This window comes from Gossypium raimondii, chromosome 12, assembly GCF_025698545.1.
Source record: "Gossypium raimondii isolate GPD5lz chromosome 12, ASM2569854v1, whole genome shotgun sequence".
Classification (NCBI taxonomy): Eukaryota; Viridiplantae; Streptophyta; class Magnoliopsida; order Malvales; family Malvaceae; genus Gossypium; species Gossypium raimondii.
This window is the reverse complement of record NC_068576.1, coordinates 56,088,666-56,341,300: the sequence shown is the minus strand read 5'-3', so window position 1 is coordinate 56,341,300 and position 252,635 is coordinate 56,088,666. Positions and strand designations below refer to the sequence as shown.

General features: G+C 31.8%; 32 protein-coding genes, 1 long non-coding RNA gene and 7 pseudogenes across 54 annotated transcripts; 13 read left to right on the top strand and 27 right to left on the bottom strand.

The window, feature by feature from the left end:
- Window positions 1-6,836: 6,836 nt before the first annotated feature.
- Window positions 6,837-9,103, bottom strand: LOC105765569 (BAG family molecular chaperone regulator 1). Of its 3 annotated transcripts, none has more exons than XM_052625343.1 (5): window positions 8,677-9,103; window positions 8,172-8,474; window positions 7,826-8,082; window positions 7,606-7,752; window positions 6,837-7,519 (listed from the first exon to the last, which is right to left on the bottom strand). In XM_052625343.1, the coding sequence occupies exons 2-5, from the start codon at window positions 8,410-8,412 to the stop codon at window positions 7,142-7,144; spliced, it is 1,023 nt and encodes a 340-aa protein (XP_052481303.1). In that variant the 5' UTR covers window positions 8,413-8,474; window positions 8,677-9,103; the 3' UTR covers window positions 6,837-7,141. The 3 variants fall into 3 exon arrangements, with proteins under 3 accessions (XP_052481303.1, XP_052481304.1, XP_012440203.1); XM_052625344.1 differs by having other exon boundaries at window positions 8,769-9,103; XM_012584749.2 differs by having other exon boundaries at window positions 8,667-9,102.
- Window positions 9,104-18,609: 9,506 nt separating this feature from the next.
- On the top strand, window positions 18,610-25,347 carry LOC105765567 (probable transcriptional regulator SLK2). 2 transcript variants are annotated; one of them, XM_012584746.2, is made up of 10 exons: window positions 18,610-18,703; window positions 19,346-20,368; window positions 20,669-20,800; window positions 21,011-21,059; window positions 21,639-21,853; window positions 21,937-22,005; window positions 23,216-23,316; window positions 23,641-23,734; window positions 23,821-23,890; window positions 24,141-25,347. In XM_012584746.2, the coding sequence occupies exons 2-10, from the start codon at window positions 19,442-19,444 to the stop codon at window positions 25,037-25,039; spliced, it is 2,556 nt and encodes an 851-aa protein (XP_012440200.1). In that variant the 5' UTR covers window positions 18,610-18,703; window positions 19,346-19,441; the 3' UTR covers window positions 25,040-25,347. The 2 variants fall into 2 exon arrangements, with proteins under 2 accessions (XP_012440200.1, XP_012440201.1); XM_012584747.2 differs by having other exon boundaries at window positions 18,614-18,703; window positions 19,630-20,368.
- A 363-nt stretch (window positions 25,348-25,710) lies between these two features.
- LOC105765568 (F-box protein At4g00755-like) lies at window positions 25,711-27,907 on the bottom strand (annotated as a pseudogene).
- Window positions 27,908-31,362: 3,455 nt separating this feature from the next.
- Window positions 31,363-33,772, bottom strand: LOC105765566 (F-box protein PP2-A11). The gene is made up of 3 exons (XM_012584745.2): window positions 33,183-33,772; window positions 32,957-33,075; window positions 31,363-31,825 (listed from the first exon to the last, which is right to left on the bottom strand). The coding sequence occupies exons 1-3, from the start codon at window positions 33,501-33,503 to the stop codon at window positions 31,408-31,410; spliced, it is 858 nt and encodes a 285-aa protein (XP_012440199.1). The 5' UTR covers window positions 33,504-33,772; the 3' UTR covers window positions 31,363-31,407.
- Window positions 33,773-39,559: 5,787 nt separating this feature from the next.
- LOC105762290 (cytochrome P450 87A3-like) lies at window positions 39,560-41,383 on the bottom strand (annotated as a pseudogene).
- Window positions 41,384-42,087: 704 nt separating this feature from the next.
- LOC105762289 (protein 108) lies at window positions 42,088-42,387 on the bottom strand. Its single transcript, XM_012580163.2, has one exon. It carries the CDS (start codon window positions 42,385-42,387, stop codon window positions 42,088-42,090), a length of 300 nt encoding a protein of 99 aa, XP_012435617.1.
- Window positions 42,388-42,480: 93 nt separating this feature from the next.
- On the top strand, window positions 42,481-52,920 carry LOC105762553 (DNA-directed RNA polymerases II, IV and V subunit 6A-like; annotated as a pseudogene).
- A 1,771-nt stretch (window positions 52,921-54,691) lies between these two features.
- LOC105762551 (cytochrome P450 87A3-like) lies at window positions 54,692-56,717 on the top strand (annotated as a pseudogene).
- An 86-nt stretch (window positions 56,718-56,803) lies between these two features.
- On the bottom strand, window positions 56,804-57,373 carry LOC105762552 (putative non-specific lipid-transfer protein 14). The gene is made up of 3 exons (XM_052625320.1): window positions 57,026-57,373; window positions 56,898-56,952; window positions 56,804-56,808 (listed from the first exon to the last, which is right to left on the bottom strand). Exons 1-3 carry the CDS (start codon window positions 57,371-57,373, stop codon window positions 56,804-56,806), a joined length of 408 nt encoding a protein of 135 aa, XP_052481280.1.
- Window positions 57,374-58,241: 868 nt separating this feature from the next.
- Window positions 58,242-60,538, bottom strand: LOC105765565 (RHOMBOID-like protein 3). The gene is made up of 5 exons (XM_012584743.2): window positions 60,017-60,538; window positions 59,209-59,372; window positions 58,968-59,131; window positions 58,626-58,876; window positions 58,242-58,550 (listed from the first exon to the last, which is right to left on the bottom strand). The coding sequence occupies exons 1-5, from the start codon at window positions 60,319-60,321 to the stop codon at window positions 58,433-58,435; spliced, it is 1,002 nt and encodes a 333-aa protein (XP_012440197.1). The 5' UTR covers window positions 60,322-60,538; the 3' UTR covers window positions 58,242-58,432.
- Window positions 60,539-75,124: 14,586 nt separating this feature from the next.
- LOC105765561 (E3 ubiquitin-protein ligase XBAT33) lies at window positions 75,125-78,894 on the top strand. The gene is made up of 10 exons (XM_012584741.2): window positions 75,125-75,538; window positions 75,648-75,707; window positions 76,063-76,134; window positions 76,264-76,445; window positions 76,637-76,797; window positions 76,886-76,944; window positions 77,025-77,071; window positions 77,188-77,331; window positions 77,770-77,861; window positions 78,203-78,894. Exons 1-10 carry the CDS (start codon window positions 75,362-75,364, stop codon window positions 78,742-78,744), a joined length of 1,536 nt encoding a protein of 511 aa, XP_012440195.1. The 5' UTR covers window positions 75,125-75,361; the 3' UTR covers window positions 78,745-78,894.
- LOC105765563 (uncharacterized) lies at window positions 78,101-80,963 on the bottom strand. 2 transcript variants are annotated; one of them, XM_012584742.2, is made up of 2 exons: window positions 79,435-80,963; window positions 78,101-78,778 (listed from the first exon to the last, which is right to left on the bottom strand). In XM_012584742.2, exons 1-2 carry the CDS (start codon window positions 80,742-80,744, stop codon window positions 78,772-78,774), a joined length of 1,317 nt encoding a protein of 438 aa, XP_012440196.1. In that variant the 5' UTR covers window positions 80,745-80,963; the 3' UTR covers window positions 78,101-78,771. The 2 variants fall into 2 exon arrangements, with proteins under 2 accessions (XP_012440196.1, XP_052481071.1); XM_052625111.1 differs by lacking the exon at window positions 78,101-78,778 and having other exon boundaries at window positions 79,209-80,963.
- Window positions 80,964-86,463: 5,500 nt separating this feature from the next.
- LOC105765560 (uncharacterized) lies at window positions 86,464-88,002 on the bottom strand. Its single transcript, XM_012584740.1, has 3 exons — window positions 87,586-88,002; window positions 86,922-87,028; window positions 86,464-86,718 (listed from the first exon to the last, which is right to left on the bottom strand). The coding sequence occupies exons 1-3, from the start codon at window positions 87,806-87,808 to the stop codon at window positions 86,626-86,628; spliced, it is 423 nt and encodes a 140-aa protein (XP_012440194.1). The 5' UTR covers window positions 87,809-88,002; the 3' UTR covers window positions 86,464-86,625.
- Window positions 88,003-89,762: 1,760 nt separating this feature from the next.
- Window positions 89,763-91,472, bottom strand: LOC105765559 (berberine bridge enzyme-like 28; annotated as a pseudogene).
- Window positions 91,473-95,321: 3,849 nt separating this feature from the next.
- Window positions 95,322-97,142, bottom strand: LOC128035389 (berberine bridge enzyme-like 28). Its single transcript, XM_052624964.1, has one exon. It carries the CDS (start codon window positions 97,137-97,139, stop codon window positions 95,442-95,444), a length of 1,698 nt encoding a protein of 565 aa, XP_052480924.1. The 5' UTR covers window positions 97,140-97,142; the 3' UTR covers window positions 95,322-95,441.
- A 1,609-nt stretch (window positions 97,143-98,751) lies between these two features.
- Window positions 98,752-99,435, bottom strand: LOC128035535 (berberine bridge enzyme-like 27; annotated as a pseudogene).
- Window positions 99,436-100,776: 1,341 nt separating this feature from the next.
- On the bottom strand, window positions 100,777-101,405 carry LOC128035534 (berberine bridge enzyme-like 8; annotated as a pseudogene).
- A 1,029-nt stretch (window positions 101,406-102,434) lies between these two features.
- Window positions 102,435-104,335, bottom strand: LOC105765556 (tetrahydroberberine oxidase). The gene has a single exon (XM_012584731.2). The coding sequence runs from the start codon at window positions 104,080-104,082 to the stop codon at window positions 102,439-102,441; it is 1,644 nt and encodes a 547-aa protein (XP_012440185.2). The 5' UTR covers window positions 104,083-104,335; the 3' UTR covers window positions 102,435-102,438.
- Window positions 104,336-107,621: 3,286 nt separating this feature from the next.
- Window positions 107,622-109,430, bottom strand: LOC105765558 (cannabidiolic acid synthase-like 1). Its single transcript, XM_012584739.2, has one exon. The coding sequence runs from the start codon at window positions 109,399-109,401 to the stop codon at window positions 107,794-107,796; it is 1,608 nt and encodes a 535-aa protein (XP_012440193.1). The 5' UTR covers window positions 109,402-109,430; the 3' UTR covers window positions 107,622-107,793.
- Window positions 109,431-112,436: 3,006 nt separating this feature from the next.
- LOC105762288 (berberine bridge enzyme-like 28) lies at window positions 112,437-118,643 on the top strand. The gene is made up of 2 exons (XM_052625319.1): window positions 112,437-113,118; window positions 117,650-118,643. The coding sequence occupies exons 1-2, from the start codon at window positions 112,466-112,468 to the stop codon at window positions 118,641-118,643; spliced, it is 1,647 nt and encodes a 548-aa protein (XP_052481279.1). The 5' UTR covers window positions 112,437-112,465.
- Window positions 118,644-119,314: 671 nt separating this feature from the next.
- Window positions 119,315-123,080, bottom strand: LOC105765557 (uncharacterized). 6 transcript variants are annotated; one of them, XR_008192068.1, is made up of 3 exons: window positions 122,382-123,080; window positions 119,656-120,295; window positions 119,315-119,585 (listed from the first exon to the last, which is right to left on the bottom strand). XR_008192068.1 is itself a non-coding variant. In XM_012584732.2 (2 exons), exon 1 carries the CDS (start codon window positions 122,990-122,992, stop codon window positions 122,393-122,395), a length of 600 nt encoding a protein of 199 aa, XP_012440186.1. In that variant the 5' UTR covers window positions 122,993-123,078; the 3' UTR covers window positions 119,315-119,585; window positions 122,382-122,392. The 6 variants fall into 6 exon arrangements, 5 of the variants coding, with proteins under 5 accessions (XP_012440186.1, XP_012440189.1, XP_012440191.1 ...); XM_012584732.2 differs by lacking the exon at window positions 119,656-120,295 and having other exon boundaries at window positions 122,382-123,078; XM_012584735.2 differs by lacking the exon at window positions 119,315-119,585 and having other exon boundaries at window positions 119,592-120,295.
- A 751-nt stretch (window positions 123,081-123,831) lies between these two features.
- LOC105762550 (F-box protein SKIP23) lies at window positions 123,832-125,186 on the top strand. The gene is made up of 2 exons (XM_012580308.2): window positions 123,832-124,129; window positions 124,243-125,186. Exons 1-2 carry the CDS (start codon window positions 123,832-123,834, stop codon window positions 125,184-125,186), a joined length of 1,242 nt encoding a protein of 413 aa, XP_012435762.2.
- A 1,149-nt stretch (window positions 125,187-126,335) lies between these two features.
- On the top strand, window positions 126,336-129,161 carry LOC105765554 (uncharacterized). Its single transcript, XM_012584730.2, has 7 exons — window positions 126,336-126,470; window positions 127,132-127,328; window positions 127,419-127,559; window positions 127,817-127,925; window positions 128,041-128,102; window positions 128,675-128,778; window positions 128,864-129,161. The coding sequence occupies exons 2-7, from the start codon at window positions 127,236-127,238 to the stop codon at window positions 128,964-128,966; spliced, it is 612 nt and encodes a 203-aa protein (XP_012440184.1). The 5' UTR covers window positions 126,336-126,470; window positions 127,132-127,235; the 3' UTR covers window positions 128,967-129,161.
- A 1,412-nt stretch (window positions 129,162-130,573) lies between these two features.
- On the bottom strand, window positions 130,574-134,755 carry LOC105765553 (methyl-CpG-binding domain-containing protein 13). Of its 3 annotated transcripts, none has more exons than XM_012584729.2 (6): window positions 134,212-134,755; window positions 133,143-133,268; window positions 132,930-133,025; window positions 132,704-132,805; window positions 132,272-132,452; window positions 130,574-132,067 (listed from the first exon to the last, which is right to left on the bottom strand). In XM_012584729.2, exons 1-6 carry the CDS (start codon window positions 134,293-134,295, stop codon window positions 130,899-130,901), a joined length of 1,758 nt encoding a protein of 585 aa, XP_012440183.1. In that variant the 5' UTR covers window positions 134,296-134,755; the 3' UTR covers window positions 130,574-130,898. The 3 variants fall into 3 exon arrangements, with proteins under 3 accessions (XP_012440183.1, XP_012440182.1, XP_052481461.1); XM_012584728.2 differs by having other exon boundaries at window positions 132,704-132,850; window positions 134,212-134,752; XM_052625501.1 differs by having other exon boundaries at window positions 132,704-132,850; window positions 132,930-133,033; window positions 134,212-134,234.
- A 5,228-nt stretch (window positions 134,756-139,983) lies between these two features.
- Window positions 139,984-142,506, bottom strand: LOC105765552 (membrane steroid-binding protein 2). The gene is made up of 2 exons (XM_012584727.2): window positions 142,084-142,506; window positions 139,984-140,673 (listed from the first exon to the last, which is right to left on the bottom strand). The coding sequence occupies exons 1-2, from the start codon at window positions 142,392-142,394 to the stop codon at window positions 140,328-140,330; spliced, it is 657 nt and encodes a 218-aa protein (XP_012440181.1). The 5' UTR covers window positions 142,395-142,506; the 3' UTR covers window positions 139,984-140,327.
- A 1,885-nt stretch (window positions 142,507-144,391) lies between these two features.
- On the bottom strand, window positions 144,392-152,548 carry LOC105765551 (DNA mismatch repair protein MSH3). Of its 3 annotated transcripts, none has more exons than XM_052625791.1 (13): window positions 151,454-152,548; window positions 150,755-150,937; window positions 150,279-150,443; window positions 149,707-149,805; window positions 149,363-149,614; window positions 148,685-148,948; window positions 148,440-148,571; window positions 148,042-148,302; window positions 147,889-147,960; window positions 147,218-147,374; window positions 146,244-146,695; window positions 145,731-146,050; window positions 144,392-145,428 (listed from the first exon to the last, which is right to left on the bottom strand). In XM_052625791.1, exons 1-13 carry the CDS (start codon window positions 152,432-152,434, stop codon window positions 145,425-145,427), a joined length of 3,342 nt encoding a protein of 1,113 aa, XP_052481751.1. In that variant the 5' UTR covers window positions 152,435-152,548; the 3' UTR covers window positions 144,392-145,424. The 3 variants fall into 3 exon arrangements, with proteins under 3 accessions (XP_052481751.1, XP_012440177.1, XP_012440178.1); XM_012584723.2 differs by having other exon boundaries at window positions 146,244-146,714; window positions 147,225-147,374; XM_012584724.2 differs by lacking the exons at window positions 144,392-145,428; window positions 145,731-146,050 and having other exon boundaries at window positions 146,447-146,714.
- A 12,768-nt stretch (window positions 152,549-165,316) lies between these two features.
- Window positions 165,317-167,550, top strand: LOC105765550 (MYB-like transcription factor EOBII). The gene is made up of 3 exons (XM_012584720.2): window positions 165,317-165,577; window positions 166,125-166,254; window positions 166,346-167,550. The coding sequence occupies exons 1-3, from the start codon at window positions 165,436-165,438 to the stop codon at window positions 166,953-166,955; spliced, it is 882 nt and encodes a 293-aa protein (XP_012440174.1). The 5' UTR covers window positions 165,317-165,435; the 3' UTR covers window positions 166,956-167,550.
- Window positions 167,551-168,241: 691 nt separating this feature from the next.
- On the bottom strand, window positions 168,242-169,846 carry LOC105765547 (25.3 kDa vesicle transport protein). Its single transcript, XM_012584717.2, has 5 exons — window positions 169,634-169,846; window positions 169,266-169,426; window positions 169,018-169,161; window positions 168,851-168,924; window positions 168,242-168,548 (listed from the first exon to the last, which is right to left on the bottom strand). Exons 1-5 carry the CDS (start codon window positions 169,834-169,836, stop codon window positions 168,441-168,443), a joined length of 690 nt encoding a protein of 229 aa, XP_012440171.1. The 5' UTR covers window positions 169,837-169,846; the 3' UTR covers window positions 168,242-168,440.
- Window positions 169,847-176,440: 6,594 nt separating this feature from the next.
- Window positions 176,441-181,344, top strand: LOC105765546 (uncharacterized). Of its 2 annotated transcripts, none has more exons than XM_012584715.2 (9): window positions 176,441-176,897; window positions 176,989-177,189; window positions 177,284-177,406; window positions 177,524-177,561; window positions 177,656-177,752; window positions 177,899-179,905; window positions 180,128-180,280; window positions 180,665-180,780; window positions 180,918-181,344. In XM_012584715.2, exons 1-9 carry the CDS (start codon window positions 176,826-176,828, stop codon window positions 181,108-181,110), a joined length of 3,000 nt encoding a protein of 999 aa, XP_012440169.1. In that variant the 5' UTR covers window positions 176,441-176,825; the 3' UTR covers window positions 181,111-181,344. The 2 variants fall into 2 exon arrangements, with proteins under 2 accessions (XP_012440169.1, XP_012440170.1); XM_012584716.2 differs by having other exon boundaries at window positions 176,443-176,897; window positions 180,921-181,344.
- Window positions 181,345-181,384: 40 nt separating this feature from the next.
- LOC105765549 (protein SHORTAGE IN CHIASMATA 1) lies at window positions 181,385-189,937 on the bottom strand. The gene is made up of 8 exons (XM_012584719.2): window positions 189,796-189,937; window positions 189,637-189,705; window positions 186,698-188,970; window positions 185,905-186,112; window positions 184,349-184,840; window positions 182,156-183,778; window positions 181,904-182,064; window positions 181,385-181,802 (listed from the first exon to the last, which is right to left on the bottom strand). The coding sequence occupies exons 1-7, from the start codon at window positions 189,892-189,894 to the stop codon at window positions 181,969-181,971; spliced, it is 4,860 nt and encodes a 1,619-aa protein (XP_012440173.2). The 5' UTR covers window positions 189,895-189,937; the 3' UTR covers window positions 181,385-181,802; window positions 181,904-181,968.
- Window positions 189,938-193,214: 3,277 nt separating this feature from the next.
- LOC105765545 (low-temperature-induced 65 kDa protein) lies at window positions 193,215-195,411 on the top strand. Its single transcript, XM_012584714.2, has 4 exons — window positions 193,215-193,310; window positions 193,393-193,623; window positions 193,713-194,180; window positions 194,257-195,411. The coding sequence occupies exons 1-4, from the start codon at window positions 193,277-193,279 to the stop codon at window positions 195,204-195,206; spliced, it is 1,683 nt and encodes a 560-aa protein (XP_012440168.1). The 5' UTR covers window positions 193,215-193,276; the 3' UTR covers window positions 195,207-195,411.
- A 1,121-nt stretch (window positions 195,412-196,532) lies between these two features.
- LOC105765544 (pentatricopeptide repeat-containing protein At3g60050) lies at window positions 196,533-199,540 on the top strand. The gene is made up of 2 exons (XM_012584712.2): window positions 196,533-198,576; window positions 199,074-199,540. The coding sequence occupies exon 1, from the start codon at window positions 196,972-196,974 to the stop codon at window positions 198,448-198,450; it is 1,479 nt and encodes a 492-aa protein (XP_012440166.1). The 5' UTR covers window positions 196,533-196,971; the 3' UTR covers window positions 198,451-198,576; window positions 199,074-199,540.
- Window positions 199,541-201,519: 1,979 nt separating this feature from the next.
- Window positions 201,520-202,645, bottom strand: LOC105765543 (heavy metal-associated isoprenylated plant protein 39). 2 transcript variants are annotated; one of them, XM_012584711.2, is made up of 3 exons: window positions 202,482-202,645; window positions 202,269-202,347; window positions 201,520-202,048 (listed from the first exon to the last, which is right to left on the bottom strand). In XM_012584711.2, the coding sequence occupies exons 1-3, from the start codon at window positions 202,488-202,490 to the stop codon at window positions 201,795-201,797; spliced, it is 342 nt and encodes a 113-aa protein (XP_012440165.1). In that variant the 5' UTR covers window positions 202,491-202,645; the 3' UTR covers window positions 201,520-201,794. The 2 variants fall into 2 exon arrangements, with proteins under 2 accessions (XP_012440165.1, XP_012440163.1); XM_012584709.2 differs by having other exon boundaries at window positions 202,269-202,350; window positions 202,482-202,600.
- A 3,614-nt stretch (window positions 202,646-206,259) lies between these two features.
- On the bottom strand, window positions 206,260-207,873 carry LOC105765542 (heavy metal-associated isoprenylated plant protein 31). 2 transcript variants are annotated; one of them, XM_012584708.2, is made up of 3 exons: window positions 207,652-207,873; window positions 207,481-207,559; window positions 206,260-206,765 (listed from the first exon to the last, which is right to left on the bottom strand). In XM_012584708.2, the coding sequence occupies exons 2-3, from the start codon at window positions 207,557-207,559 to the stop codon at window positions 206,437-206,439; spliced, it is 408 nt and encodes a 135-aa protein (XP_012440162.1). In that variant the 5' UTR covers window positions 207,652-207,873; the 3' UTR covers window positions 206,260-206,436. The 2 variants fall into 2 exon arrangements, with proteins under 2 accessions (XP_012440162.1, XP_012440161.1); XM_012584707.2 differs by having other exon boundaries at window positions 207,645-207,862.
- A 7,736-nt stretch (window positions 207,874-215,609) lies between these two features.
- Window positions 215,610-220,892, top strand: LOC105765541 (uncharacterized). Its single transcript, XM_012584706.2, has 6 exons — window positions 215,610-216,351; window positions 218,013-218,581; window positions 219,021-219,213; window positions 219,353-219,417; window positions 219,803-220,013; window positions 220,409-220,892. Exons 1-6 carry the CDS (start codon window positions 216,166-216,168, stop codon window positions 220,763-220,765), a joined length of 1,581 nt encoding a protein of 526 aa, XP_012440160.1. The 5' UTR covers window positions 215,610-216,165; the 3' UTR covers window positions 220,766-220,892.
- Window positions 220,893-221,828: 936 nt separating this feature from the next.
- Window positions 221,829-227,566, bottom strand: LOC105765538 (actin-depolymerizing factor 7). Of its 3 annotated transcripts, XM_012584703.2 has the most exons (7): window positions 227,081-227,566; window positions 226,850-226,979; window positions 225,956-226,047; window positions 225,682-225,775; window positions 224,857-224,888; window positions 222,778-223,037; window positions 221,894-222,210 (listed from the first exon to the last, which is right to left on the bottom strand). In XM_012584703.2, the coding sequence occupies exons 1-7, from the start codon at window positions 227,387-227,389 to the stop codon at window positions 222,060-222,062; spliced, it is 1,068 nt and encodes a 355-aa protein (XP_012440157.2). In that variant the 5' UTR covers window positions 227,390-227,566; the 3' UTR covers window positions 221,894-222,059. The 3 variants fall into 3 exon arrangements, with proteins under 3 accessions (XP_012440158.1, XP_012440157.2, XP_012440156.1); XM_012584702.2 differs by lacking the exons at window positions 221,894-222,210; window positions 222,778-223,037 and having other exon boundaries at window positions 224,535-224,888; window positions 225,673-225,775; XM_012584704.2 differs by lacking the exons at window positions 224,857-224,888; window positions 225,682-225,775; window positions 225,956-226,047; window positions 226,850-226,979; window positions 227,081-227,566 and adding an exon at window positions 223,688-223,835 and having other exon boundaries at window positions 221,829-222,210.
- A 3,803-nt stretch (window positions 227,567-231,369) lies between these two features.
- On the bottom strand, window positions 231,370-232,377 carry LOC105765536 (uncharacterized). The gene is made up of 2 exons (XM_052625676.1): window positions 231,837-232,377; window positions 231,370-231,762 (listed from the first exon to the last, which is right to left on the bottom strand). The coding sequence occupies exons 1-2, from the start codon at window positions 232,183-232,185 to the stop codon at window positions 231,617-231,619; spliced, it is 495 nt and encodes a 164-aa protein (XP_052481636.1). The 5' UTR covers window positions 232,186-232,377; the 3' UTR covers window positions 231,370-231,616.
- On the bottom strand, window positions 231,370-242,155 carry LOC105785053 (uncharacterized). Its single transcript, XM_052625674.1, has 4 exons — window positions 242,014-242,155; window positions 241,602-241,928; window positions 241,192-241,527; window positions 231,370-231,426 (listed from the first exon to the last, which is right to left on the bottom strand). The coding sequence occupies exons 1-3, from the start codon at window positions 242,093-242,095 to the stop codon at window positions 241,382-241,384; spliced, it is 555 nt and encodes a 184-aa protein (XP_052481634.1). The 5' UTR covers window positions 242,096-242,155; the 3' UTR covers window positions 231,370-231,426; window positions 241,192-241,381.
- Window positions 241,099-252,375, bottom strand: LOC105765535 (uncharacterized). Of its 4 annotated transcripts, XR_008192032.1 has the most exons (4): window positions 252,187-252,373; window positions 251,769-252,095; window positions 247,427-247,762; window positions 241,099-241,191 (listed from the first exon to the last, which is right to left on the bottom strand). XR_008192032.1 is itself a non-coding variant. In XM_052625673.1 (3 exons), the coding sequence occupies exons 1-3, from the start codon at window positions 252,266-252,268 to the stop codon at window positions 247,617-247,619; spliced, it is 555 nt and encodes a 184-aa protein (XP_052481633.1). In that variant the 5' UTR covers window positions 252,269-252,375; the 3' UTR covers window positions 247,349-247,616. The 4 variants fall into 4 exon arrangements, 3 of the variants coding, with proteins under 3 accessions (XP_052481633.1, XP_012440154.2, XP_052481632.1); XM_052625673.1 differs by lacking the exons at window positions 241,099-241,191; window positions 251,769-252,095 and adding an exon at window positions 247,837-248,163 and having other exon boundaries at window positions 247,349-247,762; window positions 252,187-252,375; XM_012584700.2 differs by lacking the exons at window positions 241,099-241,191; window positions 251,769-252,095; window positions 252,187-252,373 and adding exons at window positions 247,837-248,163; window positions 248,255-248,413 and having other exon boundaries at window positions 247,349-247,762.
- LOC128035565 (uncharacterized) lies at window positions 245,522-246,327 on the top strand. The gene is made up of 2 exons (XR_008192033.1): window positions 245,522-245,664; window positions 245,950-246,327. It is a non-coding gene; the product is annotated as an uncharacterized LOC128035565 (long non-coding RNA).
- Window positions 252,376-252,635: the final 260 nt, after the last annotated feature.

Below are 252,635 nucleotides of genomic sequence, written 5' to 3'. Positions count from 1 at the left end.
GTGTTGAACACATACAACAATTAATAAGATCACTTGTGTGACTCAAAAATCAATAATGTGAGAATCCTACTTGATTTCTGGCAAACTATTTTCCACTTTTTTTTACTAATAAATTAGCTCTGCTTCTCCCCCACTTGTTATTAATCAATCATTATAACAAATATATATTTACTATATCATAATTAAATTTAATTATCATCTCTGGCTTGTTAATCCCAAGTATATGTAAATATCTAATGATTATAATAGCAAAAGAGAAAAGGGTTTTTTTTTAAAGAATAAACAATTGCTACTAACATAAACCCTAATCTCAAATGTGACAATTAAGCAAAATGATTCAACAAAATCCTATGTTTGATGAAATATACTTGTATATTATTATAATAACATTGATCGTACATGTTCTTATATCATAGGTGACGTTCATAATCACATGCCCTCCAAAGCAAATTATAAAAATATAATAACAAAATGTTTTTTTATATTATATTTACACGTCAACATTAATTGAAGATTAAGAAGATAAGGAGTGGAATATCAAAATTTTACTTTAAAGAGGGAATCAATTGCATAAGGATTGAAAGTAATTAGTTTTTCTTATATTATTTTTGGGTCTTATTAATAAAATTGTTATTAGATTTATCATAACTTTATACTTACTAATTTAATTATTTCAAATCTTTCATTCTTATTTTCAATAAAATATGTGATTCAAAATTTGACTTTATTTGAATAACACTAGATGGAATACAAATAATGAGAAAAATAGTATATCAAAGATTTTTATATTTCAACATTTTTTATGAAATATTATATTTATCTTCATATTTATATTTAACACCCAATTTTTAATACCATACTAAATAATTTATTTAACGATAGATCATTGAAAATTTTAATATTTTAAATGTGTTTGATAATCATTTAAATTTTTTACCTAATATAAAATGTTCAACAAAAAATGTTGAATAAGATAAGTAGGTAACTTAACGTGGAAAATGTTAAGTTGATTTTATTTTATTGAAATATTGAAATAAATTATCTTTTTCTAAAGAAAAGAGATATTGAAATTACCATATTTATCTTTTACCCAAAGCTATCCAAAACAATATAAACGTCATATTAATAAGATTAAAACTAAGAAATAAATTTTATCGAGAAGATAATATAAACTTAGCACTTATAAAAAATTCAATACTTAAATTTTTAGCACTTAAAATTTCAGTTTATCAAATAACACCTAATCGAATTTAATACTTGATAAATTCATCGCTAAAAGTTCAACAATTTAATTTTTTTAACACATAAATTTTCAATCCACTATAACTATCCAATTTATTAGTTAAATTTACAATTACTTATCCAAGAAACAATTCATACAAGTTCTAATATATAAAAACAAAAACAAAATTAAAGTAAATACCTAAAAGATTTATTATGTATAATTGCAATCAAATTCAAGGCACATATTGGGATTTAATCAAGTAAATTGTAGTGAAAAAAATTAAAATAAAATCCCACATAGATTCTAAACAAAAATTAAAGAATAAAAATAGAGTAGATGGGAGGGAAAAGAAGCTTATCTAATTATTGGTGTTGCAAAGAAGAGCCAATCCGAAAACGCTGCGAATTGTTCATGCAATACATATCATTTTCAGGAAATTGCACCACTCCAAAACCAATATTCAAAAAAATATATTTTCTCGAGATAAGAAAAAGTACATATATATGCAAAATTTGAGGGCTTTTTTTTTTATTTTTTGAGAAATTACATATATATGCAAACAAAGGAAATAAATTAAGAAAAAAAATGTAAGTAAATAGTTTGCATAATTTTGAAAAAGAACCAAGAAAACTGATGAGAGCAATTATATATAGCATTATCAATATGTTGGATGGATATGGGGTTTTATTAATTAGGTCAAATTGCCCTTAATGGTATGAGCCAATTTATTTTTTGGTGAAGGCAAAGGACGATTTTGATATTGGTCAAAGCTTTTTTAACACAAATGAAAGGTCGTATATTCGAAAGGGCATTAGAAAGGTTTAAAAAATTATGTTACTAGTTTGTAGAAAAATAATAATTATATTTTTCTGCCTTTTTTTTAAAATTAAATTAATTAATGTGCAATGCTTATTTTACAATCAGATCCAAATAAATTAAAATGAATAATCAAGAAAAAAAAAAGGTTAAAAGGGAATACTTTTGAAGCCTGGCAGAAAGTGGGTTGCATTGCATGGCGAATGCATTTACGTTACCCAGGAGGCCATGCAAATATGTTAAAATTGTATTTTAGCTCCTCCTAAAATTGATAATTTTCAATTTAATCTTTTAAAAATTATAAATATATAAGTTATTAAAATGATTAAATTGTATTTCAATTCTCATAAAATTATACAATTTAATTTCCATGATATAATATATACTTATTTAGCATGAGCCGTGCATGCATGGCAATTCTTGATGTTTGTGATTGTTGCAGACATATTGAATATTGAGTCATTTCTCTCACAACATTGGAAAATATCACAGTACGAAAAATACCTAGGCTACCTCTACATTTCTTTTTAAAGTTAGGTTTCTGATAATAGAAGATAGATATACAAAGGGTCATTTTCAGATTATGGATCACCTCCATAAACCAAGAAAAAAGTAGCATATAATGGAATATTAGGGGGATAATGGCAGCAACAAAGATAGTGGCACCCTCTTATTAGCTAGGGTGGATGGAAGGCATTGCGGTGAATCATAGGCCAGTTTTTGGGCAACCCACTTGGGTGGATCTTTGCTCTAATGCATTTCTATGGAATATTACTATGTTGATGCAACGGTTGTGGAAAGAGATAGAATTGAGTGGTTAAACTCTTTAGGAACAGAGAATCAGAAGCGGAGAGGCAGAAGGAGCCCGGCCCCTTTGGGATGTCTATCGATTTTTATTAAATTTGGTCGAATTCTGAATCGAATTATAATTATATAACAACTTTCAACACTTCAATCTGACGCCGATACGCTACTTACGTTAACCATCAAAAATATATATAATAAATTTAATTACATGATCTCATCAATCACAGTATAAGATATGATTCAACGTTAAGCACTTAACTAATAAAACGATTTAATTGCAATGATTTGCACTAATAAATGTTCCTGTAAGCATGACTGAAAAAGAGGGCCTGAAATGAAGTCCATGTCCACAAAACCTTTATCTTCTAAAGTGTAAATAAAACATCAATCGGGCTCCCTAGAAAAAAGTAGGAAACAAATAATAGTGGCCTTCCATTTTCTAGAGAAAGTGGACATTTAAAAACTTTTCCTTTTTTCTCTCAATTTTGAAATTATGCAAATTGGTCTCTCTAAAAAATTCAAAATAATTTAATTAATTTCAAAAGCTAATAATTAAGGATAATTAATCACATCATTAATGTTTTTCATCAATTGTACATGATTTTAGTTGATATAATAATAAATCTAGCCCTCAAAGTTTACACAATTTTCAATTTGGTCCTAATTTAACATATTTATCTCATAGCATTTATGTAAATGTTGAGATCAAATTTATTGAATTTTTTAAAATTGAGGTCAAAATGACAAAATATGTACACATCGATATTAATCAAAATTATCTACAGCTGACGGAAGACATTAACACCATGATTTATTGTCTTCAGTTGCTCACTTTCAAAATTGATAAGGATGAAATTGCTTCAAATTTTTTTTTTAGAGAAATCAATTTGCTCAAATTCAAATTGAGAGAGTTGGAGAGGTCTTTTTACCTTTTTAATAATTATCCGTTTTGCAATCCGAGACTAGTTCTGATGGAGTCAGAAATGGATGCAAGTAAAGCCTTTCTAACAATAAAAACTTTGGAATAATCTTACATTATGTTAACCAAACACTCAAATTTTACATTACAACCAAATAAATGAAATAGATTAATGTAACATCCCTGACATTCTATCCCATAATATTATTATCATAATGCTCTTACTATTAATTTAATACTTCCAAAATCCAAACCCCATAATGAGGCTAGGCCTAGCTTCCTTTTAATACCCTGCTTGATGCCCATGAATCCATGATTATTGTTCAAACTTTGAATCCCTAATTAAGACTCGATTAAAAGGCTTAAAAAATACAAGTCCTTTGTTATTTAAATTTTTATTTATATAAAAAAATTAAGGGCTTATTATTAGTAGATATTTATTGGTGAAAATGGGTTAAGGGCTTATTTGATAATTCATTGCAAATGTGATTCAATGAAAATTAAAATTTTGAGTTGTTTGATTATTATTATTTTTATCCATTTGATAACAAATGCTAAAAATCATTTAATTGAATTTTTCCATCAAAATCTCCGAAAAATAAATAAAAATCAAATAATAATAATTTAAATCAACTACTTTATTATTGTTACAAATATTTATTATTTAGTATTTAATTTTTATATTTAAAATTTTAAAATTTACATTTGTCAAACATTATATTAATATTCCGTGCGCTTATTGATGTCAATATAAAAATTCTAACATTTAATTTTTAATATTTTTAGTTTATCAATCCATATGCAAATATAATTAATTAAAATTAAATTATGAGTGAAATCAAATACATTCCAAAAATAATCTATAATATTTTCTTCTTCAATTATTAATACCTTAAAAATATTTTAAAGTAGCTTTATTTTTTTAAATACTATATAAACTATAAAAATCTGATATTTATTTTAAAAATATATTTTAATAATTTTACAATTAAATTGTTATTAAATTAATTCGTAACCCAAATAATATTTTTAAAAATATATATACTTAAAATCGTTATCACCCTTCATCAAATATTTGAAAAAGGAAAATACAAGTAGCAAAAGTTGAAGAACTGGCCGACCATTATTAGTTGGACCTCCTTTGCTCAGTCGGCAATAATAAAACGTTGTTTGATGACATGACACTCTCGAAAAATATCACGTCATCACTCTCAAATTTTTAAAAATACAAATAAATTATAAAAAAAATATATAAATCTCTTTCTAAAAAATAAAATTTTCTTAAAATAAATCCAACATGCATTATTTTATGCATAATTTTTAAGTATCAAATATAAATATCATATGAGATAAAAAATAACATAAATATCATTAAAAATTTATCAAACTTGAGTGCCAAATAATATATTAAATTTTAGAATAGACAACATAAATAAATAAAACATGCATTGTTTTATGCCACCTTGATGGTCGAACAGGGTAAAGTTAGAGGAGTCTTCTGCTCTCCTGCAATTATTTATAAAAGCTATGTTCAACCCCCACGCTCTTTATTCCAACTCTTTTTCCTATCACTAATTTTGCATTGGATCTTAGATCGACACCTCATTTTTTTGACCATATAAATATATAATGGCACCTGTTTTCGTTTTCGCTTGGAGAAATTAGGTTTTATGAAGATGAGCTGCCTAGACAGCAACTTTTACTTTTATTATTATTATTATTTTTTGTTGAATATTCTTTTAAAAGATTAAATTATTTGAGATTGTGAATCAAATTTTTTTTTTCAATCATATCATTTTAAGTTCTGGTTATTTTGTGTTTATATAACTTCTTGGTTTGAGTAATTTAAGTTTTTCGGTCATTTCATAATTCATCTTAGGTTTAGGCCATTTTAAGTTTACTTCTTCTAGTAATTATATGTTTGATTGTTTTTAGATTGTGTTAGTCGGATTATTCGAGTTCAAAATATTTTTAATTGCTTATTCGAATGATTTAAAATTCAATTAGAATCATTTCAAATTTAAGTCTTACATTATTTTTGTTGGAGATATTTTCAAATTCGATATTAATTCTTTCATGGTCAAATTTAATTTACATTCAAATTAATATTACCAAATTTCAATTCAAAGTTTACGAGTCTATATAAAATAAAACATTAAATATACTTGTCTCAACCAACCACACTCGAGTCTTTAAATTTGAAAAAATAAAAAAGTCTTGCCGACAATGTCATTTTGAATTATTATATTAACGACGCCCAAGACCTCTTTATAAAATCTCTCCTTTTTATCTTTTGGTACAAATTTATAATTATATCTCCAAACATATATATGATTGAATTGATTCTAAACTTAAAACTCTAGACCAATTAAGAATAGAAACCTACTTTTTCCTAAAATAATCAATCATATTCACAGTAAAAATATTATAGATAACTTCGTGTTTTGATTTGAAGGTCAGGACATTCACCACCTTAAGTGCGGCTTGAATTTAACGTATAATGATCAATTTTAACGATAAAAATAAATAAAAATTTTATTTAATCTATAATAATTAATTTAGTCATTGTTTTTAATATAAATCACTTTTATAATAATTTTATCTAAAATCGATAGCAATCAATTAAAAACATATATAAATTTTGTCACTAATCGGTTATAGGTATTATTATATCATAGCCTAAAATACTTGAAACATGGACCAAATAAGGAAAGGTAATCTTAAATTAGAACATGCATCAACCCACCTATCATCATTCCCCTAATTTGTCACACTAGGCTATCATTGGACATATTAGTGAAACAAAATTACCCAAATCTCTTCCAATTTACACCAACCCCTTTTTGTCAGTACAAGTAGAGTAGACCCCACTATAAACAATGGCATATAAACTGAAACTATCAACGATTTCATTGGCCAATCAACTCTGTTCTCAAAAGATTAATTAATAAATATATTTTATTATCATCATCATCATCATTATAACAGTTAGTAAACTAAGATTTTCCCAATTTCAACCAAGGGCAACCATAGAAATATGGAGGTTACTACTCATTAGGCAAAACCTAGTGGCTAATAGTATCTTTTAATTTAACAAAGTCTACAAAATATACAAATGTTTGTCACCCATCAAAAGGACATTACAGACTGGAATATAAAAGAGAATAAAAACAGGGTTTTTTTTTTAAATGATGGAAGCGCCCCATTTTTTTTATTTTTTTTATGATGAACTTAATGATAGATTTTATGAAAATGGGAAAAAGAAAAGGGTTGCTTGAGAAAATCTAAGTACAAGAAGAAGAAGCAAACCCAAATCACATTCACACAGATAAAAAATGAAATGAAAAACCAAAGAGGACATAGGCATACTGTCTTTAATCGAAGAATTCCCAGGGGAACTTCGGTGGGGCTGAGTTATTAGCGGCTGATGAAGATGTAGATGTCGAGGTGACCGGCAATGTTGCCGGGGATGAATCGAATGTTTCCCATTTCGTAGTAACTACGACCGGCCCAGATGCCTGCTGGTGCTGATGCTTGTGCTGGTATTGTTGATGGATTGGCAAATGAGAAACCGAGTTGCTCGATTGTTGCTCCTGGATTGGTGCTAATCTTTGCCTGGATTGCTGCTCTTGTTTTCGAACACTATGCTTATGTCGATTCTGTGTTTCGGATTGAGCTCCATTGGTACTAGGCATGGCGTTTTTAATCTTCAACATATCCAATGTTTCAACATATTTTTGAACTCTTCTCACCTTCATCAACAATAACAAAATAAATCCCAAACTTTATACAATCAAACTCAAACCATATAATGAACAAGAAATTGAAGTTTCAATACCTGCATTTTTCTTTGCAATTTGACATCACCATCAGCCATAATACCATCCAACTTAAGCAATTGATTCATTAACTGTTCAATCAAATTAAGCACATCTTTCTCTGCTACTTTCCCACCTTTAGTAATTATAGATTCAAAAGTAGACACCTACACAATATCCAACACTTTCTAAGTACAATTTATGAAGCTCATAAGTTAAAAAGTACTCAATAATATGTACCTGATTACCAAGCCTATCAACCTCCAAGCTGATTTCAGAGATAGATTTAGAAGCTTTTTCCAGTTTAGCATTCTTTCTCATTTCCAGTAATCTCTTTTCTTGGCTAATCGCGTCTTCAATTAAAACAAGCTTGGATTTGTCTTTCACACCGGCCGTATCTAAAAACGCCTTGGAATCCCTCTCTTTGTCTTTGTATAAAAGTTTTTGGTCTTGATGGTGTAGCCCTGTTGGGCCTGTTAACATCTTCTTCAACTCTCCTGAAACCCTCAAAAAGTCATTCAATAGCTTAATTAAGTAATAATTAATTGATTTAAAGAGAGAAAAAAAAAAAGAGTTAGGGATTTACCGAATGTAGCTTGAGAATTGATGCTGATTTCATGATAGATTGACTTGTATTTGACTCTGACTCTAATTGTCGGCGGTGGGATAGGGGGACGACCGGTGTCGAGGTCTCGCTTTTGAACCAACATGCCACCGGGTCTAAGCTCCCAATCATGAGCAGTCGGTTCACCGCCACCGACAAAACCTGATTCTCCATTTGTCACCGCCGGTGACAGTCCTGTCGCTTTAGTCTTCATCCTCATCATCTTTTTAAAAAAGAGGGATATTTATTGTTTTGGATCTCTGGAAATGGTGAAAATGAGACGATCTGTATCAAAAATCAAGGAGAAGAAACGTATTTTTCAGACAAAGTTAAAAAAAAAAATCAGAATCTGATCCCAGCATTATAGGAGAACAATTCCTACGCCTACGCGTATTTACACAACAAAAAAAGAAGAAGAAGAAAAAATAATTTTTTTAAGCAAAGACAGAAAAAGAAACTGAAACAGAGACTCTTCACCTTCTTCAACCTTTTTTTTTTATCTCTTTATTTCAGTGAACAGCCAATGGCGTCTTAGTAAAGGCAATGTAAAAGAAAGGGGGGAAAACAAAGCGCAAAAACCTTCGATTCTTTCCCAGAAAATTCTCAGATCGCTGACGGAAAAAAATTAAAAGCTTCAGATCTCTTTACAACTATAATAATGTAAACAAAAATATCTCGGAATTTAAAAATAAAAAATAAAATGATGAGACTAAGAATCTGCGATTTTTTCACGATGAAATCACCAGGAAAAAAAAAACAATGTCAAAGAGTTGAGGACAGCGAAAAAATTATAATTCAAAGAAAAGTGGAATTCTTTTTTTCAGAATTTTCGATGAATCTCTGGAAAACTCGCGGAAGAAGGAAAAAAAAATGAGAGAAAATGAATAAAAAACGAGTGGACAGCTAACTCGGCTGCTATGGTGACTTAAAAGAATCAACATTATTATATAAATAAAAAAATTATAATATAAAATAATTATAAAACCAAAATACGAAAAAAAACAAAAAGAAACCATGGTCAAATTTTACTATGAATCTTTATATTACGCATATGTTGTAAATTTTATTTATTTATTTATTTTGGTCGATTTTAGTTTTTCTTTCCTTTTTTAGTTTTAGAATTTCGATTTTAATTCAAATGTATTATGGTTCTATGTTCTTCAATTTAATTATTTTTAGTCTTTATACTTTTTAATTTTTAAAATTTCGGTCTTAAAGTAAATAATAATTGTTAAGTTCATTAATTGACTTTTTATAAATAATATGTTAAAATAATAAATTAATATGACATTACATATATAATAATATATTTGTAGTATTAAATTTTAAAAATAGTAAGACTTAATGAGCATAACCATAATCATTTAGTGAGACTAAATTTATAATTTGTGCATAACATAAGGACTAATAAATAATTTTTACAGGAAACAATTAGAAGAACAAGGAAGCCGCCAAACCGTGTAAATTTTTTTGGAAAAAGAACACGAAACATAGGTCTTTTGAGTTTCACCAACTCTGGGTGCTGCTCTGCTGCGACATGGTTTAACTAATAAAAGTAAGGGCTTCAAAGCCTAAACGCGGATGGTCAGACACGTATGGTCTCGAGGGGTATATTGGGGAGTTCCTAATATTCAATGGTTCAATAGTTGACCAGATAATTATAACGAACGGCTGCGATGAGCGGATGATATGATGCTATGGAAGTTTGAGGAGAATGGGCCAACGGAACCGGTGATGGTTCACAGTCAAATACTGCCGCATGCTCTTTTTTTTCCTCTTAACTTTCTACACGTGTGACATTCACCCTTTTTCTTTTACTAGTAGGAGGCTTTTTAGCTTTGATTAAATTGTTAATATTTGTTTTAAGTGACTTGTATTTTTTTTTTTAAGAAAATGGTAAAGGAGTAAAGGATTAAGAAAATAACACTATTATAATAATTAATTCGGAGATAATATATAGTTAGTGATAATTATTGACTTTAATAGATAAAATACTAGTTGGAGTAAAATATATCAATATATAAATACAACAAACTTATTAATATAATCTGAATAAGTTTTAAAATAAAATTAATTTAGTAAAAATGGAAAAAAATCAAAATATACGTCAACGAGGTGAGATCGAGGTGAAATTAGAAACAAATTTTGGGGCCAAAATTAAGTTGTATATTTTATGAGAGTTAAAATGTAATTTCATTGTTTCAATAGCTTGTATCTTTACAAATTTTTAAAAGATCAAATCAGAATTTTATTTTTTTGTGGGTCAAAATGTAATTTTATCACTTATAAATTTAAATTAATAGAAAATTTAAAAGATTAAAAATTAAATTTCATATTTTAGGGGGATCGAGGTCCTGCTAGCCTCCCTTCCATTACCCCTAGTTGAAATCATATGTAAATCATAAGTGGGTTCTCATTTCAAATTAAATCCTTGATAGAGTTAGTGACACGTGTTAACTCGAAACTATCTGAGGCAAGAAAAGTACTAGAAACCAAATCCTAAAACAAATATTAAATATTAGCCTTCGAATAATACAATGATAATTCTGTAATTTTTCAAAATTTGAGTGAGAAAAAATACGTATATTAATAGTTTAATGACTTTGAGTATAATTTACCTTTTTTATTATCCTATTTTTGTATTTATTATTCAAATTTAGTAATATTTTTTGCATTGCATTTGTTCATAAAAAAATCAAGAAGTTCGAGACTTGGGGAGGCCCTCCTTTTTTAAACTTTCTTCAAAGCAAACAAACAAAACTTTGACGACAGGGCGGCACCGGTGGGGCAGGTTAAAGTTTTGGTCCTTTTTATTCGGTGAAATTGTTTTTAAGTCCTTGATATTTGTAATTTTAATCATTATGAAAGAATTTATTCACCGGACAGTTGAAATTATTGTTGTTTGGCCTTCTCTATCCACATCACTTACACTAAACGAAAGCTCTCCCTTCATTTTTTTTTACAATTCAATTTTTAAAATCATGAATCTTTGATCAAAATCCACATAGTTTTTTCCTCGATCAAACTAATCATCAAATCGACTTGAATCTAAGGTATATTCTGTTACTTGTCGATGGGTATTGATCCACCTTTTCAATTGTTGAATCATCACTTAAAACTCACTAGTTGAACTTTAAAAAATAAGAAACTTAAAAATTCAATGACTTAAATAAAAACTTTTAAATAGTCTAGTGGCTTAAATGGAAACTTTCAAATAATTCAATAACTATCTTATAAGTTTTTGAAGTTTAGCGACTCAAATGTAAATTTACTAATAATTTAATAACATCAAGTGTAGTTTACTAAAAGAATAAGGTTAAAAAGTAATTAGAAAATATGGTATTAGATTTTTCTAGATATTCGATCTGAATTTGAATCTAAATTATTATTATCTAGAGAATTTTTTTAAATATCATATTGGCCCGAAAAAGTAAATTTAAAATCATCATATGGACGAAAATGCCGGTAATTATAATAAAAGAATTGAAAATAGCTTTCTGGATGGGGATTTGTGGTTGTTATTTAGTACTGAAACTGCAAAATTTAACCCAAAAAAACATATCTTTGTCTTGCTTTACAACAGAAAAAAGAACTCTACCAAATCAAGGCGACGTCGTTGTTCTAACTAAAACTGTCCATTTTTTTCAAAAGTACACGTAAACTAGCTACCAAATACCAGTTACGTATATATTGGTAAAAATAATAATACAGTCAAAATCACCCCGTTTAAAAAAGCAGCCGCGGTAAAAAAAAATTAAAAAATGCGTGATGCTATAAGATTTTTTCTGATGGTACGTGTCAAATCACAAGCCGTACAAATAAAAATGCCAGTTTGCAGAGACTTCTCCTACGCTTTTAATTTTTTTCACTTTACTCACTGCCACTCTTTTTTCTTCTTTAATGAGGGGTCTGACTTTGTTGTCAGCCACCGACACTTCTTCACACGTGTGTGACACACGACTGTTCCAAAATTTACACGTGGCCGTTTACGGAGACGTGTTCCCACGTGAGTGACGATAAAATATAGGGTAAATTGTACTCAAAGGCACTAAATTAATAATAAATTTATATTTAGGTCACTAAACTATTTAAAAATTTCTATTTAAGTTATTAAACTATTTAATTTTTTTATTTAAGTTACTTAATTGTTAAGTTTATTTTTTAAAAATAAGTAAGGTTAATGAACTCCAAGCAACTATTTGACAAATATTATAGTAGTTTAGTATCCATCGACAGTCAATGTTGATCTGACAGTCAATGTTGGAGATTGAAGAGGAACGTTGTTTAAATTTTAGTTCGTAGATTCATGACATTCAAAATTGTTTTATAAAAAAAAACTTTGATTGGTTCAAGCGGTGCGAACAAAGAAGGCTACACATCAACGATTTTAACAGTAATGTGACTTAAATGAAATCTTTCAAATAGTTTGATCACCATTTTATAATTTTTTAAAAATTGAGTAGTCAATATAAATTTATTAATAGCTTAGTAACTTTAGGTGCAATTTACCCAAAATATATTTGCGTGGCGTGCGTGAGCTTAGGTTTTAGGATTGGGACGGTGCAACTCACTTGGTTTGGACTTGAGACCAAACCAAAACCAGTTCAAGAAAGCCGGTTGTTGTTGTTTTTGTTTTATTGCTTTGTCCCAACTCCAATGAGAATATTTTAAAGTCTTTATAATTATAATTGTTTTTTATTTATTTCTTTACTATAACTAAAAATAATGATATTTATAATTTACGTAGAAAAATGTTTTCTTACGATAATATGTTTAATTACTATTATATTAATCCGAAATGTCATGTTTATATATATTATTAATTAACAGGAAATTAAAATATATAAAATTGTTAAATGAATAAATTAAAAATAAGTAAATACTGAAGTCTTTTTTTTTCTATAAAGTATGATATGTAGAATCATAAAACTTTATTATTTTTAAAAATTAATTAAATGACATGGTATTCAAGTTTAACTCAAAGAAATTTTAAATTAAATTTGGATTACTTGCGAGTTTAGTCGAGTTTTCAATTATAATATATTTTTATTATAAAATTGTTTTTCACTTTTATTATATAGAAAAGGTTTAAATACAAATAAGCTTAATTGAGCACGAATTCAAGATTAAATATAAAAATTGATAAATAAATTTAATTGAGCTCAGTACATAAATAAAGTATTGAGTTAAATTCAAGTTCAAAATTGATATTTAATCAAACTCGAATCAAATATCAAAATTGGCGCGATTGCACTTTAATTCATACTAATAAAATTTTGCATTCAATTCTTTCCATTTGGGTGATAAACAAAATTTTGCTCTACAATTATTATTTTATTTTTCTAAAACCTTGAAAACCAGCCAACATTCTTTAAAATGGTTTTATTGTTACTTATTGTAGAAGTAGCTATGAGTTTTAGACTGAGTCTATTAATGTACCAAAATTAATTACTTTTATTTTTACAATTAAAATTTTAAATTAATTACTACCCTTTATATATATATGGTAACATTGAAAATTAAGGGATAGTTTGTTATATATTAGCATATAATATTAAGTAATTTTATTATTAAAATTATATAAAAAAAGAGAGAGATGTTGGCACTCTTTTAAACGAGAATTAATGCAATTACATACTAAAAGTTTTAACAATTTTAACGTATTGGATGAATTAATATCCAAATTAACTCGTGATCAAGTTCTTCACAAAACCTTGAATGTGCTGGACTAATTTACTTAATTGAGGGATTAATTTGATTAAAATGGTAAATGAGAGTTTGGGGTGGTAGGTCTTAATTTTATTAATCTAGAAAATGAAAATCTAACCACCATTTAAATGATAAAGAAATAAAGAAGGGAATTGAAAGAGAACTAAGTAACTACCTTGGATGCAATGGGTATTTCACCTCATGTCCTGCTCTTAATTATATTTTATATTTTTATACTCAATTGGTTGTTTCAAATTTTTGCCATATTTAATGTTGGAACATCGTGAATTTCAATAAATAACTGCCCTACTTAATACATTAAATTAAGTAAATTAGTCATTATATGTTTGATCAGAGAGTAAATTCATCATTTATGTTTAAATTCCATCTATTTCTGTTGTTAAAAACTGGGGTAATTGCGGAATAATTAGACAGTGACACGTGTACTTTATGTTAATGCACGTGGATAAGTTTTTAATAGTAAAAATTGATATAATTTATAATAAGAGGATTAGTATGCTCTTTAATGAGATTAATTTGTCCATTTTTAAGTAGATGAAATAAAATATAATCTAATTTTCGATACAAAAATTCCCATCAAACTTTTACCTTTGAAATTAACAACAAATTTTGGGGAAAAAAAAACATTAGAAAAACCAAGAAAAGAGATTATCAGCCAATTATTGGAACACCATTCAACCAATTATGGTTAAATGTAACCTGAGTTGCGTATATAAAAGCCATGGAGTTTCGCTTTCAAAGGTTGTGTTATTTATTAAGTCTATTATGAAAGGTTTGACTTGTTCATTATTTTATATTTAAATTTTATGTAATTAATAAATGTAATTGTCTTAAAATTAGAAAAATTACAATAACTCACTGACAGGTTTGATATCAAAATTAAAACTATAATTCACATTAAATATACAAATGTTAATTATTTTAATTGTTGTAAAAATATTAAAATATCTTAAATAAAAATATATATAACATTTCCTCAAGCAGGTTTCCATTTTGATAAGATTTACATTTAATACAAATTTATAAATTTAGTCATTTTATTTATTTTTAATATTTATTTAATGATGTGTCATTATATGATTAACTCTAAATTCATAGATCACTCGTTATCACTTAAGCATAGTTTTTTTTCTGGGAAAAGAGTATAGATTATTTAAAATTGAATTTTTATATAAAAATTGATTTTTTTTATCATCAAAGGTGTTCTCCATTTTACGATCTAAGCATTTTAAATTTTGAACTTGATCCAAATACTTAAAGAATAAATTAATTATTTAGATAAAATTTATATTCCATTAATAAAAGTAATTCTAAAGCTTTGGCTACTAAATTTAACGGTATAAGCTTTGGCTATTGGGGTTTCGAAACATTCAATTTAAAACATTTGTTCATCTTTGGAAGAAGACTTAATTGATTACTAATTTATTTATTACTCGAGATCTTAATTACAATTCAAGAGCGTAAAAGTGATATTTAATTACTTTAAATAAAAATCGGGTTCACGATAATTAATTAATAATCATAACTTGATTTCCTAAAATTGAAACTAAATGTCATGCAAAATAAAATAAAATAAAAACAAAACCTAAATCCTAAATCTCATGCCACAGTTTAAAATAAAACAATACAACCTCTGAATAAAAAATAAATATCAGATATTAAGTATAAATATTATAGTAAAAACTCGTAATTGATATTTAAAATATAAAACAAAAAGAAAAATTAAAGGAAATTTATGAACATGGAAGAAGAACATATATTATCTATTGAAAATATCAAAAATATATAACATATATTATCATTATTCTGTTAACTTATATAACGTAAAAATATATTTTAAAATTTTTCAAATTTCAAACTTACAATAAATTCAATCAATGAGTCACAAGTAAAGTAATATGGTGGGTATTTATTTAGCGACAAACATGTCAAGGGGAGAAAAAAAGGAAAAAAGAAATCAACCTCAGTTCAGCTCATCATGTGACACTTTTTATGTGCAAATTGGGACACCTTCTGTGGTTTGATTTTGAGGTTGCCCCCCGACTTGTCTAAATCTTTTGGTTTTCTATATGATTAAATGCCATGTTCCAATTTATAAATTAATTGTTTTATCTCATCATTATTAGGCCAGCTTTTCTTTTGTCGCCAATGGCCTATGGAGACCGGGTCAATTCTTTTTAAGATGTTTTTATCCTTCACATTAAATATCGATTAGAGGTACTCATGGGCCGGGCTGGACGGCCCGCTCGAAATATAGGAGGGTTTGGGTAAAAATATAGGCTCGAAATATGGGTTTGGGCAAAAAATAAGGCCCGTTGGCACCACTTTTTTGGCCCGGCCCGATATAATAAATATATTTATTTTTTTAATTTTAAAATATTTTTTACATACTTTTTTAATTTTTTTAAATTTTTAAAATAAAAATGGGCCGGGCCGGGTTACAATAGTAAAATTATAATTTTAGGAGGATTAGAATTAAATTATATAGGGTTACAATAGTAAAATTATAATTTCATCATTTTTATAGTCTCTATCTCTATAGTTTTTAAAGGGTTAAATCAAAATTTTATCATTTTTGAATATCAAAATATAATTTTATAAATTATAAAGGGTATAAATTAACCATACGGCTCCGCCACTGGGTACAGAGGTGCTTTAGGTTTTATGTCAGATATGTTTCCCAAAAAAATTCTAAACTATAATTTAAATTATGATCTTCATTTTAAATTAGTCTCTAAATTTCAGAATGTCTCAATTACATCTTATGTCAATCATGTTCTTCCATTCATGAAACCATTAAATGATATATAAAATCTTATGTAACTTAATTTAAAATGGAAAAAAAGAAGGTAAAAATAAAAGAGAGCTAGAGGACAATAGTTTGTATGAAAGCTTCAAAACTTCAAAATCAAGATATGTATAACATCCATTTCTTACATGATTCATTTTAAAAAATTAATTTTAAATTATATCACATAAGATCTAATGTATATTTAACAATTAAGTCAATGATTTTAGTAATGGAAGGGCTTATTGATATAACATTGATAGTTTGAGGATATAATTAAAATATTTTAAAATTTGAGAACCAATCTAGAATAAAATTGTAATTTAGAGTTGTTTGATGCAATTTACTCATTATGTTTTAGTTTTTATACCATGTTTGTTAATATATATTCTAACTATGTAATTAGGTAAATTTTAAGTCTAATCAAGTAATAAAATTTAAAAACAATACATGGTATGTAACATGTTAATATAAGAAATGATTCAACAACACTCCTTTCGGTTTTAATTTTGAGAAAAAAGTCCAAAAAACAATCAAATTAATAAATGTTAGAATGTTAATTTTTTTAGAATCAAGATTTAATTGCGTAATATATAAATGTGGAGGTGAATTTTAAAAGTTTTATGGTCTATTTATAATTGAATGATAAAAAAAACTTACTAATTTAGTATTAAATATTATTTTAAATAGCAAATGGGACTACTATTAAGGCCCAACTGAGCTAAAAAACTCCATCCAGTGTAAACAATCCCTTCAATATTTGAATGGGCTTTGTGCATATGATTAACGCTTGTTGGCTGGGCTAGATACAAAAACAAGCCCAATGATATTATTTTTTTGAGACCAAGCCCAATAAATCTAAACAAAATTCAGTATTTAAATAATCCCAATAAAATTACCTTTTTCGTAAATTTCGGCACTTTTGTTACGTAATTAAATAAAAGGTAAGCACACACGTTATTTTTTTATATCTTCAATACTTAAATATAAAGCCTTAAAGAAAACCATTTTTAAAATGCGACACTTGAAATTGAGAAAAGTTACGTATTTTTGTACAAAAAATAAACACTTTTTCTACCTGAGCCTCAGCCAACAACAAAATGGATTAATTAGATTTATAGATAGACTTATTGGGATGGGCATTGAGGATCATTACTTACCATCTCAAGGGAACCATGAAATACGATCTATGTATATTTTTTGCAAGTTGTTCATATAATGGGTAATAATGTGTTGTTGTTCATTTGCTGTGACACCGACAGGTGATAATATCTTTCCTCCTCGAACGCGAAGCAAATAAAAGTTCAAGAGATATTATTTGTTTATTGTCCTTTTAAAATTTGATTATAAAATTAATACCAACGTGTCAAAATCAATTAATAAATTAAAATATGATTATAAATATCAATTTTAAACACGGCTACGCACCGTATTGCTTCTATTTACGATCCTTCCATTACACGTGGCGCTCTGATGATTTATCCCTATCCTTAACCGTATAATAATATAGTTAATTAATTAAAATTAATATCTAATCCTATATTCTCGAATCTCAAAAACACCTACTTTCAATATCCAATCAATTCCTCCCACGTCATGTTTTCTAAACTCGACTTACCCTATTCAACAAAAAAGCCTTACTCTACGTCAAACCACAGCAGATCATTTCCTGAAAGGTACTTACTTACTAGTTACCCATAACTCATGATCTATCAAACGAATTAGATTTTGCCACGTCAGTCACAAGCTCGCATCGCCACTGCGAGATCTAACACCGACTCGTTGGGTTGGACACGTGTCGGTAACTCAAACGACATATAAAGGTGACAAAGGGCAAAGTTACCGGTGCTACCGGTAATTCCCGCTAGGTATATAAACAGCTTCCTTGAAATATTTCTCCTTCTCTATCTACCATTTTTTTTTTCAAATTAAGTGATAAAAATTAAAAGAAAGTAAAGTTTCGCTTTTTTTTCCCCATTCCAGCTCGCGATTTGAGGTTAGTAGCTTCGTTTTGCTTAATTTTTTTTGGTTTAATCCGTTTTATTTAATTAAAGCTGTTTAATGATTTTATTAGTTCGATTCTGCTTCGATCGATCTCTAAAATAAGGAAAGTTTTGCTTTTTTTATTGCGAATTTTGTTTTATTTTGAAGTGATTTTTGCTTGCTATTTCTTGATCTTCTTGTTTAGCTTGCTATTAAGTCTTTAATTAAGGTCAATCTGGTTTTCTTTTTGGTCTCTCATTTTTCTAATTTGAGTTCGATAACACTATGGGATTTTGATGCTTGTGATCAATTTGGGTAAACTTTTATTATCAGTTAAGTTCTATGTATTGAGTGATTTGAACGTTTATTTGTGCTTTTAAAGTGAAAGGATTTTAAGTTTCGAGTATTCTAGTTAGTGATTCTTGGTTTAGTGAGTTGGTTCCAAAATTAGGTTTTTTTTTTTTTAACATTTGTGGGGATTAATCTTCGAAATTTTTTGGGTCTTTTTTTTTTCTGTGTTTCTAGTCTTGATTGATTTATCTGAGTGGAATAGTGTTAGCAAAGTTGAAACTTTGTTCTCTTGAAGCACGTGCAATTCAAATTCTAATTTTTGTCATCTGTTTTTTTTTTTCTTTCTATTATACATTGTTTTTAGATCTCTGCAACAAATTGTTGAGGGCGTATTTATTATTAGAAAGGCCTGGCTCTGGATAGCTATTTAGACACCGGCCACCAGGGGGCGGTGCCTCCAATGGCACCTTCTCGGGTGGCTGGGGGTTTAACCCAATCTTCCTCGAGTTCTGGAATTTTCTTCCAAGGAGATGGGCTGTCCCAGGCTGTAGTTAACTCTCGCTTGAGCTCACCTTATGAGAACTCATCTAATTCAATTCCTGGAACTGGGCGTCCTAATCTGGGTCCGGTTTCGGGGGATATGAACAGTGCGGTGTTGAACAGTGTGGCAAACTCAGGACCTAGTGTTGGGGCAAGTTCTTTGGTCACAGATGCAAATTCGGCATTGTCAGGAGGTCCCCACTTGCAGAGAAGTGCTAGCTTTAATACAGATTCATATATGCGATTACCAGCATCGCCCATGTCGTTTTCTTCCAACAATATAAGCATGTCAGGTTCATCAGTTGTTGATGGATCGTCTGTAGGCCAGCAGGGCTCTCATCAAGACACAAGTGTCCAACAAATGCAGCAGAGTCAGCTGCTGCAGCAAGGGGCCTCTACTGCTACGTCTTTGCCTGCATCACAAACTGGGCAAGTTTCACTTCCCATGGGTCCCCGAGTCCCAGGGTCCTTCATGCAAGATCCTAGTAATCTATCTCAGCTGCAGAAGAAACCCCGATTAGACATCAAGCAAGAAGACCTTCTGCAACAGCAGGTGTTGCAACAGTTGCTGCAAAGACAGGATTCCATGCAGTTGCAAGGTCGAAGCCCCCAGTTACAAGCTTTGTTCCAGCAACAGAGACTTAGGCAACAGCAGCAGCTTTTGCAGTCAATGCCACCATTGCAGAGAGCACACTTGCAGCAGCAGCAACAACAGCAGATGCAGTTGAGGCAGCAATTGCAACAACAAGGAATGCAGCAAGCAGCTGCAATGAGGCGCCCCTTTGATGGTGGTGTATGTGCCCGCCGGCTAATGCAGTACCTATATCACCAACGGCAAAGGCCACCTGTGAGTTTATTTTTTTACTGCCTCTCGTGTCAAAGTATCTTGAATTTTAATTGCTTTCATTTAACAGCTCCACTCCTCTTAAACCTGCATTTTTTTTGGGGAAAATATGTTCTGTGCTCTTATGCATGCTCAATTAGCTTCCTGCCTTCATGAAGTTTTTGCTTTTGTGTAAAAATCTACTATATGCTCTGATGCATACTTGGTTATCTTGTTGTTACCGACTTTTACATTAACTATTTTCAACTTGATAATTTGAGGTTCAAAGTTGTTGAATCCTGTTTTGTCTTCTTGATTTTGTAGGACAATACTTTTGCATACTGGAGGAAATTCGTTGCAGAGTATTATTCTCCTCGTGCAAAGAAGAGATGGTGTTTGTCACTGTATGATAATGTCGGGAGTCATGCACTTGGTGTTTTCCCTCAAGCTGCTATGGTTAGTCTTTGTGCTTCTTCCCTCTAGTTTTTAACACATGAAAATTATCTTTCTATCTTGAAGTTTAAGCCTTTTGCTAAGTTGTTTGCACTGATTTGGTAAAATTGCATGCATTCTTCTGTATAAATAATATCATCCTTCACTTGGCTTCGTAATTAATATGCTTGTCTTATAATAAGTAGTATCTGACTTTCTTTATGTAAATTTCAGGATGCCTGGCATTGTGATATTTGTGGGTCTAAATCTGGAAGGGGGTTCGGTAAGAGATTTATGAGCATTTGCTTTGTTGTAAAGATTATTCTTTTAGTTGACTTTGGTAGGAAATACATTTTAGAAATATGCTATGAAAAAAAGATGGTCCCTATCTTGTGTTTTTTTATAGAATGTTATCTGCAGTAAATTCATTACTTTATTTTCATTTTCATTTTTAACTCATTCACATTTCTGTGATTATAGAAGATCATTTTCTCTTTCTCTATGTATGGACATACTGGATAGATGAGAGAGATGGAATTTCTTTGAATTTTTAGGGTTATGGATTTTCTGATTCTTTTTCCTCCTTAAAACTTTTCTCAAATAAGCTCTCTCATTTTTTTTTTTGTTTTCTCAATCAGACAATATATTGTATACCAATGACTTGAAGTTAATATGTATCGATTCATAACATCTCTGGATTTATGGACTCCATTGTTTATGCTTATTTTATTAGTTAGAGGATATGTGCCAATGCTTGCGGCTTCTATCTGTGTTTTTACTTTAGAAGTTACTTATAATCACTCTTGCTACTTGGCATCCGATCATTTGATTCTGACCTAAATAAATACTCTTATATTTACAGAAGCTACTTTTGAAGTACTTCCCAGACTTAATGAAATCAAATTTGGTAGTGGAGTAGTTGATGAGCTTCTCTTTTTGGACATGCCCCGTGAGATTAGATTCCCTTCTGGAATAATGATGTTGGAATATGGAAAAGCAGTTCAGGAGAGTGTATATGAGCAGCTTCGTGTTGTTCGTGAGGGGCAGCTTCGCATCATATTCACTCAGGATTTAAAGGTTAACGAAATTTTTTTTTTCACATTTTGCAGTTTTATTGCTGTTATTTTAGGGAATAACCTATTGGCACTTTCCTTTTGCAGATATTATCTTGGGAGTTCTGCGCACGTAGACATGAAGAACTTTTTCCGCGTCGTTTGGTTGCACCTCAGGTACTAAAACTTGCATCTTATTAGCTTTAACTTATTATCGATGATTCCTCTGCAAATACACAATTACTCCTTTGCTATTTCTCTTGCATTTGTAAGAAATGTAATTTTATTTCTATGATAAATGTAACGATGCAAATTGTTTGGTTTACGTTCCTTAAGATGATTCTCTCTCTCTTTTTTTTTTTGTAGATATCAGACTCGTGTTAGTACTAGAGTTAATTATTGTTTTATATTAGTACACAGTTGTAGTTGAGTTTTCAAAGAAAGAAGAGAAATTGTATGAGTAGGACAACTGAAAGTCAGTTACTATGGCGAACATCTTTACTTGAATAATCAGCAAGTGATGTTATTTTATTCCTACCTTGTTTTCTTTATTTGGATTTGCCCAACACTGATGCCAAGTTGAGTAGAAGAAGTAGGGGAAAGAGATAGAATAGGCAGAAACAGTTAGGGAGGAACAAAGGAAATTGAGAGACAAAGAACTAGCGGAGGAAGCCTGAAAGATTTAATGGTAATTAAATCCTATAAAATGGAAACAGAGGAGTTAGAACTTTTTAGCAACGTCTTTGAGATCTGAAGGTAAAAGATTTTGGAGTAAATGAGGTGAAAAGTGAGAGGAGTAGAGATAACAAGCCTTCTCTACCTTATTTGGGAATGGAGAGTAGAGTAGAGCAGTGAAAGCTAGAGGGGTTTACGTGCTATTATGTTGTATATAAACCGTAACTAAAATAAGTTTTCAAAGGATTGTGAGTACTCTAATACAAACCCTTCCGATTGAGGTAACTTCCAAAATGAGGTGGATTTAGTTCAAATAAGATAGGTTAGGGATAAAAGAATCCAAACAAGGTAGGTTAAACCCTTTACTCCATTCTGCTCTACTCTATTTTAGCCGCTTCACATCCAAATACGACGTTAATATTGCTCTGAATATGTTGATAATATTAGGGATACTAACAAGAAAGCCCAAAATAATGTTATTGACTTGACGTTCACCTTTATCAGGACAAAGATTTACATTGTTTTTGTTGCTTTATTTTATTCCTATAATCTCAAAAATTGCATTCAGTATGTGTACCAGGTTTATGTATTCTGCCTCTGTTCAGAAAACACTTCCTAAAATCTATATTGGCTTAACATATTTGATAATATGCTCATTTGTTTAAGTTCTTTAAGGACATCTGATGCAACTTGAACCTCGTAAATTATGTAGGTAAACCAGTTACTTCAGGTTGCACAGAAATGCCAGAGCACAATATCTGAAGGTGGATCTGAGGGGGTTTCTCAGCAGGACTTGCAAACAAACAGCAATATGTGAGTTGATTTTTTACTAATATAAATTATTCTTTGTGATGAATAATGTCACATAGTCACTTACCAGATTCTTTTTGTTAGAGCCCTTGAGATTTCAAGAGATACTTTGCTCCAAAAAACGATTTCTTTTAAAATTGTAGCCGTCCTTGAGTGCTATTTAGCCAGAGGCATCCAAAAAGTTATTTTGGACGGTCTTGAACCCCCCTCCCTCTTTTTTTTTTTTGTTCTGTTTAACTCAGGTTTAAGTGAGTGCTTTTGCTATTACTGGTCATTGCTCGTTAGAATTTTGCTGATTCAACATGATTACATGGCTACTTCTCTCAGGGTCCTGACGGCTGGACGGCAGCTTGTGAAGAGTTTGGAGTCACAGTCATTGAATGACTTGGGTTTTTCGAAAAGATATGTCAGATGTTTGCAGGTAAAGTTTTAGCCTTTTGCATTTATATTTCAGTAAATAAATATTCATTTTTGAGTTTCCTTACAGTTTGGCATAATTTGTTATAGATCGCTGAGGTTGTAAGTAGCATGAAAGATCTAATAGATTTTTGTCGGGAACACAAGGTTGGGGCAATTGGTAAGTTGTGCATTTGCCTTACTGACCTCTAACATGTTGATAGTTTTATTTTGTTCATCAAACCAACTTGTTAAAATCATGGAATTGTACTTTATATGCGACTGCTTTTAACTCCAATTATAATGTGGCATGTTTTCATTTTTTATTGCTTTCAAGAATATAATAATTTCAAGCTTTCTTCTGTTGTTGATTGGGTGGTATTCAGTTAAGGCACATAATAATTTTGTTTGCTTAAAAACCACATTTGCAGATGGCTTGAAAAACTATCCTCGACATGCCAGTGCAGCCAAGCTCCAAATGCAAAAAATGCAGGAAATGGAGCAGTTAGCAAACGTTCAGGGTCTGCCAACCGATAGGAATACGCTGAATAAGCTAATGGCATTACATCCGGGAATAAACAACCCGTTAGGCAACAACCATCACATGGTCGGTAGAGGAACTTTAAGTGGTTCAGCACAAGCTGCTTTGGCACTTACTAACTACCAGAATCTGCTTAGTAGGCAGAACTCTATGAATTCAAACCCTAACTCGCTTCATCAGGAAGCCTCTTCCTTCAATAGTTCTAACCAGAGTCCATCTTCAAACTTCCAAGGGCCTGCTGCCATTTTACCGGGATCCATGCAGAGTCTGCCTGTTAGTGGCTTATCGAGTCCCCTGTTACCAACACCACAGCAGCAGCAGCAACAGCTTAGTGGTAACTTAATGCAGAAGAACCATCCACAGTCGCCTCAGGGTAACCAGGTTTTACAACAACAAATGATGCAACAGCTGTACCATGATATGTCTAATAACAATACTGCAGTTCAACAGCAACAGCAGTCCCTGAGTGGGCAGAATGGGAATGCTAGTGTGGGAAGAAATGGAATGGGATACGGTAACAACACTGCTGCTCCAGCTGCAGCTACCTCTAATGTATCCGGAAGTGTAGCAGGGCCTGCTCCGAGTCGAAGCAACAGTTTTAAAGCTGCTTCGAACAGTGATTCCTCAGCAGCAGGTGGCAACACTGGATTCAACCACAGAGCACCTGATTTGTCTCAGACTCTTCATTTGCAGGACGATATAGTTTCGGATATAGCTCAAGAGTTCCTCGACAACGGGTTTTTTAACAACGAACTCGACGATAATATTGGTTATGGCTGGAAAGCATGACTAACGTAATATGGCCCCAATTAATGGCTCTTCTGTCGGGTGAGTACCGGGCAAATCGATGTACAGAGCATTTGAAACAACGGCCCTTTTCTTCCCTATTGTTTTTTCTTTCCCTGCCTCTTCAATATGGCATTGTTGTGACATCACTTTGTGCTTTAAGTAGGGATTTAGTGATCATTTTCTTTCTTTATCCCCCTACTTTTTCAAGGTTTTCCAGTTTTCAAGTCTTGCAAGTGTAATCTATTGAACGAACTTGAGAACAGATTCTGTTTCTTATTAATCTGATGTTTTACATGTTTCACTGCCCACATTTATGTTTCTTTGCAATCTCCGTTGTTAAATAGTTGTGAAAGTATATAAAGTGAGTTCGATTATATTTTACGAAAAATGAGTAAATTAATCTCTTTACTTTGCAAATTAATCTCTTTACTTTTGATAAAAGAGCAAATTAATTTTTCTCCTAAAACTTTTATCCATTTGTACTACTGAAAATGGTATGACTGATAAAGCAACTAGATAGTGTATCTCATGCTGATATATGGTGATCAACTTTTAATAGTAGAATGAATGAAAATTTTAATAAAAATTTATTTTACTTTTTGATCTTACATATAGAAATTAATTTATCCACGTAACTATAATACAATCTGATTGATTTTTAATACAGGAACTTGGCTGTAAGTAAATGATCATTAAATTTACCCTCCAATTGATTCATGCATGGCTCATATTTTGCTCATCACAGCTCAATTACATCACTTTAGCAACAAAATGTATAAAAACTTCGATACAGGATTGCCAGTCAGTTTTTTCAGGTTCACTATCTTCCTATTTGCAGTAACAGAATCTGATGTCAGGGCAAGCAGAAATACAGAAACCATACTGTAACTGTTATGAACAATTCTTAGGGTGAAGCGGGGGGTGGTTCATTATCTGCATCGTTAGCACGACCTGCCCTTGCCTGAAGTAATGTATTCAATAACATTTGTTCCCAACCTCTTGTGCCTCTCTGTAATAATCTTGCAGTGAAGGTACGAAAACGAGAAGATGCACCGTTTCCCGTGTAAGTGGTTGTGAAGAAAGTGTACGTTTCCCTGTTTCGGGCAAGTACTTCAAAGCACACCTCCCTGATGAATCAGGCATCTCTATATCAAACCTTGGTAAAAGCGGTCGTCCAACAGCTTGAACATGGGAGATACTGCACAAGGCTCAAATCAATTTTTATCATTCTAAATTTTGTTAAAGCCTAAATTAAAGCATGATTTACAATTTACATCTCAGTGATTGGAAGAAGTTAAAAGAGAGAGAGAGAGAACCATATATAATATAAACCATCCATTTCTTGTCTCTGAACTCTACCGAGTAACTCAACTTGCATGTATCCTCCAATGCAAAGAACAGGCTCTGGTAGCTTGAACTTTTGTAAGCAATTTTCCTGGCAATACATTATTGGATCCGTTAAATGAAGCAGATAACTTTAAAACCAAAGCCTAATCCAGCTGGTCGGCACGAAGCTCACCTGAACCATTGGAAATTCTGGTGAAGTATATGTCCAAATGAACTCGTCATCTGCCCATTTATTACTAGAAGTCGAACTATCCGTCATTTCACTCTGCAATTTATGACCCATTCTAAACCTGACAGCCTTAGACGAGTATATTGGGAAGTTGTACTGAAAATAAGCTGATACACAAACATAATTCTGTCAATTCTAAGGCTTTCACTATAGGCAAGTTGGGCAGGCAAAAGACGAGCACGACAATTTGGAGTTAAAACCTTGGAATGGCTGAACATGGATTTCTGTAACGATACACATCTTGGTCATCAACTTATAAAGTAAAGTCTCGGGGACGGCAGGATTGTTTTGCCCTTCACTCGACCAATACGATGCTCTGGTGTCTATTCTATCAAACGGCTCCAAAGTATTATGGATGCTTTCCTCTGGGTAATTATCTGTGCTCGATGCAATAACGGCCTCCGATATACAATCTTTTCTTACGAAAGGGTTAAACGCTTGAGCCAACAAGGTATAGATTCTATGATTCTTCCTAAGACATTCCAACTCATCACAATCATTCTGTTTATGTCCAACGGTATCTATCAAGTTGTTCATCTCAATGGTATGAACAATACCGGAAATTTCAGGAAATAATTTCAGGCAAAGCTGTTTACCAAGACCATTTTCAATCACTGCAAGATGAATAAAACCGATCCTATCGAATTAATCAATGCTGATTCTTCGATATTTAATAGAACATAAAGCTAAATTCTACCAAAGACATTGATTTGCTTACCAAATTGATGCCAAGAACTAGAAACCAAGCTAACCCTAATGAGATCAGAGGGGTTAACCAGATTCATGAGAATCTTCGTAGAAATATCAGGTCCAAGCAATTCTATAAAATCACCACAATAATCCATTTTTGGATCCTTTGCATAGCTTCAGCAATAACTGTAAAATATCAGAAACCCCAATTCACAATTGTCTACAATAAGCAACAAAAGATTAAAAAAGAGAACCTGTATTCTGGGTTTTCATTGAAGATCAATACAAAATTGTTACCCTAAGCTGAAATCATATTAAAACTAATCAAAAGGAAAATTAAACAGAACAAACAGGAAATACCCAAATCCTAAATTTCAGTAAAGGGTGAAGTTAAATGGAGAAGAATTGGTGGCAAGCGATAGATCCAAAGCCAAAAGCTAAAAGTACAGAAAATTGAATAATTTTATTTTGGGACAAAAAAAGTTTCTACTTTTATGTGGGATTTGTAAGTAATTGAACTTTATTTGTCTTTAAATATTTTAAAAAGCTTATCTTGGAAAGAAAGAAATTTTGAAATTAACCCAAAAAACAGACAAAGGACATTGTTTTAAGAAATAGATGAACGGGACAACTGAGAAAAGAATAATAAATAAACAAATAAAACAAGGGTAAATTCTACAAATGGTCACCCGACTATGCCGGCATTTCTGTTTTGGTCACTCAATTTTAAAAATTTTCAATTTAAGCACTAACGTTTGAATTTGCTACTGTTTTGGTCACCTGCGGTTAAATTGAATGGTATAATAACACATTTAGTCATCACTACTTACATATTCTATCAATTTGATCCTAATTCTAAATAATTCAATAATTTAAACCTTCACATCTGTAAATTCTATTAATTTAGTCCTCAAGCACATTTTCATCACAAATAGAAATTATAAAAACAACAAAAATTTTAATAGGGTAAGGTCTCATTGTTTTTGGGTGAGGAACTGCTTTTTTTAATTTTTTTTCGAGTTGAGAAAATTGATAGTCTCCTTCCTGTTGAAGAGCATTGGGGATTTTTTTTTCAATTGATTTGTTTTTCTTTATTATTATTATTACTGGAAATTCCTTTTCAAAATCAAAAGAGTGCAATTATAAGCTCTTTCGTGTTGTGCCTGATCAATATCATAACCAAAAAAGTGTATGAATAAAAGGAGAATGAAATAATGAGCCCTATAGGCCATAACTGCACTGATGATAGAGCACTTCATTTGGGTCCTAATCATCTGTCTCGATGCCAATCCCAACTCCTTACTCAACTGCAACTTTTGCTTCTCGTTTGGGTGTGGACATTCCTTGAACATCCTTCACATTTTCACTAACAAACACAAAACCAATTCCTTCATAAAAAAACATAGAAGAAGAATGTTCTTATGATTTCTCTGAATATGGTGAGCGGTGTGGAATGTAAGGGTTTTTCTGTCGAGAAAGGTCAGAGCCACTTACTCCTCCACCACCTCCTTAATCCATATTTATGGACTTAATGTCTCACCATTCCAAAATTACCTTGAATGAATACCAAAGAAAAGGTCCTTTTGTTCAACATCATCATCATCTGTCTTCTTGCTATAAAAAAAAAAACACCAAGAGCAATGAAAGGGTATTATCATTCTAATTTTTTTTAATGGATAAATAAGCACAATGTTTTTTTTTTTTTTGTTGTACTTAATCAATTTTGAGAGGTTCTTGAAGAACCTCTTATCCTTTATTTCTTTTGGAACACCCATATTTTGTTCTCGATGTGCTTTGGTTGTTTTAAGTTTAGTCTCAATTTCAATTTGATGAAAAAAAATATTTCCTCGACTTGCTTCAGCAGGAAGGAGATTACCAATTTCTCAGCTAAAGAAATTGAAAAAAAAAAAAGCAATTCCTCACCCAAAAATGACACCTTACAAACATTTTCCAATTAAATTTGATGTCATTTTTATAATTTCGATTTATGATGAAGATGTGTTTAAGGAAAAAATTGATAGAACTTATTAACGTGAAAAGTTAAATTTGTTGAATTATTTAGTAGTAGGACCAAATTGATAAAATATGTAAGTATTGAGGATTAAATGTGTTATCATACCATTTACAAAAAGCTTTTCGTGGGGATCAAAATAGGAACAAATTTAAACTTTAGTGCCTAAATTGAAAATATTTAAAATTAGATAACTAAAACAGAAACACAAACATAATTGGGTCACCATTTATATAGTTTACCCATAAAACAATGGAATTTGCTTCCTTTGCTTCCCCACCATAAATAATTATCAAATGAAAGAAACTTGGCACCAGCAAATATTTGACATTTTGAAGAGACAAGTGAGTTAGTCCATCTTTTGGATCATGAAATCATTGATGGGTTGTTTTAAAAAAAAACATTAAAAAAGCATACAAAAGATCCTTGTTTCTTTCATTGTAAAATTTTCATGGTCAAATTCTGTTGTTAGTCCTTATACTTCTATAGAATTTAAGATTTGATCTTTAAACTTTAAATTTTAAAAATTTAGCCTTCTTAATCATTATCGTTGCTGGCAATTGATGTTAAATTTTGTAACTTAACATGTTTATTTTTCGTCAATCATATGTCACGTCACATAAAAACAACCTAATTTAACATGCTAAATTGACAAATCTAGATTAAAAATACTTACGACTTTAATGAGTGGATTGAAATTTTAAATAAAAAAGTAGGATGACTTAATTTTTAATGTTTTAAGTACATGGACTACATCTCAAATTTTATCAAAGTATAAGGACTAACGACATATTTTAACCAATTTTACCCTTTGATGAAAATCATCCAACACAAGTAAAAGGCCAAATGTGCCATAAGTCCCTATACTCAATTTGAAATTTAGTCTTTATACTTTATTTTTAGGAATTTAGTTTTTACTTTTCAAATTTCAAAATTCAGTCCAATTGTTAACGTTATAAAGATTATTTTATTCGAGTTCATTACAATGTAATTTTTTAGTTACGTTATTACTAAGTGAGTATTTTTTTTTATTTCAAAATATCAAACCAACAAATTTTAAAAAAAAATTAACAGTGTTAACAATTGAACTTAAATTTTGAAATATAAAAAGTAGAGAAACTAACTTCTTAGGAATGAAAATATAGACTAAATTTTAAATTTATAAAGAGTACAGGGACCTATGGCATATTTTAACCAAAGTTAAACTAGCTAACAGGCAGCTCTGTAAATCAAAGAACAATGATGGGGTCGGGCCATTGGTGCTATAGATAAGAACGCCAACGTGGTTGAATTGTTCCTCACCACTCAATAATTGGGCCCAATTGGGTCCATTTCAAACCCAATTGTCTAAATTTCTTCCAAGGTAAAGGTGAAATTATGATTTTGTCCCTCTACCATGTTTAAATTGAGATTTAGTCCCTATACTTTAATTTCGCATAGCATGATCTTTCTACTTTTATAATATAATTAATTAGTCCAAATATTTAACACTAATAGTTAGTTTGGTTAAAATATTAACATGGAACACCCATTCCAACTTATCATGTTGACATGAATCCTTTTTTTCTCCTAAAAAGTAATGTCTCCAAAAAAAAACCATATCAACATTTAAATCGGAATAGTTAATGGTATTACCTAGTTTGAATAATTAATTAAACTGTAAAATTAGTTAATTAAATTATGTTAAGTTAAAGTATAATGACCAAATCCCAAATTTAAAATATTAGAGCAAAAAATCATAATTTAATCCTGTAATTCTTATGTTTATATTGTATTTATAAGATCACAATAGGTTTATATAAATTTCAATATGTTTATGTTTATTCATATGGTTTGTTTAATTTGAAAAGATGCAATATTTAAGAAGATAAGATCATATTTTTAATGTAAATGAAAAGATGGGTTAACCCACCAAACAAAACATACTTAAATATTGCAAAAGTAACCCATCTAAAAGGACTTTTTTGATACATTAAAAACATGAAAATAAAATGCCCAAATTATATCCTTGTGGACAAAATATAAAGATGAGTAAAAAAAAAACCATTTTGATTTAATTACTAAATAGTATAAAATCTTCTATTTTATTATTTACTTAAATCTCATCTGCCTAAACTCACTAGGGTATATGAATACAGAATCTACACAAAGACCTCCTTTTGTATGTGTACAATCGATTTGCATCATCGAAAACTTGATTTTTGTTGTCGGATTCGAGTCGTCAATGACGAAATCACCCGCGTGGTAATGAACCCAGTTTCCAGGTTCGTACAAATAACATTCCGACGAGATTTGGTGGCCGGTTGATGTTGAGAGTTGGAACCTTACAGGCTTCGTGTTCCAACCATGAACTTGATCTAGATTGCAGACTCGTCGACCGAATCGTTTCGAGGGTTTGCCTAAGTGCAGCCTGAAGAACACACTGTATGATCCTGGTGGAAACTCGAACTCCAATTCCCCAACCACTTCGAACCACCAAATTTGTTGAAGATATGCCACTGTCTCGAATCTATATATATACATATCAGATACACAATTAATATCTATGTTAACTATATATTTATCTATATGATGTGTAAGGATATTAAACAAGTTGCGAATTAAAAATTGAAAGTGTAATTTTCATATACAATGGAGCTCTTAACTTTTGCTTCTAAAATTAGATAATGTTAGTTTTACAAGCTTCTAGGGATGTATAAAAATATATATCCATACCTTTCATTAGGTGAGGCATCTACTTTGCAATGTAATATAATATTTTTGGTTTTAGTCTCTTTTAGGGTCACAAGTGCAAGTTGCAAACATTAGTGTTTTCCCTCAGAAAGGAAAAGTTGATCAGAAAATCCAGAAGATTTTTTCTTTGGGATAAAAGCCAACATTTAGTCTCAAAATTTGGTCCGAAAACCCTTTTTTTTCATCAAACTTGATAATTTTTCTTAATTTTATCTTTGAATTTAAATTTCATTAAAATTAAAATATGATGATGTAATATTCTAAAATATGTCATCACCTAGAATTTTTTTAATAAATTCTTTTTATTTATTTCCAGTTGATGATGCCACGTAATCTTCAAATTCCACTTCATAAATCGAAGTTCAGGGACTAAACTAAAAAAATATAAAATTTTAAGATTAATGTAAACCAAAGAAAATTCAAAGATAAAATTAAGGAAACATGGCTTTTATCTCTTTTTCTGTTTTAGATTCCCATCCAGAAAACTAGAAATGTCGTTTTCTTTATTCCCTTTTTATCACAATGGCATGGCAAAATAGACAACACCCCTTGATGACGAACATCCTAAATAGAATTGCTTTAAATTAAAAAAACAAATCTATACAATATGGTAGGTTGTCGAGGGAGGTCAGTTTCGGATTCAGTGATTCACTAATATGTATTATATAAAGGTATGGGTTCGAATCCATCAAAATGAATTGTTCACATTTTTTAGTGGTGAGACATTCCTCAAACTCGCCTTAAACTTTGTGAGTTCAAAAAAGAGATAAAATCCGAAATAAGAGTGAGCATGAATAAACCGAGTGCAATATTTTTATTTTGTTGGAGGGTCCAAAAACACACCTACCCTCAGGAGATATAAAAAACAGAAGAAGGAAAAAGATAGAAATGATTATGGTATTATTACCTGGATTCTTCTGTGGGAATGTGATTCCAATATCTCCGATCATCAATCCCTGTTATTTTCATTGCTTTGGCCGATACTGACAAGCAAAGCTTACCGCTGTTTTTATCCAACCACACTTCCTAAGAATCGGAAACAAAAAAAAAAAAAAAAACTCATTTTACATTTTTTTTTTATCGGTGATGGCATGAACAAGAAAGAGAATAAAAAAAGAAAGAAAAAGGACTACCTTGTTGCCACCATCGAAACGATTAGGGCTACAAAGTCTAGCAAAAGTCTCTTTTTTGCACAAAGAATCTGGGTTTCGACCAAGAACTTTCTCAACCAGATACCTGTAATTTGATGGCAGCTTGGTTTCCCATACGAAATCAGCCAACGAAGCTCCACGAAATGCTTTGTTAAGTCTCGCTAATTTGCATATCTCTGGGGGATCTAAGTACATGAATATAGATGATATGCAACTTTCAGGGACATCGTTAAGACCTGTTTTTAATTGAAAATTTGCAGTACCCTTTTGAGCATCAAGATCAGAAGAAACACCAGCCCCCATAAAAGAAAAAAGGAAAAAGCTTTGAAGAAGATCAAACGGGAGATTTTTTTTTTTTTTGGTATGGAGAAAGGGTTTTTAATTGTAGAGAAGAAGATGGTAAATGAAGCAGAGTTGAGGAGAGATGAAAGAAGAGGTCACCATTTTCTTCAGGGTTAAGGGAGAGAGAGAGAGAAGAAGAAGAAGAAGAAGAAGAAGAAGGGTTAATGGAGTCTTTGAGGAAAGAAAAAGGATAAAGTTGATTAATATTCTCCACTTGACAACGACGAAAAAGGGCACGTTTATATGAGTGTGCATGGAATATATACATTTATATATGTAGGATTATTATTCTCAGTGGAATATTTTTTTTTTTACCTACTGTAAGGTGATAGTTATATTTGTATTGGAGACGGGGGAAGGCAGAAAATTTCTTTAGGGTGAAAATTAAAATTTAATTTTTATAATAATAGAAATTTAATTTCATCAGTTGAATAGAATTTATATTTTTATAGTTTTTAAAATTATATTAAATTATTATTATTTTAAGAGGAAAAATATAATTTTATTTTTATTATTTTAAAATTTTAAAAATTTAAAGGACCTAAATAAAAATTTTGTATAGGAGAGTCGAAACCCAACCTCTAGCTACGCTCCTAGTTGGAGTAAAATGATAAAATAATTAAAAGAAAACATTTGGTGTGATTTTAAATATGTTTGTAAAGTGTTTTATTACTTTATTAATAATGGCTAGAATAGTATATGTTTTTGTATTTTGATAAAATTTAAGATTTAATCTCTGTACTTATTGTTTTATTTAAAATCTCAGTTCAAATGTTAAAGCCATAATTTTTAAAGAAATTATCAATTTAGAATTTTAATTAAGTTGTACGGATTAAAATTAAAAATTAAAAAAATAAACAAATTTAATTTTTAATATTTATAATACAAATACCAAGTCTCAAATTCTATACTAATACAGGGATTAACAGTAGATTTTAACCCATATATGTTGTCTAGTGGAAATGGATTGGAGGAATATGTACACAAACGTTATCCATACGCCAAATTTTGTGGTTTCAGGAGGAGAGAAAACTGGCTGATGCATTTAAATTCCAACCAATAATTAAATCGGTTCAAAGCTTAGAAATTATTTTTGGTTTATACTTGCATTTATAATTGTGTCCATTACATTTCGAAAAATAAAATTGATTATTTTTTATTAAAAATATTGATTAAAGCGTTAAATTATTAAACATGATAGCTAGGGACGAAGCTAAGAATTTTGTTTAGGGGCTAAGATAAGATTATTAAATTTGGAGGGACTAAAGCTAAAAATTTTGTATTAAAATACTTAAATTAAATTATTAATTTTTCAAAAGGACTAAAATTATAGTTTTTCTATTTAATCAATGGTTAAAAAGGATTAAATTGAATCTTGTAATTTTAGAAAGAGACTATAAATGCAGTTCTCTCATTAAGTCAAGGGAAGCCCAGACCCCTATCTGCCCCTTTTAGATACACTCCTGATGGTAGTCCATATGACAATCCATATATACTTCATGTAATTTTCTTTTATTTCTTATGAACCGTTTGTAATATGTTTTTGAATTATTTGTTGACACGACATATAAAAGAAAAATAATGTCATGTCAGCATGAAGTATACATGGAATGCTATACAAATTTCATGCCAACAGTATTAGAAAAATTAATGTTTTAATCACTATCTCCGTTAAAAAAATGATTCGACTCTTTTTGAAAGATTAAATGACAAATTCTAACTTAAGAAAAGAATAAGGACCAAATTGACAAAATGTAAGTATTAAAACTAAATTTATTCTAATGCCTATACATAATTCAACAAATTCTATTTAAATTACTAATACACAAATCATAGGGTAAACTATATTATCGATTGATAAGGTGAATTAATATATTTAATTCAAAACCTCATCAATGTGACAAGTACATAGAGGACTGAATTGAAATGTTAAAAATATGAAATATTATATGTATGATTAATAAGTGAAATAAGAGGGATTGGCTGGCCATGGGGATGGCCGGTGAGTGTATTTCGGCAGGTAGGCAACCTTTCGGCATACCTTCCTAATTATTAATAGCAAAAAAACAGGCCCTACAAGATTTAATTTAGATATCATTGTGAAGGATGCAATTGAATTAACTAATAAAAAGACACAATCATAAAACAAAACCTTTCTTCCATCTTCTAAATCGAAATTAAAAGCATTAATTATTTGGCTCGACTTATGCACATGAATTCCCTGTTTAAATAACCCATGTGTTCACTTATTCTTTAATGATGATACTACTTTAAAAAATGATAATCAATTGCTAATCGCATTTTCTTGGTAAGGTTTGGGTTTAAATATGATTATTTGTAAGTGTGATGAAATGTTGGATTGTATTTTGTTTCCTCTATTAAAAAAAATAGATAAATTAGTTTTTGAATGTTAGATTAAAGAGTAAATTGGTCATTCTGTTAAAAATTCCATCCATTTCTACCATTAAAAACTGGTTCCCATACATTAGCATGAGGCATACATGACACGCCAATATCATTGTTTGATTATTTCGTCAAATTGGGATCCTATTTGATACTTTTTCATCCACGGTTTTTCAATACAATAATCATCACCATTTAAATGTGTAGGATCCATCTATCAATTGTCAAAATCATGCTTGTAAATGGTGATTAAAGTTGTACCGGATAAAAAATAACAAAAAAAAAGTAATAGAAGGGAGTCAAACCTCGTTCCATCAACCACGTCAGATTTTAACAATACAAATGAACGATATTTTATTTTAACATAAAAGATCAGTTTGCTCTTTGAATTAATTTACCCATTTTTTATGTAGAAAAAATAAAGTACAATTTAACTTCTAATAAGAATGTCAGTGATGGTAAATTGGTAATTCCCTGTCCTCCTCATCAAATCATATTTTAATCAATGGTGCAAAGTTAAAAGTCCAAAAACATTGATTCTATAAATAAATAAATAAATAAACAAATAAAACAAATTTCACATGGGTTGACAATTTGTCTAAGCTACAACTGCGTGTGTGTGTGTGAAAGGAATAGAAGAAAAGCTCAGTTCCGCCATGGATGAATGAATGTAATTAGGTATCACGTTCTCATTTCTAGTCACCAAAGAGCAATAATGAAAAGCAGAATGTTTTCTTTTGGACCAATCTGTTTCTATTATTGTTGCCCACTGCTTAAAATTAAATATTTAATTATTATTTTTTAAAATAGCGACAAAGTTTATGTTCAAAATTAATCCTTTACCATTGTCATATCACAATATTCTTTATTAAAAAAACCCACCAAATTAGATTAAAGAAGGAAGAAAAGGACATGGGATGGTCCCTGACCTAGCCCTTCCCCACTCCTTCTTAATTTACGGTATTATCCACATAAACCATATTCTTCATCACTAATACCTGACCTGGCACTGACTCAGCAATGCTATCCAAGTCATTTTTAAAAAATTAAATTCGGATTATGTTGAATTTTGATTATATTCGAGATTATAAAAATATATATTAAATGATTCGAATAAAATATAATTTCACAATTTTAATAATTTATATTTTTATAATTTTTAAAATTAACTCAAAATTTTATAAAGATCAAAAAGTAAAATTTTTCTAAATTAAAAGGGGGAAAAATGAAAACAACATTTCTTTTGTTGAAGAGAATCAAATTCATGCATTGTTGCTGTAGTTAGTCACTTCAATGTAAGATATTGAATCCTCCTTTTCTCTATCATTTCATTGTAGTGGATTCTTTTAGCCCCATGAACAAATTAATAAACATGCATGCATGCATTTTGCATTTTGTCTCAGCAAATTCTTTGATTCATTTGCAGTTTATCATTTTTTAATTAATATTTAAAAATAAATAGATGAGACATAACAATTTTAATTTCACTTCTAAAATTAATATATATATAATATTTGGTACACTATGGGTGAAAATTTTAGATTTCACAAATAGAATTAGAGGTTGACAACTGTCCCATAGAGTATAGTAAAATATTAAAAAAATAAATATTTTAAAAAAAGAGATACATGACACTTTTTTAAGACTGTTTGTGGAATAAAAAAAGGTACATTATCAATGTACCAAATACTTTCTATATATAAACACATATTAGCAGTGTTGTTTGAACTAAATTGAATCAGTCGGCCAAATCGAGAATCAGTTGGGAAATCAGTCCGAAAAGTGATTTTGAACTGGTTAGATTGGGAGACGGTACGAACTAATTGAACCGACTAAAATATTAATTGAACTGGTTGTTGAATCTGAATTTTTATTTTTATTTTTGAAATTTTAATAAATTTTTAATCAAATCTAAAAACCAATAGCTTGATTGATTCAACTACAACTGTTTTAAAAAACATTGCAAATTAGATTATAACAAACGAATTGAATTGAATTTCCCTCCGTTGATTCGAGAGCTTCAACTACAAGCATTAAATAACAATACTATAATAAATTTTTTTATTTTGAAGTGTATGGCTAATCTAATAACGAAAGTTTCGTAAGGGGATTAGAGTAGGCAACCATGAGACAAAAATCTTATTTTTAAATAGATTCAATTCGGAACTGTTATATGTCCAAGGTCCAATATTGAAATAATTTCAAAGGTTTAAAGATCCATTTGTAAAATTATAAACAATGCGGTGAAACAACTTTCATAAAGGCAATAATGGCTGTGTAGAAAGAATTTAGGGTAGTAATATTGTTAGAGGTAGTTAAAAGTAAATCTAATCATGGTTGAGTTTGGGCCCGGTCCAACTCGAAAAATGGGTTTAAAATTTTATTCAAACTCAGTCTAAATAAAAAATGTTAAATCCGAGTCCATTCGGCCTGCCCGTATTAATTATTTTTATATATAAAAATAAATTTAAAAAAATATAATAAATCAAATACATTAAAAACATTAAAATAAATGTTTATCAATAAAATTGAAAATATATTAAAAAAATCTTTATACTTAAATAATGTTAAGATAGTTGTAATTTGACAAGCAAATACTTCTAAAATAGTAATAAAATTAACAATAAAATAAAAATTATACAATATCTAAATAAAAACAACAAAATAATATAATATAATAGCAAAATATGCTCATGAAGTTGACAGGTCAAAGGTTGAGATTGTATCTTCTCAAAGAAAATATGTTCTTCAATTGATAGAGGATATTGGTTTAAGGGGAGCCAAGGTGGTAGTTACCCCTTTGGAACACAATCAATATTAACTTCTGTGAAATATGATGAGATGGTACAAGGTAATAAAGAGGATGAGAACATGACAGACATTGCCTTGTATCAATGGCTAATTGGGAGGCTTTTATACTTCACACGTACTCAGCCTGACATTGTTTTCTCAATGCAACATCTTAGGGCCGGTTTATGCAAAGACCTAAAAGATCACATTATGGGGCTGCACTTTGAATAGTTAGTTATGTTAAAACAAATCCAGGAAGAGGGTTGTTTTCTACTGCATGTGGATCAACAAAACTGGTAGCATTTTGCGATTCTGATGACTCATGTTGCGAGGCTGTCAGGAACCTCTACATGATGACTCATTCCACTGACAATAGGAGATCACTTCGTGGGTGTTAATGGGGCTTATTACGGCTAACAATTCCAATTCCTCCGCTATGCTAGGTTGCCTGGCTTTTGTGGTGTCCTGCTCGGTTTCACCATCGACCCTGATACCGACTGCGACTTGTATGTCTATCTTTTATGTCTTGAATAGTCATGGTTGGTTACCACTTTTTGACAATGACCGGTTGTAATGTATGCAACGTTCCGTGATGGTGAGTACACAAATCGGTGGCAATGTGGCGTTGAAAGGAGAAGGTAATGAAATTTATGATTGCTTGATTTGATTATATTCGAACACGTTACATGCGTTTATGTCCGAATTTCGGTTTATTTCATGCATCTCTTACAAGCTAGACATAGCGTCATTGTTTCATAGTATGTTCTTGATCAATGTCTGGTCTTTTTTTTATCCAGGTTTGCTCTAACCATTCAACAGCAATTTCATATGAATTTTTTGTTCAAGATTTGAACATGGAAACCGTCCGGAAGCAGCAGTCCCGGCTGTCCAACAGCCTTTCCTTCTTTTATCACTGTCCACCTAAATCACTTGTAATTTGTACTATATTATTACATGTTGAACCATTAATTATAGAATGTTATGTTTTAATTTACTCGTATTACCTGTAATTTGTGACCAAATGGTGAAGGAAAATAGAGATTTGCAGCTTCACAAATTCGGCACCAGCACAAAGTCTCACAACACTACCAAACCCCATAAAGAATTTAGAACCTGCATTCAATTCTCTCCCCTGCTTGTTTATTTTCATGCTAATTAGTTTCTAAATCCAATAATATTAGAACCAAATTGTGTTCAAATTAGTTTTGGAATAATCAACTAAATCACCTTCCATCGCCATGGATTGAATGTAAGTGGATCCTCGTATTTTGTGGGGTTCAAAATGAACTGCTAGTGTACAAGCCAAAATGATCCAACCTGCAGGGATTTTATAATCTGTACCACCCACAATTCATACAAAATGAGCATATATACATTAAACATAGATGAATTTGGTTTATTGGACTTAAACCTGCCTTTTATTTCTATATCTTTGACCACTTTCCTGAAAATTGCAGGAACAATATTTCCAAGCCTGATGGTTTCATTAACCTGATGAAAAGCCATTGATTTATATATTAAACCTCTGTGTGAAGAAACAGTAGTGAAATCTATATATTATAGTGTTCAACAAGCTCACCATATGTGTGACAGTCATTGATTTATATTCTTTCCAAGTGATTCCGGAATCCTTTGTTTCTCTTTCCCTTAAAATTGTTTCATGTTCTTGCTGGTCGAAGAGACATGCATGTCAATTATTCAAAGAAAGTAAACAAATATAAGAATAGCGATCAAGACTTACTGTCAGTTCAACTTGGGCCAGAGGGTTGCTTTGAAGATACTGAAGAGCTAATACAACAGCAGAAGATGCAGATTCAAAAGCAGCAAAAGGAAGTGCAAACAACAAATCTAATGCTGTCTGTTCTGATAGGATGGTTCCAGCTTTGTTCATCTCTTCCAATACCACATCCAGAAAATCTTTGTCTTGTTTCTTTGTCTGTTCATTGTTTTGTTACGACCCTGTAAACATTTCCAGTAAGCAGGTCCCGGAATGTTTAGAGGAAAAGAAATTAAACCATCCAAGAAAGCTGAATAGCATCCAAGAAAGCTGAATAGCTTCCTCACAGTAAAATCATATATCATCTGTAAGATTAGAGAAAACCTGTCATGAATCATGATTTTTAGCTAAATTTAATCAAATAAAGTGTGTTGGAACTTGGAACCAAAGTTATAATACAGTTGATATAGCCTGTTTCAATTCCACTGAAGGTTGTTGACAAGACCATAACTGTAGATGTTTGCTTGTTAATTCCTCTATTTCGGAAACATGTTTTGTTTTCAAGGATTCGGAGCCAAACAGGTTCAAAATCAAATTCCTGAGATACTTGTGGAGAAATCCATGGCTGGATAAAACATTATCCTTGCCAATGATATCATCAAATTAGTCCATGTACCAGCTTTGCACCAGTTTCCCTTCTTGTTGGAAAATGAAATGGTTGACATCAGGATCAGTGGAAACAACAATCTGTCGACCAACCAAACTCGTTTTAAAGCAATGAACCATACCTGAAAATATAGAATTTAAAACGATTAAGATGATGATAAACGAACCTCACATGGCATTATACATCATCAATTCTTGCATTATAACACGACCTGTTGATTCTCTTTTTGATGAATGGTGAAACATCGGTGGTGGTGTAAGGAGTAAAGTTTTAAATGTCCAGAAGATAGAACAAATAATGATGTAAAAGAAGTTTTTGCAAATTTAATAACAACTTGAAAACCTGACCTATGCTGGTTATTGTTTAGAGTTTTATAGATTCCTAATGAAGTTATTAATATTCTGTTTTTGTTCCAATTAGTTCTTTGTTTTGTTCAACAAATATAAAATTAAGATTCCAACCCCAAGTTCTTAAGATTCAAACACTAACTTCTTGAGCAAGTTACAAAATTGTTTGTAAATTATGACAAGTCACTAATTTGTATTTATTTTAATCCAATTAATTCATTCAACAAATTTAAATCAAAATTTCAAATTAAACACCATACTTTTTAAAACAAAGTTATAACTTGTTGCCATTAGTAAGGTGAGGATAAAATCATTATAATTTAGACTTAATTCAATTGGTTTAATCTATTACCGATTCAAGTCATTATTGATACAATCGAATCAATCAAACAAACTTCAAAATTTAACGTGGTCTCTTAAAAATAGTTGTATGAATCAATGAAGCTAAACTGATTTTTTAAGATACTTTTATTTCCAAGTACTAATTATAACTTTGATCTCCATTGCATTTGCTTTGTCACATATGATGACACACATTACAAAAGAAAAATAAAACTGCAGCCATATATATATATATATATATATATATTCTACCAGTTTGCTTGCATGCATGCATATATGTCAGGTGGCACAATAGAGAGGTGGGAGATTGCATTGAGAAGGAAGTTGAGCAGCAATCCTGAGAGTGCTGCAGAGGCAATCATGTTGCACAGCTTGGAGTGCACCACAACACAGGGAACTAGGCTGGGTCTCGGTGGCACCAGGCACCATAAAGGGTGCGCACACATTCAGGTTGATGAGTTGATTTGTGCAGCTCAGCTGTGCCTTACTCGTTCGGGTCTGCACTGAGGCTACAACCAGAAGCAGAAGCAAAACTGCAGCTTGTGAACTGTGACACACCAGGGTTTTCACAACCGCCATGACTGTTTTTTTTTATCTAAATTTTGGTTAATTTTCTTGGTCAGTTTTGTCTCTTAATTGTTCGTTCATTTGGGATTTTATACTGTTTTATAGATGGATTTGGAGGCTGACGGTCATCCATTGCATGAGTTACCTAAATAACTTTTAGCACATCACAGTTTTGTTGAATTCGGGATAGGTGAAGGCTTACATTTCTCGTTGCTTTGTGATTACATCACAGTAATCCATTGTCCTGGTTAAACTACCAACGGTTTTGAATCGGGATTTTATATTTTTTAATATTTTTTTAGTTTTTAATTTTTATGATTTTTAATAATTTATTTAATTAAAATTGAATCAACAATTAAATTAATTAAACCGAAAATTAATAGTCTAATCAATTCGACCATCAATTCGATTCCAAAACCATGCTAAACAAAACTTTGGTTGCTTCAGACATATAAAACAATTAGTAAATCAACAACTAAAAATAACAATAATAATGGCTAGCATTTTTCAGTGCAGGATATACAGAATATATATTGTAGTTGTGAGATTAAAATTAATTAATGTTAAGATTATATGCTTCGGTTCAAGTGCAACAATAGCAATGAGCTAGTAGTTAATAAGACAATTATTTGATAGATTAATAGTAGAATTTTTTAATTTCATAATTGAGTTTAAAAATGTTATGTATCTTTAATTAATGATTATAAAATAAGTAATAAATAAATTAAACACGTGATGAGTTTTTGGATTTTAACTCTACTTGTAGAGTTGAAAAACTCTATCACCTGTAAATTAAATATCAATCCAAGCTAATATATTATAAGTTTTGGCAACAAGGCCACAAGAAAATCTATAATATAAATAATAAATTATAAAATCAGACTTAATTTGTTAATGAGATTTTGCTCAATGGTAAGATTAAGACTTTAAAAATCTCGACATCTCATATTTAAATTTCATTTTATGAAGATGTGGAATTTTTCTCACATTTATTGTAGTTGATTGAGTTTTTCTTTTAATACATTTCTTACTACAATTGGTATCCCTCAAACCCTTAAATTGGAAGATAAATATAATGTGCATTTAAGCGTATTCAAACGCATATCTTCTATTTGTTACAACAGAAACGATACCAAATGAGCCTCAATTGGCTTTAAATTGAGTTTTTTTTAAAGTATTACAAGTATAGTATAATCAAAGTACAATACAAATATATGTCAAATAATCACAAATATCAAACTATTACAACATAAACAGATTATTCTAATAATTACAAAGTAGAATTAAACTATTACAACACAAACAAATTAATAATTGGTACAATCCAAACCAAACTTGACAAATTTAATTAACTGAACTAAAAATCACACATGATAATTGCACATAATAGAACTTGGAGACTGATACATATAATATACATGGTGGGTCTCGAATCTAAATACTTAATATCTAAAACATCCGCCTTTACCAACCACACCAAGGTCGCATCGGCTAAATTGAGTTCTTAAATGAATTTTGGTATTTTCATAATATAAAATCTAAGAGAACAATGATTAAGTTCATTGCTACTACACAAAAATCAAAGTTTAAACCTTTATCATCCCTGCTTTAAAAAATAAACCTTTTGTCATCTCCTGCTCCAATTTGTAATGTGTAGGAAAGAAAATGAAAACATGAATTTCCTTACCCAAGAAAATAATAAAGAAAAATTAAAAATGGGCGCATGAGGATATTTTGTAGAAGTCAAGGGTAACAAGCTGTATTTTGGCAAACCTGAGGGGCATCTTTATTAAAAAGTCAACGAATGTATGCTTTGTTTTCTACAGTATAAACCTCTTGTATTTTTGGTGAGGGCTTTTGAGCGGGGGAAGCAGAGGAGGGAAAGTAAAAGCTTTCTAAGCAAAAGACTATGAGAATCCACTCTCGCCCAAGTTTCTTTAGTCAAATCTACAACGGCGGGCGATGAATATAATGACATGGATATGGGGTTCTCTCTCTCTCTCTATATATATATGTGTGTGTGTGCGCGTGCGCATATATAGTTCTCTGTATTTTTTTTTTTTAATGCATTTGGTTCGGCCATTGGATTTTTTTTCTAGTTTCTGTTGAAGTTCTGATAAATAAAGGAAAATTTTGAGAAGTGTCTTTTAAGTATTTGTTCTTCAGTTGTCTGCGAATTTCAAAATTTCTAGCTGGGTATGGGGATTTTTTTATGAACTTTTTCTAAGCAATCAAACAAAGGGAGATGCCTTTCGTCTTCTCTGCTTTGCTTTCGTCTTTAATGTCAATATTTCAGCCTTTTCTTTTTAGCTCAAAAACTGACTTTGGGTTGTTGAAATTGCTGCTACAGTTACGAGGATGAGCCACCAGAGCCTGAGATTGAAGTATTGATTTATATATATGAGAAAGAAATGACATATAATTGATAAAAGAGTTATTGTCTAAAAAATTATCTTTATGGTGTTCAGGAAGGAGCTGAGGAGGAGTTGGAAAACAATAACAATGATGTTGATCCTTCGGAACCTATTGAAACCGAGGAAAAAGAAGACCAGGATGCTAAAGACAAAACAACTCGCAAAACATCGAAGTATATGACCAAATAAGAGCGTGCTAGGATCTTGGGCACCCGCACCCTGCAAATCAGGTTTACTTAATAAACTTTAGATTTTTGGGGTATAGTGGATGATAACACTCTAGAATAACGTATTTTTATGTATTAATTATGTATTTATTCTGAGTATGATCCTGCTAATTTGAGCTATTTATGATCTTTTATCTCATAGGGACTAAATTTGAGGCAAAAGTAAAATTAAGGGCCAAAAGCGTGAATTTAGAGATAAAATGGGCCAATGTGCGACACAAGGAAAAGTTGGTGCCAAAAGTGTAAGCATGGAGGACACAAGGGTTGAAATGCAAAAAGAAGAGATTTTATTTTATTAAACTCTATTTTAATTATATTAGGATAATTAATATTGAGATAATTATTAAGGATTATTTTTAGGATTTTATTTTATCTTTATTTATCTTCAATTAAATGTATTTATCTTTTAGGAATTTAAGTAGAATTAGAATATCTCCCCTAGCACTATAAATAGGGGGTGAAGTGACTCAAAAGGGGATCTCATCTTTTTCTTTTTCTGTAAACACCCTCTCCCCAAAAGTCTAGGCTTTTGTTCTTTTCATATTTTCTTTCAATAAAATCTTTATTTTTATTTTATTTATTTTCTTTTCTACCACAACCATGAGCCACTAAACCCATCTAGCCGAAGGTTGTCAAAATCGCCAAAAGGTTCTTGAGGCTTAGAATCAGACTTAGCCTTCTCATTGAGTATTCGTCGTTTCTCAGACTACTGGTGACGCTCCGTCCAAGTCCCTTAAGAAGTAAGTTTTTCAACATATGAAAAGGCGGCCGCTTTGTATGTTTTGGGAAGGTTGCACAGTCGGTTCATTAGCTTACTGCGTCAGAGGTTGGCGAGCCCAAGAGACAAAATGGCGTGGGATTCGCCATTGAGAAGCGTTGATCTAGCATAAGACGATCCTGAAGCGATTGTTAGCTAGAGTCGTTCCACCAAATCGTAGTCTAAATCATTGAGCTGGTGGTCGAGGCGTCCTCTTCCACTATAATCGGCTTATTTGGTTTGGGAATGATCATCTAAAAGCCGAGGATTGAACCCAAGGCGAACGAGACAACCGGAGGTGGAATTTCCATAAGAATTTTCTTTCTCTTAACTTTATTTTTAATTTCTCGAATTTTCAATTCAATATTCTTAATTTGCTTTTTATTTTATTTTTCGTTTCTAGATCCAACAATTTAATTTCGCTATTGTTTTATTTTTTTCAGAACGCAGTTGTCTTGGGCAAAACTCGCTCGGGATATCACGGAACAAGATATTTTGCAAGTCCAGGTCCCGAGGATTTGACCCTACTTCCCTTTTACTATTCTTTTCATTATTTATTAGGGATAGGATATTTTGGTGCTTCCAACGACGCATCAAATTTTGGCGCCGCTAGAGGGACCGCAACGTACTAATCTTGTTTTTTTGTTTCTTATAACCAGATCTGCTCCAGGTACTCTTGCGTTCGATTCAGAAATTGAAAAGACTGCTAGAGCCAATCGCAAGGAGACAAAGTTACGAAAAAATCAGTCAGCGGTGGTTGGAACTCAAAGTAACCCACCGCCACAAATAGAAGTCGACGACGAAACTGAGTCTAGGGTTAACGAAAACCCTACTCAAACAATTGAAAGTGAAAAAGTAGAAGTCGACTCACCAGAAGAAGTGCTTAACGCTAGGGTTAACGAAAACCCAAATTTAGCACACGATCCAATGGCTCAAACGATTCTAAGAATCGGTCAAGCTCCAATGAACAACCGCCATTATGCATCGCGTATCCTACTATGGATACCGATTTTGAATTGAAGTCGTTTAATCCGATTATTGCCAACTTTTCGTGGGTTACAAAATGAAAATCCCCACAAGCATCTGAAAGAATTTCATATGGTTTGTCTTAGCATGAAACCTCAGGGGGTAACTGAGGATCAGATTAAATTGCGTGCTTTCCCTTTCTCCCTAGCAGATTCCGCTAAGGAATGGTTATTTTATTTACCCCCTGGATCTATTACAACTTGGGTGATCTATCTCGTTTGTTTCGAATGTGTTTTTCCAAGATCTCGGCGGTGAGCTAAGAAGAGAGATCGTTGGAATAAGACAAAAGAAGTCGAGTCCCTTTACGATTATTGGGAGCGATTTAAAAAGTTGTGTGCAAGCTGTCCACAACATGGTATAACAGAGCAATCTCTCCTCCAATACTTTTACGAAGGTTTGAAGCCCATGGAGATGAATATGGTAGACGCTGCTAGTGGAGGAGCATTGGTCAACATGACTCCCCAACAAGCGAGAGACTTGATCTCCACGATGGCTGCAAATTCTCAACAGTTCCGAGCCAATACTGAACCCCCTAGAAGGGTTCATCAGCTAAGTAATTTAACCTTAGAGGATAAAGTTGATAGACTTACTAATATGATGAATTCTCTTATTGCAGAAAAAGCGAAGACAGCTCGATTATGCGGAATATGTGCTACACCTGATCACACAACTGATGCATGTCCCAGTTTGTATGATGATACCACGGCCCATCTGGATGCTGTTGGAAATTTCCCTGGGCCACCACAAAGGCAGTACGACCCCTACGCTAATACCTACAACCCAGGGTGGAGGGACCATCCTAACTTAAGTTATGGGGCCAACCTACGAAATAACCAGCCATACCAAAATCGATTTCCGCAACAGCCGCAAGGTTCAGGTAATTTTCTAGAAACCATGGTCAATAAGTTAGCAGCTAATGTTCTTGATTTTCAGCAGCAAAATCTTAATTTCCAAAAGGAGATGAAGGATTTCCAACAGAAAACCGAGGCGTCTATCAGAGAGTTGACTACATCGATCGAGAAATTAAACTCTCAAGGGAAGCTGCCGTCACAAACAGAACCAAACCCTAGACAAAATGCAAATGCAGTGACGTTACTGGCGAAAAGGTCTGGAATCGATTCATCGACAAGAATCTTGCCCAAGAAATTGCCCAGAAAACCCAAGAAAGACGAACAGTCCGACCAAGCCTCCATTGCCTAAAATTCAACCTCCATTTCCCGAACGATTCAACCAGTGTCGAAGAGGTAAAGAGGACAAGGAAATCCTTAAAACATTTAGGAATGTCGAGATCAATATTCCGCTGTTGGACGCCATCAAGCAAATACCACGGTATGCTAAATTTCTTAAAGAGCTTTGCACCAACAAGCGAAAATTAACGGTAATGAAAGGGTGAATGTTGGTGAGAATGTATCCAGATGTTACAACGAAAAATGCCGGCAAAATGCAAGAATAGGGGCATGTTTGCAATACCATGCAAAATAGGCCACCTAGGAATTAAGAAGGCTATGTGTGATCTAGGGGCTTCTATAAATGTAATGCCATATTCTATTTATGAATCACTTAACGCGGGTTTTTTTGACAAAACAGTGTTATCATTCAATTGGCGGACAGTGCATTGTGCATCCGAAGGAGTCCTTGAGGATGTTACGGTAAAAGTTAACGAGCTTATTTTCCTGCAGACTTTTATGTGATCAAAATGGAGGAGGATAGCACTCGGATCTTGAGATCTCTATTTGGGTCGACGTTCCTTAGTACAAACTAGTACTAAAATTGATGTTCAAGTGGAACTCTCACGATGGAGTTTGATGGGGAGATCGTAAAGTTTAATGTCTCTGACGCCATTAGCCATCCAAGCGAAATCTTGAGCGTAAATCGATCGATATAATTGACTCTTTGGTGGAAGAAAATTTTCATCAATTTATGGAGATAATTCGAACTTGATGAAATTGAATTTGTTAATGAGTTATTATCTCCAAATACTAAACTGTTACCTTCTGTTATACAGGAACCAGAGTTGGAGTTAGAACCCACAGGAAAGGTAAGGAAATTAGACATTCAAGAGTTAAAAGAAATTCGCAATGATGCCTACGAGAATGCTCGCATTTATAAAGACAATACAAAGTTGTTTCACGATAAGAGAATAGCTCAGAAGCATTTTTCGGTAGGACAAAAAATTTTACTTTATAACTCCGTGTTAAAGTTATTCTCGAGTAAGCTTCGATCACGATGGCAAGGACATTTTATTGTTACTAAAGTGTTCACACATGGAGCGATTGAAATAGAGAGTGAAGAATCTGGAAAGCGGTTAGTAGTCAATGGCCAGCGGTTGAAGCCATTTTATGAGAATTTTCAAGCCCACACGGTTAAGAAAATCTAGTTGGAACCACCATAGAACCAATAACGGCGTCGAGCTAACGACGTTAAACAAGCGCTTGTTGGGAGGCAACCCAATTTTTATTTTATTTATTATTATTATTATTTTTTTTCTTTACTTTATTTATTACTTTATTTTATTATTTATTACTTATTTGGATATTAATCAATTTTTCTTCTTTTGCTTAGAAAAAAAATGAAGCAAATCGTTAAGCAACACTTAAAGCGCATTAAGGCCTGACTTGAAACCTTTGGCCAGCAACTGACCAAGCTCATTGCCATCATTTGTGATCACATGGGGAGTTTTTCTAAACTTTTCTACCTATTTATTTCTTTTCGTCCACATTGAGGACAATGTGCTTTCAGTAGGGGGGAGGTACTCTTCGTTATTACTATCATTTTCTGCTGTGATTTTGGTTATTGTTCTTCATTCTTTGTGATTATTTTTGGTGGTGTTTCGCTTGAGGCTTTATTTTGTCCATATTTATTTTTTGGAATCTCCGCCTCTTTTCATGCCCAAGATTTTACCAAGAATTGTCTCTTGTTTGATCTACAAGCATGATTATTGTTTTCGAGAAAATTACGAATTTTTCATAATTGATGCCATCTCCTTTGTTTTATTTTTATTAGAGTAAAATAATTGTGATTCATAAAGTTAACTTTATCTTGCTTTTCGTAAAATTGATCAAGTTTAAATACAAAGTGGACACTTAATATGTTTGCATGCTAAAATATGTTGATGACTATTAAGGTAATTACTAAAACTTATTTTTGACACTTGATTATTATTATTATTTCTCTAAAGTCCTTCAAAAAAAGTTATTATTAATGTCATTTAATGTTTCCGTGGTTATGAGTGCTGACTTAAAACGTGGATCGATCGAAAGTAAGGGGTAGGGTGCTTGGGTTGTCATCCTATTTCGCGTCAAAAGGTTGTGTGGCGTGTTAGATAAAACTCGCTAACCGAATTAATCTTTAAGAACATGTTAATGAGTAAGGGGTGGGGTGCTTTATCATCTCTCTTCGTGTCAAAAGGTTCGATGTGTTCTTAAGAAAAATTATAATAAATTAGAGTCTGTGAAATTTGAGTAACGGGTGGGTGCTTATCATCATCTCTCTTCGCGTCAAAAGGTTCAGTATATTCCTAAGGTAAAAAAAAAATAATAATAATAATTTGGGGACTAAAGGAGGAAACAAATAGGGTGTCTTGGTAGGTTTGGTAATTTACCTAATTTTCATTAAATAATTCAAGTTGATTCTAATTTTTGCGTGTATTAATTGGAAATCTTTTTCTGTTTTACTTAAAGCAAGCTTAGGGTTATCTTTATTTTCATATGCATTTTGGTGATTTTATAAAACTTTGGAGTTGTATTTCTTTTATGGCAGAATCTAACTTTCACAGTAGATAGGAACCATACTTGAGGGCAAGCATGGGCTAAGTAGGGGGATTTGATAACACTCTAGAATAACGTATTTTTATGTATTAATTATGTATTTATTCTGAGTATGATCCCGCTAATTTGAGCTATTTATGATCTTTTATCTCATAGGGACTAAATTTGAGGCAAAAGTGAAATTAAGGGCCAAAAGCGTGAATTTAGAGATAAAATGGGCCAATGTGCGACACAAGGAAAAGTTGGTGCCAAAAGTGTAAGCATGGAGGACACAAGGGTTGAAATGCAAAAGAAGAGATTTTATTTTATTAAACTCTATTTTAATTATATTAGGATAATTAATATTGAGATAATTATTAAGGATTATTTTAGGATTTTATTTTATCTTTATTTATCTTCAATTAAATGTATTTATCTTTTAGGAATTTAAGTAGAATTAGAATATCTCCTCTAGCACTATAAATAGGGGGTGAAGTGACTCAAAAGGGGATCTCATCTTTTTCTTTTTCTGTAAACACCCTCTCCCCAAAAGTCTAGGCTTTTGTTCTTTTCATATTTTCTTTCAATAAAATCTTTATTTTTATTTTATTTATTTTCTTTTCTACCACAACCATGAGCCACTAAACCCATCTAGCCGAAGGTTGTCAAAAATCGCCAAAAAGGTTCTTGAGGCTTAGAATCCGTACTTAGCCTTCTCGCTGAGTATTCGTCGTTTCTCCGCACTACGGGGCTGACGCTTCCGTCCAAGTCCCTTAAGAAGTAAGTTTTTCAACATATGAAAAGGCGGCCGCTTTGTATGTTTTGGGAAGGTTGCACAGTCGGTTCATTAGCTTACTGCGTCAGAGGTTGGCGAGCCCAAGAGACAAAATGGCGTGGGATTCGCCATTGAGAAGCGTTGATCTAGCATAAGACGATCCCACAGAAGCGATTGTTAGCTAGAGTCAGGTTCCACCAAATCGTAGTCTAAATCATTGGAGCTGGTGGTCGTAGGCGTCCTCTTCCACTATAACTGGCTTATTTGGTTTGGGAATGATCATCTAAAAGCCGAGGATTGAACCCAAGGCGGAACGAGACAACTGGAGGCTGGAATTTCCCATAAGAATTTTCTTTCTCTTAACTTTATTTTTAATTTCTCAAATTTTCAATTCAATATTCTTAATTCTGTTTTTATTTTATTTTTCGTTTCTAAATCCAACAATTTAATTCTGCTATTGTTTTTATTTTTTTTCAGGAACGCAGGTTGTCTTGGGCAAAACTCTACCTGGGATATCACGGAACAAAATATTTTGCAAGTCCAGTCCCTGAGGATTTGACCCTACTTCCCTTTTACTATTCTTTTCATTATTTATTAGGGATAGGATATTTTTGGTGCTTCCAACGACCGCATCAGTGGATCTTGTTATATTATATTTTTGAACATCATTTTCCCATCAACAGTATGAATGCTCCAGTTATGGTTGAGTTGGAGGGTGAGACTGACCCACTCGAGGTAAAGATTATGTTAATAACTATATTTCTCATATTTTCTGCTCTCTTTGTTATATTGTTCCTTCTGGAAAATTGGTAAGGCTGTGCGTGAGCTTGATACTAAAGCGCTAGCGGTTTGAACACTTATGAGATTGCCACACTCTATCACTATTGGCAATACATGTTATGTGTATCGGTTTTATCTTGCTAAGGTTTACACAGGATCAGCTTTAGTTTCATTCGGGTGTTTTCCCTTATCGTTCCTTGTTTGGCCTTTACTTGATTGTCACAAGAGCTTTTATTTATCTCCTTTACTTCATTTGCCAGCTTTCTTTCCAATTTCCTGTGCTTCACCTAGATGTTTTATATTCATATATATTTTGATATGTTATAAATGTATATCCATGTTGTAGTTTTATATGCAAAGGTTGTGACATTCATATATCCTTGTCATGTTCTTGTTATTTCTTCTTTGTCTTGTTTTGGCTGATCTTGCATCAGCTATGCAATTTAATAGTCGTAAGCAAGGTTTTTTCTTTTGGTTATGTTCCTGTATACCAAGCTGTATGATTCGTGAGAACGTTCCCTATATATCCTACAAACCAATATTACATTGCTTTTACTTCACTATAACTCTCTTTCTTTTGGCATTTATGATAGATTGCCTTGAAGGAGCTTCGAGAGTGGAAAATACCCTTCACCATTCGGCACTACTTGCCTGATGGAAGGCGAGATTGATCATCTGGCCTTGACTGATGCCATTGCTTTCTACTTTAGGGTTTAGCATGACGGACTAACCTTTGGTATAACATTTCAGTTATGAAGATCGGGGAGTTGATGAGCTGATACTGGAAGACTCGTGGAAGAGACAAGTCGGCGGCGATTGATTCTTTGTCATTTGTCAATGGAGGAACATGTATGTGTCGGTCTTACTTCTTGGATTAGGTGTGCCATAGTGTTGTATCTTATATTTGGTCCTTAAATGTAAAGAAAAATGAAATGAATGCCTTTCAAACTACATATATTATCTGACTGGTTGAGATGCCTGTTCTGCCTTTGACCTAATACATCTATTTTTTTATGTTAAATGTTAATTTTTAATTGATGTATAAGTGTGACATTAATTAATAATTAATCTAAAATAATAAATAGGAATTCATATGAATAGAAAATGTTTTCCAATATTACTATGACTTTTCTTTTTAAGTATGGTAAGACACGAATCTTGATATTTAAAGGACCTAGGGTTTCTATCTTAATTAAACATGTTTATAGGTTGAGCCATCTGTTCAAGTTTAAAAGCTCGCTCAAAAATAGAAAAGTTTAGACAAAATATGTGGCTTAAAAATGGGCTTAAGTATAATTTAAAATTTATTTTATATGGGTTAAGTTTTGGGGAAGATTTTTAGCTCAAACTTGATCTAATCTGAATATATTATGTTATAAAAAATTATGTTAATTATATATGTTAAATAATAATTATATATTTATGTTTATATTAAATCACTAACCCATTAACAATTAAATTTATTACTCAAAACCTAAAAAAACTTACCTAACTAGATAACTCAACTCAAAATATAAAATTTTAAAAAATATTTAATTTAAAAATATTTATTATATTTATTCGTGTTTTTAATATGATAAAATATTTATTATATTTATGGTAGTGTTTTTAATATAAATATTTTTAATCTATTTTAATGTGTCAGAAAATTTTTATTTTAACATTTTTAGTGCATTTAGTGTATTATACTTAAAAAATATTTTTAAATAAAATCTAATCTAAAAAAATTAAATATGAGTAGGTCGGGTCGAACGCAAGTTTACATTTCTTAAATTGGGTTGAGCTTGGGAAAAAGAGTAAGCTCATTTTTTTGGACCAATCTAGATATGGACTTGAAAAATAGGTTTAGATATCTGGCATGGGTTTAATCCGAACTTGGCGTTGCTCATGAGCACCTCTAGTCTTAACCAACAAACCAAGTTTTTGTTGGCCAATATTACTATGAGTTTATCTAATTTAATCATTTTCCTAATTAGTATTAAGATAAACTATAAAAATAATCACTTATGTATGGTATGAAATACGCTGTTGATCATACTCTCATTGGATGGTTTTGAAAGTAGATTTCATATGTAGCATTTTAATCATTATTTCAAATGAAAAATTTAAGTCAAACTAATCCCTATACTTTTTAAGCATTTTTTTTTTATTTTCTTTTTTTTTAACGTTTATAGAATGGTATCTATCTTTGAGTCAACAGTGCAGAATAATACAGCTCTTTGGTAGTTTAGGATGGTTCAAAGATCTAGAATCAGTAAACGTGATTGTGATAAGCTAGCTTGGATAGTCATGGAGAAACCAGTCCAGTGAAAAGGAATATTCACCCAATATTCCATTTCACCATAGGTAAAATCCAATCTAAAGGGAGCCTAAATTTGCAGAAGAATGAACTATAGCCGCCGGTGACAATCGAGATTCAAAAGACGGTAAATATGAAATCTACTTTCAAAACCATCCAATGAGACAATAATGAATGCCGTCAGCCCCCATTTCAGACTAAGATTATGTTATAACAATTGTATTAAAACTTGGTCACAATGCAATGCTATTTATACAGCTGTACCTCTTCTTTACCTCCATTGAAACCAAATATGTTGTATCCCCTGCTTTGCTTGATAGTCTTGTTTTTAAGCATTGTGCTATGGATATACCACTGGGAGAACCCAAGGTGCAATGGCAAGCTCCCACCAGGTTCCATGGGTTTACCGGTTGCGGGTGAGTCATTTCAGCTCTTTACTCTTCAGTATCTCCGATGTTTCACCATTCATCAAAAAGAGAACCAACAGGTTGTGTATATAATGCATGAATTGGTAATGTAAATTATGTAATGACACGTGAGGTTCGTTTATCATTGTCTTAATCGTTTTAAATTCTATATTTTCAGGTACGGTTCGTTGTTTAAAACTAGTTTGGTTGGTCGACAGATTGTTGTTTCCACTGATACTGATGTTAACCGTGTCATTTTCCAACAAAAAGGGAAACTGGTTCAAAGTTGGTACATGGACAGCTTTGATGATATTGTCGGCAAGGAAAATGTTTTATCCAGTCATGGTTTTCTCCACAAGTGCCTTAGAAACTTGATTTTGAACCTGTTTGGCTCCGAGTCCTTGAAAGAAAAACAAGTTTCTGAAATGGAGGAATTAACAAGCAAACATCTGCGGTTATGGTCTTGTCAACAACCTTCAGTGGAATTGAAACGGGCTATATCAACTCTATTATAACTTTGGTTCCAAGTTCCAACACATTTTATTTGATTAAATTTAGCTAAAAATCATGATTCATGACAGGTTTTCTCTTTTCTTACAGATGATATATGATTTTACTGTGAGGAAGCTATTTGGTTGTAATAATGAGAAGCTAAGAGGATGCTATTCAGCTTTCTTGGATGGTTTAATTTCTTTTCCTCTAAACATTCCGGGAACTGCTTACTGGAAATGTTTACAGGGTCGTAACAAAGCAATGAGGGTAATCAAAATCATGTTGGAGGAGAGGCGTGGGACGTTAACAAAGAAACAAGACAAAGATTTTCTGGATGTGGCATTGGAAGAGATGAACAAAGCTGGAACCATCCTATCAGAACAGACAGCATTAGATTTGTTGTTTGCACTTCCTTTTGCTGCTTTTGAATCTGCATCTTCTGCTGTTGTATTAGCTCTTCAGTATCTTCAAAGCAACCCTCTGGCCCTAGCTGAACTGACAGTAAGTCTTGATTGCTATTCTTATACTTGTTGACTTGCTTTGAATAATTGACATGCATGTCTCTCCCACCAGCAAGAACATGAAACAATTTTAAGGGAAAGAGAAACAAAGGATTCCGGGATCACTTGGAAAGAATATAAATCAATGACTTTCACACATATGGTGAGTTTGTTTAACACTATATATATAGATTTCACTACTGTTTCTTCACACAGAGGTTTAATAAATAAATCAATGGCTTTTCATCAGGTTATCAATGAAACCATCAGGCTTGGAAATATTGTTCCTACAATTTTCAGGAAAGTGGTCAAAGATATAGAAATAAAGGGCAGGTTTAAGTCCAATAAACCAAATTCATCTATGTTTAATGTATATATGCTCATTTTGTATGAATTGTGGGTGGTACAGATTATAATATCCCTGCAGGTTGGATCATTTTGGCTTGTACAACAGCAGTTCATTTGAACCCCACGAAATACAAGGATCCACTTACATTCAATCCATGGCGATGGAAGGTGATTTAGTTGATTAGTCCAAAGCTAATTTGAACACAATTTGGTTCTAATATTATTGGATTTAGAAACTAATTAGCATGAAAACAAGCAAGCAGGGGAGAGAATTGAATGCAGGTTCTAAATTCTTTATGGGGTTTGGTAGTGGTGTGAGACTTCGTGCTGGTGCCGAATTTGTGAAGCTGCAAATCTCTAGTTTCCTTCACCATTCGGTCACAAATTACAGGTAATACGAGTAACTTAAAACATAACATTCTATAATTAATGGTTCAACATGTAATAATATAGTACAAATTACAAGTGATTTAGGTGGACAGTGATGAAAGAAGGAATGGCTGTTCGATAGCCGGGACTGGTGTTTCCGGACGGTTTCCATGTTCAAATCTTGAACAAAAAATTCATATGAAGTTGCTGTTGAATGGTTAGAGAAAACCTGGATAAAAAAAAACCAGACATTGATCAAGAACATACTATGAAACAATGATGCTATGTCTAGCCTGCAACAGATGCATGAAATAAACCGAAATTCAGATATAAACGCATGTAACGTGTTTGAATATAATCAAGCAATCATAAATTTCATTACCTTCTCCTTTCAACGCCACATTGCCACCACTTTGTGTACTCATCGTCACGGAACGCTGCATACATTACAATCGGTCATTGTCAAAAAGTGGTAACCAACAGTGACTATTCAAGACATAAAAGATATACATACAAGTTGCAGTCGGTATCAGGGCCGATGGTGAAACCGAGCGGGACACCACAAAAGCCAGGCAACGTAGCGATAGCGGTGGAATTAGAATTGTTAGCGGTAACAAGCCCCATTAAGCACCCACAAAGTGATCTCCTATTGTCAGTGGAATGAGTCATCATGTAGAGGTTCGTGACAGCCTCGCAACATGGTGTACCAGGGTAAGGATCTGGTGAACCGTTGCTGATAAAGGTGGCACAGAACGAGATTAGTTCTGTCACGGTGGTGCACTCGACTGCTGAACCACCTATTGAGGTAGCCCATGAAAGCAACATCAGTACTCGTATCATTGTTCTATGAGCCCCCATTCATATCTGTTTTTGGACCTGTTCCCTGCCAGTCTTTCCAGGTGAGTGAGTATATATCCTTGATTTAAATTTGGGTTGGTGTGCAATGACAAACGTGTGAGGTTACATGAAGGTTGAATGAGTATCTTACTTCTTTTTTTTTTAAGTCCAGTTCAATCAATACAATAAAAGTTCAAACTTAAACTACGGTTAGAAACTATGGGATGAAAATAGGGATTGTATGTATGTATATATATATGTATGTATTTTTGCTTGCATCAACATTACCAACTCCAACTAGTATTTGTCAAACCATTAAGTAGATTTGTTACAAAAGATGCATTTAAATATATAGATTGATCTCTCCATTTAGATTGCCATTGTCTCTTTGCTACCGAGCCTTTTTTTGGCATAAAAATAATATGGTGGGAATGAGATATTTTGCGCACACATATATATTGGTAAAAAGATTCGGAAATAAGTAAATTAGTCCCTTTTAAAAAAATCGAAGTAATTTAATTTATGTCAATTTTAAAAGTGAGCAATTAAGTTAATATCTTTCATCAATTAAGCATAATTTTGATTGGTATAATAGCAAATTTAGCCCTTGATGTTTACATATTTAGTTAATTTGATCTTGATTCTAAAAAATTAACAAATTTAGCCTCAACATTCACGTATTTACAAAAATATTGTAAGCTAAATTTGTTAAATCATGAGCAAATTGATAGAATTTGTAAATTATTAGAGCTAAATTTGTTATTATACCAATCAAATTATGTAAAATTAACAAAAAACATAAACGTCGTAATTAATTGTTCTTAGTTGCTCACCTTCAAAATTAGCAGGGATTAAATTGCTTCGATTTTTTTGAGAGAGACTAAATTACTGAATCAAAATTGGTTGGGATTATATTTATACACAAATCATAAATGTAGTGTTTTAATTTTAAAAGTAACCCAAAGACAAAAAATACCACAGCACTCAAAATCACTCACTCACATTCCCTATAAGCTCTTTAACAATGAAATGATAAATTGCATTTACACACAAGAGATCAAAAGCAGAAAACAGCCAATGCTAGTTGTTTTGATTGCAATCCCATCTAGAGGTTGGGACACAGCTGAGGTAGTGACACCATGTGCAATATTCGTTTCCGTCTTCTTCCCGAAACAACACCACCAATGCTACGGCGAGTCTGCAAATTTAGCAATTATGTCAACAACCCAAACCAATTCAACTCGTCCCTATGTATGAATGGTGGGTTACTTACCCTACAACCAACAGCACAATGGAAGCTACCCACAAGACATATTGGTGAGGCTTGTACTTCGATTTCAAACCAGTCCTGACCGGGATGTTCCCATGTTCCAACCACCCTAACTGAGGCCGAGGTAGTAGAATAAACCCGAGTAAAAATCCGGTTAAAAACCCGCCGATATGCGTGAAATTATCGATGTGTGGAAAAATCCCTATTGCTAGGTTAATCACAATGATGACCACAAGTGTTAGCAAAGCTGAAGCCTGTGGGATATAATAAGACCATTAATAACACTAGCTGTCTAGCATGAGATTAAATGATCAATGAAAGCAGAACAGTTAAATAATGTTAGACCTTGTTTGTGTAAATGGTCCAGTTTGTTATAAGTTCGGAAAGCATTGCGCCAAGAAGCCCGAAAAGAGCACCGGAGGCACCGACGGAGATGTTGTTACGGATAAATAGAGACGATAACACGCTTCCGCCGAATCCCGATACAAGATAGAGGATTCCAATCCGTACTGTGAAGTTGTAACAACAAAATATCACATGATCTGCCATCGAAACTTAGTTCAATGTGTTAGAATATGATACGTACCGAAACCGAACTGTTGTTCAAGGCGTATTCCTATGAAGATGAGGCTTAGCATGTTGGCTAGAAGATGAATAACACCGGCATGTAACCAAATACATGTTATAAGCCTCCATCCTTGATGGTTAATTACAACTTTGGTCCATTCAAGAGCTCCTAGTTTTTTCAATCTATAAAAATAATGAAAATAAATATTCAGGCGATAAAAGTAACACGGAAGCCCTTGTATTAAGAGTTGATTGCATTTTACCTCATTTACTCAAAAAGTGGACAAATTAATATATTAGATGAAAGAGCAAACTAGTCCTTCTATTAAGAATTTCATCAATTTCTATTGTTAAAAACTAGTCCTGGATGTTAGAATGAGATAAACATGGTGTGCCAACTGCCAAGTGTAATTGTCTGATTATTCTATCAACTATATTGGTTTTTAGTAATAGAAATGGATAAAAATTTTAACAGAAATAACCTCTTTGATGTAATTTATATTAACCAATTTACTCATATTTGAGTAGAGGGAAGAAAATACAATCTAACTCTTAAAATTAGGGCCTCCATTATATTTTTACCAATATTCAAGCTAATGAAATTGCTAGGATAGCCATCAATATCAGGAAAGAACATGATCAAATTAACAAATTCCATGAACATTAATTTCAAATTTCAACTAATTAATTATCATTCAAGCAATTAAAGGTTAAAATAAACCAGCAAAATCAACATAACCCAGAGCTCAAACACAGCTAGAAAACATTTTCCAACAATTAAATCCAACTAAAATCAAAGCAAAAAGAAAGGGAATAAGTGAATTTACGTGGAAGAAGAGGGACCGAACAGGGGATTCTCTCTCAAAGGCTCGAAAGAAAAACGACCAAGAAACCTGGCAACGCACTTGCCTACAAGCTTGTGCTTAGGACAATTATTGACATACATAACAACTACAAAGACAGCAACGTTAGCCACCAGGAAGACAGGCACCAACCATGATGTCCATTGAGGTTCTGTATCGTCTATCATGTAAGTAGATGATGATATGAAACTGCCGCCGCTGCTATCATTAATGCTATTGCTGTAACTCTTTGCCCCTCCTCCTCTGTTTTCTATATCACCCCCTGCCATTTTTACTCTGTTTCCCCAAACCAAAAAAGAGTCCTTTTTTTTTGGATTTGGCTTCTTCTATGTATCCTGAAAGCCTGAAACTTTAACTTGATTATTTGTTTTTTCTTTTGAAAAGATCAGTTTTTAAATGATGGAGTTGGTGAGAGGGGGTTTAATTAGAGAGTTATGGAGGAAGACCGTGAAGGGAGTGGGACACTGTTTTTTGTTTTCTTCTTTTTTGGGTCTCTTCTTTGTTTTTCAGGTTCTTCTAACTTTCACATTCAGAAATCTCGATTTTTTTTACAAGAGGATAATATATTTTAACGCACTTAAATTTAATAACTAATAACTAATGACTCAGTTGGTATAAGTATTTGAGTATTGAAATTTAGAAGGTGAGTTATGTTTGATGAAAGGTAACTAAGCACCTACTTAAACATTATGTCTAATTAATGTTTTGTACCAACTACTGCAACATAACTATCTAATATCCCATTCATCTTTTGTTTGTTAATCATCCTAATTAAATTGAAAAAAACATATTTTATATATAATCCAACCACTGCAACACAACTATCCAATATCCCATTCATCTATAAAGTAAATTTTCTTTTTTGGAAATCAAGAAAATGGTAAATTCACAGAATATATTCTATTAAAAAGTAAAAAAGAAAGGAATAATTTTTCATTTCATTTCAAACCTTCAAACCCTCGTAACCCTACACTGTAATTTATTTTTATATATTATGATACCATTTTTGAAGAATATGATGCTCTTAGTTATTTGGCATTAGATATTTCTCCGACTTATATAATTTCAACCCAATTTTTACACATCATTGATGAAGAAACAAAAATCGATCAAGAAAATTCACCAGTTCAATTGTATGAGTTTCTTCAACCCACTTATGATCGTCATCTATAAGTACAACTTTCCGTTTTACATATTTTCCTAACTATTGCTTGCGACAGTAGCCATCGACATGGAAGTAGTTGAGAAGAAAATATCAAGAAAGAACCAGCATGGCCTACATATCTTAGAACCATAGTCTAAATCTCGAATGGAGGAGAGAAACTGAGAGCCTACTTTACTGCCACTTCTATTCCCAACAGTATACGCAAAGCATACATTGAAAACGAAACCCCAATTAAAAAATATTCAGGCGCTTAAATTTAATATACATATTTGGTAGGAATTCATTATATCATAAAAATTAATCCTTTCACAAAAATGAACTCTCTGACCTTTGACTCTGCAGCAGATCCCAACATTTTAAAGAAAAATATAAAGAGAAAATGTAAGTGTTCAACTAGGCTTCTTATATCTTTCACTTCCTCATATTACAGTAATTTTGCTATTCCATCCATGTCTTTTGAGGTGGTGCATTGTTTCTTTTCATGCTACCTTTGCAGGCCATCAACGCAAAACGAACAACATGATGCTGTGCATTGCTAGTGTACGCAACCGTCAACATATCATCATCAATGTGTCCACTGATCAACGGTGGTGATTCACCATACGCGTCACTCTTATGACAGTGGGAATCATTTGAAACTGTTAACCCCTGCACCATTCAGAAAAACAAAGCTGCCCTTATAACATAGCTGTAGCAACTCACTAGTAAGGTGCTTTCATAGTCAAGTTACATATATATATATATATATATGATGGACCAGCTATATCTTACCAGTGTATGCATCTGTCTTGAATGTTAGATCAACTGTTTTGTTGAATTTAGAGTTATTTCTAGGCTGGTCTGTACTGTGCAGATAATCTTTTCTTTTTTTTTGCTAAACTACATTCAATGTCACTAAACTATTTGTAAATTTACGTTCTGATCACTTAACTTCAAAAACTTTCAAATAGTTCAATGACTATTTTATAAGTTTTCTTTTAAGTTGCTAAATTATTTGAAAGTTCTTATTGAGTCACTAGGTTGCTAGGTTTTTTTTAATAAAAAAAGTTCGGCTACTAAGCTCCAAGTAGAACATACCTTAGATCTAAGTCGATCTGACATTTAGTGTTGAAGATCAAAGAAGAAAGTTATTTGCATTTTGGTTTGTAAATTCATAACATTCAAAGTTGTTTCACAAAAAAAATCTGAACTATAGAAGAGAAGGATAAAGAGAACTTTCAATCCATGTAGGTGGTCTGAATAGAGAATGTCATATCATAAAAATTTTAACAATCAAGTAACTTAAATGAAAACTTTCAAATAGTACAATGACTATTTATAACTTTTTAAAGTTGAGTAACCAAAACGTAAATTTACTAATAATTCCGTGATCTTGAATGTAATTTATCCTAATTTTTTAATACTTTTGCAAAACCAATCCCAATAATAATTTAAAGGAAAAAACTTAAATTTTTTAAAAGATTATGCTAAACTTGCAATCACAGTATTTAAACCGAGTTAAATATTATCCAACCCTCCAACTTATTAAAGAAAAAAGTTAAATTTAGTGAGAATCAAGTGTGCCTGATCAAATGTGACATTGCCTTATAATGTAGGAGACATTTTTTTTTGTTGTGTTATGGGAGAGACAGGTACATAGAGTGTGCTCAAAGGCATGTGTTGACACCATTTTTTTGATAAAACGGGGTCGACTTGGATTTTTAAAAATGAAAACGAAAATGGGAGTCGCCACCAATCTTTTTTGATTTGAAATGTGGTTGCTTTTAATAAACAATTTAATTTTACTAAAATAACGATTTTGGTCCACGAAATTCAGAAAAACGGGTTCGGGAGTCGGTTACATACGAGTAAGGGTTAGCACCCTCGACACGCCCAAAATTGGTACCTAGTTGATTAATTAATGTCTTAGTGTCGAAGATTGAAAACTTTAAAGAGTTTTAAAATACGATCCTTTATTGGAATGTTGAAAATTTTCGGGAAAAGAGCATATTTTACGTTAATCGATAAAGAGAATTATATCCAATAAGTTAGGACACAATGTCTTGAATTCCCAATGCGCGAATGAACGCCAAAATTTACTTATTTAGAAGATTTTTAGCTATCTCGGATTTGAAAAAAGGATCATGACCAGTAAGTTAGGACACGGTCTTTTCTTAATTCCTGAGATCGTTTAAAACTTGAGAAAAAAGGGGATCACGCCCAGTAAGTTAGGACATGATCTCTTCTTGATTCCCGAGATCGTTTAATACTTGAGTTTGAAAAGATTCGTGTATTTAGATCTATTGTGAAAATCGAAACCCAGTAAGTTAGGGTATGACCTTCCGGAATCTAAACACGAGATATTACTTATTCAAAAATCATAATTTATGCATTGAATAAAATTAATCTAACACAAAATGGTAGAAATAAAACACGGTGTTAATGTGCGTAACAAAACAACATTGAACACAATAATGTAAGCATAAATAATACGAACGACATCGTAAATGAGATAAATAATAGAAGAGACAAATCTATCATATCAGAACAAGTAAATAAATGAATAATTAAGACATTCTTTCAAAATAATAATGAAAATATGAATTAATAAATAAATAAATAAATAAAATGAATAAAATTATGAAAGTAAAAATATATATGTATGTGTATATACATAAAATATATAAAAAAATACGAACATGCATATATACATATATATATATATATGAATAAGTTATAAAAATATGTACATGTTTATGTATATATATTATAAAAATGTACGTATGTATATATAAATTATAAAGTATATAAAAAAATAAGTAAGGATATATATAAGTCAAAGATGTGTATGTATATATATAGTTAAATCTAAAATTAAATGGTATAAATGAGTAAATAATAGTTATAATAATAATAATAATACAGAACTAATAGTATAATATAATAATATAATAATGAATAAATAAATAAAAATGAAAATACAAGTATGATAATAAGTAGATTAATTAATAATACAACAAAAATAACACAAATAGACTAATTAGGGATAAAAATAAAATTTAAAGGTTGAAACTGTAATAAAATAAATACAGAGGATTAAAATCAAAAGACGCGCAAAGGTCAAGGACCAAATGGGAATAAAACCCAAATCCAAACACGTGTTCATTGTCCAGCTCGTTGGTGGGTTAGGGACCTAATTGAAAACCAAACAAAATTCTGGGGCCAAATTTGAAAAACAATGAAAATGAACAGGAAGGGAGTAAATTAAAAGAAGTAAAAATGCGGAGGGACCAGGGTCAGAAATAACCCATTCAATGAAAACGCGCGGATCCTCCTTAGAGCGGGTCGGGTCACACGCGGGTTGCTGGCGAGTAAGATGAGAGCCACTGGCTGACAATTTCTTATTTCCTTTGGATGCTCAACACATATGACATGCTGCAAAATTGTTTCTTGCCTATTATTTATTTTATGTTCTTATGAGTTCGACTCTGATCTTTGATGTAGTTTTATGTCATTATCATGAAATTTAGGTAGAACCTAAGAACTATTTCTTTGTTTATGAAGCTACTTTGTTAGTGGCTTATTGGCAATGATCTTTTCTGGATGTGTATTATTCAACTATCTATTTATACACTTTCTGTACTTTATTTACAAAAATAGCAGTATGTTACTCCTCGGTAGACACTTTAGTTTCATTATTGTTCATCTTAAAACAGTATGCAATGTTAATGATGTGAACTGTCCACTAATTTGGCATATTGCTTGGTTCCTGAGACCCGTTATTTAAATGATTGGAATTGAAGAATTCATCCTAACAATTTTCTTTCTATGAAATATTATTTTTTGCGTTCTTCATCAGACAGTCTCGACTTTCATTTTCATATGCTTATCAAAGATAAGTATTGTATTAACCAAATCATATGCTTATCAAATATAAGTATTGTATTAACCAAATCATTTATTGAATATAACCAAATCATTTTCATATGCTTATCAAATATAGCATCTAGTTTAATGAATTCACTTTAAATTGTAAATGCTATTGACAAATTTTTAGTATTTATATTTGGTATATAAATATTATCCCTTTTAAAACTTTAATCCAAATATATGTAATATTTTAATTGTTAGGTTTATGTTTTTTATGTTATGTTAGTATATAATATGAGTTATATATTCAAATACATTTTAAAATAAAATAATACAAATGTGTTAAAAGCATTAATTAAAAATAAAAATAATTTTATAATAATACAATCGTGTCAATATTTAATTACAAATATTTAATTTTATATTTAAATATTTAAATATAGTTTATATATTCTAATTAAATTTTATAAATAATTAATATTAATTACTTAGAAATATTTAAAATTAATATTATGTATTAAAATATTAACAATAAGTTATAATACATTATTTCTTTATATTTTTGCTAAAATATCATAATATTAACTAATTTGAATATTATTTAAATACATATTTGTTACTTTATAATCTCATGTCTAAAATGAACATTTTATTCTTCATAAGCACTTTTTGACAGCAATGTCAAACAATCAAATTTCTCAAAAGCAGTTCTGAAAAGCACTTCTCAAAAGCAATAAAGAACTGGCCCTAATACGGCGCCGTTTTAGACCATTGAAACAGAGTCTAAACGGCACCGTTTTAATGAAAAATAATGGTTCTAACAAACCCTAAACCTCAACAGACACTCCCATTTTTTAACAAAACTAAAAGGCTAAAACTGCCTTTATCACCGCCGCAAAAGAAGCAGCCCCTCTTCAACTTCAATTCCGACGAAGTGAACGAGGTCCGGCGACGGCGTGGATGGGGGAACGACGGGGCGACTCAGGTAACCCTCTTTTCTTTTTACTGTAGAAATAGTTTTTTTTTTTAAAAAAAGGAAAAAAACCGATTAAAAAGAAGAAGAAACAAAAAACGCTAAAAATCAAAAATCAAAAAACAATCACCTTTAGAAACTGTTTTTCTCTTACTCTTCTTTCAAAAATTTCTTTTTGATACAATCTTTTTTTTTCTCTGATTTGTGTTTGGCTTTTAAATAGCCAAAGAGAAAAATAAAGAAATATAAAAAAAGCTATTGTCTATATTGCTTTCTTCTGTTTTCTGTCTCTATTTCCTTTTCCGTGTTTGCAGGCGTTGACGGAAGTGTCAGGCGGAGCAGTTGGCAGGAGCGCCATTTGCGCTGACGGCGGCAAAGGAATGGGTACGGCAGCACATGGGAGCGGCGCATGAGCAATAGCTAGGGTTTCCTGCTAGCTTACTGTAGTGGGCCATTAGGGTTTGGGTAATTGGGCTTGTATTTGGGCTGTGAATTGTTTTGGGGTCTATTTAAGTTAGGTTTAATTTAGTTTGGGTTTTGGGCCCGGGCTAAAATTGGACTTGTACAGCATGTTCTAGCTACACTAGTTGAGACTTGTCTACAAAGGCCATATATATACCAGAAATTGGTTGGTTGGATAGTTTTAATTTGAAAATCAATGCCAACGAGAAATCAAACATTCTAAATGTCATTGTCTAAGAGATAAAAGGCTGCGCATATCAAGACATGCGTCAGGTTCTGGTGCTCTTCAAGGTATACATATACACAAAACTCCCTAACATATTGTCTGTTTTGGGGTCACAAGTTCTTACATTTCTGTCTACAGAACACTTGTATTTCACTATTATGTTTAGTGCAAACCTATGTGGAATATAGATGAAGGCTCAGTATTCTTGGTGGCACATACTTCGTACTTCGTACTTTATAATTGATTTTGACGTCAAATATCACGATAAATATCAGTTTATAAGCTATTATTCACTTTAGTCCATTAAATTTAATGATTTTATATGAAAAAAAATAATCATAAATTAAAAGTAGTACGATTAATTTATGCTAAAAGAACAATTTTAATACAAACATATGGCTCACATTTATGGTGGGATACTTTTGCATAACATACAACCTGTTTTAGTGCATCATAGCAATCCCATATTGTATTTTGATTCTTCTATTGGAAAATAAGATAAACGATGGCATAAAATGATCTCTGTTAAATTGTGCTTATTTTGGTCTTTGTACATGTATATATAATAACAAATTTAATTTTCAATCTTTAGACAGTTATTCAATTAGATTTGTACTATTTAGAGGAGTTCATAAGTTGAATCAAGGTCCGATTTTAAAAAAATTTCAGCCCTGAGCTCAACCCACCTAGCCTGCCCTAAAGCTTGTATTATTGTTTAAAAATTATTTTTTTATTTAAACTTAATCATGAAAATGTATTAATATTAATATAACATTATTTCTATATATTTTATGATTTATAAATAGTAAAATGAGTCAAGTTAAATCAAATCAAGATTGAAAAATATAAACACAAGTTCAAATCTAAACGGATCGAGCCTACTGAGCCATTGGGTTGCTCCCAAATATAACACTTCGCCACTTGTGACCACTGCAAACAACAAATACTAATTTCAATAGGGTTGGATTTGGAATTTTACTCTAAGAGACAAAACTTTTTAATTTAAACGATTTTTTTAACGTAAAAAAGGTTAATTTTTCTCGGATAATTTTTTTATTAAACAAATCAATTTAATGTTTTTTTAAAAAAAATGAATGATCTAACTGTAAAAAAATTTAAAAAATCACACTATTTAAAATTAAAATTTTCAATGTGCAAAAAAGAATAATTAATACTGTAACGACTCGATAGTCACGGATATCGGGAAGTGCATTTTGGAGATTCCGTTACCGTAAATCGGACTCGTAAAGATTTATTAAAAATATTTACGAAGCTAGCTGTGTGGTTAATTAAGTTTTTGTTAGGTGAATTTGCATGAATTAAGAGAAATTACGATAAGGACTAAGTTGCATAAAAGGGTGAAAGTTTAATTATAAATTAAAGAAAATTAAAGGGACTAAGTAAACAATTATGCTATTGCTTATAAATGAGGCCGCTTAACATTGATATTTATAAAACTTAAAGTTAAAATATATATTATAATATTATAATATTATATCTTAATTATTAAGTATATATATTATATTATATATTATAATAAGTAAATATACTAAATAAAAGAAACAAAAAGAAATAGAAAGAAACAGAATAGAAACAAAATAGGAGAAAAGAAAGAAAAGAAAAGGGAAAGAAAGAAAGGAGAAATTAGGGTTTTAAATTTCAAAGCTTAATTGGTAAGTTAATTTAAGTTAATTTAGTCTCTTTTTTGTAATTTTTATATTTTAGAATCCTAGTATTAAATCTTGCTTAACCTATGTTGAAATTTTAGAAAATATTGAATTTTTAGATGTTGTTTATGTTGAATAATTTAAGTATTTGGGATTAAATTGATAGAATTTTAAGTTAGAAATGAAAATGGGGATTGAATTGTAAAATAAATTATAAGTTTTGAGTATTATGGACTAAATTGTATAAATTTTGAAATTTAAGGATTTGAGTGAAATTAGAGAGTTGAATTTAGTCTAAAGTAGAAATTGAATGAAAATATGGAATTAGTTTTGAAGAAATAAAGTTAGTCTCGGTTTAGGGGCTAAATTAGAATTTAGACAAAAGTTGAATAAAAATTGAAATATTCAATGTGAAATTGTATTATATTGATGAATTTTAATTGTTTTAATTCCGTAGCTAACGTCGTACCGGAACCCTCGACTAAAAAGGAAAAAGATAAAGTCGACAAGGAATAGTTCGGAATTTCCAGTTTGTATTTCTATAATCCGAATTTAGTTGTTAATTGTCATAATTCAATTTAATATGGTAAGTGTTGAGGTGAGAATTATTGTGTTTTGCAATTGAAATGAAACGAATTTATTAAATTTATATTGATTGAATTGGTATATATATGGATTATATATTGATTATTTGAATTGAATTGAATATTGGTTGTATTTGAAAAGTGAAATTAAACCCTATTGTATCGGGCTGAGCCGAATATAGATATCATGCCATAGGATTGGAAGAGTTCAGGGATTTCTTCGACTTCGAGTCGATGACACACCTAGTGTCAAATTATTACTTCGGATAAATTCGATGAGGTACTAGGTACCAATTTACTTCGGCATGACCGATAAGACATTGGGTGTCAACTTATTGCTTCGAATTATCCGATGAGGCACTGGGTGCCAAACTGGTGTGTTTTGGTTGGATCCGTGTATCTGTCCGAGTCTGTGTCATGTTAATAGGGGTTATTGAATAAAATAGTGTTATGATTGATATTGAGTGGTGATTGGAAATATGGTTAGAGACATATGATTTGTGTATTTATGAATTAAATATGAATGAACAATATTGTTGTTCAAATGTTTTTGTGTTCATATTGTGAAAAGCTATCTGGGATAGCAAATGATAAAAATTGAATATGTTATAAATATCTTATTTATGAATTGAATAATTGTATGACTATAGTTATTGTATGTTATATTATTTAACTTTTAAACATTCGGATTGTAGAAATACCACTGAGTTTATACTTAGCATACTGTTTGTTTTCCATGCGCGAGTTAGGTTAAAGTCAGATTGTCGATTCAGCATCCGTCAATGATCCCGAACTCAAAACGTGGTGATGTATATTTCTTTTTGTGTCGACATGTACCTAAGATGTCTTATGCTTGTCATTTTGGGAAGTGAATGTAAATGACGTTATAAGATTATATTGGTTACTTATATACATTATTATACTTGTTAAGTTGAGGTTTAATATGGAATGTTTAAGTTGATGCATAAGTGAGAGTGATATAGGCAAATTTGGGTTGAAATTGGTATGAATTTAGAATTGGCTTAAATGATGTTTTATTTGATTGTTTTGATAATATATGTGAAGTACCTATGAGAGTACATTGGTTAGGAAACTAGGATGATTGTTTTGACATGTTTTAAAGGTATTAAATCGTGTTTTAAAGTGATTGAACAATTGGTTTTTGAGTTGCTTGGTATTCAAGGTTGCAGGGAAGGGTAAACTTGATGTTTAAGGTTCATTTTGAGTCCACATGGCCAGACACACGGGCGTGTGATTGGACTGTGTGAGACACATGGCTAACACATGGGCATGTGTCCTCCGCACCTAGGAAATTTTTTGAAATTTTGCAAAAAATTCCTAGAGTACCCGATTTAGTCCCGATTTGTTTCTAACACATATTTTGAGCCTCGAGGGCTCATAATAGAGACAATATGATTAAATTATGATGTGTATGCTAGATGATTATATAGTGTTCATATTTGATCTAAAAAGTCCGGTAATGCTCCATAACCTTGTTCCGGCGACGGATAAGGGTTAAGGGGTGTTACAAATACTATACTAAAATTTTCATAAATATCATTATAATTCCAATATACAAAAAAGTGAAAAATATTTTGTCAATATAAAGTATAACTTTATGACTTAAGGGGAGCAAATTATATGAAATACAATTGGGCCAAGGGAGACAATGTGGACACCAAATTTAAGATACATTATAATTTATATATAAAATTCAAAAATCTGAAATTTTCAAGAGGAGCGACCGCCCCACACCCCTAGATTCATCCCTAAATTTCAATATACCCCTTAATCCTGATTCAACTTTTGATTTGGTTTAGAATAAACGATAAACTAACATTTAGTCTTTGAATTTTATAACTTTTCTCAATTAATTTCCTGATTTGTTATTTACATTCGTTTCAAATTTAATAAAATTTTCCAATTTAATCCTTAGATTTCATTAAAGTATAATGACTTGATGCCCAAATTTTTTCAATATTAAAATATCACATCATCATATATCTTTAACCAAATTCAAATTATCAATTTTCGACTAATATGGACAAAAGATTCCAGAAACCAATGTAACAAAATGTTGGTTTATCCAAAGGAAATCAGAAATATTAAATTGATAAATCTTTGGGGTCAACAGTTGAATCCCACAGACTCTAAGCCAGAAATCCAGGAAATAGAAGAAGCTGTTTTTCTTTTATTAATTTTGTAAGTACAGCAAATATTTCTTGGCAGCTTGTGATTTTTGGTTAAAAGAAACATTTGGACGGCCAAAGCTTTTTGCTTTACAATTGTGTCACGCAAGGTATACATCTCCATACTTCATACATTCCACTGCTCAAGGTCACTAATTTTGGTTACCAAACCTTTGTCTTTATATATTTTTCCATATGAAAATGATTCTAAACTAATTCTATCAATCAATTTTATGCTTAATAAAAAAAATATTCATTACAAAATTAAAAGAGGTTCGAACTGGTAACAAAACCAACACTACTGCTATCGGACAAGGCTCGGTGAAGATCAATTGGGTTGGTCTGTCCAAAGCTTGAAATGAGAGGAAGCAACCTTGCTATCAATGATGTTTGAATTGGATTGGACCGGCCGATCGGATCAATTCGAAAAATTGTTTTGAGCCGATTAAATCGAGAATTGGTATAGACGGATCGAATCAGTGATTGAATTGAGTTTTTTTTTTTAAATTTTTAAATGATTTCTTAACCAAATTAGTTGAATTGACAAAACAAACCAGTGACTTGAATGATTCAACCAACAATCCAATTCTAAAAACATTGCTTATTATGTCAAGGAAACTAGGAACCAAAAAAGAGAGAAAAAAGAATTACAATGAGATTCAGGAAGAGAGTGACGGAGGACAGGTAAGGGTCTTGGCCCTTCCCTCCAGAAATGGTAAATCTCTCATTTAGTTCATTCAAAATTTGTGAAATTGTAAATTAATATAATGATAAAATTACACTTTGCCCCACAAAATTTATAATTTATTTTTAACTCTTAAAAATAATTTTCTGACTTCACCCGGGTTACACACAGAAAAAAAAAGTTATGTAATGAGATTAAAAAAACAAAATTTTATTTTAATATACCCACCACATTCTTTTATCCTTAAATTCTGTAAAAAAAAGAGATTAATATTAATTTGGCCTTTAAATTATTGGTTAAAATACTGTTTTTTCTATTATCTTTAATAATGGACTTAAAAGTTATTGGATGCTTGTAGTTTGATCAAAATCATTGATGAAGCACATGTTGCCATGATTTAATATTATTTTAGGAGTGAAACATTATTAATAATTCCCACTAAGTTTTGATTTTAACATGTAGGGACATTGCTTGAATAAATTGCATGATTCATCTTAAAACTTAATCTTTCTTCATAAATTAGTTAAATTATTTTAATTTACAACCCTACCAACTACTCATTTTGTCTCTCTTTAGTATTTGCTGATTTGTCTTTTATATTTTAAATAAATATTAAAATTTATTTAATTAAATATGTTGATATATTATTTTGAAATTTAAAAAAATCATTCAATAAATATGCAACATTAAAATGAATTTGAATTTAATATAAAAATTTAATGATAATAACAATTAAATTTTTATTTTTAAATTCGAAAATAGAAGAATTGGATTTATTAAAATGAAATAGATGAATTAAATTTTAAATATATTTTAACTTTTTATCATATTCAGAATTATAAGAATATATCAAGGGCCCACGTTGCCCACCAAACACACCTAATCCGTTAGATAAAATTGTATGAGACTAATCTTACTGGTCTGTTCACAGTTTCTCAAGTGAAACCATTCATCCATTTCCACCTGCTCGTCTGATCATCATCTAACGGTTTGAGCTTCAAAGATCGAACTCAGTTTGATTTTAAATCGTAATATTTATTATGTAATTTATATTACATAAAAATTATATATGTGTATTTTATAACATAAATATTAGAAAATTACATTAACTTATAGTTAGAAATTTGATAAAAAAAGTTAAATAACTATTTCGACTTGAATTTGGTAATAATTTTTATATTAAAATCTGATTCTTTTTTTTTATCTAAATTAGACTTTAAATTTGGTAATTATTCTCATGTCGGGATTTAAACTAAGTATTTGTTTTATTGGGCTTGAAATTTGTTTTTTTGTCTAAATTGATAATTGAACTTGACAATTGTTTCCATATTAATGTCTCGAGCTTTAAGGCTTTCAAGTAAATATTAGGGACTACTTAGACAAAAAAAAATTAAGCCCTAACGTACGAATAATTACCAAGTTTAGGTTCCAAAAAGTAATTTAACTGTAGGAAAAATAATAGAAAAAAGAATATCTATGACTGTTTTAAAAGTTATACTTGAGGTTCATGACTACCATTACTAACAATGTCATCTTCAAAATTTTCAACATGCTTTTCTCCTATAAGTAAATTGTAATATTGAAATTAATTAATAATGTATTTTATAGTTACTCCTAAAAGCAAGTAAACAAAAAGAGTAGTACTGTTGAAGAACTACTAATAAATTTAATTTCTGCATTAGTCAAAGTAGTTGGTCACATATATTAATTATTATCATTATTCTATAATTAATTTTAATAATAAGATATGATTATTTTTATGGAGTTGAAAATTTGCCAACAATGATACTACATGCTAACCAGCAAATTTATAATTGAATAACTAAAATCTTAACCGAAATTGATGTCACTAAAATTTTAATATTTTTACAAGACACGCTTTTATTTTAAAATTCACAAAATTATCCACTTGGACTTCAAAAATATTTATATAAAAATTTAAAATATAGAAATTAACTATTAAAATGAAATCAACAATACCCAGTTTTTCTTTTCTTTTCTTTTTCACTCTGTAATTTAAAGTATTAAAGTGAAAAATTTTAAATAATTTCCACTTTTAGATTTAATTTTTTTTCAATCGAGAAAAATAAATACCTAATACACAAATTGACTAATCTTAATAATATTAATATCTTACCTTTCATTCCAATTTTTCTTAAAAAAGAAATTAAATTTGAAAGCAAAGATTATATAAATTATTTTCACCCTAAAGTTTTAATTACAGGGTGAAAAAGAAGAAAGAAGAGACTGAGTGATAGTAATTTTATTTTAATACGGTAAAATAAATATAAAATCTAAAATTTAAAACTATTTATTTTCATCAAAATGACTAAAATTATGATTTTCATTTTAAAAGTTGTATAGTTACCACCATTAAACATATTTTTTGTTTTTTCAATTTTATTACATTTGAAGTGTGATGTCGGATTAGGATAACAATTCTGGAGTGAAGTGTGAAACTGCCATCTGTCATCCAATTATTGTTAAAAGAAAAAAACAAAACAAACCAAACCAAAACAAACCGTTGGTTAGACCGAACTAGAAAGAGAATTCGGGGATTAATTTCACTTCATATCCATGAACTATAACCTATATCTTAAATTGCTTTTGAACTTTAAAATTTTCTAATTAAATCCTCAAATTAATAGTCTTATATCAATCAACACTTTCTACAGCCTAACCATTAACTTCGGCGTAAATTACCAACTCAAATATATTTAAAATAATTACAAATATGTATGTACATATTACATGGACACTTTGATATGACAGATTAAAAGAGAGAAAACAATGCTCTTAAAATTTTATTAATACCATTTGGATTTTTTTGAACAGTTTCATTCTAGTTGTTCATATAATAGATACATTCCTGTTCTAAATACTCCTCAAGTCAGATCCAAGCTAAAATTTAATATCTAAATTCACGATTAAGATGATAAAAGAAACTGACCAATATGCTTAGTTTTAAACCACAATGAGTAGCGTGGTGGTAGCTCACCTCGTTACTTAACTATATGGTCAAGGTTCAATCGTCGTTTACGAGAATGAAACACATTTCATGGTAGAGCTCCTATAACGAGGGGAGTCACTATTGCCAGTGTTGTTGGATGCCCTGGTTTCAACCAAAAAAAAGTTACACATGTTTTAAAGTGTAAGGATCAATTTAAAATATAAACAATAGTTGTAGAGGTTTGGTGCAATCAACCCAATAAATAAAAGAAAGGTTAAAAAAAAGTTAGACCGTAGGTTGCAAACAACAAGAAATAAACAAACAAAAAGAAAAGAAAATAAACAAACAAACAAATAGAAAAGAAAATCCCTCTGCAACCATTTTTATTTACATTTTTAATTTTTTTTATTTGAATTATGTTCTACGACAGTTGACCTAATTTGAATCCCCATACTGAAGAAGAAGAAGAAGAAGAAGAAAGAACACCAAAAAAAAAACTTCAGTAAATCGTAAAAACAGATACTTTAGTGAAGAGGGAGAGGCAAAGAGGTGAATCAAAATGGGGAATTCATTTGGGTGCTCAGCTTCAGGGGAGAGATTAGTGTCGGCGGCGAGAGATGGGGATTTAGAAGAAGCTAAGATGCTTTTGAATTGCAATCCATGTCTCGCTAAATATTCCACTTTCGGTGGCCTTAATTCTCCTCTTCATTTCGCTGCTGCTAAAGGCCACAATGAGGTTTCTTTGTTTTTCCCCTTTGGATCATACAATGTTCAGTCAGTGTTTGCTTTTTTAATAATATTTTGATTTCCTGTTCTATTTATTTTCTGGGTTTCTTTTTTCTTAGATTGTTGCTTTATTGCTCGAGAATGGAGCTGATGTTAACTCCAGGAATTACTGTGGACAGGTAACTGATATTACATTTTTCTTATCTGGGTTTCTTATTTTATTCTTAAATTTCACGTTGTGTTGGGAAAATTTTGGTATTTGATTACATGGATTTGGGATTTTGGAGTTATTTGATGACATATTTTGAAAGAAAATCCCTCTGGTCGGCTAATATTTCTAAAAGAATAGACTATTTTGGGTTTTTGAGAGTTCATTGAAACATGATTTTAGATTCCAAATCTGATTCTGTAGAAACCCAAAGCTGGCTTCAAAGTATCTATTACTTGAAATTCTACTCCTTGTTAAACAACAAATGGACCCTATATCTGCCTTATAACTAACTTTTATGTCTTTCTTTATGTTTGAATCAAAAGACGGCATTGATGCAAGCATGTAGATATGGGCGCTGGGAAGTTGTACAAACCCTTCTGCTTTTCAGATGCAATGTGAGAGCATCATCTGGTTTTTAATGAAATTTCCTTTTCCTAATTTTGTTAAAGACTTAAAAAGGAAACTTTTTCAAATGTTTGTTAATTTAGTTAATGGCAATTGTTATATTATTACTTCTGTTTTAGGTTACGAGAGCAGATTATCTAAGTGGGAGAACGGCTCTACATTTTGCTGCTGTAAATGGACATGTAAGATGCATAAGACTAGTTGTTGCTGATTTTGTTCCTAGTGCTTCTTTTGAAGCTATAAACACCCAAATAGAATGTGAAAGAGGGGATTCTGGTGTGAAGAACAAAAATGATCAGAGGTGTGTGTTCCGTTACTTCACTTAATCGGCATGTGCATCTTCGATTTAAATGAGAATTTGGTCCTGGTTTCATTGCATGTTGTATTTTGAAAAAGGTTAATCAAAAAGGATATTTTCATTCTCATCATTTAAAGCCAAAAGTGATGGATGTTGTTGCTTTTGTGCTAATCATGTTACTTTTCACGATGCAGTGCATTGTCAAGGTTTGTGGATAAGGCAGCCGATGGTGGGATTACTGCTCTTCATATGGCTGCATTAAATGGGTATTTTGATTGTGTACAACTTTTATTAGACCTTCAAGCCAATGTCTCTGCGGTCACATTTCATTTTGGAACATCAGTGGATTTGATAGGTATCATTTTCGTTTTCTTATTATCTTCGTGGATGATTGCCTTTTGATTTGATCTTCCGGGTGATATGGTTTTTGTTTTTATGCACAGGGGCTGGAAGCACTCCTTTGCATTATGCTGCTTGTGGGGGAAACTTGAAATGCTGCCAGGCAAGGCTTATAAACAACACTTTTGGATCCATACGGAATATATCTTGAATAGTGTAATAACGTTCTTCTTTTGTCTGCAGATCCTTCTAGCAAGAGGAGCCAGTAGAATGACTTTGAATTGCAACGGGTAAACTGCCCTACTGATCTTGTTTTTTGCTCTTGTTTGTTTTGGTCTTCTAGTATGGTTTTGATTTCGGTTCTGAACATATCATGGCTAACAGAGAGTTATCTGTATTTTCTCAGGTGGCTGCCGCTTGATGTTGCCAGGATGTGGGGTCGTCATTGGCTTGAGCCCTTGTTGGCACCTAATTCCGACTCAACTATACCAAGATTTCCTTTATCCAACTACTTGTCCTTGCCTCTTTTGAGTGTACTCAACATAGCAAGGTAATAATATAACTACCACGGTCACAATTGACACGGCCTAATTTACATTAAACTACTATCGGTGTGCTTGAAGTTTCGCAAGTTTTTGCTATCATTCCTTCTTTTACCATTTTTCCCATGATGCATTGTTGGCGTTAATGACTTACCTACGGATGATGGACCATGGAAAAGTTTAGAAAATAAGACTTGAAATTTGTTTGCAGTTTTCTAAATTTAAAATGGTTCGAGTACTTACTAGCTAGAGCTATAGTATTTCATGTCTTATTTGCCATAATATTGCAGGCAATTATGTTCAAAGGCAATACGAGTCTTAATCCAGCAAATCCATAACCTTAGTGCTAAAAATCTTAGTTGACTTTCAGTTTAGTACGTAAATAGTTGGATGCTTATGGTTTATCAATTGGTGTGCATAGCGTTCATTTTGACTATTGTTTGCAGAGAATGTGGGTTGCAGTCCTCAACAACCTCCTCGGATGATGTCGATACTTGTGCCGTCTGCCTTGAGAGAGCATGTAGTGTTGCTGCTGAAGGTATGTCTTCAACTTACTGTTTTCGTGATTTGGGTTTTCTATTCCAGTTAGCAACTGTAAGGTTTTGCCCTTCGAGTCATGGAAAAAGCCTCTTTTGAAAAGGCAAGGGCAGGGCTGCATACTATAAACGACCCTCACTCAACCCTTGCAGATCTGGGAGCCTTGTGCACCAGGGAATACCCCTTTTATTTGTTGCGTTTCTGTTCTAGTGGGAAAATGCAAGTAGCAAAGATAGCATCTAAAAGTAGCCGGGAATTCTTTTCGTTATTAACATCACTAATACATTTTCTATCATACGACTAAACTGCTGTACTTATTTGTTTTTTACTCATCGAATTCAGGGTGCGGGCATGAGTTATGCGTAAGGTGTGCACTCTATCTATGCTCAACAAGCCACATTCCGTCCAACATGGTTGCCCCAACAGGTTCTATTCCATGCCCTCTCTGTAGACACGGCATCCTCTCATTTGTCAAGTTGCCGAGTTCGCCAATAAAAGAAATCAAGCTACAGCTTTCCTTCGGCCTATGTACACCATGCATGCTTCATCCCCGTGATGCAGATTGCCCATCACCAACTTCAGAGATCAGAAAGAATCGTGTTTCATCGGTCTCTTCAGACATTTTCTGTCCAGTTACCTGTAGCCCATTTCCTTCTGTCGCCATCCCTTTATGCACCTGCAACGACAGTCCTTGCCCCTCTTTCGAACATCGAGAGACAACAGCAGAAACACAAGAAGAATCCCCCAGACGTTCACAAGCAACATCTATAGAACAGGATAAACTTGAAGGACCGAGACTAGAGAGAACAACCTGTTCAAGCATGTTTTGGGGCAGAAGGAGCTGTAGTAGAGAGCATCAATGCAATTCAGAAATAAATGCTTGATTTGGTTTTTCTTCCATTGTTTGATCTTTATGTTCTACAAAAAAAAAAAAAAAAAGGTCTTGGGTTCCATTTATATCACAATGGGGTTTTTGGGTTGTATTATGTAATTATTACGAGTTGAAATTTATTTAGTGTTAAATCTTATAAAAAGTAGTATTACGGAATCATATATAAACCCATTAAAGTTCTTAAGACATCATGATTAAACATGTTCAAAAATCTTAAATGTAAAGCAACATTTCATTGTGTGCAAGCAACATAACATAGTTATAGTTTCTTCCTTACAAGACAAGCTACCATGAGATGTGAAAGGATTATATTACCTCATATGATAGAAAAAATGCAGGTCGATATATCATGAACCGATGAGAGATCCTTTAAACTAAAATGGTTTACACGGAGCAATGCTAGCAAACCATTTGTTCGGAAAATAGCAGTTTATGGCTCTCCAAACAGTAAACAGATAAGAAACCGAAAATGTTCAGCCATTCTCCAATCATGCTACGATGGCATACATCTGAAAATCTCTTAACTACATCTATAAATGAAATAACATTCTCAAAGAGTTTTCTTGCAGCATGTATTCAATCACGACGTATACAAAAAAAACGTATGTAATCATCTGTTACAAGCAAAAAATCTAAGCCAAAGGCCAACAACTACAGAAAACCGAGTTATCAGAAAACATACAGAATACCGCGTCGGTAAAACACCAGACTTGCCGAAGTAATAACCGCCCAGATGAAGACGATCCACCAAGCCATAAACACAGCAACTTCTTTAACCAGGTTGTACTTATCAAACGAATTAGTATCAATCTGAGATAAGCCGAGAAAGAGAAGAAGCGATACCGATGGAGCAAAGAATTGCACAACTGCAAGGCATAAGTAGTGATTATGCAGGAAAACCTTAGCACGGCTAAAATCCAAATCTGGGACCTTACTGGCATGCAATCTTTGATACCAAGACAAAACTGCTTCATTCAAAAACATCTGCAGGTTCGAACGTAAGGAGACGATTTGTAAAACTCCGGAAAGCAATAAGCAGAGAAGCCTAAATCTGGTAAATTCGGATTTCGAAAAACTCACAAAACTAAGGATTTCAACAAATGGATTGATCCAAAGTAAAGCAGTAAACACAGTCAATATATAATTGGCATATAGAATCAATCTAGAGAACCATCCACAAGAAATTATGGATAAATTACATCTAAGTTGATCAGTACCGAGCCAAAAGGATCTTGCATTTTTCCCAGCAGGCATATATAAAGAACCAGCAATGAATCCCATCAATATAGAAACAAAAATCCTCCAAGACCCTTCAATTGAATCGAAATGGAAATCAAAAACCAATGGTCCAATCCCAGAACAAATTATAATCCCTAAAATAAACCCTAAAACACCAAAAATTGCACTGAATTGCTTTTCAGATCTCTTGGAACCAGATTTCTCAAACGATATCTTTGCAAGTGATGAAAAAGCTTTGATTAAACCAATAAACCCAAAGATAATTGGTATCAAATCACCATTTGCTAAAACCCCAGAATCTTGTTTGTAACCTAAATACTTGTAAAGCAACAAACAAGAAATACCCACAAAGGAAAAAACGAAAGAATTGTGATAATCATTGTAAAAAAGCCTTGTTTGAAGATGACCCTCATCGAGTTTTAGCCTAAAGATCTGTGCATTGTTTTCATCGAATTCGAATTTGTCTTTAGATTTGTTCTTCTTTTTGAGCTCAGTATTGGTTCTTGAAGATAAAGATTGGTAACCATCAAGTCCAGAACCTGAATCTGAAGGTCTACGGATGGCGGCTCTAACACCGGAAGAAGAAGAAGCAGGGCCGCCGTGGTGGCCGGCAACGTTATCAGGGTGGATGTAAGTGTGGAGACCTTGAAGAAAGAAAACAGGGATTTTGAGGAAAGTGAGGACTAAAGTGAGGGATAAAGAGAATAAGGTTTGGAGTATGAGATTGGAGTAAAGTTGAAAGAAGGGTAACATTGTTGGTTTTGCTCCAAAGGATTTTGGGGTGTGTTGTTAAGTTGAGATCAGAGAACAGAGATCGATGTTTGTGTTAAGGGAAAGTGAAGTCTGTGACTTTGGGTCGTCCTGTTTCTTTGTGTGTTGTCGGACTTGAACTTTCAATGGAGGGCTTAAAGAAGTCTGAAGTTCCAACCATCAAAAATCTGTGTCTTTCGCTCTTCGCTCATAAATGTTTAAATGTACAAAACCTTCTCTTCGATTTAAAAAAAAAATTAGTACATATATATTATATTAAAAAAGATTAATCTTTTTCATTAAAAAATTTATCTATTTTTATGGTTAAGTATAAGTTTATCAAGATCTTTTAAGGGATAAATCTCGAAATTGAGATAATATGCAATTGTATATATGATTTTTAATTTGGAGTAATTAAACACGTAAAACTCTAATTGTGGTTCAAATATATACTTAAAACTTTAATTTTGATTTAATCATACATATTTAAAGAAATAAATACATCATTTTATTTTTATATTGGATAAATATAATTATTTATGTATGAATATATAAATATAAAATATTGTTATATCAATAATTGTGTTAATAATTTACACTAAATGGATCAAATCAATTTTTCATGTATAAAATTGCATAAAATCAAAGTTCATGTATACAATTGCATATTAAACCATAGTTCATGTATAATTTTGGGATTTATCATAAGAAGATAAATGCATTTTAGTGCGCTCGAACCCACGAGCTCCTACATTAACAATAATGCTAATGCTAACTGAATTAAAATTCAATCGGCAAGTTTGTTAAGATTTAATTATATGTGTTTAAATATAATTATAATTATATTTAATTATATGTGTTTAAGGATCAAATTGATAGAATTTGTAGATGTGAAGGGTTAAATTTATTGAGTTATTAGAATTGAGATCAAGTTGATAGAATGTGTAAGTATTGAGGATTAAAATGTGTTATATACCAGTTAGAAAAAGGTCACATTAACTATTTAATAGAGAGTGATCAAAAATAAAAATAATCTAAAATATGAGTGACTAAAATAGAAATTACCTAAAACGTTATAACTAAATTAAAAATTTTCATAATTAGGTGACTAAACTAGAAACATGTTAATAGTTGAGTGACTAATTCTGCAGTTTACCCGAATAATCTAGTTTCTCATTAATATTGCCCAAATGCCCATTAAAGACCCAATAGGAATTCCAAATTTCCAAACAATTTGGGTTTTGGGTTCTACGGTTGATCCAAAGGAAAATAAAAACAGAAAAATAAATAAATAAATAAATAAATAAATGTTTGTTATGCTTAAATCTGCTCATGGACTGGACCACCTATCCAGGTTCGAAGATCCGTCTATAAAAAATGAGAGGGTTTGGACAAAATGCGAAACTCGAAAAATAAGCTTAGGTAAAATTTAAGGCCTGTTTTATATATGGGTCGAGTTATGGGTAAGTATTTTTTACCTGAGCCAGCCCAACCCGAATACTATATTATAAAATAATATTATATTAATTATATATATTTATATTAAATCACTAAATCAATAACAATTAAACTCATTGCTCAAGAGTCAAGACCTAAAAAAATTTACCCAAACCCAACCCAACCCAACTCAAAATATAAAATATAAAATTTATATTTAATACAATAAAATATTTATTATATTTATTTGTGTTTTTTAATATAATAAAATATTTATTATATTTACGGTAATATTTTTAATATAAATACTTTTTAATGTATTTTTATGTGTTAGAAAACTTTTATTTTAACCTTTTTTAGTACATTAAATCTATTATATTTTTAAAAGATTTAATTTTAAATAAAAATTAATCTAAAAAAATTAAATATGGCTGGCTTGGGTCGAGCTCGAGCTGATTTAAGAAAAGTAAACCTCAACCCGAGCTTGAAAAGGTGGTCTAAATACTTTACATAAGCTTGGTCTGGGCATGAGCATCACTAATTTTACTATTTCAATTTAGTTATTACAAACTTATTTTTTTAATTTTTAATATGTTTAAGGATTTTTAAATTGCTATTTGTTTGATTAATGGTGATTCAATTAACATCTCTTGAACACCTTACATTAAAATGAAAATCTGATTGACATAAAATTATGGGTTGGATTACTAAACACCCCATAATTTCTTCCCTGTAAAAATTATAATTCTTATAAATTAATAAAATATCAATATATATATATCGTGTTAATGAATTTATATTAAAAATCTTGTAAAAATTTAAAGATATTTATATTAAAAAGTTGAAATCTTACTTATTATGATAATATCACCCTTGGTTAAGATATACAATGTTATTGAAAAAAAATTTGTCCCGTTGAAACAATGATTGAGGCTCTTCTCTTAACACCCTAACGTAGAGGCAGAGTGAGGAGGCTGGCAAGGGTCTCGGTTCTCCTTAAAATAGAAAATTTTTTATTTAAATATTTTTATAATTTATAAAATTCTAAATTAGTAATGATAAAATTATATTTTGGCCCTCCAAAATGATTAAAAAAAATTTGATTTAATCATTTAAAAATTATAAAAATATATAGTATTAAAATAATAAAATTATATTTTTATTATCGTGAAAATATATAATTTAATTTCTAACCCTAGCAATTAAAATTCAAATCTTGATACTATCATTTTCCCGATAAATTGTATTTAGAAAAATAAAAATTTGTATAGTTTGGAACACTGTGAAAAGGACCATGTCACCCTCTTCCCATGTGCTTTGTTGCGTCTTACATATTAATCACCCCATATGTACTCTCCTCGTTACACGGATCTCTTCGTGGAATGGACAATGACATACTTATAACCTATTGGATTCCCCTTAATTTCTTTTTTTTTTTAAAAATTGATAATTAAAAATTACAAATAACAAAATATAGAAGCACCAGCCAAATTAAATTTTATTTATATATTTTAAACATCAATACTGATTCTGTGCAGTATATACTATGAGTCTGATATATATGGCAAAAGAATCGAGTAAGTGTATTTTATTAATTGAATATTTAAAATGTAATTAATTACATGAGTTTATTATTTGAATATATCATCTCGGCTGCTGGTGGTGAATGGTTTTTATTTTTTTTAATAATCTCATTATAAGTTTTAATTATATTTGTGCTTTTTGATATAATGTTTAGAACTACCCATAGTCCACCTTCAACTCATAAATAAGAGAATAATGTACTCCAACATACTCAAACCCACGTCCTCCTGCATTGACAACGATGCCTATATCAATCGAGCTAAAATTCAATCGGCTATTGATAGATGAATTCTTTGATTGGTGAATTCAACTTTAAATTTTGGGCAGCAAGCATATATGAATTAGGGAGGCTTAGAGTTTTAATTTTGATACGATTTTAAAATATTGTAATTAAGTCCCAACCTAATTACTTAACTAATTTCAATTTAATTAATTAGTCCACATATAATTTTCATAATTAATATTTGAACTTTAATACTCAATATCTCAATCTTGTCAACCTAGTAAAAAATCTCTTGTTTCTCTAGGGTTCAGCAAGAAAAGAAAATAATTAGATTTGAGGTGTTTGAACCGGGTTCTATTTTTATTTAATTTATAATTTTTTAATTTTTATAATATAAAAATAAATGTGTTGTTTTTAAAATAGTGAAAATAGCTTAAAAGTTCTAAATAAGAATACTTTTTTAAATTACATTATAAAAATTATTGATTATTTTTTATTTACTTTAAAAGTTATTATTTTTAAATATTCAAAAAATTATAAAACAAAACTGATTTTTATTAAAATATAAGTCTAAAATTTCAAAAAATAAAAATTAATATGAAAGAAAAATCGAGAATCAAAAAATAAATATAATAAATGATTCTAAAAAACTCGACTCAACTAAATCATATCATAAAATTGAAATATAGATTGCACCCAACACATACATCAAAAGTAAAATATCTTACCTGACTTTATTCTTAAGAAAATAATAAATTATGGTTAGAAATAAAGTGACCAGCAATTAAGTAATAGAAAATACTAAACCAACCAAACACATTAAAAACAATAGCAAATTAATAAGGGTAAATTGTAGTTTAACCTCTTAAAATGATAAAAATTCGATTTAATTTTTAAAATTATAAAGATATAGACTATTAAAATGATAAAATTATAATTTTTTTTTTGCCCCTAACTAAATTCAAAAACATCAGATTTGGTAACATGTCAAAACATGTAATTGCTATTTTGTAGCTCCAAATGACATGTTTTAAAGTTTCCTCTGTGTCTAGTATTGCTTAGGTGTTATGTATGGTGAAAATGATTAAGCAACCAACACTATGAGGATAAGGCCAGCGTGGCCAACATTCAAAATCTCTCTCTTTTTCTTCTATGTCCCTGTCGACATCTCCTTTATTCATATCCTGTCACCTTTAACTATATTATTCTTATATATATATTGTAAGAATATTTATCAAAGTGAGTACTACGTTTTCCAGATCCAAAATATCTTAGATGAAGATATCCGAAAAATATCTTACATCAATTACCTACATACATGTATAGCCGAAATGCATGATCAATTATTAATTTTTTAATAAAATATGTATACTTATGAAGGAGGAGACGATAGTTCACATGGTGGAAGAAATCCGTCTTTATGGACTGGGCTGAGTTTGAGCTGAGTCTAAACACGATATTATGATATTTTATGTTTGTCTAACCCAACCCCACTTGGATTGAGGGTTTATAGTCATCTTAATATTTAATATATTAATATATTTTTATTTATTAAATTTTTTATATAGTCATCTTAATATTTTTTAATATTTACATTATAATAGTATTATATATTACTATAGGTTTAATTTTCATGTTATATAAATTATATAATATAAAACATTACAAACTTAAAATGGGTTGATCAAGCTTTGAATGTTCAAGCCCAAACTTAACCTATATTTTAAATGTGCATAATTTTTTTTTTTGTCTAAGACCAATTTTCTTGCTTAATATTTTTACCTAACCCCTCCTAAATTTTGGATAGACTTTCTAGTTTGAGTGAGTAGTCCAACCCATGAATAGATCTAAATAAGCCAAACTAAGACAGATTTTGGGTAGACAACTGAAGGAGTAGAGTAGTGTTTTAGGTAGATGGCGATTAAATTTGATAAGTTTACCAACTAAGTATTTGTTGAGCCTGAATAGATTTGACGTTTCACGTATCACTCATACAAGAGGAGACATGACCATTTGACTCGACAAAGTCAAAGAAACGAGGATCCATGTATAGAGTGTGCTGAAAACCAATAGGGGCTATCTTAATTGAGGTCTCTTAATTTGATGAGGCATGAGTATTCAGTTAATCTTAAATAAGGTGAGATTTCTCTAAATTATGTGAAGAAATATACAAATAACACTTTTAAATATAACTCAATTACTAAATTTATACACAAATATAAATTATAAAATTATAAAGTAAGTTTAGTAGTTTTATTTTATTTTTATTGCAATAATTAAAAACTAAAAGAGTTAAAATTGACAACACTAATCATAAGTCATTAGGAATTTATTTATTTTGGTGAAAATTAGGAATTTATTTTGATAAAAATTAGAAATTTCCATTTTATGGTTCATAGTTAATTTCTTGACGATATTTAATTATTATGTTATCTCTAACATAATGTTATATTTGATGATTAATTATCTAAAAACAACTTACAAAAGAAAATCCAAATATTATTCAAAGAGTGTACATACACACACAAATTAAACTCTCTGCGACTATTCTACTAAAAAAACCCACTACATTGCAACACAACGAAATAAAAAAAGAAATAATTAATTAATAGAAAAAAGGGTCCCAAATCAAAGAAGATTTTATCTTTTTTTTTTTTTTAATATTAGTTTGCTGGGAAAAGATCTTTTCTCACCATCTTCATCATCTGTTCTGTTTATGATCTCCGGGACCACCTGCAAAAAACAGATCAAATTAATGGAGCCCCACACATTATAAGAGAGAGAAGAAACAACAACAACAACAAAAACAGAAGTTTATTTGCTTTGCTAAGACTAAAAAAAATTCATCAATGTCAGAGACTGTTAAGACATTGTGTAGCAAAGATTGGAACTTTGCCAGCTTTCTGGGTCCATACAATTAAGATCAAGTGACCAACCTGATCTTCTGATGAATCATACCGCTGCGGTTGTGATGATGATGATGGTCTCTTTGATCTTTTATCAGTCTTGACTTTCATTTTGCTTCTTGTTGTGATAATGGAATCTATTGTTGAGGATCATAAAAATGGACCAAGACAAAGAATAATTAAAGATGATTAAAAAAGAAGGGTAAAGTGACCCATAGCTATAAATATCTCCAGGCATATTTCACATTTTTATATGTTTTTAAAAAAAAAAACGCATTTTAAATGTTTTTTTCAGAAAAAGAAAATGAATTCACGAGTCAATGTTTCATAGCCTTTTTTACGGCGGACTGAAAAAAATCTTCCAGCTTTTGCTACTTGATAACAAGACAGAGTTTTAATGGCGGTGGGAGGGATATTGTGTTAATGCACCCTTTTGCAACATGGGAACAAAGGGAGCAATTTTCGAAAACTTATACATATTTGATCCAACTCTCAACAATACTACACATTGACACTTATCGCGTCAACCTTGCAGCTGGAGGTCGTATTTTTATCAATCCAAGTGTTCTCCTCCTTGAACAATACCGACCATTATTTGAGTTTCGATCAATTGTCTCGAAAACTTTTTCTCATAGAGTCAGAAGTTGCTTTAAGACGATGAAATATGTAAAGGGTAAACTGATAATAACATTACCTGAAGAAGCATGTTTTCTTCTGGACTGGACATTGTGTCGTTTGCAGTCGAGAGTAGACTCGGAGCTGTCGGGAAGGTGACGGTCGAGACGAAGATGATAAAGATCGTTGTTCTCTAGCATTGTACGGACGAACCATGCTTCCATGGAGTTTAAGAAACGCACATGCTTCTCGTCCGTCCATGACTCGTTCTGGTTGTTGCCGGGCAGCACGTGAGAGTTCATGGCTTCCAAAGCTAAGCCAAATACAAAAAATAAACCCTTTTCTTTTCCCGTTCAGATTCCCGAGAAACAAACAGTTGGGTTGGTTTTTTCTTCTTTTAATTGGTAATCACCTTCTTCATTTTTTTTCCCTTTCGATTGAAGCGATCTTTATGAATGGGTTTCAAGGGTTTTATATGATAGAGTGCAGCCAAAAAGGACTGGGTTATCTTTTTGACAAATTAATAAATAAATAGACCAGAGCTTTGGGGAGAGTACCAAAATTCTATACTCGCTGCACTTAACTGCCATCTGTCTTAACTTATCTAATTATATTTTTTGTATAATTATGCTAAATCTTTTAAATTTTTTAAAATAATATTTATAAACATAATTAATCATCCAAAATATGGGTTTTCTTTAACATTAATTATTAACCCTATGTATGAAAATATGTTTAATTTTTAAAAAAGGGAAAGGAATAGACGAGCGAGTAGAGTAAGGTGAAAATATCTGGAGGACTAAATTAAAAAGAAAAAAAATCTGGATTTAGAAAGGAAGATATTTTGGGGGGGAGGGTTGAACAAAGAATCTGGGGGCGGAGTTTCCATGAGATGCTGACTGACTGTCATCCTTTTCGTGGATTTTGATTTTTGGTTGGAAAAGGGCAGCTAATGTAATTTTGTCAAAATGAAAATTGGTACGTTTCTTGTCGAGTGTGGATGAAGTTGGATTGGATTTATCTTTCATGGGCGTATTTTGAGTGGAACAGTAAAAAGTTAAAAGATTGATTTAATTAATTTATAAATTTATCTTAATGGTTCATTTTATTTATAAATATTTACTACATGTAAATGGGTGAAAAGTAGACAACACTGGTAGAAAAGAAAAGTGATGCTTCCTTAATTGGACCAACACAAAGAAGTGGAGACGTAAGCTAAGCTGTACACTTATGATTATGTGAAAATTTAGTGTTGGATTTTTCATCCTCATATAACAAGCTTTTCAGATTTCATCCTCTTATCGTTAATTTTAATCCCCTCATTTCAACATCAAATCACAAACAAATCTTTAAAAGATATCATCAATGGATTTCAATTAATTTTATTGAGAACAAAAATACAGCATGGCCTTCATATTTTTCAAGAAAATTTTAACCATGGAAAAATATATAAAATTATTAAATATTAAGTTAAAAACAATATTAACGGGTTTAAAATAGGTTGGGTTAGCTAATTATAAATATAAGCGAGTCTCGATAACATTTTAAACCTATATTTTAAGTCAGGTTAAGCTTGAATAAGAATATTAATATTATGCTTAAACTCAACCCGAGCTTTACTTAGTTTGACCTATGAACACCTTTAATCAAAACTTGTCTAGCTTGAACTCAGAATCTATCCACAACATTTAACTATTATTTTAATAGATATAATGTTGTATAATATTTTAATTGTTTTCAAAACCTATCATTTATTACTAAGGTAGTTTAATGAGATGAAGACGGAAGGTGGAGCACCAATCAGGTCACTAGTTTAGTGGTAAGTTTGTGTGTATTTCAAGTTAATTGGTATGATATTAAAATTTTATATTTTTTGACACGTGGATTATTTTTATCATGTCGAGTGACATTATTTATAAAAAATATCTTATTATAGATACTTTTGTCTGTTATTATTGAAATGGGTAATGATATATTTGGTAACTAAACTTTGACAAGTCTTCTAATGTGATACTTTTCGGTGTGGTACCTTCCTCGAATGATGTTAAAATTTGACATGGCTTAACATGTGGACTGATTGGATGCTACTACGTGGCATTATTTTTTAGAAAAAGAATTAAGTAGTCAAGGTCAAGGGACCTAAAAATAATTATACCAAAATTGCGATTTGAGTTCAAATTTTAGTTGTTTTGCAAGTCAATTCTATGGTTGCCGTAGTCTACATCATATGTATAATAGTTTATGAATGACATGTAATTTAGTCTTATGAAAGTATTTTAAAAAGAAATTCTATATGATATATAAAAACATCATACATAAATTTCTTCTAAAAACTCTACACTTCGAAATTAAAAAAGAGGAGGGATGCTTTGTTCATGTTTAAAGAAGTTTTGGGGATCAACCTTTGTCTTTACATACACCAACTTGTCGTAGTTGCTCTTAAAATATTTAAGACCCCAAACCTTAGCTTCTGTATAGCTTCCTTTGTCGTGGTTAAATTTGTTAGTCCCGATGTCAAGATCTCTGTAATTCACATATGCTTCCCGTGGTGATTTTGAAACGTAGGGAGTCATGTAACTGTAAACTCTCCTCATCCAATTCAAGAACTTTTCAGAGTTTTTGTTTTCCTCTTCTTCCCAATTCACCACGTATAAGATGCTATAGAGGTAGCCAGCTCTGTGAGGATATGGATATTCGGTCTCAGGAATCTCATCCATTTTGCCTCCATAAGCCACCAATACCATAACTGCGGATTTTGCTTCATCCTCGTAAAACTTGGGCCATAATCCTTCGAACCCCGATTCAGAAATTGGTTGTTTTACGAAGTCAGATTTTGCTTTGAAGAATGTTTGCGAAAGAGCTGACTTTTGAGTCCTATTAAGTAAAGTTTCCAATGGTAATCCGATTATAGATAGGGCACCGTAGAGAATAGATTCAGCCCAACTCATCTCCAAGCAATCTTCTTTCACTAGTCCAAGTTCAGGGAATTTCTCTTCCATCAATGGAATAAGCTCATCAATGCTTCCAAGAAACACGGAACCGTAACTTGCTTGTATCGTCATCTTCCCATCTTCACTTGAATTCACCCTTGCTATGGCAATACTCGATTGTATTTCTTTGGGAAATTTGCGCGCAATAGACTGCCACTGATGAACAAGTTTGGTTGCATTTTGCTCTAGCGTTTTGCTCACTGTACAAGCAGTAACATTAGCTGGAACTAGAACCAATTTCAATTTCCATGCAAGAACTATACCAAAGCTACCCCCACCACCTCCCCGAATGGCCCAAAACAGATCTTTTCCCATCGATTTTTTATCAAGAATTCTCGCATAAGCATCAATTAAACGAGCGTCGATTACATTATCTGAGGCAAGACCATATTTTCGAAACAATGGGCCCAAGCCACCTCCACTTAATTGTCCACCAATACCCACGGTGTGGCCGATACCAGCCGGAAAGGCAAGAGTTCTAGTTTTCCGAGCAATTTCATAGTATAATTCACCAACAGTTGCACCAGATTCAACCCATGCCGTAGCTTTTTCAACGTTAACCTGAACTGATCGGAGATTCACCAAATCGATGACCACAAACGGAACTTTATAAGCTGTAGTATAAGAAAGACCCTCAAAGTCATGACCCCCACTCCGAGTTCTGACTTGCAGTCCATGTTTTCTACAACAATAAACTGTTGCTTGGATGTGGGATGCGTGGAATGGTGTTACAATGGCCAAAGGTGTAGGCGTAGGTGTTGTGAACCTGAAATTTTGAGCAGATGATTTCAAAACAGAGGAGTAAGAAGAATTATGTTACGTGTAAACGAGCTTTGCAATAGAAGAAGAGTTGTGAAAACGAAGGGAAAGGCAACGAAGAAATTCCTCGGCAGGTTGAGCTGAAGCACTAATTCTCCATGTCAAGGAGAGGAGAATAAGAAGAAGAAAAGGAAACATATTTAATTTAATTTCTGGGTCTATGTTATGTGAGCATTGAAATGTGTTGCAAGCAATCACGTTATTAATAATGCTAAGGTTGGTGGGCAGGGTCATCTGCTAGGGCCATTGTTTCAGCTGCCGTATTTGTCATCATTGCCATTAGCTTTGCTCCAAGAGCCGAATTCAAAAACGAATCTGATCCCACTTGACAATGAAGATTTCTTGGATAGTAGCATCATCTATTTAAGTGGACATCTATCCATTGCTCCACAATTATAATCAATAATAATTTATTCATTTAACAACTATAACACAAAATTTTAATTGCTTCAAATATATAAATGATAAATCTTAAAATTATATATTGATTTAGATTTAGTGTGAAATGTGATAAAGAAATTTTAATTTTATATAATTAATCAGAGAGCACTGACGTGCTAGTAATCAGAGAACACTGACATGCTAATAATCAGAGAGCACGCTAAACTCCCTTAATATCCTAATAGTTCTAATCCTGTCTACTTGGACAAATTATTTCATGCATGCATATCACTTTTACACTTTTCGCACAATACTTTTACATGTTTTACAATTTAATTCTTGTACCAATAATTCGTGCATTTATATCTTCTCTATCTTTAGCACATGTAATATATTTCAAAATTCACTATTCATCCCTAATTCCCTAATAATCCTTATCATATACTTCCTATATTACTTTTGTATATTTTATGATTTAGTTATTAGCACAATAGTTCGTGTAGCACTATAATTTACTTTTAATAGTACATATAACATAATATTCATCATCATGTATTATAAAACATTTATTCATACCTTTATGAGTTCCGATTCATCATAATCAACTTTTTTTTTTATATATACTTGAGCATCGCTTTCAACATTATTGGAATTTAGCTCGGTTTGGAAAGCATTCCTGTCTATGAGTAAAACAAATCTCACCAGAGTCGAGAGATATCACACTATCACAGGTTATATAATGGCATGTATTTCTAAACTTCGCATATGCTATGTTCGGTCCGAGAATCGACTAAACCGTAGCTCTGATACCAATAAATGTAACACCTCTAACCCGTATCCATCGCCAGAATAGGGTTATAGAGCATTATCGGAGTTTACAAATTAATTTACAGACATTTCATTTCATCAAGCATTCATACTTATAACCAATAAAAATCAAAACATTAATGAGCTAACGTTGGCCAATTTAACTTATACATGCCATTATAACCAGAATCAAATCATCCAAAATTACCGATAGAACCAATGGATAGTGTGATATATCTCCGACAAGCTTCCAACCCAATTAAGTTTCTGATAATCATTTCAATGCATCTAATAATTATACATATTACCAATAATAATTCAATTCCAAGAATAAAACACATATTTATATAATATTTATCACCAAATAACATTTACTTTAATTAAAATTATACAGAACATAGTTCATACGAACTTACCAGGCTAAATTGAAGAAATACCAAAATTCACGGACATTTTGGTAATTTTCTATTTTTCTCAATTTCCACCCAATCTTGATCTAAATTAATATTTCATTCAATTTATTAATTTAAATAATAAAACAATTCATTTTACAAATTTACCCTTAAAATTTTACTTTTATTCAATTTAGTCCCTGAACCTAAAACATGCAAATTAGCCATTTTAATGAAAACTCATGCTAGTTGAGTAATCATATATTTTCCTCCTCCTCCTCTCCATTCCACATCCTTAATGTATATAACATGCTTATATGTAACATTATCTATAATTTTACTATTTATTTATATGTTCATTCAAAGCTGTCCACTTGAGGTATAGTCACTAAATTATTTATATCTTGAGCTACGGAACTCCGAATTAAGATATGCTAAATTTCTGTGAAACTAGACTCACATATCTTCTTACCATAAAATTTTCAGAATTTATGGTTTAGCCAATAAGTACATTTTATTCTTTAAAATCATCACTGTTCTGCTGTTTGACAGTTTCAACCCTTCTTCACTAAAAAATAATTATCTCCTCGTACGGGATTCAGATGATGTTATCGTTGGTTTCTATTGAAAATAGACTCATTAAGGATTTAAAAATATAAATATAAGCCCCTAATTATTTTTATCAATTTTTTTATGATTTTCCAAAATCAGAACAGGGGAACCCGAAATCATTCTGACCTTGTCTCACAAAATTTATTATATCTCATGATTTACAACTCTATTGCTTACATAGTTTCTTCTATGAGAAACTAGACTCATTAAGATTTAATTTCATATTTTATTCATATTCTAATTTGATTCCCACAATTTTTGGTGATTTTTCAAAGTTAGACTACTGCTGCTGTCCAAAACTGTTTTAATGCAAGGTGTTGATTACTAAGTTTAAAACTCATTTATTCCTTTTTTCTATAATATTTCCCATCACTTTCTCGTATTTCCTTCACTAATATATCAAGAACATAAGAACTTATTTAAGAAAACTCTACTATAACATCATTTCCATGCTTTTCAATAATATCAAACTTAAAAATATATTGAAATCTTGATGTTCTTACCTTGTCCTATTAGTTTCAAACTTTAACTTGATTTTATCTCTCCTCTAGCTTCTATTTCTTGAATCTAACTTGATATTCTACTCTCATAGTCTCCTTGTTATCTTTCTCTCTTGATGGATATGGAAATTCTTTTGATTTCTAGGTGAAAATAGAAAATTTTTGGTGGAAGGACCAAATTGTAAAGAAAGTAAAACTTTCTTTCTATCTCTCTTCTTCTCACGTTGGTGCATGGAAAAAATGGTGGGATGGTGATTCTTCATCTTCCTTTTCTTATATATATACTAAATAAAATAATAATAAAATAATAAAATTTTATTTAAAAATCAAATTAAAATATTAATAAACTAATATTTATTTATTTAATTAATCTAAAATATCTCCAACATCATCATTGCATTCTAGATTTCTCTCTTCTAATTGATCATTTTGCCCTTCATAATCTTTAAAAATTCCATCCTTGAGTCATCACTTAATTTGGTAAAATTGTGATTTAGTCCCTCAATATTCTTCACCTTTTCAATTTGGTCCTAATTCATCTGTTTTCCTTAGTTTCTGGATTATTCCACCCATAAAATATTTTAACAATTGGTCCTTCAACTTTTTCATATTTACACTTTATCCCCTCAAATTTTGAGTATTTACTCTTCTTTTCTCACTTTTGCGATTTAATCCTTTCTTGAATTAATATATCATAATATACTTGCAAATGTTGCCATAACTAAAAATTTCCTTTTGTCACTTTATTTCCTTATTTTACTATATCAAGGATACTTACTTTCTTCTGTAGTAATTTTTGGGGTATTACAGTAATAATTTTCGAGATATTACATATATTCTTTGACATGTGGATCATTCCTATCACATCGAGTGACATTATTTATATAAAAAAATCTTATTATAGATAATCTTGTCTGTTATTATTGAAATGGGTAATGATATATTTGGTACCTAAACTTTGACAAGTCTTCTAATGTGATACTTAAACTTTTAAAAAATCGATTTTGATACCTTAACTTTAACTACACTTATCAGTGTGGTACCTTCCTTGAATGATGTTAAAATTTGACATGGCTTAACATGTGGACTGATTGGATGCTACTACGTGGCATTATTTTTTAGAAAAAGAATTAAGTAGTCAAGGTCAAGGGACCTAAAAATAATTATACCAAAATTGCGATTTGAGTTCAAATTTTAGTTGTTTTACAAGTCAATTCTATGGTTGCCAATTAGTCAAATAGATGATTAGATAAAAATTGTGATGGAACGATAATAGTTTATTACAAATTTATAATTGACGTAGTCTACATCATATGTATAATAGTTTATGAATGACATGTAATTTAGTCTTATGAAAGTATTTTAAAAAGAAATTCTATATGATATATAAAAACATCATACATAAATTTCTTCTAAAAATTCTACACTTCGAAATTAAAAAAGAGGAGGGATGCTTTGTTCATGTTTAAAGAAGTTTTGGGGATCAACCTTTGTCTTTACATGCACCAACTTGTCGAAGTTGTTCTTAAAATATTTAAGACCCCAAACCTTAGCTTCTGTATAGCTTCCTTTGTCGTGGTTAAATTTGTTAGTCCCGATGTCAAGATCTCTGTAATTCACATATGCTTCCCGTGGTGATTTTGAAACGTAGGGAGTCATGTAACTGTACACTCTCCTCATCCAATTCATGAACTTTTCAGAGTTTTTGTTTTCCTCTTCTTCCCAATTCACCACGTATAAGATGCTATAGAGGTTGCCAGCTCTGTGAGGATATGGATATTCGGTCTCAGGAATCTCATCCATTTTGCCTCCATAAGCCACCAATACCATAACTGCGGATTTTGCTTCATCCTCGTAAAACTTGGGCCATAATCCTTCGAACCCCGATTCAGAAATCGGTTGTTTTACGAAGTCAGATTTTGCTTTGAAGAATGTTTGCGAAAGAGCTGACTTTTGAGTCCTATTAAGTAAAGTTTCCAATGGTAATCCGATTATAGATAGGGCACTGTAGAGAATAGATTCAGCCCAACTCATCTCCAAGCAATCTTCTTTCACTAGTCCAAGTTCAGGGAATTTCTCTTCCATCAATGGAATAAGCTCATCAATGCTTCCAAGAAACACGGAACCGTAACTTGCTTGTATCGTCATCTTCCCATCTTCACTTGAATTCACCCTTGCTATGGCAATACTCGATTGTATTTCTTTGGGAAATTTGCGCGCAATAGACTGCCACTGGTGAACAAGTTTGGTTGCATTTTGCTCTAGCGTTTTGCTCACTGTACAAGCAGTAACATTAGCTGGAACTGGAACCAATTTCACTTTCCATGCAAGAACTATACCAAAGCTACCTCCACCACCTCCCCGAATGGCCCAAAACAGATCTTCTCCCATCGATTTTTTATCAAGAATTCTCCCATAAGCATCAATTAAACGAGCGTCGATTACATTATCTGAGGCAAGACCATATTTTCGAAACAATACGCCATAGCCTCCTCCACTCAATTGTCCACCAATACCCACGGTGTGGCCGATACCAGCCGGAAAGGCAAGAGTTCTAGTTTTCCGAGCAATTTCATAGTATAATTCACCAACAGTTGCACCAGATTCAACCCATGCCGTAGCTTTTTCAACGTTAACCTGAACTGATCGGAGATTCACCAAATCGATGACCACAAACGGAACTTTATAAGCTGTAGTATAAGAAAGACCCTCAAAGTCATGACCCCCACTCCGAGTTCTGACTTGCAGTCCATGTTTTCTACAGCAATAAACTGTTGCTTGGATGTGGGATGCGTGGAATGGTGTTACAATGGCCAAAGGTGTAGGCGTAGAAGGTGTTGTGAACCTGAAATTTTGAGCAGATGATTTCAAAACAGAGGAGTAAGAAGAATTATGGTATGTGTAAACGAGCTTTGCAATAGAAGAAGAGTTGTGAAAACGAAGGGAAAGGCAACGAAGAAATTCTTCGGCAGGTTGAGCTGAAGCACTAATTCTCCATGACAAGGAGAGGAGAATAAGAAGAAGAAAAGGAAACATATTTAATTTAATTTCTGGGTCTATGTTATGTGAGCATTGAAATGTGTTGCAAGCAATCACGTTATTAATAATGCTAAGGTTGGTGGGCAGGGTCATCTGCTAGATATGAAACCAAAATTACGTTGAAGAATCAACAAGAGGCAAGGTCAACGTTATGGCCGCCCATTGTTTCAGCTGTCGTATTTGACATAATTGCCATTAGCTTTGCTCCCAGAGCCGAATAATACGAATCTGATCCCAATTGACAATGAAGATTTCTTGGATAGTAGCATCATCTATTTATGTGAACATCTATCCATTGCTCCACAATTGTAATCAATAATAATTTATTCATTTAACAACATAAATCTTAAAATTATATATTGATTTTGATCTAGTGTGAAATGTGATAAATAAATTTTAATTTATATAAGTAATCTGTTCAAACAAAATGCTGACTTCTACATAGCCTCCTTTACTATTGTTAAAGTCATCAACTCCATTGGTTCGAGGTTGTCAGCTGACCGAAATTTTTAGCCTTCCACTTGCAGCATATACAGAGTATCTTTGACTTTTCTTAGGAAATGCTTGTAATAGATCATGTATGTAAAACCATTTTTTTATTCATTTAACAACATAAATCTTAAAATTATATATTAATTTTGATCTAGTGTGAAATGTGATAAATAAATTTTAATTTATATAAGTAATCTGTTCAAACAAAATGCTGACTTCTACATAGCCTCCTTTACTATTGTTAAAGTCATCAACTCCATTGGTTCGAGGTTGTCAGCTGACCGAAATTTTTAGCCTTCCACTTGCAGCATATACAGAGTATCTTTGACTTTTCTTAGGAAATGCTTGTAATAGATCATGTATGTAAAACCATTTTTGGTCTCCCTAAATTTTCTCCATGCTTAATGTGGTCTTTTGGATTGTTATAGTCTGGAAATTTCTTGCATTAGATTTTTCTCATATAAAATTGTAACAATTCATTTTCTTATTTTTCTTTGTCTCTTTCAAGGTGTGGGGTTTCATATTTGTCATTAGTTTTAGCCTCAAGCGTCAAATTCGAATAATAATATATTCTCTAAAGATATCATTTAATCTATCGCTTGACAAATATAATCAATAATCATTTAATCAATTCACTCAATTAATTCGATTTCAATTAATTTAATTAAATTCCAATTATGATAATTTTGTGTATCTATTAAATTACAGTATAAGAATACTCAGTTAAATCAGCTGAGCTGATCTATTTAATCATTTTCACATCCAACTATCGAGAAGGTGCTTGTATTTAGGAATTAGGGAGTCAAATAGCTTTGTTGATACTCTCACTAAAGATGGTAAAGCAGCTGGACGTTTGGCGTAGCTTCATGGTTTTAGACTTCACTTAAAACATATATCAGTGTTATTAATGCTTCAAATAAAAACTCTATAATAAAGTACACTGTTTTTTATAAGATAATACTACAATTGTTAATTAGTCAAATAGGGATTAGATAAAAACTGAGCTAAAACTATTATAATTTTTATAATTAATCAAATAGGATTTTTATAAATTTGTATATGATGCAGTCATAATTTGTGAATGACTCGTAATTCAGCATTATAATAGCATTTAACAGATAAATTTCATTTAATTTTTGAATAAAAATTTATTTCATCTATAATAACATGAGAAGTATGAATTTGATCTTTAAGGTTGCTCTCGTTTCCACAATTACGAAAGAGGAGGGATACTTTATTCGTGCCTGAAAAAGTTTTGAGAATCAACTTTTGTCTTTATATGCACCAACCTGTCGAAGTTATTCTTAAAATATTTAAGGCCCCAAACCCTGGCTTCTGCATAGCTTTCTTTGTCGTTGTTAATTTTATTAGCCTCGATGTCAAGATCTCTGTAATTGCTATATGCTTCTCTTGGAGATTTTGAAACGTAGGGAGTCATGTAATTGTAAACTCTCCTCATCCAACTCATGAACTTTTTAGAGTTTTATTTTCCTCTTCTTCCCAGTCCACCACGTATAAGATGCTGTAGAGATTGCCAGCACTATGAGGATATGGAGATTCAGTCTCAAAATCTCTTCCATTTTGCGTCCTAAAGCCACAAATACCATACTTGCGAATTTTACTTCGTCCTCATATAACTTGGGCCACAATCCTTGGAATGCTGATTCTGGAATAAGTTGTTTTCGAAAGAACTGACTTTTGACTTCTCTCGAGTAAAGTTTCTAATGATACTCCGATAGGACATTGGGTAGTGTTGGTGTTTACACACAAAATTTGTTAGTAATTTTTCTAAAAAAATATTGAAGAGAGGAGAAGAAAGCTCTAGATTAGAATGAAACTTGAAGACTTGAATACACTTTAATATTGAATACTCCAACACGTATATACTAGTATCCATAACTAAAAATAGAGATTAGATCTAAAAATAAGTCAAGAAATCTGGTAACTATCTCCTAAAACCAAGGTGAATTATTCAAACAAAAACAGAAAAATAGATGAGTGGCAGCAGCTTAAACATGTGGCTTAACACTCCTCCTTGTTTAGATGCTGCAAACTCCAAGTTTCTTCCTGAAGCTTTCAAACTTGCCAAGTGGCAATGGTTTGGTGAGGATATCTGCAACTTGATTTTCAGATTTACAGTAACAAAGAGATACAACACCACTTTTCTGCACTTCTCGTACAAAGAACAGTTTGATGTTAAAGTGCTTAGTCTTGCCATGAAACACTGGATTGTTAGAGATTGCAATAGCAGCTTGGTTATCAACAAAGATCTTTGTGCTTTGCTTCTGCTCTAGATTCAAATTAGAACTCTAATCTTATGTTTTTCGTAGCTTGAAGTATCGAATTCGAATAAGAATATGTACCAATTGACAACAAAAATATATATCAATGTCTTATAATTTTAATTAAAAATCCTATAATATAGTTGATTGAGTCTTAGTTCGATTGGTATGTGTATTATTGTTAATGTAGGAGAACATGGGTTTGAGCGCGCTGAAACGCATTATCTTCCTATTTATGAATTAATGAGGGACTATAGGTAATTATAGGAAAGAAAAAAAAATCTACAATATAGTACACTCTTTTTTCTAAGAGAATACTACAGTTGCCAATTAGTCAAATAAGGGATTAGATAAAAAATTGACCTAAAAATAATTTAGTTTATTATAAAAGCATTTGATGGAGAAATTCTATTGAGTTTTAGTGATTTTTAAGATTGTTCTCCTTTCTACAATTACGAAAGAGGAGATTTGCTTTGTTCGAGCTTGAAGAAGTTTATGAATGATTCAGAATTCAACATTATAAAAGAATTTGATAAAAAAATCCTATATGATTTATAATAACATGAGAAGTTTGATTTTTTTAGAAATTGTACAAGCTTCGATGATTTTAATGTTGCTCTCATGTTTCCTCAATCACGAGAGAGGAGGGATGCAAGTTTTGGGGAGCAACCTTTGTCTTTATATGCATCAATCCATTGAAGTAGTTCTTAAAATATTTAAGACCAGAAATCTTGATTTATGCGTAGTTTACTTTGTCGTTGTTAATTTTATTGGTCCTAATGTCAATTTCTCTGTAATTAATATATGCTTCTTGTGGATATTTTGAAACATAGAGAGTCATGTAATTGTAAATTCATTAACTTTTGAGAGTTTTTTTTTTCTCCTCTTCTTCTCAATTCACTACGTATAAAATGCTGTAAAGGTTATCAGCCCTGTGAGGATATGGATATTCAATCTCAAGAATCTCGTCCATTTTCCCTCCATAAGCCACAAATACCATAACTAGCTTGTATCGTCATCTTCCCTTTCTCTTCACTTGAATTCACCCTTGATATGGCAATGCTCGAGTGTATTTCTTTGGGAAACTTGTGCGCAATAGACTGCCACCGATGAACAAGTTTGGTCGCATTTTGCTCTAACGTTGTGCTCACTGTATAAACAGTAAGTCAGTAAATTAGCTGGGACTGGGACCAATTTCAGTTTCCAGGCAAGGACAATCCCAAAGCTACCCCCACCACCACCTCGAATGGCCCAAAACAAATCTTCTCCCATGGATTTTCTATCAAGAACTCTCCCTTTAACATCAATGAAACGAGCATCGATTACATTATCCGCAGCAAGACCATACTTTCGAAACAATACACCGAAGCCTCCTCCACTCAAATGTCCACCAAGACCTACAGTGTGGCCTTTACCAGCCGGAAAGGCAAGAGTTCCAATAATGAATAGAACTAATTTTACTAAAATTTGAGACAAGAGACAGTTATAGAAAATCAAGTTTATTGATTCTAATAATAATGAAATATTGTTATAAAGGATGATTGTTTATAAAGAGGGTTGAAAATATTTAACCCTCTATTTGCATAATACATCGACATGGCTGCTATCAACGTAGCTCCAAACACCGGATTAAAGAAAAAAACCTAATTCCGGTTGACAATGAAAATTATCATTAAATAAGTTGTACCATATACTTGTATTAACATGTATCTATTTCTCGAAAAATATAATTGATAATAATTTATTTATTTAACAACTATATTTAAAAATCTATTAATTTTATAAACAAATTATAATATGAAATATAATTATACTTAAAAAAAATTTTAATTTTAATTCAATTGTATATATATAATTTTAATTTTTATTCAATTATACACATTGAGAGGGGTGTATTTAGGGGGTGTATTTATATCCTGGAGAAGAGATTATTGAGAGGGGTGTATTTAGGGGGTTTGGTAGGGCCTGATCCCCTTAAAAGGGAAACTTTTTTTTATTTAGGTCTTTTATAATTTTTAATTAGTAAAAGTAAAATTATACTTTGCCCCTCTAAAAATGATAAATTTTAATTTAATCTTTTAAAAATTATAAAAATATAGGATATTTAAATTGTGAAATTTTATTTTTATTATCGTAAAAATTACAATTTAATTTCGCTCCTCTACAAAAAAATTTTAACTTCACCCTTGATGATCACAAATCCGAAAAAGTTAATCTTTATGTATTATAAAACGGACATAAAAGATAATTAATGATTTTGGATAAGTTATATAAGTGAATTGAGAAAAGAAAAGCAAAGAAATAAATACTACTTAATTGCAATCCCAGAAAAATTTGGAACTCTAAGCACGTCCCTATCAAGGACTTACAGAAAGATAATAGTATCGATGTATATTTAACATATCAAATATAAATTCAATAGTATAGTTACCAGTTAGATAACAAAAAGAAGAAGAAGGAGACACTATAATAGTTTATTATAAATTTGTATTTGATGTAGTGTACATTAAACTTATAATAGTTTATGAATGACTTATAATTCAGCACAATAAAAGTACTTCACAGATAAATCTTATTTTATCTATAATAACATGAGAAGTATGAATCTTTTAAAAATTCTATGAGCTTAAGTGATTTTTAAGGTCGCTCCGTTTCCACAATAACAAAAGAGGAGGGATGCTTTGTTCATGTCTGAAGAAGTTTTGTGGATCTACTATTGTCTTTACTTTCACTAACCTATTGAAGTTGTTCTTAAAATATTTAACACCCCAAACTCTAGCTTTTGCATAGCTTCTCTTGCTGTTGTTAATTTGGTTCGTCCCAATGTCAAGATCTCTGTAATTAATATATGCTTCTCGCGGAGATTTTGAAACGTATGGAGTCATGTAATTGTAAACTCTCCGCATCCAACTCATGAACTTTTCAGAGTTTATATTTTCCTTTTCTTCCCAATCTACTGTGTATAAGATGATGTAGAGGTTACCAGCTCTGTGAGGATATGGATATTCGGTCTCGAGAATCTCATCCATTTTGCCTCCAAAAGCCACAAATAGCATACTTGCAGATTTTGCTTCATCCTCGTAGAATTTGGACCACAATCCTTCAAATGCCGATTCAGGAATGGGCTGTTTTACGAAGTCAGATTTTGCTTTGAAGAATGTTTTTGAAATAGATGACTTTTGATTCCTATTAAGTAAAGTTTCCGATGGTGATCTGAGTATATATAGGAAAGAGTAGAGATTAGATTCAGCCCAACTCATCTCCAAGCAATCTTCTTTCACTAGTCCAAGTTCAGGGAATTTCTCTTCCATCAATGGAATAAGCTCCTCAATGCTTCCAAGAAACACGGAAGTAAAACTTGCTTGAATTGTCATCTTCTCCTCATCTTCACTTGAATTCACCCTTGCTATGGCAATGCTCGGGTACATTTCTTTGGGAAACTTGTGCGCAATAGACTGCCACCGATGAACAAGTTTGGTCGCATTTTGCTCTAACGTTTTCCTCACTGTAAAAACAGTAACATTAGCTGGAACTGCGACCAATTTCAATTTCCAAGCAAGGACTATCCCAAAGGTACCACCACCACCTCCACGAATGGCCCAAAACAAATCTTCTCCCATCGATTTTTTATCAAGAATTCTCCCTTTAACATCAATTAAACGAGCATCGATTACATTATCTGCACCAAGTCCATATTTTCGAAACAATAAGCCATAGCCTCCTCCACTCAAATGTCCAGCGACACCCAGGGTGGGGCAAACACCAGCTGGAAAGGCAAGAGTTTTACTTTTCCGAGCAATTTCATCGTACAGTTCACCAACAGTTGCACCAGATTCAACCCATGCTGTAGCTTTTTCAACGTTAACCCGAACCGATCGAAGATTCACCAAATCGATCACAACAAACGGAACTTTATAAGCTGAAGTATAAGAAAGACCCTCAAAGTCATGACCCCCACTCCGAGTCCTGACTTGAAGTCCATGCTTTCTGCAACAATAAACTGTGGCTTGGATGTGGGACGCATGCAGTGGTGTTACAATGGCCAAAGGTGTAGGCGTAGATGGTGTTGTGAACCTGAAATTTTGAGCAGCTGACTTCAAAACAGAGGAGTATGATGAATTATTTTGTGTGTAAACCAGTTTTGCAATAGAAGAGTTCTGAGAACGAAGGGAAAGGCAATGAAGAAATTCCTGAACAGGCAGAGCTGAAGCATTAGTTCTCCATGACAGGGAGAGGAGAACAACAAAGAGAAATGGAAACATATTATTGACAACGAATTGAGATAGTTAATTTCGTTTCTGGATCTATCTATGTTATGTGAGAATTGCAACATGTTGCTAGCAATCCCATTATTAATTTATTAATAATGCTAAGATTGGTGGACAGTCTGCTAGATATGAAACCAAAGTTATCCTAAACTTCTTAAGCTAAACCTTAATTTTATCCAAAATAAAATAAGAAAAGCAGTATGATTAACGTGTGAGACTTAAAATCATACTAAATTACAAGATGATATTATGTTTTTAATCCCTACGAATACAATCTTTCTCCAAAGTGTTGGTTTTCTAGAGATTTAAAACTACATTTTGTGTAAGAAAAACTCAAGTGAGTAAGTTGATTCTATGGAAAAATTTCAACGGATTTAGTGGAGAGTATCTAAATTTTATTCTAAGCGTGAGTTTATAACATGGTGAGTTGTAGTACTTAAATAATTACTTATATGTACACGTAAAAAAATCTAAATTGTGCGTAACCAATTTCCTAATGTTTTTGTTTGTTGTTCTTCACTTGTTACTTAATCCAATTACAACTAAACCGATATCTAATCTTGTACTAGTTCACAAAAATCAAACTTAACTTTAGTTATTCACCCTTCAATGCCCAACAAATTTCTTATAATATTTATTTTGTACGAAAGCACTGAAATCTATTGATCGAAACAAAACAGTTTCAATAAATTAAATTTATTTTTGTTTGGGGAAGTTGAGGCTTTGGATGCTTTGGTTGTAAATATAAAGTGGAATGGGTGTATGAAAGCTGAAACTGAATTTTGGTATTTGGGATTTTCTTTGTTGAGGATGGTGTTAGGTAAAAGAGCTTTGCTAGTTTCCATGATGACATGAATGATTCCATTTAGGTGTTGACTTTGTGTTTATCAAACTTTAGTTCTTTGATTAAAAAGATTATATTTCATATCAATTAGTGAAATGCGGATTAGGTAAAAATTAGGGCAATTTACATTCTAAGATTATCCAATTATAAATATTTAATTTAATCAAATTATGATTTTTAAGGTATAATTAGTCTTTCAATGTTTACATCATTAGCTTAGTCATCCATGGAAAATTAACTAATAAAAAGATGAAATAGGAAGTGAATACAATAAAAGATGGTAAATAAATAAATATCTAATATCATCATTTATCATCACCTTTCCCAATAAAAAAAGATGGAAACCCTAGTTATGGTGTTGAGTTTTTGAGCAAACTTAATTGCCCTAATTAGGTAAGTATTTTGATCCCGTTTTTAGTAATTTTTATATTTTCGAGATTGTAATAACTTAATCTAGCTATCTCGGGGGTTAATTTGTAAAATTATCAAAGTATTAAAATTTTTCCATGGACGAGTATGCTGAAATTTTGAAGATATGGTAGAAAATGAAAGATTGTTGATAGATAAACAACTTTTGTAAAAGAATTTTTTATGAAATTATGATTTAGGGACTAAATTGAAAAGATGTAAAATTTAAGGAAAAATTCTAAATTTTATGAATTACATGGGCTGCAAATGTTACATGTAAAAATTGGCTAGGCTTGGAATAAGGATTAAATTGCATGAATTTCATTTTCCGAGCCTAGGGACCAAATCGTCATTAATTAAAAGTATAGGGGTAAAATGGTAATTTTTCCTAAGATGTGAATTGAATTGAATTGAATATGAATTGTATTAAATTGAGTTAAATTTACTCATACAGATTTGGATAGACCAAATACAGAGTTAGAACGAGAAAAATAGAAGGTATCGGATTACTAGATTACAAATACACGAACACTTGTTCAGGTAAGTTCGTGTAACTAAATTACGTATTTTTATATGTTTAAATTGAATGTTATATATGTGAATTGTATGAATGTCATATGTATGAAATTGATCACACATCTGATAATACCTGAAAAATATTAAGTCTCATTTGGATAAATGAGATTCGATGGATATAGGGTTCCCGAATTGGTTGTAGTCCTGCATATGTTGCGGACACACCATAGCTCGAAAGAGCGTCCCGTTATTAGCTCTCATGAGCATCTTGATATTTGGCCCTCTCGAGCTTCCCGTTAACAGCTCTTCGGAGCATCCCGATCGATTGTGATTATAACACTCCTAACCCTTATCCATTACTAGAATAGGGTTACGGAGCATTATCAAACTTTACGAATTAAATACGGACATTTTCCAACTTTTGTTACACATATTAAGAATGAATTATATAACACTCATATTGTCCTTTAGATGGACCTTCGAGGCCCAATATTCACCTTAGAAGTGAATCGGGACTAAATCGGGTACTCAGGGAATTTTTCCCAAAACTTCAAAAAATTTCTTAGAAGTAGGGGACTCATGCCCGTGTCTCTGCCCGTGTGAACGAAAATAGGTCATTTTAAGGCCACTTTTCTCACGCATTTTGACATTAACCTGTACTCAACATTCACATACACCAATATATCCCAACCAAGCAATCAATACAAGCTAAAACATGTTCTTTTCTCACGCATTTTGACATTAATCTGTACTCAACATTCACGTACACCAATATATCCCAACCAAGCAATCAATACAAGCTAAAACATGTTCTTGACTGTATGAGCCACACGGCCTGACCACACGGGCGCGTGTTCCTTGTACCTAGGTAAAATTTTCTGAGTACCCAGTTTAGTCACGACTTGATTCTAATACATGTTTTGAGTCTCGAGGGCTCATATAAGGGACTTTATGAATAATTTCTGACATGAATATTAAACAATCTGAAATGTCCGTATTTAATCTATATATTTCGGTAATGCTCCGTAACCCTGTTCTGGCGACGGATACGGGTTAGAGGTGTTACAATTATTCTTTTTTGAGTTAAATTTAACTATTAACCTTTCAAAAAGAGCTAGATTACTTTTTTTAATGAAAATGATGACTAAAACATTAATTTTTAACGATATTGGTGTGGCAACCCGCGTGGCAGTTCATATGTACTTCATGTTGACATAGCATTATTTTTTAAAGGTTAAAGGTCACATTTTTAAAGGTCGATGGGCAATCGAGGACAACTCAATTGACGGGAGGAGAATCGTCTTTAGGCGTCCACATGGTGCCTTTTGGGAGTGCCACGTGTCTAGCTCAAGTGGGGTATAACAATTTTAATACTTACTGTTGGTAATGATGATAGGCATGTTGTTTAATCTCCTAATTTATTAGAAGACCGAGACTTGATAATGATTTTTTAATGAATACTTTAAAATTTTGAAATAAATATAAAATTTGATACCAAAACTTTAATTTGGTGCAATTATACTCATAAAACTTTTTTAATTATATTCTTGAAACTTAAATCGTGGTCCATATGTATAAATGAAATTTTGATTTTGATCCAATTATATATATTTAAAGAAATGCATATACATTTATTTTCATATTAGATTAATATAGTTATTTGTGATGTAATATATTAACGTAAAATTATACTAATTCGATAATATTGTTAGTGATTTTCATATGTAAAATTACCCAAAATCAAGTTCATATATGACACTACACATTGGATCAAAGCTCATGCATGGTTTTAATATTTATCTCTAAAATTTTAGGTTGAAGTTTGACTATGAGCTTATTCATCATTCTAAATTTATATATGAGGTGTTGTACATGATTATAATTGTTTTATCACTAACTCATTATTCATCACTAGAAAGCTTGACAAAGAAATTGTATCAGAAACATGAAAGAGGGGGAATGCTTTGTTCATGCCTAAAGAAGTTTTCTGGATCAACCTTCGTCTTTACATATACCAACCTATCGAAGTTGTTTTTGAAATATTTACGACCCCAAATCTTGGCTTGTGCATAGCTCCCTTTACAACTGAACATATTATTTGATCCAATTTGGAGATCTTTGTAATTAACATATGCTTCTCTTGGAGAATTTGACACGTAGGGTGTCATATAATCATAAACTCTCCTTATCCAATTCAAGAACCTTTTGGAATTTTTATTTCCATTTTCATCCCAATCCACCACGTATATGATGCTGTAGATGATGCCAGCCCTATGAGGAAATGGAATTTCAGTCTCGGGAATCTCATCCATTTTCCCTCCATAAGCCACAAGGAATATATTTGCCATCTTTGCTTCTTCCTCATAAAACATAGGCCACAATCCTTCCAACCCCATTTCAGGAATAGGCTGTTTTACACAATCAAATTTTGCCTTAAAGAATGTCTGAGAAACACCCGTTTTTTGATGTCGTTCAAGTAAAGTTTCCAACTGTACTCCTCCTTGGGTTGAAAGGATGGCTTCAACCCAACTCATTTCCAAGCAATCGTCTCTCACTAGTCCAAATTCAGGGAATCTTTCTTCCATCAATGGAACAAGCTCATCAATGCTTCCAAGAAACATGGAACTAAAATTAGCCTTAATTGTCATCTTCTTATCAGCTTCACTTGATTTCACACTTGATATGAAAATGGACATGAGTAATTCTTTGGGAAACTTGTGCGCAATAGACTGCCACCGATGAACAAGTTTGGTCGCATTTTGCTCTAACGTTTTGCTCACTGTAAAAACAGTAACAATAGCTGGAACTGCGACCAATTTCAATTTCCAAGCAAGGACTATCCCAAAGCTACCCCCACCACCTCCTCGAATGGCCCAAAACAAATCTTCTCCCATGGATTTTCTATCAAGAATTCTCCCTTTGGCGTCAATTAAACGAGCATCAATTACATTATCTGCTGCAAGACCATATTTTCGAAACAATGGTCCATAGCCACCCCCACTGAATTGTCCACCAACACCCACAGTGTAGAAAAGACCAGCCGGAAAGGCAAGAGTTCTACTTTTCTGAGCAATCCCATAGTACAATTCACCAATAGTTGCACCAGATTCAACCCAGGCTGTAGCTTTTTCAACGTCAACCTGAACCGATCGAAGATTCACCAAATCAATCACAACAAATGGAACTATATAATTTGCTGTAGTATAAGAAAGACCCTCAAAGTCATGACCCCCACTTCGAGTTCTGACATGCAGTCCATGTATCCTGGAGCAATAAATTGCTGCTTGGATGTGGGATGGCTGCAGTGGTGTTATAATGAACAAAGGTGTGGGAGTAGATGGTGTTGTGAACCTGAAATTTTGAGCAGATGACTTCAAAACAGAGGAGAATGAAGAATTACGTTGTGTGTAAACGAGCTTTGAAATGGATGTGGAGTTAGCGAAATGAAGGGAAAGGCAATGAAGAAACCCCTCAGAAGGATAAGCTAAAGTACTACTACTTTTCCATGACACAGAGAGGAGAATAACAAAAAGAGAAGGGAACATATTGTTAGTGATGAAGTGAGAAATTTGACTAATTTCGTTTGTGGATATTTATCAAATGTGTTACATTATTTATAATGCTAATTTGGTCAACAAAGTCATCTGGCACAAATGAGAGACTCCACTAGCACTTAGCCACTAACATTTCTGATAGATTGAAATCATTTCTTCCTTTACACTTGAAAATGGTTGACTAGAAACTAAGTTGAAGTAATTATGTTAAAGCTGGGCAAGATAGAATATAATTTCTTGTAAAATGGACCATGCCTGCCTCCACCAAAACCTTCATTTTCTATTCTAAGTGGACAAGCAAGTCGGCAACTAAAAATCTTACTCTGCGTTTAGATTGGACTACGGAAGGGGAAAGGAAAGGAAAAAGATTGTTTTTCTAAGGTGAAATCCGAATCCTTCAATTTGGTTTTAATAGAGTTTTTTTTTTTTTTTTTTTCTTTTTGAAAAGTGGATGTGTGAGATGGGTTAAGCCGATTTTTTTCTTTTGGATAATAAGTATGAAACGATTATGGTAATTATTTACTATGTCCCAACCTGTTTCAGTATATAAAATTATTTTTTTATTTTTGTATATATAAACTATTAAAAAAATAAAAATGTATTAACATAATTTTAAAAATATTTTTTAAAGAATTATGATTACATATTTACTTGACTTTAAAAAGATTAAAAGTATTAAAGATAATAGCAAAAATTAAATTGAAGCGAAGAGGGATGGTATGGGGCGATGATGGATGCATCTAACATCCATAGAGGTGATAATAGTTTTCAAAATTATACGTCGATAGTAGAGCGAGACAAGAGATGAAGAGTTATCTGTCCCTCCCCCAGTGCTCCAGTATCATCCCTAATCCTTTCCTTTTGTTTGTGTTAAATTTTTAACCAAGGCAGGAGGAAGTAAGGAAAATTGATTCTCTTTCTTTTCTTTTAAAGCTCAATTTTTAATTAAGTTATAAAAAATTTTTTTCACCCTCTCTTTAAAAAAAAAAGGTTAATTTCATAGATCCAAGTTTTAAAATTTAATTATAATTAATATCTTTTTCCTTTTCATTGTTTTTAAACCTATTCCAATAGCTACATTTTTCGTCACTAGCGTTACATGTGCCGTCGATTATTTTCCATCGGAATAACTTTTTTGACTGCTATCTCATATCTAAATTTATGAATAGTTTTTTTAGCAATGAAATTTTAGCCATCAATATATGACAATTTGTTTATAGTGCATTTTATGTATATGATCAACTTGTAATTTGGTAAGTTCATCAAACAACTAAATGAATTGATGTGACTTAATTTCTACTAAAGTAAATGATTTAATTACTTTAAATTAGGCAATTAATCACTAGATGACTTGATTTTAGTTATAATTTAACAACGCTAAAATTTTACACTTTTCCATTTAACTTAATTTGATAAAATAAACATTGGGGTACATAATAAAATATAATATTCATCATGATTACAATACTATAGTGAATTGCAAATGTGAGTTATGGCGGTGTATATAGTTTAATTCATATAGTACTGCAGTAACATTATAACTCAATATGATAGATTTTAAGTAATATGCGTATTACATCATGGTCACAATAATATCTTATAAAGATCTTCTTATTGTAAATAAATTTAAAAATGTATGTGCATATACAATCATAATAAACAAAAATATGTTAATTTAATTTAAAATACATTAATTATAAGCTTAAAGTGTTACGTTATCATAACTCGATCTATATACTCCTTTAATTATTTTTGTTGTAATCTAAATATGTTTTCTAAACACTTTTTGCTCCTGAGCTTTCTCTTTCATGGAAAAATAGCTTTGTAGCTTTGGAATATTTTTGTTTTTTAGAAAAAATAGTTCAAGTCATGAAATAAATTTCTACATCCATTATGTATGAATTATGACATCAAAACATGTCATAAACTCTACTTTCATTAGAAATAATGTAATAAAGATGTTATTTAACACTTGTCCATGATATGATCATTCCTTTAAGAAAAAGTCAAAGGTGGACTTTCATCTATCATAACATTTTCGACCCTAGTAATATGAGTCAAAACATCCAACAGTAATGTAAGTCATTATAATATATATATATATATATTTCATCACTATTTTCTAGGCTCGCCCAATGCATCTAAAAATGGACTTAAAATTTTATCTAAGCTTAACTCGGATAAAAAATGTTAAATTCGAGCCCAGTTTACCTATATTAATTTTTATATTATATTTTTATAAAAATAATTTTAAAAAATATAATACATCAAATACACTAAAAACATTAAAATAAATGTTTCTCAACAAATTGAAAATACAATAAAAAAATATTTATACTTAAATAACACTAATATAGTTGCAAGTTAGCAAGCAAATGCCTCTATGGTAATAGCAAAATTAATAATAAAATAAGAGTTATACAATATTCAAATAATAACAATAAAATAGTACTAATATAATAACAAAATAGCAGCAATGAACAAAATTTAGGCAAATTCAGACCAAGTCAGGCCCGAACCAAAAACTCTTACTTAAGGTCCGGCTCGTTTAGAAAACAGGTTTTATTTTCTTATCTAAACTCATTTTTCAGACTTATATTTTTGTTCAAAATTTTTTTATTTTTCAGACGGATCCTCAAGTCTAGACAAATGACCCAACCTATGATTAAGTTTAGATTAAAGAAAAGAGCTTGAAATAAAGATAGCAAAAGACAGTTGGCAGCTAAGGGAGGGGCAGCCTGAAACACAGTTGGCTCGCACGGCCAATCCTTTATTATTTTATATCAACGTTGTTAACATGTTATTTAATTACTTGAAAATTGTGGAAAATTTAGTGTTTGATGCTATCATATTGCATGTATTTATATGTTGTTTAATCTCCTAATTTAATTTAAGTTTGTTGTTTGTATTGGAATTGTCTTTATGGTGATTCTTAGTTTTATAATTTTAAAAAAAGTATGTATTATGGCATTATTAAATTACACATTTCATTACACTCTAAACATAACTAGACCCAGAAACCAACTTTAGTTTATCTTACTTGGTTACTAATAACATGTTCCCAGTTCTTATTGTTGTTTTATTTTCCTTGTCATGGAAAGTTAGTGATTCAACTCAGCCAGCTGAGGAATTTCTTCATTGCCTTTCCCTTCGTTTTCACAACTCTTCTTCCATATCAGAACTCGTTTACGCACAACATAATTCATCATACTCCTCTGTTTTGAAGTCATCATCTCAAAATTTCAGGTTATCAACACCATCTACGCCTACACCTTTGGTCATCATAACACCACTCCACGCATCCCACATCCAAGCAACAGTTCATTGTTGCAAAAAACATGGACTGCAACTCAGAATTCGAAGTGGGGGTCATGATTTTGAGGGTCTTTCTTATACTACAACTTATGAAGTTCCGTTTGTGGTGATCGATTTGTTGAACCGTCGATCCGTTCGGATTAATGTTGAAAAAGGTACAGCATGGGTTGAATCCGGTGCAACAGTTGGTGAATTGTACTATGAAATTGCTAAGAGAAGTAGAACGCTTGCCTTTCCTGCTGGTATTGGACACACCGTGGGTGTTGGTGGGCATTTGAGTGGAGGTGGCTTTGGCTTATTATTTCGAAAATATGGTCTTGCTGCTGATAATGTAATCGATGCTCGTTTAATTGATGTTAAAGAGAGAATTCTTGATAGAAAATCAATGGGAGAAGATTTTGTTGGAGAATAAAACGTGAGAAAGATAGAATAATATGTAGGAAAGTTGCTCTCTTATTAATGAATTCTGAATGAGTAAAAAACAAAGAATAAATGCCTATATTTATAGGCTTACATGAAAACTAACTTAAGATAAAAATAGCTAACAAATTATTTAGTCAAACTAGAAAATCAAACTACCAAGATACTACCAAGATTTTCTAAACATCCCACCAATATTATTTTGAATTATTCTCAACACTCCCCCTTAATTCAAAGTTGCAGACACCAAGTAAACTTCTAAAATAGCAAAACTTCTCTTTTGATAATGCTTTTGTTAACATATCGCCAATTGCTCTTGGTGTTGCAATATTCCAAAGATATCTCCTCTTTTGCTACCAAATCTCGAATGAAATGATAACGAATATCTATGTGCTTTGTTCTACTATGAAATGTTGGATTCTTTGTCATAGAGATAGTGGATTTGTTGTCACAAAATATGGTAGTTGCACATTTCTGCTCTTGTTGGAGATCGGTTAACATTCTCCTTAGCCAAATGGCTTGACAAGTCATTGCGATTCTTTGCTACATATTCACCTCCGAGGTTGACAATCTTTGTTGTAGCTTGCTTCTTAGAACTCCATGTGATCACCCCGAACCTAGAGTAAAAACAAATGCTGATACACTTCTTCTATCATCTAGAGAACTTGCCCAATCACTGTTTGTGAACCCACACAATCTGAAATCTAAAGTTTTTGAGTACCATATGCCATACTCCAAAGTTCCAGCAATGTATCGCAAGACTCGTTTTGCTGCTCCATAATGAACCTTTGAAGGTTGCTGCATAAACCTGGAAATAACACCAACAGGAAATGCAATATCGGGTCTAGTGTGAGTCAAATAGATTAAACCTCCAACCAAGCTTCTAAACCTCCTTGCATCTACCATTTCTTCTCCATCCTCTTGCTGCAATTTTTCATTGATATTCATGGGTGTAGCTGCAGGCTTGCAATTAAGCATACTAAATTTACTGAGAAGATCCTTGGCATATTTCCTTTGTGAGATAAAATTCCATCATCGACTTGATGAATTTCAAGACCGAGAAATAATGTAATAAACCCATATCGGACATCTCAAATTCATTCATCATTTGAGACTTAAATTCATCAACAAGTAAGTTAGAGGAACTAGTATAAATGATATCATCAACGTAAAGACAAACAATGATGAAATCATTTTACCTTCCTTTTCACATACAAGGTGGGCTCGTTCTCACTTCTCATGTACCCTTTCTTACGAAAATACCCATCGATCTTGTTGTACCATGCTCGAGGGCTGCTTCAATCCGTACAACGCCTTTTTCACTTGTAAACTTTTGTTTCATTTCCTTCTCTATGAAACCTTCGGTTGTGTTACGTAAACTTCCTCTTGTAGATCTCCATTGAGGAACGCCGATTTGACATCAAAGCGGTAAATGGCCATTGCAATTGTGCACTATTGCTAGAACAAGCCTCACCGTTTGAACCGAAATGCTGAGAGAAAGTTTCTTGAAATCAATACCATATTCTTGTGCATAACCTTTCGCTACAAGACGAGCTTTGTGCTTTTGGATGCTTCCATCGCACCGAATTTTGTCTTGAACACCCACTTCAAACCAATTGCATTTTATCTTCCGCAAGTCGACCATCTCCCAAGTTCTATTCTTTTCGATGGATTGTATCTCCTCCATCATTGCCTTTTCCATTCTTCCTTATCGTGACTTCTTCATATCTTGAGGATCCAAAGCGGCTAGGGCAAATTGGCGGGATGCATAAGTGTCATCAAGCATATTTGGATTTGGCTTTTGACCCTTGTTGATCTCCTTAGTGGAATTGGCTCGTCGGAAGATTCTTCAAGTGTTGTAGATATTCTTTGGTGCAGGCTCCTCCTTTTATCTATAGAATCTTTGATGGGAAAAGAAATCTCTGTTGTACTGTTCTACACTCATATCCCACTTGCATTTTCATCAAACACTACATCTCTTCTACTTGTAAATTTTCCACTATGAGGGTTATACAATCTATATGCTTTGGATTGAGTACAATAACCAATGAAAATGCATTTTCGGACTTTTCATCAAGCTTTTTACGAGCATGAGAATTTAATAAAGCGTATGCAACACACCCAAAAATTCTTAAATGACTTACATTAGGTTTCCTACCACACCAAGCTTCATATGGAGTTTTGTTCATGATGACCCTTGTTGGTGAGAGATTCGAGAGATAGACAGATGTTGCCACACTTCCGCCCAAAAGCGATTTGAGAGTCCTTCGCTTGTAACATGCTTCTTGCCATCTCCACAATGATTCGGTTCTTCCGCTCGGCGACCTTTATTACGCTTTCGAGAGTGTAAGGAATTGTTAACTCCCTATGGATGCCACTGTCCTCACAAAACATATTAAACTCTTTGGACATGAACTCTCCACCTCGATCTGTGCGAAGAACTTTGATATGGCAGCCACTTTGATTCTCCACCATAACCTTGAATTTCTGGAACTTTTCAAAAGTTTCTGACTTGTTTTCCAAAAAATACACCCAGCTCATGCGACTATAATCATCGATGAAATGACAAAATGTGGCTCCCACCCAAGGACTCGGTTTGCATAGGACCACATAGATCAGCATGAATTAATTCTAAACATTCAGTAGCTCTCCATGCTTTTCCAACAGGAAATGGCTTCCTAGTTTGCTTTCCATAAATGCACCCCTCACATAAATCAAGAGAGACAATTTTCGGTAGTCCAAGAACCATACCTTTATCACTCAGTAATTTCAGGCCTTTAATATTGAGGTGACCATACCTCAAATGCCATAGCTTCGAGTCATCCTTTGTACTTGCAGCAAGAACAAAGTTCTCCATGTTTGAAACATCCAACGGAAACATCTTGTTTGGTGTCATGTTGACATGGACTCGTTTGCCTGATTTTTTGTTTTTGATGATACATGCATCATCATCAAATACGACAGCATATCCACCAGCCATTAGTTGTCCAACACTCAATAAATTGTATCCTAAATCAGGAACAAACTGAACATTGTCCAACATTTTTCCTTCTCCATGGCTATTAACGATTTCCACAGTGCCTTTTCCTTCAACTTGCATCTCCCTTTTGTTTCCAAGTTGCACCTTTAGCTTTTGTGACTCGTCGAGCTCCTTGAATAAGGATTTGGTACCCGTCATGTGATTCGAACAACCGCTGTCCACAAACCACCAATCACTTGACTTATGGTTAGTATCAATACAAGCCATAAAAAGCTTGTTTTCTTCCTCACTTTCTGATGCAAAATTCTTTTTTTGATCTTTATACCAACAATCAGCTTTTACATGCCCATATCTATTGCAATGGTAACATTGAATGCCATTTTTTGTGTTACCTTGCTCATTCGATTGCCTTTGTCCATCATACATTCCTTTGCCTCTGCTTCTGCCATAGCCACCGCTACTACCTCTACGAAATCCTCCTCTTCCTCGTCCTCTATTTGTTGAACGGTTATTGTCACCTTTCACTTGAAATGCCTTCTCTTCACTCTTCTCTTCACTCCTTTCTGCTGATCTATTGATTCTCGCCTCATGAGATTGAAGAGATCCCATCAGTTCATCAACGGAAAGAACTGACAGATCTTTGGACTCTTCTATAGCAGCCACAACATGATCAAATTTTGTCGTTAAGCTTCGCAAGACTTTTGCTACAATTGTCTCGTCTGAAATTTTCTCACCATAGGAGCGCAATTGACCGACTATTGTCCTTGTTCGTGACAAAAATCAGCAATTGATTCACCATTCTTCATCATTAAGGTCTCAAAATCACGTCGTAGTGATTGTAATTTCACTACTATGACTCTTGAATCACCTTGATATTCTTTACGCAAGATTGACCATGCTTCATTCGATGTGGTTTCTGCTTTGCAATTCGAGAGAAAATAGAGTCATGAACGCGCTTTGGATAATGAACAATGCCTTAGCATCATTTTTCGACTTCTTTCAACCTCCTATCTTCTTCTTCATCGGGTTCAAGTATGTCAACGAACCCGTACTCCACCAAGTCCCATAGCTCTTGCGATTTGAGCAATGTCCTCACCTTGATGCTCCACCACTCATATTTCTCACCATTGAAAATGGGTATGAGTGGTTGAGAGGAAGAAAACCAGTGATGCCATTCCAAAACACTCACTCTTTTCTCTCGTGTTTCCCAAAGACCCTAATGGACCCAAACCTCACTTTCACTCAATTGCCTAAAGGATCCAACCTAGCTCCGATGCCAAAATTGTTGGAGAATAAAACGTGAGAAAGATAGAATAATATGTAGGAAAGTTGCTCTCTTATTAATGAATTCTGAATGAGTAAAAAACAAAGAATAAATGCCTATATTTATAGGCTTACATGAAAACTAACTTAAGATAAAAATAGCTAACAAATTATTTAGTCAAACTAGAAAATCTGAAACTACCAAGATACTACCAAGATTTTCTAAACATCCCACCAATATTATTTTGAATTATTCTCAACAGATTTGTTTTGGGCCATTCGAGGTGGTGGTGGGGGTAGCTTTGGGGTAGTCATTGCTTGGAAATTGAAATTAGTCGCAGTTCCAGCTATTGTTACTGTTTTTACAGTGAGCAAAACGTTAGAGCAAAATGCGACCAAACTTGTTCATCGATGGCAGTATATTGCGCACAAGCTTCCCAAAGAAATCCATATGAGCATCGGTATATCAAGGGTGAAATCAAATGAAAATGAGAAGATGACAATTCAAGCAAGTTTTAGAGCTGTATTTCTTGGAAGCATTGATGAGCTTCTTCCATTGATGGAAGAGAAATTCCCTCAACTCGGAATAGTGAAAGAAGATTGCTTTGAAATGGGTTGGGCTGAATCTAATCTTTACTCTACCCAATTTCCAATCGGAGTACCATTGGAAACTTTACTCAATAGGAACCGTAAGTCAATTCTTTCAAAATTGTTCTTTAAAGCAAAATCTGATTATGTAAAACAGCCTATTCCTGAAACAACATTTGAAGGATTGTGGCCCAAGTTTTACAAGGAAGAAGCGAAATCAGCAATTATGGTATTTGTGGCTTATGGAGGGAAGATGGATGAGATTCTCGAGACTGAAACTCCATTTCCTCACAGAGCTGGCAACCTCTACAGCATATCATACGTGGTGGATTGGGAAGAAGAGGAAAATAAAAACTCTGAGAAGTTCATGAGTTGGATAAGGAGAATTCACAATTACATGACGCCATATGTTTCAAAATCTCCGCGAGAAGTGTATGTTAATTTCAGAGACCTTGATATTGGGACTAATGAAATTAATGACAAAGAAAATAGCCACGAACAAGCCAAGATTTGGGGTATTAAATACTTTAAAAACAATTTTGACAGGTTAGTGCATGTAAAAACAATGATTGATCCTGAAAATTTCTTTAGGCATGAACAAAGTGTCCCTCCTCTTCCATGTTTGTTGAAGAAGGGAGCAAACTCGAACAGCTTGGGAAGCTTGTAAGATCAGATCATATTGTTTCTTGGCCAAGGTTTTTTGTTGATGAATTATACTTGTATTGCTTAAATCCTTGTTGATATCATATTACAATACTAAAAATAAAAATAAAAACAGCTATTGTCATATATTCAGTAACATTTTGAAATTATAAATTAAATTATTTAACTTTCAAAGTGATTCGAAAATTAAAATAATGTAATTTGTAATTTAAAATTTTAATCGCTGCCCGCTGCTTCCAATAAGATAAGTTAAACAACAGGTCACATGGCCTATGATTTGTTCTTTGAGTTCATTAGTATATTAATTTTCCAACATTGTTTCAAAAATCTCCATAAACAAAGACTTTTGGTGAATGATTGAAGAGAGGAATAAATAAATAAATTACTTTTTTTTTTTTTTTTTTTGCTCCTAATCTTAAATAATAAGACTCACACTTATTTTGATGATTCACCCTTCATACTGCTTTCTTTATTTTATTTTGTATGGCCTCATTTAGCATCTATAGGTTAATAATGTCTTCTTCGAGGAGACATAAAATTATTCATGGACTTTCCACCTGATTTTGTATAAAGTTCAAGTAACCATTTATGGATATTCAAAATGGACAATACATTTAACCAACGCGTATACACTGGTACGTATATCGTTATAAGAAAATGCTAATGGAATGAAAGTAGAATCAAAAACATTTGAGTACCTGGTGTTACTATTTACGTTTTGTATGATTTCAGCTGCAATAGCCAACAGCTAAGTACAGATTGTGACATTTGCTAGCGGTTCTCCAATTGGATCAAAGGAGATATCTAATACAACAAGCTTGCAACATCCCCTCGCTAACTCTATTCTAATTTTCAAGTCTCAACAACAATATCGAATCTCTTCAAACAACTACCATGCTGTTTGACTAAATATACCTGCGAGCGTAAATCCACTCAAACCCGAAACCTGCATGAAAAGTGCACATTAGTGATTAGTGAACTGAAACCTGTGAAGTATATTATTTTTGGTTTCATACAGCTCAATTGATGTTAATGGAAGAATTCTTGATAAAAATCCATGGGAGAAGATATGTTTTGGGCCATTCGAGGAGGTGGTGGAGGTAGCTTTGGGGCAGTCTTAGCTTGGAAAACAAACTCGGTGCCAGTTCCAGCTAATGTCACCGTTTTCAGAGTTCACAGAATGTTGGATCAAAACGCAACTAATTCATCAGTGGCAGTATGTTGCACACAAGTTTCCTAAAGAAATACACATGAGCATCCACATGAGAAAGGGTGAAATCAAGTAAAGATGATGATAAGATGACAATTCAAGCACGTTTTAGTTCCATGTTTCTTGGAGGCACCGACAAGCTTCTTCAATTGATGGAAGAGAAATTCCCTCAACTTGGACTAACGAAAGAAGATTGCTTGGAAATGAGTTGGGCTGAATCTGATCCATACTTTGAACAGTTTCCAATCGGTGCACCATTGGAAACTTTACTTGGTAGGAATCACAAGTCTGCTCTTTCGAAATCTTTCTTCAAAGCAAAATCTGACTTTGTAAAACAGCCTATTCCAGAGAAGCAAATCCACGGCTATGGTATTTGTAGCCTAAGGAGGGAAAATGAATGAAATTCCTGAGACTGAAACTCCTCATCCTCACAGAGCTGGTAACATCTTCGTCATTTTGTACATGGTGGATTAGGAAGAAAAAGAAAATATAAACTCTGAAAAGTTCATGAGTTAGATGAGGAGAGTTTACAATTACATGACTCCATTCATCACAAAATCTCCACGAGAAATATATATTAATTACAGAGATCTTGATATTGGGGTTAATAAATTTAACAACCACAAAGGAAACTATGCACAAGCTAGGATTTGGGGTCTTAAATATTTTAAGAACAACTTCAACAGGTTGGTGCATATAACGACAAAACTTGGTCCCAAAACTTCTTCAGGCACGAACAGAGCATCCCTCCTCTTTTGTGATTGTTAAAGAAGGGAGCATACTAGAGCAACCTTAATCATAATGGAAACTTGTAAGATCAAATATAGATTTTTTTGGCAAGTTCTCTATTGATGAATGATCGACTATATTAAAGCTAAACTCTCATAGTTTCAACCAAGGTTTCCTTTTTCCTTTTAATCTAATCCAATATTTGACTAATTGATGACAAATATAGTTCAATACCAAAGAAACAAAATTGAAGTCTGAACTCTAAAAAATAATTATGAGTTATCATGTTGAACTATCATAGTTTCAGTCAACTCATGTGCTCAAGGGTCAGTTACTCATGGGATCCTTAAATACTTGAAGGGAATACCTGGTAGATGATTGCTATGGTTTGAGAAATTGCTCAGACCTAAAGGCTGCTATCACTATAGCTTAACCTGGTTCAACATGACAGGACAAAGCACATTGAAGTAGACCGGCACTTCATCTAAGAAAAGCTAGAAGAAGGGCGTAAATCTTTTCTGTATATCCCAACTCAAAAGCAATTAATAGATGCTAGCACAAAAAAAATAAAAAAAGGGTTAGTTTTTATTATTTAACTTGCATTTGACTCTTTCATTACTGAAGAATCGGTTGTGGCTATACATATTACCAGCTTGTAATATATTGAGGATTCATTGTTCTTATTCTCTTAATCTTCAAACATGGTATCAAAGCAAGCTGTCCTATTTGTTCATCTATTTGTGATAGGTTGTTTTATGGTTACGATGCAAGATTTATGCCACATGATAGGTCCATTATGCCTACATGTAAAATTCATGTCAAATTATAAACCTTCAACATCCAAAGCTCAACACAAGCACTCTTAAGATCCCTACCTAATGGCCTAACAGAAGCCTCCTGGAGTTTCTTGGGGGTGAGACAGCTATTAATGCCTGAATTAGTAAGAAGTCAATTAGGACAGCATTAAAGTAATCAATGTATCTACAAAGCTTTTTATTAGACTTCAATTGCTGATGAAAGTGTGAATTTCAGTAACCTCAAGAACATTGGTAATCAACCATGATTAAAAGTTTTTTCTTAGGAAGAAATATAATATTGGCAGGTGTTAGGAATTTGAGATGGCTGATGAACAGTCAAGTTTGATCTTAGGCTAGATCTTACTCTGCTACCTACTATAAAAATTCCCAAGATGACCTAGTTCGTTAGAGCATAGGTTTCTTTTTTTATTAAACATGATTAAGATCAGGATAATTGACTTGAACTATGGTGCTCCCTAAAGTACCCATGCTGCACAATACATATCTGGAAATGACCCTCCAAATACATTCCCAATATATGAAAAAAAATATTGAACATATGCATATATCCGATATTCACACTCAAGTCCAAGTAACATAGGATTTAGAGCATCGAAACTTGTTCACAGAATATTTGTAAATGAAACAGTAACTGGTGACTGAGAGAAGACTTCTAATGTATTTTTGAGGGTCTTCAGAAAGCTTATATATCATTTATTATCCAAAATACAAGGTTCCATCACAATAGATACCCATAACTCATGAAAGCAAGTTGCAATAGTCTTAATTGTTTCAAGTTTTATACCAGGCAATGTATATACTAAATTAAAGTACAATCTTATATGATTATATATATATATATACACCTTCAATTGATTTAAGTTTTGCAGAAAAATGCAGAACAACCTAGGACCATTACAACAAAACCAACAACAGCAAGAACTAAAGCTACCAGATCTTCAAAAGGAATATATATATATATATATATTGGAGATACAGAACCTACCAGGGATTTTGTCACTCAAGATTGGTATGTCGAGCTCGGATGGCCTCAGGACTCTCTCCCAAAACCTCACCCAATTTGTAAACCACCATCTCAAACAACACAAACATGGCCCCCTCATAGACACTCCCCATAGGCAGCAATGTCCTTGATTTCTCCCCACCGCCATCATCAGCCATAGTCTGGGCTGCAACATACGCTACCACATTTGCATGCCTCACACTGGATCCCGTTTCAGGCTGGGCAGTCAGCAACAAAACTCTACCACCATGGGACCGTGCCACCGAGCAAATAGCATCGACAGTGGAGAACCCTCCAGGGCCAGCTGATGCTACGAGAAGGTCTTTGGAAGTAATTGGTGGAGTAGTCATGTCGAAGACGAAGTGAGCAGAGAGACCCAAATGAGCAAGGCGCATACAGAGGGCCTTCAACATTAAACCCTCTCGGCCTACACCATAGAGAAAAACGCGACCCTTTTGGGACGCTATGGAGGCCAATTCTGCTACCATTAGGTCCAAAGCTGGTGGGTGGATACTGGGTTTGGAGAAGATGGAGGCTATATGGTTGCATATTTGTGAGGCTAAGCTTGCCATTGAAGCGTTACCCGTGTCCATGGTAACCGAGTTTCAGGGCTATTGAACTGGAGTCAGCCGAGTTGAGAAGACTATCTCTGGCATATATAGTTGCTGACGGGTCCTCGAGCGGTTTATTTTATCGGTGGAGGATTTGGAATTTGGATAAGGGGTGAAGTTGCCAAAATGTGAAATTACAAATTAATACAATAATAATTTTACTCATTAACCTTTTTTAAAAATTAGATAAATAATTATCCAATTATAAAAATTATAAAATAATTATTTTTTTTACTTACAGCTTTTAATTTGATATTTTATTTTGCATTTTACTTTTTTAATGTATTTATATCCAATAATTTCCAACTTATATGTAAACTGTAAATTTTAAAATTGTTTAAAAATAATTTTTAAGTTTATTGCTATTTTGCAATTAAATATACTATTGAAACTGAAATAAAAATTTAAAAGTGGAGACAATATTACAATAAATCATTTAATTATTATAATATTTAAATTTAATTAAAATCTACATTATTATAAAAATAATTTCAAAACCTTGTTCAGTTAAATTCAATCTAATCTTATTAAATTCATAGTACATACATTGTTTCTCGGAAAGAAAAAAAAAGTTGAAATAGATTAAAAATCAATTAAATTTTATGTTTTTAATAATTTAAATTTTTAAAATTTTTAAATTTAATAGCTTTGTTGGGTCAAAGAGACTATTTAACAGTTTTGGCCAGTTTTACGATTCTCACCATAAAAAGGCCAAAAATAAGAAAAATAGCTGAATTAATAGCCGACATAGATAAAAAAAAGTTTTTTTTCTTTTTGCCGATATAAGCGTCCATAATCCGTTCACAATTGCTACTCTCGTAATGGCGAAAAGAAGAAAAAGCCTTGCTGACCAAGTTCCCACTGAAATCTTTTGGTCTATCTTCAACAAGTTAAGTTTCATAGATCTGATTCAAGCCAAAGCTGTTTGTTCGTCTTGGAATTTAGCCGCAGAAGAGTTCGTTTCAAAGATGCCATGGCTAATGCTTCCTTCGAAGAAAGAAGTTGAAGAAGGAGACGGTGCTTTTGTTAACAACAATGGCTACAATGGGTTTTTCAATCTGTGTGAAAATAGGGTTTATAACTTGAAAACCACGCCAATGGAATTCAGGGAAAGCTGCTGTATTGGTTCATCGAATGGATGGTTAGTTTTCTTGGAACACAAGGCAGTCCCCTTTTATTCAACCCTTTCAAGCAAATCAAAATACACCTCCCTTCTGTTGATTATCTTTTAGGGTTAAAAAAGATGGAAAGAAACGAAGATGGTGAGTATGAACTTGATTATCTTAAAAAGAATCAAAGGTTCTTTTTCAAGGTCTGCGGGAAACAACAAGTACGAGAATGTTTTATTCAGAAGGCAATCCTGTCTGGAAAACCAGATTGTAATGAAAACTTCGGTGTGGTTTTGTTATGTAACAATCGTGAAGAGATTGCTTATCATCAACGTGGATACAATTCTTGGACCGTCATTGATGTTAGCCATCCACCTTACCGAGACATAATCTGCCATAAAAACCATCTCTACGCATTGAGTGATAACAACAGTATCGAAGTATGGGATTTAGGCGGCAGGGACTACGTTGGCCGGATCGTCAATAAGTCCGATATCGTTCTTCCCTTTCCCGACAAGTCACATACCAAAGGAAATTCTTTAAGAGGTTTTGGTACCAGCAAGTTCTATTTGGTCGAATCATGTGATGATCTTCTCCTTATTGTGAGATTCATTGGAGATTATGTGGGATTTGATGGAACATTACTTACTGAGTGGGATCTTTTAACTGAAACCTGCACCCAACCCAAAATTTGTCCTTACAGAACATGTTTCTTCCATGTTTATAAACTGGATTTCGATGAACTAAAATGGGTGGAAGTCGAATCTTTAAACGATCGAGCTTTGTTCTTGGGCGGGAATCAATCTGTCTCTGTCTCCGTTCAATCTTTTCCAAACTGCGAAACAAATTCTATTTACTTCACCGATGATTGTTGGGAGAAAATGGAAGAAGATTATAATTATGGTGGTCATGATACGGGCATATATAACATTAAAGATGAAAGTTTCAAGCCAATTTATGAGTTTTCTTCAGACAAGATTCAACCACCACCTTGTTGGATCATCCCATCAGCTATGCTAGAATCCCAGCTTGGACAATGTGTTGCAAGCTTGCCGGGCTGTAACTAATTTTTTTTTTCATCAGATGTGAATATAAATTCTTTTTATTCTATTTTTGTTTTGAATGTAATTTTTTTTCATTAGATGTGAATATATAAATTCCTTTGATTCTATTTTTGTTTATATTTGTATGATTTTAATTTCGGCTGCTTTTCTTGTTGGTTGATGTCTCAGCCATGTTCTCGTTAGAATAATAACATTAATTACGATGATAAGAATATAACATAATGTATAATCTTTTTACTTTCATTGTTTGTGTTATATGAATCTGTTTGATCCAATTCATGCACCACAAGTTAAATAGGAATGTATTTTTCTATTAGATATTAATTATAATAGGGTTGTTTAACTCTTGTATAATTATTTTTAACATTAATGAATTTCTTCTCCCATATCCGTAGTTTTTCTTGATAAAGATTTTTCATGTAAAATATGCATTTTTTTTTGCTTTGCGATCATTATTATTACCATTATCGACAAATAGTATAACAATTTGGAAGAATTAAAATAGAAGCTCAATTACTAGTATTATTATTTATATTAATGAAGGTTCATTATAATACTATTTATTTGTTATATGATTATTAAATGGGTATTTTTTCTTTCAAAATGTCGGTCTAGTGAATTTAACAAAAAATATACATTCTATCAATCTGTTCTTTATTAAACAAATATAGTCTACAGCATTTAAAAAGAATATATAAACATCAATAATTAAATTTATTATTATACTAATTAAAATTATGTATAATTAATAAAAATTATTAATACCATATTTAATTATACTTGATTGATGAATTTCGAAATTGACAATATCGAAATTGTGAGCAACAGGGAAGTCTTTTATCAATTATTTATATTTAAGAAACCTAAATATATTAATTTTCTTTCATTTTATAATTTAAAAATTTCTAAAATATTCATATGATATTTTTTACTTTTAAATTATTACTTTTTCCTTATTCTGCCCTTCTCTACATTTCCAATTACCGGTTGAATCCGGACGCAATGGTTGCCGTCACCTTCGATTTGTTTGACTATTATCTTAAATTTTAACGAACCTCTAGGATCTTGCCACGTAAGCGACTTGGTGTCCACTGACGTGGCCCAAGGGCAGCACTGGAATATAAATAGTTAGGCGCACCGGGGGAACCTAGAAAAAAAATGGCAAAAGAATACAGAAAAGAAGATTTCTTTGGAAATTAAAAGCAGTAGCTCTTAATTAATTAATTTTTTTTTTACAAGGCTCAACGGCAGGAGTAAGCAGAATCCTGCAATCAAATTCCATCCATAGTAAGTATTTCTTTTCAGATTTTACTTGCTTGATAATGTTTTTTCGTTGGATCTAAGTTTTCGTTATTTTTAATTTTCTTCCTTAAATTTGTGATAGCTTTTCTCACTCTCGATCTGGCAGTTCTTGTCATGGATTCTTTTTTAATTTTCTTTTTGATCTTGCGAAGCTGTTAGTGTTTTTCTATTTTTATCGCTTCTTCTAATCTGGATTCATAGTTACTTTTTTAGTTCTGTGAGATGAGATCTCAACCGTATCTTTCCACCGCTTGATTGGATCTATTGTTTTTTCGTCGTTGTTGTCAAATTTGATTTGATTTCCTTATTGATTGAAAGTTTGGATTTGACGCGATACATTCGTGGTTTATGTTCCATTTTATTTGTTAATTTGAGTAAATTTGGTTCGTTAATTTTTTTGTAGGAAATAATGAATGTTGAATGTTTGCATCTTGAGATGTTAGATTGAATCGTAGGAAGAGCTAAAATAGAAGCAAGAGCTGTTTTATTACGGATAATTTGCTGAATAACAGGCTTCTGAAATGATTTTACTGAAATAACTTGAGCGATGAACACTAGGACTTTGAACACTTGACTGGGCTGAGTTATTTGTATTTGACTCGCTCTGTTTGATCTTTTATTTAATTTGACTCACTTCTGATTTTAGGAATCTGGAGTCGGGACTGTAAATTATGAGAACAGTTGACATTCAATTGTATTGGTGAAGACCGGAAGGAACGTGTAATTTATTAGAGAGTAAACAAGACAGAGATGTTCTCACTCTTTTATGGACTTTATAAGTACCTATTTAGCAAGACAGAGTTTCATGTACTCATTCTTGGAATCGACAAGGCTGGGAAAACAGTGATTGCAATAAACTCATTTCTCTCATAGATTTCATTTATATTGAAATATTAATTTCAGTGCTGATCATTTTTGATTTTTCTGGACTAGACTTTGTTGGAGAAATTGAAATCCGTATACTCAAACTTGGAAGGTCTACCACCTGATCGAATTGTTCCAACTGTTGGGCTTAATATTGGTCGCGTCGAAGTTCTAAATACAAAACTTGTGTTCTGGGACTTGGGAGGCCAGGTAAGTGGATGCTGAATCAAAAGCTTTGGGTCTATTCACTCATTTTGCTGCAATGTGTTCGATATAACTTCTCAGAGCACTCTGCTCGGTTTTTATTGAAATGTATATAAGGGAGATAGACTGGAAATATGTAGTTGCAGTGTTTGATGGCAAAAGCTTGGCATTTTTTTATAATATATTTTCTGTCGTGCATGGTGTAATGTCCAAAGCAAGTTCAGTGTGTGACACTAATTTATCCCCTTTGTTACCTTTATCAGCCTGGTCTTCGCTCAATTTGGGAGAAATACTATGAAGAGGCACATGCTGTGGTATTCGTAATTGATGCTGCTTGCCCTTCACGTTTTGAAGATTCAAAATCGGCACTTGGTAAGTAATTTCCAATTGTTTAATGAAATGGGTTTCTACTAGTACAGTACTAGGGTATTGTATACAGTTGTATAACTTTACTATAGTTTACTAATATCTTTTACTTTTTGTCCAGAGAAAGTTCTTAGACATGAGGATCTTCAGGGAGCCCCTCTCTTGATATTAGCAAACAAACAGGTATCCTTAGTCCTTACCAAAATCCTAACTATTTGTATTAAAAGTGGACAATGAAAATTCTATCATTTCTTCTTTAAAGCTTCTATGAGCGATCCTTGTTCTATATCATATCTCTCTTAGTACTGCCCTAATTTGTCTGCATCTAATGCTGTATTTTTGGCTGTTTGGACTTGGAAGCATTTGGTTTCATATGAACCTTAGGATGTGTTAAGTTGAGTGAAAAAACAATAGAATGGATAAAAGAGGTTGGAGAAGTGAAAAGAAAATATTTAGTATGCTTAGTAAGAGATAGTAGTGAGAGGAAAGAAAATAGAAAAATGACCATTTTAACTCGTATATACAAACACAAATCATTCCAAATTGGAACAATAAAAGAAGAGAAAATGATAGATGTAACTTAGGCATGCATGTTTACAAAGATTATCCATCATTTTTAAAATCGTCTTAATTTACAAAGGATGTAATGGTAAATTAATATGATTTTCATTTTTCTTGAGCTTAGTAACTGTTATATGTTTTCCTTTTGTTCTTTATGATAAACAGTGAGGTCAACATTTGTGGCTTTGATGCAGGATCTTTCTGAAGCTGTAACAGCTGAAGAACTCGCCCGATATCTAGACCTTAAAAAATTGGATGAAAGGGTTTACATGTTTGAGGCTGTTTCTGCTTTTGATGGGTAAGTTCTGTTTATTCATAAAAATCTTGTCTCCTTGACTTAAATTTAGAGAAGATATAAACATTAAATTCTACTTTTACCGCAGAACGGGGATTAAAGAAGGCGCGGAGTGGTTAGTGGAGGTAATGGAGAGAAGCAAGAGAACCGAAATGTTGAGAAATCGTGCAGGTATGACCGGTCCTACTTAGACCCTAGAGGGAGGAAAGATACCTTGTTAAAGTTGCTTTTACCCTGCTTTTGTAGCCCTCCTGTAAATAAATTCAGGGTTTTCACATTAGATTTTCATATTGATTAACAGTTGATCAAGTTTTGTTCTTTTCTTGTTTTGATCATGTGTGAAATTTAGATGATACTAATGTCTTGCAAGTTATCACCCTTCGAAATGGTTTCTCAATTTCCATTCAAACTAATAATTGTAAAAGATGCTCTTTTATATGAGAAAGAATTCAAATTTGATAGTTCTTATAAAATTATACAGTCCAAGGTTCGTACTTGGTATTTGTTCAATTAAAATGGTTTTATTGTTCAAGTTGATTTAATTATGCCCCAGTCCTTGTACTCTTAGGATTTTTGAACATGTCCCTTCTAAATTTCAAGAATTTAATCCCTCTATTGTTTAATATATAAATTAAAGTTCCATTGAGGGATTAGAAAAAAAGAGGAAGACTATTTTTGAAAGTCTGAAGAATACACAGATTTGGAGCACTTTTGGGATTAGCATTTCCTTGGAAGACATCAAATTTAGACTTCAAACACTATTATCCAAAAAAAATTCCTAGTGTCTGACTGATTAAATAATTAGATAAATGTGTTTCATATTAACCATAGAAATAAATAAAAATTTTAATAGAAAAATTAGTTTAATCTTGGATTTAATATTAAAAATTTATTTTATTTATTTTTTAAGTAAAAATGATAAAATATAATTCTAACTTTTTCATTGTAAGGATTAGTTTGGCAATGCTTTTGAAAAGTACTTTTGAAAAGTTTGGTTTAAAATTTGAGTATTTAGCATTGCTATCAAAAGTATTTTGAGAAATAAAATATATATTTTGGGCATGTTATTAGTAAATAACAAATATACATTTAAATAATATTTATATTAGTTAATATTATTATATTTTAGTAAGAATATAAAAAATTATTATAACTTGTTAATATTTTAATATATGAAATATAAATTTTAAATATTTTAAGTAATAAATATTAATTATTTATAAAATTTAATTAGAATATATGAATTATATTTTAAATATTTAAATATAACCATTAAATATTCGTAATTAGTATTTTAAAAATAATTTTTTATTTTTAATTAATGATTTTAACACATTTGTATTTAAGCACCAAGAAAGAAAAAAAGAAAAGTAATATATTATTAGAGGAGTGAAAAAATAATTAAGCACTAAAAGTGCTTTTGGGAGAAAAAAAGCTAAAAATTTTAGCTTCTCCTATCCAGAAGCCAAAAATAGCTTGTTTACACAACTTTTCTTCTAAAAATACTTTTAAAGTTAGAAGTACTTTTTTAAGCGCGGCCTACCTGGTCCAATGGAACTGCATTCTGTTTTAATGAGAATTCTACACGAAAAAAGTGGACAACACTTCAAGTGGAGACGGGTTTCAAATGAATATACATGGGTGGAATTTGCGGCAAGTAGCAATCTAGATTGCTTTCTGTACATTCGTGATACCATTTAAATAAGTAATTGATAATAATGCTACTAAAAAATTCAGTTTAAATGCTGTTATCAATTTTCGAAAATGTAAAAAATATGTAATCATACACTACCAACAATAAAATATAATCATATCTTATCTAATATTTCTACCAACAATAAAGTTAGAAAGGACTTGATTACAAATTCCACAAAAGTGTCAACAGTGCCAAACACGATTGGTGGGATTTAATGATGCAAACCACATCCTAACATTATGCGTACCCAACTGGGAAACAATAATCATACTTAAAATGTCAAACAAATAAAAAACATTAAAAGAGAGAAATGTTACAACATGGTTACTAGTCTTCCTTTCTTTTTCTTTTTTTTCTTTTTTTTTTTCTAAATTCTGGCTAGTTTCCTGCACTATACAAATTAGAAAGACGATATAGCCTTCGGCAATCACGGCCTCTCTCCACTCCGATGATGATGGTGACTGTAATTATATATAGGATTTCTAATACCGTGCTCTTTAGACATTGACTTACCTGTAACATCGTATTGCTGGCGTATGAATTCGGTTTGCGAGAATTTATCAAGACCGACGTCTGGCAATGTCAAGTGGTTAACAGATTGGTTCGGGACAGAGCTCGGTTGCTGCTGAAAGCAATGTTGATTGTCCAGACCGTATTCGACCGGAATTGCCCCTGTAAGAGTTTTTATTGCGAACTCAATGCAAGGGTCTGCCCAGATATCTGCCAAAGGCATTTCGAGGGATGATTCAGGCATATCGTGGCCTTTTTCGACCTTTCCGGTATGTTCTTTCCAAATAGCTGGGTCTGTCAGAGGCATATCGAGACCGCATCCTTCCCTCTCGGCACGAGCTTCCGGAGTAGCTTGAATCACTGGATTTTTTCCACTATTTGACTCTGATATCGTTGGAGTATCGCAGGGAATTCCGGTGAGAGTTTGAATGGCAAATGCAATGCATGGATCTGTCCATAAATCTGCAATAGGCATATCAATGAGAGACCCTGGCACGCCACTAGCTTTATCATCACTTTCAAGCTTCCTGGAACCGAGAGGCAAAACACTTTTATCTTCGCCTGCATTAGTTTTTGTTTCTAAATTTCCAACATGACCATTCACGACCAGCATGTCCACGGAAGAAACCGTGTTACTCATACCCAGTATTGGTTCTTTACTCTTAGAAGCATCAAGGGCACAGCTTGTTTCCAAAGAAGACTCAAGTAAATCCAGCTGCTTGGAAGCCCTATTGATAAGGTTACCAGGGGATGAATTCTCCTCTCCATCAAGTACTTCACTTAATTGCTTAATTGAAGATCGGCGAGCTCTAGTTTTTATTTCCGGTGTTGGATCAAGTGCAACTCCAGCAAGTCGTTTTGAAGCTCGTCGAGGGGCACTAACATCTTTCTTAAGCTTGGTCTTGCTCCTTCCTTGTTGGGTTTTTTCAGTTTCATCATTCATCATCCCATCGTCTCTACAATGTTCATCTAAGCCGATCCCAACTGCATCACCCGAAGCATGTGCACTTTCTTCTTTTTGTCCCATCTGTTCCGAGTCCTTAGCTTCTGACAGGTTCAAGCTGCTCGATTCAGCATCTACTCCAGCTGAGGTACAGAAGATAAATTGAATCAAATCCATTACCCTATCTCGTGCCATCAATGAACATCACATCGGAATCCAACACCCCAACTTTCAGCATCAAACAGTCCATTACCAAAGATTAAACATTATAATATCTGATTAGAATAATTAATAATACCATAGAACAACAACATTAACCGGAGTTTTGGGGGATTGCAACTTTAAACCTTTATGCTGATTTGGAGTATGTTCAGAAAGGGACATCTGTTCTCCAGTACTGGCAGAATTAAGCATCTCTTCTTCCTTTGTTATCCCACTCGAATTCGAAACATGTTCAGCAGTCTGTTTCTCTACTTCATCAGTCATTCCTTTCACAGCTACCTTCTGGCTCTCGACGATTACAGGCTCCTAAGGGACAGCAAACAAAAATCAAGAACCGAGTTCAAGTTTAGGGTAATTCGTATCAAGATAATGCTGTTTCAAGCACTTAGGGATACCATAAATCAGATACATAGATTTCTAAACCCAAAGTGAGCACGTCGGTACCAATGACTGATAATCATAACCAGGGAAACTAAATGAGATGAGAGAAACTAACACTAAGCAACCGAGAAATACAAATACAGAAGCTTGGAGAAACCGAACATAATTATACATACACAGATATCATCTTCTTCCAAATCCTCTTCATTGCTTTCATTCTCCTTAGGCTTGAAAGCAAGCTTTCCAAGCTTCCCGGTTTCAACATAACGAAGAGCATCCTTCATGGAACGAAACACATATCCACTCACAGGATCAGTGTAAAACTGCAGAAATATACATATCAATTAAAGTAGAAATAGCCAACATCCATAAATGCAACAAAAACTAGGATACTTGCAATACCGGATCTCTTCTGACTTTATTTCCCTTCTTTGTTATCTTAACTTCCTTAGTCCATCCCGGAGGTAACCCTTCTGCCTCGGCCTTCTCGACTGTAACCTATATTGCTTGAACAATCAAAAAAAGGTTTTTGTTTAGTCAAACAAATTATGGTAAAAATCAGCATATATTTAAAGTTATAAACAAAAAAGGAAAGAACAGATTTCATCAACAGACATTTTTCGAAGATTGTTTGCTCGGAACTTTTTCCTTCTCTTCTGTTTTAGAACCACAATTTTTGAGATAACGAACCACTTCTGCCCTGGAAATGAATCTAAGTTCACCACATGGAGCATAGTAACACTGCAATATAAGTCCAACATGTCATGTAAGCTTCAAAAACAAATCATCTAGCATTCATTGGTTGTTGCCAACAAGACCATTTTTATTTGTTTGGTCCGATGCTAGTGGTCCAACATACATAACAAACCACCTATAAGTAAAGATTACCAAAACAAAGACAACCACTACAAGTGTTTCCCTCATTCAAAGACAATATTATTCGATCTCCGGTTTAGAAGAAAAAGTGAGGGTACAAGTTAAAAAAGCATCCTCTTCTTAAGCAGCATCGCATCCACTCCAAACAAAGTCAAAGATAAACGGAAAAGATCCAAAAATTAGAAAGTACACTGCTAGAATTGTTAATGGAGACGTACCCTCAGGCATGCATATTATGTAAGTTGCATGAAATGAAAATTTTTCTAATGGTTTCCTTCCCTACGAGAACACACACAACCTTATTTCTCACAAATTTTATACCAAATAATTTCGAGAATTTCGCAGTTCAACTACAGCTTTACATAAGAACCATTTGTTCCCTTCAAACATTAAACAAGTTACCATGCACTAAAACCTATCCATTAAACAATTCAGTCACTACATCATCATCAACCTTCCAACAACTATAAAACTAAATGGATAGAGTAGTTCTTACATCCTACAAGCACTCAACTAAAAGAGGAAATAATAAATAAATATTAAAAAACAGTAAATATAAAAGAGCTAATTACAGAAGTTATAATAGTTGAAGTTCAAAGATCTTATCTTTAACATGCTACAAACTTAGAACATTAGGTCAAAACTCAAAAAATTGAATTCCCAACAAGTAAAATTAGGTAAAAACAAACCAAGGATCTTACATTTTCTAAACCTAAAACCTTGAAAAATCAAACAAAATAGCTACAAATTTATAATAAAAAAAAGTGTTCTTTATCGACAGAAAAAATTAATCAAATTTAACACATACCTTATCTTTTTTACCATTCCTTCTTTGCCTCACCTCTACTTTCCAACCAGGTGGTAACCAATCATCACTTGTTTGGTCCTCCATTATTTTTTTTTCAACCCTCCTTGACGGAATAAAAAAAGAAAAAGAACTTTCCGGCGACAGAAAAGAGTAGTGTTGTTTCAAAGCCTAGAAGTAACACTAACAAGTTGAACCCCAAAAAAAAAAAAGGGAAAGTGTAAATTCAAACAGAGGGTTTTCTTCAGAAACCACGTGTAGCCATAAAACTTACAGTGCTCCAATTCAAGATAATAATAATTATTATTATACACTAAAAACGACGAGTCCCGTTCTTCACAGCACCACACTTTGGGTTTGGGTTTTCGTATAAGAAAGTAAATAATAAACAGCATATTCTGCTTCGCCCCTTCCCTTTTTGTTGTTTATTAGTATTAAATTCTTTAGCTTTGATTGCAGAAAATTTAAAAAAGAAAAGAAACAGTGAAGAGGTGAAGGTAAAATTTACGTGACATGTGCTTGGCTCAGCTTGGCTTCGGTTTCGGTGCGTTGTAATTTTTGGACTAACAGTGCGTTGATGTAATATTTGGACCAAACGGTGTTTTCCTCATAGAAAAATGCTGATCGTGAATGAATAATAAATTTTTGGATCTAAAGCGTAACTTTACCAATATATTATTTTGTGATTTTATAATTTCTTTTAAAAACTGTATAATTTATATTGAATTTTGGATTAAATTCGAATTTGAGTTAAATCTAAGGGGTTTTTTTTCATTTAAAAAAATGAGTATAAAATTTTATTTAAAGCGTGTGGTGGTTATTTGTTCAAGTGATCATATTATATGTTTCGCAATTTCATTATTGCTTTTGTCTTTAGAATGGACCTCTTTGGCCCAATAAACTCTTATGATTGCAAAAACGATTACATAGGGCCACTAGTTTACCATTCATGAAATGGTTTAATTTTATCTGGTCCCTGTACTCTTTCAAGTTTAGTCCTTAAATTCTTTTTATTTACAGAAATACAACCCTTTTACTTATTCAATCGTTTTTTTTTACTTATTATATATATATATATATATATAAAATAAAATATAAAGGTTGGATAAAAAGTAGATTTTATGTGAAAGGTCGTCTCATTGATCAAGAATTACATAATTAATTATATATATAAAAAGAAAAGTATTTTTAGTTAAAAGAGATATGGACATAAGAGTTAGGAAAATAAATTTCTTTATAGTTTATAATTTAAAGGAAAGTTATTTCATTCAATAAATTATTAGTAAATTTATATTTCAGTTATTTAATTTTAAAAGTTAAAAAATAGTTATTAAACTATTCGAATATTTTGATTTATGCTATTTGACTATTAATTTTTTTTTTAAATCTGGTTGGTGAGCGATTCGATAATCGGTACAACAGAATAATACCCATAGACAAGAAGAAGAACAGAGAAGAAAATTGTTTGAATTTTAAATTGTGACGTTTAAAATTGTTTCATAAGAAAAAAAAACTAAATTATAGAATACGAGTGGTCGGAGATGGGAACAGAGAAGGTATACAGTGACAATTAACAGTCCAACAACCTAAATGAAGACTTTCGAATAGTTTAATAATTATTTTGTACTTTTTAAAGATATATTAATAATTCAATAATCTTAAATATAATTTATTCAAAAAATTAAAATAATCAAAACGGACTCAAATTATTCAATTAACCCTAATTATGAGTTAAAAACTTTAAACAATAACCCCTGATTTAAAAGAGTCCAAAAGACGATACGCGTCGTATTAATACAAGAACATAACCCTAAGAAGAAAAATGAAATCCAATATATTCATCTTTACTGTCTCAAACATCCATAACTACTAAAAACAATGCAATAAAGAGCACCTTCTTCTTCATCTTCATAAATGGAACTTTTATTACACAGCCGAAGGGTACAAATCAATTATGAAGTGGGTTTGGTCCCCCAGGGACAAGTCTATGTGAAACTACATGGACTGATGAACTGGTTTTAGGCTTCCCTATAGGGCCCCTACCATGGATAACAGTGAAGGTTCTTAAGAACATGGGAGAATACCTGTCCCTTAATCTTTGATCAATTAACTCTCTGTGGCTGCTTGTTTCTTGCTTGATATGTCGACAACTTGTAACACCCATTAATCCTAGGATGATCAGAAAAACAAGGAACATAACTAAAGTGTTTTCTTTAGTTCTCATGGTGATGGTAAAAAGAAAAGGCTTGAAAGGGTGAAAGGGTGAAAATGGTGGAAGAAGGTTTGTTTTTTGTGTTGGAAAATGCCTATATATACGAAGGATTTCAGCTGACTTCTGGTGAAATAAATAAATAAAATATTTAGAATTTGTTTCCAAAGAATACATTTGTTGGACTCACATCTTCTATTTATGTCGTAAATGTCAACGGTTTGATGTGGCATTTGAGCTTCACAATTTCCTACTCAATATGTCATTTTCTAATTGGTTTATCATATTGAAACCAGCTAATTTTTAATTATAATTTTTGGGAAATTAAAATACAATTTGATATATTATTTTATGATTTTATAATTTTTTTAAGGGATTAAATAGGATTTTTTTTAAGAATCAAAGTACAATTTTATCATTTTCCTTATTTTTATGCTAATGAAATAAATATATATTTTGGATACAAATATAGATATTAACATGTATTTTTTCTAATTATATCTGTTCTTTTTGGCACATTATTTAGAACTATCTATAGTTCCTCCCTAACCCATAAATAATGCTTCAGCACACTCAAATCCACGTTCTCTTACATTAACAACAATATCTATGCCAATCGAACTAAAACTTTATTAGCTTAAGATGTAATTTTGTATTATTTTTGGTACCAATAAAGGACCTTAATTACTCTACCCTTATACAGTTTGTGATTTTTTTAAAATATTATAATATATGTAAGGTTAATTCAAAAGTTCCAACTCATTTCTATACCTGTATTTGAATTTTGGTGTTTTTAAGAAAATAAAACAAAACGTCTTTGTGATAATTAAGACTTTATAAACCATTCACTATTAACTTAAAATTACTCTTACCTACTCTTATACAATATTTAAGTTATTTAATTCTTATTTAAGAGCATATTGAGTCTTAACTTGATTGGTATGAATATTATTGTCAATATAGGAGGACGTGAATTCGAGTGCATTGAAGCACATTATCCTCCTATTTATGAGTTAAAAAAGGTTATGAGCATCAAAACATCGACTTTAAATAAGCTAATAGGAAATAATGGTGCCTGACCATTGCTTATTAATTAAATTGGATTTTAATTTATAGGAGAAAAAACAGTTGACTTTTATGGCATTCAGCCATTGGATTTCACTATTTTGAAATTTATAAATGAAAATTTAATTTTCTATGATAAAATAAAAGAATATGTTTTATTTATTTTATTAGTTTTCCAATCGTGTGTTCTCCTTTTCCATATGATGTCCGTACATTGATCCTCTCTCTCTTTATATATTTGAGGTGGCGAATTTTATTATTAGTTGATGCTGGATTTAGTTTTAGTTTTTCATTTTATTTTTGCAATATAATGTTTTAATAATACTAGAATTTAATAATTATTATTTAATTAAGATTAAAAGTTTAAAACTAAAAATACGGTATTAAAATAATCAAATAAAAATATAGAGATTTTTATATCCCTATATCATGGCATATTTATAATGTTATTCTATATGAGATCATATCGTGTTAATACAAATGATTTAATGGGTAACGTCAAAATGTCATTAAAGAGTCATCACATCAAGTTTAATCTCATTTAGTAATCTCAACTTTCCAAATGTATCAATCTTTTAAGGTAGTCTCATTCGTTCCATTTCTCATATTAAGAGATAAGTCCAACTCATATTTTAAACTGAAGTTATGATTGAACTATATGTAAATGGCAAGGCACTTATCCATTTTCTCAAGAAAAGAAAATGGGAAAAATAGCACATGCGAAAACTCTGCTCAAACAACAACTCAGTATCATTTGACCACAAGTACTGCGGCTCATCTTAGTCTCTCCAGACTCTCACAATGCTTATACAACAACTCAATATCCTTTGGCCACAAGAATTGCAACTCATCTTAGGGTCCGTTTGTTTATATGTAAAAGGTTTTATGGAAAATATTTTCTGTATTTTTCTATGTTTGTTTCACAGAAAACAACTTGGTCAATGGAAAATGACTTACAGATCAACAGAAAATAAGCATTTTTTCCTTATAAAATGACTTACCTTTTTAAAAAGCATAAGTCATTTTCCGAAAAAGAGCTACTCAATAGATAATTTTACTTTTATTTAAAAATTAAAATTTTACTTTTATATAAAAATTAACTTAAATCAAATTTAATATTATTATATTGACAATAAATTTTATTTTTATTTTTAAAATATTTAAAATATTTAAAATATTAATATAAAATATTATATTTTTAATATTATTAAACATACGTATTTAATTATTTATATTTAGTCATATAATAAATTATTAATATAATTTATTATTTTAATAAATTAATTAATATTTAAATTTTATTTTAATAGTCAATTTTAAAAATAATAATTTTAAATAATATTATTCACATATTATTGAAAATACCAATATTAATATTTTAATACTAAATATTTATTACAATTATAAATATATTAATAATAAATGTTTTGTAGTATAAATGTTAAAATATATCATAAGTCTATATACTCTTCACAAATTTGCAATTTAATTTTTGTACTTTTATTTTCAAGAATTTTGTCCCTATACTTTCCAGATTTGAAAATCAAGTCTAACTGCTAATATTGTTGATTTTTTTGTCAATTTTGTTAAAGTCACACTTTTAAATAAAAATACTCAGTTGGTAGTCATGTAACTAAAAATAATCGTTGCAATGAACCTAAATTTAACAAAATATTTTTAATATATGTAAAAACAATGTAAAATATAAAATTATAGATATAAAATAAACTCAATTAAACAATGAAAAAAAATCTCAAATGTAAGTTTGTTTAATTGAAAACGACTTTTATGAAATATTTTTAAAGAACCTGCTAAATAAAAGAAAATATTTTGCACAGATTCATCCAAACAGCAGAAAGTATTAGCTTTTCCAAAAAAGTAAGTCATTTTCCGGAAACCATTTTCAGTGAAACAAACGAAGCCTTAGTGTCTCTCCATACTCCCACAATGCGAACTGCTTTGTCAAACACTCTCCAATATTTTTTGTTGTAATAGAATTAAATCCATAACCTACCCATAATATAAAGATTTGAGATTTTGGACTCATAAATAAGGTTTATAGTTGTTTTTACATGTTAAGCAAAGATTTTTAGAATCAAACTCATGATTTAACCAACTAACCACTTATTCCTAGTTCAATTGATTTAATCGATCCGATTGATTTGTTTAATTCAATTGAATAAATTATTTAAAAAATTAAAAATTATTTAAAATAAAAAAAATCAATTCGATCGTTAGTTCAACCAGTCAAACCGTCAATTCAACCAATTTAACTAGTTCACAAATCAACCAATCTGAATCCTTATTCCAGGAAACTCTGAAAATAGTGTGTTGAAAATTATAGCCATGTTCATAAGCTCATTGTGAATAATAAAAATACCAATAAAATCAATGGTTTTTTTGAGTTCCCCTGTTATCTCTCGCAACTCTTGGTACCAAAAGAAATGCATAGCATAAGCAATTCAAGGGAAACATTGTAATTCAACAAATCCATCATGCAATAAGAGAAAAAGGACTCACAGTACCTCTATTAATACCTTATAATGCAGCAGCAGTAGCAACAACAACTAGTTATTTTGTTGAACAAAGTAATTAATTCCTGCCCACACATATCAGTTCATCATAATAAGTATTTGTCTGAATCCCCAGGTTTTTTAACATTTATTTTTTTGATGGAACTAATTATTGAGGCAAGTTTTGCTAGAAACAGTATCTGCACTAACTTGAGTTTATATATAGAAGACGATTCACATTCATTCGAACAACACAATGCTGTCTCTTCCGGCATGTCCAGTACAACGAGTGATCACCTGTTCGAAACAGAAACAGCTAAAGCTCGAACATGTTACTCCTCCTTAGTATCTGCAGGAGAAGATTTTTCCTCTGACTCAGTAACTGGAGTTTGTGATGGACCATCTTCAGTTTGCTTAGTATCAGTTTCTGCAGCTCCTGAGGCTTCACCACTGGCATCCCCTTCGGTTACTGGAACCATTGTCTTCTTGATGGATCCAACCTTCACGTACTTGCTCATGAACTTGTACTCCCAATCCTGCAATGCGTCCAATTCGAATGGACCGAGATCTGAAATATCACCTGTCAGATCTTTTTCTTCGAAAGACATCTTTGCAAGAGCTCTGCTTGCATCTTTTCCGGCGAACAACGCATAAGGTCCACCAGGTCCATAAAACATTCTGCAAGAAAGATTATATTCAGGGAAAAGCCAAGAACTTTCTGATTCATTCAATTCATAATTCTTTCATATGTAAAGGTCACTTGAGAAGGTGATACTCAACCACTCCCAAGGCATTACGTATAGTTCGAACATGACAAAATTGTATCAGACCAGTTCAGTATCATCAGTTGCACTTCATTTAGCCACTTACAATGCAAATTACTCTAGAACTACGCTGGTTGATTACCGTTCTGACATTATAAAGCAAGTTTAATAAACTACCAAACTAAGAAGCACAAAGAAGCTTAAAGAATATGAAAAATTTTAACAAACAATGCAATTTACTCTAAAACTATGCTAGTTGATTGCCTTTTGACATTATACACCAAATTTTAATAAACTATCAAACTCAAAAAAACACAAAGAAGCTTAAAGAGAAAAACTAAGGTGCATAATTATTTTAGCTTTAAAAACATAAATGATTCTGTTAAAAAATAAAACAAATTGCATAGGAATAAAGTTGGGTGACATAAGAACAACGGATTAAGCTCAACAAAGTTCAAGGCTTACCTCGAATTCTTTACCTCAACCGTGTTCATTACAGTCATGCATGTTACAGTATTAGAGACAGAAAGGGAAGACACAGGACACAAGTGTGTTCCTATAACTACTGAAAAATAGTGTTCCAACTATTGTGTTAGAGAGAAACAAAATTCACAGAAAAGAAGCCATAGCTGTCTCATCTTTTTGCTTAATTGGATTGAGTACATATTAGTACTCGAGAATTGAAATAAACTTGTATCAACTAAGATACAAAAACATGGTAACAGCCTCTGATCACAGAAACAGGCTAAATATCCAGATGAAAGGGAAAAGCACCAATATATATATATGTATGTATGTATGTATACTCTCATTTCAAAATATATGATTCAGGGTCAAAATCTAGAACTTTTTATTAGACAAGCAAGATCAACTAAACCGAAAATAACTTGCAATGACTACTTTGGTTAAATCCCATACATGATTTATCATATTCATCACAGTAATTACATGGAACAAAATAATTTTTCTTTTTTAAGTTTGTCTCATATGGTAGCAAAATCATAGGGTGCTTAATTAATCAAAGAAAAAAAGACAGTCTACCATCAATCAACTGAAAAGTTCAAAGAAACCAGCAAAATAGCAAAAAGCTGCAGTCAAGAAAGCTTTCCAGTTCAACCATGAACTTAAAAGGCAAGTAAAAAGGTAATATGTAAAGTAAATTAATTTCAAGCAAAAACCTCAATAGCAGCGAACCCCCAAAAAAGTTACCAAAGCAAAGCTGATTTCCCAACACACCCCGTTGACCCCAACAAAGAATGGAAAAAATTAAAAGAACCCAAAAAGAAAATTCCCAAAGAAAAAAGAATTAAAGCTTTATTTAAACCTGCTTTGAGAAACATCATAGATCTGGCCCTTGATGGCCATAAGGAGTGGTTTCTTTGAATCCGACCCATCATACTGCTTAAGTTCCTCCTCGGTAATCTCGCCGAGCTGAACCGGTGGCGGCAGCGGCTCCATCTGCTCCTCGAAAGCCGTAGACCGTTGATGGATATGGTCATCGGATGACCCAAATAGACCCGTTGCTACATAGTAAACAGCCCATAACAGAGCTAGAACCGTGAAAAAAGTGGTCGGAGATAGACCCGTATACGCCGTTATCGCCTCCTTCAACGTTTCCCATAGCTGCAAAGCCATATCGCTTTAGCGATCTTAACTCAGCTGAGTCTGAGAGTCGCTCGTGATTTGGTCTTAAAATTGAAAGAGCAGAAAATGGCTTTGACGCTTTGGTATTAGAGTTTTTTGCCTGTAGCTGTAATTTATATGCTCCATTTCTCCCGCAAAATACTAATTAATTCCTCTTTTTAATTACATTTAATTTAATAATTAAATTAAATAAACTTTGGTATGAATATATGGACTTATGCTATTTTTAAATTTGGATTTATTATTTATATGGAATATTGTGCATTTTTAATACAAAAATGTTTATATTTAATAAAATAATTTATAATTAAAAATAAGATTAAAGGAATAAAATGGCTGCTATTATTTATTTATTTTGGTTGTTGGTAGTCACATTCCACACCATAGCAGACAGGCTTGAAAATGCTAAAACTAAGAAATGTTAAAAATTTATTTTGTTTTACAATTAAAAATTATTATGGCACAACTAAAATTTTTAATAAAAAAATAAGAATATTGATAATGCCATAATTTACTTCAAAGTTCAAAGTATTGTTGGGGTTACAAATTCTATTTTGGAATCATAAACATAATTTTTGTGCATTTTATTATTTAATTTATATATTTTTTATATTTTAAAAGAAATATCAAATACTAACCATGTCCAAATGAGACATAATAGTCAACGTTTCAAAACTGAAAACACCTAGGTTGAAATTCAAAATAATAAACAGATACTCAACATATAAATTATGTTTGGTAAAATTAGAATATTGAATTCTTTTGCCACCATTTTGGACTACCTTAATGTTTGGCAAAAATGAAATACCAGCTTTTTCGTGTGTTATTGTAGCCACGCGATTCAACGAATCGATGTATCAATTCAAATAACAAAATTAAATTGATTTTTAATAAGTAAATAAAGATTAAGATATCTTCGTTTTTTATTATCCTTTAATTCAGGTTGATAAATTATATATGAGCGAAAGAAAACAGTTTATAAATTCGCAATAAATTAAACAAAAAAAATAGAATCTTATTTTCTATGTACAAGAGTTAAGTAGAAAAAAACGGAAGCAGAAAAAATCTTTACCCCAAGACAAATTGATTAGCCAATCTAACTTGAAGTGGGCTCAAAAGATCAACAATATAGAGTTTTCGCACAAATTTTGTAAATTAATTTTTTTAATAAATTTTTAAAGATAGACTACACTCAATATTACTAAACTATTAGTAAGTTTCCATTTTGGTCATTCAAATTTAAAAGGTTACGAAACGGTTGCTGAGTTATTCAAAAATTTTCAATTAAGTCATTGAACTATTAGAATGTTTATTTTTAAAGTCTGGCTAGTGAGTTTTAAACAATGATTCGACAATCAATAGAGTGAAAATATTCATCAACTAAGTATAACATACCTTAAATCCAAACCGATCTAATGATCAGTGTCTTAGATTGAAAACGAAAACTATTTGAATTTTGGTTCGTAAATATAAGACATTCAAAATTGTTTTATAAAAAAAAAAACTAAACTATAAAATAGAAAGAGAACGAAAACTCTCAATTGGTATAATCAGTACAAACACATAAGACCATACAACAACAATTTTAACAAAAAAAAATCACACTTTATTTTCTTAAAAGGGATAATGACAAAAAAATCTCCTGTACTTTAATAAAAATATCAATGTGATACATGTAGTTTCAATTTGTCCACTGTAATACCTATACTTTTATTTTGTCTATCAATTCAATACCTGACGCAAATTGACATTTGGACCACTTACGAGTACCACATGAAAATATCAGCCAGACACAAAAGCTGAACGGAAAAGAAATAGGGACTTGAATTAAATTTTCCCTTTTATTTTTTAAGCTCAAATTTATTAAATAAATCATAAATAAAAAATATATATTTGTAATAAAACATGTTTTCTTCTAATTTAGTCCCTTTTGTTTTTTTAATTTTCATAATTAACATGCATTAAGAAAATAAAAAAAAATTAATTAATTAATTTTACATGTTAATTTTTAATTAAAATAATTTTCTCTTCCAAATAAAATACATTAAGAGCTGTCCCCTCCTGTCTCTGGCACCGCCGCCGCCACCTTTTACGGTGATCGGAGGCCACCGAAAGGTTGCTATCCTTCTCCCCTTCGCTTCTCCTGGTTCAGATCTTCCAAAACCAAACCAAAAAAAAACTTGAAACTTTTAAACTTCTTTTGACCCAATCTTCACGCTACTCTGGCCATCGCCAGTCAACAATCAACCGGGCAAATAAAAGTCGGTCCAACATGTCTGACTTAGAGATCAATAGAACGCAAAATCAAAAACCTTGAAAAGGAGGAGTTTCGGTGGTTCGGTGGCCAATCCCAACGGTTAAGAGGCAAATGAGGAGGAGAGGCAAACCAAAATCAATCCGACTATGGAGATTTGGGATCGGATGAGCAACTGAATTTTAAGATTCAATTTGAGCATTTGGACTAGATTTCCGGGGAATCCAAACAGACAAAGGCAAAGAGGAGGCTTTAGGTTGTCATTTGGAGGTGCCCAAGTGGGAGACGATGCCGGAGTGGTAGCGGCAGCTAGGGTTACAAAGGAGAGGGAGAAAAAACACTCAGTTTTCAGGGTTAAATTAATTGGTAATTAGATGAAAAGAAAAGTAACGGGACACGTTTTCGGTCCCTTAATTGAGAGTTATTGACTGCTTCGTTTGGTAATGGTACAACTGTTTGTAGGTCTCTCGTTTGAAACTACAGGTATTGTGTAAGGGGATTTGTTGCCTTTATGTGCTTACTTTCAAGTTCAAGATATTAGGATATAAGTATGAAAAATATAATATATAACATAATTTTATATATGAAATGCCAACCTCATTTTTCACCAGAAAATCAACATGAAACTATGGCTGGTTATAAAAATTACAAAACTTGCTCATATACAATAGTAGTCTATTCTATTCACAAAATCGTCTCACAAATCTCATCTTGCTTTTCTCCTTCATACCATATCCATTGTCTCACCTTGAGGAACTAACTGCCTCTTATCTGGACCACCAAAATTATTTGAATGTATTGAGTCAAATAAATGAGGCATGTGATGGGCAAAATGAGATAAAAAATGAATGAACAATCCACCCCGGCCCCAACCCCACCCGCCCTGCCCCGAACTTTATATAATATTTTCATCCTTGACTCCAAAATAGCTTACCCAATCCCGCCCCACCCCGACTCGACGTTTTATAATATATTAATTTAACAAAGTTCAATCAAATATATATTATATATCCTTATAAAAGTAAGAGATTATAATTAAAAATATAAAAAGTTGTCATCAAATTAATATTTACCTGTTTATTAATTCATTTGCAATGCCTTGAGCTTCTTTAAATAGCTCCAAGCTTTTTGCACAGTCATCATCCGTTGTTGCAGACTTCAATTTCGAAAGCAAGTCCCTGACAGCGCTAACAAATTCTTCTGAATCCTCTGTCCTTTCACCACGGAAGCTAGCAGTAGATTTTAATACAATTGCTTGTGTTTCTAGTTCTTGATCACTAGATGGTGTTTCCTGCAACTGCTTTTCTCCTGATTTTTTCCTCGCTCTGCTGCTTTCAATCGTTTCCAGTCTTGTAGCCATTATCATTGCTTTATTGATACACGATGAAGGCAGCTGCATGGTAAAGCATTCAAACAATTAACATGAGAAGCATATGTTTGAATAAAAAGTTCATCCATTTTCACAGAAATTAAGTGGGAACAATAAACATCATCCATGAACATGTAAGAATCGGGCCAGTCTTGTTCCATTTTGGAGACCGTGTTCTGAAATGATCTTTAACCGAGAGGGAGGGAGGGAGAGTTACCTGCGCGAGCAGAGCAACCTTGAAACCAAAACTCCTTGCAGAAACACCAGGGACAAGCTTATACAGGTAGGTTATTTCATGATCAGATTTTGAATCGATAGTGCCCTCATCATTATTTGAGGTCAGATACGAGACATGGTATGCCTCCACAGACCCAGGAAATTCGGCTTTAATATCAGCAATTTTAGGGTAATGGGTCACAAAAAGGACCATGCATTTTTTCTGCTCCAGTAGATAATGCAATGTGGCATAAGCAATAGCTACACCATCATGTGTACTAGTTCCTCTTCCAAGCTCATCGATGATGACCAGTGAGTTTGCAGTGCAACTGTGGAGTATTTGAGAAGCCTCACTTAGTTCTTCTAGAAAGGTACTTCTCCCTTGTTGGATACTGTCGGAAGCACCCATCCTTGAGTAGATAGCATCTAAGACAGGCAGAGTGGCTGATTCTGCTGGTACAAAGGAACCAACCTAAAAGGATCAGAAGGCATGTTTCAAAACGGTAAGGGTTACTTCAAGAAACACAATGAAATGAGAGTAATTCAACATCAGAGGTATTATTTACTTAACAAAAAACGGTGATTAGAGAGAACTTGATGAATTCACTCATCTCATAGCATAATGTGAAATCATGTAGAAGAGTTCGCAAAGGAAGAGAATAGGGAACAACATCCAACTTAACACTATCACATATTATAATCATGCCTTCCAATAAGTAAATACCATATATATATAGCTTTTGGGACAAGTGCACATGAACTATCTTTGGCAGAGGCACATAAACGAACTTAATGGTTACCAAAAGAACTAAGGGAAAATGAGAGAAGTATACTGAGCAATATTTTGTATGAAACCATAAAAGAGTCAAACATGTTGTGATAAAAAAAATTTAACTGAAGGGCCAAATGAAACTGAAGACAAGAAAGGAGGGCAGGGGAGGGGAGGGAGACAGAGAGAAGTAATAGTGAGCTCACATTCTACCTGAGCCATCATAGCGATTAGAGCAACCTGGCGAATGTAACAACTTTTCCCCCCCATATTAGGACCGGTAACAATCTGACAATATTCTCGGTCTGCATGCAATATTGTGTCATTTGGAACAAAATTGTCTTGTAAGATTGTCTCCAGTACCTGATCAAACACAGCACTCAGTAAGCAAACACCCCATGGCAAAATATCGGCTATAATTTATATAAAGAACTTAGTTTGAGTATTTGGATAAACATCATCAACATCAATCATGGAGATTAATTTACCGGCGGCAAAAGAATAGAATAAGAAGGATATGGCATTAAGAAAAGGAATATCTTATGAGATGTACTCTTATTTACATATAAGAATTAGGCCAACCAAGCATCCTGGGTTAACTTATTAGAGAGAGTTTCAAACAGACAAATAATAGAAAACAATTCATTATTATTTAAGCTTATTTTTCATAACATGAATTTTAGGGATGCCTATGAAGTACGGATATCAAGCATGTTGAGAGAAGCTCTCTGTGTTAGTGGCAATAAGCACTTGACATATCAAATTTATTAATATATGTTAGCATTTGGTTAAAAAATCTTCAAAACCTTCCAAATAGGTTCAGTTATAAATAAGTATAGTTAGATATCATATGTTTCAAACATAAGCTTCAACTTACAGGGTGGCGGCCAGCGTGGATTTGTATTTGAACAGGTCTATTGTCCTCCATAAAGATAGGACGGACATAATTCTGCAATAAACAATTGAAAATATAAAAAATATCAACTTAGCCAGATCAAGATTAAAGTATTAAGGTTCACCAAGTAGGTACCTTATTTTTTGAAAGAATGGCAAGAGAGTGCAAACAGTCCAGAGTGGCAAGAGCTTGAACAGCAGCTTGAAAGTCCATATAATATTCTCCAAACTCCATAAGAAAGCTGCCCCACGCAGCTCGACAAATAATGGTGAGCTCTTCATTTGCCAGTCTTAACTGGTCTAGTGCTGTCAATACTTCAGGTGGATGATACCTTACTGTTTTTTTGGTACTGCTTACCTTAACCCAGTTTGAAGGTACCTTGGCATCTATAGACAGCTGCATAGAAATTGAAGTGGTTCAGGGCCACAAAAACCAACTCGAGGTGCAAGAAAAACAAAACTGTACGCGATAATATAATAGCTGTCCGGAGAACATTATTATTAGGATATTCCAGAATATACAAATAAGCCTACCTCTACCAAATGTGTAGTTCCTGAAACACATGTAAATTCCAATTTGTGATTCCTAAATTGCTTTCTATACAAGCCAATCAAATTATCCAGTTTCTCCTTTGCCAACTGAAGTGCTTTCCGAGCTCTAGCAACCTGCAATAAGTAAAAAGTCAACCCAACAGGATTTGAAAAGATCACAAGATCAAATGCAACAATAAGAACAAGATTAAAGTTAAACAGATCTTCACTTCATCCAAAATACAAACCTCTGGAAATTGGTCTTTAGATATAATGATTAAGTCTGTAAAATCCCCTTTATCAGCTGCTTCTTTGTTTAGGGTAGACAGTAGTTTCACAGCATTGCCAAGTACTTTAGATGATGAAGCAGTCAAAATCAACCTTCTCAACAGAGCAGACTGCACAATTGCAACTCCAATTTTATTGCAGCCATAGTCCTCATATTCTTCATTAATATGAAGCCGCTTAAGTTGCTTTCCGGCAGACAGAATAGCTTGAATAACTGCAGTGAACTATACAACTGAATCCTTAGGAATTTATCAATAGAACCAAGCAGAGGGATTTACACAATAGCACCCACCACTATAGCTATTTTCCAACAATGAAAAACATAGCAATGTTTAAACGGCTTAAATGCAGGAGAAGAACCAAGAACAAAAAAACAGAATATCACCTAGCAGTTGCAAATTAAAATTTAACTTTTCATTCCTTCATCAGTACAAATCTGAATGAAGCGCCAATCGATAGACTTAAGAAATTATAGTGCCAAAACACCATATTGTAACAGCGGAACATTTAAATTCAAATGAAATAGAAAGAGCTTCAACCAAAAAAAAAAGGGGGGAAGAACCTTAAGAACCTAGCTAATTGAGTAATTGTTGCTTCCCCTAGCATGCACAATAACAAGATAAAGGGGATGACAATACCTCTGATGGGGTGGCAGTCCGATGGAAGATTCTTGTTATTCCACGTTGAATATCAGGTGATCTTCCTAAAAAAGTTAAAACTGAGGAAAGCAAACAGGACAGTTCTGGCTGCATAATGGTTGCATCAGAATCTCCCCCCTCAATCTCAACAATACTCTGAGAGCCTTTATAAGACCCCATTGACAAAGCAATTTCAGACACAGCATCCAGTCGAGCAGTTATCATGTTTCTATCACATAATGGGTGAGTAACCTGTTTAATGAAATAAAACTCTTAAGGTGAAATCATACATTAGGACAAATATAGAAACCACCAGAAGCCAGACCAAGTTTTATCTCAAATACCCAGTGTCTTAAAAGCCTCGATCCATAAGTAGTGAGAGTATGATTCATGACTCCTAGCAACGAGCCAGTTTCAGAACCATCTGAATTATTCCTCAGAATCTGGTGATAGCAAAAGCATCTATTCAGAAACAAGGTTTTAATAGAGAGAGCAGAGAGTTAATATCCAAAGAAAATAGTTTCGAAGGAACCATTCCTGACACAATAAGTTTTCTTTTTATTAACAAAAAAACAACTAGAGTTCCAACTGGTTACCATTGATATAAAAAGATTATAAAATTCAGGATTTTACCATGTCACCAGTCTTTAGTTAAAAGATTGGCTTCAGGAGTCTAAGCTTGTTTGGAACTAATTGCAAAGTAGAGAAGATCCATTGATACAGTACACTAGTTGAATATCACAATGACCAGAAATCACCACCATGACAGCCATTAGCTGATCACAAATTCCCGATGCCAATTTGTGGTGGGAGAGCTAAATGGCAACTTGACTAAGATTAACTAGGCAGTAAAGGGAACAGCTATTCTGACAAATTTTCAGAACTAGACGTATACAAAAAATGATGAAACTATTACCTCTAATTGTTGAAGTGTATTTGCTGAAAGGTTCATCTCCACCCTGCTTGATAAGGAGCGAAATGAAGCTCCACAGCACAAAATTCTTTCAAATCCAAATTGCTTGAGATGACGAATAGTTAAGGCCAGCGCTTGTAAAGCCAAATCTGGCATGTTCAGGACTCCCTGAAGATCAACAAAGTCAAGAAAATTAATTAATACATTAAAGCAAGATCAATAACAAACAATGGCTTAATGAAAATAAGAAATCAACTTAGTATTATTACATGGAAAAAGGGGGCCAGAAGCAAAATTTTCTATTTAAAGAAATGACAAAACATATTTAAACTTTACAGCTAAAATATGTATATTTGGTCATACAAATTACCAAACCAAAGAGATTAGTTGATTACTAAGAGTAAAACAAACCCCACAACAAACCATAGTTCAAATTCAATGTTTTTCGGCGAGCAAAAATGTTGCAACCAAGTTCACACCTGAATTGAATTTCTTTGTTCTGTAGCCTCTGCTAACTGATTCACATTGTCTGCTAAATTATCTTCAACCATCTTCTCATAAAGGGACATCACATCCTCAAGTGCACCACCATCCTTGAAACAATCACAAGAGGCATGCTCCAGACGAACATTCGAGGCAGGTCCAGCATATGCCATTAACAACTGATACATATATTTATATAATCAGAAAATTTTTGGAAGACAGAGCCACTTAATAGCGAAACAGTACATTTATGGAATTTCTCTACACGATACCCTTTTTGTTTTTCATGGTTGAACAAGCCAGATACATTGACCAAAATGTTAGTTAATACTCAAATTCTACAAGCCCCCAAATATACTGGGATCGAGGCTTGTTGATTTGGTTTCTTATTCAAATTTCTACAAGGTCAAGGAATGTGAGACCATGTTTATCTATCTACATATTTGGTAGGTTTCAACAGCTTTTTAACTCTTACTCCCCCAACAATACCAGTAATTCGTCAAAACTTCCCCTTTCATGCTGCATTGTCTCTTAGAAACAGCTATTAACTACAAAGGTCTATAGGAACAAAGTCATTGCCAACACTTCCAATTATCCCCGTAAAAAAATTTCCTCACATGATTTATCAGATATTTTTCGTTTTTAAACAAGTAAATATGCCACATCACAAACTATAACAGTAATAAATGAAATACCTTCTCTGTTTGTTTCGAAAGTGGTTGTCCGAGCAATAACTCGGCCGGAGCCAAGCTCAAAACCACAGCTTCAAGCCCACTCCTCATAACCCCATCATCGAACTCACCGTAAACAACATCCCCGGTTGAAATCTCTACTCCAACAATACCAATCCTCACATTAGCCCCACCAAAATTTGAAACCGACCCGGAAACATCCAAAACTTTCTCCACAACACTAACCAAATAATTACTCTCTGCACCACACCCTTCCTCTTTCCCTCCCACATCCTCCGCCGCCTCCAGCGTAGCTTTCGTGTACAACGCCGACAAACCTCTGCCAAACGGACCAACCCGGTTGGAACCATGAGCCTTAATAGCAGCTGTTTCTGTCTGTTTCACCACCCCAACCTTGTACCCGGCACTAACCAGCCTCCTCACGTAGACATTCAGTCGAAAAGTTGGCACGCTTGCTGTCAAGAAGTTGCGATCAACATGGGCGTAAATCCCCAACACTTTAGCTGCTATTTCCGCATCTTTCCCAAAGAACCGAAACCTATAACCAACTTCCACCATGAGAAGAACATCCCGGTACTTATTTTTTAAATCCACAACTTGCTGTTCCAATGGAGTGTACTTCTTGTGATCGGATTCGGAAGGTTCGATAGAAGATTCCAGAAGAGGCGGTGAAGGGGGTTCGAGAAGTTTCTGGAGGAACTTCTGGTGGAGTGAAGGATTAGACTGAGGAGGAACTGGGTTCTGGGTGTGAGGAGAAAGCGTGGGTTTGAGTCTTTTAGGAGTGGAAGCGAGGTGGGAAGACAGAAGTTTCCGTTTTGAAGGAGAAAACGAGACCGTCGTTTTAACATTAGGAGAGGAAATCACCGGCTTCGGCGGAGGAGAAGAATGCGACGAAGGGTTTGACGGTGGAGGAGTTGAGGCGGCCGGAATTTTGGGTTTGGAAGCAAAGAAACGAGAAATCACTTGCTGCTTTTGCTTGCCCATGTTTGGGCAAATCAATAAACTGATAAACTAAAATCAATGGACTTTCAGAGAGATGATGATTTTCGAACGAATGGAGCCATTGAAACGGAGGGTTTTCTTCATTTGGCGCGCTTTCCTCTCAGCTAAATCGACAATAAATTTGCATTAAACAAAGACTAATGGGCCTTTGATGACAATAACCTGGATTGCGTTAATGTTTCCTTTTTCATTGGGCAAAACTTGAGCCTGATGGGCTTGTTCCATTTTAGTACAATAACCCAAAGTTTCAAGAGGGTTAATTGCACAAAAAGCCCAAATCGTTGCTCGGATTTTTAAATTGATTTGTAAACTTCAGAACATTTTATTTGAGTCCTTAAAAATATTGTACTTCTTCCATCAACTAGCTACTTGTTTATGCATTAAATTCCAGTTCACACTCGGCGTGTAGCATTTTTAAAATATAGAGATCAAATTATTAATACAAGTGTATTTACCAATAAGTAGTGTTGTTAAAATTTTGTACTAATATTTTTAAACACGTCATGTCCATGAAATTCATACGGTAAATACATAAATAGTAATTTGTTCCACGTGTTCTAGATATAATCCATGCAATATTTGAATTTCCATTTAATGGTTACGCTAATAATGAAACTGACGAAAAAGCTTAATTGATAAGATGTTGATACTTTAAGTACTTGATTAGAAAAATGTTTTTACATTTTCATTCATGTTATGTTGTGTGGTTTTAGTGTCTAATTAAGTTGTATACAAAACAATTCTCAATTTTGTATCATGTTATTGTTATATTTATCGGATATTTATATAAGTTGTGAGTTGTCACATGTTATAATGTCACTACTATTAGCGATCAGAGAATTATGATCAGTTTAGCATTGTTTTTAATAAGCATTTTTGGGTTAAAAAATATTTTTGAGATAAAAGCATTGTTAAATAGGAGGATAATGTACTTTACGCACACTTGAACCCACGTCCTCCTGCACCGGCAACAATTTTGATGCCAATCAAACTAAGACTCAATCTATTCTTACTTTTTTTATATACATATAATATGAAAGATAGGGGATGTGGTCACATAATTTAAATCCGTATCAAACGAATATCTAATAAAAACTTCAACATCTACTCTAAAATAATAATTAAACAATAATTAACTCTCCACATTATAGTAATCTTGTTTCTCAATCATAGAATATTCATGTTGCAAAATCACGTTTAAATATGATATTATTGTTCAAATTATTCTCAATTTTGTATAGTGTATCCTGCAATTAATGATTGAGAATTATTATTTTTACATTGCTAAAAATTTACCAATAATCTTTTACATTATTTATTATAATTATTAAATTTAATTTCAATATAATTTTATTAATAATTAATTTTAATTAACAGAACCCTTTTGTTGATTTAATGACTAAAAGTTATTCATTATAGAATCTATTCGAGTTCAAACTTTTGAAAAAACAATCCCTACCATAAATTCGTAAGTATTAATTTTTTAATTTTGTTTCAAAAAAAAAACCTCTCATCAACAGTTACCTATCATTATTCAATTCTTCTCTAATGCAGATAAATAACCATATATGGATTTATCACATCCTATGGTTAGTTGATTGCAACTATATACTTTCAGTCCATTTTCATCACTACTGGTCTGTCACGGTGACGATGGCCTTTTTAGTGTCAAATTAAAGTCAATGTCTGATATTCGACGTGTATGTATATATAGATATTGTAATGTAGACTTTTATGCATACGTACGTACAGCTTATGTAATGTAAAGTATTAAGGGTTTTTTGGGCACGTAACAAACAAATCTGTTACGGTCGGGGATACTCCTCGATCTACTGTCTTATTCTTTCCCATGCCAGTTGCCACTCAATAACGAACCTTCCATTGATTGAGTCTTCGATGGTGTAGGTGAACTTATATAATACATTAGATATATTTAATATATCTTTTTAAATAATGATATAGTCCAACATGAAAATCTTTTAGAATATTGATTGTAGAATTAATTTCTTATTTTATATTTTTTGTGAACAATTGGAGATAAATAAAGGTGCGTTTTAGAAAAATTAGTTTTTTATTTTATTAAAATATATTTGGGAAATTACACCCATGGTCACTAAACTATCAATAAATTTACATTCTGATCACTCAATTTCAAAAAGTTACAAAATGTTCATTGAAATATCCAAAAGTTTTCATTTAAATTACTAAACTATTTTGAAGTTTTTATTAAAATCGTTGGGTTGTTATAAAAATTTTAAGTCCGCTGGCAAGCTCCATGTAACGATTCGATGATTGGTACGATGGATCAATATCCATTGACTAGTAAAACAACATACCTTAATTTCAAGTTGATATATGTTAATTAGCTATGGAGATCGAGAATAAAGTCGTTTGGATTTTGTTTAAAGATTTGTGACGTTTAAAATTGTCTCTAAAAACTGAACTGTATAAAAAAAAGAATCAGAGCTTTTGATTATGTAGGCGGTGCGAATAGAGAAAAATGTCATACCGCAACAACTTTAATAATACAGTAACTTAAATAAAAAATTTCAAATATTTTAATATCCATTTTATATCTTTTTATAGTTAAATTTAAATTTTAAAAAATAATTTTAATGACATTAATCTGAAATTTAAAATCTATACATTCACTAGACTTTTGGCTCATGCACTGCACTACAACTAAAATTTGATAATTAATATATTTATATTTATTTCATTTTAACCGTATAAATATAAACATAGTAAAATCATTAAATTTAATAAAATCCTAAACCTAAATAACCAAATTAATCCATTAAAAAGGAAATGGGAAAAAGCAAAATGGATGTCAACATAGGAAACAAATTCCACACAAAACCTTTACCTAAAACAATTAATTCTCAGTGCTTAATTAACATTATCTCTATGTCCACGATAACCTTGTTTACTAATTAGTTATACCTAATTATCCTTAATTATTCATAATTAGCTACATGTAATATTAGAAATTGCTTAACACTTTTAATATATGGTACATCGCGTGCATGGTGTGTCAAATATATTTGTCTCAAAATTAAATTATTGATTTAATTCTTAATTTTTGTTAGTTAAAATATGCCTATAGTTTTGTATTTTTAGAATTTAGCCCTTCCACTTTTTAGATTTTAAAATTCAGGTCTAATTGTTAATATTGTTTTTGTCAAATTTAGGTTAATTACAACATATATTTTTTAACTACATAGCTACAAAATGAGTAGGTTTTTTTATATGACACAATAACAAATTTAATAAAAAAAGTGCCAACAGTTAGATTTAAATTTTAAAATTTGAAAAATAAAGGGATTAAATTCCATTTTTTTAAAAATACAAGGACTATAACAATTTTAACTTTTTTTGTTTTTGTTTTTGTGACTTGCCATCTACCAACCTACCTAATTAATTAAGACGACCAATAAAAATAATTTAATGTCAATAAGATTACCTTTTTTAAAAATATAAAGGAGTTTAATCGAATGGTTTAGGAACACATTGCAAAATCTAATTGAGCAGACGGCTCTAATATTAAAAATTTTATGTGAACATAATATTTGTTTATGTAATTGTTTAGCCTTTTCTGGTTGTACTCAAGCAATTAGAGCATATATTTATATTGTCAAGTCAATACAATAAAATTTTAAAATTAGTGTAATTAAAATCAAGAGATAAATTAATAAACATATCGGAGAATAAAAATTTGATAAATATTTTAAGAGTCTATTAATGGGGTTCTTATTGATTTATTTTATATATCTATAAAAATATACTTAATACAAGTAGCCTAGTGGAATTAAATTACTCAACATGTAATATTTTTAAACATTTCTTTAATAAGGAAAATAAAATACAAAAAAATCGAATAATTGGAGAATTAATTTATAATTTTTCATAATTAAATAATCAAAAATAAATTTATTAATAATTAAATAACTACTAATAGAATTCACTCAGCATAAAAATTTAACTTTTAACTGTCAATCATTTAAAAAATTATTTTGAACTATGATGCTGAAATGTTGGGTAAGAGAATGAGAATTGAAAACTACACGTCTTCATAGGAACTAATTATTGAAAAGTATTGTTTTGACTTTATGTATTTGTATTTTTCTTCCTTGAAAAGGAAATTAAGAAAAAGAGAAAACAGAGAGAGAGAGGGGTAGGTTAATGTTGAAGTTTTGCGAGGTTTGATCATTTGTGATTTTTTTATGAAAGTTTGGTAGCACAAAAGATGACTTGAGCAATTGTGTAAACTAGAGGATTAAACCCCACAAGACAGACAACAGTGTCACTGCAAACCAAAGTTGACCACATCACTTGCTTTCGCAAATAGGTTGTGTTTCTTTTTCTTTTTTACAGGTTTTAAATTCATTGATTTTATTCTTCAAATTTCTTGATTGTTTTGAGAGAATTTTACCAAGTATGGTTTGTTTCGAGCTAGCAGGTGATTTAGTTGGTATTGATTTGAAATGAGTTTTTGTTTTCTAACTTTATTAATAGTTCGAGTGCTTAAACTGGTGGCTTAAAGTAGTGAATTAACAAAGCAGGGGCGTGTTTTCTCGTATGGTTAAAAAGGTGAATCATGATTGATGAGCATGGTTGGACTCGAATCTATCCCCTATAGTACACCAATCGACAAGGTTTTTAGAATTAGATTAGTGGTCAAATTGGTTAGGCCATCAGTTTGTTTGTCTGTCGAGTTCGATTAAATAAATCATTAAAAAATTTATAAAAATCCGATTCAATCAGTCAATATCTATTCTCAAGTCAACCGATATAATATTTTTCTTTGGACCAATACTCTAGTTAATTCCCAGTCCAACCATTTGGTCTAGTTCTGTTCAAACAATCATGCCAACGAATGAGAATACTACCACTTGTGTACTATAGGCACGGGTTCAAGTCCAACAATATGCATTGTGTACCCTACAAGGCATTTCAACTCTATGAATTGTTATCTCTTCAAGCATTCGGTCTTTCACTAGAGTTGGGAGATAAAACCTCTCAACAAGAAATAATACCAAACTTATTAAGAGATCCACCGACTCTAAACAAATAATGTTTCATAAATTTCTCCCGAAAAAATGAGAAATCCATCAACATTATTAGTTATTTAAAAAATAACTAAATTTGCATAAAAACTAATATATACATACATCTAGATAACTTCATCTGGAAATGCAATGAAAAATATTCACAACATTAAATTGCTTTAATATCAAACTTGTTCAGAGATAGATAGATTAACTCTAAGCAAACGACATTTCATAAATTTTTGTTGAAAACCCCTCAACACTAATAATTATTTGAAAAAGACCTTAAAAACCAATTAGAAAAAAAAGCGCACACACACACATTCCAAATTGCGTGTCTCTTAACATGCTTTCAAATTGAAACACTGAAAAATGCTCCTTTTCCATAACATATATTTCATATGATAGCAACATAATTAAAAGTTTAACTGGGAATCTTTGAAATGAATTTTTGAGCCTGTTCTTTTCTTTTTCTTAACTTATAAGCCAAGGAAAAATGGCCAAATATTTATTGTAAACAATTAATTATTTTAATTTAATCAGCAATCTTAATAAATACAAAATCAGCACACTTAAAACTATTACTTCCGTCACAATATTGTTTGGTAGATCCCTTTTCTTCATTCCCTTTTCTTTGTATAGGCTAAATTATAAAAATAGTCACTTTTATTTTTTGTTTGCTTCATATTATAATTTTGTCACTTACGTTATCGGTTTGTTACGAAGTGGTCACTCTACCGTTAACTTTCGTTACCTACCTAACGACGGTCCTATGTGGCAGTCCTAATGGGTTTTAAATACTAATTTAGATGTCTTACGTGGCAATCTAAATTAAATTTATTTAATTAAAAACCTATTTTCATCGGCATCCAAGTTGGTATTTAACAACCATTTGGACTGTCACGTAGGACAGTCGTTACGAAGGTAATGGAGTTTAACGGTAAAGTGACCACTTTGTAACAAAACGATAACGTAAGTGACTACTAAAACGTAACATTTCAAACATAAGTGACTAAAATGTCATCTGAAACAAACAAAAGTGACTATTTTTATAGTTTACCTTTATATATATATATAGCCTTAAGACCAAATCAAACCAAACCCCCCCCCCCCAAATTTTTTTTTTAAACATTTGCCTTTTATTTGAATAATGGTTTTTCCCTATTAAATGAACACATTGGTTATTTGTAGGAAAATTCATAATCAAGTTGCATAAAATGCCAATAAAAATTATTGCAAAATGCTAGGTTCAGACACCTAATATGACAAAGCTAATATTGATCCCTATTTTAAATTCAATATATAGTTGCTTCATTTGTTCTGGATATTACAATAATTTATTTTAATTTTAAATTTATATATACTGTGACATATACACAATGACGCCATATTATTCCCTGAATCTTTTCAGCTTCAAAAGAGCAAAGGTTAAATCTCAATTTTTATATTATTTTAACAGGAAACTTTCTCAATTAATCACTTATTTTAACCACATGTAAGCTAAAAGAGGGAAAAAAAGCAAGAAGGAAATTTTCAATTCAGTCCCTTTGTAAAGTCTTTTTCATACATATTCTTCTAAAAATATTTTTTAATAAATAAAAACAACCAATAATTCTTATGTAGTATTTTTCGAAAAAACAACATTTTCACCGTTTTAAATATAAAACATGTATTTTTACACCATAAAATTTTAAATTAATTATAAATTAATAAGAATGTAATTTGATTTGGTTCATAAACACAAAATTTTAACTTATTTAAAACTCAACATTTAAGCTCGTTTAATTTAAAATTACCATTGTATATTTTATTATATAAATAGATATTTTAAATAATAAAAATCTTACAAACTTGCAACCTCATGGGCATGGATGAAAACGAAAGCTTGAAGGTTCAACAGAAAATTTAAAATATTCGGTCGTGTTTTTTTTAGTTTACCTTTTAGTAATTTTAGCGTTTTCTAATATCAAATTTATACACAATTTCGCCAAATATATAATTTAACATATGAATTTTGATTTGGTGCAATTATACATATAAAATTTGAATTGAGATTTATACATACATATATATGAAATTTTGATTTTGATTCAATTGTATACATTTATTTTCATATTAGATTAATATAATTTTTTGTAAACAATATATCAACACAAAATGATGTTAAATCGATAATATTATTAATGATTTATAAAATCGAATCTAATTAACATTTCATATATAAAATCGTAAAAATCAAAATTTATGATTTTGATATTTGTTTATTTTATTCATATGTTAGAAAGTAAACTATCCACATCTTAACATGTTTCTTTTTTAATAACGGGAATCTTAACATGTTTTTTAATAACGGGAATTATGTTAATAAAAACTACGAATTTACTGGAATGATGTTAAGAACATCTAAAACAATATTTTTGTGTTTCTATAAAAAAACAATAATATGTGTATTTATGTGATGTATATATTATTTTTATAATATTGTAATACATATTTTGACATGATTTATGTTATATAATTTTAATAAATTTATATATTCACATCTCTTCAATTGTTACATGTTTATATTTTCTTGTTTTTTAAAGGTTTAATATAATATTTGGTATTTGAACTTGACAATATTTTTAAACTCGATACCTAAACTTAACACTTTTTCTTAAGTTGGTACTTAATCTTTTTGGGAGGTCCAATTTGGCACCTGAACTTCACTCATTTTCCTATTTTGGTACCTAATCTTTTTTTTTTCGATTTGGTACTTGCCAAATGTTTACAATTTACTCCAATATACTAAAAATGTTTTTTTTACAAGGTAGTAAAAATAATCAATGTATGATTGGCATGTAACATATGATATGATATTTTTTTGTAATTTACATGTTCAATTACTTTTAGTTTTAATTATTTTATTAATTGAAAATAATGAATTTCTTTTAATTTTGGGTTTTAAAAACATTTTTTATTATTTAATATTAATTAGTTAGGCATAGCTCGATACCTTTTTTTTAACATGAATTTATTCTAATATTGACAATATTTTGTAGCATAACAAAAAAAAACACCGTTAGCATTTTGCGTAATTTGTATAATATTTAATAAATTTATGTACCAATCTTAACCTAAAAAAAAGCTTAGGTACCAAATTAGAAAAAAGATATCAGGTATCAAATTGGGTCCAAAAAATTTAGATACCAAGTTAAAAAATATAAAGTTCAGGTATCAAATGTTATATTAAACCTGATTTGAACTCTAATATGAATTTTGTAACAAGCTAGAATTAATTCTATGAACTGAGTTCCCACTTTGGCACGTGTATAATAAAAAGGCTTAAGTGACAGTGCATTTTGGTAAATATAATTAAAAAAAGAACTATAGAGAGAGTTTATAAAATAATAGAGATTATTTAGCGGCAGTAAAATTTATTTTGTTAACTATTCAAAGGAGCAATGAGAGGTTGAAGTTGACATATATAAACAAATAATTAATAATTAATATATATTATAATAATCAAATTATGTAGATACAATCTGTCAAAAGGCTCCGAATCTTGAGAAAATATATATGTATGTATGTATTGTTTAGAAGTTAATGAACACAACAAGAGTGAAGGGTCCATAATTGCCTATTATTGATTAATCATTTCTTAATGCTTTTATTTAAAAACATTTAATTATTCAATATGTTATTTTAAAATAATTAATTGCTAACTATAATCAACCTATATTATTATTAAATCCCATATCAAGTTGATCTATATTTAGTTTTAGGTTCGAGCTTAATTAAATTCATTCATCAAATTTTTTACTTAAGCTCGAACTCGATTAAATTTGTATGCACTCTAGCCCGAGCTCAAACTTTGTTCTATAATTAAGTTTGGGTTAATAATATGTATTAATGGTAATAACATAAATTTGAAGATGAAAACCTTAACAAGGCTGATGAGTTGTTCGAGCCAGCTCATATTCGGTTCAATAATTATCAATTTGAGTTTTCTTTGAGTTGAACTCAAGCAGTTTGTGAGCACCGGTGTCTCATTTACACCCCTAAATAATATCACCCATCAATTAGGCCTCAATTTATTTGAGAAATTTTTAAAAATTAATTATGTTTATAAAATATTACAATAATTAGTATTAGGACATTTTGTCATTTGATATATTGTGTAAGAATTGTTATCATGCCAATAAAAAGATCATGCCGATATTTCATTAGTGATTTAATGAAAGAGTGACCAAAATATTAAATTTCGATAACAATAGTGATTAAAATTGAAAATTTTACACTTATGTGACTAAAACAATAATAAACTAATAGTTAGATAACTATTTATACAATTTACCCTTATTGTAAATATAATTATTAAAGTCAAGTATTGAATAATCTACGTATGATACCACTATGGTTTTTATTAGTTAAGATTTAAATTTTATAATTGAAGCTCAAATTTGAATTATTTTAGTTTATTGACTCACTAAATATATTAATTAATGGACTTTATTAGTCTAATTAAAGCCGATATTCGATTTTTTAAACTGTGATAAGGTTATAGATGGTAAAATTATTGTCTCTGTGATCTATACTGCGGCGTTGATAGTTGAGTGCATTTTAATAAGAAAGTTCCGTTACGTTACAAATTCTTCAATAATTATTGTAACAATTCAAAAAAACTAAATAATTAGATTATATGAATTTAACTTTTTTATATGATTTGATGTTTGTTTACGGTTTATATTTGAGATTCGTGGCTATCATTTTTAACAATGTTGTCTTCATGGTTTAAACCTACATTTTTCATTTGGAAGTGCATTGTGGATTACCATTACATCCAACCACTTGTTGGTGATAATTCATTTTATCTAGTGTATAAAACCGAGCTGATTTGTATACAACGGTTTGAGAAGAATAGATGATTAATTAAACTTATTAGGTTAATTATAAGGGTAAATTACATCAAATGTAATTAAATTATTAGTAAATTTATGTTTTGGTCACTCAATTTCAAAAAATTATAAAATGATCATTGAACTATTTGAAAGTTTTCATTTAAGTCTTTGGGCTGTTAAGTTTTTTTCTTTTTCTTTTAATTTAGTTAGAGAGTTCCAAGCGACAATTTGACAATCAGTACGATGGATCAATACCTATTGATGAGTAGAAGAACATACCTTAGATCCAAGTTGATATAACGAACAATATCAGATACCAGAAAAGAAAGTTGTGTAGATTTTGGTTCACAGATTCATGACATTCAAAGTTGTTTAATGAAAATAAAATTGAATTGTAGATGAGAAAAGGAAAGAGAGATTTCAATTGGTGCAAACAAAAACAGTCTAATGATTTAAATGAAAACTTTCAAATTTCTCAATGACCATTTTGTAACTTTTAAAATTAAGTGACCAAAACGTAAACCTACTAATAATTTAGTCAACTTGAATATAACCCTATTTATAAACTTATAATTGCGAGTACTTTTACCCGATTGTAGTTGTTAGAAAAGAAGTTAATTAATTCCTAAAAAAGTTAATTAATTATTTTGTTCATAACACTGTTTCAATTATATTAAACTAAAATGATTTTCTTTCTTTTATCCGAATAAAAAATGGATTAAAAATCATGCACCAATGTATTTAATTTCAATATCAAAATAGTGTTAAAAATGCTTGTATTCTTTCTTTTAATAAATCTGTATTTTTATTTTAAATATAAACTGTCGGTACAGAAAAGGATAAAAAGGATTACATTGCAAAAATATTAAAACAAGTTCAATAAACAAATATTCTGACCCATATCTATATTATTATTTTGGAACATTCCAAAATTATATTCCTTTTCTTTTATCCACATTAAAACTTTTACTTTTTTACTTTTATATCTATATTCCTTTTTTCCCTTACTTTAACTTTTTACGGTCATAATAGTTCATAAAAAAAGTTATAATAGAATTTTTTCCCTTAACATGGACATCTTTTCTATTAGGAATGAAATTGTGTTTTGTCTTTTTATTTAAATAATGAATAAATTATTTTTATACGTTTTTGTTGATAAACTTATTCATTTCTATTGTTAAAAATTGGTGTAGTTGAAAAAATAATCAGACAATTATACGTGGCACACCATATGTGCCTCGTGTTGACGTGTAATGACCAATTTTTAATTAATAGTAATGGATGAAAATTTAATAGAATAACTAGTTTGCTTTTAGATTTAATGTACATGAACTAATTTACCATTTTTTTTAGTAGATAAAGCATAATACAATCTGACTTATAGTACAACTATACAATGCCTCCATGGCGCTTTTACCTTTCATTGCCTAGCCATTAATTTTAGGGCAAACTATACTCAATGTCACTAAGCTATTAGTCAGTTTATGTTTTGGTCACTTAACTTCAAAAAGTTACAAGATGGTCACTGAATTATTCTAAAGTTTTCATTTAAGTCAATGAGTTATTAAAATCGCTATTGCATGACCTTTTTTATTTGCAAAGCTCTTTTTCCCCTTCTCATCTATAGTTCATTTTTTTTTGAAATAATTTTAAACATTGTGAATCTAGGAAGTAAAATCCAAATAACTTTCTATTTTGATTTCTGACATTGACTATCAAATCAACTTGGATATAAGGTACGTTCTTCTACTCATCGATGGATATTGATCCATTGTATTGGTCATCCGATAATTGCTTGGAGCTTGCTAGCCAGACTTAAAAAAAAAAAAAACTTAACAACCCAACAACTTTAATAATTTTTTTTTGAATAATTCAATAACCATTTTATAACTTTTTGAAATTAAATGATCGAAATATAAAATCACTAATAATTTAATAAGATTAAGATAAGGTGTACAAAGCCAAGAAGCAAGAAGCATAACCCAAAAAGTAAAATAAAAGAAATTATTCTTATCTGAAATATGCCTTTGTACTACCAAACAATAAAAATAGAAAGATTGAATTGTGTAGTTAATTTTACCAGCTAAGGTCTAAACAGGCTTGTATTAATTTCAACAAATAATTTTATTATTTTAATCTAATCCATTCATGAATAATAACTCTAAGACTTAAATGGTCCAAAATTCATCTAATAATTTTTCCCTTCATCAAAGTTAGGTATCACAAATTCAATAAGATTGTAATTAAGCAAAATAATATTGATTCTAAACAAAACAAATAATCATCATTACCATTTCTTCAATGAAAAATGGGTAAACTACACTTAAAGTCACCAAACTATTAGTAAATCTATGTTTTGTCTTTCAACTTCAAAAAGTTACACAACGATTATTAAACTATTCAAAAGTTTTCATTTAAGTCATTGAACTATTTAATAGTTTTTTTATTTAAGTCATTGGGTTATTAAATTTTTATTTTTCAAAAGTTCGACTAGCGAGCTATAAACGACAAATCGACTATCAATATAGTAGGTCAATACCATCGACGAGTAGAATAACATACCTTAGATCCAAGTTGGTCTGAAATCAATGTCGAAGGTCGGAGAAGAAAGCTGTTTGGATTTTGGTTTGCATATTCCTTATGTTCAAAGTTGTTTCATAGTGACCATTATGTAACTTTTTGAAGTTAAGTGACTAAAACGTAAACTTACTAATAGTTTAGTGACCTTGAGTGCAATTTACCCAAAATTTCAAAGAAGTTTATTTATTGGACCAAAGATAAACTTATTATATCATAATTAAGAAGAATTAATAATAGTATTTCAATATTATTTTTTTCATTTCCTTTTTTAAAATCAGTGAACTTCCAACTAATCTTAGATTTACACCATTAATAACTTTTTGGGGGTCAGCTATTTATTGCATTTGCAGTCTCTGCCCTTTGATTCATTGCTTATTGCCCCTTAATTTTTCCCTTTTCTCTCTGTCCCCTTTTTTTTAAAGCTTGTACCAAAGGACAAGCTCTGGTTTCTTTCTCCTTCTAAAGCTAAAAGAAAATGGTTTCCAGGCCATCTGAAAATAATAAGCCAAAAGCTAAGCATAAGAAGGGTTTATGGTCACCTGAAGAAGATTTAAAGCTTAGAAACTATGTCCTTAAACATGGCCATGGTTGTTGGAGCTCTGTTCCCATCAATGCAGGTTACTTTCCATTTCCCTTCTCATATTCATTGTTATATTTCTGGGTTTTTTCTTTATTTGTTGATTGACTGGTGTTTATATGATTTTGCAACTAGTAATGTCATGTAATAAAGATTATTGTTTGTACTTTGTTTGGTTTGCCCTGTCTGTGTAAAAACATTAATGATTTTTTTTTCCTGTTTTTGTTGGTGGTGGTGGTGGTGTTGATGGTGGGAGTCAACACAAAAAAAAAAAAAAGAAGAAGAAAGAAAAAGGAAAACGATTGATTCTTTTATTGGCTAAAGCAAAAGTGAAAAGAAAGTGAAAGGGATTGATGATGATTGATGACTACTTTCTGTTTGTAAAAATAACTAAACTGAACTTATCATCAAACACTTTAAACAGCTTTCCCCTGTTTTTTTCACATGAAATTGTAAATGTTGTATATAAGGGGTATTTAATATGTCTTGTAGTACTTATGAAGTTTATGAAATTATAAATTAGTATAATGGTAAAATTGCACTTTGACCTCCCCTAAAACAATTTTCTGGCATAATTGTACATTCAGGGTTGCAGAGGAATGGGAAGAGTTGCAGATTAAGGTGGATTAATTACTTGAGACCGGGGCTAAAACGAGGCACTTTTACGCCGCAAGAGGAGGAGACGATTCTCACCCTCCATCATTTGTTAGGCAACAAGTAAGCAACAACACTGTATGTATGTATGTATGTATGTATGTATGTATGTATGTATGTATGTATGGAACTAATGAGGATTGTATTTGATTAGGTGGTCACAAATTGCACAAAATTTGCCTGGGAGAACAGATAATGAGATAAAGAACTATTGGCATTCATATCTGAAAAAAAGAATTGCAAAAGCTGAAGAAATGGATTCTCAAGCAAGGAGTCAATGCACAACTTCAAGCTCGGAAAACAAACAATTCACACCCTCTCCTCGAATTTTCTCGGACCAAATGCCAACCTATGAATCGTTCAATCACATTGATAAACTCTCGGTAAGCACTGATCGAGCCGTTCCGCAGCATGTTATCGATTTCTCCAAAGAGCCACAAAGAAGCCCCCTGCCAAAGGTTTTATTCGCAGAATGGCTATCGCTCGATCAAGAATGCGGTCCGGCCGCGGCTACCTCTTATGGATTTAATCACAATTCAAGTTCAAACTTCCAAGACCCTTTTATGGACGCGTTCTTGTTAAACGAAGGAACATTCGGTGGCAGTGATCTTCACGATGGACTAAGCAACGGGTCGGCAAACGAAATGTCTAGCTCACTGTTCGATTTCGAAACCCAAATTTCTGGGAACGAGTTCGTTGGTTCCTTATCTGGGGATGATATATGCAGTGATTTCAATATGAATAACAATGTAATGTACATGTAAAATGGCTAAAAAGTTGCTTCCTTTCATTGTATAGAGATATAATGAGATAAAAGTACCATAAAGTTCATTGTATTAGGAGTCAGATTACATTTTGCCCTCTTACTCAAAAAATGGGCAAATTAACTGTACATTAGATCAAAGAGTAAATTGGTCATTCTGTTAAAATTTCATCCATTTATACTGTTACAAAACTGGTCATTGTACGTTGGCATGAGGTGGACGTGACACATCATGAGTTACTGTCTTGTTATTCCTTCAGCCACGTCAGTTTTTAATAGTACAAATGGATAAAATTTTTAACAAGAGGATCAATTTATATAACGTACAGAGACTAATTTGCCCATTTTTTGAATAGAGGAGCCAAAATACAATCTGACTCCTAATTTGAAGACCTCCGTAATACTTTTACCGACTTCCACAAATACGGTAAAAAAAGAGCTTTAAAGTTTTAATTTTTAATTTTTTTGTTATGTTTCCATGTTGTTGTTCTTGGTGTACCCATAGTTTGTTTTCAAAAGGACAGGTTTCAACCGAGTGTAACATTGTATTTGTTTCTCTTTTTAATAGCAAAATTTTATATATTTTGTGAACCCAATCATTTGGTTGACCCATTTTTTATTTATCATATTATATATTTGCTAAATTATCATTGAGAAATTGGAAAATATTTATAGTTCCATTGACTTTTGTAAATAAATTTTAAGTGCGGCAACCATTGGTATTTTGGTAGTATGTTTGAAAAGGCCAAACTGTTTTACCTTACATCATCTTCACGTTTTATTCACATTCAGTAAGGTCAATGATGCTCTTTTTTGTCCTTTAACAATGAACCAAAAACTCATTGAATTCGGTACATCGAGAGAAAGGGTGGTAAATGTTACTAAGAGTGTTATTATGAACCAATTTTTAACTGGTAAAAGTATTATAGAGTCTCTTATATTAAGAATTAGATTATAATTTGTCTTCTCTATTAAAAAATAATTAAATTAGTCTTTGTACGTTAGATAGAAGAGCAATTGGTCCTTCTGTTAAAATTTCATTCATTTTTACTGTTGAAAATTGATCCACTTATGTCAACATGAAGTACGCATGATATGCCACATGCCACTGTCTAGTTATTCTGTTAGCCACGCCAATGATTAACTGTACAATTAAATAAAAAATTTAATAGAAAAAACTAATTTTTTCTTTGATATAACGTATATAGACTAAATTATCAAATTTTTAACAAAAAAAATATAATTTGACTCTTAGTACAGAGCTTCCGTAATATTTTTATCATTTCAAATTGCGATAATAAAAACTTGGATTATAGAAAATTGATTGATTGACAATCTAAATAACTGGGAAGCATGGTACATGAAACACATAACTTATACATGATCAATTGATGATCATGGTTTTTCATTTAATCACAAGCTCATATTTGAAGTTCTTGTGGTGAATTGAAGCTTTCTTTGATCATGATTTATTATTTGAGGAGCTCTACAAAGTTGATAGTAAGTAGTCATCTGTAAAAACTAGGCTAGCCCATAAAAGAATCCAAGCAATAACAGTAATGATTGCAATGGGTGTCCAAATCAATGCAATTGCCTGTTAACAATGGTTAAGAAAAAGAAAAGGGTTAACATTTGCAAATATATTAACCCAATAAAAAAGTTTGATGGAACTAAAAAGAGTTGATAAAATTAGTAGTGCTTGAACTTGGTAATATCTATTTTGATAAGTGAATTTGAAAAATATAAAAATTTGATGATATGGTATTAAAAATTTGTGCCGGATCATCAGATTTTGATGAAATCTAAATTTAAAGATGAAAATGGACTTAATTACTAAGTTCAAGTATTAAAAGTTATATTAACCCAAACCAGAAAAAAAAAATCCAATTGACATGCCTCAAGCCGTGGAGAACCCCATAGTAGAGAGGAGATCTGAGGGGTATTATTAGCTGCTGGGGTCTCTAATATTTCTGCACAAAATAAAGTTCTTTTTATGTATTCTATGTGTTCAATGTTCATACTTAATTAAGCACAAAAATTCCTTTATCTAAACCGAAATTTACCCGAATTTCGTCTTCTTTCTACGATATCGGACATGTTTCCGGTAACTATATCGAGTTCTCGATGACGATTAGCATTCAGCTTCGATAAATTGGCCTGTGTTCTTGTATCAATGTATTGCTTCCTAATACTAGAAATAATACTATCTGCAAATTCAAAACCAGAATATATTGATTCAATATGTATTTGATTGTTTGACATTGAAATGTAATGAAATATTGCTTCAAAATTGCTAATGGGGACATTATACCGAATTTAACAAAGCTGTATGGTTTAGTAATTTTGTGAATGAGGCCATTATCAAACTTGTCAAACTCCTTTTGCAAATCCTGAAGATAATTGAAAGCTAGTTTTCTTGGATATGAAGAATCGCATAATGTGATGAAGCAGATTCCATTCACCACCAAATAGCTTAAGGTAAAGAGCAAAAATAGTTCATCTTAATCTATGTTTGTATACGTGTCGGATAAAAACAAAAAGTTGGTGTAATTATTGCCTTCAAAAACCAATTAAATGAATGAAAGCAGTTCAAGAAATATTAAAGTTGTATGCATATATGCATATGAATGAAAACACACACACACACACACATATAGTTTGCATGGGGTTAAAGGATACTTGAAAGAATGGTGATCAACGCGGATGGTCATTGAGGGAAGTGGTAAAGCTCCTTTGGAGATTTCATTGAGAAGGAACTCAGCTTGTTGCTTGTAGTTAGATGATAAGTTGTGAGACGTTGTCGTCTCGTTGTTCATGTACCTTGCTTCTTGTGCCAGTGGTAACCCATCTTTCACTCTTCCAACAATGGTTAGCTTCACCATTTTTTGATTATGAAACAATTTCTTTTTTGGTCTCTCAAGGCGTGGGTGATGGGTTATATAGGGGATAAAGGGAGGAAATGCTTGCTCTGAAGGCAAAGCTGATATTATATTAGACGTGAAGATGAAGACGAAGTTATACCACTTCGGCTGCGTGCAAAAGCTAAAAAATGAAACCCTGTGCGGTGGGTCAATAGCAAGTTTCATGAGGAGAAATGTTGTTGTTTTTAATATATAGTTTTTGGGGTATTCGAGGATCATGTTCTGATTCAAAGTTATTTTTATAGTTTGGAATTAAGAACAATAATGGAAACTTAAATGGTTGAAGGGAATTAGTTCCTCTTCTTGAGGAGCCTGTGGGTGACAAAAGAACTGCAAATTTTATGAAGGCTACATGTAATTAATACAGTGAAGATAGTTGTGAAGCTTAGATCTTAATCTTGTTGAACCTCTAGGATTAAATAGTAGAAGTATTGTTGATACAAAGATGGGATGGTGATGATTGAGGAAATTCTCGTGGGCGAAAAGTAATAGGATATAGTTAGAATGTAGGAGAAGGAAAGGTAACTAAAAGTAGAAGCGAGGTGTTAAAAAGTTCGGTTGGTCGGGTCAGATTTGAATTAAGTTTAAGCATGATATTAATACATGCTTATTCAAGCTCAATCTAGCTTAAAATAATGGTCTAAAATTTTACTCGAACTTATCGTATTTGTAAATGGTTAACCCAAATTCATTTTAAATCTGTTTATATTATTATTTCAAAATTAATATATATATGCATTGTTTAAAATTATTTTTAGATCTAATATTTTTACTTAAATTCTCCCAAATATTAAACAGATGTTCCGGCGTAATTCTATATGGGTATAGGGATCTCTAGTATCTTGGTCAATGAGATGTTGTCTCAAGTGGTTTTGTTGGATTTGGATCAATTGGTGCTTAACTAATTTAAGGGTGAGTTTGAATGGGCGGTGCGTTTACCTGCGGTTAGTGTAAAAATAATGGTGGCGGTGAGATTAGATACTGTAGCGATACTGTAGCGTGAGACAAAAAGTAAACTAAACGTACCGTACCACACCCAATCGCCCATCCAAACCCACCCTAAGTCATATATTTTCTGGGTCATTGTTGGGGCTTCGGTCCATTTTCTCTGTCCATTAAAAGGAACATTCATCCAGGCTTTAAGTTTCACCGAAACAAAGCTGGCCCATACTGTTGCTTTCAACTTTATTTACCAATGAAATTTGGATCTAACAAGGGCCCAATATTCTATTTTATCTTCAAAATTGAGTGTTCTTTAAATAAAATTTTAAATTTCGTACTCAAATTGTGGCCTTTTCCCGGATAATTTGGGTTCGAATAATTATTTTACTAAAAAAATATTAAAATTTTAATCTAAACAAAGAGTGAGGCTCTATAAATCATACATGCAAATTTAAAAGGGATAATAATAAATTTAGTTCATTTTCGACTCATTTTGACGTTAATTTTTTATTACTTCAGTATTTAAATTCTAAATTTTAGTTAAATTATTTTGGACTAAAAGACTAATTGAATTGTTAAAATTTTAATAGTACTAATATGGCCACTCGCATGATAAATTAAGTATACTTCATTGCAAGCACGGATAATTTTTTTTAAAAATATGAGCATTTAAATTTGTTAAATTTTTAATAATTTTTTTGAATTTTTATGTTCACCTGAGTTGCCACATTAGTAACGTTAAAACTTCAACAGTCCAATCAAAATATTCATTTAAAAATTAATTAAAATTTGACGGTTGAATGTCAAAGTAAACCAAAAATAAAAATTAGAGCAAAAACGATAAAAAGTAAATATTGAAAGCTAAATTTATTATTATGTCCAATATTTTTCGATCTAAACCAATAGCGAATCGATTAGACTATCGATCCTTGATTTGAATAATTTCTTTTAAAAATAAAAAGTCTAAAAATAAAGAAACTTTTGAAAAAAAAGGAAAAATTAAATAAATTTATAAACAAAAATAAATAAAAACATAAACATCAATTATACATTCTAAATTCAATTAAAATTTAAAATATTAACGAAATTATCAACATTAACTCTAAAACTTGAAATGTTTTAAAATATTATCCGAAGTTCAACATTCATTCAACCAAAATTAACTAATTATAAAACATAAAAACCGGTTCGGGTCATGGATTTTAGACTAAAAACATAAAACCAATTCACCTATATTTCAATACACTTTAAAATTAATCTGATTCTCGATCTAACCAACCAATCCGATTTAATCATTCCAACTTAAAAAATTCTTAGAAACAGTTGAAACTCACTTACAGTTAAAGAGTAGGCAATAACTAATTAGCATGCTTAGGGTTAGGGTGAGTGTGGATGGACGGTGTATTTATCTGTGGTTAGTGTAAAAACAACGGCGGCGGTGAGATTAGATACTGTAGCGATACTGTAGCGTGAAATAAAAAATAAGCTAAACGCACCGCACTCAATCGCCAATCTAAACCCACATTTACTAGGAGCTGTTATAATAACTTATTTACCAGCTTCAACAATAATCCTACAGACATGCATATTTCCCTCATGAATTGAATTTTGCTGACACCTAATTGAAGACTACCATTCAAGGCTGCGACATTGCCTTGCCTTGTGAGAATTGAATTGAAACCCAGAATTTATAACCATTAATATCTAATTTCCTGGCACTATACCCCAAGCCAGGCCCCGCCCCACATCCCATTCAAGTGTGTTTGCTTTGCTTGTTCCTCTACAAAGGTGGCGGTACGAGAGTGGACCATGGCGACCACTTATTATAAGATAGTGAAACAATACCTGTTGTTACTCAGTCCCCTACTACACCCCCATTTTGTTCATTGGCTGTGGATGGTTTAGATAAGTTTTAACATTGGCTTTACACAAACTGCTTTACAATTGTTGTAATTTGAGGAAAGGAGACATTCGATCAGCTTTCATCAGTCACTTTTAGAGTTGAATGATTAAAGAGGAAAAAGAAACTAACCTCATCTGAAACGCCATGTGAGTGCTGACATCTGACAATGGCAAGTGTTAGCCACTAAACCCATTTCTTCCTTCTTATTTGGATCTAAATATTAACAATCATATAATTAGATTAATTTCATTAGACATTTATATATGAAACTTATTTAAAATATATGAATCAAATTTTAATTATGTGTATATCTATAAGAAGTTCAAATATGACCTTCACAAGTTTTAATAAAATTAACTTCTTAGACCTAAACTATTCGTGCAATATTATATATATCTAAATTTTAATCTATATACTTCAAATATGTATCACGCCATATTCAAATTATTATTTAACGTCACAATAATTAGTATAAAAAACTTAAAAAGAAAATAGCCTTTATAAATTTTTATAAGATTATTATTTTTAGTACCCATGCAATAATACTTACATATTTAAAATTTAATTTTACATTTTAAATATTATTTACATTATATCCAAACTGTCCTTTAATGTGTTAACTAACACATAAGTTGAAGAGTAACTAATGATACTTAATTTTAAAAAGTTTCAATTTTGAATCAATTTAGAGTATGCTTGGACAACACAGAGGATTAAATGAAAGTGCAATTATTATGGTAGTAATTACACTCCTTGTAATTACAAATAATTGTAATTCATCATACGTATGTAATTATATCATAATTTACTATGTATTATTTGGTAATAAAATTGCAATTACAGTTATATAATTTTTAATTTTTAAAAATATTAAAATTATAAAAATGACTAGTATGATAAAAATTATTTCTAAACAAGTAACAAAATTAAAATTAAATCACCACATGTATTATGTTAGTCTAAAAAATTGTTGATAATGCGATAATTAATAAAAAAAAACAAGAAAATTGCACATTATATGTAATTCTACCTAACTGTTCTAGTGCATGTTTGTTGGCCTATTCCTTTTTTAATATTTAAAATATGCTTTTATCATCATTGTTGGTCATTAACCGAGTTCATCACCTGAATTTGGATCTATATCATTAAGATTTTCTATATGTCATTCTTCCATGTACTTTTCAAAGTCTGGATCATCTCAATTCCACCTATGATTCAAGTTATGAAATATGCAATATGTTAGTACGACCCAACCTTATTATTTTTTATATTATATTGAGGTGATATTGTTAATATAAAAAAGATATTCTTTTTTTTTTAGAATCACAAATGTCTTTTCAATCACATTTCCAAATCTTGAATGTCTCAAATTAAATAATTTGTGAGCTGTCTATAGCACTTGCGTTTAGCACAATTCTCTCAAATGGTATCATACTCCATGGTATGGTGCAAAAAAACCTTTTGCATTTGCATCATTAGCATCAATCTTATAATATTTTGGTTTACAGTCCAAATAGTCTATAACTTTAATTATAAAAAATTATACAAATTTAATTTGGAGAAAAACTTATGCTAGATTATGTCCCTTTTTATAATATGTAAACTAAAAAAAAAGAATATATAATTTATAATATATAATATTCATAAAAAAGTTTTTTAAATTGTCTAATAACTTTCATAACACTTCTTATAAATGATATAACTTTTTACCATAACTTTTAAAAATTATTTTTTTATAAATAAGTTTTGATAAAAAATTTTAACATTTTTTTATGAATAACTGTATTATTTTTATAACGATGTTTTTGCCGGTATTGATCCAGATTTGGATGCTGAAGTAGAATTTGGAGCATTCCAAAAACTTGGAGATCCAACTACAAGAAGACAAGTAGTTTGATGCAAGATTGCTTTGTTATTTTCGGTTCTACTTCTATTTGCGGTTTGCCATACGCTGTAGGAAAAATCTTGATTTAAATCACTGTCTTTTCTTTTATTCTTGTTATTTCATTATTTTATTCGGGAGATGATTTCAAATAAAAAGATACGGGAGCTATAATTGTAAACCACGATCGAATTTATGGAAGCATTGGTTTATACATTCCTCTTAGTATCTATTCTAGGGATAGTTTTTTTCGCTAACTTTTTCTGAGAACAGCCTAAAATTCTAACTAAAGAAATGAAATAATTTTTCATTATCTCAATTGAAGTAATTAACCTTCCAGTATATCATGGACACATAAATAAGTTATATTCATATTTTTTGACCATAATTTTTATAAATAAATATATTATAACAATTTTATAATATGTATATTAATTTTTACAAACTTTTTAATTATAACTTTATTTTTTAGGATTTAAATAATATAAAACTTTATTATAATTTTATAAAATTATATTTTTTGCCATAATCATCCCAAATATTCATACATGTTCATGCTTATAATATAAATTTTATAATTTGTACAAAATAATTGTTTAAAATTGACTTTGAATGTAACTTGTCTAATTATTTCCCAATAATGAGAAAGTGTAATTGTAATGCTTCAATTACATCAAATTCGCAAGACCAATTAATTATAATAGTTATCTAAACATGTCATCATTGTGTAATTATAAATAATTATGTCCAAATCTAATTATTAAGGGACTTTTCAAATATTATGTTAATATTTAAATAAATATAATGAAATTAGAAAAATTATTTAATATATTATTAGTGAAAGTTTTAAAAGGAGAATTCTAAAATTGACACCTCCCACTTATAAGTACAATTTTTTTTTGTAGAAAATATGATAATATTTAACTCTTATTTTAAAATTAAAATATATTCTCTATAAACTTCAATCTTAGAAAACTCTAGGTGGGTGTCTGTGAGTGGGGACAAGAGAGAGAAGAGAGCACATGCATCAACGTGTTTCCACACATATCACAGAGCAAATTGGCGGGGGTTTGACCAACAAAAAAGCACCCAATAATAAATGTTAAGGCCTTTTTAGCATTGCTGGAAACGATGAAGCTTTTGTTAAATACGAACCTGCCATCGCTGTCGCTAATCAATAATTCTTAAAACCACCCATAATTATAATTTATCCATTCCAATTCTAAACCTTTAAAATCACATCTCTATAATTTTTGTCAAATCCTGGTTTAATCATTTGGCACTAATTTTTCTTTAAATATTATTATTTGTATCCTTTTATTGGGGTTTGATGCAACGGACACTCCCAATTTCACTTGGTACGGTATTTAATATTATTTAAAAATTTTCTTAAATGCCTAAAAATGAGTCCTTTTGATGTCCACAATACCTTTCTTAAATGCGATAACAAAAGATGCTTTAATGATATGATAAGTAACAGCTAAGTGCTAACTTCTGCCGTGCCTTTTTTTTTTTTTGCCCCTTTGCTTAATTTTCGTTGTTTTCCTCGTGATCAAACTTAATTTTACAAAATAAAACACTAAAAAATATTTTTTTTAATGTGAGGTTTCTATTAAAAAAAGTTGAATTAGTAATAAAAAATAAATTCTGATCACGAATTTTAAAATTAATTTATATTTAAATAAATAGTTAACTTTCAATCACTAGTTAAAGTAAAAAAATATTTATCATTTTAGCTAATTTAATAAAAAAGTATGTAAAATTTATATAAAATATATTTTTAATATATTAAATTTTATATAAGATGAAACAGCCATCTGTTTGGTTTGAAGTTTGGCACCTCGTGCCTTGCTGCAATCAAAAGAAAACTACGTTCCAATTCCAAAACTTTTATTACTTAGAATTATAAGTAGATTTCTTTTGGTTAATATATTATAAAGAAGCTTCTTTATTTGCACTGTATTGCACTAAATTGATTAGTTTTGACTCTGAGTCATCTTCCATTTTGACAGTCTCTAATTTCCTGAACTAAAGGAATTTAACAGACTGGAAGATCTAATTGCCTTCACCACACATTAGCATTCCCCCAGCTGTTCATAAACTACCCCCTTTTTTTGTGGACTATTTTTCAGTCAGAATCCCAATGCATTAAGTGGGATTTGCAGCAAACATTCAGCAGAGAAACTAAAAGCATATATACGACTGAAAAAAAAAAAGTAAACCATGTTTAAGGCATGGAAGAGCGACAAGAAGAAGATCAAAGTAGTGTTTCAATTGCAGTTTCAGGCAACTCAGGTACTACTGAGTTATATTCTTAGTTAAGAAATTTATTAGAGTTTTTGAAAGATCTCTTACCTGATTTAGCCTCTTTTGTTTTTTTTTCCAGGTGCCACGGTTGAAAAAGTCCGCCGTAACGATAGCGTTGGTGCCGGAGGATGTTGGGAAGCCGACGCTGAAATTAGAGAAAGTGGCAGTTCAAGATGGGAGTTGTTTGTGGGAGAATCCTGTTTATGAAACTGTGAAAATGATTAGAGAGATAAAAACGGGGAAATTGAGTGAAAAAATTTACCATTTCGTTGTTTCAAATGTAATAACTCCTCAGCTTTTTGGCTTTTCTTCCCCATTGTTTAAGTTTCCACTGGTGAGTGGTTCTTGCTGATTTTTTCTGGGTTCGGTTGCAGGGATCTTCAAAAGCAGGGTTTCTCGGTGAAGCTTCGATTGATTTTGCTGATTTTGCTGCAGAAACTGAACCTGTTACTGTATCTCTGCCGCTTAAGTTTGCCAACTCCGGTGCCATTCTACATGTTAGTTCTCTCTCACTGTCAAGTGACCGCCTCAAGCATTTTAATTTTTTTATTTATTTCAAAATCTAATATTGGCTTCACTGTAATTTGGTTCTGGAAATTCATGATGACCCATAGGTGACAATTCATAAAATTGAAGGAGCAGAAGATCAGAGGTGATACAAGCATTAATAACCCATCTCTATTCATTCACTGTTTACCTTAAATTTTTTTCTTGCTCCATTTACCTATACGAAATTTCAATATCAGATATGTTGGAGATGGTGAAGGCTTGACCATTTCCAGGGAGGGAAGCCTGCAACGCGAAGGCATAAATTACAGTGACAATGTCCAAACTTTAACAGAAGTAAGTTCAAAGGCCCCACTTATCTGGTTTTACTATAGTTTAGCATGGCAATGATTTGGGTTTTAAAGCATCCTGAAATTACTACCTGGAACAGATGGCTATTTTATGCAAGTTTACAATTAAATTGTTCTTTAATTCTTTCATAGGATGGGCAGTTGGACCCCGCTGAATTATATTCATCTCTACGGCAGAACTCTATGCCTAAGGGAGCTGTGGATACTGGCATGACTAAAAAGAACATGCACCGGAGAACAAACACGGATTGGTCGGCCAGTTCAACTTCTGATGGAAGTTTAGCGGAGTTAGCTATTAGCCCCGAAGACGTCCCAAGAGAATGGAATAAGGAATCGGAAAATCCTGTTGAGAAACTCAGAAGTGAAAATGCTATGTTATTGAGGCAGGTAGAAGTATCGGAATTAGAGTTGCAATCTCTTAGGAAACAGATTACGAAGGAGAACAAAAGGACTCAAGATTTATCGAGACAAGTTACCAGCCTTAAAGAAGAAAGAGATGCAATGAAGGTGGAGTTTGAACGACTCAAGTCAAAGAACAATCTGGATGAGGAAGTACTTGAAAGTCTATCGGAAGATGAGAATGAGGTTCTGCTAAAGGAAATTAGGCAGGAGCTGGATCATCAAAAGGAATTAAATGCCAATCTTCGTTTGCAGCTGCAGAAGACGGAGGATTCCAATTCTAATTTGATTCTTGCAGTGAGAGACCTCAATGAAATGCTAGAGAAAAAGAACAGGGAAATATCTCGCCTCTCCAGTGAGATAGAAGCAAGTACCAGCATTGAAGAGGTGCGGTTGAATGAACAACATGATGCCGATGAAGTACACATGATGAAGCACACAATCACAGACCTGAATGCTGAGTTGGAGTTCTACAAGAAGCATAAGGAGGAGTTAGAGATGCATATAGAAGAACTGAGCCGGGAAAATGATGAAATATCCTCACAGTTAAAGCAAAACCAGCAACAAGAATCGATAAAGGCACAAAAGGAGTCCTCAGAATATTTGGCTACTATAGATGAACTTGAATCTCAGGTGCAAAGACTAGAGGACAAACTCAAGCAGCAATCAGAAGAATACTCAGAGTCTTTAATTGCCATTAATGAGCTAGAAAGTCAAGTCAAAGAATTAAACAGAGAACTGGAGAATCGGACACAAGGGTTTGAAGAAGAACTCAACGCCTTGATGCATTCCAAAACCGAGCAGGAACAGAGGGCAATCCGAGCAGAGGAGGCATTAAGAAAGTCAAGGTGGACAAATGCTGCTAATGCCGAGCGCCTTCAAGACGAATTTAAGAAGCTGTCCGTTGAAATGGCCAGTAGGATTGATGAGAATGAAAAGATGACCATGAAAGCAGTTGAAGAAGCAAACGACCTGCAGATGCAAAAAAGAGATCTGGAAGAAATGCTCCAAAAAGCCAGTGAAGAACTTGAGCTACTTAAAGATCAGACTGCAGTCGAATGGCAACACCTTTCACACCAACTAGATCTCAAAGCAAAACAAATAGAGAAAATGTCAATGGAACTTACCGATAAGACTTCACAACTTGAATATGCACAAAGGCAAGAGAAGGAAAAGCAGGAGGAATTCTATAAAGAAATTCAAATGCTTAAGACTGAGATCCAGAAGCTCGAAGAGCAGAGAAGCCAATTTTCTGATCCGGCAAAAGAAAATGGGAAGCAAAGTGATGAAACCAAAAAAGTGAAGGCATCAAATGAAAAAACTGAGATGCTGATACAAAGATGGAATAAAGAAAGAGATGAACTTGAGAAAAAAATCACTTTAGCAAAGAAGGAAACGGAGAAGGCACAGAAACAATTGATTAGCACGAGGTCTTTGAAGGATAAAAAGGAGATGGTGATCTCAAATTTGCAGGCAGAAATGGAAAATATTAGAGTGGAGTGTAATGACTTAAAACATAGCTTGGTCCGGGAAGAAAGGGAGAAAGATAAACTGAGGAAACAGGTATCTCAATTAAAGAATGACCTGCAGAAGAAGGAAGAAGAAATCGGCTCTATACAGAAAGAACTCAAAAGTAGTGGTGGTCAAGCTGACATTGCCTCGAAAAGCAGCCACTCTACTTCAGCTCCTCAAGAATCCAAGGATATCACTAGCTTGCAGAAAAAAATGAGGTTGCTTAAGGTAGTTGTTCTATAAAAAAATTAGTTGTTATGCATGGAAAAATTCGCTCTGTGTCATATTTAACAAACATCAATGGTGGAAGAAAACCACATTGATATATAATATCCTTCATCTAGTCATGAAATGTTTACATTCTACATTTTCATGCAATGCAAACATCCAAGCTGATATAAGTTCTCATTCATCGATAGCAAAGCTTAATAATTTCACAACCTCTGGCAGGAACGTATAAACCTCAAGGAAACTGCTTTGAAAACATCAGCTAATTCAGCTCCGGAGAAGGAAAGTAATCTCAGCAATATGATTGAAGAGCTCGAAAGCTTCATGGAACAACTCAAAGTTTGTCATTGTTTTTCTGCAGACCGGTGTCAGAAGGTTTGTGGATTACAATTATAAAAATGCATTGAATAATATAGTTTTGTGATTTTTCATGCAACTAGACAGCAATATTTTAGTTTCATGAAACAATCATAGAAACAGTATTTCAGAATTATTATAACTCTATAGAAACAGAGTGACTCTATTGAGCAGTACTAACGGGAAAGAAATAAAGACATAAATAACGTTGCCACTTCAAAACTATATCAATCAATGCATAATTGAGATAGAAATTCCTTTAATTCTAGACCTCACAATTGAAATTTTAGTTAAGGTAACTTGTATCTCAGTTTCATCCTTATTGTTAATATGCTTCCAATTCCATCCGTTTAGTTCTAGATAGTTACTCCAGTCTCAATATTACCAATGTTCAAAATACAGGAACCTATAAATGTTAACAAATCTGAGGAAAGAAGAAAGTCACGAGATAAGCTCCAGTCTAAGACTACCGTTGCAGAAGGCATGCCTTTGTCAACAACAGCAGTACCAGTTGAAAGGTATGAGCATACAATAAGTTGTGAACAACAAGGCCAATCTGTTTGTCTCAAGAATCAGATTTAATTATTAAGCAATATATTTACTGTAGATGAGTTCATTGGCTAATCATTTATGTTTTTCCTACTTACGATACCAGCAGTGATGTTAATCTTGCCGAATTGCTAAGTGAAGTGGAAGGTCTTAAGGAAAGGAACAAATCTATGGAGCGTGAGCTTAAAGACATGGAAGAAAGGTATTCTGAAATAAGTCTCAAATTTGCAGAAGTGGAAGGGGAAAGACAACAACTTGTAATGACAGTGAGAAACCTTAAGAATGGCAAGAAGAACTAGCATTGTTCAAAGATGCTGTATGCTGGACAAAGAACGCTAAGCAGGGTAAAGCAGCTGATCGTCTAAAAGGAAATATGTGTTTGATAGGTACATCAAAGTCCAATCAAGAAATCCCTATCATTTGAATTTGTGAAAATAGCATTCTTCCTTTATTTGTTGCTCATCTCTCCTGTTAGGAACAGTGAAAAATTAGATTCAACCAATTTCATTGAAAGCTCAAGCAGCAAATTTGGATTTTGAGGTTTTAAATTATAGATACACAGGGACCCATTAATTATATAGGAACCGATTCATTCTGCTCAATAAATTAAAATCTAGAATTAATTTTGTGGAAACATCACTAATAAGTCAAGCACGTCTTTGTCACCAGTCCTGCTACTCCGCTTCAAGCTAACAACTGATTCACTAAGATGGAGCTTTTCTGTTTCTTGGGGTATAATACTATCATCATAAAAGATAAAACTATAACAAAAAAGCAATCATTCTTACTAATAAACAAGCCTGAACACGTCACACCTAATGAACGTTTTATAAATCCTAGCTGCCTATGGGCTAGTCAGTTCAAAATTTCTGAGCAAATCAAATATTTCTGGCATGACTCTGCTATTTGAGCTTGCCGTTGAGCCATATGGATACATTCTTGAAAAAAGTGTCGCAACTGCTCCAAGTTCATGTAATGTTTAAAGGAAGTTCTGCATAAAACAAGTAAATTTAAATAAGATAGTGTATCTCTGTATTTAATGCTAATTTCTAAACGGAAAAAGAAACTGTTGGAGAGCATAATTGAACCAACCTGCTAATTTTACAAATGAATCTATACCCTTATACATTGGACCACGTTTGTTTCGATCGTGATTATTAATAGCGAAGCTTTTTGCTCAAACCATGTGCTCCTCCGTCTCTCCAAACTAGCTTTGTTTGACTTCCACTTCCATTCATTTCAAAAGATAGAGTCTGGAGGAGAAAAAGTGCATGGTTTAATATTGTAGACATATGCAGTTGTATCTGTAGTACACGTCAAATTCAGAGGGTAGTTTATACAAACCTGTCTTGTTCTCTTATCAGTGGGTGTCGATGTTTGTGTAAGGGAGGATGAAGTTTTTTCATTCTTAGATGAGCTGGATGCTTGTGGCGGTCTTTTCTGCTTCCTTTGTTCTAGTATTTTCTTAGGAGTGTTGCCTCCTTGGTATTTGAAAAACTCAAGAATTGATGGACTTCTTCTTCTCTTAGGAACTTTTGCTATATTTCCTGATCTGCCAAAGGGTGAAGCAGATGTATCAGAAGGAAGATTCTGCTGACGTAATCTGCTCTTCTCTCTGATCCTGTTAAGAAATTCTATCGTCCAAGGTGAACCTAATTGTGGTTGGTTTGAAAGAATGGCCTTTGAGAGTGATGTTGCACTATGATTTGATACATCGTTTTTTAGTAGTGATCCTTTGCAAGCTGCAGATCGCTGAGCTAAAACATCCCGTATGGAGTTTTCTTGGTTGCTGGGACTTGCATCTGAATTAGGATTAGTTCCTACAAGACCTTGTCTAGGACATGTTACAGAACTCAACATATCTGAACCAATGTTGATCTCAGAAACATATGGGAAAACAGTGTGACTGCCTTTAGTAAATGACAATCTTCTAGCAATTTTGGATTTTCTAGCAGAATCCTCTTCAATCTCCGACACCAAAGAGGAGAAAGGATTAGAGTTACCAAAGCAAGAGAAATCCTCACCAGACATCGGACTGTCAGCAAAGTCAGTAACTTCACTTGTAAGTTCTTCGCGCTGATTCTCAAAGCTATTGGTGTTTTGCCAGTCCAAACTATTCAGCATACCTGCATTTTCTCCCAGATTGTAATCCCATATATTATCTTTCAAGGGTACATCGAGTTTGGGCTTTTTTGCCTCTTTTAACATGTTAGGACCTTCATAGATGTCAGAATCATATCGCCCAGGAATTTGAGGGAGAAAATCAAAATCCTGCTCTTGATCAAATATATCATTTAAAGATGAACTGAGCTTTTTGTAATCCTGGAACATCTCAGAACCTGTAGATTTCCAAGAATCATATTGCTTCGACAGTCCAGAAGGATGCAGGAACTCATCTTTGCTCACAGGCTCAAAATGCTGTGATTCATCCATCCTTGTGCTGACTTTATTAGAGCTATTTTTGCGTTTGCCTTGTTTTCCTTGAGAACCAACATTGTAATGACACTTGTCGGAGTTACGACCCGAAGATACAGAAGAAGAGCAGTCTGTCATTACAGATTTTGAGTCCTCCCGCTCACCGTACTTACACAAAGCACTGAAAAGAGCAATACTTTCATCTGGTACACAGTAGTTTTGAACTGCCTGAATCCTGCATTCATGTGACGACTGAAGGAACTCAATGAGCATTCCTCCCGAAGAGAGTATTGCATGCGCTGTCAAAGGATTAACTGAAGGAAATTTAGTAAGGAACGATTCTGCAAGAGTTTCTGAATCAGGCATCTTTGGATATGGGCCCCTGGTCGTCTTAGCAGCATAGTCAATGCAATTTAGTATAATTTCATCAGTTGATTCAGATGAATAAGAGCAAAATAGCTGGAAGTCAATTCCCAAACTTGCTGCTGCTGCATAGAGTCCAGCTGAGGATTCCATTACCGTAGAAAGGAAGCCAATGCCTCCCTCAAATACCTTGAACAGAAAGTACATAAAATTTATAGTAATTCAAATTTCAGATTCCAACAACAATAGTTTAATGTTTTACTGAAAATAGTGCAGAATTTCCATCTTACCAGAGCACCATGTCTCATCTTGCGCATTTTATGAACAAAATTGTCTACCCTAGGGTTTATTTTAATTTTCAACCTAAACTAAAAGTCCATACTTCAAGTGAAAAAGCAAGAACATCACCTATAACTACTAATCTGCTGATTCTGACCAAGCCAGCAAAAGATGACTACGAATGCAAATAAGCAGCATCAAATTACCATAGTCGTTTTTATTGATTATCAGTCACGAGCAACACAGAAAATGAATAGAAGCAACTTAAAGATTCTTTATTAGAGGTCCAATAAACCTACACTAACCATATTGATGAACCGAAAGGTACTACCAAGCAAAAACTTAGGTTGTCTGGTTCTAAGCATCCCAAGATACCAGAAACAAAACCTGGCATTTATCTTCTTGAAACTTTAAGATTTTCAAAGTAGTTAAGTATGAAAGTCAAAGTTTAAAAAAATTGATGTAAATTGCGAAAATTACCAGGAAACAGCCACTGAAAGTAAAACTCAGCAATGTCAAAATGTTAGTTGCAATATCCTCAATGCACAACTGTAAGCAAGAAGATGTTTCATCTGAAATGGCAGCTTTCCTTCCTATGTTTCTGGAATCATACCATACCAGGCAAATTGCAGAGCTAATTATGACATCCACTGGAAGATTTGAATCGCGTTCCACTACTTGAGCTCCTTCTTTCTCCATTGCAAGAATTTTTTGATAAGTAGATCTTCTGGATACGATCATTTCCTTATCAAAATTTTGCATGTTCACAATAATTACTATGTCTGCCAATCTCTGCGGGTTTGGATTGGTTTCAACTGCAACTGGCAGAGGCAAACTATAGGCTTCTTCTTCTTTCCCACTTCCGACAGACCCCTTGTTATGCTTGTCTACAACAGGTACAAAGTTCAGTAGGTCCTCCACATTCTCGTAGTTCACATTATCAAGGGCCAGGATTGAATGAAACTCCCCTTCCTAAAACATTGGTACCATCTTCAGAGAATGTCTGTGATTACCACTATGATTACAGAGCTATAAACAATTACATGAAGAATCAGAGACGCAGCTAATTCCGTAAGGAAATATATTACTTTAAAGTTCAGAACTTATCCCTTACAGCAGTCAATTTTTGGCGGTTATTTAATTGATGAATATAAATAATTTGTAAATTGTTTTCATTCCTAAGGATTCAAAAGGATATCAACTTCAATGGTAAAGACCAATTTAATACAAATCAAGCACCCATATTGTAACTCAGCTATGCACCCCTAACTCGTCCTAGAGGAATTTTCTCAACTTCAAACACAAGCTGCTAGAAGTAATGTATGGAAAAGTAATAAACAACAAACTCTGAGGGATAAGGCAATTTCTTTGAGGCTTTTAAGTTTTTTTAAATGACTATCATAAAAGTGCATGCAATTGTTAACTATTCTAATGCAAAACTATTGGGCTTGACCCATATAATATATAAAAGCCCACCAAAAGAGCTTAACCCATCGAGCTTAGCACTGAATTTCTTTGTTTATTGATACGAATAGGTAATTTTATATTATTTAGTTTAAACTTTTCTGAGCAATGTGCTAAATAAACCAGTAACATTGCAAACTACTAACACAAGCAACATGCTTAAATTCACAATTTATATTCCAACGGGTCATTCTATCAATTACGTGCAATATTTTGTTCCTCTGTTTACTCTAACCACATATTTCAACTTTGGTGTTGAATTGATGTATTCATTAGTTTATAAGAATTTACAAATCTTTTGACCTCTTAATGTCTTCATTCCTTGACCTAATACCTAACAAAACCCTCTTAACGGTATTACTAGAATTAATAATGTCTTTTTGTTCTATAATTTTTATTTGAATTTTGTTACACAAAATGTGACTCTAGGAGTAAAACTAAAATTACAAAAATAGTACACCCACGCATTTAGCTCAGCAGTTCTGTTCATAATCCTACTCGAAATAGCAGGTTTGAATAGATATCATCAATGAATAGATAAATTCTTTGATCAAATATGAAAGGAGACTTACCGTCAACTTCTTTGCAATCTGGGGGATATCAACACCTTCGCAAAGTGCTTTGGAGGCACTAGAGTCATCCAGTTCAATCTTCAGAAAGTGAACATGAGTCAAGCCAACTGATTTGGGGGGGAAAGAAGATACTCTAGATGAGCCACAAAAGCCTCCATATTCCACAATAACGTTGAACTTGTTGAATGGAAAAGATGCAGAAACATTCCTTGAGGAGAAAGAAAGAGAGTATCATATATGGCTTCCTAACACTGCACAACAGGCATACCAAAGTTTCGGATGGACCCACCCACTTCAGAGTTTTATCTTTAGTTTTCCATAATGTGCAATGCGTTGCATTCTTAATCTTTTGGTGAGACTTTTAAAAGTTGGATAAATATTTCAAAAAGGTCCCACATGCCTTTGCTATGAGAAATACTGCAATTAACCTACATGGTTAAATCAAAGCTAAAATTTGTTGAATTCCAACAATATCTCCCAAATTTACTAAGCATCTTATATTTGGTTCTACATGCGTCATAGCAATCTTATCTAGGAATATTTGTGCATTTGCAGACTATACATACTGTATAAATAGAGAACTAGGAATAGGTCATCGAATTCATGAGTACAAATCTGCATTGGTGGGGAACTAATATTTCCTATGTCCAGCAGTAACAACTTTATTAAGTTGGAATTTTCACAGAGCAAAAGAAAAAAAAAAATCATATAGCACCAAATGAAGTGAGTTGTTGATAAGCATTTTGCAAATAATATGCCACAATATATTAGATATTGAAGGTTTGGAACTTACTCCTGAGATACCAACCAACAATCTGAAATCAGCTGAGAATCCATCTTATAGGCACCTGATGGATTTGCGTTTGTGCAGAAACTTGATAGCTCGTTCCAGGACAATCCCATAGACATCAACAAACTCTTCAAAGACCACCAGAAGACTTGCTCCGCCAAGATCAACACTTTGGAATTACTTGAGCTGGTCTTGGACTGTAAAATTCCCCGTATAACACAGAGTGAGGGATGTGATGTAGTTATTTCCTTATCAACCTTGCCACGAGCATCCTCAATCAAGGAATGAAGGAAACTTAATCTTGAATTTATGCACCCAAGGCTTCGACATAGCTTGTCTACATATAAGTGAGCTGCATTGATGCCATAGAAACACATGTACCAAGCCATTTGCTTAATAGCGCACAACGTTACAAATGCCATAATATCTTCATCACCATGGGAAGTATTTCTTCGTGCCATTTTTTTCTTTATACAGTCCATTAACTTTTTCTTTGGAAGGCTAAGCAATTCATACCTATCTTCTCCCAAAAATGAAATTAGCTCTGTCTCATTCTGCAAGATAGCTAGATAGCACTTTTCAAAATTTTCAATCAGTGCCAAGATATCATCTGGCAATTTTATATTGTAAACCATGATATGCCACTGCTGCAATAGTAGACCCGTGGACGCACATGCTTCAACTGAATGACCAGATGAAACATTGGGTAATTCAGCCCTTGGGTTGAATGACATGGCCGCAGGTCCAGCATTATCTCTAGTGCTACTTTTCTGGGGATTCAAGAAAAAATCAAGATCATTGACTTGTAACGGTAGACCAGTGTAAGCACATGCTTCAACTGAATGACCAGATAAACCATTGGGTGATTCAGCCTTTCGGTTAAAAGACCTGGCCGCAGGTGCAGCATCTTCTCTAGCACTACTTTTCTGGGGATTCAAGAAAAAATCTGGACCATTGACATGTGACTGTAGACCAGCGGATTCACATGCTTCAACTGAACGACCAGATGAAACATTCGGTAATTCAGCCTTTGGATTGGACGACATGGCCTCAGGTCCAGCATTTTCTCTAGCGCTACTTTTCTGGGGATTCAAGAAAAAAGCAAGATCATTGAATTGTGACATAGTCTTGAATAGTAATGAAGCCCTCTTATCATCTTTTTCTGCTAATTGTTTCGAGTTTCCTGGTTTTGGGAAACCGTTGTCTTGTAACTTATTGGACGCAACAGCCATAAGATTATCATTAAGCATAGGTACGCGATCAAAAGTTACATTCGGTACTTCCTCATATTGTTCAGTAGCTGATCCTGTTAAAGCATCATCTGAGAAAATGAAGTCAGAAACTAACTTCCTACCCTCAAAACTTTCCTGTTCAAAATCAATGCTGGAAGCATCTATCTCCTCCATCATATTCTGAAACAAAGCATGAACTTTACTACTGCATTTATCATCTTCCAATATATACCAGTCCAAGTAGATACCATCAGATGCAGATAGGGGCAGCGGCTTCAAATCAGACAGTAATTCCTCGATAACTGTGCATGGTAACCTCAACCTTCCATGATCAGAGAGAACATGTATAGGCAAAGATTTGAATGTTTCATCTACCAACACAAGTTCATGACTAACAACCAATTCACTGAAACTCTTGAAATTCAAGTCTTCCTTGAACATATGGTTACATGCTTCTGGCTCATGGGTTATTTGTCTGTTCAAAAACACATCAAAGTTTTGAGATGAATCAACATCAAAAATCTGGAATTCCTCAAAAATAACCAGGTTTGTGGGAAAAAGATAACCAGTATACTGTTTTGCCATAACAAGTTCAGAATTCCCATCAGCTTGAGGAGTTTCCACCATGCATATAATGTTCACATCCAGGAACATCTCTGGGAAGGCTAGCTCAGGTTCCGGATATTTTTCCATTAAACAGAGATCAGAAAGAAACTTTAAGATATCATTCCCAATAGAGCCCAAGAGCTCCTTGCTGTCAGTAAGCAGATCATTTTCTTGAGTCCACAGCTGGGATTCAATAGATTCAAAAGCAGTAGGAAGTACATCATCAATAGAATGACTTGTCATGATACCCAGACTTATTTCATCCACCTCCAAAATGGGGAAGATGCTATGCTGTAAGAGCTCTCGACCTCCAAAAGAACAATCCTCTTCCAGCATATAAATATTTTGCTCCCTGTTGCACTCTGAAATAACATCTTCAACTGAATAAACTGATTCTTGAATCTTGTCAGGAAACTGCAGTATAGGGCCCGTCTCATCCTGAAGAAAGATTCAATTCAAAAGAGACACCAAATTTTTCTAAGAATTTGAAGGATCATTAAAGCTTACTTAAAGCAGTGACAGTAATATTTCTCCTTTAAACACTGCAGATCTTTTGCATCAGTTAGCTTTTTTTATATGTTCTTTTTCTTCTTTTTTCCTCCTTTTCAACAGAATCAACTGAATATGATGAAGCATCAGATACTTAAAACATTGCTTTGCTTTTCTTTCTTTGATCAAAATAAATATAAAACTTGCATCCAATTTTCAACGAGGTAATACACGAGCCAGATATGACTAAAGCTGCATGTAGGAAACAAGTGTAAAAAAAGAAGCCTATAGGATATGTGGAGAAACTGCAGATCCATCAGCATACTGAGCAAATTAAGACCAATCTGTAGGAGTTTTTAAATGTTAAATTAAATATATAAAACCTCTCTAAAGCACTGAGGTAATCATTAAACTTGATCTGTAAACTTACTTTACGCAAATTAAAAAGAAATGAATTTTAATATTTAATTTAACTCAGCCAAAGATTAGTATCTATTATTCTGCATCCACAAGGAAAAAAGCTAAGCCTAAGGAAATTGTAAGAAGACTGGAAAGTCCGATTGTAAATACTATATAAAACTTCCAAAAGAAATCATTCAATAAATTACTATTTACCTTATTATTATCAATCTCTGAAATTCCAGAGAATGTCTCAATCTCTTTCTCGGAAAAGTGGGCATTATCCTGCAAAGAAATATACAGGTTATAAATTTTCAAATACCTGCTGTGGTACTGAATAAACTTTTCAGATATGTAACGAACAATAGATAATACCAAAAAAGTATCCAGCTCGGGTGTTTCAAAAAGTATCACGTCTAACCTCCGAACATCCTTATCAGCTCCACAGGTTACATTATCCTCCTGCAGTGGCATGAATTAAGCTTTATGGAAGATCCTAACGAGAACAAAGTGAAACAAGATTAACATCATTTGAGAAAGTTAGTTTAAAGCTTTTTGCAAATCTAACCTCCTGAATTTCTGATCCAAAAGTTCTCTGACTCCCTGCTTCCTTCTCATTACAAACCATAGCTTCTTCCTGCGCATCAATAAAATCATCTAGATCTAAAAAGACCAAGACCGTCGGAGGCAAAGCTGCTGGATTATAAAGATTTTTCCTAAAGACAAGTTCACTATGATAAAACGATCCAGTTGTAAGAATACCTCAACTATCTTAATTTTTTTCAACAACGAAATGCGTAACATTAATTTTCCGTTTGTAATCCTTCAAGAGAACCTAGACTCTCTAATAACATTAGTCTTAGTCATTGACTAAAAATATTTAGAAAAAAACTTACTACATGCATTTTCGCAGTTTCTTTCAACAAAAGCAGGGAATGCAAAATCAAGCGTCGAGTTAATATGAAGTGGAGAAAAAAGAAAAGCACTATACATTATTGAATCTAGATTGCTTCTATTAAGAAAATACAACTCGGTAATTTCCATTATTGAAGCACCTTTAACAATCGACAATTCATCGATCAAAAGAGACAGAGAGCTCTCAGGAAATAAACGACGTAAAAAATGGAGTCTCCCCATTAGAATCCAAAACCATCGAGATTTTCATACTTGACATCATAATCAGCTATTTTTCATTCCAAATCCGGCAAAAAATTTTAAAATCGCATCGGAGACTAAGGAGAACTGAACTCATCACTTTACCTCGGCGGAGAACTTTGCGCTGGCATTTCCACTGGGAAACCGAGTATCCTCGAAATCTCTGATATCGACATCGATGAACGGAGGAATTGCTTCCGACAAGAAGTTGGAGAGAGCGGCGTCGATCGGCAATCTCTCGGTCTGGAGAGGGAGGTTGAGGAACGAATCAAAGTGAAGAAGATCGTCAATAAAGTTGGAAGTATGAGGAGGGAAGTGAGGAGGCGGTAGGTTGAGGAAGCTTGGGGTTTCGGCTGGGGATTGAAAGGCGCTCAAGTAATCGACGTTGAGAAATCGAGTTCGCATCGGTGGTGGATTCTACGAGTTTGTTGAAGGTGGAAATGGAGCATGAAATTTAATTTGGCGCTTAAATTTTAAATTGGTGGACTTTGTTTCGCTTACCACTTGCATGGATGGCGCGCACCGTTGCTTCATTCCTTTTTGTGCGTGTTTTGTTAAAATATGCTATTAGTCCCTGTATTTTCACCAAATTTGATATTAAATCCCTATGCTTAAAAGATTAAAAAATTAAGTATTCTTGTTTTCTTTTATTTAAAAATCTCAATCCACTCATTAAAATCATATTTTATATATGCACAAATACTAACATCATATTCTAAACCCCTTTTTAAGTGTGCTACTTAATTATACCAATATTTATAAATTATATGATTAAACATGCTCAATTTATGTATTTTAATCGCAACAAACAACCTTAGAATATCATTTAAATTTAAAATTGATTTCAAATTTTCAAAATATTTTAATTGAATCTTTTAAGTATTAACGTTATATCAATTACATTCTCTAAATTTAAGCATTAAATGTCATCTCAAATTTAACATGTAGCATTTAGAACATGTGAATCGAATTATAAGCATGCATGCACTTATTACACAAACAACCACACGTCAAAAAAATCTGTCATACAATAACAACATATGGATTTACAATTTAATCTAAGTGTTTTAAATATATTGTATGTCTATTTTAAAATGGCATTTTACACCTAATTTGATGATTTAGGCTGTTAGAAGAACCTTGAATTGATACAATATTAATAATTTTAATTATTGACTAGAATATTTAAAATTTAGAGGCCAACCTAAAATCAAAAATTATATTTTAAGTATCGTCTTATGGAATTAACCCTATTTCATATAGGATTAATATAACTTTTAATCTTTCAACTTAACAATTATGTTTACTTTAATACCTATTTTTTCTACACTAATACATAAACTTGACAATTAATTAATACTTTATTTATCATTACTTTTTAAAAGCATTTTAGGGACATTAATATTGCTAAATAAAACACTTTTTGAAGTTAAAAGTGATTTTTACGTAACATAATTCAACGTATTATATGCAATATTTAGTCGGGTATACAATTATTTCATTATTGAATTTTGTTTCAAATATATAACATTATATTTGAATTTATAATGATTATATTTTAGTATTTATAATATAATTCATATACATTTAAATTAAATTTTACAAACAATTAATATTGATTGCTTAAATATATTAAAAATATATTTTATATATCAAAATATTAATAAGGGCTTACAATAAATTATTTCCATTTTTTTGAAATATCATAATATTAATAAAATTGAGTATCATTTACATCCATATTATTATTTTAAAATATCGTATCTAAAATTAAAAATTTATTTCTCAAAAATGTTTTTTGACAATAATATTTTAAATTAGGAATTGTATGAAACTGTGATTCCACCCCATCTCTATCCATTTCTAATAGCAGCGTGACAAATCAATTTTTTCCTCCCAATTTTTAATTGGATTTAAATCTTTTATCAGGAGGAAAGAGCTGAAAATCAAGAAAGAAAAATCTAATTTGTCATGCTCATAATAGAAAGAGATAGAAATGACATAAAATTATAATTTCATACAATCATTTCTTAATAGTTTTTATAGAAGATAAAACTCCCCAATAACTTCAATTGGATCTAGTACTCAACTCCAATCAACAATATCATAATACCACGCGATTAAATTTGGGTGAAAACCTAAGTTCAATTACACAAACAAACCTAATTGTCAAATTATTTTTGGGTAAGTACCTAATTCTCAAATCCAACTATCAAAGTGAACTAAAAAAATCTACATTATATTAACCCATTAAGCGTGTATAGCTTTAAAAAAAATGGTGTGTCGATATCTTGAAGGTTGCTATTGGATAGGTGACTGAATACGCGTGTTCCCTTCCACACCAGACACCTACTCCCAGTGGGGCCTTTTTCCCCTTATTAAACATCATTTCCCAAGTCCAGCAGTTCGTCGTTTTTAACATAAAAGCATATATCTTCTGATAAAAGATAATCATGAATTATCCCATACCATAAAAACAGGAATTATTGCCACGTCGACAATGAAACGCTAGTTACGTGGCTGGTAATAGAATCCTGTCGGTCATGTTCTACGTGTGCCAATGTTACACCGCCACCACCATGCAAAGGTGGCGAAACCATGGCATTTTAGTTCCCTTTATAAAACCTCCCACCCGAGATTTCTCCTTTCGTGCAGTTTTATACTCTTATTCTATCTGCAAATCACTTTTCTGAAACAAAAAATGAATACCCAATCGGCCTATCCTCACCAGCATGGTGAGAAAACCTATCTCTGTTTCTATTTATAGTTATAGAAATGCATTTTAAGTTTTTAACATTCTTTAATTTCTTATCACAGGAGAAGGTGAAGATGACCACCATGAGAAAAACTCAGTTTTGAAAAAAGTGAAGGCAAAAGCAAAGAAGATAAAGGATACAATTAAAAAACATGGGCATGGGCATAACCATGATCATGGTCATGAGTACCATGAAGGTCATATCCCTGATGATCATGACCTGGACGAGGAAGACGATGAAGAAGAAGAAGAAGAAGAAATTGTTCAAGATCCCGAAGTTCACGGTGCACCAAGTATGTTGGCGTTCAATTCATCATCTTTCCCTGTTCCTTTTTCTTTTTTGTTTATTGACTTGTGGAATGTCTTGTCGTGTTTTTGAAAGTGTACGAGTCTGCCGCTGCTAAAATTGTTGTGTCTGGACAACCAGAAGACTTGAGCCGTCCTGGGATTACAAACGACAGGTCAAAACCCATGGTCCTGGATCCTCTAGAATCAAGGGGAATAACCGGAAACTACGGGACAAAAGACAATGAACCACCTAGCAGCGCTGTTGATGGCTTGGAAGGCTTTGTGAGAGAACAAGCGAGGGTCGACTTTGGGAAGAGGACTGATACTGTTGGGGAACCACTAGCGCCGCAAAACACACCTATGCCGAGTTCTCAAGGCAAAGATACGACCGGTCCTACGAGGACTTTTCTTCATGGGGAAGGAGGAGGGTATTCAGGGCAGCCAAAAGTTAATTTACAAAGACCCATAGGGTTGGAGGAAGACCCTGCTGCTCCTAAGGACAATCCTGATGCTTATGTTACTACAAATTATCAGTCCAAGGTCACAGATCCAACAGGAGAAGGTTAAGTCCTTTCAAATTGTAGATCATAAGCTTTATGACAAATTGGTGTTGCTTATTTATGGTGACATTGTAACAGGTGGAGAAGGAAGAGGGATAACCCCACTTTTGCACTCAATGGATAAAATGAGTATCTATGAGGAAGACAAGGGTAGAAAGGACAATTTACCTCCTGCAACTCATCCTGTTGCATCAGAATTATACCCTACAGGAAGCCATAACCAGTTCTCTCCTGGACCAAGTCCTCCATTAGACACCGGAACCATGGACACAAAGCCTGAAGAACACCCACGTAATGTTGCTGCTGATGAGCCGGTAAACCAGAGCAGTTACACTGAGAAAATATCGTCGGCGACCTCTGTTATTGCAGATAAAGCAGTGTCAGCTAAGAACATTGTAGCTTCAAAGCTCGGGTATGGAGAAAAGGACGAGAGTAGGACTACCACGAATGGATCAAGTCCGACTACGAAAGGATCAGCTATAGATTATGGAAAGAAAATGGCTGCAACTATGGCGGATAAACTAAGTCCTGTTTACGAGAAAGTTGCAGGAGCGGGAAGCACCATGGTGTCGAAGCTACACGGTCCCGGCTCTGGGACGGCAACCGAAGTGTATCCTGATCAGGTTCAAGATCAGGACAAAGGGGTCTCAATGAAAAGCTATATCGCGGAGAAATTGAAGCCTGGTGAAGAAGACAGGGCACTATCAGAAGTCATTTCGGAGGCCTTGCAAAAGCGAAAAGAGGAACCAGAGAAGGAAACAACGGCGGCAAGAGGGAAAGTGACGGAGTCGGAGGAGGTGGCAAGGCGATTGGGCACGACGGGCGAAACAAACGAAAGGGTAGGTTCAGGATCCATGAATAGTCCCACTAAGAGTGTAGTGGATAAACTTAAAGGTACTGTTGGTTCCTGGTTTGGCAAAAGTGAAGTGTCTTCCCAGGGAACTGAACAGGGACATGGTTCATCATCTGGTAATAATGGTGTTCCAAGTTCTACCGGCGAGCGACGTCTTCAAGAATCGAGCAATTGATTCAATTAAGAAATCTACAAGGAATGATATAATGGAAGATGTTTTATCTTTACGCTTTGTGTGGAGATCATCATGTTGTTTTTAAAAAATTCATTGAATGTGTGTAGCCATGGGCTTATGGCCTCTGTTTCATGTGTGTACTTTTTCACAGTGTTTATATATATTCTGGTTAACAAATTTGGGTGCTCTTTACACCAAAAAAGAAGTCAGGTTTTTAAGTTGGGAATTTGTTGGCAATTCAATCAGAAATTGGGAGAATATTCGAGCAGTCAGTGGTGTACTTATTGCCTCACTTTATTCCACGAGAAGCAACCCTGTTTTTCTGTTTTTTCCATTCTCGCTTGCCTAAATTGGGGCTTTGAGGTTTGAGAGTTGAGACCCCATCCTTGTCTTGAATTGGATACGGCTTCCGTCGTCAACCCCGAATCTATTTATTCAAATAGACTAGTAATTAAAACATATAACTTGGTTCCTTTTGAATATACTTTTCACCATTTGGATTTTGGGCAATTGATGCTCATTCGATTATTAAATTATTATAAAATTTGAATTTTGATATTCAATATAGGGTGGGCTTGAATGGGCGATTGTGTGCGGTACGGTGTGTTTAGTTTACTTTTTCTCTTTATAGTATTGTTTATAGTATCTAATCTCACTGCCACTATCGTTTTTACACTAAACGCATGTAAAGACACTGTCTATTCAAACTCACTCTAAATTAATGACTCATTGGCATAGTACAAAGATCGTGGATTGTCTGTTATTAATATATGTAAGTTATTTTCTTTTTCAAAGATATATGTATATTATGTATTTAGCCTCAATATGTATATATATATTATCATACTTTATTTAATAAACTCTTAAAATAACTCTTTATGCTATTCATTTTAATATTAAAGTAAAATTATTTTAAAATTTAAGTTCTTATCTCAACTTCTTGTACATAAAATTTAAACAACTAATAAAATATTTTAAGGTGATTACTTTTAAAAGATTTTAAAATTAATTTTTACTTTTGAAAAGTCATAAGATAGGATTTATTTAACTAAAAAAACAACTTAAAAGGCTTTTTTAGATAAACTCTAGTAATTTAAGGGTCTTTTTTATATATTACCCCATAGTAGCACATTAGTCATTATCTAACACCCTAAACCTTAATATCACTATAAAAATTAATAAAAGAAATATTTTAGGAACCGGGCCAAACCAAAATTTCAAAACCCGATGTCGGATCCGGCCACTCGGCCCATGGGAAATGTTTACTTCCTTTGCAAAAACGGCAGCAATAATAAACGGCGTCGTTTCCTAGAAAACCCTGATTGAGATTGCACTACTCTCGATTACACTCCCTCACATATCGTATCTCCTTGTTCCTCACTTCGCCTCTTCAACTCTCTTTTCACCACCAAAATCTCCAAAAACCCTGGGTGCCCAATAAACTCCGACCACCTCAAAAAAGCTTACAAACCCTCTGTCAACAAGTTTAAATCCCAGGTAAGTCCCCCCTTCCAGTCTCTATTCATCGTCAAACTGATTCCAACTATTCATAAAGAAACTGTAGCTATTCAATGAATATATCTTATCCCGATAAACTGCTGTCATGCAATCGGGTGTTTTCAGCTTAATGGGTATTTACCAACTCGAGATTACAGCGTTTCACAAGCTTTCCGTGTTTGGGTATCCCAATCTGATTCTGGGTTTTTTGTGTTTTGTAAAGATTCAGAGATAATGGGAGTGACCCAGTGCTTAGTCGTTGCACAAAATGAACTATTTAGCTCTGTTCGGTGTAAGGAATGTTTTTAAATCATGTTATATTATCGTTTTATCGAGGAAATTTTGTAGTGGTAGTTTTGATAGTGGTAAACTTGATAGTGATTTTTATTGTTCGGATGAACCCTTGAAGAGAATGTGGAAGGGTCCCAGTTTAGACTCTGTTTTTGATGAAATTCATGATGATTGTGATGGGGACGAGAACTGGAACAGGAACAGCTCTAAGTCCCGATTTACAACTAGAAAAGGGTTTTTTGAGACTGGGAGAGACGATGCTAGGACGATTCTTGAAGTTTTAGAAAAAGATGGACCGGGATTTGATGTGAAAGCTGCTATTAGTAAAATGCAGGTGAGGGTCTCGGGGTTCCTTGTGAGAGAAGTTCTTTTGGGAGTTTTGAAGAACACGAAGTATACGAATAAGACCAGGTGTGCAAAACTTGGATACAAGTTTTTCGTGTGGGCTGGTCAGCAGGAAAATTATAGGCATACCGTGGATTCATATCATTTGATAATGAAGATATTTGCAGAGTGTGAGGAATACAAGGCAATGTGGAGATTAGTAGATGAGATGGTAGAGAATGGTTTCCCTACAACAGCAAGGACATTTAACATTTTGATATGTGCTTGTGGAGAGACCGGCTTAGCTAAGAAAGTTGTGGAGAGGTTCATTAAGTCAAAGACATTCAATTATAGGCCATTTAAGCATTCATACAATGCTATTTTGCATACATTACTTGCCATTAATCAATACAAGCTAATTGAGTGGGTGTACCAGCAGATGTTAGCCGAGGGTTTTTCCCCCGATATTCTAACTTACAATATTATTATGTATGCAAAATACAGATTGGGGAAGTTAGATCAATTCCACAGGTTACTTGATGAAATGAGTAGATCCGGATTTTCCCCTGATTTTCATACATATAACATCCTTCTGCATGTTCTTGGCAAAGGAGATAAACCACTTGCAGCACTTAATCTATTGAATCACATGAAAGAGGTGGGATTAAACCCAGGTGTTCTTCATTTCACGACATTGATTGATGGCCTGAGTCGTTCTGGAAACTTGGATGCTTGCAAGTATTTTTTTGATGAAATGATAAAGAACGGATGCATGCCTGATGTCGTCTGCTATACTGTAATCATTACGGGATTCATTGCCGCTGGGGAGCTAGAGAAAGCTCAGGAAATGTTTGATGATATGATTACCAAGGGACAGCTTCCGAATGTGTTTACATACAATTCGATGATTCGTGGTTATTGTATGGCTGGAAAGTTCGAAGAGGCATGTGCTATACTTAAGGAAATGGAGGCTAGAGGATGTAACCCAAATTTTGTCGTGTACAGTACCCTAGTGAGTCATTTACGGAGTGCTGGAAAGCTTTCTGAAGCTCGTGAAGTAATAAGAAACATGGTGGAGAAAGGACAGTATGTTCATCTACTCCCAAAGATCAGGAGATATAGAAGATGCTAAGCAGTAGATTGTACAATATAATGATTGTTTATTGTAACTTAATTGCCAGTATACTCATTGGTTCAGCTATGTCAGTGCCACGTACCTCCTGCCTGTAATAGATGTCAAGGGAGTAGAAAGAACAAAGTATGCACATTCTTCTTTCCCTCCTCATTTTTTTGGCATTCAATTTGTATTCATTGTTCCCTTTTATCTTATTGTTCTTTAGTTTTATTTTTCTAAGTTGAAACTAATAACCTAATCCTGGGAGTAGGCATGGTGAACGATAATGGTAAACAGAGTCCTTTTACGTTTTAGGATCATGCACTTGCAGTAGCTTAGATAGACTTGGAGGAATGTTAAAAACTGATCTCTATACGTCAGCATATATGGCTCGCCACGTGGAATTGTCTAGCTATTTTGTTAGTTATCCTAGTTTTTAGCATTAGAAATGGATGAAATTTTGAACAAAAAGGACCAGTTTGCTTTTTGATATAAAGTATAAGGATTTATTTGCCCATTTATTAGTAAAAGGGGCAAAATGCAATACGACTTCTAGTACAAGGGCTTCCATGGTACTTTTACCTGGTGGTTGACTTTTCAGGGAGAATGCAACTCAGTTCTTGTATTTCCTTGACATGCAGGTATCAAACATTCCGTGCATCACTGAAGTATTTTTGCCTATGATTCCATCTCAGACAGACAAAGGAGGAAGCCTGTCCGGTATGTCATTTCATTCCATAACCTTTCTGGCTTCTCCCGGTTTACAAGGCTGCCACTCCTCGGGTGACTTCCATCAAGTAATCCAACGTTACAAAGGTGAAAAATCTTAAATGAGCTGACAAAGAAGAAAGAATGGCATTTCCTGTTAGTGTTCCAATAATTGTTATTTCTAGGCTTATGTGGAACATGCCTTTATTTCCTGGTTTTCATCACCATCAAATCATTTGAGTTGTAGAACAACGCCTGAATAAAGGTTTCATTCTTTTAGCATTAGGTATTGTAACAAGGAAGGAGAAACATGTAGCTAGGTTGAACAGTTAACTTCCTTCTTCTATATTTTGTTTCACATTTCATGATATTATATACAAGCACTAACAGTTTTTGGCAATTCCTTAAGTTTGTTGCTTTATCTTCCTGTACTCACGTTGACCTAGAGAAGACAATCGAAGTACCTACTCGTAGTTGACTTCCAGGGACTTTGTAAGTTTATTTAAAAAAAAAAACCTGTTCAAAGTTTCAAGGAATAGTCTCTTGTAGTCTTGGTCTCTTAATAGTGTTGATGCTTAAAATGTGTAGCTAGGTTTGGATTTTCAATGTGGCAACTTCTCCCTCAGCATTGTTGCTTCTGGAACATGATACGTTACGGAACATATTAAAGCCGGATCCGGCTTTGGTCGAGTAATTGAATCACAATGTTGTGTTTTTGGAAACCAGGGTTATTACTGTCCCTATAATACCAGAACATATCATGCACAGGCATAAAATGATACAAAGCTGAGCAGTTAGACAGTTTTATTATGTCCTTTAGCGTCGAAAACATGAAATCTCCATACTGCCATAATACCCCAAACATGGATTTCGTTCAACTGTGATGATATGATATTTTGAAGTCATGCATGTCATCTAATTTTTTAAATGTGATAGTTTTATAGTATTTTTTATAATTTTATATAAAGGTTTTAAAGGTTTAAGGTGACACTGTGGAACTTTGAGATAGTCTAATGTTATTAAATGCGAAAATTCTAAACATTTTTTTAATATAAAATATGAGGCTTTCATAAGTAAAAATAATAAATTAGGGGTTTATTTAATTACAAAAATAATTAAGAATTTATTTAATTATAAAAATAATATAATGATTGTTTAAATAAAGTATAAAAGTTTTTTAGTATATTAACGAGGCTTTCGTTTTTATGAATTAAGACCATATAGGGTGGAAGTGGAGGTGCTCATGGGCCGGGTCGGGCCCAAAAAAATTCAGCTCGGGTCCTAGGCCTGGGCCTGGACCCGGCCCGAAATATGGGCCTGAAATTTTGTCTAGGTCTGGCCTGGGAAAAAATTTATAAGCCCTAGCCCAGCCCGGCCTATTTTTTAATAAACACTAAAAATTTAATTTAAAAATAAAAAAATTAAAAAAGTATTTTAAAATTTTTAAAAATATATATTTATTATATTTGGGTCGGGCCGGGCCCGGGCAAAAAAGTGGTGCTCAAGGCCCGGCCCGTTTTCTAAACAGGCATTATTTTTTTGTCCAAGCCCATATTTCGGGCCTATATTTTTATCCGAACTCTCTCATATTTCGGATGGACCGTTGGGCCGGGCCACCCGGCCCATGAGCACCTCCAGGCGGAAGAATGATGCGATTTTACTCATCATACTTTATAAGACTAAAGTGTTGCCGTATTTAGACTTTGACGCTGCCTTTATTCCTCGATTGAAGTAACACTTCAACTATTTGGAAGGGAAACTCGTGACGTGAATCCAACGCTTTGTTTATCGTTTTCCTTTTTGGGAAATCAATTTTTTATATAAATTTTTATTATTATAAACCTCTAAATCTTAATTAATTTTTTTAAATAAATGCTAAAGTTCATTAAACTATCACTTAATTTTAAAAAAATTATAAAATAATTATTGAACTATTTAAAAGTTTTTATTTAAATTACCGAACTGTTAAAATCATTAATGTATGGTCAACTTCGTTCATTTCACTTGCAACAATCGAAAGCTATTCTTTCCTTTCTTTTTAATAGTTTCTTGATATCTGATACTAATCATTGAATTGACTTAAATCTAATATATGTTCTTTTACTCTTTGATGGATATTGATCTATCTGTACCTATTATTTAATCGTCACTTGAAGATTGCTAATTGAATTTAAAAAAAAAATTAAATGACCTAATGACTTGAATAATTTACTTTAATATAGTTCAACGACTTAAATCAATTCATTGATTATTTTATAACTTTTAAAATTGAGCAATCAAAATATAAACTTATTAATAATTTAACGACTTTAATTAAAATTTATCCTAATTTTTTTAAAATTTATTTCTACGAAACGTAGCATAGGCTTCAATTTGTTGAAAAGGACAAATCCAATAAATCTTGTCCTAACCCAAATTGAAACATAGAAGCTAAATCTTTTTTACATTATTTATCTAACAATCAAACTATCTGATTATAATATTCTAAACCAAAAACCCCTTTCACATTGCTAATTGCCCGTTCATTATTTTTTCAGACAATCACTAAAAAAAACCTTATTTCCACCAAAAAAAAAAAACAGAGCATACACTGTAACACTACAAGCAGAGATTTGTTGAGAAACCTTGAAGATGGTTTGGGGGTTTTTTTTAATTTATTTCTTTTCTTCCTTCTTTTCTTCTTTCTTTTCCTCTTTCTTCTCTTCCTTCTTCTCTTCTTTCTTCTCCTCTTTCTTTTCCTCTTTCTTTTCTTCCTTTTTTTCTACTTTCTTTTCTTCTTTAGCAGGTCCTATAGATATTATATCCACTTTTGCCACTTTCTTCAGTTTCTTCACCACCGCCACTGCATCCATTTGTCCTATCACCGTCAGCTTCTGATCCTTTAGATCCGCAGCGATTGAATCAACCCCTGTTGTCATCCATAGTTTTCACATAAACAAGCTTTCCAGGAATTTTTTATTTATAATTTTGTGAAATTTCTCTGATTTTTTAATTGTATCTAAAAAAGGGTAAGTAGAGATCCAGAAAGCTTTTATAATATTAACCCCAAGATCTGATTTTTTTATAAGGATTTGAGCTTGAAAAAAAGGAAATTATTAATATTGCACGCAAACTGTTTGGTGAAATACCGAAGATATCTGCAGCAGCTTCTATGGATTTTTGCTTGGTCTTTTCGTCGGTCATGGTTAGAACTTTCAATACCACTTTCTGCTAAACACAGTGAACAAGGTGACTACGTTAGATATAGGGGATGAAAATGAAAATGAAAATGAAAATAACATCAAATTGAATATAAATAGGATTTTTAGTAGAATCATAAAGAACAAAGGAAGAAAAAACACCTGAGCCATTTTTGGTGTGGGAAATAATGTGAAATTGAGAGAGTAGGAAAGTAAATGATGTTCCGAGGACCAGTTTTGGCCTTTATAAAGAGTGAAAATTGTAATGTGATTTACAATGCAGTCCTTTTTTGTGTATGGCTACGCTGGACTGGTGGCTGCAGTTCATCGTAGGTATCACGATGGATAAATTAGACCGATTTCGCTAAATTATTAGTAAGTTTATATTTTAATAGTTTAATTTAAAAAATTTATAAATTGGTCACTGAATTATTTCAAAGTTTTTATTTAAATCACTGTATTGTTAAGTTTTTTTCTTAAAATTCGACTAACGAGCTCTAAGTGACGATTTGACAATCGATATTGTGGATCAATACTCATCGACAAGTAAAAGAACATACATTAGTTCTAATCTAATTTGACAGTCAGTGTCGGAGATTAGAGAAAAAAGTTGTTTAAATTTTTGTTCATAAATTTGTGACATTCAAAGTTGTGTCATGAGAATAACTAAAGCTCTGTTTATTTCAACATAAAAGCTTTTACGAACAATATTTTTAACCTTTTTCCGATGTTTGTTTCATATAAAATAAGATGCTCAACGTAAAATTACCCCCTTATTCCTATAAAATGCCTTCTCAATTTTTTTTTCGTAAGACATTTTCCAATTTGATAAGGCTTTGTTCATTGTAACACCTCCACACTTAACTCAAATATCAGGTCAAAGCACTGGGATGTTACATTCCCTATTACATTCTTCACTTATTAAATATTTTCTAATAAACTTTCATAACTTTTCAATTTAGTCAATTTTTGTCATAAAAGTTCAATATTCACTAATTAATCATATTATATCAATATTCTTTCTTGTTACACTTTAATCACATAATTTATTTCAATATCTTGTTTCACACATCAAATTTCTATGCATTTCAGTTTTATTATTTCATCCACATATTTTCTCAAGTTTAACAATTTAGTCATTATCATCATAAAATTTCATATCTTTCCACAATTTCACTTTTACAATACTTTATACATATTTTACCATCTCATAACGCATCCATTAAACTTTTATCATAATTTCCTTATTCACATATTAAATTGTTTCACACTTAAACTTTTGTAAATTTTTCAATTTAATCCCTATTGCCATGTAATTTATTTTTCACCATATTAGCACTTTAATGAAATAATTCATTATAATATCTTATTTCACATTACAAATTTTCATACATATCACTTCTCTTGTTTCAATTATAAATTTCACAAAATTTACAATTTAATCCTTAACATAATGAAGATTCTTTATTTACTATAATTTCACCTTAACATCACTTTGTAATAAATTTACTACTTATCATTGTTAAGATAGTTACCACCATCAGTCCAAAACCCACGAGGTCGCAAACTAAGCTCGCATGATGGGATCGCAAACTAAGGTCACTCATTGAGCCTACTCTCCTGCGATGTTATACGTGCATGAGAGCGCATAACACGTGTTCAATCTAGAATAGGGTATGTGCCTACATGCATGGGGCCTACTTAGATTATCATCTCAATGAACAATACCCATATCATATAAATAGACAAACATCACCAAGAAAAGGGGATAGAGAGAAAAAAAAAACCTCAAATTTATGTTTGTTTTATTGAAAACAACTTTTATGAAATATTTTCAGGAAATTTGCCAAACAGAAAATATTTTACACAGATTCATTCAAACACAAAAAAATATCAACTTTTCCAAAAAAGTAAGTCATTTTCCAGAAATCATTTTCCGAAAGCTATTTTTAGTGAAACAAACAGAGCCTAAATTGGAGAATAAAAAAGAGAGTTTTCAACAAAGAAGGCATACAATAATAATTTTAACAGTCCAGTGACTTAAATAAAAATTTTTAAATAATTCAGGTGACCATTTTATAACTTTTAAAAATATGCGATTCAATACAAATGATCCTTTAATAAATTTAAAAATGACTAAATAAAATAAAGCAGATAATAAATTTTGATATCCAAATCCAAACTAGTAATTTAATAATGGATATCTCAGAATATGTAGTTAGATACTTTACAAATAAGTTAAAAATATTTATCATAAAAATACGGCATCATTATTTATTAAAGGGTAAACTATTAAAATAGTCAATTTTATTTACCTCATGTTATATTTTAATTATTTATGTTTGAAATGTTACGTTTTAGTCACTTATGTTAAGATGTTGTAATATTTTAGTCATCGATCCGTTAATTGTCGTTAACGTGTAATAGTAAGTGATGTGTCACGTTAAATCATGATTTTAAATAAAAATTTTAGTTAAATTATACAATTAGTCCCTACATTAAAAAAGTGACTATTTTACACCTTTTATTAAAAAGAGAATTCAAATATTAAAAATCATAAATGTTTTTTTTTTTAAGATTGAGCTATAAACCAATAATTTCAATGGTGAAACATTAATTATATTATCCCTTTTTATTTGAAATTACAACAAAAAAAGAAGGCCAAACAAAAATAAAGTACGTTAGAGGGTGGCAGTGACTAAAATTTCGTCCTCCTTTTTCTTAACAAGTCATTTTCAAATATTTTTGTGAAATACAAGTTGAGAAGGGGAGGCCTTTTTTTGTAATTTTACCAAGATTCTCCCATTCAAAAAGTGAGTAATATAGGCCTTTGCTGACCGACAAATTAATTGAAGTTAGGATGATTTATTTGAATATCTCCACTTTGCCAGGTCAGCCCTATACTTTCCATGCAATTCAATGCCCACTATTATCTTTTTCCTCCTAATCACCAAATATTTTTTTAAGGGTCAAATTTAAATTATGAAAATTTGAAAGTGTCAAAATGTAATTTTAACATTGTATTAATTTTAATTTTATAAATTTTAATAGATTAAATTATAGATTTTTTGTTTTTAGAGAAAGTATAATTTAATTTTTAATTTAAAAAAATAGAAATACAAATTTACTATTAAATTAACTTAAACATTTACAAATTTCCTTTTTTGGGGAGGGCAGGCCCCGCTTGCCCCTTTACCTTCGGCCCCTCTAGCTTTAATTGACGGAATAATTTTAGATTTGATTCTTGGACACCTCGGATCTCATTTTTTGTAAAAGAAATACAAAAAACATAAACCATAACTTGTTGGATCGAATGGTTAGAAATTTGATATTTTTATTCGAGATTTGTGATTGAGAAAATAATATTAAGAGATTTTTGGATAAGGGTTTGATTCAATTTTATAGCTTAATTACATTTTAAAACTCATTTAAATTGTGTTCTTAAAATTAAAATTTAAAATTAAAAACTCATAAAACGACATTTTAATTTTTAAACTTGGTAATTTTTCTCAATTTTTAAAATCCATATTAGTTTTGTAAATTGACAACTTTTCCTATTTGATCCTTGACCTTGGATTTTGTTAATTTATAATGACGTGATACTTTAAGATTGTACTATACCATCATTTGAAAATTTTAAAAATGTTATATAAAATCTAAAATATACAAAATTAAAATTAAAATTAAAATGATGATGTTTCATAATCTCGTAGGGGCTTATCTTCAAACCTAACAAAATTCAAGTTTAAGGACTAACAAAAGCTACCAAGTTCAAGGACTGATGTGATACAAATTTAGAGTGTTAGATCATTATACCTTAACGGAATCTAAGTTTAAGGACCTAATTAAAAAAAAATCTTATAAATCTTAAAGACTAATATGGAAAAAAATCAATAACTAATATGAAAAGAATTACCAAATGTTGCTTTATCCCGACTCAAAAAGAAAAATTGTAGCACATTTCATGCTATGATTCATATTTGGCAAACACTCAAAAAGCATGCACCATACATACATAACAACTCATACAAAAAAAATGAGTTTTCAACGCAAAGAGTCATTTCAAATACAAAACTTGAAAGAAACTAATAAACAAATTTTGCAGTATTAACTACGTTCACATGATAGAACAAGCATGTGGATTATCGTCGCTAAAAAGCGAGGCGACAGCCTCATCGGAAGCGACGGCAACCGAGTAAACAGCCGGAGTTTGGAAGAAAGTATGAACACCATTGGAAGCTTCATTTTTGTGATAGTCATAGTAATGGTTAACTATATAGGTTGGGTACTTGTAAAACGATGCATAGTGAGAATATCCCGGAAACGGCCACGGCTCCGCCGCTTTCCCGGCGCGTTTAATAGCTTTCAGCACCTTCTTTTCTTCTAGGCCATACCCTCGAACTGTGATTTTTTGTATCTCCATTTCTACCTCTATTTCTTCAACCCCTACAAATATATATATATATACATTTGAAGCCCAAGTTAGTAAACAATTGGGCTATGTCTTGGGTCCAAAATTTTAACTTTTCGGTAAATTGCAGTAAAGGTCATCCAATTATAGTTTTTTTTGTCACTCAATTATAAAAAGTTACAAAATGATCATTTAATTATTGGGTTTTTTTCATCTAACTATGAAAAGTTATAAAATGGTTATCAATTTTGTCTTTTTTTTATCACCAACTAGTTAACTTAAAAATGGAAACACAAAAAAAAATCCGTGATAGTTGGGTGATTAAAAAAAGATAAAATTGAATAGTTGAATGATCACTTTGTAACTTTTTATAATTAAGCGACAGAAAAAGAAAAAAAATCATAGTTGACTGACTACTAATGTAGTTTACCCTTCACTTTTTTTTTTTTTATGTATTAATGAAACTTAACCCTCTTGAAGAATGTTGGCACTATCGGTTAAACCGGTAACAATCATAAGTTGGATTTTTGAAAAGGGCACTTATTGTTCTTTGATCTTTGGAACATTTGGTACCCATTCAAGCAACATGTTGTAGCAGCAGTGTAAGCCAGGCTATCCAAAATTCTCGTATATATTATGAAAGCAACTCTACCAAGTGCCAAGGCCACCCAACATGTTGGTTGAAAAGGCAGCGTTCTCGACGCTCACGACACGATAGAGATTAGTTTTAAATGAATGGATAGAGAGTACCTTTGAGCTTTAAAAGAGCATTCTTTAACTTAGAAGCACAACCTTCACAATCCAAGTTTGGAACTCTTACTTCCAGCATCTGCATTAAGTTTACATCCACATTAAAATTATTATTACTCCAAAGCATTCACTAACAAACACAAATAACAATAATAATAACTCACTGCAGACATTGTTGTATAAGCTGTTCCTATAAGAGAGATGACAAATTACGGGAGCTTTGTATGGTAAAAAAAAAAAGAAACAAAGAGCTCTAGGTTTTGCAAGTGCTGGGAGCTAAGCCCTGGGAGGTTTTATGAAGGAGCCTTGGGGTTTGAGATTTGAAGGCTTCACGCGTGGGATTGGGAAAGCGTGACTTTTTTTTTTTTCTCAATGCCAGTGTAAAAATGGCGACATGCCACGCTCCCTTTGTGAAATGATTAACAACACTCACAAATCAAGGGGCAAAAAACAATAGGACCCCCCTTCCCCCCATATACTTAAAATATGCTTTAATGTTTCTAAGCTTCGAAGAGTTTTTTCTTTTAAATCGTCACCCACAATTTTTGAATCAGCCAAAATTAATAAATACATCAATTCAGGAGCAGGTATTAAATTGGGGCTTGAGCTAATTACTCGGGATTGGTTGAACACTTTTAACCCCATAAAATTTTGCCCAATCGGTAAATCCTCACTATAAAATACAACTCAAAAATAAAATATGGCTTAGATAAGCAAAACCCAATCTAAAAAATAAATAAAATTTAAATATATATATTAAAATTATTATTTATCTGTATTTTTTTAGTTTTTTATTTTATTATTAGGATTTTTTAAATGATTGAACAGGTAACCCACCAATCATAAACCATGGAGGTATCTTGACTAGAAATCGAGTTACATTTTGTCATCTCTACTTAAAAATAGTCAAATTAATCTCGATATATTAGATTAAAGAGTAATTTGGTCATTCTATTAAAATTTCATTTAGTCTACTGTTAAAAACTAATCATTGGACATTAACATAAAGTACATGTGACATGTCATATATTACTTTATAGTTATTCTATCAATCATATTAGTTTTAATAATACAAATAAGTAAATTTTAACATAAAAAATTAATTTATATTTTAATTTAACGTATAATAATTAATTTATATAATTTTTAATAAAATAAATTAATTTAATTTTTAATATAAAAGTTTTTATGATATTTTTACGAATTGATTTACTATTATAAGAATATTAGTTTGAGTCTTTGAGACGCGCTCTAAAGGAAAGTTGTGGTTTTTCATAGGGTTCTTTATTTGTATGTGGTGAGGTCTGCAAAGAGACAATGACAGTGTACACAGTGCACAGAAGGTAGAAACTAACAGACCAAAAAAAAGAAAGTCGGCTTTACTGAACCAACTTTGGCACTGCAAAAAGATAATTCTCCCTTTCTCAAAGCAAAGTATCTATCAACAAATTTTTTTTTAAAAAAAAAGTTGTTTAATTTTTTGGACAAGACAAAGATATGTCGTGACATAAGCTTCCTAACTGGATAATCCGCAGCCAAAAATGCAGCTATGTGACAGCTCCTGTTTAAAATATTATTTATATTTATATAATTTTTTAATGTATTGAATTAAAATTTGTGCATATAAAACTTCAATATTATTTTTCGGAATTACCTAGTTTTTTGTTTTCAAGTATTTCCTAATATATGAATTTGGCTCATCTAAAGCAGATTATGTTGTTTCCCTAATATAGGGGGTCTTACAATCTAAAAGCTGATGATATTTGTGACCGTTAGATTATGAGGATTTTCATGATGTCTAATTATCAATGATCACCACTGAAAAGTTGTCTGCTACACTCTGTTAATAAAATGTTTTTACATAAAAATTAATTAAAAAAATCAATTTTAAACTATAAAGAACACATACAATAATATATATTCTCTTGGAAAGCTGCAAAAATAAGAGGTTGACATAAAGAAAGATTAGAAAGAACATATCAGTCGCTCTTGTCTCTTCAAACATGAAAAAGGTAAATTTAGGGTATAATTTGTTAGGATTATTCTGGGAGCATAATCATAGTAGTAATATTATGGCATAGTAATGATGTTTGTGGAATAATGGGGAAATAAAAAGCTTTCATGCTCACAATCCAACCAATCATATTTGAATTCCAAAACCCAAAATTAATTGTAATTCCATTTTTTTTCTTTATTTGAATATTAATTTACATTAATTTTTTTTTATAATTATTAGTGTTTTCGTTTGTCTTATAGTGTGTGATTAATTTTATTTGGACCGGAATGATACCGAGTTGAAACCTTTCTAATACATGGTAAGGTATAGTGTGGTGAGTTAAAATTAATGAAATATATGGTAATACATATAGCACTTTTAAGGGAAGAATGTATATTCGAATCTCAGAGATAATATTGTTAGGAGAAGAAGTCACGAATCCCGAACATGAATTGTAAAATAGACATGCATGATATAAAAAATAATAGTTAATGAAATAAAAAGAAAAACAGGAATTTTGAATATAATCAAAATAACTTTATGCTGAAAGCCAGATTTTGAATTAGAAAAAAAAAAAAAAACTCTATCTTGCCTATTTAAAATTAAGCAAAATTATTGCATGTTTAAACCTGTAAGAAATGGGGTCGACCAAAATGGGACCTTAATGACTTAACGACGTGCAAAGGCAAATCATGAGACGTAATTTGGAAAAGACACCTATTCGTGATTTACCTTATGACATTAAATGTTTGTAATTATTTTACATATATCGTGTTAAAATTGTATCGAAATTAATTATTAACGTGTTATAATATTTTATTGATGTTGAAATTAAAATTTTAATTATATTAATGAAGCTTGTTTTTGATGGCCTACTATTAATGTTTGTTGTTGTTATTTTTCCCTAAATTATATAATCTCATTTATATATATATATATATATATATATATATATATAAACCATTTTAACCATATTTTATCTTATACTTTCTCTCAAATCCCCATAATTTAGTTAATGCACTCAAGCTACAAATTTTATGTCGTGAAGATGAAACTTTAAAGTTTTGAAAAGATTGAAGATAAATTTTTATTTTAAAATATTATTGTGGTAGTTTTATTTTTTATATTTTATATTATCTTCAAATAAAAATTAAAATAGAAATCTAATGATCGAACATATGTTCAATAATATTAAAATACAAGTACTTTTAATATTTAATAAATATTACAAGAAAATATTTTAATATAAAACATGATTGGATTGAGATGAGTTTAATTTTTATATTTTATATGTAAGATGAGCTTAAATAAATAATTAAGTCCATATTTTAGATTAAATCGAATCTAGACAAATAGAATGTATAGAAACATTTCATATGAATCTAGCTAAATGCGAATTTATAACATGTATAGAATGTATAGTAATTAAATAAAACATGTTTCGAATTTTAGCTAAACAATTTAGGTATTTATAATATATGTTTTGACATGTCATCATATGTGAAAATTATAGAGATAAGATGGTTACACATGACCTAATTTTATCAGTTAAAAATACCGATAACGTATCAGTTGTCAAAAAAATATGAACTTGGATTAAAATAAAATAATAAAATAATAAATTTAACCTTTAATGTTTATTTTATTTTCTGTCACTTTAATTTTAATTTTTATCACTTTGACCCTCGAGCTTAAAAAATTTGTTATTTTAAATAAAAAGTTGATTAAACCTTTAAATTATAATAACATTGATATGATGAGCATGGGACAGTCCTTGTGTATTTCATAAAGATTATTAAAACATAAAAATAAATTATTTTTCCAAAAAACATATAATTACTTTTAACAAAATTATCTACATTAGCAATGGAAATTATATAGACCACCATACAAGTTATCATATCAATGCTATTAAAATCTCAATAAATTAGTTATAATTTTAATTTTAAAAAAATCAAATTTAACTAAAATTTAAAAGTTGAGGTTCAAAATTATAAAAAAAAACTAAATCTATTACAAAAAATTGCATTAAACCAAAATAAAATTTGACAGTAGAGGTGTTCATGGGTTGGATTAGGTCGGGTTAAGGCCGGGACTAAGCATGATATTAACATGTTTTATGCTTGTCTAAGCCCAACCCAACCCGAAATATGGGATTAAAACTTTGCTCAAATTTGTCCATTTTTACAAAATACTAACCCAAGCCCATTTAAACTCGCCCATATTATTTTTTAAATTAAAAAAGTTATATTATATTTTTTGGTATTTAATAATTTTATATATTTTTTATTTATTGAAAATTTTTATATAGTCATTTTAACATTATTTTAATATTTATATTAGATTAGTATTATATATTTAATATAAATTTTTTAATATATTTTAAATTAAATAATATATAAAAATATAATATAAAATATTATAAACTTAGAAACAGATCGAATCTCATTCAAAGCCCGAACTCAACTCATATATTTAATGGGCCTAATTTTTTCTCAAACTCTTTTTTCTTTACTCAAAACTCTCTTAAATTTGGCCCGCCTCTCACTCCCAACACAAAAACAGACAGCTAGTTTCTAGGCATGTGTTGATATCAGAAGTCAAATCTAGGGCCCACAACTTTGGGTTACTGAAATAAGACAGCGATCAACAACTGATCTTAGTACTTCTCTTGGTGTTTTTCTTTTAACCCTTTATACCTCTATTCTTAAAAAAGGACATTGGTAACACTACCACCACTCCACCATTAAATTTGGGCCGGACATCAGCTTGTCTAAATGTGATCCTCTCTGCCAGCATTCGGTCGGTGGGAAACTTAACAGAAAACACAAATATTTAAACTAACAAGGCCTGCCTACTATTAACTCCCAATGTCCCCCCCGAAGAGATAAAATTATTTTTTAATAAGTTACTATTTTTAGTGTTTAATTTAGATTTAGAGTTAATTTGATAAAAGTTATTTGTTAATATTATTAGGTTTAAATTCTTCATTTGTTTAATTTTGTGTTTAATTTTTAAAATACAGTTTGATGGACATGATTTAATTCGAGTTATAGGGTAGATTTGATGAATGTTAATTGATAATATTATTATTAGCTAATTATATATTTCCATCAAATAAAATCTAAAACTTAAATTAAATATTAAAAATTTAAGATCGTTACATTTAGATACTAAAATATATAACTTTTGTCAAATATAAATATTAAATTGGAGTAATAAATAAATAGGTGTGACACTAGAAAAAAAGAAAAACAACATGTAACAATTATAATAATAACAATTCATGGTAAATAAGAAAATATTTAAACTATATTAATAAATATATTTAATAATAGGGATTAAAAAGTAATTGTTGAAATTTGACTTCATTTTCAAAACAAACTCATAAAATATTTTTCACATACACCGAACAAATAACAAATAAAAGAAAAGAAATAATTTTAAGAATGCTAATTTCACATAGTAAAACTTATAGAAAATAACATACATATATAATATCATATTACTTTATCGTCAAATAATAAACTATTTGGTCACTCTTTGATGCTATTGTTGTTTAAATTTCAAACTGATTAAAAATCCGCTTGGGACCAAATTGCCTTTTAGATTTAACGTATTAATTATTGTCTATCATTTACGTAGGTAAAACAAAATGTAATGTAACTTTTAGTATAAAAATTTCCGTAATACTTTTACCGATTTTAACCATTTGAATATCATATTTGTTTCTTCATTCCCATCTTTGCTATCCAGCTGGCAGCTACTTCCACTTGCTTAGACAACCAATTAAATGAAAAAACAAGGGGAAAAAGAATGAAAAAGAAAGCTTTTGGGGAGCTTATAATGAAATTATTGAACGAGCTTTTGTCGTTAACGAATACAACTAAAAATGATCAAACTTTTTAAACTATTGGGCCACAGTTATTATTAAAATGTTTTGCTCGTGGATTAGGGGTTTAATATAATTTTAATTATTTATTACATATTTATAAAAATTTCAATATATATTTATTAAAATAATTATAATGACTGCAATTATTTTTATTAATTAAAAAACTTGAAAAAAACTTTAAGAATGTCGAATTTTATTAAACCTATGTTAGTATAGATGGTTACTGTTTATTTATCATATTTAAATTTACGAATTAAGAATTAATATTTATATTTTAATTTGATATTATTTTATTATTTTGTTTTTATAATATCATTAATTAGTATAAATAATCAACACCTTTAATAATTTCAATTAAAGTTCTTAGACAAACTTTTTTTCTTAAAAGTACACGTTCTAACTTATCACACGGAAATAGACTTTTTGTGTATTAAAACGTATTTTCAAGAAAAGTTCACGTCCACATTTTAATTGAAGTAGTTAAAGGTGTTGACTATTTGAAGTAACTTATATCATTCTATAAGTATATGATCAAATTATATCAACTTAAAATACAGAGGATAAATTTTAAAGACAAGTATAATAAAAAGGATCAAATTCAATTATTTTTCTTTTAATGATTTAAAAACAAACACAATACGTGTCATGTAGGGACAGGGGTGAAGCCAAAAATTTTTTTAGGGGGGCCAAAACTGAATTTTAATTTTTACGATAGTAAAAAACTAAAAATAGAATTTCATCATTTTAACAGCTTCTATCTTTATAATTTTTAAAGTATTAAATTAAATTTTTATTAATTTTAAAAGGGTCAAAGTATAATCTTATCTTTACTAATTTAAATTTTTAAAAATTTCAAATGACTTGAATAAAAAAAATTATATTTTAGGACCGGTCCTGCACCCCGGTTTCGCCCTGTGTAGGGAGGCCTTAATGGCTCCTTTTATATATATATATACAGTAGTATAGATTATATTTGTATACTTTTTTATTTGAAATTTCAAGATTGAATTAAAGTGACTTAAAAAGGTGGAGAGATGAAGGACAAATTGGGTTAATTTATTATTAATTAGTCAGAAAAATAGTGAAATATTGATAAATAAATACTAATAATTTTATTTAATGTAATTAAATAATAATTACTTATAAAGTAATTATTAAAATCCCAAATTTTAAATTCAACAATTAAAAATCTAAATCAGAAAATTATCAATATTTCTTCATAGTAATGGATTAATATTTAATTTTATTTAAATAAAATTATTAGTATTTATTTTTAATTTCTTTTTCCAAATCTTGTTGTAATGATATTTTGGTTATTTAATTTTCTATTTTTTTTCTAATTTGTTGGTTCCCACGTGTCATAGGTCAGTTGAATCGAAATTCGGTGATTCGATTGATTCAACCATCAATCTAGTTATTAAAAACATTTACAACTGCATATATAAAACTTTGACTTTGATGTAATTATACCCATCAAACACATCAAATTTCAATTTTTAGTATTTTACAACTTGTTTTCATATGTCTCACGATGTGAGACCAATTAGGTTTAGGTCAAAACAATAATAAGTAAAATCCTCTTAATAATAATAACTCCAACATTCGAACTCAATCCAAATACATTAAAAAATTCACTATCACTTTTTCTGTCAACTTATTGATTTTAACTTAAATATTTATTATTTAAGTAGTATAAAAGGATACTTTTTTATATTGAATCATTTGAAATTTTACTAATAACATTGGGTATTTATATTAAGAAATTTAATAATCAGTTCGTTAAAAGGGATAAATCTCAAAACTATATTGAACTTTAGTCAAATATGCAATTTTATACATAAACTTTGATTTTGTGTATTTTTTATATGAAATTTCGATTTGATCCAATTCTCAAAATTTATTAACACAATTGTTGATATAACACCATTTTATGTTTATATATTGCATACACGTATAATTATATTTATCTAATATAATAAATTAATGTATTTATTTCTTTAAATATGTATGATTGAATAAAAATAAAGTTACAATCAAAATCCGTGTATCAAATTACACATCAATTAAAATTCATATATAATTTTGATATTTATCCATTTGTTAAAGTATCTTACGAAACTTTTTTAAATAAAAAATAAAAAGAATTAATTTTAAAATAGTATAAGTTAGTTATTCCTCGTGTCTATAAAGAATTCCCAAAGGAAGTACTAATATTGAAAAATAAAAATAAAAAGCCGAAAGGTAAAAGCATTGAATTTCCGTCATTCAAAAACCGCTAAAGGGAGAGGCCGAGGCAGCGCACTGCTGCCATCGCCATTCGTCACCCATTCCCACACTTTTGGCTTTTCACTTTTAAGTACCTTCCCCAAAATTTCAATAATAAATTATAATTTTAAAATTTTTCCTGATTATAGTAAAATACCTTTGCTACTTTATTCTTACGCCTTTGTTTCTTATTCTTTGTAATTCAATTGTCACTCCCTGTACCCCTTTATTAGTCCATTTTCCCCTCCATTTTCCTTTCCTTTCGTTCCTCGTTTCCCTTCTATCCAAACACCCAAGTGCATCAGTTTCTAAGTGTCCTTTATTTTCTCCAAGTTCATGGGATTTTCTCCTCTGCTGCTGCCACTTTTGAAGCAGTGAAAAAAACCCTTACCACAAAGTGATCCAATATTGAACTATTCCATTTGGATGAGATATTATAATTGAGAGTTACGGTCACTTTCGGCATTTTCAGAGACGCTAAGGTAGCTCTCGCGGCGGAGCGAGGGAGGTAAGAGATTAATTAAAAGAGATGAACATCGACGGTACGAGGGAAAGCGCGCCACAAGGGAACGGACATGGCGGTCACGGCGGTAAAACCACGGACACGATCTGGCGTCCTTTTGCGATAACATCAACCAGATCTTCAGCCGTATGCGTCGTCTCTGTACTCCTACTCGTCGGCGCGTTGATCTCCACGCAATTGCTCGACAGCTCTGTAAGTAACAATAATTCTTTCACCGCATTGTTTAATTATTTACCACAACATTTTTTTGAGTTTTCATTAACTTAGTCAAAATTCGAAAACGACGCTCGAAGAAGCGTAGGAAAAGCCGTGATTAAAGCGGAAAAAAATAATTAAAATTAGAAAACAAAGATTAAATGAAGGCATGCACAAGTGTCGGTCCGAATTAAAAAACTAAAGGGATGGAATTAATTTTCTATACGCTCAGTCAATTCCTACGGTACGCGTGTTAACAGTTTTGATTACTTTCACGAACCGGCATATACTAATGGGACCCCTTTTTCTCATTGTTCTTGGCGTCCTACTTTCTTTGAATCTTGTTTACCATCCCGAACCTAATTTTTTCAATTATTGACCATTTGCACGTTGACAAACGTGGTCACAGAAATTTCGAGAAACAAGTATATATATCCATGCTTGCATTTAGCTACTACTGTAATTATTTAATGTTTAACACATGTTAGTAATAGCCCTAGATGGTCTAGGACTGTGTGTTAATTTGTTTTTTTTTGGTTCTTACGAGAGCTTAACTCGCCGATGAACACGTGATGGAGGATGATTTTTGTTCTTGGAATTGGATATTGCAGTACTAAATTAGGTTAATTATAATAAACCTGTTATTTTAACAATATAGTTGACCCAAAGATGATATAATTTTTTACTGACAAAATATTTTGTTTTTCCTTTTAAGATTGAGTTAGAATTTCATTAGAATTACATATATAAAATTAGCGTGAGCGAATCAATTTATTAGATGGAATAGTAAAATATATTGCATTATTAGATGGTTCAGGTTATAATATTAAAATATATATTATTAAGCATATTATCAACTTCAAATTTTCAAAATGATTTTTATAGAAAATACGAAATATAATAATAAATTATTGTCCCTGTATTATAATTGAAATTATTGGTACTTCCTTCAACATTAGAATTAAATTTTGCACTTAAAAGCTAGTATTTTAGCTTTAGATTTTTTTTATCAAAACAAATATTATAAAATTACCAAAAAATAATTTTTACACGTAAAGTTCACTTTGATCTTAGTCTCTAAACTACTAATAGGTTTACATCTTTGTATAAGATTATCATTGAATTATTCAAAGTTTTTAGTTAAGTCACCTAATTGTTAAGTTTTTTTTTCAAAATTCGACTAGCGAGTTTTAAGTGACAATTCCATGATTGTTACTGTGGATTAGTACTTAACAACGAATAAAAAAATATAGTGGTGGTTAGTATCAAAGATTAGAGAAGAAAATTGAACTGTACGAAAGAAGTAAAATGAGAGCTTTTGATTAGTACAGGCAATGCAAATAAAAAAGACTATACAATATCAATTTTAATAACTTAATGAATTAAATAAAAATTTCTGAATAATTTAATAACTATTCTATAATTTTTAAAATTGAGTTAATAAAGCATAAATTTACTAATAGTGATATTGAGTTGAATTTAGCAATTAGAATTATAAAAAAACAAATTAGTACTTAACTGATGTAATCTTGAAAATGCAATTTGCTTGGTCATTAATCGTGCCGTAGATGTTAGTGGGGACTGGGGACCATTGATATAGTGATCACTCTTTATTAACCTTTTTTTAAAAAAATTTAATTTTCAAAATCGGGCTTTAGAATTTTGTTGGCGGCTTAGCTCAAATGCCACTACTAAGTACAAAATCAAAAGGCGAGTTTCTCAAAAAGCACCGACAGCAAATCGAAGTCCCACTCGACTGCAGTGCATACGAGCTCACAAAATCCTGCCCTAGAAGTTACCCGACAACAACCGATGAAGAGGATCCAGACAGTAATTTAAACGCCACGTGTCCGGAATACTTCCGTTGGATCCACGAAGATCTAAGGCCATGGGCCTACACTGGGATTACGCTGGACATGGTGGAGAGAGCCAAGGCGACGGCAAATTTCAGATTGGTTGTACTAAACGGAACGGCTTACGTGGAGCAATATCAAAAGGCGTTTCAAACGAGGGATGTTTTTACGCTGTGGGGGATCCTACAGTTGTTAAGGAAGTACCCAGGCAAATTGCCTGATTTGGATCTCATGTTTGATTGCGTTGACTGGCCGGTTATCAAATCAATCGATTATGGTGGTCCCAATGCTACCACCCCGCCACCTTTGTTTCGTTACTGCAAAGATAATGAAACACTGGATATCGTCTTTCCCGATTGGTCTTTCTGGGGATGGTAAGAAAAATTAGACCCTTTCTTATGGTCAAATTCTGGTTTTAATCCCTCTAATATGCTCAAATTTAAAATTTAATTCGTATAGTTTAATTTTGCATAGATAAACCCCATTACTTTCATAATATCATTAGTTAGTTCAATAGTTAAGGATATTAACTAATTTGATTGAAATGCTAATGTGATTTTTTGTGTTGAAAGGAGTATTTTAAGAAAATTCATATTAAACAATTTAGTTGAAATAGTTAATTATTTGAACTAATTAATGATATTATGAAAGTTGAAAGATCAAATTATGTCAAAATAAAGTATAATCTGAAATTCAAGCATGATAAAGGGATCAAATTCAAATTTTGACTTTTTATCACTTTCTAGTTAGTTTTTATAACTTTAAATCAAAATTAAGAACCCAACTTTTTTCTTTCTTATGTGATTAAATCAGGCCTGAGATTCGGGTAAAATCGTGGGTGCCATTATTAAATGACCTAATGGAAGGCAACCAAAGAATGGGATGGGACGAAAGGGAACCTCATGCTTACTGGAAAGGCAATCCCGAGGTTGCCGAAACCAGGCAAGACCTGCTTAAATGCAACGTTTCCGACCAACAGGACTGGGGTGCTCGTGTCTTTGCCCAGGTGATGATGAAACCATTGTCCTTTTTCAGTTTACTCACATGCCTTGTAAAACAAAATATATGCAGTTGTTTTATTTGTTTTGCTTTTTCGATTTATTTTTTTAACAAGTAAAACTAACAAACAGAAAGGCACTTTGCAGGATTGGAAAAAAGAATCAAAGGCAGGCTACAAGACATCAAACCTGGCAGACCAATGTCTACATAGGTTAGTGATAAGTTCTTCACTTTTTTATTGTAGTTCATTCTTTATTGTTAATTGCATAAGAAATCCCCAAATCATAATTGTGTAGATTCTAAATTTGTCAACCTAATCAGCTTATGCATTATACTGGCTCGAATTTGAGGCTTAGCACGTGTGCGTTGGAAAAAACATGTTCATGCAGTAAACACAAACATGTTTTACATATGATACCATCATTTCTGACTCTAAAATGGTGATTAGATTTATAGAATGTATTAAAGTTTGGGATCAATTTAAAATATAATTCATGGTTCACGATGTTTGGTGCAATTAACTCTTTTTTGTTTTTTTTTAAACGCAATATATATTTTTTGAATTTTTTCTTTTTCTAAATGCACAATTGTTGTAGGTTTAAGATATACGTTGAAGGGTCGGCATGGTCTGTGAGTGAAAAGTACATCCTGGCTTGTGATTCGGTTACCTTACTTGTACAACCCCGATACTTCGACTTTTTCACCAGAAGTTTGAAACCATTGCAGCATTATTGGCCCATTAAGCCTAATGATAAGTGCAGATCTATTAAGCATGCTGTTGATTGGGGCAACACCCACCAACAAGAGGTAATTAATATTCTTTATATTTATTTTAAGAATTATTATAACTTAATTCTTAAACTTGGTAGTTAAGTCGGTTTTAGGATTCTTTTCAAAAAAAAAATATTTACTTGATATCTGGATTTGTCAACTAGATTCATATTAATCAATGAACTTGAAAAATATAAAAATTTGATAACATAACATAATTTCAAAATATCATGTTATCAAAATTTGATGGTATTCAAATTCAGTGACCAAAATAGATTTAGTTGCCAAGATTATGAATCATGTTCCAAAGTGGACAAAAAAAAGTATAGCTACCAAAACGAATTGAATTGTAAAGTTATATTAACCCTATATTTATAGATATGACGTTTTTTTTTTTTATAACTTCATTTTCGAATCACTTATTTGATCAGGCAAAGGCAATGGGAAAGGCAGCAAGCGAGTTCATTAAAGAGGATTTGAAGATGGACTACGTGTACGATTATATGTTTCATCTTTTAAACGAGTACGGTAAGTTGTTGAGATACAAGCCGACCGTGCCAAAAAATGCCGTCGAACTATGTTCGGAATCGATGGCTTGTCCAGCCAAAGGAGTAAATAAGGACTACATGATGGAATCATTGGTGAAGGGTCCCTCGGTTACGAGCCCATGCACCATGCCCCCACCTTACGATCCGGCATCTCTTCGTAATTTGCTCAGTGAACAGGAGAATTCGATAAAGCAAGTTGATGAATGGGAGAAGAAATTTTGGGAAAACCAAAAAGTATAATTTAACCACAGCTGTGTATTGTTGCACCAAAGCTGGGTAAATTTTTTCATGTACGGTCCATGTTTTGTACTAGTAGTAACCAGAAAAAAAAAATCAATAACACGATGTTTATTACGATTGATGAATATTTAAAGATTTTAATTTTTTAAATAGAATCGATTCAACAATAATTAAATAAAAATTTATAAAAAAAAATCTATTAATTAGGTAAATTTTTTGAATTTGGTATACTCCATTGGCTTAAGACACAACGGCATGAGAGAATGTCAGAAAGACACCCGTGAACGATCATTTGCTCCCTATTGTATGGAAAAGTCACTAGGTCATCAACATCCCAAAAGGACTACTTCTACCTAACCTCTCGCCTACTATATATACCCGCAGTTTGATAAAGGGGTGCACCCTCCAACATTCTAGCCTCCATATTATCTTTGGTACTCTCATTTACATCCTTGGCTTCCTTGCTCAGTCACCACCTCTAACTCTACACCTTGCAAGGTGAATCGGCTTTCCTCAGTGCCATCACATCTTTCTCCTTGTCTCCTCCTTTTTTTATTCCTTCATCAACAAAACTTTGGATATTTTTATTGGTAGACAAACGGTTTGCTTTATTTCCAGTTATATATTATCATTCAAACCAATCAAACCACAAGTTCTAAGTACAACAAGTATAACAAGTTGATCTAGTTTTGAAGTACCAATTGCGGTTTTTTGTCAAATTGGACTGAAATGAACTTGCCACTCTTGATTCAAACCTAAAATTTAATATAATCAATCCGAACTCAAATTCGATTTGATTATAAACATCAATAAACCGAACTTATCTGACATAAATATAAAACGATCTGAACCCTAAATGAAACAAATTCGGAAAAAGAAAAATATTAAATAAAACAAGAAAAATAAAATAAAATGAACTAAATCAAATAATGATATAAATTGAAACATGTCTAAAAATTTGTCAGAAACAATGATTTTCAGAAAGCTAATTGTAAGAAAATAACTTGCTATGAAAAGGTAGCGGAGTAGAAATTAAAAATGATCGAAAATATATTGATGATAAATGAATGTATAGATAATTAAGAGTTACATTAAAACTACACGGTAAATTAATTAATTGTAAGAAAACATAAAACAACAAAACAAGGCCACACAGCAGAAAATGAATGATTTTCAGACAATAATTTTTCTTAAGAACACAAATAATGGGATATTCCGAAATGGTAATGCTTGAAACAAGGACATCAATGTTTTTTTTTTTTTTGGGAGAAGAAGAGTAGGCAAGTAACAGCGTTTAAATTGCCCGGGCTTTTATAATATCGAAGCTCATTTCACTAGGATCCGTTGCTTGTAACTCGACTTGAATCCCATCCAATTCTCTTTTGAATCTGTCTTTTGAGCTAGCGTACACCATCTTACTCCTCACCCTTGATGTATCGGGTGACCTGCAAAAAAGAAAAAGAAAATCTCCAACAAAAATGAGACTCAAAATTATAGTTAATAAAAGCAATGTTTTTAGAGGTGTTCTTGCACCGATCAGATTCAAACCGGGTCTAGGCATGATATTAATACATTTATGCTTGTTCAAGCTAGGATCGACACAAAATGTGGGCCTAAAATTTTGACAAAGTCTATCCATATTTGTAAATGGTTAATCCAAACCCATCCCATGTTATTTAAAAAAAATTATATATAATATAGGCTAGATTTAATTTTTATATGTTATAAATTATATAATATAAAAAATAATATAATATAAAACATTATAAACGGGCTTTGAACTTTCAAGCTTGAGCTCACCTATATTTTAGACTTAATATTTTTGTTTAAATCCTCTCAAATTTCGAGTACGTTTTTGAGCTATGTGAGTAACCCGGCTCATTAATTGGTCTAAGTGTTGTAAATGTCTCAAGGCACACTTTACATGTTACAACTCATGAGTTAATTTTTTAACTGAGTTGATATACAATTAACTCGTAACATGATTAAGAAAAAAAAAAAGGGAATTTTACCATGCAATGAAGAAGATTTTGCTTTTTTGGCAATTCTCATCAGTGGTGAAATCAAAATCGAAGACAGAATAGCGACACTCGTCAGCAGGTAAAGAAGCAGTGAACTCCTCATAGGTAGATCCTGGGTTCCCAACTTTCTCCACCACCACTTGCTGGTCCTGAATCTTGAATATTATGTAGCGGTAGTTCCTCTTTGCCTTTAGCTCCAAAAATTTTAGCTTACATTCATCATCAACAGCCATTCCAGATGCCGCGTTCGCCTAATTCCATAATTTCAATTCCATCAAAAACAAATATGAAACAATAATAAGAAATACATATTAATCTATGTGTTGAGAGGGGGTCGACTTTTTTTCAGGAGAAGTTTATAAAGTGGTGTTTGCCCAGAGTAAACAGGATCCTTGAGTATATCTGGTATTGTTTTTAGTGCGGTTTTATCTCTTAGCTCTTCGTAGAGTTGGAGTGCTTGAAGAGGTGGTGGATTTGAAACTCTCGCTTAACCAAACGGAGAGTTGAGAGACAAAACTCAAACTTGGAACAATATCAGACGTATTGAGAGATTTAACAGCTTGGGCAAACGACACCTTCACAATTTTTTTCAAAAAGAATTGAAAATCCATCCACAACATGTAATTCCTAAACATTACCGATCACATATTGATGAATGCATTCATTAAAATATTTTTTTTTAAAAACCCAGATAAGGTATAGTTCATATATTGTTTAGGAGGTGTTTAAACTTTATATATTTTTACCGATTTGCATACATTTTCCTCATTGTTTCCACTGGAATTTCAAGATGAACAAACATCGAAATTACAAAAAAGAAAAAGAGGAAAAACAGACATGGGTGTTTCGGATTATTGGAAACTCTTAATACTATGATGTTTCAAAAGAAGAGGGACCTCACCATTTTGTCTTGTCCAAAGAGAGAAAAAAGCAAGTACTTTTTTTTGGGTGTGTGAAAAACAAGCCTTTTTTTGTGAGAAAAAGAAGAGTGAAGAAAAGAAATGAAAGAGAGGAATGTAGTATTGTGTTAGGGAAAGCAAAATAGATCCTTTAATTTTGGAAGGGGGGACAAATGTGATGGTGAAGAGTACTTTCAGGGCTAAAAACAAGGTGTACATAGCTCCTACCAATAGCACTTCAATGGCCTAATTTCATGTCCTCAACAAACAAACCACGTTGCTTACTGCATATGGCCAGTTTTCTTTGTTGCCTTTTCTTATCCTTAATAGGTTTCCTCGTATACAAGTTTAGGTCCTAGATTTGAGCTGATTATATTTTATACTTCAAAAATAAGATTGTATATTGTTCTTAACTTGTTAACCATGTGTTAAATGTCAATAAAAGAAGAATTAAGAATTCTGCAATAAAAGTCAGATTATATTTTGTCCTATTTATTTAAAAAATAGACAAATTAGTCTTAACCATTAGATCAAAGAGTATATCGATTTTTTTTAAAACTTATTTAACTTGTACTGTTAAAAACTAACATGACTAACAAAATAATTAGATAATGACACATAACATGTCACATGCACTTCATGCTTACAATAATCAATTTTTAAAAGTAAAAATGGATAAAATTTTACCAGAAAATCAATTTACACTTTTATATAACATAGGAGGGGCCAATATGAACATTTTTAAGTAAAAAACAAAATGCAGTCAAACTCCTTGTATAAGAGCCTACATGATACTTACCATAAATTGTGTTGTAAGGCAATAAATGAACTTAATGTACATTGAAAACATTCATTCAAAGTTCAGATCAAGCTGTGAATTGAGGGAGAATGGAAAATTCCCAATGTTCTTTGAAACAGAATCAATCATAAAAATACAAGAACATCATGCTATAGAACATTCTGTGAAAAATAGACAAGCATATGTCAACCTAGATAACAAAACACTTGGTCATAAAGTTCAAGGGATAGAGATTTTTTTTTTTCCTTCAAAATTTACTACTTTAGGCCCTTTTTGATTTTTAGATTTTATCTTAGCATCATTGGTCGCTGATTCGGATTCTTGTATTATGAAGTCATCCTCGAGATCATCCCCACTTGAAAACTTCGTCACTTTACCTGTAGGCCTTTCTCCGGTTCCAAACGCTGGAATCGAGAAACAATACAAAAGTAGAAGGTTAATTTCTCAAATGCATAAAAAAATATGATACCATTAGATGAACAAGAATTCATAGCAGGTAAACAAGATTGCCGGCTTCGAATTTACTTTCATCGTAGAATAAGTTTGAAAGATCGTAATAGGAAAGCGGTGACAGATTTATGACTATAGTCTCCTTAAAATCGAACAATTATCTTATAGGGTTAAGTCACTTTTTAGGGTCTAAACTTGGCAACTATTCTCATATTGGGGTCTGAACTTTTTATTTGTTAAAGTTAGACATTGAACTTGGTAATTGTTCCTACATTGGGACTAGAACTATTTTTTTCCAAGAAAGTCCGTAAATTAATTGACAAGTTCAGGCAACAATATGGAATAATTGCCAAGTTCAGCGACTAATTTGGACAAAAAAGAAGTTCAAGCCTCGATGTCAGAACAATTGCCAAGTCCAGGGCCTAACTTAGACCAAAAAATTGTTCAGCCCCAAATAATGAATTAACCTATGTTATAATTGAAAATAAGAAATTAAGGTTATTCTTAAACCTCAAAAAATAGTATTGAAATGTATCTCTACGGTAAAGACTAGACACATATATATCTTGTCCTCAAAACAGCAATGAACTTGTGTTTGGGGTATCAAGTAATCAGAGAAGTTTACTAAACGACACATCACTTCTAAAAGAACGAACAAAAGCAAGCCAGAGGATTTAGCAAACAAACAGCTGAACAATTTGGAATTAAATCCCTGATTTTGGTAGTGAAAAAACTTACATAAACTACCTTCTCTGCTAGCAGAAATAGATGCTCTTTTGCCTTTATCGGGACAATCTTTGGCCAAATGTGTTACTCCACCACATATTTTACAACAACCACCCTTTAGGAGACGAAACAAAAGGGAAATCGAGTGTCAAATTTGTGAAGAAAAAGACTAATGAAATAAATTGAAACATTTACCAATGAACATCCACATCACTAACATGATGTCTGCTATAAGTAACACATACGACAGCGCATTGCATATAAAAAAAGCTACAAATAATTCAGTAAAAGGTACCTTTGGATAGATTCCATGAGTATTTTTGGGGCAGTTCTTGCTCAAATGTCCAGCTTCCTTGCAGACAAAACATTGAGCAAACTTAGTACCACCTGCAACATGAAAGATTATAACCATCATTCATAGCAATTAATGACAAGAAGCTCAAACACAAACAATTTATAATATCAAGAGCTAAAAAAGTGTTTATCATCGGTAAAAGTTTCAAGGAGGATTTTGTATTAGAAGTTAATTGCATTTTGCCCCCTCCACTCAAAAAATGGGCAAATTAGACATTTTACATTAAATCAAAGAGCAAACTGATCCTTCTATTAAGAATTCTATCTATTTCTATTGTTAAAACCTAGTCCTTGTACGTCATAATGAGCTACACATGGCACACAACATGTAACTGTCTAGATATTCAGTCAACCACTCCAGTTTTTAAGAGTAGAATTGGATAAATTTTTTAACAGAAAGGACCTACTGTTGATCTGACAAAGAGGGACTAGTTTGCCCCTTTTTTTAGTAAATGGTGCAAAATGCAATCTAACTCCTAGGTCCTCCTTAATACTTTAACCTTTATCATCCGACATACAATTTGAATAGAAAATATATTTACAAATGATAAACAAACTAGAGCTTCTCCTTGATGAAATCCTCACAAACAAATAACAGAAATTTCGTAGTTTAAATCATATACTATGCTAAAATTTAAAAGCTACAACAAAGTTAGAATCAAATTCAATTAAGAAGCAATGAATTACAATTAAGAAGCAATGAATTATAACACTTAATATCTTCAAAGAAATCTCATGAATTCACACCAAACTTTGCAAACAAGCATATAGAATCATTTAGAGAATAAATCAATGAAGAACATTCCAAGTTATAGTATAAATAAAAGTAAAATACCATCTTGAAGAGGTTGAGGACATTTTGAAAGCGAATGTCCAGCTTCTCCACAGTTGTAACAAGTCTTTTTATCCATTACTTCAGTGCAGTTCTTTAAACTGTGTCCACGTTGACGACAGTGCAAACATATCTTTAAACATAAAAAAATTCAAACAAATTAAAGTTAGAATAATCAAAAAAAAACCCAGAAAAAAAGGGGGGTTGAAATCGAAATCAAAATCAAAATCTAACCATATGCTTCTCCCATTGAGCTTTTTGAGGGCAAAGCTTGGCAATATGATCTTTAGCTTTACATATATAACAACTTTCACCAGGCCTCATCCCAGGAACTCTAAGTGGGTGTTTCCTAATCCCTTTCTTATATCCATTATTGGGGCTTTTAAGCTCTTTGGATCCTTCTCTTTTGCGCTTAAACTTGCTGTTTTTCTTCTTCTTCTTCTTGTCTGGGTCTTTTGCTGGGGTTAGCTGTGGGGTTGGAAACAGCTCGGGGTGTGCTTCTTTGTATTGCTTGCGAGCTAATTTCTGCCTTTTGTTCGCCATATTTGAACCATAAATGTGAAGAACGAGAGAGAGGAGTGTCCACTGTTGGGTTCGAAGCAGAGGCTAAAGGGGTTTTAAGAGAGTATTTTTTGTTTGGATGAGCACACGGCCGCCGACGGAAATTGAAGGCGAAGCGAAGCAAAAGGGTTCACAAATGAGTAAATCCTCTACAAGCGAACACAGTTTGTTGTTTTGTTGTCATAATCTCATTAGCTGGAAAGATACGTGAATCAGCGCACGTTTTTGGGCCTAGAAGGGTTTAGCCCATGTATGATAATACTCACTCAAATTCGGTTTGGCCCGTATTATTATAATTTTTTATTATAAAATGTATGTTATTTTTATTTATTATTTAATAAATTTATATATTTTCCTTTTAAAAATAATTTTATTTATTTTTTTAAAATTTATAAATATAAATAATTTAAGGAATTTTTTTCATAGTTGTTATCTTTAATGTTTCAAGCTTTTGATATAATAAGATAAATTATTGTTTATATTTCTTAAGTCATTTGGTGAAAATAATTATTGAAAGTTTTGTTAAATATTTCAAAACTTGTAAAACTACTCAAAACATGTTTTAAATGTGTTTTAATTTATCTAAATATTTTTTAGTCAATCCAAAATATTTTTAAGTGTTTTAAACTCATTTTATACAAGTCTAGAAAGCTGTATCGATACTTGGAGGAAGTTCTGCTAGTAGAAGTAAATCAGAGAGCATCCAGACTTCCACTAATACTTAAGGAGGACTTCTACTGATACAAGTAAGTCAGTAAGTAATTTTTGGATTCCCTTGCACTTTTTATCGGTACAAGTCTGAAAAGTCTGAACCCTTCAAACTTCTACTAGTACATCGAACTCCAACGATTATAATTTTAAAGACTTCTACTAGCACAAATCAACTTGTACCGATACATGCCTATCTACAACTCCAATTAAGCCTTAAATTAATGCTTCCAACAACTGAAATCCATCTCCAATGGCTATAAACGTCCATAAACTTGTTCCTCGGTATAAATACAAGAGAGACATATCCAAGCATCATACACAATGGAATCAACTTAAAATCCTTATTTTCTTCATTTCTATTGTACATATTATTGAGAGCTTATTGTAATATTTTTTCTCACTCATAAATCTATGTATTAAGTGTAATACCCCCTACCCGTTTCCGTTGCCGGAATAGGATACGAGGCATTACCAGATTTTACTGAATTAAATTTTCTGTTATTACGAGTTTAGTTACTATTCATTTATCGAATCATGTCATGACTTCCCCTGGATGGGCCTTCGAAGCCCAAAACATACATCAGGACTAAATTGATATTAAATCGAAGCCATAAGAAATTTTTCGCAAAATCTCAAAGTTATACTTACTCTAGCCATACCAACAGCTAAGTTAAAAGCATTCATTTCTATGTAATATTGGTATTTAGTCTATACATGCCATTCTTTCAAAATAAGTCATTTTCAAATACCAAAAGATATGGTTGATAGTGTGATAAAGCTCCGACTAATCTCCAACCTTCGAGCTCCCGAGCACTACAAAATAGGGAAAAAGAGAACGGGGTAACCACATTGTAATTAGTAAGTTCATGTAACAAGAATTATACTTACCATATTATACACCTTTCATTTAATAACACAAGCACACATCCAATTCACATAAACATATACCTATCACATACAAACTCAACTTTTGCATTAGTTAAGTAAACATCATATAAATTAATTACAAAGACAAATGATTGATGAGCTCATCAATTCCATATTTTCCATTCCCATGTTATTTTTTTCCATATTTATCCCGTTAAATTTCTCGGAATTTTGATGGATTTTCAGTGGTACACTTTAGTGTACAAATCCGGGTCCATCAATTCATATTCATGTGCGCACATTTCTATTTCAGAGAGCACACTCCCGCGAACCTCATCCTTACAGCGGGATTACCAGTCCAGGCTAAATCCCCTATAATATAAACTCATAGAGTATTGTCGGGATTACCAGTCCAGGCTAAATCCCCTGCAACGACAATTACTCTAATGAGCTTGGATCTGAATTACCAGTCCAGGCTAAATTCAGACCCTAATTCGGATTACCCGTCCGGGCTAAATCTATTTTCCACATATTCTTCGGGAGGGCTATATCAGGATAGGATCACCCGTCCGGGCTAGATCATTTTTACCGTCAATTCCTTTTCAGAGATCCATCGAATTTTCCTTTCATTCAACCGGGATTTATTTTTTTCTTTTCATCAAGAATATCAATACTTTATCAATTATCATACAATAAACATCCAAATCATTTTCACATCAATAACAAACATTTCAAGCATTTAAGAATATAATTCAAGTTACACGAACTTACCTCGACACTTGTTCATAACCAAAAATCTACTAATCCCGAACTTTTTATTTTCCTCGATCTTGCTTCGTATTTGAATTTTCCGGATCTAAATAAATAAATTTAATCATTAATCTAATACTTTTCATGTTCATATGTAACATTCTCTATAATTCCATTATTTTTTATAGTGCATTCAAAGCTGTCTCACTGAGTCACAGTCACTAAATTATTTATATATTGAGCTAAAGAACTCCAAATTAAGATCCGTTAATTTTCCCTTAAACTAGACTCACATATCTTCTTACCATAAAATTTTCAGAATTTTTTGTTTATCCAATAAGTACATTTTATTCTTTAAAGTTTCCCCTGTTTCATTGTTTGACAGTTCCGACCCCTCTTCACTAAAAATTAATTATCTCATTGTACAGAATTTTTATGATGTTTCCATTTGTTTCTTCTGATAATAGACTTATTAAGGATTATAACCATATAAATTATAACTCATAATAATTTTTTAAAATTTTAATGATTTTTCAAAGTCAGAACAGGGAACCTGAATTCATTCTGACCTTGTCTCACAAAATATATTATATCTCATGATTTACAATTCCATTGCTTACATCGTTTCTTTTATAAGAAACTAGACTCAATAATATTTAATTTCATATTTTATTCATCCTCTAATTCGATTTATAGAATTTTGGTGATTTTCAAAGTTAGAGTACTGCTGCTGTCCAAAACTGTTTTAGTGTATGATGTTAATTACTATTTTCCCTAAACTTTCAATAAATGATAATTTCATCCCTTCTCAATTAACCTCTCAATTGAGCTGATTTTTCTCAATTAACACTTTATCCCATCACTTTAAACTACTTTATAAGTTTTGGAAATCAAAATTTTAGCACTAGACTTTAATTTCAAACTTTTTCACAATTAAGTTATACAAATCAATTTCTATTGAAATTACCTAATAAAATCATCTCATAAACAAATTAAAGCTTCAATTTCATCCTATTTCATCATAAACTTCCAGCACATATTCATAGCAACTTTCAAATTCATTCATAAAATCAAAAACTAATGAATTTAGTAATAGGACGTTCATAAAAATATTTATAAAAATATTTACGGCTCAATTTATTAAAACAAAGTCCGATACCTTATTTTCTAAAACCATTTGGACTTAATAAATCACTTATATAACATAAATTATCAAATCAAAAACCTTTTTAAAAATCACATTTAACTCGTAAATATTAAATAATAATATTTACGAACTTACTTGACGAACTTGATGGCCCCGAAACTACTGTTTCGGACACCAATAAAAAACGGGCTGTTATATTATGATTTGCAACAAAGCAATAAACTGGGGCTTTGAAATAAATATATCAAATAGTTGATTCCTCGATTATGGAGCACATTTATTCTTTTGGCAGTCAAAATTTGAAGAAAAATAGGCAGCGTTGTGCTTTTGGGAGGGTTTAAACCACAATGCTCGGCGTTATTTGAAGGAAAAAAAAAACAAAATCAGGAAGTAATTATGATTTTAATTTTTTTGGATCATTTTCCATCCCATAATATTAACACGAAGAAAGGTTGCAAATTTAGAATAAATCACACAAATATAAGTATACTTATATAAATTTCATAACATTGTTTCTTTTTCACACCCATTACAATAAGCAAACCTATTTAATAGAAAGTGGCATCTTATTGGGTTAAACACACCAAGCTCATGGCTCAAAATCATGCACGAACCAAATTATACGCCGGTTCATGCACTTAAAGAACCCGGCTTTAAGAAAAACCCTTAGCTATAGTGCAACTTTCCCTTTATTTCAAAACTACTACAACTTTATGAAAATTTCCCGAAAGCTTTTAGTATAGCGCCATTGCCGGAGCAACTCCCCAAAACTTCACACCACCGACGGGTCCCGGGGCAACCATACCGGAGCTCCGAATCTCCGACATTCCTCTACGTATATTTCCTTTTTGTGCTTCACATAATTTCGGAAGAAAAATACCTGCCAAAGACAAGACACGGTTATGTTGGGTCTCGTATTCAAGTTGTTATTTAACGCTAAAACTAAAATGTTACCTTCTCCGGCGGCGAGGTTGAAGTAAAGATCGATGACATTGGGGCAACCGTTGTAGCATTGAGGAGAGCAAAGCATTTCGGTGAAGCAAGACTCGAGGAGGGAATCGGAGGAGATACCGAATGATTTCCGGTCGAGGCCGCACGATTTAACGCACTGATCGGTTTCGATCCAGTTGTTGATCTTATCGGCTTCGATCTCGGAGGTACGACAAGTGTATTCTTCTTCACAGCTCCTCTTGATGTGCTTCTCGAGCACACAGCGCTTGCCTGTGGACGCCACCGCGTAAGCACAGGTGTCTTGGTCAAGGTGTTCACATATTATTTCCCTTACAACAAAACACACACACATATAGTTATAATCTTAAAAGGCTTAAAGCAATGCTATTTAATGTAACAAATAATGCAAATTAACCTAGTGTGGCTTGTAAGCAAGAGGAGAAAAATGCGAGAGCAAGGACAGCCAAGGTCATCTTCCTGCTAATGGTGGAAGCCATGGATTTTAATGGAGGGGAAAAGCTAGCTAGCTGAGATTTTTGTTGTGTTTATTAACAGCAAGATTGATGGGGGGAAGGGGTTGAGAAAAGGGTGTTTTATAGTGGGTTTATTTGGGGGGTTTGGCAATGGAGAGTCGAAAAAGCAACTCACATGGTTGATTTTTCGAGTTAGAAATTGACACGAACCTTACTTTAATGTTCAGTGACAGTAAAAGGTCGTTATTTGGAATTCCTTCGTAACTATGAAGTTAGTGACCCCCGCTTGGCAGGTCGTAAGCAAAGAAGCAGATTTCTTTTACACGTGTTTAAACTTTAAACATGATATTTATGTAGCATTGGATTTTATATGTAATGTGATGTCACAAACTTAATCGACTATTAAATCATTCTAAAAAAATTATTTAAGAAAAAGTAAAAAATATTATTTGAAAGTGTTTTTATATTTTTATATTAAAGCTATTAAATTAAATTTAAATTTAAAATAAATCTTAAAAATGAAAATTTTATGATTTTTAAAGCTCAACTTTAACATTTCAAAATCTATTTTATTGTTTTATAAACATATTTATTACATAATTAATAATTTCTTAATTATAATCTATATATAACAAAAACCATTAACAATGCATCCAATTACGGCAATTTTCCTGCCTCCTTTTATGCCAGCCTTTCAAATGCAAACACGTGTTCTTTGACCATATACATGCAATTCTTTTTAAGTTGATATCAGTCGGCTGTAAATTTATTTAAAATTCATTTTCATAAAATAAGAAATGTTATTGTGAGAATTTTTTATTTTTAATATTTTTATATAAATCTAGAAAAAGATATAAATATTATGCGATGTAAACTTAAGATATATCTTTGAAAACTTTAATTTTATCATTTTAATTAAATTTTTTATTTTATAATGTTTTATAAATATAATTATTACTTGAATTTTTTCACTTACATCACGGGTGTATCATAAATATTTGTCATATAAATTTTTTATAAATCCAAACTGATTCACTCTGAATGGAGTTAATTTTTTTTGTTTAAAAAGTGGATTCGAGGCGGGACGGGGTGACTTTTTCTTTTGGATAATAGGTATGAAGCAATTATGATAATTAATTGCTTGCCCTGCTCTAATCCACTCCACTATATAAAATTATCATTTTATGATTGTATATATAAACTATTAAAAGGGTAAAATGTAATAATATAATATACAAAATTATATATTTATGTTTAAATATTTTTTTGAATAAATATATTTAATTATTTATTTGACTTTAAAAAGATTGAAAATATTAAATATAAGTAGTAACAATTAAATTGAAGCGGAGCGAGGTTGGAGCAGAAATAGATGCATCTAATATCCAGGAAGGTGGTAGTAAATTTTAATATTATACACCCATAGTGAAGCAGGCTAAGTAGTGGAGCAAAGTGTACCAAATATAAAACAATAGTGTATTTAGCAATACTTGCTCTGCCCATTGCTATGCCTAGATTTTGGCGCAACTAGCTTGGGTGATGGTCAATCAATTGCGAGACCACCATTTTTTAATGGAGAGAGCTACTCATATTAGAAGACAAGGAAAAAGCTCTTCATTCAAACAAATAATTGCCATGTTTGGAGGATAATCACAAATAGTTTTCGATAATACCCAAGAACGAAGATGTAACACCCCTTACCCGAGACCGTTGCCGAAGTCGAGCACGAGACATTACTTAGCTTATCACACTAATTCGAAGCATAAAAACTTGTTTTGAAAATTAATTTCACTATTTACAGCAATCTGTCTAATCGCGCAGCAATTACTAAATTAATTATAAATCGAGCTACGGAACTTGAAATTTAACTCCGTAAATTTTTCCTGAAACTAGACTCATATATCTACTTACCATAAAAATTTCAGAATTTTTGGTTCAGCCAATTAGTACAGCTTATTAGTTAAAGTCTTCCCTATTTCACTACTTAACTGTCCTGTCCTCTTGCCACTAAAAATAAAATTTCTCACTGTAGGATTTTCATATGTAATTCTTACTTGTTTCTACAGAAAATAGACTCAATAAGGAATTTATACATATATAACCATTTTTATACAGTTTTTAATGATTTTCTAAACTCAGAACAGGGGACTCCAAAAACAAATTTGACCGACCCTGTCTTATTAAAATTCTCATATCTCAAAATATAAAATTCCTTTTGTTAAACCGTTATTTTTCTATGAAAATAGACTCATCAAGATTTAATTCTATATATCATTCACCCTCTAATTCACTTTATACTATCCTAGGTGATTTTTCAAAGTCACATCACTGTTGCTGCCTGAATTCTGTTTCTTTGCAAAATTTTACCCTTTCATGATTTTCGTACATAATTTATCACCTAGACTTCTATAACAACAAATAACTTCATCCTTGACCTTTTAAACAACCATTCATTGTCAAATACTTACACATCATTCTATAGCAAAATTATAATTACAAACATACAAAATGACTAAATTCCTATACATGCCATACCTAAAAGAAATGTTCACCACCACAATTAGTTTAGAATCGGCTTTGGATGCTGATTCAACAATCCGACTTTAACTTAACCTGCGCACAGAAACAACCGTACACTGAGTATAGGAATACTCAGTGGTATTACCATAATTCAAATTAATAACATTAATCAATAAATTATATACATTTAATTGATGTCTACAATTATTCATTAATTATTTCGTACTTTAAATCAACTTGATAATTAATAACAATAAGCAATATTTTAAATCTTGTATTTAATTGTACTCGTACCTTATTTCACTGTCTCAATTTCATTGAATTTTTTTCCACATCTCATTCTAATAACTCATTCCAAATTCATACAAATTCAATCAATTTATCAACTCATTCATTATCATTTCTATTTATATTCAATTTATACTTAAAATCTTTTATCACTCAATTTATTCATTAAATCCATAAATAAATTTCAATAACTTGTATTCAATTAAATTCACATATTATTTCACTATTTCAAATCATTTTATTTTCACTTCTCATTTCTTAGCAATAGCTATTTCAATTTGCTTTTCTTTATTTATATTTTTACATCATCTTATACTACCAAAACCATTTCATGAACTATATCGTTATCTATTTCTTGAACCAATGGTTCATACATTTCATTTCCATGTCTCAATTGAATATCTTATTTCAATTCATATTCAAGATCATTCAACAAATTTTATATTATCATAATTTATTCATTTACCCCTATTAACTTGACTCGGACTTTGGCGGATACACGGATCCAACCAAACACACCAGAATGACACCCAGTGCCTCATCGGATAGTTCGAAGCAATAAAGTGACACCCAGTGTCTCATCGGCCAAGCCGAAGTAAGTTGGTACCCAGTACCTCATCGAATCTATCCGAAGTAACAGTATGACACCCAGTGTCTCATCGACTCGAGGTCGAAGTATCCCTGAACTCTTCCAATCCTATGGCATGCCAACTATATCCGACTCAGCCCGACTAGTTAATAGGGTTTCCGGATCACATTTCAATTCAATCACTTTCTCATCATTTCAATTCAAATCATTCCAATTTAATCACCATTTGATTCAATACATTTTTCTATTTCAAATTCACTTTCGATTCAATCACAATTCAATTCAGATTCACTTCCTACTTTCTAATCAATATACAATTCAATACCAATACATGTTTCAGATATTCACATAAAATCATACTTTGATTCAATTCAAACCATTTTTAATCTACACACAATTCACATATTCACACATAATCATAATTTAGTTCACTTTTATTCAATTCATATTTTTAATTCATTTAATTCAATATCGAGATTCACCTTATTTTATTTACTAAACATATTATTCAAAATTTAACAATTACTATCAATAAATTCAATATCAATACGTATATATATATATATATATATTTATTCAATTCAATCATGATATTTACCTTAATTTGCTTATCATGTATATTAATTTAAATGTCAACAATTAATAATTAAATTCGAATTATGGTAATACTAACCGAAATTTCTCTCGAGTCACTCATTGTTCACCTTCTCATTTCCTTTCTCGGACAATGACTCTTGCACGACATTAGCTACGTAATTAAACAATTAAAAATCATTAATACACAATTTCATCAAAATATTTTCATTTATATCTAAACTTTACCTAAATTCTAATTTAATCCCTTATCAATACTAACTTTATTTTTCCCAATCTATCTCCATATTCTTTCTTAATTCTTACTATAAACTCATTTTAACTCTTCATTTTTATCATAAATTCCTAATTTCGGGATTCTTTCAATTTAGTCCCTACTATTCAAAACTTACACTTTATTTTACAATTAAATCCTTTATTAACTTCTAACTTGAATTTCAATCAATTTAACCCTAATTCATCAATTAATTCAACATGAACAAGATCTAATAATCTAATAAACTTTCAAAATATCAACATAAATCAAGCAATATTTATCTCTAGGATTCCAAAAACATCAAAACTAAGAGAAAATGGATTAAATTGACTTACCAAATTAACTTTGAACCTTAAAACCCCAAATTTTCCTTCTTTCCTTCCCTTTTTCTTTTTCTTTCCTTTCTCCCCTGTTTTCGTTTTGCTCTCTGTTTCTATTCTCTTTTTCTATCTTCTATTTCATTGTTTCTTTTATTATAATAATATAATAATATAATAATATAATATAACAATATACTTATTATTTAAGAAAACATAATATAATATAAACTAAAATATCTCAGATATTTCTTTCATTATGCCGCCTCAATTTAGGCTGATGGCATAATTGCCTATTTGGTCCTTTTAACTTTTCTTTAATTTATAATTAAACTTTTATCTCTATTGCAATTTAATCCTTTTCATAATTAACCTCAATTTAGACAAATTCACTTAATCAAAATCTAATTAACTACACAACTAACTTCGTAAATATTTATAATAAATATTCACGAGTCCGATTTATCGGAACAAATTCCGGAATACCCTTTTTTAATTCAATATTTTTAATCAATTAATCATCGAACATTAAAATTTCTTAACGAAAATTTAATACAACCCTAACGACACTCCGTAAATATTTTTAAAAATATTTACAACTCAGTTTATAATATTGAGGTCTCGATACCTCGTTTTTGACCCAATTTACCTAATAATTTTTTCTTAAAATCATAAAATTCACTCATTCAAAAATATTTCTAAAATCACGCTTAACTTATAATTATTAATTAATAAAATTTTCTAACTTTTTCATCGAATTTAGTGATCTCAAATCACTGTTCTGAAACTACTGAAAATTGGGCTGTTACAGAAGATGAGTAGGAAGAATGTGACAAAAAGAAGGCTCAACTCAATGCTAAGGCAACACACGCCCTTTTTTGTGCATTATGACCTAATGAGTATAATAAAGTGTCCCAATGTCGAAGTGCCAAGGAGATTTGGGACAAACTTGCCACTATTCATGAAAGAACAAGCCAAGCCAAGGAATGCAAGATTGATTTACTCACACTTGACTATGAGCTTTTCAAGATGAAGACGGAGGAGAGCATCAAAGACATGTCTAATAGATTGACCAACATCATTAATGGATTGGAGGCACTTGGAAAGGCTTATTCCAACAAAGAAATGATGACTAGATTACTCAATAACCTGCCAAAAGAATGGGAAGCAAAAGTGATGGCTATTGTGGAATTCAATTATAATTTTTACAAGTTTATAACAATTTTCATTTTTTTTGTGATATTTTAATCACTTTTATTAGAAAAATACTAGATTAAACCAAAAATTATCACGTGTCACCATTTGATTGGTTCGCTAATTTATTTTAACGGTCAACATAATCAATGACAAATACCGTTAATAGAGGGACTTAATTGATTATTTTAATTAATGACAAAAACTTAATTGGATGTGAAATTAATACATAAATTTATTTATATTTTCTTAAGATATTTTTAAACATATAAACCTTTTTTAAATTTGTGTATTATATTAAATCAAACTTCAAATAAATCCCAACTTCGCCTAATTCAACATAGATAAGATTAGTTATGTGAAACACCCCCAACCCGTATCCCTCACTGGAACTAGGTTACGAAGCATTACCGGAGTTTACAGATCAAACAGATAGAAATTTCAAACATTTTATATCATTAAAACAAGTCATCAAAGCATCATTTTAATCCAAAATATAAACATACCAAATCCAAATCAATTTGCCTAGTTTATGAGCACTTAAACATAGAATTAAATTCACATGCACCTATCTAGATTTGTTCAATTTATCATGCCATAATATGTCTTCAAAAACAAACACATATTTATATGTATAAAACCAATCAAAATTAAACTTATAACCTCATTTGCAATCAAATCACAAAATAACTATTATTTAGACACCCTAACGACATGCCAACACAAAGGATAAATATCACCACATTTGAGTTCGGGCTCATTGTTAGATGTTGAATGGACGATCAAAAGTTAAGTACCTAACTTGCGCAAGGGAAACAAAATCATACGCTGAGTAAAACTTAGTGGTATTTCTATAATCCGAATATTTAAAGATAAAAAATTACAAATATACAATTGAAATATAAACACATATTAATATTTAAATATTACAACAACCATATCATTTTTCACTTGTTTCACAAATATCTCAATTCTCATGCTTGCTATATAAATAGTTTTTCACAGTTTAACTCACATTTCATTTATACAGTTGCTTTATTCATTCCATACTCAATTAGCTATTTCATTTCCATTTCTCATACTATACTATTTCAATATCAATTATAGAACTTATTTATTCATTTACCCCTATTCACACGACTCTGACTCGAACAGATACACGGATCCAACCACCTCACCAGTTTGGCACCCAGTGCCTCATCGGATAATTCAAAGTAATAATTTGACACCCAGTGTCTCATCGGCTAAACCGAAGTAAATTGGCATCCAGTGCCTCATCGAATTAATCTGAAGTAGTAAATTGACACCCAGTGTCTCATCGAATCGAAGTCGAAGAAATCCCTGAACTCTTCCAATCTTATGACATGCCATCTATATCCGACTCAGCCCGATACAGTTAATAGGGTTTAATTTCACTTTCCAAATACAACCAATATTCAATTATCATATTTGCACATATATATTCATTTCAATTCAAAAAATCAGTTCAATCCATTCAATCAACTTTTAATTCAATTCAATGTCAAAGTGTCAAATACTCACCTCAACCACTTACCATAAGCATTAAATCAAAATACAACTATTAATAACTAGATTCAGATTTTAGAAATACAAATCAGAAATTCCAAGCTATTCCTCGTTGACTTTATCTTTCCCCTTTTTAGTCTAGGATTTCGGTATGACTTTAGTTGTGCAATAAATAAATTAAAATTCATCAATACAATACAATTCAATTCCATATTGCATATTTCAATTTTTACTCAACATTTGTCTAAATTCCAATTTAGTCCCTAAACCGAGACTACTTTTATTTCTTCACAATCAATTCTATATTTTCATTCAATTTCCACTTTAAACTAGATTTAACTCTCTAGTTTCACTTAAATCTTTAAATTTTGAATTTTTCACAATTTAGTCCCTATTACTCAAAATTTACAATTTATTTTAAAATTCAATTCTTTTCACTTGTAACTTAAAAATCTATCAATTTAATCCCTAATACTAAAATTATTCAACATTAACAACATTTAAAAACTTAATAATTTCTAAAATTTTGACATGGATCTTGTAGTATTTAATAACGGATTCCAAAACATAAAATTAAAAGAAAAGGACACTAACCAATTGAACTTTAAACAATTGTTTATTATACATTAATTTATTATATAATATAATATATATACTTAATACTTAAGGTTTTTATTTTATAATATATATAATAAATTCACAAATATCTTACTTATGCCACCTCAATTAATGTCAATGGCATAATTGCTTCTTTAGTCCCTTAATTTTCTTTAAGATATAATTCAACTTTTACCCTATATGCAATTTAGTCCTTGTACCTAATTACTTTTAATTCAAGCAAATTCACTTAACTGAAACCTAATTAACTACACAACTAACTCCTATTTACGAGTCCGATTTACGGGAACGGAGTCCCTGGAATGCACTTTTTTTAACTTGATCCTTTTTAATTAATTAACTATCGAAACATTAAAATTTCTTAACAGAACTTTAATACTACCTCGATGACACTCCGTAAATATTTTATAAATATTTACGGCTCAATTTATAAAAACAAAGTCCCGGTACCTTATTTTCTAAAACCATTTGGACTTAATAAATCACTTATATAACATAAATTATCAAATCAAAAACCTTTTTAAAAATCACATTTAACATGTAAATATTAAATAATAATATTTACGAACTTACTCGTCGAACTTGATGGTCCCGAAACTACTGTTTCGGACACCACTAAAAAACGGGTTGTTATATTATGATTTGCAACAAAGCAATAAACTGGGCCTTTGAAATAAATATATCAATTAGTTGATTCCTCGATTATGGAGCACATTTATTCTTTTGGCAGTCAAAATTTGAAGAAAAATAGGCAGCGTTGTGCTTTTGGGAGGGTTTAAACTACAATGCACGGTGTTATTTAAAGGGAAAAAAAAAACAAACTCAGGAAGTAATTATGATTTTCATTTTTTGGATCATTTTCCATCCCGTAATATTAACACAAAGAAAGGTTGCAAATTTAGAATAAATCACACAAATATAAGTATACTTATATAAAATTCATAACATTGTTTCTTTTTCACACCCATTACAATAAGCAAACCTATTTAATAGAAAGTGGCATCTTATTGGGTTGAACACACCAAGCACATGGCTCAAAATCATGCACGAACCAAATTATACGCCGGTTCATGTACTTAAAGAACCCGGCTTTAAGAAAAACCCTTAGCTATAGTGCAACTTTCCCTTTATTTCAAAACTACTACAACTTTATGAAAATTTCTCGAAAGCTTTTAGTATGGCGCCATTGCCGGAGCAACTCCCCAAAACTTCACACCGCCGACGGGTCCCGGGGCAACCATACCGGAGCTCCGGATCTCCGACATTCCTCTACATATGTTTCCTTTTTGTGCTTCACATAATTTCAGAAGAAAAATACCTGCCAAGGACAAGACACAGTTATGTTGGGTCTCGTATTCGAGTTGTTATTTAACGCTAAAACTAAAATGTTACCTTCTCCGGCGGCGAGGTTGAAGTAAAGATCGATGACGTTGGGGCAACCGTTGTAGCATTGAGGAGAGCAAAGCATTTCGGTGAAGCGAGACTCGATGAGGGAATTGGAGGAGATATCGAATGATTTTCGGTCGAGGCCGCACGATTTAACGCACTGATCGGTTTCGATCCAGTTGTTGATCTTATCGGCTTCGATCTTGGAGGTACGACAAGTGTATTCTTCTTCACCGCTCCTCTTGACGTGCTTCTCGAGCACACAGCGCTTGCCTGTGGACGCCACCGCGTAAGCACAGGTGTCTTGGTCAAGGTGTTCACATATTATTTCCCCTACAACAAAACACACACACATATAGTTATAATCTTAAAAGGCTTAAATCAATGCTATTTAACGTAACAAATAATGCAAATTAACCTAGTGTGGCTTGTAAGCAATAGGAGAATAATGCCAGAGCAAGGATAGCCAAGGTCATCTTCCTGCTAATGGTGGAAGCCATGGATTTTAATGGAGGGGAAAAGCTAGCTAGCTGAGATTTTTGTTGTGTTTATTAACAGGTATGGGCTTTGATTGGTGTGAAGATTGATGGGGGGAAGGGGTTGAGAAAAGGGTGTTTTATAGTGGGTTTATTTGGGGGGTTTGGGAGTGGAGAGTTGAAAAAGCAACTCACATGGTTGATTTTTCGAGTTAGAAATTGACACGAACCTTACCTTAAGGTTCAGTGACAGTAAAAGGTCGTCATTTGGAATTCCTTCGTAACTATGAAGTTAGTGACCCCCACTTGGAAGGTCGTAAGCAAAGAAGCAGATTTCTTTTACACGTGTTTAAACTTAGTGGTATTTCTATAATCTGAATATTTAAAGATAAAAATTACAAATATACAATTGAAATATAAACACATATTAATATTTAAATATTACAACAACCATATCATTTTTCATTTGTTTCACAAATATCTCAATTCTCATACTTGCTATATAAATAGTTTTTCACAGTTTAACTCATATTTCATTTATACAGTTGCTTTATTCATTCCATACTCAATTCGCTATTTCATTTCCATTTCTCATACCATACCATTTCAATATCAATTATAGAACTTATTTATTCATTTACCCCTATTAACACGACTCGAACTCGAACGGATACACAGATCCAACCACCTCACCAGTTTGGCATCCAGTGCCTCATCGGATAATTCAAAGTAATAATTTGACACCCAGTGTCTCATCGGCTAAACCGAAGTAAATTGGCACCCTGTGCCTCATCGAATTAATCCGAAGTAGTAAATTGACACCCAGTGTCTCATCGAATCGAAGAAATCCTTGAACTCTTCCAATCCTATGCCATGCCATCTATATCCGACTCAGCCCGATACAGTTAATAGGGTTTAATTTCACTTTCCAAATGCAACCAATATTCAATTATCATATTTGCACATATATATTCATTTCAAGTCAAAAAGTCAATTCAATCAATTCAATCAACTTTTAATTCAATTCAATGTCAAAGTGTCAAATACTCACCTCAACCACTTACCATAAGCATTAAATCAAAATACAACTATTAATAACTAGATTCAGATTTTAGAAATACAAATCAGAAATTCCAAGCTATTCCTCGTTGACTTTATCTTTCCCCTTTTTAGTCTAGGATTTCGGTATGACTTTAGTTGTGCAATAAATAAATTAAAATTCATCAATGCAATACAATTCAATTCCATATTGCATATTTCAATTTTTACTCAACATTTGTCTAAATTCCAATTTAGTCCCTAAACCGAGACTACTTTTATTTCTTCACAATTAATTCTATTTTTCATTCAATTTCCACTTTAAACTAGATTTAACTCTCTAATTTCACTTAAATATTTAAATTTTGAAATTTTCACAATTTAGTCCCTATTATTCAAAATTTACAATTTATTTTACTGTTGACACCATTTTTTGGATGGAAAACGAGGTCGACTTGGGTTTTAAAAAACGAAAACGAAAGTGGGAGTCGCCACCAATCTTTTTTATGAGGTGTGATTGGATCACCTCGAAAAGTGGTTGTTTTTAATAAACGATTTGATTTTATTAAAACAACAATTTTGGTCCGCGAAATTCAGGAAAACGGGTTCGGGAGTCGGTTACGCACGAGGAAGGATTAGTACCCTCGTAACGCCCAAAATTGGTACCTAGTTGATTAGTTAATGTCTGAATGTCGAAAATTGATAACTTCGAATAATTTTAAAAAATACGATCCTTGTATTAAAACATTGAAAATTTTCAGGAAAAGGGGCATATTTCACGTTATCCGAGACAGAGAATCATATCCAGTAAGTTAGGACACAATGTCTCGAATTCCCGATACGCGAATGAAAAAATGCTTATTTAAAAGATATTTAACTATCTTGGATTAAAAAAGAGATCACGACCAGTAAGTTAGGACACGATCCTTTTTTAATTCCCGATATCGTTTAAAACTTGAGTTTGAAAAGATTCGTGTAATAAAGTTTAAAAGAATATTCAATTGTTTAATTCAAATGAAGAAATCGCAACCCAATACGTTAGGGCACAATTTTTCAAAATATTAAACATTGAATATTGCATTTATTTCGAAAAATCCTCGTCTCGAGAAAACAACGTGTCACATCCAATGCGTTAGGACACAACGTATTGAATTCTTGATAACGAGCTTTTCATCTTTTTAAAAGAGTAATCTCGATTATTTAAATTCAACGAAGAAAGTCGAAACCTAATACGTTAGGGCTCGATTCTCTCGAAGATCTAAAATACCGAATATTACTTATATTTTTAAAATTTATTTTTTGAAATCTAAATAAAATGAGCGTCATGGATTAACAATGATAATAATGTAAGTAAAATAATACAAGCACAACTAAAATGAGCAACAAATAAAATACATAATAAACGAATCAAAGATACATGAAATAATAAATGAATAAAAATCTAAAGCATTTCACAAAATAATGAACACTTCAATAAATGAATAAATAAATATCAAATAAAACAACGACAACAATACAATTATAAAAGATGAAATATTTATGTATGTGTATCTATATATTTAAATTATAAATTATAAATTATATGAATATATTTACATATAAAAAACAAATATGCATATCTATGTATATATATAAAAATTATAAAGCATAAAAAACATAAGTATGTATATATATAGATATAAATTGAAAAATATATGCATATGCGTACGTATATATAAAGTGTAAAGTATATATATCATATAAGTATTTATATCTATATAAAATAAAAAAAGGTTATGTATGTATATATTATAAATATGTATGTATGCGCATATATATATAGATATAAAATAAAGCTAAAATCTATATATATATATATATATATTACTAATTAATGTATTAAATATAATAGTAACAAATAAATAAAAGGAAAATAAAATTAATAATAATTAATAATAGTAACAACAACAATAATAATAAGGTTAAATAATAAAAATGCTAAAAAACACTGACTAAATTGAAATAAAACGAAAATACAGGGCTGATTTGAAAGTAAGAAGACGAAAAGGATCAAATTGCGACACGCGCAAAAATGGAGGGATTAAAAAGAGAAATATTCCCTCGTTGACCAAACGATGCTGTTGCAGTGAAAAGCACGCACATGGTCGAGGGACCAAATCGAAACAGACGCGAAAATTCATGGCCAAAATTGTAAAATATGCGAAAAACTTCCTTGAAAGCGCCACAAAATCGGAAGGACCAATTGCGCAAATAACCCAAGAGCCAAAAACACGCGGATCCTCCCTAAACGGGTCGGGTCGAACCGGCCCCCTCCAAAACGACGCCGTTTTGGCGTCGGGGGGGCCCAAAATGAAACGGCGCCGTTTTATTTCCTCCACTTAAACCTAGTTTTTAACTTTTTTTTTAAATTTTCTTCCCCTTTACAGAAAAAAGAAAACAGAAAGCTTTCAAAGCCTTCTCAACGATCGGCCTCCCACCGCCGTTCGCATATCTGCCGCACCGCCACCAGATCGACGGCCGACGAAGTGCGATAATGGGCTTTTAAAGCCCCTCCGGTGAGTTTCTCTTTTTCTCCTTTATATTTTCGTTAAAGAAATAAGAAATAAAAAATAAAAACAACAAAAAAGGTAAAAAGAGAGATTGAAATCGAATCTAAAAAATCACCTTAAAGCTTGATTTTTATTTCTTGTTGATGATATATATTTTTTGATACAAAGATAAAAAAAAGAAGAGAAGGAAAAAAAAAAAGCCCCCCTAAAAATGCAATCTTTTTCGTTTTTATAGCTGAGTGCTCCCCTTTGTTCTTTGCTCTGTTTTCTTGTTTTGTTTCTTCTTTGCAGGTGACGGCGCAAGTGGGCATGGCGGTGGGCAGGTTCCACGGTGGTGGCAGCTAGTGATGCGACTGGTGGCGGCGGCAAAGGCCCTATAGTCAGCATATGCGGCGCTAGGGTTTCAGAGACTGAAACCCTAGTCTGAATTTGGTATTTGGGCCTGAGTCTGTTGGGCTGTTCGGGTTTGGGGCTTAATTGTAAAAAAGGTTTTAGGTTCTGGGCTCTGTAATGGGTTTTGGGCTTTGTTGTGTGGGTTTTGGGCCTCGGGTAAATTTGGGCTTGTACATTTACAATTCAATTCTTTTTTCACTTGTAACTTAAAAACCTATCAATTTAATCCCTAATACTAAAATTATTCAACACTAAAAACATTTAAAAACTTAATAATTTCTAAAATTTTGACATGGATCGTGTAGTATTTAATACCGGGATTTCAAAAACATAAAAATTAAAAGAAAAAGGTACACTAACCAACTGAAATTTAAACAATTGTTTATTATACATTAATTTATTATATAATATAATATATATACTTAATACTTAAGGTATTTATTTTATAATATATATAATAAATTCACAAATATCTTACTTATGCCACCTCAATTAATGTCAATGGCATAATTGCTTCTTTAGTCCCTTTAATTTTTCTTTATTCTATAATTCAACTTTCACCCTATATGCAATTTAGTCCTTGTACCTAATTACTTTTAATTCAAGCAAATTCACTTAACTTAAACCTAATTAACTACACAACTAGCTCCTATTTACGAGTCTGATTTACGGGAACAGAGTCCCTGGAATGCACTTTTTTTTAACTTGATCATTTTTAATTAATTAACTATCGAAACATTAAAATTTCTTAACGGAACTTTAATACTACCTTAATGACACTCCGTAAATATTTATAAAAATATTTACGACTCAATTTATAAAAATAAAGTCCTGATACCTTATTTTCTAAAACCATTTGGACTTAATAAATCACTTATATAACATAAATTATCAAATCAAAAACCTTTTTAAAAATCACATTTAACTCGTAAATATTAAATAATAATATTTACGAACTTACTCGTCGAACTTGATGGCCCCGAAACTACTGTTTCGGATACCACTAAAAAACGGACTGTTATATTATTATTTGCAACAAAGCAATAAACTGGGCCTTTGAAATAAATATATCAATTAGTTGATTCCTCGATTATGGAGCACATTTATTCTTTTAGAAGTCAAAATTTGAAGAAAAATAGGCAGCGTTGTGCTTTTGGGAGGGTTTAAACCACAATGCACGGCGTTATTTGAAGGAAAAAAAAAAAAAAACAAACTCAGGAAGTAAATATGATTTTCATTGTTTTGGATCATTTTCCATCCCATAATATTAACACAAAGAAAGGTTGCAAATTTAGAATAAATCACACAAATATAAGTATACTTATATAAATTTCATAACATTGTTTCTTTTTCACACCCATTACAATAAGAAAACCTATTTAATAGAAAGTGGCATCTTATTGGGTTGAACACACCAAGCTCATGGCTCAAAATTATGCACGAACCAAATTATACGCCGGTTCATGCACTTAAAGAACCCGGCTTTAAGAAAAACCCTTAGCTATAGTGCAACTTTCCCTTTATTTCAAAACTACTACAACTTTATGAAAATTTCCCGAAAGCTTTTAGTATGGGGCCATTGCCGGAGCAACTCCCCAAAACTTCACACCGCCGACGGGTCCCGGGGCAACCATACCGGAGCTCCAAATCTCCGACATTCCTCTACGTATGTTTCCTTTTTGTGCTTCACATAATTTCGGAAGAAAAATACCTGCCAAAGACAAGACACGGTTATGTTGGGTCTCGTATTCGAGTAGTTATTTAACGCTAAAACTAAAATGTTACCTTCTCCGGCGGCGAGGTTGAAGTAAAGATCGATGACGTTGGGGCAACCGTTGTAGCATTGAGGAGAGCAAAGCATTTCGGTGAAGCGAGACTCGAGGAGGGAATCGGAGGAGATACCGAATGATTTCCGGTCGAGGCCGCACGATTTAACGCACTGATCAGTTTCGATCCAGTTGTTGATCTTATCGGCTTCGATCTCGGAGGTACGGCAAGTGTATTCTTCTTCACCGCTCCTCTTGACGTGCTTCTCGAGCACACAGCGCTTGCCTGTGGACGCCACCGCGTAAGCACAGGTGTCTTGGTCAAGGTGTTCACATATTATTTCCCCTACAACAAAACACACACACACACGCATATAGTTATAATCTTAAAAGGCTTAAAGCAATGCTATTTAACGTAACAAATAATGCAAATTAACCTAGTGTGGCATGTAAGCAAGAGGAGAATAATGCGAGAGCAAGGATAGCCAAGGTCATCTTCCTGCTAATGGTGGAAGCCATGGATTTTAATGGAGGGGAAAAGCTAGCTAGCTGAGATTTTTGTTGTGTTTATTAACAGCAAGATTGATGGGGGGAAGGGGTTGAGAAAAGGGTGTTTTATAGTGGGTTTATTTGGGGGGTTTGGCAGTGGAGAGTTGAAAAATCAACTCACATGGTTGATTTTTCGAGTTAGAAATTGACACGAACCTTACTTTAATGTTCAGTGACAGTAAAAGGTCGTTATTTGGAATTCCTTCGTAACTATGAAGTTAGTGACCCCCGCTTGGCAGGTCGTAAGCAAAGAAGCAGATTTCTTTTACACGTGTTTAAACTTTAAACATGATATTTATGTAGCATTGGATTTTATATGTAATGTGACGTCACAAACTTAATCGACTAATAAATCATTCTAAAAAAATTATTTCAGAAAAAGTAAAAAAATATTATTTGAAAGTGTTTTTATATTTTTATATAAAAGTTATTAAAATTCAATTTAAATTTAAAATAAATCTTAAAAATGAAAAATTTATGATTTTTAACATTTCAAAATCTAAATTATTTTTTTATAAACATATTTAATACATAATTAATAATTTCTTAAGTATAATCTATATATAACAAAGTATATTCTAAACCCGTTTAGATTTTATGCATGTAGAAAAACCATTAACAATGCATCCAATTACGGCAATTTTCCTGCCTCCTTTTATGCCAACCTTTCAAATGCAAACACGCCATATACATGCAATTCTTTTTAAGAAATGTTATTGTGAGAAGTTTTTATTTTTAATATTTTTATATAAATCTAGAAAAAGAAATAAATATTATGCGATTTAAACTTAAGATATATCTTTCAAAACTTTAATTTTATCATTTTAATTAATTTATTTTATTATAATGTTTTATAAATATAATTATTACTTGAATTTTTTCACTTACATCACGGGTGTATCATAAATATTTGTCATATAACTTTTTATCATAAATATTTAATTAAATAATATGAAAAATAAAATAATATTTAAAAGAGTTTAAGTAAGATTATTTATAAAAAAATAATATAAAAATCATAATGAAATGGAAAGTCAGACAAGGTAAAAACGATTTTACCCTGAACCCAATTATTAAAAATAATTATAAATTAAAAATAAAAATAATCTAAAGAATTTTGGATGATATCCTCATCATTCTGAAAATAAACAACTTTTAGATTTTCTTCAGAATGAGGTGATAACTTATCATTTATTAATTAACATTCTATAATATATAGCATCAATGAGTACATATAAACCATTTTATATTCTATCAAAATAATATTTTTTTACATAAAAATACATCACAAAACAATTATATCAACTAATTTATATTAAACTGATTTAGAGCCATTACGATCATCAATCAACAAATCTCTTATTGAGCTCGGCAAAATTTTAAACTTTTAAAAATATATCAAATCTAAAAAACACAAAAATATAAAGAAATTATTTCAGAGGGTCACATTGTCATATTTTAACGAATTCAAATTCAAAACTATTCTAATATGAATAAAAGAAAGTTCAAAGACCAAAATAAAAAATTAACAAAGTTTAAGTACTAAATATTTCACTATCAGAATTTTTGTTAGGACGGGCTGCTAAATACATTTCCAAGATGTGGAAATTTGTTTGACAGAGCGTCAATTACGGCAAAAATTGTACGTATGTTTCTCTTCAAGACGGTTATTGTTTTGACCATTGTAGTTCCCACTCCCACGATTATGGAGTAAATTCATGGGCTTTTGCACCGAATTTTAAGACAACATTTTGACCCAAAAGAAAAAGGAAAGGAGTGATCAAACGTACTTTGGGACCCTTTCACCCAAACTTTTGGGAACACTGTAATTTATAAATAAAAAATTAAAAATTAAGGTTTTCAAAATTTCAATCAGCTCCGTTAAATTATCGATTTTTAAGTTAATTATTTTTTTCAATTTAATAGAATAAATTATTAAAAACATAAAAATCGATTTAATTGATTTGCAAGTTAATCATCCGAATTCCTTATTTCGAATCAGTATTTTCATTATTTCCATATGTTAAATTATGTAATAATTTTATGGTTTATTTTATTTAATTTTATCATTGTTAAATTTTAAATTAATTTAAATTAATGATGTACAATTCTTAGAAAAATTTTAAATGAAAGATATTTTTATTTTTTCCCAAAGTTTCATTTTTTTAAAGTCTTAATAATTTGGGAATTATCGGACGGTTGGAGCTTAACCCCAAAATCCATGAGTTGTTTATTATAAAGACTTTGATTTTTCAAATGATCTTTATTTCTCAAATTAGGTGTTACTTCTCTAAATAATTGTCTTTTACGTTTTCTTTCCCAAAATAATGTGTGGAATAAATTGTTGGAATTGCCATCTCAAAATTTCTTAACGGAGCTTTAATATTACCTTAATGACATTCCGTAAATATTTATAAAAATATTTATGGCTCAATTTATAAAAACAAAGTCCCGGTACCTTATTTTCTAAAACCATTTGGACTTAATAAATCACTTATATAACATAAATTATCAAATCAAAAACCTTTTTAAAAATCACATTTAACTCGTAAATATTAAATAATAATATTTACGAACTTACTCGTCGAACTTGATGGCCCCGAAACTACTGTTTCGGACACCACTAAAAAACGGGTTGTTATATTATGATTTGCAACAAAGCAATAAACTGGGGCTTTGAAATAAATATATCAAATAGTTGATTCCTCGATTATGGAGCACAATTATTCTTTTGGCAGTCAAAATTTGAAGAAAAATAGGCAGCGTTGTGCTTTTGGGAGGGTTTAAACCACAATGCACGGCGTTATTTGAAGGAAAAAAAAAAAACAAACTCAGGAGGTAAATATGATTTTCATTTTTTTGGATCATTTTCCATCCCATAATATTAACACAAAGAAAGGTTGCAAATTTAGAATAAATCACACAAATATAAGTATACTTTTATAAATTTCATAACATTGTTTCTTTTTCACACCCATTACAATAAGCAAACCTATTTAATAGAAAGTGGCATCTTATTGGGTTGAACACACCAAGCTCATGGCTCAAAATCATGCACGAACCAAATTATACGCCGGTTCATGCACTTAAAGAACCCGGCTTTAAGAAAAACCCTTAGCTATAGTGCAACTTTCCCTTTATTTCAAAATTACTACAACTTTATGAAAATTTCCCGAAAGCTTTTAGTATGGGGCCATTGCCGGAGCAACTCCCCAAAACTTCACACCGCCGACGGGTCCCGGGGCAACCATACCGGAGCTCCGAATCTCCGACATTCCTCTACGTATGTTTCCTTTTTGTGCTTCACATAATTTCGGAAGAAAAATACCTGCCAAAGACAAGACACGGTTATGTTGGGTCTCGTATTCGAGTTGTTATTTAACGCTAAAACTAAAATGTTACCTTCTCCGGCGGCGAGGTTGAAGTAAAGATCGATGATGTTGGGGCAACCGTTGTAGCATTGAGGAGAGCAAAGCATTTCGGTGAAGCGAGACTCGAGGAGGGAATCGGAGGAGATACCGAATGATTTCCGGTCGAGGCCGCACGATTTAACGCACTGATCAGTTTCGATCCAGTTGTTGATCTTATCGGCTTCGATCTCGGAGGTACGGCAAGTGTATTCTTCTTCACCGCTCCTCTTGACGTGCTTCTCGAGCACACAGCGCTTGCCTGTGGACGCCACCGCGTAAGCACAGGTGTCTTGGTCAAGGTGTTCACATATTATTTCCCCTACAACAAAACACACACACACACACACATAGTTATAATCTTAAAAGGCTTAAAGCAATGCTATTTAACGTAACAAATAATGCAAATTAACCTAGTGTGGCATGTAAGCAAGAGGAGAATAGTGCGAGAGCAAGGATAGCCAAGGTCATCTTCTTGCTAATGGTGGAAGCCATGGATTTTAATGGAGGGGAAAAGCTAGCTAGCTGAGATTTTTGTTGTGTTTATTAACAGCTATGGGCTTTGCTTGGTGTGAAGATTGATGGGGGGAAGGGGTTGAGAAAAGGGTGTTTTATAGTGGGTTTATTTGGGGGGTTTGGCAGTGGAGTGTTGAAAAATCAACTCACATGGTTGATTTTTCGAGTTAGAAATTGACACGAACCTTACTTTAATGTTTAGTGATAGTAAAAGGTCGTTATTTGGAATTCCTTCGTAACTATGAAGTTAGTGACCCCCGCTTAGCACGTCGTAAGCAAAGAAGCAGATTTCTTTTACACGTGTTTAAACTTTAAACATGATATTTATGTAGCATTGGATTTTATA

What these genes read in the sequence shown, in the direction of transcription:
- LOC105765535 (XM_052625673.1), bottom strand. Translation starts at nt 252,268, where the DNA reads ATGGCTTCCACCATTAGCAAGAAGATGACCTTGGCTATCCTTGCTCTC. An exon ending in TTGCTTACATGCCACACTAG is followed by an intron (nt 248,164 to 252,186) that starts GTTAATTTGCAT and finishes GTTTTGTTGTAG; the next exon opens with GGGAAATAATATGTGAACAC. An exon ending in CAACCTCGCCGCCGGAGAAG is followed by an intron (nt 247,763 to 247,836) that starts GTAACATTTTAG and finishes TGTCTTTGGCAG; the next exon opens with GTATTTTTCTTCCGAAATTA.
- LOC105765538 (XM_012584703.2), bottom strand. Translation starts at nt 227,389, where the DNA reads ATGGCGAACAAAAGGCAGAAATTAGCTCGCAAGCAATACAAAGAAGCA. An exon ending in GAGAAAGGCCTACAGGTAAA is followed by an intron (nt 223,038 to 224,856) that starts GTGACGAAGTTT and finishes TTATGGAATTAG; the next exon opens with GCGAACGCGGCATCTGGAAT. An exon ending in AAAATCTTCTTCATTGCATG is followed by an intron (nt 222,211 to 222,777) that starts GTAAAATTCCCT and finishes TCTTTTTTGCAG; the next exon opens with GTCACCCGATACATCAAGGG.
- LOC105765556 (XM_012584731.2), bottom strand. Translation starts at nt 104,082, where the DNA reads ATGTTTCCATTTCTCTTTGTTGTTCTCCTCTCCCTGTCATGGAGAACT.
- LOC105762552 (XM_052625320.1), bottom strand. Translation starts at nt 57,373, where the DNA reads ATGGGGGCTCATAGAACAATGATACGAGTACTGATGTTGCTTTCATGG. An exon ending in ATACCGACTGCAACTTGTAT is followed by an intron (nt 56,953 to 57,025) that starts GTATATCTTTTA and finishes TAATGTATGCAG; the next exon opens with CGTTCCGTGACGATGAGTAC.
- LOC105765561 (XM_012584741.2), top strand. Translation starts at nt 75,362, where the DNA reads ATGGGGAATTCATTTGGGTGCTCAGCTTCAGGGGAGAGATTAGTGTCG. An exon ending in TTCTGCTTTTCAGATGCAAT is followed by an intron (nt 76,135 to 76,263) that starts GTGAGAGCATCA and finishes CTTCTGTTTTAG; the next exon opens with GTTACGAGAGCAGATTATCT. An exon ending in ATGACTTTGAATTGCAACGG is followed by an intron (nt 77,072 to 77,187) that starts GTAAACTGCCCT and finishes GTATTTTCTCAG; the next exon opens with GTGGCTGCCGCTTGATGTTG.
- LOC105765551 (XM_012584723.2), bottom strand. Translation starts at nt 152,434, where the DNA reads ATGGGCAAGCAAAAGCAGCAAGTGATTTCTCGTTTCTTTGCTTCCAAA. An exon ending in ATACACTTCAACAATTAGAG is followed by an intron (nt 149,806 to 150,278) that starts GTAATAGTTTCA and finishes TGCTATCACCAG; the next exon opens with ATTCTGAGGAATAATTCAGA. An exon ending in CCATTCTTTCAAAAAATAAG is followed by an intron (nt 147,961 to 148,041) that starts GTACCTACTTGG and finishes TGTTTATTGCAG; the next exon opens with AATTATGTCCGTCCTATCTT.
- LOC105765554 (XM_012584730.2), top strand. Translation starts at nt 127,236, where the DNA reads ATGTTCTCACTCTTTTATGGACTTTATAAGTACCTATTTAGCAAGACA. An exon ending in TCTGGGACTTGGGAGGCCAG is followed by an intron (nt 127,560 to 127,816) that starts GTAAGTGGATGC and finishes TACCTTTATCAG; the next exon opens with CCTGGTCTTCGCTCAATTTG. An exon ending in AGATTCAAAATCGGCACTTG is followed by an intron (nt 127,926 to 128,040) that starts GTAAGTAATTTC and finishes CTTTTTGTCCAG; the next exon opens with AGAAAGTTCTTAGACATGAG.
- LOC105765560 (XM_012584740.1), bottom strand. Translation starts at nt 87,808, where the DNA reads ATGAACTCTCACGTGCTGCCCGGCAACAACCAGAACGAGTCATGGACG. An exon ending in AAGAAAACATGCTTCTTCAG is followed by an intron (nt 87,029 to 87,585) that starts GTAATGTTATTA and finishes CCTCAACAATAG; the next exon opens with ATTCCATTATCACAACAAGA. An exon ending in ATGATTCATCAGAAGATCAG is followed by an intron (nt 86,719 to 86,921) that starts GTTGGTCACTTG and finishes TGTTTTTTGCAG; the next exon opens with GTGGTCCCGGAGATCATAAA.
- LOC105762550 (XM_012580308.2), top strand. Translation starts at nt 123,832, where the DNA reads ATGGCGAAAAGAAGAAAAAGCCTTGCTGACCAAGTTCCCACTGAAATC. An exon ending in GGAATTCAGGGAAAGCTGCT is followed by an intron (nt 124,130 to 124,242) that starts GTATTGGTTCAT and finishes ATTATCTTTTAG; the next exon opens with GGTTAAAAAAGATGGAAAGA.
- LOC105765541 (XM_012584706.2), top strand. Translation starts at nt 216,166, where the DNA reads ATGAACATCGACGGTACGAGGGAAAGCGCGCCACAAGGGAACGGACAT. An exon ending in GATTGGTCTTTCTGGGGATG is followed by an intron (nt 218,582 to 219,020) that starts GTAAGAAAAATT and finishes TGATTAAATCAG; the next exon opens with GCCTGAGATTCGGGTAAAAT. An exon ending in GCAGACCAATGTCTACATAG is followed by an intron (nt 219,418 to 219,802) that starts GTTAGTGATAAG and finishes CAATTGTTGTAG; the next exon opens with GTTTAAGATATACGTTGAAG.
- LOC105785053 (XM_052625674.1), bottom strand. Translation starts at nt 242,095, where the DNA reads ATGGCTTCCACCATTAGCAGGAAGATGACCTTGGCTATCCTTGCTCTG. An exon ending in TTGCTTACAAGCCACACTAG is followed by an intron (nt 241,929 to 242,013) that starts GTTAATTTGCAT and finishes GTTTTGTTGTAG; the next exon opens with GGGAAATAATATGTGAACAC. An exon ending in CAACCTCGCCGCCGGAGAAG is followed by an intron (nt 241,528 to 241,601) that starts GTAACATTTTAG and finishes TGTCCTTGGCAG; the next exon opens with GTATTTTTCTTCTGAAATTA.
- LOC105765567 (XM_012584746.2), top strand. Translation starts at nt 19,442, where the DNA reads ATGGCACCTTCTCGGGTGGCTGGGGGTTTAACCCAATCTTCCTCGAGT. An exon ending in GATATGTCAGATGTTTGCAG is followed by an intron (nt 23,735 to 23,820) that starts GTAAAGTTTTAG and finishes AATTTGTTATAG; the next exon opens with ATCGCTGAGGTTGTAAGTAG. An exon ending in ACACAAGGTTGGGGCAATTG is followed by an intron (nt 23,891 to 24,140) that starts GTAAGTTGTGCA and finishes CCACATTTGCAG; the next exon opens with ATGGCTTGAAAAACTATCCT.
- LOC105765563 (XM_052625111.1), bottom strand. Translation starts at nt 80,744, where the DNA reads ATGTTACCCTTCTTTCAACTTTACTCCAATCTCATACTCCAAACCTTA.
- LOC105765547 (XM_012584717.2), bottom strand. Translation starts at nt 169,836, where the DNA reads ATGGTGAAGCTAACCATTGTTGGAAGAGTGAAAGATGGGTTACCACTG. An exon ending in ATACAGCTTTGTTAAATTCG is followed by an intron (nt 169,162 to 169,265) that starts GTATAATGTCCC and finishes TTGAATTTGCAG; the next exon opens with ATAGTATTATTTCTAGTATT. An exon ending in GGGGTTCTCCACGGCTTGAG is followed by an intron (nt 168,549 to 168,850) that starts GCATGTCAATTG and finishes CATTGTTAACAG; the next exon opens with GCAATTGCATTGATTTGGAC.
- LOC105765569 (XM_052625343.1), bottom strand. Translation starts at nt 8,412, where the DNA reads ATGATGAGGATGAAGACTAAAGCGACAGGACTGTCACCGGCGGTGACA. An exon ending in TTGATAGGCTTGGTAATCAG is followed by an intron (nt 7,753 to 7,825) that starts GTACATATTATT and finishes GATATTGTGTAG; the next exon opens with GTGTCTACTTTTGAATCTAT. An exon ending in AATTGCAAAGAAAAATGCAG is followed by an intron (nt 7,520 to 7,605) that starts GTATTGAAACTT and finishes TTGTTGATGAAG; the next exon opens with GTGAGAAGAGTTCAAAAATA.
- LOC128035389 (XM_052624964.1), bottom strand. Translation starts at nt 97,139, where the DNA reads ATGACCCTGCCCACCAACCTTAGCATTATTAATAACGTGATTGCTTGC.
- LOC105765550 (XM_012584720.2), top strand. Translation starts at nt 165,436, where the DNA reads ATGGTTTCCAGGCCATCTGAAAATAATAAGCCAAAAGCTAAGCATAAG. An exon ending in CTCTGTTCCCATCAATGCAG is followed by an intron (nt 165,578 to 166,124) that starts GTTACTTTCCAT and finishes TTGTACATTCAG; the next exon opens with GGTTGCAGAGGAATGGGAAG. An exon ending in CATCATTTGTTAGGCAACAA is followed by an intron (nt 166,255 to 166,345) that starts GTAAGCAACAAC and finishes GTATTTGATTAG; the next exon opens with GTGGTCACAAATTGCACAAA.
- LOC105765549 (XM_012584719.2), bottom strand. Translation starts at nt 189,894, where the DNA reads ATGCCACTGCAGGAGGATAATGTAACCTGTGGAGCTGATAAGGATGTT. An exon ending in TGTTGGTTGGTATCTCAGGA is followed by an intron (nt 186,113 to 186,697) that starts GTAAGTTCCAAA and finishes TTTCTCCTCAAG; the next exon opens with GAATGTTTCTGCATCTTTTC. An exon ending in CTGATAAGAGAACAAGACAG is followed by an intron (nt 182,065 to 182,155) that starts GTTTGTATAAAC and finishes TTTCTCCTCCAG; the next exon opens with ACTCTATCTTTTGAAATGAA.
- LOC105765565 (XM_012584743.2), bottom strand. Translation starts at nt 60,321, where the DNA reads ATGGCAGGGGGTGATATAGAAAACAGAGGAGGAGGGGCAAAGAGTTAC. An exon ending in TGAACAACAGTTCGGTTTCG is followed by an intron (nt 59,132 to 59,208) that starts GTACGTATCATA and finishes ACAACTTCACAG; the next exon opens with TACGGATTGGAATCCTCTAT. An exon ending in ATTGTGCTGTTGGTTGTAGG is followed by an intron (nt 58,551 to 58,625) that starts GTAAGTAACCCA and finishes CTAAATTTGCAG; the next exon opens with ACTCGCCGTAGCATTGGTGG.
- LOC105765552 (XM_012584727.2), bottom strand. Translation starts at nt 142,394, where the DNA reads ATGGCTTTGCAGCTATGGGAAACGTTGAAGGAGGCGATAACGGCGTAT. An exon ending in TATGATGTTTCTCAAAGCAG is followed by an intron (nt 140,674 to 142,083) that starts GTTTAAATAAAG and finishes TCTTTCTTGCAG; the next exon opens with AATGTTTTATGGACCTGGTG.
- LOC105765558 (XM_012584739.2), bottom strand. Translation starts at nt 109,401, where the DNA reads ATGTTCCCTTCTCTTTTTGTTATTCTCCTCTCTGTGTCATGGAAAAGT.
- LOC105765566 (XM_012584745.2), bottom strand. Translation starts at nt 33,503, where the DNA reads ATGGGGGCTGGTGTTTCTTCTGATCTTGATGCTCAAAAGGGTACTGCA. An exon ending in GTTTCGATGGTGGCAACAAG is followed by an intron (nt 33,076 to 33,182) that starts GTAGTCCTTTTT and finishes TCCGATTCTTAG; the next exon opens with GAAGTGTGGTTGGATAAAAA. An exon ending in ATTCCCACAGAAGAATCCAG is followed by an intron (nt 31,826 to 32,956) that starts GTAATAATACCA and finishes GTATATATATAG; the next exon opens with ATTCGAGACAGTGGCATATC.
- LOC105765542 (XM_012584707.2), bottom strand. An exon ending in TGCTCTTTTAAAGCTCAAAG is followed by an intron (nt 206,766 to 207,480) that starts GTACTCTCTATC and finishes ATATATTTGTAG; the next exon opens with GGGTTGAAGAAATAGAGGTA.
- LOC105762288 (XM_052625319.1), top strand. Translation starts at nt 112,466, where the DNA reads ATGTTCCCAGTTCTTATTGTTGTTTTATTTTCCTTGTCATGGAAAGTT. An exon ending in GATAGAAAATCAATGGGAGA is followed by an intron (nt 113,119 to 117,649) that starts AGATTTTGTTGG and finishes ATTATTCTCAAC; the next exon opens with AGATTTGTTTTGGGCCATTC.
- LOC105765545 (XM_012584714.2), top strand. Translation starts at nt 193,277, where the DNA reads ATGAATACCCAATCGGCCTATCCTCACCAGCATG. An exon ending in GGCCTATCCTCACCAGCATG is followed by an intron (nt 193,311 to 193,392) that starts GTGAGAAAACCT and finishes TTCTTATCACAG; the next exon opens with GAGAAGGTGAAGATGACCAC. An exon ending in CGAAGTTCACGGTGCACCAA is followed by an intron (nt 193,624 to 193,712) that starts GTATGTTGGCGT and finishes TGTTTTTGAAAG; the next exon opens with TGTACGAGTCTGCCGCTGCT.
- LOC105765543 (XM_012584709.2), bottom strand. An exon ending in AGCTGCTGCAGATATCTTCG is followed by an intron (nt 202,049 to 202,268) that starts GTATTTCACCAA and finishes GGATGACAACAG; the next exon opens with GGGTTGATTCAATCGCTGCG.
- LOC105765557 (XM_012584735.2), bottom strand. Translation starts at nt 122,992, where the DNA reads ATGGACACGGGTAACGCTTCAATGGCAAGCTTAGCCTCACAAATATGC.
- LOC105765544 (XM_012584712.2), top strand. Translation starts at nt 196,972, where the DNA reads ATGAACTATTTAGCTCTGTTCGGTGTAAGGAATGTTTTTAAATCATGT.
- LOC105765546 (XM_012584715.2), top strand. Translation starts at nt 176,826, where the DNA reads ATGTTTAAGGCATGGAAGAGCGACAAGAAGAAGATCAAAGTAGTGTTT. An exon ending in ACTCCGGTGCCATTCTACAT is followed by an intron (nt 177,407 to 177,523) that starts GTTAGTTCTCTC and finishes GATGACCCATAG; the next exon opens with GTGACAATTCATAAAATTGA. An exon ending in CTGCAGACCGGTGTCAGAAG is followed by an intron (nt 180,281 to 180,664) that starts GTTTGTGGATTA and finishes TTCAAAATACAG; the next exon opens with GAACCTATAAATGTTAACAA.
- LOC105765553 (XM_012584728.2), bottom strand. Translation starts at nt 134,295, where the DNA reads ATGGAGGACCAAACAAGTGATGATTGGTTACCACCTGGTTGGAAAGTA. An exon ending in TGGAAGAAGATGATATCTGT is followed by an intron (nt 132,453 to 132,703) that starts GTATGTATAATT and finishes GCTGTCCCTTAG; the next exon opens with GAGCCTGTAATCGTCGAGAG. An exon ending in TACTCCAAATCAGCATAAAG is followed by an intron (nt 132,068 to 132,271) that starts GTTTAAAGTTGC and finishes TCTGTACCTCAG; the next exon opens with CTGGAGTAGATGCTGAATCG.
- LOC105762289 (XM_012580163.2), bottom strand. Translation starts at nt 42,387, where the DNA reads ATGGCGGTTGTGAAAACCCTGGTGTGTCACAGTTCACAAGCTGCAGTT.
- LOC105765536 (XM_052625676.1), bottom strand. Translation starts at nt 232,185, where the DNA reads ATGTGTGTGTGTTTTGTTGTAAGGGAAATAATATGTGAACACCTTGAC. An exon ending in CAACCTCGCCGCCGGAGAAG is followed by an intron (nt 231,763 to 231,836) that starts GTAACATTTTAG and finishes TGTCTTTGGCAG; the next exon opens with GTATTTTTCTTCCGAAATTA.